This window comes from Heterodontus francisci, chromosome 10, assembly GCF_036365525.1.
Source record: "Heterodontus francisci isolate sHetFra1 chromosome 10, sHetFra1.hap1, whole genome shotgun sequence".
Taxonomy (NCBI): domain Eukaryota; kingdom Metazoa; phylum Chordata; class Chondrichthyes; order Heterodontiformes; family Heterodontidae; genus Heterodontus; species Heterodontus francisci.
The window spans coordinates 106,029,705-106,318,062 of NC_090380.1; the positions used below are offsets into that span (position 1 = coordinate 106,029,705).

The 288,358-nt window shown below is 44.2% G+C and overlaps 1 protein-coding gene across 8 annotated transcripts; it reads left to right on the top strand.

The window, feature by feature from the left end:
* The first annotated feature begins 25,521 nt into the window (after positions 1–25,521).
* LOC137374707 (uncharacterized) lies at positions 25,522–221,229 on the top strand. Of its 8 annotated transcripts, none has more exons than XR_010975888.1 (3): positions 25,522–25,658; positions 80,196–80,398; positions 88,098–89,646. XR_010975888.1 is itself a non-coding variant. In XM_068041245.1 (2 exons), the coding sequence occupies exons 1-2, from the start codon at positions 96,847–96,849 to the stop codon at positions 220,765–220,767; spliced, it is 1,557 nt and encodes a 518-aa protein (XP_067897346.1). In that variant the 5' UTR covers positions 96,662–96,846; the 3' UTR covers positions 220,768–221,229. The 8 variants fall into 8 exon arrangements, 3 of the variants coding, with proteins under 3 accessions (XP_067897346.1, XP_067897345.1, XP_067897344.1); XR_010975889.1 differs by lacking the exon at positions 88,098–89,646 and adding an exon at positions 85,373–86,483 and having other exon boundaries at positions 80,196–80,352; XR_010975892.1 differs by lacking the exons at positions 80,196–80,398; positions 88,098–89,646 and adding an exon at positions 220,718–221,229.
* Positions 221,230–288,358: the final 67,129 nt, after the last annotated feature.

Consider the following 288,358-nt stretch of genomic DNA (forward strand, 5'->3'; position numbering starts at 1 on the left):
GACATGTCCAATATAGCGTGCATAGTGCCTGTAATTAATACAAGTGTGTGTGAAAGAGAGTGCACAGTGCCTATAGCTTTATATATGAAACAGTGTATGTGTGTCTAAAAGAGTGTATGAAAAAGAGAGAGATAAAGAACATATGGAAAGAGTACGAGCACAAGAGACTGTGGGGGAGAGATGTCTGGTGCCAGAAAGTAAGATTGAGAAAGGCTAATTGAGAGATCAGAAGGCAGTATTACAGAAACAGATGAGAAAATTCTTTTAGAAAATTGTCATCTATGCATTTTAAGATTCAAAGTAGGTCTCATTGATATTTTTAAGGGTAGTTTTCCATATGTCATGCAATGGTTTGTTTTGTTTACCTGTACTGCTCTTTTCACCATCAAGGCCTTACATCTGTAGCTTGAGCCTTTGTTTATCTCATAGGAAGGTCACAGAAGGAGTCAGAGACAGGCTTTGGGCCTATGAGGGCTGAGGTTGAACTGATTCCATTGCTTATCGCATGGAGCACATTGTGTTCTCTGGAAGGTGGGTTAGTTAGAGGTAGGGGAAACATTTACCAACACTACAGCCCATTGTGTCCAATCTAGAGAAGCCTTTTATGTTCCCAGTTGTGTCTATGTTACTCTCTACTCTTTTCTATATGTTCCCCTGTTACTCTGTTGCTGCATCTCATTCATTCATTAAATATTACATCAGGGAAATAGGCAATTTGGCCCTGTGTTGGTACTTTCCTTGACATGAACCATCTAGTCTAATCGTAACCTCTTGCTTCCTTACAAACCATTCCCTTCACTATTCTGCTTTCTCAAGCAGCTATTTAATCCCTTTTAATATGTGTTTATATACTTTGCTTCAACAATGATTGGTGACAGAGAGCTCTAAATTTTAATCATTCTCTATGCCAAATAAAATTTCTAACTTCCCCTTTAATTCCTTCTGTTATTACTGTAAACTTATGCCCTTCAGTTAGCCTCTCACTGACCAGTTGAAATAATCTGTCACGATTTAGTGGGTAATTCTTCATAAGTGTTTGACTCTTTCACCTTTACTTTCATGCTTTGGGACAATCTGAGGTCATGAAAGGCGCTGAATAAATGCAAGTTTTTTTTACATTACATATTACATAGAATATGCAGTACAGAAACAGACCACTTGGCCAACCAGTCCATGCCAACTTTAATGCTCTATGAGCCTCCTCCCATTCTACCTCATTTCTCATAACCTTCTATTAGCTTCTCCCTCGTATACTTATCTAGTTTCACCTCAAAGGCATCTATAATATTTGCCTCAACTACTCCCTGTGGTAGTGAATTCCACATTCTCACCACTCTCTGGGTAAAGAAGTTCCTTTTGAAGTTCTTTGAACAGACTGCAAAATAGGGATGAGGGGCCTCGTGTCTTTTCATACCATACTGTTACTTTCTGTCAATGCTTTTCCTAAGCAATAGCTCTATTGTACAAAATCTTTGATGTATGCTATATAGCAACATTGCCTTTTTATATAGCAGCAATCTCCTTCCTCACACTCCCCATCCTGTGATCAAAAGTCTATGTTTGAAAAGCATATATGTTTTAATCCATACACTTTACTTTGCTCAATATTCTCCAACTAGGTTACTTATTTAATTATCTAAAAGTGCCCATCCTCATCTTTGACCATGAAATTCATGTTCTCCCATTTTATTTTTATTTTGCTTTCTATCTTTCTTTCTCTGTTTTACTTATCTTTCGTTCATTTCTTTTGTTTTTCTAGTCCATATCTGTGTCTCTGTTGTGCTTCCTCTTTTACTAAATTTCTTGCTGTGTGCTATGATCAGGTGAGGAGGGGTTGAATGGCTTCCCTCTTGCAACTTAATCAGTTTATGTCGAGAATTCCCTTCTCTCATCCAGGGTCACATTGTTCAAGTGATTAGGTTTGAGTGGTTCGTCTCCACCAATTTAATGTCCCAAGTGATTGCCTTAATGTCTTGCTAATGGGAGCAGGGTAGGTAGTTCACTCAAATTCCCCAGGTTATTGTTCTTGAGGGGATTGGGCAGACAACTCATTTCCACCTTGATGCAATGGAATGTAGGGTATAGTGATGCAAATTGTGGTAGCCATCTTAGCTGCTAGCAAAGTCACCTTTTATCTGTTTCTTTTTCTTTTTGTTTTAAATTTAATTCAGGTTTCCAGCCAGTGGATTAAAAATTAACCATTCGACACAGCACGCTTTCGTGGCACCTCCACATCACACGGAATAAAATGTGACTACAGGAGCATTTCATTATAAGATTGTAAATAATTAAAAAGAAACTGTACACATACATTCATCCTTAAACACTCACATAGCTATAGCTATGCTCTGGTTCAGCTTTCACCCAGGATAATTCGGTGCTGAGTTAAATTCTGGATAAAGCATCAGCAATCACATTGTTTTTCCCTGCAATGTGGGTAATATTTAGGTGGTAGGGTTGCAAAAGCAGGCTCCATTGAAATAGCCTTGCATTCTGGGTTTTGAATTTCTTCACAATCGTCAAAGGATTGTGGTCAGTTTAAACTATGGTCTCCCTATATCCATTTTGGACATATACCTCAAAGTGCTTGAGAGCAACAGTCCCAGAGTTTCCTTCTCCACAGTAGGGTATTTCCTTTGATGTATGTTTAACCTTTTGGAGAAATACCCAACTGGTCTCTCAATGCCTGACTCATCATCATGGAGCAGGACGGCACCTACCCCTAGGTCACCAGCATCAATTGCCACTTTAAATGGTTTGTTAAAGTTTGAAGCTGCCAGCACCGGCTAGTTTGTTAAGGTGACTTTCAGCTTCTTGGCAGCTATTTGACACCTCCATGACCACATCATCATTGCTTTTATTTGTACTTTCACTATCAGGATGATACATGAATAATGGCCATTGGTGGGATACTGAAGGGGATCAGTAGAGGAGTGAATGAGGACAATATGTACGTTGAAAGAAAGGAAAAAATTGCATAATATAAATTACATATGTAAATTAATTCAAACTATCACAATTTTGATGCTTAAATCTTGTAAGTTATTAAATGAATGTTTAATGTATTCACATCAATTAACTCTCCATATTTTAACAAAGACTATTTCATATAACACAGAGAGGAATTTGATATGAATGCATTGACAGTTCATAGTTGCACCTTGTGTTGTTTTGGAATTATATTTGTCATCGAATCAATATCAAACCACATCCATTGCCTATTGTGGTGAAATATCAACCAAAGACAGCTGAGTGCCAGTCGACTGGGTGGCATCATGTGGTAACGTATTATCCATTCACTTAAGGAATCTGCATTCTTATTCATTCCAGAATGATGAGATGGAAGTCTTCAGTCTGACAGTAGTAAAGGTCCTATCAAAATCCAAGTCCTAATGGGGTGATGCCCACAGAACAACAGGACCACCAATGTAGCGCTAATTTGGTAATCTCATTTAGAGACCATATAGCTAGTGGGTGAATTACAAGAGCAGGAGGTGATGATAGAGCACTTAACTGGGTCAGATTAGGGGAAGCGTTTATCTGAATTTAGTGAATGTTATACCTGACCTGGAGTACTCAGTAGCAACACTGAAGACAAAAATATTGGTGTACCACACCTTGACAAGCATGTAAAGATTTCAGCCAAAAAATATAAATGATAAAACCAGATAGTAAACTTTCACAAAACACAGATAACTAAATCTGGTTGGTGAAAAAGTGATTAAAAGCTGCAGATATTTCCAAAGCAGAAAAGAAGGATGAAGATTGAATCTGTTGAGATAACCCTTTGGGACTATGACATTGTTACACACAGTAGAAACTCCATCACATGTCACACTGGAGGTGACACATCTCCTTCAATGGATAATGGAATTTGGAATTACTGTAATCAAAAGTTGCCAAATTTTGGTCTTACACAAACCATAGGATTGAAGACAGGTTTGATACAGATTACGCAAATTGTATCTATTTTATGCTGTCAGATGGTAGAAGGCTGGAGTTAGTGGGGCTGTACAATGAGGCATGATGCCTCTTAAAAGACTTTGCCCCAGTAGGATTCTGTTGGAGACTGAGAATATAGATTTTCTTATGTTGAAAACATGCCTAATTTGGTGAAATTGCTCTGGTCAGCTGCAAGGTGATGTGGAGAGATAACAATGTTATTATAATATATACAAAAAATATTGTCACGCCAACTTGATTTGTTGAATGATAATTTTCTTAATCCACTGACTGGAGATTCGAATTTATATTTTTTGAAGAAACTTGAAAAAGAACAGAAAAAAAGATGACTTTGCGAAAAGCTTAAGGTGGCCACCAAATTTGCAACACTATATCCTACATTTCAAGGCCTGTGAGGAGGGAGAAGGAATGTCTACTTATTTCCCAGCAAGAACCAAGACTCAGCAAGTTTAAGGGAACTACCTGTTCTTTTTATCAAGAGAGAAATATTGCTAACTGCTATTGCCATGAAGACCCCCACCTGCTAAGAATGAGGCATATTAATTTCATCATATGAACATTAATTTTTAAACTGTGGCTGGAGTGAAGAGATGACTTATTTAAAGAGATCACCTGACATTTGGCTGGTTTGAACTACTCCCTGGTCTAATTAACCCAAATGGATTTTGATCACCAGACATTGAAGAAGGCTCACATTCCAGGGTCTGCTAAGATGATAGAATCCACAAATACAGGAGTGGTTAAGCCAGCTGAACATATGACTAATCTGCTGGTCCAGGCTTTTTGAACTACATACAGGACAGTTTGAAGACAGACTGCAGAGTGCAACTGAACCTGGAACTAGACAGCCTCTCTCCAGGCTGGCTCTCTCTCTCTTTCTCACAAGCCTCCGGACCCACTGAAGACATGTAAACCTCAAAAGAGAAAAGACTCTTGCATCGACACAAGTTAAAGCAAGCACTGGGCCGCAACAAACAGCAAGACATACAGGCAACCAAAGACTCAACATCAAACTCAAAGGACTGTAACTACAATCCAGATATTGCCTCAAACTTTTCCCCTTTATTCCTTCTACTGTTTCTGTCTCTATCTGCATGTGTATTTATTGCGTATGCATGCTTGCGTCATCACGTTGCGTATTCATAGTCGTTAACCAAATTAGATTTTAAGATTAATAAACTTCCACCTTGATTGTTTAAATCTAAGAAAACCTGTCTGATTTGAATTCTTTGCCTTGCAGTCTGAAAGCAGTGAACAAGGATTCACTGAGGGGGAACTAAAACACAGTGTTCTTAAAATTAAACCCTGTTACGGTTAAACCAGGCAAAGGCTAAGAGGGAACCCCGAGACCCCTTCTCACCTGGTTGTAACGCTATGTTTGAATCACTGAGTGACTGTCATGTGACAAGCTCCTCCCCATCTGTGGTTTCAAGCTGGTGTTTCTCTGCAGGAGAATCTTCTGGACTCTGAAATATTAAGACCCTATGTAGGGGTCTCTCTCTCTCTCTCTCTCCATTTCAGCTTACAAGCTTTGAACTCTGCCTGTTGACTGACCACTGTTGTGTACTCCAGTTACAATCAGAAACCCTGTTGGAGGAAATCATCTGCATCACTATCTCCAGGAGACCCACCAAACCAGTCATCTACCTCTTCAAACTAAAAGCCTTAGAACCACTGAGTTCAAAGCTAGCCGAATCACCAAACTCCACAGACTGTGCACCCCTTTTTCCATGGACTCTAACTCAACCAATCTACCTTTCCCCGCTCTGTAAACTATTTGTGTGTGAAAGTAGGCGCATAGTTTATTATTTTTTGTTAGTTCGGTTTAGGTACAATAAAGTTAAACACTTTCTTTATTAAACTGAAGAAAACCTGCCTGATTGGTTCTTGTGATGATCATAGCAAGTAAGTACTCAAACATCTACTGAATTGGCCAGTACATCCACGTTAAGAAAGAATAATAAAAGCAAAATACTGCAGATGCTGGGAATAGACTCATAGAGAGATACAGTACTGAAACAGGGCCTTTGGCCTACTGATGTCTGTGCCAACCATCAACTACCCATTTATACTAATCCTACATTAATCCCTTATTCCCTACCACAAAGAACAAAGAACAAAGAACAGTACAGGACAGGAACAGGCCATTCGGCCCTCCAAGCCTGCGCCAATCTTGATGCCTGCCTAAACTAACACCTTCTGCACTTCTGGGACCCATATCCCTCTATTCCCTTCCTATTCATGTATTTGTCAAGATGTCTCTTAAACGTCGCTATCGTATCTGCTTCCACCACCTCCCCTGGCAGCACGTTCCAGGCACTCACCACCCTCTGTGTAAAAAGCTTGCCTCGCACATCCCCTCTAAACTTTGCCCTTCGCATCTTAAACCTATGTCCCCTAGTAACTGACTCTTCCACCCTGGGAAAAAGCTTCTGACTATCCACTCTGTCCATGCCACTCATAACTTTGTAAACCTCTATCATGTCGCCACTCCATCTCCGTCGTTCCAGTGAAAACAATCTGAGTTTTTCCAACCTCTCCTCATAGCTAATGCCCTCCAGACCAGGCAACATCCTGGTAAAGCTCCTCTGTACCCTCTCCAAAGCCTCCACGTCCTTCTGGTAGTGTGACGACCAGAATTGTACGCAATATTCTAAGTGTGACCTAACTAAGGTTCAGTACAGCTGCAACATGACTTGCCAATTTTTATACTCTATGCCCCGACCGATGAAGGCAAGCATGCCGTATGCCTTCTTGACTACCTTATCCACCTGCGTTGCCACTTTCAGTGACTGTGGACCTGTACGCCCAGATCTCTCTGCCTGTCAATACTCCTAAGGGTTCTGCCATTTACTGTATACCTCCCACCTGCATTAGACCTTCCAAAATGCATTACCTCACATTTGTCCAGATTAAACTCCATCTGCCATTTCTCCGCCCAAGTCTCCAACCGATCTATATCCTGCTGTATCCTCTGACAATCCTCATCATTATCCGCAACTCCACCAACCTTTGTGTCGTCCGCAAACTTACTAATCAGACCAGCTACATTTTCCTCCAAACCATTTATATATACGACAAACAGCAAAGGTCCTAGCACTGATCCCTGCGGAACACCACTAGTCACATCCCTCCATTCAGAAAAACACCCATCCACTGATACCCTCTGTCTTCTATGACCGAGCCAGTCCTGTATCCATCCTGCCAGCTCACCTCTGATCCGGTGTGACTTCACCTTTTGTACCAGTCTGCCATGCGGGACCTTGTCAAAGGCTTTACTAAAGTCCATATAGATAACATCCACTGCCCTTCCTTCATCAATCATCTTCGTCACTTCCTCAAAAAACTCAATCACATCCCCACAATTCTCCTACCACCTACCTACACTAGGGGCAATTTACAATGGCCAATTTACCTATCAACCTGCAAGTCTTTGGCTGTGGGAGGAAACCAGAGCACCCGGCGAAAACCCACACAGTCACAGGGAGAACTTGCAAACTCCGCCAAGGCAGTACCCAGAATTGAACCCAGGTCACTAGAGCTGTGAGGCTACGGTGCTAACCACTGCGCCACCCCAATCTGAAATAAAAATAAGAAATTCTAGAAGAACTCAGCAGGTCTGGCACCATCTGTGGAGAGCGAAGCAAAGTTAACGTTTCAGGTCAGTGACCTTTCATCAGAAAGAATAAACCTGTTGTGGTCAAACAAGGAGCGGGAAAAGTGGGAAGCCCTTTGAGCTCTGCTCACTTGTCTCTAACAATATATATATTTTCTTTCTTCTATATATGTTGTTGGTATAACATGCTGTGTAACCAAGACGTACAGGACACAACTGCACACCCACTGGCCTCAAAACAGTCTTCCTCATCCTCTCTATGCTTTAGGTAGGACCAGACAGAAAGAAAATCAGCTGCCCAAGGGTAAAGAAGAAAACTGGAAGTTGAGGAGCAGCAACAGCGGGGGCCTGGGAGTAGGTCATCAACGAACCCTGACAATGGAGAAATGGTTCACAACAATAGAGTGATCCAAAGTGGAAAATACAGGGGCAGGAAAGTCGAGTGGAATTCAGAGAGTGAAAGTAAGGGGAAGAACCTGCATTTATATAGTGTCGTTTATGACCTCAGGATGTCTCAAAGCACTTCACAGCCAATGAAATACTGTTTGAAGTGTAGTCGCTGTGGTAATGTAGGAAACATGGCAGCCAATTTGCGCACAGCAAGCTCCCACAAATGGCAATATGATAATGACCCGCTAATCTGTTTTAATGATGGTTGAGGGACAAATAGGACACGTGGGATGTTAAACATCTGTGACTGCAGTGACTGTAGGGAGTACAAATAATATTCTGGCAGAACCTTTTTCCAAAGTGCCATTTCCTTAAAATGTTGCCTTTGTTTCCGGTTGCAACTAAGCTGTTTGTAGTTGGCAGTTTAAACGGAGATGCTGCATCTGGTGTCATGACGGGGATCAACAGGTCACTGAAGGCTGCCCTTCTCAAGATGTAGATTGTTTCATTGACTATTCTAAGTCTGTACATCATCAAGATTGTGTCAGAGTTAACAAAATGGATCCAGCAAAATTGTTTTTGTGGTTAATAGGCATCTAGTCAAAATAGAACAAATTTGTCAAGTTAACACACAGTAGCGACGTTAAATTGTCAGGTTACTATGAATGCAGTAACCATGAATGAGGTAAAGGAAGCCATAGCGAATCCATTTTTTTTTAAAAAGAGAGATGTTTATAATTGTGAAGGAAATTTCTCCAGTTGATTCAAGATAATTGCTCACAATGGCAAAGGTTTCAAGTACTCAGCAATACAAGTTAAAAATCAGGCAATTAGACATAAGGAGATAAATTAGGCATTTTTCTTTTCTTTTCTTTCTTTTGGGCCTCCTTATCTCGAGAGACAATGGATACACGCCTGGAGGTGGTCAGTGGAGTGACCTCTCCATGGCGCATGCCTGGGCAAATTTATGGAGGTTGAGAGTTGCCCAGTCGTCAAAACCCCCCTCTCGGCCTTTCTGGTGGGGTCCAAAGGAGTGCAGGACACGACGTTTGGCACCAGTATGGCTGCAGGAACTGCCGGAAACATGCCAAAGGTGACACATGACCGCCTACTTTTACATACACAATAATAAGTTACGAGGAAATGCTAATGAAGTTGACAGAATCAATTAGTTCTTTCTGGAGGCAGAATTAGGGATACGACGAGAAGGTAGGTCAGTATGTCAGTAGCATTGTTCCAACAAGAAGAGATGGACTTGTTCATCTTAAAATTTCTACCTTTTTTCTGTAATTTGTAATTGTGTGCAGGTACCAATAATTGAAGTTGTAATTCACTCTGCACAAGGCTGCTCAAGCTGCTGAGTTGGACCAAAATTGATTGTCTACAATAAAAAGATGACAAAATAGAGATGAGCCACAAGTGAAGGATTCCTTCACTAAAGCCTTTTTGAATGAAAGCCTGACTAACTAACATTTATATAGTACCTTCCACAACCTCAGGATGTCCTAAAGTGCTTTACAGCTAATTAAACATTTTTGAAGTGTAGTCTCTGCTATAATGCAGGAAACGCGGAAGCCAAATTGCACACAGCAAGATCTCACAAATCAGCAAAGAGATAATAGCTGTTTTATTGATGAAGGTTAACGGGATAAATATTGGTCAGTGCACCATGAAGAACTCCCTGTTCTTCTTTAAAATTGTGCCATGGGAACTTTGGTGTCCACCTGAGAGGGCAAGTCGGGGCCTTGGTTTAACATCTCATCCAAAAGCAGGCGCCTCTGACATTGCTGCACTCCCTTAGAACTGCACTGAATTGTCAGCCTAGATTTTGTGCTTGTCTCGAAAGTGGGGCTCCTTTCTCCAGAAAAGAGAAGACTGGGAGGTCACCTGACAGCGGCCTGCTGTGTGGGCCACACATCAAAGAGCTGCTGCAATCTCAAACGCTGCGGCTCATTTAAATAGACAGGGCGGCTTGCACCCTCCCAATCTGGTGGAGGGGGCAGGCTGTCTGTCCCCAGCAATGGCGCAGGCACTGACGTCATTTTTAAAGCCCTGTCGGCATATTTACATTCTTAAAGAAATATCACCACAAAATGAAATAAATATTTTCTTATGTCCCTTTCTCCTCTCCCCCCAATAACAATTACAATAACTATTTTCCCTTTCCCCCTACCAAACTGCACAAAGTTTAATGTTTAACCCTTCCCACCATCCCCTACACCCATGTATTTGAACCTGTCCCCCCCCTCTTTGATATGGTTTATACAGTTTATGTAGTTATAATGGAAAACATTGAGTTGCAGCCCTAGAGAAAAATTTGCATTTATATGTAACCTTAACACGTCTTGAAGAATCGACTCTCAGTAATTGACAAATCATGAATAACTTTAAAATGTAGTGACTGTTGTATTGTAGGCAAAAGCAGTACATATTTGCACACAGCAAGATGTCACAAACATCAATAAAACAAATCTGTGATTGGCATTATTGCTTGATGAAGTCATTAGATTAGAGATACAGCACTGAAACAGTCCCTTCGGCCCACCGAGTCTGTGCCGAACATCAACCACCCATTTATACTAATCCTACACTAATCCCATATTCCTACCAAACATCGCCACCTGTCCCTATATTTCCCTACCACCTACCTATCCTAGTGACAATTTATAATGGCCAATTTACCTATCAACCTGCAAGTCTTTTGGCTTGTGGGAGGAAACCGGAGCACCCGGAGAAAACCCACGCAGACACAGGGAGAACTTGCAAACTCCACACAGGCAGTACCCGGAATCGAACCCGGGTCCCTGGAGCTGTGAGGCTGCGGTGCTAACCACTGCGCCACTGTGCCGCCCACCATTGCAGCCAAATAGTGCCTTGGGATCTCCAGTGTTACCTGGAAGCACAGGAAGATGGGATTTCAATTTGAAGTCACATCTGACAATGCAGCAATGCCTCAGCGTTGTTTTCTTTATTCATTCATGGGATATGGACATTGCTGGCAAGGCCATCATTTATGCCCATCTCTAATTGCCCTTGAGAGGAGGATGGTAAGCTAACCGTTTCTTGAACAACTGCAGCCCATGTGGTGGATTACAGTGTTAGGCCAGATTAAGTTCTAGAGGAGTACTTGAACTCACAGCCTCCTGGGTCAAATATCAGAATGCTGCCAGCTGAGCCAAGTTGACGCTTCTGTCATCATGTGACTTTACTTTATGCAAAGGAAGTGACCATCCTTACTGAAGGACAAGATGCTATGTTGGAAGGAAGGATATCCAGGTTGGACAGCAGGTGATCACAGTCAGTGAAGGGGAGAGGGAAGCCTGGGGAATAGGATGATCTGAGTTTCCTTGTGGGGTCTGGAAAAGCAGTCCTGCTCCTGCTGGCCCATAAGGAAACCTTTAAGAGATGCAAAGCGCTTCCTTCTTGAACCCTCTTCTGTGGCTGCTGCGCCTTCCCGTCCGTGTTCCCAAGCGAGGTCCCTCATGATGTAATCTTGTAATAGCATTGGAGATCTGATTTGTGTCAAAAGACCCCCGACAATCTCAACGGTGCCTGGGGCAAAGACCTAACACTCTGCTCTAATTGCGCTTTTTAAAATGGCGCAAGGTCAGCGAGGAGACATTAAGTGACATGCTGTCCTACTCAAGATGTCCCATTCTTATTTAGCTCGGTGGGTGTGGGAGCATGTTAAATACGTGGCTTACATTTGCAACATCATCTAAGCAGTATATATAACTCATACTTCCAACTTTCATTCTGCCAACACAGGAAACCCATTTTGTGAATCAAGCAGTAAACAAGAATACGGAAACTCTCTGCATTGACAGTATTTGTCCATTTTCCTTCCTTTATGCAAATGAACTGTTATATATAGAATGAAATAGAAATTACAGCACAGAAACAGGCCATTCAGCCCAACTGACCTGTGATGATATTTATGATTTTCCCACCCTATTTCATCCTATCAGCATAACCTCTATCTCTTTCTTCTCCTTGTACTTATCTAAATGCATTTGTGCTATATACTTGAAATATTCCAAGTTTGAACCACCCTCTGTGTAAAGAAGTTTCTCCTGAATTCATTGTTGGATTTATTATTGACTATGTTATATTTATGATACTTATTTTGGACTCACCCATAAGTGGAAACAGCTTCTCTACATCTACCCCACCAAACCCTTTCATAAACTTAAAGGCCTCTATCTGGTCACCCCTCAGCCTTCTCTTTTCTGGAGAAAATAGCCCAGCCTGTTCAATCTTCCCTGTTAGCTATAAAAGTTTTTTTCTCTAAAATACTGAAATCTGTGCAGATATTTCCCAGTGCAGTCACGTTACTGCACTGGGGGACATAAACAGCAGAGATAACATAGAATTACAGGCCCTTTGATCACATATCCTATTTAAATAACTATCTTGGCATTTGGCATTCATGCTTTAACACCATTCAACTCCAACCCCTCTTGTGCTGGGATCCTGTCAACATTATACTCTTAATTACAGCAATTAGGAAACAGGCACATTTTAATGTGGCTTTTAATTGGATTCATCTTTAACATTTGTTTCGAAAAAAACATAAAAGGAAATATATACAAAGCTATGAAATAATTAAAGCCTCTGTACAAAGTAACCTTTAATGAGACTAACTGTACCAACTGGGACCTCCCACTGATTTCAATCTACATCAATGACTTGGGTTCAGAATTTCAATGCAATTTGAGGCTGATTGGAACTTAGGAACAAGAGTAGAACATTCAACCCCTCGAGCCTATTCTGCCAGATGAGTTCATTGTTGATCTTAACTCCATTTATCCACCTTGGTTAACTGACTTTTAATACCCTTTGTCGAACAAAATTCTATCAATCTCAGTTTTGAAACGTTCAATTGACCTCCAGCCTCAACAGCTTTTTTACTGTGGGTGAAGAAGTGCTTCTTGACATCACCCTTGAGCAGTCTTGCTCTAATTTCAAGGTTATGTGCTTTGATTCTGTACTCCCCCAGTATTTACCCGAAAAAATGTCTATTGACCCTAACAAATAATCATCTTAAGCACTTCATTTAGATCACCCCTTAATCTTCTATACTCAAGGGCATACAAACCTATTCTATGCAAACTGTCCTCACAACTTAATCTTTTTAGTGCCGGTATCATTCTGGTGAATCTATGCTGCATCTCCTCCAAGGCAGTATTTGACCAAGTGTGGCATCAAGAAGCCCCAGCCAAATTAGAAACATAGAAAATAGGAGCAGGAGTAGGCCATTCGGCCCTTTGAGCCTGCTCCGCCATTCATTATGATCATGGCCGATCATCCAACTCAGTAACCTATTCCCGCTTTCCCCCCATATCCTTTGGTCCCTTTTGCCCCAAGAGCTAGATCTAACTCCTTCTTGAAAACGCACAATGTTTTGGCCTCAACTGCTTTCTGTGGTAGTGAATTCCACAGGCTCACCACTCTCTGGGTGAAGAAATTTCTCCTCATCTCAGACCCAAATGGTTTACCCCATATCCTTAGACTCTGATATAATAAAAGCAAAATACTGCGGACACTGGAAATCTGAAATAAAAACAAGAAATGCTGGAACCACTCAGCAGGTCTGGCAGCATCTGTGGAAAGAGAAGCAGAGTTAACGTTTCGGGTCAGTGACCCTTCTTCGGAACTAGCAAATATAAGAAATGTCAAAGGTTATAAGCAAGTGAGCCGGGGGTGGGGCAAGAGATAACAAAGGAGAAGGTGTAGATTGGACAAGGCCACATAGCTGACCAAGAGGTCATGGAGCAAAGGCAAACAATATGTTAATGGTGTGTTGAAAGACAAAGCATTAGTACAGATAGGGTGTTAATGAACTGAAGATTGAGCAGCAGCAAGTACAAACATGAAAAAAAATCAGTGGGTAAGGAAAATGAACAAACTACAATGAAATGAGCAAAGGAAAAAAAATTGTAAAAAATGTAAAAAAGAAAAAATAACTAAAAATAAAAGTAAAATGTGAGCATGAGAGCAGGGGGTAGTGTTGAAATGGCAAGCAACCGGAAGCTCAGGGTCCTGCTTGCGAACTGAGCGGAGGTTTTCCGCAAAGCGGTCACCCAGTCTGCGTTTGGCATCTGCTCTCATGCTACATCTCTATCCTGGGCTTGCTGTAGTGTTCCACTGAACATCAACGCAAGCTCGAGGAACAGCATCTCATTTTCCGATTAGGCACACTGCCGGACTGAACATTGAGTTCAATAATTTCAGAGCATGACGGGCCACCAATTTTACTTTTATTTTTAGTTATTTTTTCTTTTTACATTTTTTACAATTTTTTTTCTTTTGTTCATTTATTTCATTGTAGTTTGTTCAGTTTGCTTACCTGCTGATTTTTTTTCATATTTGTATTTGCTGCTGCTCAATCTTCAGTTCATTAACACCCTATCTGTACTAATGCTTTGTCTTTCAACACACCATTAACATATTGTTTGCCTTTGCTCCATGACCTCTTGGTCAGCTATGTGGCCTTGTCCAATCTAAACCTTCTCCTTTGTTATCTCTTGCCCCACCCCCGGCTCACTTGCTTATAACCTTTGACATTTCTTATATTTGCTAGTTCCGAAGAAGGGTCATTGACCCGAAACGTTAACTCTGCTTCTCTTTCCACAGATGCTGCCAGACCTGCTGAGTGGTTCCAGCATTTCTTATCCTTAGACTCTGATCCCTGGTTCTGGACTCCCCCACCATCGGGAACATCCTTCCTGCATCCACCCTGTCAAGTCTTGTTAGAATTTTATAGGTTTCTATGAGATCCCCCCTCACTCTTCTGAACTCCAGAGAATATAATCCTAATTGACTCAATCTCTCCTCATACATCAGTCCCGCCATCCCAGGAATCAGTCTGGTAAACCTTCACTGCACTCCCTCTGTAGCAAGAACATCCTTCCTCAGATAAGGAGACCAAAACTGCGTACAATATTCCAGGTCTGGCCTCACCAAGACCCTGTATAGTTGCAGCACCTTCTTGAGGGCAATGAGGGATGGGCAAAAATTGCTGGCCATGCCAGTGACGCCCACATCCCATGAAACAAATAAATAAAATCCTTCCTGAGATGCAGGGCTCAGAACTCAGCACAATACTCCAGGTGGGGTCTTACCAGAACTTTATACAACTGTACCATACCTTCCACTTCTTTAATTAACTATTGGAGGGCACAACTAGACAGCGACAGTTGAATAAGGAAGCAACAAAAGTCAACTGAAGTTGTAGGTCTGAATTTTCCCAGCCCATTGGCGATGTGCTGGTAGGCAGGAGGGGTGGTAAAATGGCGACGAAAGGCATTGGAACGGAAGCCCGATGTCTTTACATTGCTACCAGATATTACCAAAGGCGGCCTGGCTAGAGGGTGCAAGTCATGCTGGAACACGGCAGGAAGGTAATTAAGCCTGTTAAACATGAAATTAACAGTGATTTTACCAGGTCTTTCTCATTTTTCAATGGGTACATGGGAACAAAGGTGCTTCAGAGCCTCGGCAGTTATAACGAGGTGCAGGTTTAGTGAGATTTTAGTGTTGGCTGCAGTCAGCAGCCATTGTGAACAGTAGTGTGGCTTGGCAGGGAGGGTGGAGCTGGGTGGACAGCAAATGAGAGTGGAGACAAACTTGTCTAGACCAGCAGGTGCACTCTGCTTGAGTGACCTCTTGGACTTAGCACCAGTATCTATGGAGCCAGGTGGGTGGGAGGCCCAGAGAAATGAATGCGATTATTTGCCTTGGGCCTTATTCAGTCAGGCTTTGAGGCCTTCAGTGAGGAGGAGCATTAGAGTGGGAGAGAGCTGCAGCCACGGGCAGTGGGGCAGAAACGACCAGAGGGCACCAGGATCATGAACCTGGAAGAGGGCAGGGAGGACGAGGGTGCAGAGGAGCATGCAACCAGCCTCTTGTGAAAAGAAGACAATAGCTACCAGAGTGGGTGCACCATTGGAGGCTTAACTTCCTGCAAATGTGGAGCAACAGTGTCGCCTGTCCATTCGGTGGGGTGGGGGGGGGGGGGATGTGGGGGCGGTACTGAGCTGTGTGCCATGATAGGAGAATGATTTGATGGTGCAGCTTTTGAGGTCTCCTCCCCCTCAGAGGTGGGAGGCTGTCACTCGAGCTCAATGGCAGGCTGCTTTTGTTTATGACCTGCAAGAGGGATAAGATGGATGAGGGGGTTATGCGCTATACAACACCTTCTTCCAACTAATCATCTGGAGCTCTTCTTGAGCAGTGGTGCAGACTTGGGCACAATGCTTTCTGCTCTCCAGAGGATTTCTTGTGCCCATCCATTAGGCCTCTCACTCTTCTGGGCTCCATACCCGTCTCACCATCTGTGATTGCCTTGCCTGCCTCCATTCCACCCAGCTCCAGCAGCTCTTCCTCCACGGGAGTGAGGATGGCTATGCAGGGCACGTTCTTGACATTTCCCATACATTATGAGCTCTTTTCTCCTTCAAGCGTATACATTCCCATTGCTAGTCACCCATCAAAGAGAGATACAACTCCTATGTTTTTGGAAGCCTGACTGTACTAAGTGGTACCACCTGCATGCTGCCATTCAGTATTGGCTGTGCAAGACTCACCTCTGCCTGACCGGAGTGCTGCACAGAGAGACTGACATACATCTGACAGCCATTGCTGATGTTTGGGCATCTCTACTGACAGAGTGGGCACCCCCTTCTCCAATCTCTTCTTCACCTTCAGTCACAGCTGCAAGCTTAATGTTATGTGCTGCACTCACCTTGCCAGAACACATCAGGTCATTGATCCTTTATTGGCACTGCAGCCAGATATGAGGGACAACGCCAAGGCTGCTGACCTCCTCAGCAACCTCCATCCACGCTTGCGTGGTTTTCTGCGCTGGTCTCCTGCCATTCCAAGGGATCAGGACTTCCCTCTGTTCCCTTACAGTTCCGAGGAGTACCTCCAGGGAGGCATCATTGAATCTTGGGGGACCCTTGATCTACCTTCGACCATGTCTTCACTTTGTATTGCTGTCAGGGCCCTCTCACTGCTCCCTCTGGGCCTGCTGCATTATCATGTGCTGTTGCCTGACTTTTAAAGATGGTGCCAGTATTTCAGGATCTGGAACTCCTCCCTGTCCACACCATCTCTCTGCACACCTTCCCCTCCTGCCATCCCCGTTAAATGGCCGGCCCTGATAATATCGCGTGCACAGCTCCGCCCTCCAACAGCACGCACTTTCGGTCCCAGCGGGGGGACTTTCTTCCTTCAGGTATAATTCTGACCATAAAGTGGCGTTCAAAATTTCAACACAGACAAGTATAAATAGTGCACATTGGGAGGAAAGATGGGACTTACACGATGGATGGTGTTGAAACAGCTGAAGGTGAAGCAGAAAGAGATCCACACGGACAACATCCAACCCTGCCTAGTCTTTGTGGAGCAGTAATAGATAGATAAATAAAGCAGAATACAATGCTGAACTATATCGCTAAATCTGTTAATGTCAGGCAGAGAGTGACATACTAAAAATGTATGGTATTCTGGTGAGATGGCCACCTGAGTACAGATTCCAGTTTTGGTCACCAGGACACAAGTAAAACTTTAATTTCCCCCCGGTTGCTATAAAGAGAGGAACCATTGTGGCTGATTCCTAGTATTGAGTTCTAAAGAACCTTAGGCAAGGGTATTCAAAGTTGTAGGACCAAGACGTGTAGATGGAGTTAAGATACAGATCAGCCATGATCTAATGAATGGTAGAACAGCTTGAGGGGCTGAATGGCCCTACCTTGAAGTGGTACTGACCATTTATCTTTAACTCTTTTTCTATACTGTTTACTCTATTGTGTATCATTATAAAGCTCCCTCTGATTCACCTTCTTTTGGGACCAAAGAGATTCAGTTTCATGCGACTCAATAATTGGTGCCAAAAATGCAGGTCGGCAGTGGTCACAATGACTCCCCTGCACACCCCAACCCAGACTCATCCCTGTAACAGGTACAGGAGAGGGCGAAGTTCCCCTTAAAGTCTCACAGCACCACCTCCAAAGTGGCTATGTTCCTTACCTCAGGAGGCAAAGCTCTGCTGGTGGCAAAGGTAACCAGCCATTGCCATTGTTTGCTCACAGAGCCATTTTGTTTTGAATTGAGTTCTTGGCACTACAACATGGTAATCAACATCTTTTTACTTTGTTGGTCTCAATCGAACAGCAGGGAAGGGAAGCAACCTGAAACATAAAATGGCAAGTGCAATTTTTGAGTGAAAACTAAAAGGAAAAAAAGAACTCGCATTGATACAGTACCTTTCAGTGCCTGAGGATGTCCCAAATTGACTACAGCCAATGAAGTAATAAGTTTGAAGTGTAGTTACTGTAGGAAATGCAGCAGACAATATGTGTACAGTAACTTCCCACTAACAGCAATCAAATAAATGACCAGATAATCTGATATATAATGAAGTTGATTAAGCCATAAATATCAGTCAGGAGCCAGGGATAAGTTACCTACTCTTATTTTAAATAGTGCCAAAGGATCTTTTACATCTACCTGAGAGGGCAGATGGAGCCTTGTTTTAACGTCTCATAGGAAGACCAGAACCTCTGACAGTGCAGCACTTCCTCAGTATTGCAATGAAGTGCCAGACTGGATTTGTACTGACATCTCTGAGTGGGACTTTATCATGAATGTGCTATGCTGAATGATGATTTTTAATTCATCAGTTGGAAACCTAAATTAAACTTCTAAAAAGAAATCTGGAAATCTAAATTCAACTTTTAAAAAGAAAGCAGCTAAGATGGCCAACTCAATTTGCTTTGAAAAATCTCACATTCCAAGGTATCGAGGTGGAGACGCAGGTCTGAATAGCCATCATTCAGAACAATGACTTGAGCAGTTTGAATGAGCTACCTGGTGTTGCTTTCATTAGCAAGACATTTTTAGCCATTTTGAAACATTAACACTCGTGGAGATGAAGCTCAAATAGTAAACACTGAAACAATGAGACCTGAGAGAGATTGGAGTTCTTAGTTTAGGATCTCATTAAAGTGCAAAAGAGAATACACTGGGACAATCATGTAATAGTCTCTCCATCTGTGTGAAAACTTGGAGTTTCTTTTGGATACATCAGACAAGCATCTGAGTTTTAACCAATGCAGGACCCAAGTGGGTCTCTCTCTCTCTCTCACACACACTCTCTGTCTCCAGGTAACACTATAAATTTCAAATCTTCAAACCCCGTCTGCGAGCTGCAAAATATCCAAGCCTATCATTGCTGTAGACAGAGACTACGGGGAGAAAATCATCTGCATCACTGTTTCCAAGAAAACCCTGAACAAGGTGGCCGCCTCTACCAACCAGAAACTTCAGGACCACGAGTTCATCTGGAAGACTACTGCATTACCAGACACCACAGATTGTATATATATTTTTTTTTTTCTGGACTCTAATCCAACCAAACTATTCTTCTTCACTCTGTAACCTATTTATGTGCGTGTGAGAGATTCTCGTGTGCGTGTGTGCGTGAAAGTTGGAGCATAGTTTTTACTTAGATTGGGTTTTGATTTTTAAATACAATAAACTAACCTCTTGTTTAAACTCAAGAAAACCTCTCCGATTGGTTCTTTTATGATCATAGCACATAAAGGGTTAAACATTAACTGAATTGATAAGCATATCCACTTATCAAAGAAAAGAAATAAACACTGTTGCAGTCAAACAAGGAGAGAGATGGCGGGAGGAGGGGGGTGCTTTTTGACCCCTCCTAACCTGATCATACAGACTTTAACCCACAAACTCTGATCCAAAGGTAAGAGTGCTGCCAACTAAACCATGGCTGTGAGTGTGCAGTTATTATAATATGGCTGCTGGTGCAAAAAGTTACCTCCTTTACACCCCAGTAGCCGAAGGTCTGGCACTGAGAAATGGCCATGTATGATCTAGGCATTGCCATTCCACAGGGTCTTGGGTCTTCCCACTGATCAGCAGGCTGACAGGACCAAGAACATAGAGTCATATACAGCAGAGAAGGAGGCCATTCGGCCCATCAAGTCCATGCTGGCTCTCTGTGGGAGTCCCAATCTCCCACTCTATCCACATAGCCATCAGATCTCCAAAAGTTGAGGAACATCAGCCTGTATCGTGCTGTTGTGGTCTCAATGATGATTACTCTCCCCCACTATTGCTGCCAGATTTGCTTCTATGGAGGGGAGGCAGTTACATCTTTCTAGCTGCCCTTTAGGCCGGAGTGAGCTGCAGATTCCATTGAAGCCCAATTGATAACTATAACAAAGATCAAACCACCCAATATTGCCACTATTGCGTCGAGTGTTGTATAGAATTATAGATATGTACTGTACAGAAGGAGGTCATTTGGCACATCATGCCTACCCCGGTTCTTTGTAAGAGCAATCCTATTAGTCCCACTCCACTGTCCCTTCCCTGTAGCCCTGAGCTATTTACTTTTCAAAGTATTTATCCAATTCCCTTTTGATAGTTCCTATTGAATCTGTTTCAACAACGCTTTCAGGCAGTGCATTCCAAATCAGAGTAACTCATTGTGGAAAACAATTTCTCCTCATCTCCTCCCAACCTGGTAGTAGTGATCTGCCTCAGGGCAGGTTCTCTGCTTGTTTCTCCAAGCTTCACGGTCCTGTGCTTTCCTCTTCAGTTGCTCATAAGAGCTTCCCATTTTTTAACTTTCATCAAAAATGAGCAACATGACTAGGGAAAAAGTACATGAGGTGGGCTCCTGTTGCGTTTCTCATGTGTGCTTTAAAGGAAACACATGCCCTCTTCCTGAAGGATCCCCCGCCTTAAACAGCCATTGTCCCTTGAGGTTCTAGCTCTTCCGCCATCACCACCGTAAATTTGCTGGTTCCACCGTCGGCCATGGCTCAAAACCCTGAGCATGAGACCTGGCCCTGGGGCGCTTTGCAAAAGGGCAGGGCCGACCAACCCTGAGGTCTCAAATGACCCTGCTACCCATACACCCTCTGCCATATATACTTGTGCCCTGGTAAATCTCCCTTTACTCTCCTGGCCCCCATAGATTATGGGATTGTCATTTTCCATTGGATTATAATATGTCTAATAATTTTCTAGAATAGCTACAGATGAGCAGATCTGGAATTGGACACTGTTCCCTGAGCTTTAACTTCAGTGAAATGTAACTGGGAGTAAGCAGTGGAAGAAGAATTGTGTAAAATTTCACAGTAATCCACTGATACTCTTCTGACATTTATGCTTCCTGTGAATGGGATGAATCTATAAAGCACCTTTCCAGCATTGGCAAGGTGTTTGCTGATGTGCATCACACATAATAAAATGCAGCCTTCAATTCAAACAGCACAATGTGTTGTTATAGGTAGAATGATAAAGACTGCGAGTCGTAAAGGAAGGATTTAGAGCCACCAAACCCAAAACCCCCATTTCCCATGCCACGACAATGTTACATTGTTTATTTAAACTCTACAGAATAATCAGTTTAGCAGTTATCCTGTGGGGAGAAGAGGAAATGCTTTTTAGATCGGCTGCTGTGTAACTTCTTTACCGAACATCTGAGATGGCCATTTGCTGTATTTAAGGTGCCAATAAAGCAGCCATATTTTCAATGGTTGTTATTGATAGCCTTATCCCTAACTCTGCAAAACTCATTTACTCAGCTCAGGTTTCTAGGAATTAATTTTGTTATGACTTCCAATATATTAGGATATTTTTTTTTTCTGTGAGCTATATAGAATCATAACATTATAGAATCTTACAGAACAGAAGGGGGTCATTCGACTCATTGTTCTTTGAAAGAACTATCTAATTCGTCTCACTCCCCTGTTCTTTCCACATAGCCCTACAAACTTTTCTCTTTCAAGTATATATGCAATTCCTTTTTGGAAGTTATTATTGAATAACTTTCAGGTAGTGCATTCAGATCATAACAACTTACTGCATAAAAATAAATCTCCTCAATCTTTTGCAAAGAACTCTTACATATAAGTTTATAATATAATAAGTCCCAATATAATTTATGAAGGCCTCAGTTCTGTGACAGAGATTGGGAGTGGGAGGTGGGTGTGAGGGGTTGCAGGGGAAGGTTGTCCAGTTATTTTGTTTCTTGGCATTTTCTTCTTTGTGGTATGTCCAAGTTAGGATGGTCATGACTTGGAGCTGGAAGTGGAGACAATTCAAAGTCCCATCTCAACAACAATTGAGTTTTTTTCTCCCTCTCTCTTTTCTTGCCTTCTCTCCTGTGTGGTTGCATCGTCACCAGCCACTCTTCAGTCCTGTGCCCAAGTGACTGACAACAGAATCCTCAGTCATGGGGGAATTACAGTCCAAACTCAATCCTGCCATCCCTGATGTCCACTTTCACACATTTCTAACATCACTCTCTTTCACTCAAGGCTAATTATAGCATCCACTACCACCATCAGAGGAGTATAGAAAGTGTAGGGGAGTACTTAAAAAAGTAATTAGGAGAGCCAAGAGGGGGCATGAAAAATCACTGGCAGACAAGATAACGGAAAATCCCAAGGCATTTTGTAAGTACGTCAAGGGCAGGAGGAAAACCAGGGATCAAAGAGGCAATCTATGTGTGGAGCCAGAGGACATAGGTGACGTTTTGAATGATTACTCTGCATCTGCATTCACTATGGAGAGGGACGATGTAGGTGTAGTGATCAGGGAGGGGGATTGTGATCTACTTGATCAAATTAGCATCGAAAAGGAGGAAGTATTAGCTGTATTAGCGGGCTCAAAAGTGGATAAATCTCCAGGCCCAGATGAGATGTATCTGAGGTTGCTCTGTGAGTCAAGGGAGGAGATAGCAGGGGCTCTGACACAAATTTTCAAATCCTCTATGGCCACAGGAGAGGTACCAGAGAACTGGAGGATAGCGAATGTGGTACCATTATTCAAGAAGGGTAGCAGGGATAAACCAGATAATAATAGGCCTGTGAGTCTAACGTCAGTGGTAGGGAAATTATTGGAAATAATTCTGAGAGACAGCATTAATCTCCACTTGGAGAGGCAGGGATTAATCAGGAATGGTCAGCATGGCTTTGTCAGGGGGAGATCGTGTCTAACAAATTTGATTGAATTTTTCAAGAAGGTGATTAGATGTGTGTATGAGGGTAAAGCAGTTGATGTAATCTACACGGACTTCAGTAAGGCTTTTGATAAGGTCCTGCATGGGAGATTGGTTAAGAAGGTAGGAGCCCATGGGATCCAGAGTAATTTAGCAAACTGGATCCAAAATTGGCTTAGTGGAAGAAGGCAGAGGGTGATGGTCAAGGATTGTTTGTGTGAATGGAGGCCTGTGACCAGTGGTGTACCACAGGGATCGGTGCTGGGACCCTTACTGTTTGTAGTGTACATTAATGATTTAGATGTGAATATAGTAGGTATGATCAGTAAGTTCACAGATGACACGAAAATTGGTGGTGTCATAAATAGTGAGGAGGAAAGCCTTAGATTACAGGATGATATAGATGGGCTGGTAAGATGGGCGGAGCAGTGGCAGATGGAGTTTAATCCTGAGAAGTGTGAGGTAATGCACTTCGGGAGGACTAACAAGGCAAGAGAATATACAATGGATGGACCCGAGGGAGTACAGAAGGTCAGAGGGACCTTGGGCTGCTTGTTCATAGATTACTGAAGGCAGCAGCACAGGTAGATAAGGTGGTTAGGAAGGCATATGGGATAATTGCCTTTATTAGATGAGGCATAGAATATAAGAGCAGGGAGGTTATGTTAGAGCTGTATAAAACACTGGTTAGGCCACAGCTGGAGTACTGTGTACAGTTCTGATCACCACACTATAGGAAGGATGTGATTGCACTGGAGAGGGTGCAGAGAAGATTCACCAGGATGTTGCCTGGGCTGGAACATTTCAGTTATGAAAAGAGACTGGATAGGCTGGGGTTGCTTTCCTTAGAGTGGAGAAGGCTGAGGGGGGACCTGATTGAGGTATACAAAATTATGAGGGGCATTGTTAGGGTAGATAGGAAGAAACTTTTTCCCTTAGAGGAGGGGTCGATAACCAGGGGCCATAGATTTAAGGTAAGGGGCAGGAGGTTTAGAGGGGATTTGAGGAAAAACCTTCTCACCCAGAGGGTGGTTGGAATCTGGAACACACTGCCTGAAAGGGTGGTAGAGGCAGGAACCCTCACAACATTTAAGAAATATTTAGATGAGCACTTGAAATGCCACAGCATACAAGGCTACAGGCCAAGTGCGGGAAAAAGGGATTAGATTGGACGGGTGCTTGATGGTCGGCACAGGCGCGTTGGGCCAAAGGGCCTGTTTCTGTGCTGTAAAACTCTATGGCTCTATGACTTTCTATGACTCTAACCAACTCAGCACCAAGTTGGATTAAACTTGGGATCTTCTTGGTATGTTTATCATATCTGCTAAACTTGCTGATATCAGGGAAGCTTGTGATAAAATTGAGCCATTGCAGGAAATACAACAACCACCCCAAAGTTTGAATCCTTGGTGGTTGGAGTGTAAGCATACAGTCTGTTATTGACTGAGCAACTAAATCATATCGAAAGACAGAGATACTTTGTTTAAATGGGCAATAAAAGAAAAAGCTGAGCTAGTATAAATTTGAAATACTGCTGATGCCAGGATTCTGTAAGTTTGGCAGTGAAACACTAACTCAATTTGGACCTTTGAACTGTTAACCTGGCAGTTCTGCAACCTGAGAGGTCATATGAGCAAACTTTTAAATAGTCCCTTTGCCTGCAATTTGCACCTGAGTATTAAGAACAGAGAATCCAATGGGCAAATACTTAATGCACTAGTCCTTGAGTCTGCCATTTTGACGTAATGTTATCTCAAGGTCAGCCCAACGTGAACGTCCAACTCCAGAGAATTTAGAACATAATCTAGCTGACAGTTCAGACCAGTACTGGAGGGAGTGCTTTACTGTTGGAGATGTTACAACGTTCCCGACGTCAGACTTTGTGGTGGGGAGGGGAGGCTGGAAGATCGTTCTGGCAGAGGCCCACTACAGAGCCCGACACCAGGTGGGCCGCAGTGGCAAGGCTCTCTGGAGACCCCGCCCCCCCCACCCCCCTACTGCTGGGCAACAGGACTTGCATCTAAATATGTAAATGATTAAAATGACTACATTAACATGCACTTACCTGGGATCTTACGGGCTCGCTGTGATGTTCAGAGCAGCAGCCGGCACTCCTGCACCTTCACTTCCCCATCTGGAGAAAGCAGGCGTGATACTGGTGAGGTGGGGGGGTGGTGTTAAGATTTTTAGTGTGGGGGGGAGGGAACAGGGTCAAATAATCGTCATGATTAGGGGATGGTTGGAAATGGTGAACTTTAAACTTTGTACAGTGTAGGGGGGGATGGTCATATTTCAAAGGTAAGTGTTTTGGGGGAGAGAAGGGCAAATACTTAATGTATCGGGGGATGGGAAAGGGGCGATAGAATTTTTATTGCAACAGGTGGTGGGGTATGACTTTAAAAATTTTAATTCACTGGCAAAGCTGGCTGCCATTTAGAAAGGGCGCCAGCGGCTGCGCCCAGGCAGCTGACGCCATTGCTGGCATCGGACAGCCCGCCCCCTTCACGCGATTGTTGGGGGGGGGAGGCCACGGGCCGACCCGAGTATTTGAATGAGCAGCTGTGCGGTAGATTGCAGCGGCTCTTAAAATCCAGCCTGTTGTCTTAGAATGGTCCCCGACACCATGCTCACTGCTCACCCGAGGTAAAAGTCAGTTTATGGTATTTCTGTTGGACTTGTATTGCATTCCTGTGCCAGTAGTATTCATGATATTATCGTGTAAAAGACAAATTTAGAAACTCAGTATGATCAATCAACAACACTAAAATGGATTATCTGTTCATTATCACTTTGCTGTTTATGTGAGCTTATGGTGTGTAAAATGGATGCTGCATTTCCTATATTACAAGGGTGATTACACTTCAAAGTACATCATTGGCTATAAAGCGCTTTGGGACATTCTGAGGTTGTGAAAGGTGCTGTATAAATCAATCTTTCTTTTTTTGCAGACTTGGGATGGGTAATGGGATTTCCACTCTAGATATGAACTTGGTAAACTATGGCCCTTCTCTCTCGCATGCATGCAGAGGATCCCATGCCATTTATTGAAGAAGAGCTGCATTCTCCTGGTCTTCTTTCTTTTTCATTCACCAAATTGGGCAGGGTGCAGAATAGGTGACCAATCCGCTACCAGCATTTTTCCAAACCTTCTCCCACCCTGAACTGAAGATGAATATTACTCTTATCATATCAACATTCCCAGCCATTTTTGCTATGTCAACTCTCACAATGTAGTTACAGTTTCTGGCCACTAGATGGTTTTGTGGAATTTGTTTCTGAAGTCTTTCATCCAATTGCTTTGAAGTGCAGGGACTCCACCTGATTCTGCCACCTCAAGCAGGCCACAGGAAACTCCCACACAGCTCCTAAGTTTGCTGCTTTTCTGGAGTTAAGCCAGGTGTCAACAAGAATGACTAAGCAATTCCAGCCCTTTTATCCACATTATATATAAACACACTGTTATGACCCGGTGAGGAAGGGGTCTAGGGCTCCCCTCTCGGCCTTTTCCTGGTTTGGCTGTAACAGAGATTAACTTTTAAAAACAGTGTTTTTAGCTTCCCCTCAGTGAGTCATTGCTCACTGCTCTGTAATTGTAGTAGTAAAGGAAACAGCCAGACAGGTTTTCTCAGGTTTAAACAAGTAAGGTGTAAGTTTATTAACCCTAAAACTCTAACTCAGTTAAAACTACTAAAAATATGTGACATGACCACACTAGCATGCATACGCGATAAACACATATACAAATAGATACAGAGGAGAAGAAAGAATTAAAGGGGAAGATTTGAAGTAGTAGATGGAACTCAGTTACTGCTTTTGGGTTGGATGTAAAGTCATTGATTGAAGATAAGTCATGCAGTTCTCGTTGGGGCCCAGTGCATACTTTGTGCATACTGTTTCGCTGGTACCAAAAGATTGTAGGGTCTTCTGTCTTGAGGTTTAAGTTACTTCTGTGGATCCCTGGAACTTTACGTGAAAGAGTGACAGAGACAGAGAGACAGAGAGATAGAGACCTTGCTTCTCTTTGGTCTTCAAAATGCAGTCTGCCTCAAAACATTACTATGAGCACAATTCAATCAATTCCCAGGTTGGCCAGCAGGTTAGTCATGTGACTAACACTTTGTTGGAGAAAGCATCACCTGCGAGGGTTGTTGATTCTTCAAAACTTACCAGACATACTTAGTGGGAGAGGGGTTCAGGGGGGTAGAATGCTGGCTCTTACACAGATAATGACTCTCAATGTCTTTTCATCATCACTATTGACCAAAACCCATCTGGCTAATTGAATCAGGGAGTACTTTGTCTCTCTGTGCAACTGTCTCTCAGAATGCAAATGTGCAGCCATGTTTTCAGAGATTGCTCTGTGGTGTTTTTAGACAAGTTATTTTCAATGTTCAATAAGCATTCAAACAGTGTTCCATATGACAAAATTAATATGTTTCCATTTGGCAGCTGTGGCTTCCATCACAACAAACTCATGACATTAATGATTTTATACATTATAAATCCAATAAACCATTCATGAGGAACTTCTTTACCGAGAGAGTGGTTAAAATGTTGAAATCACGACCACATGGACTGGTTAAAGTGAATAGCATAGATACATTTAGTGGGAAACTAGATAAGTACATGAAGGAGAAAGGAATAGAAGGCATTGCTGATGGGATAAGGTGAGACGAAGCTCGTGTGGAGCAAAAACACCAACAGAAACCATTTGGGCTGAATGGCCTGTCTCTGTGCTATAAATTCTGTTATTCTTCCCTTCGTCTGTGATGCCAACAAATGTTGCAGCTCGCAAAGAATACTGAAACACATAAATCTGGAATGGTATGAAAAAGAATTGTGGAGCAGTATGCAGGAACAGTGAAAGTGCTCTCTCATTGGGAATTTAAGGAATTCTGTACCTATGGGCTGGATTTTGTTCTCAACCCGACGTAGGGTTTCATTAGTGGGGGTGGGGGGATGGAGAATCGGAGCGGGAGCAGCCGCCACAGAACCCGACGCCGGGATTGCCAGGCCCGATCTTCCCGGAGGTGGGGAAGCTCCGTGACGGCCCCTCCGCCGCTCTGCGACGGGGCCCTAGTTAGAATATTTAAAATACCTCTCTGCATACTTTATCATGCTATCCGTCGCAATCTTCCAATCCATTCCCAATCTTCAGAGTGACATGTGGCACTCATACGCCTTCGCTCTCCCATCCAGGAGAAGCTGGCACCACGGAGGAGGGGAAGGGGGTCACCGCTGCATATTGAGTATCGATGGGTGGGGGCAGGGGGCAAAGCTGGTCAACTTTGCATTCAGTGTATACATGGTGTGGCGGTGGGTGGGGGGGGGGACGGCGGCAACTCTGCATTTTGTTTGCAGGGCTGGCAGCCTTCGTAAAATGGCGCCAGCACCTGCTCACGAATCAGGTGACGCTGTTCACAACATCGCCGAGGCCGCCCCCGCCAAGTGATTTGGGTGGCAGGGGAGGGCGGCCACCATCAATATGTAAAGTGACCGCTCGCCACGTTATCGCGGCGGTGCGGCGACATGGGACCAGTGGGGCAAAGCCACCATATTCCACACTCACCGCCATTCCTGGCAGCGGGATTACAAAATCCTGCCCTATAAATGAACACATACAGTTGAAACTCCATTAATGATCCCAACCCTGCAGTGTAGAATGTCAAGAATCTCCTTACCTTTATATATACAAAATGGTCATAAGTACACAAAACGGGGCACAGGAATGAAGAAAAGCACAATAAAAATACCATAAATTGAATTTAAGACACCATTTTCACACGGGGTGAGCACTGAGCACTGCCATTTTAACTCTCCTGGTCTCATTCAAATAGATCAGTTGCTGGGCAAGCATGTCAACAGGCCACATCCTGGGCCCCATGGGAACGGTCCCTAGCAACACACGGTGGAAGTCGGATGCAATGGCATGAATCCTGGTGCAGAGAAGGCTCAATGATTCCTTGTGGATCCTGGAAGAGCACTCATGCACCTGCTGGTCCCCAAGGAAAAATAAAAAAAAATAAAAGTAACATCCGGCACTGCTGATCTGGAGGGCCAGGTTTCCCTGGCAAGGCCGGACACCAGTCATCAACCTGATTGCTGCCGGTTAAAATGGGGTCAGGGAAATCATCAGCAATCAAAATGAGGCCCTTGTCCGAGGCAGGCTGCCTGAATAGTGCCTGTTAAAATGGGATGCTTGTGTGCAGCATGGCTCCAGTGAGTGCTGTACTGCTGATGTTTTAAAAAGTTGGAGATGAGTTTAAATTTAGGGCATTCATTTCTTTTTAGTTGCAAAGATGACTTTTTTTGTTTGCAAAGTTGATTTATGTCAGATAGGAGGAGATTGGTGTTAACAGGCTTAAAGAGCTTTTGTTTTGTGAAAAACTTTAGTCAATAATTAGGGAGACAACCAAGTGGAGTGTAGATAATACTCTGTACGTGCATTGGTTGATATTCAGTGTTACTGTATTTGAAAAAATTGTGCCATTAGTACAATAAATACAAAGAATGTTAAATAATGCTGTTATCTCCAAGCGGCAGCTTGACCTCTATAACGTTTGATCTCAGATATGTCCTTTGCTGATTTCTGGCTGAATGTCTTGAAGACGCATCAGTTAAGTTGAAAGCGCTTGTCTTCACAAAGTTTGCACTGACTGAGTGCTAACACATACAGCAGCACGTTCTCCCTGTTATTTAACATGTTCCCCAGACTACTCCTTCCAGGAGACAGTGAGGATCTTTCAGCTGCAGCAACAGCTTGACTTCCCTCGTCTCTGCACGCAGAGCCTGTTGCTCCTGGGAATGAGGATCTGTGTTTACTGTGTCGCAGGGGCGATCTCCAAAAGATGGGAAAGAATAAATATTAACTTTAACTGATTTTATTCAAAGCTTGGTATGTTTTTTTTTATTTGTTCATGGGATGCGAGCATCGCTGGCTAGGCCAGCATTTATTGCCCATCCCTAGTTGCCTTTGAGAAGGTGGTGTTGAGTTGCCTCCTTAAACTGTTACAGTCCATGTGGGGTACATACACCCACAGTGCTGTTAGGAAGGGAGTTCCAGGACTTTGACCCAGCGACAGATATAGTTCCAAGTCAGGATGGTGTATGGCTTGGAGGGGAACTTGCAGGTGGTGGTGTTCCATTGCATCTGCTGCCCTTGTCCTTCTTGGTGGTAGAGGTCATGGGTTTGGAAGGAGCCTTGGTGTGCTGCTGCAGTGCATCTTGTAGATGCTACACACTGCTGCCACCAGTGGTAGAGGGAGTGAATGTTTGTGAATGGGGTGCCAATCAAGCAGGCTGCTTTGTCCTGAATAGTGTCGAGCTTCTTGAGCGTTGTTGGAGCTGCACCCATCCAGGCAAGTGGAAAGTATTCCATCACAGTCCTGACTTGTGCCTTGTAGATGGTGGACAGGCTTTGGGGAGTCAGGAGGTGAGTTACCTGTCACAAGATTCCTAGCCTCTGACCTGCTCTTGTAGCCACGGTATTTATATGGCTACTCCAGTTCAGTTTCTGGCCAATGGTAATCCCCCGGATATTGATAGTGGGGGATCCAGTGATCGTAATGCCATTGAATGTCAAGGGGAGACGGTTAGATTCTCTCTTGTTGGAGATGGTCATTGTCTGGCACTTGTGTGGTGCGAATGTTACTTGCCACTTATCAGCCCAAGCCTGGATATTGTCCAGGTCTTGCTGCATTTTTACATGGACTGCTTCAGTATCTAAGGAGTAGTAAATGGTGCTGAACATTGTGCAATCATCAGCGAACATCTCCATTTCTACCTTATGATTGAAGGAAAGTCATTGATGAAGCAGCTGAAGATGGCTGGTCCTAGGACTCTACCCTGAGGAACTTCTGCAGTGATGTCCTGGAGCTCAGATGATTGATTGACCTCCAACAACTACAACCATCTTCCTTTGTGCTAGGTATGACTTCAACCAGTGGAGGGTTTTCCCCTGATTCCCATTGACTCCAATTGTGCTTGGGCTCCTTGATGCCATACTCAGTCAGATGCTGCCTTGATGTCAAGGGCAGTCACACTTACCTCACCTCTTGAGTTCAGCTTGTTTGCCCAAGTTTGAACCAAGGTTGTAATGAGGTTTGGAGCTGAGTGACCCTGGTGGAACCCAAAATGAGTATCATTGAGCAGGTTATTGTGAAGCAAGTGCCACTTGAAAGCACTGTTGATGATACCTTCCATCACACTACTGATGATTGAGAGTAGACTGATGGGGCGATAATTGGCCGGGTTCGACATGTCCTGCTTTTTGTGTACAGGACATACCTGGGAAATCTTCAACATTGCCGGGTAGATGCCAGTGTTGTAGCTGTACTGGAACAGCTTGGCTAGGGGCGCGGCAAGTTCTGGAGCACAACACTTGAGTACTATTGCCAGAATGTTGTCACGGCCCATAGCCTTTGCAGTACCTAGCGTCTTCAATCGTTTCCTGATATTACATGGAGTGAATTGAATTGACTGAAGACTGGCATCTGTGATGCTGGGGACTTCGGGAGGAGGCCGAGATGGATCATCAACTCGGTGCTTCTGGCTGAAGTTTGTTGCAAATGCTTCAGCCTTATCTTTTGCACTCATGTGCTGGGCTCCCCTATCATTGAGGATGGGGATATTTGTGGAGCCACCTCCTCCAGTTAGTTGTTTAATTGTCCAGTACCATTCACGGCTGGATGTAACAGGTTCGGGTCGGGTTGGGTTGCACTTCCGGGTCCGGCCTTCAGGCTCAGGTCGGGCCGGGTCAGACACACTCTGTCACAGGTAAGTGGCTCCACTGTTCATTTAATTTTTGGACTGGAAAGGTGGTTGTTTTGCAGTTAACTGACGATCAGGTCAGGCTCAGGTCAGATGTGGTTCTATCGGGTTCAAGTTGGGGTTTTTTTTGCAGACCCGAGCAGACCTTTAGTGGCAGGACTGCAGAGCTTTGATCTGATCCGTTGGTTATGGGATCACTTAGCTCTGTCTATTGCATGCTGCTTACGCAGTTTGGCACACAAGTAGTTCTGTGTTGTAACTCCACCAGATTGACACCTCATTTTGAGGTATGCCTGGTGCTGCTCCGGGCATGCCCTCCTGTACTCTTCATTGAACCAGGGTTGGTCTCCCGGCTTGATGGTAATGGTAGAGTGGGGAATATGCCAGGCCGTGAGGTTATGGATTGTGGTTGAGTACAATTCTGCTGCTGCTGATGGCTCACAGCGCCTCATGGATGCCCAGTTTTGCATTGGCTAGATCTGTTTGAAATCTATCCCATTTAGCATGGTGGTAGTGCCACACAACACGATGGAGGGTATCCTCAATGTGAAGATGGGACTTTGTCTCCAAAAGGACTGTGTGGTGGTAACTCCTACCTATACTGTCATGGACAGATGCATCTGTGGCAGGCAGATTGGTGAGGACATATGTTTTTCCCTCTTGTTGGCTCCCTCACCAGCTGCCGCAGACCCGGTCTAGCAATTATTTCCTTTAGGACTCGGCCAGTAGTGGTACTCCCGAGCTGCTCTTGGTGATGGACATTGAAGTCCCCCACCCAGAGTATATTCTGCGCCCTTGCCACCCTCAGTGCTTCCTCCAAGTGCTGTTCAACATGGAGGAGTACTGATTCATCAGTTGAGGGAGGGCAGTGGGTGGTAATCAGCTATAGGTTTCCTTGCCCATGTTTGACCTGATGCCATGAGACCTCATGGGGTCTGGAATCGATATTGAGGACTCCTAGGGCAACTCCCTCCCGACTGTATATCACTGTGCCACCACCTCTGCTGGGTCAGTCCTGCCAGTGGGACAGGACATAGTGATGGCAGTGTCTGGGACGTTGTCTGTAAGGTATGATTCCGTGAGTATGACTATGTCAGGCTGTTGCTTGACTAGTCTGTGGGACAGCTCTCCCAAATTTGGCACAAGCCCCCAGATGTTAGAAAGGAGGACTTTGCAGGGTCGACAGGGCTGGGTTTGCCGTTGTCGTTTCCGGTGTCTAGGTTGAATGTCGGGTGTTCCGTCCAGTTTCATTCCTTATTGACTTTGTAATGGTTTGATACAACTGAGTGGCTTGCTAGGCCATTTCAGAGGGCATTTAAGAGTAACCACATTGCTAGTGGGTCTGGATTCACATGTAGGCCAGACCAGGTAAGGAGGGAAGATTTCCTTCCCTAAAGGACATTAAGGAACCAAATGCATTTTTACAACAATCGATCATGGTTTCATGGCCATCATTAGACTAGCTTTCTAATTCCAGATTTTTTTTATCAATTGAATTCAAATTCCACCTTCTGCCATGGTGGGACTCGAACCCATGTCCCCAGAGCAATACCCTTGGTCTCTGGGTTACTAGTCCAGTGACAATACCACTACCAGTATGCCACCGCCTCCCCACTTAACAATGAGGAGGTTGCACATTACTTAGAAAATAAGGATCTAAATGGTGTAGAGCAGCAAGATGATCTGGGAATACAAATACACAAGTCACTAAAATTAGTGATATGGTTCAATAAGGTCATAACAAAAAGCAAACCGTACACTAGTGTCTACTTCTAGAGGGATAGAATTGAAAAGTAAAGAAGTTATGATAAACATGGGGGCAATGGGGGAGGTATACCTATCAGGAGAGGGTGAACAGGCTGGTTCCCTTTTATCTTGAAAAGTGAAGACTTAGGGGTGACCTAATAAAGGTCTTTAAAATTATGAAATAAAAACAGAAAGTACTGGAAATACTCAGCATGTCTGGCAGCATCTGTGGAGAGAGAAACAAAGTTAATATTTCAGGTCAACAGTCATCGACCTGAAATGTTAACTCTGCTTCTCCTGCCACAGATATTGCCTGACCTGCTGAGTATTTCCAGAACTTTCTGTTTTTATTTCAGATTTCCAGCATCCTCTGTATTTTGCTTTTGTATTAGTCTTCAAGAGTATGAAAGGTTTTGATGGATTAGACACAGGGAGAATGAGTGGTGTTTTCAACTGATGGTCCCTACTGAATCAACAGGACCTGTAGTGGGTTGGGAACCCATTGACAGCTTCAGCCGCCTGTGCCGTGGCTCTTTGACTGAGCTACAGCATTAGCATCTGGCTTCCAGGTTTCCCGGCCAATCAGAAAGGGCAGGCGGGATGATATGCCGAATCTGTCAAAGGAACGATTTCTAATTAAAGGGACACCGGTACGGGTCAGAATGGCTGAACTGGATGTGGATTCCTGAACTTTTTCTTGAAAATTGTTTGTGGGATGTGGGCATCACTGGCTAGGCCAGCATTTATTGCCCATCCCTAATCACCCTTGAACTGAGTGGCTTACCAGGCCATTTCAGAGGGCATTTAAGAGTCAACCACATTGCTGTGGGTTTGCAGTCACATGTAGGCCAGACCAGGTAAGGATGGCAGATTTCCTTCCCTAGAGGACATTAGTGAACCAGGTGGATTTTTACAACAATGGATAATGGTTACTAGTCACCATTGGACTAGCTTTTTTTTTTCCATTGCAGACTTTCTTTTTATTAATTGAATGCAAATTTCACCATCTGTCATGGTGGAAATCAAACCCATGTCCCCAGAGCATTAGCCTGGGCTCTGGATTACTAGTCCAGTGACATTACCACTGCGCTACTGCCTCCCAACCTGGTACCGCTGCCTCCACCCCACCCCGGGTCCCTCACTTGTATCTAGTGGACCTGTTGCAGGATCTGAGGGTCTGCAGGTGAGGTGAGCTCTCCCAATGTCAGGAGGATGAGAACAGCCTCTCCAACAAAGCAGACGTGGATGGAAGAGGCCGAGGAAGTGAGCAGCAGGAGTGTGCTCCCTCCAACCTGGAGACAGTGCACCAAGACAATGCAGGACTTCAGGAGGGTGGGGAAGGTGTGAGTGGCATAACACTATCAGTGCCAAGCCCCACACTCTTGCCCAGCATTTCCCTGCACAGCACTCAGAACAACACACCTTGCAGCTCGACTCATTCCTCTCTCTGCAGGCATCTCAGATCCTCATCTGAACAGCCAACACTCACACTCGCCCTCATCCTATTGCCCTCTCACACCCATGCCTCACAGTCAGCCTCCACAAAGGTTGTTATTCCCTCCCATTCACATTAAACATTTCTAACACCTCTCCTTGCAGGAGAAGAGAGTGCACAGCCTCGCGTAGAGGCTGAGACCCCGGGTGGGGGGGGAAGGGGGGTGGTTAGTAGTGGCCCTCCAATAACCCTTATCAGCCACTGACAATGTGTGCCCACCTGGTCCTCTGGGAAGGAGGTCTTGTTCCGGGAGGTTGCAGATGTAATTAATGACCAGCCATGAGAGCCTGAACCTTCTGAGGCACTGGTGTTCAGACATGTCGAAAGAGATGATATTCTGCCTCTAGACCCTGTGCGGGGGTGGCGGAGGGTGGGGGGGGGGGTTCTTGCCTCCTTCCAGTTGGATCTCTGAGCTCCATCTGCCCTGTGGAGTAGCATGTGGCTGAGGAGAAGGCAACTAGTGCTGCTGCTAGTGTTGCTCCTGCTGCTGAGGTGCTGTTGGTATTAGTGTTGCTGTTACTCTTTTTCCTCATCAGAGGTGCAAGGTGGAGCTGCATAAGCTGCTCCCTGGCGTGTTGAAGGCTGGCAGCAGAGAAGTGTAGTGAAGTGCAGGACAGGTGAAGTAGCTTCCAAGAAGTTGACAATCATCTGCCGAGCAGTGATAGCTCACCCTGAGATGACGTGCTGTGAACCACAGCCTCTCTCTCACCTGGCCATGACTGGAGCTCTTCATTTTCACTGATCAAAGCTTTCCCAGCCTGTCAGTTTCACTGAAGAAGCTCTTCCTACTGTGCAATCTCCTCAGTGACCCTGGCAAGTAGGTGACAGGCCAGGAAATAGGTGTGCTGGCTGTTAAAGCCAGAATTCTTGATTTAAAAAGATCATAGTGACTTATTTGAATATTCAAATGACTTTCCTGAAAACTGCATGGGCGTTCCCTGCTCACCTGCAAACCCGCCTGGGTGGAACCCAGAAGTGGGCGGGTTGATGTCGTGGTCCCAACCTGATGTTACTTTTAGGGGATTTAACTCCCTGCATCAGGGTTCTGATGAAAGGTCACAGACCCGAAACGTTAACTCTGTTTCTCTCTCTACAGATGCTGCCAGACCTGCTGTGTATTTTCACCACTTTCTGCTCTTACCGCAGATTTCCAGCATCTGCAGAAAGAATCATTGCGACATAAAAAATATTGTGGGATTTATTTCAATTTCTTTGAACACTCTCACTTTTTGACTGAAATTGAGAATTGTGCTATCAGGTAGTGAAGAATCTGTTTGCTTCTCATCTGTCTTGGGCAGGCGGTGAGTCACCAGGATGGATGTGTTGGGAAACCAATGGTTGAGGTGGGCCAGTTCGAGATGGGATGTCATTGATGTAACCTCCTGGAATATCCGAGGTCGCATTCAAGTGCAAGGAAGAGAACTCCAGCTATTATTTTCCCCTTTTTCCAGCACAGGACAAGGTGGGCAAAATGGTGAACACACCGCGGTAAGACGGCAGGGGCAGAGAGAGACCTCAGCACCTGCTGCTTCACAACTTGCTCAAGAATTTACCAGTTCAGTGTTGAGTGGCTGAGCTTAGGGGTCGATTTTACAAAAAGGGAACATCATTGCTTACTCAGAAATCCTAGACACAAATTCCAGTCTGTATTCCGTATTCGGAGAAATCTCCTGTTGACCGATTTTTATTAACTGCGTTTTTTTTGCAATATTGGATTTCCTCCTTGGAGAAAGTACTCCTTGTCCAGAGATTCAGACCCAGAAGAGCAATAACTTAGAACCAAGAATCCGTGTTTGTGTTTCTGCTCTGTCTTCCTTTTTTTTGAAAGAATTTTATTTTTGTCTGCTCCATGCCTTTTTCCCATCCTCTGATGTAAAATACCGATGCAGACCTGTTTGTGTCGAAGTGATTTACTGTAAGAGACCCTTCTCAGGCACTGGTTACAACTCCAACCAGAATTGGCGAGGATTTGTTGTCAAACTGCCTCCATGGAGACGGGTTTAAGTAGACAGCCTGACACTGGACTGGTGCTGTCCCACCTCCAGAACAGCATTTGGTACAGGGACAATTCTGGAGAGACTGGAGCTGATATTTATACTCTGCTTGTCGCACAAGATAATGGCCCTGTGCATTTTCCAAAAGGAAGAGGTAAACACTGAAAGGAGCCCAAAGGCGTTCAGAGGCAGAGGCTGGAGGGAGGGAGGGTGGGGGGTGGACAGATTGGGAATGCAGGCAGCAATCAAAGGAACATTGATGGAAACAGGATTTTTAATAGGTCTGTGAACACACATTGGGTAGAGATCGGTTCTGCAAAACGGACAATATTGCAACTGTTGCCCATTATACACCACAGCCGTGACACTGCCTGACTATTGCACTCTGCTCCCATTACACTCTTCTCCCATTAACCTCTCCATGCATTATACACTCTCTCCATTACACACTCATACATTGCACTCCCCGTTCATTATAATCCCTACTCATTACAATCCCCACCTATTACACTTCCTGCTCGTTACACTCCTTGCCGATTACACTCCCTGTTCATTACACACTACACCCATTAACTCCCCACCCGCTACACTCCACACAGTTACATTACCCACTCATTACACTCGACACCATTACATTTCCCGCTGATTACACTCTACACCCGTTACACTCCCACCGGTTAAACTCCTCGCCTGTTACACTCCCGCCGTTACACTGTCACCCATTTTACACTCCCTGCCCATTACATTCCCACCCTTTACATTCCCTACCCATTACATTCCCTGCCTGTTACAATCCCCGCCCATTACACCCCCTGTCCATTACTCTCCCTGTCCGTTACGTTCATGCCCGTTACACTCCCCGCCTGTTACACTCCCTACCCATTACATTCATGCCCGTTACACTTCCTGCCGATTACATTCCCACTCAAAACACTCCCATCCATTACACTCCTTGCCTGTTACATTCCCTGTCCATTACATTCATGCCCATTACACTCCTTGCCCATTACATTCCCCACCCACTACATTCCCACCTCTTACATTCCTGCCCATTAAAATCCCCGCCCATTACAATCCCCGCTCATTACACTCCCTACCCATTTCATTCATGCCTGTTACATTCCCTGCCTGTTACACTCTCTGCCCATTACTTTCCTGCCCATAACACTCCCATCTGTTACACTCCCTGCCCATTACACTACCCACTCGTTATACTCCCTGCTCAGTATGCTCTACACACATTACATTTCCCGCTCATTACACTCCCCACCCGTTACACCCACCCATTACACTCCTTGCTCATTACACTGTAAACTGATTACATTTCCCACTTGTTACAGTCCCTGCCCATTATACCCCTGCCCATTACACTCCCTGCCCATTACACTCCCCGCCCATTATACACCTTGCCCATCACACTCCCCACCCATTACACTCCCCACCCATTACACTCCTTGCCATTATACTTGCCTTCCATTCACCTTCTGCCCATTACACTACCCACCTGTTATACTCCCTGCCCATTACCCTCCCCATGCATTATACATCCCACCTGTTACTTTCCCTGCCATTGACAATCCCCATCCATTACATTCCCTGCCCATTACATTCCCCTCCCATTTACTCCCTGACCATTACACACCTCTATGACACTCTCTGCCCATTACATTTTCTGCCTTTCACACTCCCCACCAGTTATACACCCCACCCATTCCCCTTTCCACCCATTATCGTCTCTGCCCATTACAATCTCTGCCTGTTACACTTCCTGCCCATTATATGCTTCATTCGTTACACTCTCCGCCTATTACACTCACTGCCTTTGACACTCCTTGTCCATTACCTTTTTCCCCATTATACAGACCACTCATTATCTTCCCTGTCTGTTACACTCCCAACCCATTACACTCCCCTCCTGTTTCACTTTCTGCCATTATACACCTCAGCCATTACCTCCCCTGACTGTTACACTCTCCGCCCATTATACACCCCAACCGTTCCACTCCACGCCTGTTATATTCTCCACTCATTACTCTCTCCACCCATTATACTTCCCACCCATTATACTCCCCGCCCATTATAGTCCACTTCTGTTACACTTTCCACCCATTACACTCCCCGCCCGTTGTACTACCTGTCCATTATACTCCCCGTCCGTTATGTTCCACTTCTGTTATACTCTCCACCCATTACAGGCTCCACCCATTATATTCCCTCTACGTTACTCTCCCCACCCGTTATACTCTCCGCCCATTATACTGGGGAGAGGGTGGTGTAGTGGTAATGTCACTGAGCTGGTAATCCAGAGCCCAGGCTAATACCTGAGGACACAGGTTCAAATCCCACCATGGCAGCTGGTGGAATTTAAATTCAATTATTAATAAAAATCTGGAATTGAAAGTTAGTTTCAGTAATGGTGAAACTATCACCAATTGTCGTAAAAACACATCTGGTTCACGAATATCCTTTAGGGAAGAAAATCTGCTGTCTTTACCTGGTCTGGTCTACATGCACCTCCAGACCCACAACAATGTGATTGGCTCTTAACTGACCTCTGAAATAGCCTAACAAGCCACTCAGTTGTCAGGGGCAATTAGGGATGGGCAATAAATGCTGGCCGTGCCAGTGACACCCAAATCCATTTACCACCACCCTTTACACGTCCATTAACCTCAATAAAACTAAATATCAAGTGGAGCATATAACAGATGCAATAACATCCATTTTGTGCTGTGGTTCAAGATGATTTTTTACCCCTGTGTGTGCAACTTTACAGTTTAAGCCAAAATGCTAATGCATTCCCTGTCAGCTCTTTGTCGTAAACTGTGACTACATAATTATATGTATTAATAAAATTTTAAAAAATCAGAAGTGTTAGTATTTTGCTACTTGCATTACAAAATCAAATAAGGCTATCTTACGTCAGTTTGTTGGCTGGAGATTTACAAGTGATCCCTTCAGAAGTAATAAATGCTGTTGAGCTAAACTTTTAAATGGGACTAGGGTTTAAAACAGTAACGGCTGTAATAGAATGGACTCAAGCTCTTCTCAGCTTAACCATTAAGCTGAGACCTCAGCCGCACGCAAAACATTGCATGGCACAATTTCAGGAATAGTACAGAGTGTTTCCAGTGTGCTGGCCAACATCTCCAGAATGATACCCAGACTTAAAGGATTAAATTATGAGTACAGGTTGCAGAAGCTTGGTATACATTCTGCTTAGTTTAGAATGTCGATAGCGTCTAATCAAGGCCTTTAAAATGATGAAGGGTCTTAATAGGGTAGATACAGTGAAACTATTCCCTCTTGTGTGGGAATCCATTGCAAGGGGGCATCATCTGAAAATTACAGCTACACCAGTTAGGGGTTTAAATCGGGAGGCCTTTTTTTTTACACAAATCTTGATCTCTCCTGCCAAATAATTGTGGATGCTGCATCAATTGAATTTTTCAAGACGTCAATAGATTTTTGTAGGGGAAGGGCATCAAGGGATATGGAGAAAATACAGGTGCGAGTAGTTGAGGTACAGATAAGCCCTGATCCAACTGAAAGATGGAACATGCAGAACATGCTCAAGGGGCTGAATGGCCTCCTCTTGTTCCTATGTTCCTATTTGTCCCTCAAGCTATACCACCAAAAATGGAATACTTGGCTATTTGTTTATTTGCTGTTTATGGAACTTTCTGCAAACTATTCTGCTGCACTTGTCTAAATAACATCAGTGTCTGAATTTAAGAACTAAATCATTGCGAAGAAGTACTTTGGGATGTGCTGAGGTTGTGATAAGGTACTATGGCCTAGGTAACTCGAATTAACTCTGAAGATTGCCAGTGACTTTCTACAAAGACAGTACTCCATGGTAGTCTGCTTATAACCTTGGTGTCACATTTGACCCCGAGATGAGCTTCTGAGCTCATATTCGTGCCACCTCTGTAATATCGTCTAACTTTGTCCCATCTCAGCTCATCTGCTGCTGAAACCTTCATTCATGCCCTTGTCACCTCTAGACTTGAATATTCAACGTGTGTTCTCCCACATTCTACTCTATGTAAACTTGAGATCATCCAAAATTCTGCTGCCCATGTCTTAACTTGCACCAAGTCTCGTTCCCCTATCGCCCCTGGGCTCACTGGCCTACACTGGCTTCCGATCAAGCAGCATCTTGACTTTAAAATTCTCATCCTTGTTTTCAAATCCCTCCATGGCCTTGCCCCTCCCTATCTCTGTAATCTCCTCCAGTTCCACAGCCCTCCTAGATATCTGCACTCATCCAATTCTGGCCTCTTGTGCATCCCTGATTTTAATTGCTCCACCATTGGTGGCCATGCCTTCAGTTGCCTAGGCCCCAAGCTCTGGAGTACCCTCCCTACACCTCTCTAATTCTCCACCTCACTTTCCTCCTTTAAGACGCTCCTTAAAACCTACCTCTTTGACCAAGCTTTTGGTCATCTGACCTAATAGCTCCTTTAATAATAAGGAGAGGGAAAAGAGGGAAGCTGTTCAACTGCTCCTGACTTGATCGTAACAATAGTTATAAAATCATCAAGATAAATGGCTTTTTAACAGTTTTACTCCTTGCACAATGAAAGCCATGTTGCAATAATATTTGGTCTTTTAGAACAAGTAGAACCAAGCTTCTGACTAATAAAGGTCAAGGGTGATATCCTACAGTTCAGTATGGGTTATTTTAGTTTATTATGTATGAAAACCTGAAACTTTTTTTTTATTGCTGCAATCACAATAATGTTACCACCCTTAGACTTTCATAGAATTTACAGTATAGACATAGGCAACCTGGCCCAACAGGTCTGTGCCAGTCTTTATGTTCCCCATGAGCCTCCTCCTACCTTACTTCATCGCACCTTATCAGCACATCCTTCTATTCCTTGTTCCCTTATGACTTTGCTAGTGGTTATTTTACTGGACTAATAATCCAGAGTCTGCAGCATTAATCCAGTAGAATATTAGTTGAGTAAAAGCAAAATACTGCGGATGCTGGAAATCTGAAATAAAAACAAGGAATGCTGGAACCACTCAGCAGGTCTGGCAGCATCTGTGAAAAGAGAAGCAGAGTTAACGTTTCGGGTGACTTTTCTAATATTTGTCAGTTCCGAAGAAGGGTCACTGACCCGAAACGTTAACTCTGCTTCTCTTTTCACAGATGCTGCCAGACCTGCTGAGTGGTTCCAGCATTCCTTGTTTTTATTTTATATTAGTTGAGTAATTTCAGTCCCAAGTTTTAATTTGTAACCTATCATAAATTGAAGATAGTCACTAATAAATCCAATAAGGAATTCAGGAGAAACTTCCTACAGAGAAAGTAGTTAGAATATAGAACTGGCTACCACACGGAGTAGTTGAGGCAAATAGCATAAATGTATTTAAGCAGAAGTTAGAGAAGTCACAATGATGTAATTTGTAGCAGATGGAGTTGAGTTCCCATCACTAGTCAGAACATTTCACGGCAGCTATAGTTCACTGGCCAACATCTGTTATTATTTATAGCATTTAGTTTTTAGTCATTTAGGCTATGGAGTCACTTATAATTCAGACCAGGTAAGGACAACAGGTTTCCTTCGCTAAATTACATTAGTGAACCAATTGGGTTTTTATGACAATCCAACTATTTCATTTTCAATTTTGCAGATTTTTACCAGATCTTTTTAAACCAAATTCCAAATCTCAAACTGCCATGGTAGGATTTGAACTCATGTTCTACTGGATTATTAGTCCAGACCTCTGGAGTATTAGTTCAATTTTGGACTCCCGCGTAAGTGAAAACTAATTCTCTATGTCCACCCTATAGACTTCTTTTCCAAATGTTAAAGACCTCGCTCCGATTTCAGTGTTTCCTTTTCAGGAGAAAAAAGGCCCAGTTTGTTCAGTCTTTCTAATGGTTATAAGTAGCTTCTCTGGAGAAAACAGCTGTGCTTGCACTGCCCAACTCGGTGACCCCCAGCCCTTTGATATGACCAGCGGGTATATTAAACCATGGTGCATCGATTAATTCCAGATTGTTTCTAACTGAAAACTTCCATTCCTTCACTCTGTTTGAAGAAGTGTAACAAAACCTCCTGTGCTCGCTAGCCCTTTGAGGGATCGCCGCATAGAAGGAGGTAGGAAATCTCTGTTACCAAATAATCCACTACTGTGCTGCATGAGAAAGAATGAAAGGTTTGGATTTATCTGGTGCCTTTTACAACTTTAACTTCATGACAGTAGGTCATCCCAAAGTGATTTACAGCTGATGAATTACTTTTGAAGTGTAGTCACTGCTGCACTATGCCAATTTGTGTACAGCATGATCCCACAAACAATAATGACCAGATAATATGTTACAGTGATGTTGGTTGAGGGATAAATGTTGGTCAGCACACCAAAAACTTCCTGCTCTTCTTTGAAATAAGAGCCCTGAGATTTTTTACAACCACTTGGAAGGGTATACGGGGCCTCAATTTAACACCTCATCCAAAACCTCTGATAGTGAAACACCCCCTCAACACTGCACTGGAGTGTCAGCCTGGATTTTTTGCTTCAGTCTCTCATGTGGGACTTGTAACAATAGTCTTCTAACTCAGAGCACTGAGGATAATAAGGCCATAATGAAAACACAATGACATAATCCGTGTGTGAGAGTAAAGGAAGACTCTATTTAAATTGCTCCATATTTGATGTAAAGATGAGCCACTCATTCACTGATTAACAAAATGGGAAAAAATGGCCCCAAAAAAGCCATGGTTCCCACCAGGACCTCTTCTGTTCCCCCACCCGCTCACTCCCTCCATCCCGGTAGGCACCAACTCATGCTGAAGCTCTGTGCTTTGAGGAACAGCAGACCTCTGCACTTTGAGAAACAGCAGACCTCTGCTACCTCTGCCAAAGGGCTTCTCCTCACGCGACAGCCTATTCTACCATGAAAATCATTTCTTCTGAGTTGGGCTCCACTCTTGTCCTAATTCCACACTTCTATGCTTTCCAGCAGGGGGGTCAGTAGATGATGATCTGGAGAGGAGACCCAGGCTAATATTTCCCCAGCCAAGCTCAGGCACATTGACATAAATCGTCGCTCCTCAATCAGCAAATTCAGTGCAGAGAGGGAATCAAATCTCTGACTTTCTGCCCTACAGCCCATTATGATTGGACCAGACCTTTACCCATCTGATTATGAGAGATGGCCATGTCTGCTCCTTTTATTGGGCATGTGCAGTGTGCTCCAGCAAGAACATTCCCCAATTTATTCAGTCTCTTCAGAAAGGAAAGTAATCAAAGCTAATATTTCTGAGAAGGCACTCTGCATTTTATTTCCAAAAGTAAAGGCTTTAGGACATCATTCTAACACATAGACACTGACTTAAGGGAGTCAGGAGAGCAACTGCCCTCCCAGGGTTCATTTTGAGGGTCCAACACTTCCCCAATCTTCTGAAATTATTTTAGTGATTAGCCTTGGTCTTGTTTTAGGTTGGCTGATGGCAGCCCTGTGTGCTGTAGTGACATGCTCATGATCAGTGAGAATGCAAGATTCTGTGGGCAATGCTCGGTCTGAGAGGGTCAGGGTTTATGGGGGAGCTCAGTTGAAATGCTTGATCAGGAAGGGTCAGGAGTGTTACTTGTATGTCATTTGGGTGTTTAATTGTATTCAGGTGTTGGTTATTAATTGGGGACTCGCTTCTGCTCATTTATGTAAGAGCAAGCTGAAAGAGGGGTTGTTGGATTGAAGGTGCAATGTGTGTGTAAATAAAAGTTTGTCTAAAGACTAGGCTCCTGAGTTCTATCCTTCCCCACCTGGCTATCTGCGTTCTAATAAAGATTTCCAGTGGGTAGCTCAGAGGGCAATGCTCACTGTGGGAGGGTCAGGGGTTCCCCAGAGGCTCAGTGGGCAGCACTCAGTCTGGGAGGCCCGGGAAGCTCAGCAAACAGGCTTATGGTTATAAAGATCAGGGTTTCCATGTAATATCGTAAGTGACTGTCACAAAGGTTATCTATTCCTCCTCAGCCTTCTCAACCTGTCTGCAGAATTGGACTTGTGTTGACCATGTCGGCCTCCTTCAACGCCTCTCCACTGTTGGCCATGTGGGCGGGACTGCACTTACCTGGATCCATTCTTGTCTATCCAGTCATAGTCAGAGAATCACTTGCAATGGCTTCTGTTCCTGCTCCTGCACCTACACCTCTCGCGTCCCCTAAGGATCTGTCCTTATCCCCCTCCTATTTCTCATTTTGTTATTCTTTCATGGGATGTGAGCATCACTGGCAAAGCCTATCCCTAATTTCCCTTGAGAAGGTGGTGGTGAACTGATGCAGTCCATGTGGGGTAGGTACACCCACAGTGCTGGAAAGGAGTTCCAGGTTTTTGACCCAGCGTCAGTGAAGGAACGACGATATAGTTCTAAGTCAGGATGATGTGTGACTTGGAGGGGAACTTGCAGATGGTGGTGTTCCCATGCGTCTGCTTCCCTTGTCCTTTTAGGTGGTAGAGTTTGTGGGTTTGGAAGGTGCTGTCGAAGCAATCTTGGTGAGTTGTTGCAGTGTATCTTGTAGATGGTACACACTGTTGCCACTGTGCATCAGTGGTGGAGGGACAGAATGTTGAAGGTAGTGGATGGGTGCCAATCAAACGGGTTGTTTTGTCCTAAATGGTGTTGAGCTTCTTAAGTATTTTTTGAGCTGCACTCATCAGGTAAGTGGAGAGTACTCCATCACACTCCTGACTTGTGCACAGGCTTTGGGGAGTCAGGAGGTGAGATTCTCACCACAGAATTCCCAGCCTCTGACCTACTGCCCCTCAGTGACTTCATCTGGAAATACAGCATCAGTTTCCACATGTACACTGATGGCACCCAGCGCACCTCATCACCACTTTGGTCGCTGCCACAAACTCCATACCTTAGCTACGGACTCCACCCCTCTCTTTTGCAGCTGTCTGAGGCTAAACCATGCTATTCTCAGCCTTGGTGTCCTACTTGACCCTGAGATCAGCTTCCTACAACATACCAGTGCCACCACTAAGTACACTTATTGTCACCTCCATAACATTACCCAACTCTGCCTCTGACTCAGTTCAACTGCTGCTGAGACCCTCACCCATGCCTTGACTCTTGCCCTGCATCTAGACCTGACTAATCCACTGGTTGACCCCACACTTCCTACCCTCCGTAAACTTGAGGCTATCCAAATTTCTGCTTCCCGTACCCTAACTCACACCAAGTCCCATTCACCCATCACCCCTGTGCTCACAGACCTACATTGGCTCCTGGTTAAGCAATGCCTCAATTTTAAAATTCTCACCCTTGTTTTCAAATCCTTTTATGGCCTCACGTCTCCTTATCTGTATAATCTCCTCCAGCGTTTACAATCTATATTAATGATTTAGATGAAGAGACAGAGAGTAATGTATCTACGTTAGCTAATGATACAAAGGTAGGTAGAACTGCAGGCTGTGAGAGGGACACAAAGATGCTGCAAAGAGATATAGACGGGTTAAGTGAGTGGGCAACAAGATGGAGTATAATGTGGGGAAATGTGAGGTTATTCACTTTGGTTGTAAGAATAGAAGAATATTTTTGAAAGGCCTAAAACCTGTAAATGTTGATGTTCAGGGAGACTTGGGGATACGCATACAAGGAACACAGAAAATTAGCATGCAGATACAGCAAGCAATTAGGATGGCAAATGGCATGTTGGCTTTTATTGCAAGGGGACTGGAGTACAAGAACAAAGAAGCCTTGTTACAATTATGCAGGGCTTTGGTGAGACCAGACCAGGAATAATGTGTGCAGTTTTGGTCTCCATATTTAAGAAAGGATATACATGGATTGAAGACAGCATAGAAAAGGTTCACTAGATTGGTCCCTGCGATGCAAGGGTTAACCTATCATGAAAGGCTAAGTAACTTGGGCCTGAATTCTTTGAAGTTTTTAACGAATGAGAGGTGATCTCATTGAAACTTACAAGATTCTACTAGATAGGAGAGGCAGGGATGTAGTGGTAATGTCACTAGATTAGTAATCCAGAGCCCAGACTAATGCTCTGGGGGCATGGGTTTGAATCCCACCATGGCAGATGGTGTAATTTGAATTCAATTAATAAATCTGGAATTAAAGTCTAATGATGACCATGAAACAATTGTTGATTGTTGTAAAAACCTATGCAGTTACCTTGAGGGAAGAAAACCTCCTGTCCTTACCTGGTCTGGCCTACATGTGACTCTAGACCCACAGCAATGTGGTTGACTCTTAACTGCCCTCTGAAATAGCCTAGCAAGCCACTCAGTTCAAGAGCAATTAGAGATGGACAATAAATGCTGGCCTAGTCAGCGACGCCCACATCCCACAAATTCCCTGGCGAGGGAATTTAAAGCATGGGGCACAGTCTTAGGATAAGGGGCTGATCATTTAGGACTGAACTGAGGAGAAATTACTTCACTCAAAGGGTTGCGAATCTTGGGAATTCTCTGCCCCAGAGGGTTGTGGATGCTCCATTGTTGAATATATTTAAGACTGGGATAGACAGATTTTGTTCTCTCAGGGAATAAAGGGATATGGGGAGTGGGTGGGAAAATGGAATTGAAACCATGGGCACATTCAACAGGCAGTGTTGTCTACTCCTGCTTCTATTTCTATATTGACTTTGTAGCGACTAGATACAACTGAGTGGCTTGCTCATTTCAGAGTCAACCACATTGCTGTGGGTCTGGAGTTACATGCAGACCAGACCAGGTAACGACAGCAGATTTCCTTCCCTAAAGTATATTAGTGAACCAGGTGGGTTTTTAACAATGATCAATAATGGTTTCATAGCCATCATTAGACTAGCTTTTAATTCCAGATTTATTAATTGAACTCAAATTCCACCTTCTGCTGTGGTGGGATTTAAACTCATGCCCCCAGAGCAATACCCTGGGTTTCTGGTCATTAGTCCACTGACAACACCACGACACCATCACCACCCTTACTGAGTCACCCACTGTCAACATTCTGGGGTTACCATTGACCAGAAACTGAACTGGAGTAGCCATATAAATACTGTGGCTACAAGAGCAGGTCAGAGGCTAGGAATCCTGTGGTTTGTAACTCACTTTCTGACTCCCCAAAGTATCCACCATCTACAAAGCACAAGTCAGGAGTGTGATGGAATACTCTCCACTTGTCTGGATGGGTGCAACTCCAACAACACTCAAGAAGCTGGACACAATCCAGGACAAAGCAGCCCGCTTGATTGGCACCCCATGCACAAACATTCACTCCCTCCACCACCGACGCACAGTGGCAGCAGTGTGTACCATCTACAAGATGCACTGCAGCAGTGCACCAAGGCTCCTTCGACAGCACCTTCCAAACTCGTGACCTCTACCACTTAGAAGGACAAGGGCAGCAAATGCATGGGAACACCACCACCTGCAAGTTCCTCTCCAAGCCACACACCATCCTGACTTGGAACTATGTTGCCATTCCTGCACTGTTGCTGGGTCAAAGTCCTGGAACCCCCTTCTTAACAGCACTGTGGGTGTACCTACCTCACATGGACTTCATAGGTTCGAGAAGGCAGCTCACCACTACCTTCTCATAGGCAATTAGGCATGGGTAATAATTGCTGGCTTAGGCAGCGACGGCCACATCCCATGAATGAATAAAAAGTAAAAATTCTTATGTTCTTATGTTAGCCTTACAAACCTTCAAGTATCTGGATACATAGCTCTGGAATTCCCTTTCTACGAAAGAAAAAGACGTGCATTTATATAGCACTTTTCATGACCTCAGGATGTTCGAAAGCATTTTATAGCCAATGAAGTACTTTTGAAGTGTAGTTACTGTTGTAATATGGGAAACACGACTGCCAACTTGCACACAGCAAGCTCCCACTAACAGCAAAGTGATAATGACCAGGCAATCTGCTTTTGAGATGTTGATTGAGGAATAAATATAGGCCAGGGTACTGGGGATAACTTCCCTGTTCTTCAAAATAGTGCCCTGAGCTATTTGATGTTTACCTGAGAGAGCAGGCAGTATTTCAGTATAACATCTCATCCAAAGGAAGGCACCTCTGACAGTACAACACTGGAGCATCAATACAGATTTTTGTGCTCAAGCCTCCAGAGGAGAATTTGAACACATGACTTGCTAATTTAGAGGTAAGAGTGTTACCAACTGAGCCACTCAAGAAAAGATCGAGATTATAAAGATAGCATGTGTTAGGTCTGATATTTGTAAAGAGTTTACTGTTAAACTTGCTTTCCCCCTGCCCCCCACCCAACGGGGTAAAGACTTGATATGGCACAGGCCTGTAATCTTTTTTCTTGTTCACTGAAGAAAGACTTGGGAGGTTCAGAAAGCCAGATGCACTGTTGCAGACTGCTCTTGTTATATTCCAGCCAAAGGTCAATGATTTCTCAGGGATGTGTCCAGAAAGGTTGTTTGTATTTTAAGTACTTCTCTAAGACTTGTCCAGACATAAAAAGTGGCTCAAGATTCTTATAGTCAGCTGACCTCTTAATTCCATTTTGTTTTACAAGGAAAGTGTCTGTTTCTGGTTTCACTTCATAAGTTCACTTTATAGTTCAGGTAGGGAATTCAAGACCAACTCCAGCCGCCTACATGTAGTTCAAAACTGGTAATCTTAGGCAGGGTCCTTTCTCTTCAATGGCAAAGATAGATCTCCTTTGTCTGCCCAGAATATAACCTTTATTAAAGCTACTTATCAGAAAACTAATTTCTGTCATGTGACCATAGTTTCTCTTTCCATGGCCCTCATAAATGGTTTTTGATGATGAGGCCATTGTTAGACAATGGAGTCTGGGTGTCATTCATCCTCATCTCACCTTGATGAAGTAGAGCTTTTCACGCCCATTCTTTTGAATTTGAGTTCGGAATCAAAAAAATCTGCGACAGTATTGTTAACCCAATCAGTTGGACAGAAGCAGCCATTATCACAGAAAGGGTAATTTGTATTTTAATGATTCCTCAGGAATGTGTCCAGAAAGGTTGTTTGTATTTTAATTACTTCTCCAAGACTTGTTCAGACATGAAAATTGGCACAGGATTCTTGTAGTCACCTGACTTCTTAATTCCATTTTGTTTTACAAAAAAAGTGTCTGTTTCTGGTTTCACTTCATAAGTTCATTTTATAGTTCATAAGTTCGGATTGTGTGGGCGCGACACATGAAATATAAGGGTTGTTTCACTGGTCCTGCATTTTCAGGAAATATGCATTGAAATAGAGCACAGGTTAAAGAAAAGGTTATGACACTGTACCTCTGATGCTCAGATCTGTGCTGCATTAGTGTGAAATGGGGGATCAGTGAATTCCTCCTCATGTACTTTTGCTTCTCCTGATCTCCCACTGTGACTTTGTCAGAAGATCAGCAGAAGACCCCCAGTGATATAGAACATTGCAATAAGCAAATTGGTTGCTTGTGTTTGCCCTGTAACAACAATGACTGAAGTGGTAAAAACAACCAATTTCTTTGATTTCTGCCGATCCTTATCTGTGGGAAGATCAGGAGAAATCTTTGGAAAATCAACCTCCCCACCCATGATGCAAACTTGAAAATGTGTTGTTTTCCTGATTATTTTATAGAACTGCTCATGTAGAAGAATATCTCAGGGTGTTGCGCTTGAGGAGGGTACCAAGCAGGAGACATGAAGCATCAAGAGTGGTTGGATGGACCAAAATATAAGGTTCTGAAGAGGCTTTTAAAGGGAAGGAGAGAAAGGAGTAACCAGTAATGATGGAGCAGTGGATGTGAGGAATAAGCAGTAGTAAGTTTCCTATCAGGGGAGTTCTCCCTGATTTACTGGCCAATACCTATCCCTCAACCAGCACCTAAAACAGAGTAACTGATCATTACCACATTGCTGCTGGTGGGATTTTGCTCTGCACAAATTGGTTGCCAGTTTTGTGTACATTACAACAGTGACTAGGCTTCAAAAGTACCTCATCGACTGTAAAACGCTTTGGGATGTCCTGAGAGGCACTATATAAATGCAAGTCCTTCTTTTATTCTTTCTACCAAGAGAATCGGGGAACAACTCCACATCCTGTGTGGTTTGCCCGTCTTGGCAATAACTTGCTAACTTGTATATCACCAGGTCTGTATACAGGGTTTCCTTGACCAAAGTTACTGACTCTGGAGATGGGAGTAGTTGTTGGAGTTTCTTCCACAAGTTATTTAATTTCTGATGTAAGATCCCTGACCTGAAACATTGGGCTGGATTTTATCTTGGTCACTGCTGTCACTGCATGAGACCCGGGACCGGGAGCAGCCGTGCAGCCTGGCCTGGAGGTAAATGGGGCATACTTGCTGGGGGCCAGTCAGGCAGAAGCCAGTGAAGGGTTGTGGCGGGGTGGTTGTTGAGGGCAGGGGGGGGTGGATTTTGGCACAGAAGTGGCTTTTGCTGCACCACAGGAGGGCCACCCCCCCGCCCCCCCACCCCCAGACCAAAGGGAGTCCGCCTGATTTGACTGTGCCTGCCCTTCCCAGGAGGGCTGATAAAATTTAAAATTCATCCTGTTAAGTCTGATTCTCTTCGCAGATGCTGCCTGAATTGCTAAGTTTTTACAGAGCTTTCTGTTTTTAATTCAGATTTCCAACATCTGTAGTATATTGCTTTTAATCAATTTATTACTTTGCTTTCCTGTGTACTCGCCCTGTGCCATTTAACAGTTTCTGATCCAGTGACTCACATTGGTGGTCAAAGAGTCAGGAAGTGAAAACACTGGGATGGGAAGTGGATCGTTGGGATAGAAGAGGAACAACCGCAGATCATGGATTAGCTGAGGTGGTCTTCCTCGGACATCAGGGAAAGTAATTGTGAGGAAATCATTCCAACAGAACTGGCAAAGCAAACTAGGACTAGCTCCTGTGAGAATTGATCTGTGGGTTTTTCTGTGGGTCAGGTTCAACCTCCTGTCTCTGATATACTTCTGTTTTTAAATTGAAAGTGGAGGAGTGTGTCCTGCTGTGCAATAAGTTTGTATAATTTCATCTCAGCGCTGCCTGGTGCTACCTAGCAACGACAACAGTTCAGATCTTCCATTTCCTCAGTGGCTCCAGATCCTTCTGGATATCAAAACTGTTTCAGAGAATTAAGGATTATTTTCCTTTTTTAACAAATTATTTCTGCTTTAATTGTATTTCTAATTCCATGCTGGAACACCCTCAGACATTCAGCATGACCTTTGAATAATAAGCATTCACTGAACTATCACTGGAACTCAACGCACATAAAAAACAGACCAAAAAAAAAATGAGAGACTATTTAATATAAAGATGTTTCTGGTTGGAAATTGCATTGCTATATATTCATAGCAGACCTGTTAATGTATTTGTATGGCATTTCATGGCCCATTATTTTAATAAAGACAGGATTCACCAATATTAAATGGGTTAGAACTTCATGTAACAGGTTCGTACAGTAAAAGCGCACAGCACAAATTCAAATCCATTAGTCTTTTCCTTGGTAACTGCTTTCAGTAGTATTTGAATACTGTTGTGAGTCTAATCTTATTACCAAATTGATGCTTTGAGGATAAGTATGAACAAGTTTGAAGGGGAAGAATTCGAACTGGCATAAAATACAATGTTTTCTTGGGCAAGATGAGCCTTTGTTGGTTTATGACTTATGAAGTAGGTTTCTTGGTTGAGTCTAAATGTTAATGGAATTGACCTTTGGAAGAAATGTAATTTTCTGTACAGACACTTTGGGCAGACAAATGTTTATAATGCTTGTGCTAAAGTTCTTCGCAGCTTTTACAAACAAATATTAACACAATTATGTTAGACTTCCCCAGCTGCTGTTTCAAGCTAAGTCTGGAGACCTGATTTTAACTTGGGGTGGATTCAGCATTTGCTCAGGAAGGCTAGATTGCTGAGCTTTAGACTCAGGCCATTTTAACTCTCGGGCCTCATTTGCATTTCTCTAGACAGAAGCCGACAGGAATGACATAAGAGCCAGCTGGTGGGAGTGGGGAATCGGGCTGGAGGCCGAGAGCACTGGGGACTCAAGCTGGTCCCCAGCAAAGTAATTGAGAAGGCAAGGGATCCGAGAGATCGATGCAATGACGGGGGTCAATGGAGTAGTTGTAATATCACTGAGCTAGTAATCCAGAGGCCAAAACTAATGCTCTCAGGGCATGGGTTCAAATCCCACCACGGCAGCTGGTGGAATTTAAATTCCATTAATTAATAACCACAATTGATTAATAAAAATCTGGAATTGAAAGCTAGGCTCAGTAGTGGTGCCATAAAACTTCTATTAATTGCCACAAAAACCCATCTGGTTCACTAATGCCCTTCAGGGAAGGAAATCTGATGTGCTTACCTGGTCTGGCCTACATGTGACTCCAGACCCACAGCAATGTGATTGACTCTAAAATGGCCTCGCAAGTCAGTTCAAGGGCAATTAGGGGTAGACAAAAAATGCTGGTCTGCCAGTGATGCCCACTTCCCATGAAAAAATAAAAACAATGTGTATGCATAATCAGTCATTCTGATGAAGGTGGCCATGTCCATTATTAAAAATTTGTTTGCAGTGTGGGTCAGGGCACAATGACTGGCCATCCGTAATTGTTCTAAGAGTCAGGGTGGCACAGTGGCGCAGTGGTTAGCACTGCAGCCTCACAGCTCCAGCGACCCGGGTTCAATTCTGGGTACTGCCTGTGTGGAGTTTGCAAGTTCTCCCTGTGTCTGCGTGGGTTTCCTCCGGGTGCTCCGGTTTCCTCCCACATGCCAAGGACTTGCTGGTTGATAGGTTAATTGGCCATTATAAATTGCCCCTAGTATAGGTAGGTGGTAGGGAAATATAGGGACAGGTGGGGATGTGGTAGGAATATGGAATTAGTGTAGGTTTAGTGTAAATGGGTGGTTGATGGTCGGCACAGACTCGGTGGGCCGAAGGGCCTGTTTCAGTGCTGTATCGCTAAACTAAACTAAAAGGTTGTGGTGGCCCTTCTTCTTGGATTGCTGCGGTCCGTGTGGTGATGGTCCTTCCACGATAGTTAGGTCGACATTCTCAGCATTTTGACCCAACAAATCCAAATCAAAATGGTGTATGCCTTGGAGGAGATCATGGAGCTGATGGTGCTCCCATAACATTGTCCTTCTTAGTAGAGATCACTGGGGAAGGAGATGCTGCCAAAGCCACCTTGCTGGTGGTGGAGGGAGTAGATACTGGGTTCAGTAGCAGGGGAACCAATCAAGCAAACTGCTGTGTCCTGGACGGTGCTAAGCTTCTTGTGTGTTGTTGCAGTTGTACCCATCCTGGAGATGGTGAGTGTTCCATTACACTCCTGATGGGTTCATCGTCTTCCAAAATGCTGACAATTAATACAGCAGAAATCATCTGGCGGGGAGGGGGGGGGGGGGGGGTTGCCAGTTCACTCCCTAAGGATTGTTAGCCTATGTATTGTCTGAAAGGCTGTTGATCTAATGTAATTATCTGAGCTGCAATTTGTTAATGCCTTTTGTTCCAGCATCTTCATTGAATCTTGGAAAGGTCATTCAAATCAGCTAGCACAGGTCAATGGATCAAACCACTGAGGTTGGGGCATGGGAGGTTGATTTTAACCCTACTCAAATGGTGGAAACCCAGTAAGTGGACAGTTAATAATGAGCAGGCTCCCTACCTGCTCGAAATCCAACTCTTTCGTGCCATTTCCCATTTTAACCTGCAAGATTCTACAGGCGAATGTGGAGGTTGCCTAAAGCAGGTAAGTTGGGGTCCTGTTGCACCTAGAGGATCCCGATTGATGTTTTAACCTGGGCCTAAACAAACTTTTCAAATCTTTCTGATCGATGATAAATCCTGACCAAAACATGAGCAGATCGGAAAATACAGATTTTGATTCATTTAGATGGCATTTAAAGGTCTTTTTTGAACAAGAAGAGTCCTTCTATTTGTTTCTCTGCCAAATAAATTCTCTCTGGAGGAAATACGCCCCACCATTTCCATTTCTAATGGCATTTCCAAACTTTACACTTTGGTTGAGTGTGTGCTGACCATGATTTTTAAAAAATGTCTTTTATCTTCATTACAAGGTAGAATTAATTCAGCAGGGCTCCCACACAGGGGGAAATCCTGAGTAATCCTTCTCCTCCTCCAGACAGAGGAAACTTTTGTCCTTGCTCAGATACAAAGAGGAAGTGGAAAGTTCCTCTTGCAATGCCACTGGATGGGCAGGATGCTCCATGCTGTAATGTGACCTCTGCTGACTTCACAGGACACAGATTTAATTGGGTCCACAATTTTATTGCACAGCATCACAAAGGTTATTTGATTAAACTTGGCGTTTATGACTCAGCATTTCAGTTTAAAACATCGACGTCTTCAAGAAATGCCCTTCCACAGTATGTTGGTCTTTGTAGGGAATAAATATGTGCGAAATCCATTGCTGCTGTCCATTTGTATCATTGACCCATGTTGACCACAAGGTTAAATTCCCGTTCTGTGTTGAGTTAATAATCTGATCTCAGCTGGGTGGGGTGTTGAGATGTGTTTCAGCTGCCCTCAGCCTTCCTCTGGTTGCTCTCTGTTTGCAGCATTGTAAGCCTAATGGAAATATGTTCTCGGTTCATTATTTCTAAAATCATGGAATCTTAAAATCATATGGCACAGAAAGAGGCCCTTCAGCCCAATGTGCCTGTGCTGGCTCACGTTCCCCATATCCCTGCAATTTTCTCCCTTTCGAGTGGATATCCAATTCCCTTTTGCAAGTTACTATTGCATCTGCTTCCATCACACTTTCAGGCAGTGCACTTTTGACCATAAAAACTTGTTGTATAAAAAAAGTCTCCTCATCTTTCCCCCTTGGATTTTTTGCCAATTACCTTAAATCTGAGTCCTCTGGTTACTGAGCCACTTGGAAGATGTTACCAAGGTACAACATTTTGATGAGAAATAGGAGGGCCCAAGGATAGATCCTTGGCGCCACCAAAGGTAACGGTGTGGGAATTGGAAGAGAAGCCATTGCAGGTGAATCTCTGGTTATGACTGGGTATAGAACAAGGTGAGTGCAATCCCCCCAGCTGAACAATGCAGGAGGATGGTGTAGTCAACCATGTCAAAGGTTGCAGATAGGTTGAGAGGGATGAGGAAGGATAGTTTACCATGGCAAGAGTCACATAGGATGTTGTTTGTGACTTTGATTAGGGCCATTTTAGGGCTGTGGCGAGGAGGAAATCAGATTGGAGGGGGTTCAAATATGGAGTAGAGGGAAAGATGGGCACAGATTTTGGAGGCGACAACGTTTAAGGTCTTTGGAGAGGAAACGGAGGTTGGAGATGGGACAGTAGTTTGCAATGACAGAGGGGTAAGGCTGGGTTCTTTTGAAGAGGTAATTATGGCAGATTTGAAGGAGAGGGAGCCATAATCTGAGGCGAGGGAACTGTCCAGAATATTAGCTAATATGGGCACTGGTAGGGAAAGTGGTTGGTCAGCAATTTAATGGGAATAAGGTTGAGGGAGCAGGAGGTGGGTCTCATGGACAAGATGAGCTCGGAGAAGGAATGAGGGGAGATAGGAGAGAAGGTAGAAAAGGATACGTGTTCAGGGCTAGGACAGGGGATTTTTTAGGGGATATTTGACCTGGTGAGCTAGGGAAAGGGTGGGAAGCAGCATAGCAACACTAGCATATACCAGTCGGCCCGAATGGCCTGTTTCTGAATTGTAAAATGTGACATAATCCTATAATCATGGAGGTGGAGCCTGGGATCGACTAAGCAAAATGTTGGATGGTGCTCCACCTTCCTGTCATTACATTTGGAAGGGCACACTGAGGGGGGCACAGGTCCGCCCCCTGCCAACAGGGGCAGCATTAGGACCCATTTAATTGCACTGGCTCCTGATATAGGACCTCGTGATAGCAATAGCTCGTCCCTGATCACTTTTCCAACTATTTTTATCTCACCTATTGCCAACCTGCCTTTCTTATATTGCCTGCCAATCTTATATTGACACCATATTAAGTAAATAATATTTAATATCATTGTCTAATAAAATGTAGGAGGTCCCAAATGAATCTATGCAGGGGGCTCCCACCACAAGGCCAATGCTGGTCTTGTCTGTTAAGGTGAGGGGTAGGGGGAGGTGGGGGAGTGGGCGCAGGGTGAAGAAACATCTATGTGACCATGTATAGAAGCAGTGATTAAGCCTGAAGCCTCCCCATCACATTTTCTTTTGTTTTCTACTTCAGCACAGCCTGAAAGTAGGCAGCATCCCAGAGGAAAATACAGGCCTCCCATTAAGAACACATCACAGCCTGGCTCATCCCTCCTGACTCCATGGTGTCCAGATAATTCAAGAGACTTACTGCCTGCTACTTGATGGGTTTGCTTTATTTTGACTAGGGGGCCTGAAAGCCTGCGTCAAAGACTTGGCGAAATATTCTGAAAATGCATCAAGCACATGGTCCCATCAATCACCACGTTGTAACACTAACAGTTTTACTACCTTGCAACAGCACATTCTGGAATGGTGTGGGGGGGTTGGGGGGAGCGGTGCAGGGGGAGGGGAAGGGGAGCAGAGAGAGTTCTGCTGCAGTAACTGTTTTTGTTTTCATAAAATTCATTAAACCTCTGCAAACCACAGATCAGAAAAATCACACTGATTGAACCCTGGGAGATTTCTAAGCATAAAGGGGATTTAACAAAAGGAAATTACCTACAGAAAACAATTGTAATGGGATTTGTCTTGACATGGTATCTACTATGTATTGATATCAACCTGCACTTTCATCTTCAAAGCTCCGAAGATTGGACAGGGGATAGTCAAATCACAGAGAAAGATTTAGGAGTTGTTAAAGTTAAGGGAGATGAGCATTGAAGAGGGATCTGCTCCAAGAAATCTATTTTATAGGAACATAAGAACAGGAGGGACCATTCGAACCTGTTCTCCCATTCAACTGTATCATGGTTGATCTGCACTTCAATTCCATTTACCTGCCTTTGTTCCTTTGATGTTTTTACTTAACCCTTGTTCTGGACTCGCCACCAGAGGAAATAGTTTCTCACTATCTATCTGATCACATTCCTTAATCCTTTTAAATGCCTCAATCAGATCGCCTTTCAACCTGCTAAACTCAAAGGAACATAAACCAAGTTTATGCAATCTGTCCCCAAAATGTAACCCTTTAAATCATCCAGACACCAGAACTGAGAGATTATACCGATCAGGAAAGATTGAACAGGCTGGGGTTCTTTTCTCTAGAAAGAGAAGACTGAAGGGTGACCTCTATCAGGTTTTCAAGATTATGAAAGGGCTTGATAGCGTAAACATGGAGAAGATGTTTCCACTTGTGGGTGAGACCAGAACTAGGGACATAACCATAAGACAATCACTAATAAATCCAATAGGAAATTCAGGAGAAACTTCTTTACCCAAAGAGTGGTTAGAATGTGGAACTTGCTCCCACATGGAGGCATTCAGGTGAATAGCATTTAAAGGAAAGCTGGATAAGTGCATGACAGCGAAGGGAATAGAAGGGTATGTTGATAGGGTTAGCCGAAAAGGGGAGGAGACTTATGTGGAGCATAAATAACAGCATGGACCTATGGGCCGCATGGCCTGTTTCTGTGCTGTAAATACTTTATAATATTTATTTGTTCCCGGTGTCATTCTGGTGAATCGGCACTGCCCTCCTTCCAAGACCAATACATCTTTCCTGAGGTTTGACATTCCAAACTGAATTCAGGAAGCAAAGCCATTGTTGCAGATGCTTTGGTGAGGATCAAATGGTTAAGGTGAAACTAAGGGAAGGTAGTCCCACCAATAGATAGAAAGATGGTGTGGTTGACCATGCAGAGAGGTTGAGGAGAATGATAATGTATCAAGGTCGCAGTCACAAAGAGAGCTGTGGGGGTCTTTAGTTTAGCCCATTTCCGTGTTTTGACAGGATCTGACATCTGATTAAAGAGATTCAGACTGACACATTACATCGACTAGTATAACTAAACATACTCATATAGTAATGCACCAATATAATTAGGTACTCTAACAAGTACACTAGTATTCCACACACGTATTTATATACCATTATAACTAATCACAGTCATATTTATACATCAGTTTAATTATACATGCTGGTTATAACATAATGGTTACACACTAATAAAGCTCTTTGTCATACTGTAATTCTTGTGAATGTGATAAGATGGAGAAGGGGTTAACTGAAGGAAAACCAATAGAGTTCCCAATGATGTGTGAGGTACATAGAATTCACATGTGATTGTGACACGAGGTGGCAGTATTGCTCCATCACAGATCTCTATAAACAGCACACTGCCACAGTATTAGCTGAGAGTGGAACGAGAGCTGTGAGTAAACTAGATTTTGCAACCTAGCTTAAAGTGAAAGGGAGCCTCGGAAACCCATTACAAGACAGCCGGTTGACACAATGGGCAGAGTTTCAGAGCACCAGTGTGTCAAGCCGAGGAGTACTGTTCAAACCCACAATTCCCTTTCTCATGATTTCCTCCAATATAAGGTACAACAAGTCTGTTGGAAAGGAGCAAGTGAAAGTCAGGCACTTTGAGCATGGGAGGAGAAATTGGAAGGAGTATAACCTCAGGTACCTGTCAACCTGTCTTATCAACCATGGATGTAAATGATGCAGAAAGGGGAATAGGATGCAAGTAGTATTCACATATGAATCAGTCTTAGGTTGAGCATTTCCAATGGCTCAATGGATAATCAAATTGAATACTGTGGTATTGAGCTATACAGACCAGGAAGGTCTCGAGTTCAATTTGTTACCTGTGCTAAGTTAGCTGATATGTTAAAGGCAGGATTGGGAATAATATAACTGGCCTCAAAATTTCCAGTTAGAACGGGAAAAGAAAGAAATTGCATTTATAGAGCACCTTTCACAACCTCAGGATGATTGATGGGGTTGATTTTAACTCTGTGTTGGCCAACCGGTAGAGTATGCCAGGAGTCGCCTGTTTCAGGGACAAAGTTCCCGGAGCCATTTTGAGGCCCTGGCCTCATTCAAATGGTACCGGCGAGCTGCGGGTGCACCAACACAGCTTTTCGGATTTAGACCAGATCGATAGCCCACAGCCTGGTGATTGCCATGCCAGCAGCAAGATAGGTTCGGGGAGTGGGAGGTCACAATCGCCGAGGGGGAGGGTAGCCCAGCGCAGCAGTTGGCCCAGTTATTTCTGTATCACCCAGGACAACACAGCTGCTTTTCCTGGTAATTTAAAATTTACCTTCTCAGGACCTCGTTGGCTCCATCACCAGTGAAACTGGATGGTGTGTGCACGGCGCAAGTTCCGAACAGTTCTACCCTAAAATGGCATCCGGGGTCCTTTGTATGTCAGAGGACAAACGATTTGCATATAAAGGGGACCTTCAGCCACCTAGCTATAGGCCCCTCTGAAAGTGTCAGTGAGCCAATTGTCGGAGGTGGGGTGGTGGGGGGGTGGGGGGAGGGGAGGAGGAGAGGGAGGTAGAGGGGAGAAGAAAGAGGGGAGAAGAAAGAAGGGGGAATGTGGTGAGGTACAGGAGGTAGACGGGCCGAGATATAGAAGGAAGGGGGGGGCGTAGGGGGAGAAGGGGTGGAGGAAGAGAGGAGGAGAAAGAGGGGAGAAGGAAGAAGGGGGAATGTGGTGAGGTACAGGAGGTGGAGGGGCCGAGGTATAGAAGGAAGGGGGGGCGTAGGGGGAGAAGGGGTGGAGGAAGAGGGGAGGAGAAAAATGTTGGACAGGAATCTCTCCACATCTTCACATAGAGTCTTCATATAGTGTGTTGGTATCTATAAAATTCATCTGAATTACCAGCAGTTCTACTCAGTTTAATGCCTCATTTGAAGGATAAGCCTTATTGTTCCTTGCAGAAATTGTTGCTAATACTCATTACACTTTGGGTGAAGCATCAGTGAATTTCAGTTATCTGCATAACCTCTTTTCGAGTCACTAAGCAGGAGACAAAACTGGAAAGATTGTGCCCCACTCCTTGTGTTATCCTTGTAAGTAAAGAAACCAGCTACGTAGGCGGATGTTGGATGAAGATTGGGCTGAGCTGTAACATAAACAAAAAGTGCTGGAAACACTCAGCAGTTAGTCAGCACCTTAGCTTTTATCCCTTTATCTCAGCTGATTTGGGAGAATCAACATGGATTTGTAAAAGGTAGAATGTTACCAGGGCTCCAAGGGTCAGGTTGTGAGGAAAGATTACATAAATTATGCTTGATTTCCCTGGAATACAGAAGGTTATGAGATGACTTGATTGAGGTTTATAGCATTTTGAGAGGAATTCATAAGGTAGATAGAGAAAGAAATTGTCTGCTGATGTGGGAGTCTAGGACTGTTGTGCGATTACCTTTAAGAGTGCTGTCCCTTTAAGGTCTTAGTATGCTAATGAGCTGAGTACCAGGATGCAGTCATGTGACTACATGACCATCTCACTCTGTAACTGTAACACCTAGAGGCAAATCCTGTAAATAGATAGCTCTGCACTGTATATACTTGTTAGCTGTTAATAAACATGTTTGAGATCTTCAATCAACTGAACTCCACGCATCTCATTTATGTTGCATCAGAGAACATAAAAAAAGCTTCTCATTACAAGGACAAGGGGATATTACCTTAAAATCAGTGCCGGGCAATTCAGGAGAGCAGTTATGAAACATTCTTCATGCAAAAAGCAATAGCTGCTAGCTCAATTAATAATTTTAAGTCTTACACCGATAGCTTTTTTGCTCAACAAGGATGTAAAAGGATATGGATCCAAGGCAGGTGGATGGAGTTAAGATACCAATCAGCCATGCTCTCACTGACTGGCAGAACAGGCCTGAGGGGCTGTCCCCCCTTGTCCCATGTTCCCTTCTCTCAAGTTGAATAACCTGATAGCATTTATTATTTTGACTCACGGATGCAGATTGACTATCTGGGTGAGGTGCTAAAGGGTGACTGATGCCCTGCATGATGCCCAGTTGAGTGCAGTGTGCACTGATAGCAGCACATGCATTACATGTTTAACATTGCACTGTAACTCTCTGCCTTTCTCCCTGGAGAAACATGGGCCCTGAAAATCCATGACCATCCTCATGCCAAAGTGACAGCAATGTGCCAGAGCAGCCTGAATGCAGAGCTGGGGGAAACTCCTCACAAATTCCTCAAAAATCCAGACTAGTCACAAACCCAAGCTCTTCACATATTGGAATTCATCACAAACGCAAACTCCTCACAAGCCCAAGTTCTTCACACACTGAAACTCTTCAGAAACGTCTCACAATGTAAACTCTTCACATACCCCAAATCCTCACTAACTCCTTGCACATCGAAACATATCACATACAGAGACTTTGCATGCATGGGAGTTCCTCACACACGGAAAATTCTTTCTTATTGAAGTTTTTCACATATTGAAATGCCTCCCACATGTAGCAATCATGCTCCAGGTTCAAACTGAAGCCCTGTCAGTGGAATCTTCAAATTTAAGGAGTTCCTTCTTCTGGTCTTCCCTTGGCCCTGCCATCAATTGCCTTGCAGGAGTAGGTGAACACTCTGCCCTCCAAGGCCACCAGAATTATTAGCAGAAGGCTTGATCAACGCCAAGTTTATGGTTATGATAGGAATCTGCCAGAACGTCTGAACATTTTCAGGGGTCAGTGTTGCTGATCACGCAGTCATATAAATATGAATGCCAATACGTAAAAGCACTCATTGTACAGATTACAAAAAGACAGTAGAAGGGGAAAAATATTCTGCAGATACTGGGACATTAAAATATAGCATAAAGTGGGCATTTGCTCCCATTTTAACTCCACTGGCACTCACCCCTAAATTTACTGGAAGTAATACAGTTTATTGGCTGCCACTGCATTAATAACACATGAACTATTGAGTAGAGCTGGAGATTGGAGCCAAATATCTGCACCACTGCCAACAAGTCTAGGTACTGGACCAAGTGGTATCAGGACAGACAGCAATTCCTCACCTACATGAATTCCATGTGCTTGTACATTGACTTTTCTTCCATTGGCCATTTCTCCCCTCTTGCAATGGCAGCATTTTTTTAGTGGCTGTTCTCCTTGTTGCTTTCAGTCAACAGTCTGATGTATGTGTGATGCTGCTTGAATAAACAGGTGAGTGCCTCTGTCAAAATAGCAAGGTAATTTCAAATCAACTTTATAAATCCCCGATATTAACCCTGTTATTAACCACCACCAACCCCCCCAACCCCCGCCAACCCAAAACAATGTAAGCGGATAGTGAAAATGGCAGCTGGGCATTACCGCTGATGCATTAGCGGCCACATCCATTTTAACTCATGGGTCAAGACTTCCTGTTGCAAGCAGGGTGGGGTCCTCAGTACGCCAGGGTAGGATGGCATCATTTGGACCTTGATGCAATTTTAACCTGGGAACTCAGCTGTGGTGCTCAGTGTCAGCTCAGGCTCCGGTAAGTTTAATTATTTCACTTTTTTAAAGGTCCTCTTGGGAGAAGAGGAAGTGTGATAACATCTCCAATGTTCAGTGGCTTAACCCTGTTGGCCGAATGGCTTCATTCTGTGCTGTAATGCTCCATGGGTTAATTTTGACTTTGGGTGAAATCTGACTTCAAATGGAAATGAAAATAAGAAGAGATGTACAATAGGCAATTGATCTGGTATTGCCTGTTTTACTCTGTAGCCAAAGTCAAAATTACCCACTCTGATTCTATAACAAATGCAATTTAAAAAAAGGATCACAATAAACTTCTATTGCACAATCATATTGTTGCAGGAATGAATAGAAAGACCTAGAGCATTAGCTTGCTAATTTGCAGTAATTGTGACATATTGGAGGTGGATATCTGCGCAACAAGTGGCACAACAGAGAGAGCACCCAGCAGGGCAAGTGGAATCCTAGAACAGCATCCTACTACTCATCGACCTGGTTGACCATAGATTTGGACTTTTGTTTCCAAAATGGCAGGCTCCAGAAATAAAGGAAAATCAATTCCACATTTGAATTTGTTATTATTCTTCACCTCTGGGGCCCTAATGTTAGTCTCCAGACAGAGTTCAGTCACAGATTTGGCTGTAATGGTCCCAAGTGGAATGAGTTTGATATTTTCAGTCCAGCCCCAAGTGGGCACCTCAATGTAGGATCAACCCCAAATAGTGCTGGAAGTAGAAAAGGTTTCTTCGGTTGGGATTAAGGCTTGTTGTCACATTGATAGATAATAATGCACGTGTAGTTCCCCACTTAGTCAATAGGTAAGAGTATCACTTAGTATGCAACTAGGCCATATGGACCAGGAATGCCTTGTGTTTGATCCCTGGTCTGTGTTTATTTAGCTAATGTTAGTCGGAAGGGCAGTAGAGGTGGCATAACTAGCCTCAACATCCCATACATGAAACCAAGAGTTAATAGAATCATGAATGGTTTTGCTCAAGTAAGTAAGGAGAAACTATTTCCAGTGGCAGGAGGGTTGACAACTGGAGGACACAGATTTAAGGTGATTAGCAAATGAATCAGAGGTGACATCAGGAAAAAGAAATGTTTACACAGTGTGATGGAAACCACACCTGCCAAATAGAAACATATTAATTTTGGCATATGGAACACTATTTGAATGTTTACTGGACATTGAACATGACTTATTTAAAAGGACCACAGAGCAGTGGCTGAAAACATGGCTGCACATTTGCATTCTAAAAGACAATTGCCTAGAGAGACAATGGGAGTGCTCCATGATTTAATTATCCAGATGGGTTTTATCAATAGTGATGATCAAAAGACATTGAGATACATTGTCTATGTAAGAAACACCACTCCCCAACCCCCATGAGTGTGTCTAGCAAGCTGTGTAGAATCAACAACCCTCGCAGGTGATGCTGTCTCAAACAAAGAGCTAGTCACATGACTAACCTGGGAATTGATTGAATTGTGCATCACAGAAAAGTTTTGAGACAGACTGCAATTTTGAAGACCAAAGTGAAGCAAGGTCTCTCTCTCTCTCTCTAATGCAAAGTTCCAGGGACACACAGAAGTAGCTTAAGCCTCAAAACAGAAGACCCCTGCAGCCTTCTGGTACCAGCGAAACAAGTTTGAAAGTGTGCACTGGGCCCTAACAAGCACTGCAAGACTTAACTACAATCAAAGACTTCATAGCAAAACCAAAAACAGTAACTGAATTCCATCTACCACTTCAAACCTTCCGCCTTTAATTCTTTCTCCTCCTCTTTATCTATTTGTGTGTGTGTTTATCGTGTATGCATGCTAGCGTGGTTGCATCATGTATTTTCAGTAGTTTCAACTGAGTTAAGGTGTTAGGGTTAATAAACTTACACCTTTATTGTTAAAACCTGAGAAAGCCAGTTACAATTACAATTAGAAAGCAGTGAGCAAGGACTCACTGAGGTGATGTGTTTTTAAAAAGTTAAACTCTGTTATGGCCAAACCAGGAAAGGGATCAGAGGTGCGCCGAGACCCCTTCCTCACTTGGTCGTGACAACAGTGAGTTGTTATGATCTGGAATGCACTGCCTGAAAGGGCAATGGAGGCAGATTCAATAGTAACTTTCAAAAGAGGGATTGATAAATACTTGAAGGGCAAATATTTGCAGAGTTATGGGAAAAGAGCAGGAGAGTGCGACAAATTGGATAGCAATTTCAAAGAGCTGGCACAGGCAAGATGGGCCAAATGGCCTCCTTCTGAGCTGTATCTTATTATGATTCTATCTGGGGAGTTTTAACCTCAAAAAGTGAGTGGGTTTGGGAAAGGGTAGGTTTTTAAAAGAGCTGTAATTGACAGCGTGTCCAACTCGCCAACTATTGCATTTGACTGCAGCGTGTTCAGCTGTATGGGAGAAACCCCCTCGGGACTTGACAATTTAAATACACAAAGAGGTAATTGACAGTTATTTTAACAGGGGTTTTCAACTTTAACTGTGGGTACATGGGTTTCCTGGAACTCACCAGTGGAAGCAAGCCGAGAGCGGTAATTGAGAGAGCTGAATAAATGACTGGCAAAAGAATTCCTTATGTACTGAGACCTCACACCTGCTTCCTTGCTGAAGTGAAAGACTTTTGCACACAGTACTTGTGCTGAGAATGTGCTTTCACTACTTTAGAGGCCACTTTCATTACTTTGGAAGTTGTGCATCTGATCTTCACTTTCCGGCTGCCACATGTCAGATCAGCACGGGGCTCCTTGTGCTGCTTTACCTTGAGCCTCAGAAGAGGACCAAGATGAGTAGCAGCAGCAACAACGCCAGCAGCAAGAGCACTCCCAGCAGGAGCAACCTTCCAACAGAGCCACTGCTCCACAGGGGAGAGGAGACGAGCGCAGAGGTGCAGTTCACAGGAGGCAATACCTGCAAAGCAGGGTATATGGGTAGAGGATCATCTTCCTGGACATGTTGAAATGTCAATGGCTCAGGAGGGATCTGTAGCAGATAGTTGCAAGATTTTCCAGTTGGCTGCCCACAAATGCATCACACAGGTGACCAATGCCATGTTTGCCAGGGCAGGCAATTATGTACGCTTTACCACTGGTGATGCCAGTCAAAATGAGTAGACACTTGGCTCTGGTTGGCTTCCCACAGGTGCAGGGAGTCATTGACTGCACACATGTGTCAATCAAGGCATCCCAGATCACCCAGGAGTGTTCATGAGCTGTAAGGACTTCCATTCCATTAACGTGCAACATGTCTGCAACCACAAAAAGATCACTATGTAGGTATGTGCAAGATTCCCAGGGAGCTGTCATGATACATTCATCCTGCGTCAGTCGACCCTCTCTTACCAGCTTACCCACTGGCTGCTCGGAGATGAGGGCTATTGACTTAAAGTGAAGCTGATGACACCTGTGAGAAGCCCAAGCAACGAGGCCCAAGAGCACTACAATCAAAGTCATGTGATGATGATAAGTGTCATTGAGCAAACAACTGGGATGTGGAAGATGCACTACAGGTCCTGGGACAGGTCCTTCAATACATACCAACCAGGGTCTTGATAATGATCATGGTGTGCTGCACTCTGTAAAACACAGTGCAGCAGTGAGGGAGCTGCAGCAAGGTGCAGAGCTCAGTGCCTCTTCAGAGGAAAAGGATGAATTGGAGAATGAGTAACAGGAGGAGGAGGAATGGCATTAACAGAAGCACTCATTACTGCCCAGAATGGCCACATAATGGCACGATTCAGTTAGGCTGCACCAGTGTACTCATCTGGCAGCCACATGCTGAGCCCACTTGGCACCCCCCAGTTTCCCCAACATAAAACAGTCCTGCAAGCAACAAAACATGCCTTTCACAGACACACATTGCTTGACTTCAAGCCCTGTCTTGCCATTCATCACAAGTGAGAGGACCACTTACCAGGCAGCAGGCAAAAATATGCAAGACGGGAACGTAATGCAAACAAATACGTTTTATCTGACTCAAAAATTAAACAGAAACATAATTACCTAACACAGTACAACACACCCATGTGCATATCCTGGCCCAACAGCAAATCTTTGCTTATTCTTTTTTGACTACTCTTATGTGCTGCTGCCCTGTGGCTTTAGCAGAGCTAGAGGCAGGCTGCTCATATCCCTGCTCTGACTGCTCAGATGTTCTTGGCCGATGTCCTCTGGGTTTTGGAGCCCGTGAGGGCCCCATTAAACATCGCCCCACCTGTACCTGTGCAGAGGCACACTCAGCCATCAGACACAAGACAACTTGTGGGGTATTGACTGAGGGGAGAGCAATGGGTGAGAAGTGGAAGCACTTTGTCTCGACTTCCATGTTCCCGTTCTACATCTTCCATCTCATGGCCTACCCACAATTCCCTGTTAGCCAAGAGCTGGAGAGCACTTTGCTGCACATCAGTGGACACTGAAGGGACAAGGCTAGGGTTTCACCAATCCTATTTAAGGTGACATTCAGAGTGTGCAAGCCATTTCTGAGGACCAGCATGCACTCATTGGACTGCTGCATTTGATGCTCCCTGCAGATGGGCACTCTTTCCATGGATGAAGACGTCATCATAGAATGGTTACAGCACAGAAGAAGGCCATTCGGCCTATTATGTCCTGCTGGCTCTCTGCAAGAGCAACTCAGCTAGGCCCACTCCCCCGCCCTTTCCCTGTAGCCCTGCAAATATTTTCTCTTCAGGGCCCCCACCAGTACTATTTAAAAAGATCATGAGGTACTCACAGGCGAGATGCTGGATTACTTTTTCTGGTTGCTGGTGCAATTGTACATATATATGGAGCTTTCCTATTCTTGGCTAAACTTTGAATACTCTTCAGGGAGTAGTCTGGTTGGTCTTGCAGTACTTTTTTTGTCATGTAAAATATTGTGCTGAAAGTAGTTTCCAGACATGGGTGAACTGGTAATTGAACATGACTTGGAGAATGAAGAGTGGCCATGCAGAGCAGAGCAAGCTGAGGATCTTTCGGAAGCAATCCCTTTGCCTCATCTTCAGTGTGGGCCAATGCATAAGATGTTTTTGCTTTACAAAAGAGGTTGTGAGTAAAATCTTTCAACTACAGCCACAACTGCAGCCTCAAAGTAGGGAAAGGACAGCATTGCTTATGGCTGTCAAGGTGACCATGGTTCTTATTTTTATGCATCTAGCTCCTTTCCAGCTGCTGCTGGAGATATAAACAACATCTCACGCTTTGCAGTGCACTGTTGCAAAAGGGAGGTCACTGAGGTTCTCTATACAAAGAGAAACACATTCATCTCATTCCCCTTTGCCAGAGACAAGCAGGAAGAACGAGCACGAGGTTCTTCACAGATTGCAGAATTCCCTGTGGTGCAGGGTCCCATTGACTGCATATACATTGGCTTGTGTGCTCTTCATGTGGACTCAGTCATTCTCATTAACCGAAAGATACTTCTTTAATGTGCCGCTGGTGGGTGACCACAGCCAGTACATCCTGCAGGTGAATGCCTGTTATCCTGGCAGCAGTCACGATTCTCTCATTTTGCGGCAGTCTGTGGTTCCACATGTATTTGAACAACCACGGCAAGTCAAGGGCTCATGACTCCCCTCACATATGACAGCAGGCCTAGCATAAAGGCCATAATGCCACAAGGAACATTTTAGAGCACACCATTGACATCTTTAAGCAACATTTCCCCAGCCCAAGCACTCTGGAGGAGCCCCGGAGTACTCAGCTGAATGGGTCTCAAGACTTGTGGTGTTATACTGCATGCTGCACAACCCGGCCATGACGAAGGAACAGCCTTCTCCACCACCTATCGGGTGAGAAGCTGAGAAGCAGGAGTACAAGGAAGAGGAGAAAATGCAACTGGAAGTGGAGGAACAGCCCCTTTTTGCCAGAGAATTACGTGATCAGATTGTTCATGAGCAATATCAGTAACCTAACTACACCTCCCCATTCGTGAGCAGTCCCACACATTCCACTCTTCCTCTATCACTCGCCATCACAAAAGAACAAAGAACAAAGAAAATTACAGCACAGGAACAGGCCCTTTGGCCCTCCAAGCCTGCGCCAATCCAGATCCTCTATCTAAACATGTCGCCTATTTTCTAAGGGTCTGTATCTCTTTGCTTCCTGCCCATTCATGTATCTGTCTAGATACATCTTAAAAGACGCTATCGTGCCCGCGTCTACCACCTCCGCTGGCAACGCGTTCCAGGCACCCACCACCCTCTGCGTAAAGAACTTTCCACGCATATCCCCCCTGAACTTTTCCCCTCTCACTTTGAACTCGTGACCCCTAGTAATTGAATCCCCCACTCTGGGAAAAAGCTTCTTGCTATCCACCCTGTCTATACCTCTCATGATTTTGTACACCTCAATCAGGTCCCCCCTCAACCTCCGTCTTTCTAATGAAAATAATCCTAATCTATTCAACCTCTCTTCATAGCTAGCGCCCTCCATACCAGGCAACATCCTGGTGAACCTCCTCTGCGCCCTCTCCAAAGCATCTACATCCTTTTGGTAATGTGGCGACCAGAACTGCACGCAGTATTCCAAATGTGGCCGAACCAAAGTCTTATACAACTGTAACATGACCTGCCAACCCTTGTACTCAATACCCTGTCCGATGAAGGAAAGCATGCCGTATGCCTTCTTGACCACTCTATTGACCTGCGTTGCCACCTTCAGGGAACAATGGACCTGAACACACAAATCTCTCTGTACATCAATTTTCCCCAGGACTTTTCCATTTACTGTATAGTTCACTCTTGAATTGGATCTTCCAAAATGCATCACCTCGCATTTGCCCTGATTGAACTCCATCTGCCATTTCTCTGCCCAACTCTCCAATGTATCTATATTCTGCTGTATTCTCTGACAGTCCCCTTCACTATCTGCTACTCCACCAATCTTAGTGTCGTCTGCAAACTTGCTAATCAGACCACCTATACTTTCCTCCAAATCATTTATGTATATCACAAACAACAGTGGTCCCAGCACAGATCCCTGTGGAACACCACTGGTCACACATCTCCATTTTAAGAAACTCCCTTCCACTGCTACTCTCTGTCTCCTGTTGCCCAGCCAGTTCTTTATCCATCTAGCTAGTACACCCTGGACCCCATGCGACTTCACTTTCTCCATCATCCTACCATGGGGAACCTTATCAAACGCCTTACTGAAGTCCATGTATATGACATCTACAGCCCTTCCCTCATCAATCAACTTTGTCACTTCCTCAAAGAATTCTATTAAGTTGGTAAGACATGACCTTCCCTGCACAAAACCATGTTGCCTATCACTGATAAGCCCATTTTCTTCCAAATGGGAATAGATCCTATCCCTCAGTATCACATTGACATCTTCTTGATAACACAAAAATAAAAGCCAGAAAATCCACATTCAAATCTAATTTCATAAATTCACTTATTAAATAATGCATACAAAATTAAATTAATCACCCTTGCGCATTCCCTTAGTGTCTTCTGTGTACCTCTGCCTCCCAGTATTCCTAAAAGGTGCTTCCCCAGTGGCTGCAGGTTGGTGGTGGAAGGTTGCAAACTTTCAATTAAGGAGACTGCAGGTGGCCTTGGAAGAGGACTTTGAGCAGCTCTGGGCCTAAGGCCTCAGACTGCATCATGTTGGCCTAGGCTGCACCAGTTTGGGCTGGTTGGCTGGCTGACAGGCAACACCAAGGGCAGCAGCAGAATAGCAGGAGTCAGTGCAGAAAAGCTGTCATCCTGAGAAAGGACAGCAGATTCCTGTTCCACGGAGCTACCGCCACTCTCCTGGGGTGGCACCTCAGCAATCCTAAAGGCCTGTGACTCATACTTGAAACAGACTCCTCCAAAATCTCTGCAAGTGTGCACAGTGCAGCTGGAACACCCACTAGTATATTGCACAGAATTTGCTCCTGCTCCAGAAGCATCCTGTTCATCAACAGCCCCGAGGTTCAACATCATCCAGTTGGGCAGAGCTTGGAGCATCCAGTGTCCTTTCCACTGCTGTACCTGTCTCCATAATCTCACTTGTGGTGTGAGAGACACCGAGTGAAAATCCAACTCTCTGCCTAATCGGTCCCACCGAAGTGTGAAAATCCTAGCTGGTGCATGAGTCGGGTAACAGTGCATCCTCAAAGTGAGTGACCTCAAGACTTGGCGTAACTCCAGTGCCTCCTCCTCTGCAGCTGACAGGATGGAGATGGTTGGAGGGCCACATCCAGTTCTCTGCCTCTCCCTGGTGTTGTGTGCTCTCTTCCCATGCAAGAAGGGAAAGAAGAGACCTATGACTGAGAATAATGGATGGACGAGCAATATTTGTTGAGGGTGACTTTGGGAGAAGTGTAACATTACATAGAGATGGTGAGTGTCAGTGGTCGATGGCCAGGTGGGGGTGTGAAGAAGTATCTAGACAGAGAGGGATGGGTGGGCTGCATGTTAAGTTGGTGCGAGGAGTGATGTGCAAGAGAAGGCTTGGGAAGGCAATGTTAAGGGGGGGTTGGGGTGATACGAATGCGAGGATTAGTTGAATGCTCCATTGTACTCACCTTTTCTGGCCTGATTAGGTCATTAATCCACTTCCGGTATTGTATGCAGGAGTGTGACACCACACTCCTGCTGTTAACCTCCTCAGTGATCTCCAGCAAAACCTTCCTGCTCTCTGAGGCAGGTTTCTTCCTCCCACAAGAGGGAAGAGTATCTCCCTGAGGAACCTTACAGCATGCAGCATCAGGTCTAGGGTAGGATCTGTGAACTGAAGCATAGTCTTGCTACGTTGGGAATCCATTAGTACAGTTGCTTCCTCTGTTTCCCCCGCCTCCACAATCTTTCATTGGTCATCGTCGCAGGTTCTCTTTAAATAATTAGGCTGAAATAGTGGGTTGTCATCACGCCCACTCATGCTAATTGGTTGGAAAACCCGGAAGTCAGGTGGCTGGGTTAAAAATCCATTGACAGATGTGCTGCAGATAATTCCAGGTTCCCCACACACTACCAGGCAAAGCCTGCACCTGGCGGGTTATAAAGTTAAAATGCAACTTCAATGATTCTATGATTGTGATTCCATTTCATGGTCACTGATTCTTGCTTGTGTGTACAGGGCAGGATTTGCATTTGTTATGATGCCGTGCCCAGTTGATGAGCAACACTCACTGCTTAGGCTCATACACGAACACACAGTGGCCTATTCAGATGAGGAAAGGTTCATTTAAGGTAGAGTTTGTGACCCTATGACTTAGGACACCACTGTCACAATTCTAGCTGGGCTGGGAGAGGTATTCCATTGTCTTGAAACTTGACCTAATGGGTGCGTGGGAGTCCAATACTTATTTCTGAACACTAGGTTTTCTGGTGTGTTGCAAATTCAATGTCCTATGTCCAGGCTGCCTGTTGCATTGGGAGTACTGTACTTTATTCCTGAATTGGGTTGCTTATTGGGATTGGATTCCAATACCCTATTCCTAAAGGCTGGGTTTCCTGTTGGGTTAAGAGTCCATGCCCCATTCCTAAAGTCTGAATTTGCAGTTAGATGAGGATTTACCAACCTTCCAGGACTGGCACGGAGTCTCCAGGAATTAAATATTCATCTCCAGGACACTAAAATAAAAGCAAAATACTGCGGATGCTGGAAATCTGAAACAAAAACAAGAAATGCTGGATTCACTCAGGACACTGCTGTGGGCAACCCAGAAGAAAAGTCACAGTAGAATTTTAAAAAAGGATTGTATGTTGTTTTAATTTTCTTTGAGCACTTTCCACTATTGGCTGTAAAAATGTTGGCGATGGGAAATTTGGCTAGTCGACCAACGATTAAAAATCATCCAATCGAGTAATAAAGAGTCTGCTCACTTTACACTTGGATTGGAAAGGCAGTGCAACGCAAGCATGGACATATTGGCCAAGGCGTTTTGGGACTAGCGATCATGTGATTAAACCTCCAAGAATACGTCCAACCAGAGTTGGCAACTCTAAGTTAGGTTAGGAGCCCATAACGCTAAATATTGGCCTGCTGCTCTTAAAGGTTGGGTTTCTGGATAGGTTATAACATTTAAAAAGTAGAACACCGATGCAGCTTGTGCTGAAAGCACTTGCACTTTATAAAGCCTTATCATGTTGAAGCTTCTCAAAGCAGATTCACGCAATTAATTGCGTTTGATGTGCAGTGACTGTAATATCAGTCACTGAATTGTGAATGCAGTTATATTGCAAGATTTAATCCAAAACTTCAGCCCGTATCAATTAGTTAATCACTTCTAGTGATATAATCAAAATCTTATTTACCTTTGCCGGATGAGTTTTCTCTTGAAGTCTCACTCAAGTATCGTTAGTTGTAAGTGAGATCATGGAAGATAAAGTGATAATACTGTCTCAGATCTTTGTAATCGAGGCCTTTTATCCCTTAACTGGTTGGGCCGTTGTTGCCTGGGCTGATGCCAATCTTTTGTGCTCTGGCATCACAACTGCTTGCTGTTTATCTTTGAGATAATGAAGAGCCACATTGTTTGGAAGCCTGAAGGCGCACAGACTGCTTTGGGGACTAAGATTATGTGAAGAGCTTTTTGTAATATTTACCAAACTCTAAATGTGAGAAAGAAATTGGCAGTAAAACGAAAAATATGCAAGTGGTGGACATCTCAAATATAACTTGTTGAAAATACACAGCGGGTCTGTCACCATCTATAAACAGGAACGACGGTTAGCATTTCAGACGAAAGCCCTTAGTGCGAATCAAATTGGGAAAGGATCTTTTTTTCTTTTTTTTATTCTTTCATGGGATGTGGGCATCGCTGGCTAGGCCAGCATTTATTGCCCATCCCTAATTGCCCTCGAGAAGGTGGTGGTGAACTGCCTTCTTGAATCGCTGTAGTCCGTGTGGTATAGGTACCAGTTAGGAAGGGAGTTCCGGATTTTGACCCAGCAACAGTAAAGGAAAGGTGATATAGTTCCAAGTCAGGATGGTGTGTGGCTCAGAGGGGAACTTGGAGGTGGTGGTGTTCCCATACATCTGATGCCCTTGTCCAAGGTAGTAGAGGTCGCGGGTTTGGAAGGTGCTGTCGAAGTAGCCTTGGTGAGTTGCTGCAGTGCATCTTGTAGGTAGTACACACTGCTGCCACTATGCATTGGTGGTGGAGGGAGTGAATATTGAAGGTTGTGGATGGGGTGCCAATCAAGTGGGCTGCTTTGTCCTGGATGGTGTTGAGCTTCCTGAGGGTTGTTGGATCTGCACTCATTCAAGCAAGTGGAGAGTATTCCATCACACTCCTGAATTGTGCTTTGTAGATGGTGGACAGGCTTTGTGGAGTCAAGAGGTGAGTTACTCGCTGCAGAATTCCCAGCCTGTGACCTGTTCATATAGCCACAGTATTTATGTGAAGTGAGATGACTGTATCTCAACATGTCGAACATCAATGATCAATTGATGAAACCATGTGATGAAGTAGAGAAGTAAGGTTCCAGAGCTGCCGCTTGATCTTGAACTGATAAAGTCCTGTTGAGATAAACTAAAACGTGTTTTAGTCTATTTTCAGTCACATTCCAGCCAACGTCCTCACACCAGGAATAAAATGAATAGAACTGAACATCAGGGAATTCTGATGTGTCCGAGACAGAAGTGTTGTGCAGAAATCGATTATCTTTATAACAGGTGTACACTCCAAAGAACAAAGAACAAAGAAAATTACAGCACAGGAACAGGCCCTTCAGCCCTCCAAGCCTGCGCCGATCCAGATCCTCTATCTAAACATGTCGCCTATTTTCTAAGGGTCTGTATCTCTTTACTTCCTGCCCATTCATGTATCTGTCTAGATACATCTTAAAAGACGCTATCGTGCCCGCGTCTACCACCTCCGCTGGCAATGCGTTCCAGGCACCCACCACCCTCTGCGTAAAGAACTTTCCACGCATATCCCCCCTGAACTTTTCCCCTCTCACTTTGAACTCGTGACCCCTAGTAATTGAATCCCCCACTCTGGGAAAAAGCTTCTTGCTATCCACCCACCTCTCATGATTTTGTACACCTCAATCAGGTCCCCCCTCAACCTCCGTCTTTCTAATGAAAATAATCCTAATCTACTCAACCTCTCTTCATAGCTAGCGCCCTCCATACCAGGCAACATCCTGGTGAACCTCCTCTGCACCCTCTCCAAAGCATCTACATCCTTTTGGTAATGTGGCGACCAGAACTGCACGCTGTATTCCAAATGTGGCCGAACCAAAGTCCCATACAACTATAACATGACCTGCCAACTCTTGTACTCAATACCCCATCCGATGAAGGAAAGCATGCCGTATGCCTTCTTGACCACTCTATTGACCTGCGTTGCCACCTTCAGGGAGCAATGGACCTGAACACACAAATCTCTCTGTACATCAATTTTCCCCAGGACTTTTCCATTTACTGTATAGTTCACTCTTGAATTGGATCTTCCAAAATGCATCACCTCGCATTTGCCCTGATTGAACTCCATCTGCCATTTCTCTGCCCAACTCTCCAATGTATCTATATTCTGCTGTATTCTCTGACAGTCCCCTTCACTATCTGCTACTCCACCAATCTTAGTGTCGTCTGCAAACTTGCTAATCAGACCACCTATACTTTCCTCCAAATCATTTATGTATATCACAAACAACAGTGGTCCCAGCACGGATCCCTGTGGAACACCACTGGTCACACATCTCCATTTTGAGAAACTCCCTTCCACTGCTACTCTCTGTCTCCTGTTGCCCAGCCAGTTCTTTATCCATCTAGCTAGCACACCCTGGACCCCATGCAACTTCATTTTCTCCATCAGCCTACCATGGAGAACCTTATCAAACGCCTTACTGAAGTCCATGTATATGACATCTACAGCCCTTCCCTCATCAATCAACTTTGTCACTTCCTCAAAGAATTCTATTAAGTTGGTAAGACATGACCTTCCCTGCACAAAACCATGTTGCCTATCACTGATAAGCCCATTTTCTTCCAAATGGGAATAGATCCTATCCCTCAGTATCTTCTCCAGTAACTTCCCTACCACTGACGTCAGGCTCACCGGTCTATAATTACCTGGATTATCCCTGCTACCCTTCTTAAACAAGGGGACAACATTAGCAATTCTCCAGTCCTCCGGGACCTCACCCGTGTTTAAGGATGCTGCAAAGATATCTGTTAAGGCCCCAGCTATTTCCTCTCTCGCTTCCCTCAGAAACCTGGGATAGATCCCATCCGGACCTGGGGACTTGTCCACCTTAATACCTTTTAGAATACCCAACACTTCCTCCCTCCTTATGCCGACTTGACCTAGAGTAATCAAACATCTGTCCCTAACCTCAACATCCGTCATGTCCCTCTCCTCGGTGAATACCGATGCAAAGTACTCATTTAGAATCTCACCCATTTTCTCTGACTCCATGCATAATTTTCCTCCTTTGTCCTTGAGTGGGCCAATCCTTTCTCTAGTTACCCTCTTGCTCCTTATATATGAATAAAAGGCTTTGGGATTTTCCTTAACCCTGTTTGCTAAAGATATTTCATGACCCCTTTTAGCCCTCTTAATTCCTCGTTTCAGATTGGTCCTACATTCCCGATATTCTTTCAAAGCTTTGTCTTTCTTCAGCCACCTAGACCTTATGTATGCTTCCTTTTTCCTCTCAGCTAGTCTCACAATTTCACCTGTCATCCATGGTTCCCTAATCTTGCCATTTCTATCCCTCATTTTCACAGGAACATGTCTCTCCTGCACGCTAATCAACCTGTCTTTAAAAGCCTCCCACATATCAAATGTGGATTTACCTTCAAAAAGCTGCTCCCAATCTACATTCCCCAGCTCCTGCCGAATTTTGGTATAGTTGGCCTTCCCCCAATTTAGCACTCTTCCTTTAGGACCACTCTCGTCTTTGTCCATGAGTATTCTAAAACTTACGGAATTGTGATCACTATTCCCAAAGTAGTCCCCTACTGAAACTTCAACCACCTGGCCGGGCTCATTCCCCAACACCAGATCCAGTATGGCCCCTTCCCGAGTTGGACTACTTACATACTGCTCTAGAAAACCCAATCAGAAGCTGACGTGGCAATACAAAGAAGAGCTTTCCACCATGTTTTCCTTAGTACCATCACACACTTCCAATGTTATAATGAATGTGAACATCACATGCATTACCTCCCCTCCAAATGTCACTCAGGGCAAATGCAGTAAAATGTTTTTTTCTGCTTCTCTGCAAGAAATCACAGTGTGAGGTATTCAAGCAGTAAGACAGCTCTGGCATGTCACATGCATCTGGAAGACTTTTAACAAAGAATCTACCAGTACCTTTATACTTGCTGTGCACAAGAGCAAGTCCCATCACTGAGAGTCTTCAGTGCTTCGATCCTTTCCCACAGTGTTTCCTTCTTCTGTTGCTGTGACTTGACTCGCTCATTGTGCTGAGTGTGGTTCCTTGTGAAACCAACCTTTGAGACGCTGCATTATCCTGCATGGGGGGAGGAGCAGTTATTGACACAGTTGGTTGTGGTTCGATTAGCACTGTTTCCGATGCTATCCTCCAGGCTGTACCCCTGAAAGATAGTGTACGACTGCACCTTGTACTGTTCTTCCACTCCTGTATCCTTCAGGACATCTCTTCAGTTGTCTACAGAGACAATTTTAAGAGATTGCTTGCCATTTGGCTGGTTAGCAAATATTTTGCTAGTCCTTTCATTAATAACAGAATGTATTTGAATGGGTTTCTTCCACTTAGTTCGCAAACCAGATTTCTGGTCAAACTTTCTCTCCTGAACCCACTCCTCAGTTACACGTTGCCAAGATTTGTTAGTTACCTGTTTTTGTCTATTCTTCGCTCCGATCCACTGATCAATTTCATGAATTTGATTTGTTATTTCTTGTTTCAATTCTAATTGTTGCTGTTGGGTCAAAGAGGCAATAAAAGAACTGCAAGTAAGTGGTGTATGCATTTCAACACCATACATTAAGTAATACAGTGTTCTAGGGAACACTGTCCCTGATGCACAGATGGGCACATTATTTAGTGATAGCTGTACCTTCGGAATGATGGCAGCCCACTTATTCCCTCTGATTCTCAACAGTTTGGTCAATAGCTTTTTTACTTTTTGACTGACTGCGGATGACGTGGTGTGCTGTGCTCTAACCTAATCCCCCTTTGCACACAATAGTCTTTGAAAATCTTGGAAACAAAGGCCTTGATCAGAGTGTTGGATTTTGGGTGCACCAGCTACAGTAATAATGTCAGTAATAGCATTAACAAGTACAGTTTCCGAAAGAGTTTTTGTGGGGACCAGCCAGCAAAAAGAAGTGCAGCCATCAACACAAGCGAGAACATTTTTCTACCCCATTAATGGGGGTTGTGGTCCTATGAAATCAACAAAAAATTTCTCCATTGATTTATTTGGCTTCACTGGAGCCAATGGTGGCGGTTTAATAAGTGATGATTTGTTGATCAAATTACATGACTCCCAATTTGCCACCTATGTTTTACAGGCTTTAAACATGCCTGGCCAATATAAAGGAGTCAATTTGCAGAATGTTGTTCGGGCTCCACTATGTGCTTGACCTATACCCTCGCGAGCTTCTTTTACAAGCTGTTCTCGTGACCTGGACACTCTTGGGCAACTTAACCTGTAAAATACTAGTTGGGGGTCTCTGAATAGAAGTACTTTGATGGATATTCTTTTGGATTCTCTTTAGTTGGGTCTAATAGCTGAATCAGTTCCTCATCCTGATTAGCTGCCTGTTCTGCCCTAGTGATTACATTAACTATGGCAAGCCCCTCTCGAGGGGGTGTCATGCCGATGGAATGTTTTGCCTGTCCATCTGCAAGACTGTTTGACAAGATGACACATTTTTGGGCGCCAACTGAAGTGATTTATAACTTTGACCCCTTGTAGGGACTAAACCAAATCAGGCGTACATCCCTATGAATCTCCTTTAATTAAGTTCCAACTCAACAAATTCCTATATACACTTATTTGTGTCCAATGAATTGAACTAGTTTTCCCTTAAAGAAAGAAAACTAACAGAGAATATTACCATCTTTCGGATAGCCTATTTTTAAAATAATTATGGCTAAGTCATAAATATCCCAGATATTATAAGGGTCTGGGAACCTCTCTTCAATATGTATTTTTCCACTTAAAGAAACACAGAGGAGAGTTCTTGTAGTTGTATACAGAATGCTACATGAAATGATTTATTAACTTTTATATATTTATTAAATAAGTTAACATGCAATACACTTTTAAGTGGATAAGTATATCACAATATCAAATATTACTAAGAGATGTAACACATAATCTTATTTCTAACATATAATCCAAATGTTTAACCCTGCTAATGTTATAGCAAAATATCTTAGAATAGCCATCAAAATTTAAAGCAAACTTTTACCTTAAATTCCCCGAATAAACCATAGGGTGAGAAGTATTGTTGAGGAATTCAACACTTTTAACTTTTGCTTCAGAAACTCTTATGTTTATACTGCTTCTAAGGTATCATCTGAACTTTTAGCATATAGGTGTTACCTTTCTGTGTGTGTTTTTCCTGCTTTTAAAATTCATATTTAGTAGTATCATTAAATAACATTGCCACTTAATGTTTTGCTGGAATTCCCCTGCTCTTGAAGTTGTGAGCATTTGTCTGGTCAAAATGTTTATAATTGTGTTTACTTGACCTCTTGTTCCTGTAAGTACTATTCCATTTATTGTTTTATTATCTATAATTGTGTTTTTATGGTAGTTTGTAACAACCTTTTGAGCTGATCTATCTTCATCACCAACCAACACTATCAATTAATTTTATTGCTACCTTTTACTGTCACACAGGATATTTCAATGTGCGTTTATTCTTCAAGTACCTGGCAACAGAGACACTGAAATGGATTTCCCAACTTCAAAGGTGCTTCTGGGTGACATTCGATTGTAACAGAGACCTTGAAAGACCTTGAAATTTTTATCTGTACCTTCTTAAAGGGGAATTTCAGTGAGTCTTGAAAACTGACCATTTATTCAATATTTAATTCTAAAAGGTATAATATATTAACTATATCTAAATTCTACCTAATTAAGCCTATTACACCTATATTCCATCACATATGTGGCTGCTCCAGTTCAGCTTTTGGTCAATGGTAACCCCCAAAGATGTTGATAATGGGGGTTTCAGTGACGGTATGCCACTGATTGTCATGGGGAGATGGTTAGATTCTCTCTTGTTGGAGATGGTCATTGCCTGGCACTTGTGTGACATGAATGTAACTTCCCACTTATCAGTCCAAGCCTGAATGTTTTCCAGGTCTTGCTGCATATGGACATGGACTGCTTCAGTATCTGAGGAGTCGCGAAAGGTGCTGAATATTGTGCAATCATCAGTGAACATCCCCACTTCTGATCTTATGATGGAGGGAAGGTCATTGATGAAGCAACTGAAAATGGTTGGGCCCAGTACACTACTCTGAGGAACTCCTGCAGTGATGTCTGGGGACTGAGTTGATTGACCTCCAACTACAACCATCTTCCTTTGTGCTAGGGATGACTCCAACCAGTGGAAAGTTTTTCCCCTGATTCCCATTGACTCCAGTTTTGCTAGGGTTCCTTGATGCCATATTCAGTCAAATGCTACCTTGATGTCAAGGGCAGTCACTCTCACCTCACCTCTGGAGTTCAGCTCTTTTGTCCTTGTTTAGGCCAAGGCTGTAATGTGGTTAGGAGCTGAGTAGCCCTGGTGGAACTCAAGTTGAGCACCAGTGAGCAGGTTATTGCTGAGTAAGTGCCACTTGATAACAATGTCAATGATACCTTCCATCACTTTGCTGATGATCGAGAGTAAACTGATGGGACATTAATTGGCAAGGTTGAATTTGTCCTGATTTTTGCGTACAGGACATACCTGGACAATTTTCCACATTGTTAGGTAGATGCCAGTGTCGTAGCTGTACTGGAACAGCTTGATTAGGGGCCCGGCCAGTTCTGGAGCACAAGGCTTCAGTACTATTGCCGGAATATTGTCAGGGCCCATAGCCTTTGCAGTATCCACTGCCTTCAGCCTTTTCTTGATATCATATGGAGTGAATCAGATTGGCTGAAGACTGGCATCTGTGATGATGGGGACCTCAGGAGCAGGCTGAGACGGATCATCCACTTGGCACTTATGGCCGAAGATGGTTGCAAAGACTTTAGCCCTGTCTTTTGCACTGATGTGCTAGGCTCCCCCATCACTGAGGATGGGGATATCTGTGGACCCGCCTCCTCTTGTTAGTTGTTTAATTGTCTACCTCCATTCATGATTGGATGTGGCAGGATTACAGAGCTTAGATCTGATCAGTTGATTGTGAGATTGCTTAGTCCTGCCTATCGCATGCTACTTCCGCTGTTTGGCATGCATGTCGTCCTGTGTTGTAGCTTCACCGGGTATGCTTGGTGTTGCTTCTGGCATGCCCTCCTGCACTCTTCATTGAACAGGGATAATCCCTGGCTTGATAGTAATGGTAGAGTGGGGGAATGTGTAGGGCCATGAGGTTACAGGTTGTGGTTACAGATCTGCTATCTAAAAACCTGAACTTGATGTAAAAGACTTAAATTACAGAACGAGAACATAAAGTCTATTAAACATTTTAGGTGCATATGAAATTCCTTTGTTAACTTTTGGGTGTATATGTGCATAAGGTGGCAGGACAGGTTGAGAGTGCGGTTAATAAAGCATACAGTATCCTGGGCTTTATTAATAGGGGCATAGATGTATAAGAGTAAGAAAGTTATGTTAAGACACTAGTTTGGCCTCAGCTGGAGTATTGCATCCAGTTCTGGGCATCGCACAATAGGAAAGGCATGAGGGCATTGGAGAGAGTGCAGAAAAGATTCACGAGAATGGTTCCAGGGATGAGGAACTTCAGTTATGAAGATAGACTGGAGATGTTAGGACTGTTTTCCTTGGAGAAGAGAAGGTTGAGAGGTGATTTGATAGAGGTATTCAAAATCATGAGGGGTCTGGAGAGATTATATAGAGAGAAACTGTTCCCACTTGTGAAAGCATCGAGAATGAGAGGGCACAGCTTTAAAGTATTTGGTAAGAGAAGCAAAAGTGACATGAGGAAAAACTTTTTCACGCAGAGAGTGGTTAAGATCGGGAATGCACTGCCTGAGAGTGTGGTGGAGGCAGGTTCAATTGAAGCATTCAAAAGGGAATTTGACTGTTATATGAAAAGGAAGAATGTGCAGGGTTATGGGGAGAAGGTGGGGGAATAAAACTGAGTGAATTGCTCTTTCGGTGAGCTGGTGCTGACACTATGGGCCAAATGGCCTCCTTCCGCACTGTAACAATTCTGCGATTCTGTGAACTACTTTAATGAAGATGATAACCTATCTATTTTAAGTGGATTAAAATAGTGGAGGAAAAACTGTTACTCACTTGCACGTATATACTCACAAAGTATAATTTTTAGGCTTGATTATTGCAATATCTGTTGACCAGGGACACTGAAAGCTATAGCGATATTAAGATTGAGTCCATGTCGTGGGGATCTGTGCTCGACCGTTGTAATTTTGGAACCCTGTTTTCCTACATTACAACAATTCTAAGATACTTCATTGGATGTAAAACATTTTGGGGCAACCTGACATTGTGTAAGGCGCTATATAGATGTAAGTTTTCCTTCCTTCCTTTCTTTCTTTTGCTCATTCATTCATTCTTTCATTCTTCCATGCTCCCTTAGAGCTCAATTCCCCTCTGAGAGGTTGGAATCAGGGAATTGCCCCTATTAAAAAAAAACTGCTTGTTTTTTGTCTGGCAGAGGAGCTAGGAGAAGGATCTTAAAGGGCATTTCCCACCTGTGATTTCTTTGTCATTCATTTGAATGCATGTGCTGGGAGCAGTCAAGCAGGAAATACAAAGGGGATCAATGGATGGTGTTTGGTAAAAGGGTGGGAGAGCCCATCATAGACTGATCAGACAAGCTGGATGTAATGGGCTCGATTATGCACACTGCCTTTCTCACAAGATATTTTCTCACATTCGTATCTATTGGATAAACAAAGGAAAGAGTTTAAAGATGGCCGAGGACATTGGAGTTCATCTCCCAATAGTATGTTCCTAGTAGGAAGTTGTGTTAGAAGGGAATGTGGAAATTAGCACTATACTGTTCTCCACCTAGTCATCTCTGTGAGGACTGAACCCTGTTTAATTTTAATTTATTTTTTCATGAAATGCAGGCATCGCTGGCAAGGCCAGCATTTGTTGCTCATCCCTAATTGCCCTTGACAACTGAGTGGCTTGCTAGGCCATTTCAGAGGGCAGTTGAGAGTCAACCACATTGCTGTGGGTCTGGAGTCACATGTCAGCCAGACTGGGTAAGGATGGCAGATTTGCTTCCCTGAAGGACATTAGTGAAGGGTTTTTACAACAATCGATGATTGCCCCATCACTGAGACTGATTTTCAATTCCAAATTTTAATGAATTAATTAATTGAATTTAAATTCCACCAGCTGCCATGGTGGGATTTGAACCCATGTCCTCACGGCATTAGCCTGGGCTCTGGATTACTAGCCCAGTGACATTACCACTATGCCACCGTCTCACCTGTTTCGGAATGCTGGGGTGCAGAATTAGTCCTATTTAAATAGCCTACAAAAGAAACTAAAACCAGGTCGGACAGGACTATAGCATCTTCCAGCACATACCATATTGACTGAGCTGACATCTTGTGCAGTACTGTACTCACACAGTAGCACGTGCTCTCATTTACTGCATTACCTAAGCTGCAGTGCTTTGCCATCCATGTAGTACTGTCTAAGCGTTGATGCCTAACACATAAATACTGTTCAGATAACTGAAAGACGCTCCAGTATTTCTTTCACTGCTTTCAACTTTTCTTTCACTTCCATCCTCCTTTCCTGATGCCGTTCCAGGGACCCAAGCTGCCTTCTGGTACCTCACCCAAGTATCTAATCTTATCTCTCAGCTAAGACAATGAGAGGAACTACAGTGAGAGTTGTCAGGCTATGTAACTGTAGAGGACATCATGTTTGAGTCTGATCATGTTCTCAACTAGCATAACACACAGACACACACACATCTGTGCTCATGGAATGGAACTAGGCCACAAGCATGTCAATGTTTTCAGGAGAACCTATTTAGTGTATTAGCTACACTGGCAGCATGTAGAATATCGCCCATAATGTAGTCTATCAGGTTACTTGTGCAGAGGTGGTACGAACCATTGCATTTGTACCCCATCTTCAATCATGGTGGGCATGAATGTGAGAAAAAAGCATCTTCAGTCAAAAGCATCAAGTGGACAATCCTATTCAGTCTCCTCCTGAGGCAGCCACCATCATACATACCTCATGTGTCATGAAGAATTGGCAGAGAGCACTGGGCCCTTACAACATCCTGATTATAGTTCAAAGCTAGCCTTGCCCCTTAGTCAATCTGTTCTGATGCAGCTATGACAATATAATTTTCCCAACAATGTGAAAAATTGTCCAGAAATATACTGTCCATCAAAAAACAGGACAATGTTAACCTGGCCATATGCTGCCCAGTCAACCTCCTCTCAATCATCAAAAAAGTGATGGAAGTAGACATCACCCCCAGTTCTATCAGTGGCACTTATGGATTAATAACCTGTTTGGTGATAGTTAGTTTAGGTTAGGCCAGAATAATTCAGTTCCAGACCTCATCACACTCTTGATCCAGACAGGGACACAAGAGTTGAATGTCAGAGAAAAAATGAGAGCAACTGCCCTCAGCATCAAAACAGCGTTTGACCGAGTATGAGAAGTTGTGAGAAAACTGAGGTCAATGAGGGGTCCAGGAAAAAACTCCCCAGTGGCTGAAGCCATACTTCCTGGACAAACAGGAAGTTAGTTGTGGTCAATGCAGGCCAACCTTTACAGCCCCAGGATCTCAGAGTAGGAATTCTTATGTATATTTGGGACACTCCTGATGTTGATTGCACAGTTAAAATATCAAATGTTTCGAACCTAACTCCCATGTTTCTCATTGTAGCGACAGAGCGGGTCCGAGTACTCCCATGGTTACTGGGATAATTGAAGGCAGACATTGACACCACAGACTTATCTAATCAAGTGGCTTGGCCTGCTGGAAACCCATCGACAATTATTGGGAGTCAAAATGTATTTCTTAGAAATTGTGAGACTGCTCTCCAAGAGAGATTTAAAGGCTTTGTGTGTACTCTGAGCCTTTTAAATGAAACAAGGAGGTTCCAGTGCATTTTTGGGGCAGATGGTTTTTGTTTTTTGTGGCTTTCCTTCAACTGTGTTCGCTCTCTTGATTGTGCTTTTGTGGATGAGGAGCTTGACAGTTTGGATAACCTCAGGGCCTGCTGGCGGTGGCCTGGGGAAAGTCTGAGAGAAATCCACAACTCTTGATCTGCTTTTCCATAAACACAGCTTTATCTCATCTGTGCTGTGAGCCTGATGTCCCTCCCTTTTTCTTTCATCAGAGAATGTCTTTTGGGACCTGATTATCTAAGTCTTATAAAAGGAAGAAATTATCTTAAATGAAGCTTTTCCTGTAACTACTGAAGCACCAGCATTGATATGGAAATCTGAATTTGAATGAGGCTTTTTTATTGTTGGTGGAAAGGTTTTCTTACATAAAAGAAATTGCAGTTTTTCATCATTCTTATAAATGTCTATTGGTCTTACAACTACAAGAGCCAACTACAATTTTTGATTACCTTTTCATTTTCTTCCCTCAATTTCCCACCCTCCACTCCTGAAGGTACTGCCTCTACTGTCAAGCAGGTGGCCCCTCGAGGATCTTGGCAAGCTGTTCGATTGCTGCGACCCTCACAGCTGTCCTCACTGGGCATTCATGAGTGCACTTTACAGTAGTCACTGGACAGCAAACCCGGACCAGAAATAGTCCCCAATAACACTGAGACGACTGAGAAGGTCCCCATGCCCTCAAAGTTCCAAAACTGAGATCAGCTAACCCGCCACAGATTAGGGACGAAACCTGGTTTCAATGACATGATGCTACTGATCACATATATGCCTGATCTATTTGTTTTTGTTACTTAAATCTATGGAAAATGTTTGACTCCACAATTACGATAAACGGGTCTGACCTATTCCAAGGTGACCCATTGCAAACTGGACCAGATTACTGATGTTTTTTTTCAGTCTGCTTGATGTTTTACACATCTGGAGCATGTAGATTAGCAATAGGTACTATTGGATTAAAATAATTTGAATTCCAGCTGCTGTTCGCTCATGATCAGCTGACTTCAGACTAAATTTATCCTACAAACACAAACAAGCAAACACAGCCTGGTTTTACAATACTCAATGCAAAGGTCATTCGCTGCATGTTACCATGGAGATGGGTTGTTTCCCCCTCCCAAGCTAAGACATGTTTCTCAGGGCCTTGGTTAGCTACTCTCCTTCCTTCCTATTTGTGATGCACAAACCCAATCAGCGACTCAACGGTTGATGTGACAGGCTCCTCCTGGACGGTGACTCACTCCTAATGGTGGTAAGCAGAGGATTCTTGTGGTTCTGGCCAATGATTCTCATTCCTGACACAGGGCAGATAATTCCCAAGACCCGAGTCACAGGCTGAGACTGAAGAGGTGCCAGCAAAGGTTTTGCAGCGCAGTCAGAGGCCACTCACCCGTGACACAGGCAAAGAATGGCTTCCCAGACCCCTAGTCAGTGATTCTCATTCCTGACCCACTCAGAGGGAAAGATTTTCCAGACCCCTGGCCAGCAGTTCCTCTGTTTGATGTAGGCATGCAAAAATATCTCAGGATCCTGGCCAGTGGTTCACACTCCTATTGGAGATAGGCTGAGGCTTCTCAGCACTTTGATCAGTGAATCAGATCGACTCAATACAAATCGGCAATTTTGCAATTGCTAAATCCTTTCATGGGAGGATGTTCCATTCTAAATCACTCAAAATAATTTCAGTTCATTGTTTCAAGAAGTGGAGATGATAAAGCAGAGCAAGTAATTCCATATTTTACGGAGTGTAGATTATAAATCTAATATCATCAGAGGTTAATTAGTTAAAGAAAAAGGCTCTAAGGCAAATAAAAGAAAGTCGCTGGGAACTAGAAAGATTATTTGGTCTTTAATGCAGAGTCTGATTTCGGACTATCGGATGGTTTGATAGATATGGTTCAGTTCCTAACTCTCTCACCTATTATTCCTTGTCCTTACTCTCAAATCTCTCTGTGGTCTCCCCACCCCCGGTCTCAGTGATTTCTTCCAGCTGTGTAGCAGCACAGGGACAATTCATTCATTCTTACTCTTTCCCTGTTTCCTCCTTGCCATCATCAGCCATTAAACCCCTTCCCTTTGGAACTCATCAAAGGTCCACATCTACTAGAAATACCTTGCTAATGGCTGAAGAAATCCTTATTTCATCAATTATGTCAGACCTTGTTCATTACCTGGCAGACCAGAAGACAGCATTTACAGTGTGGCTGCAGCTCCTCCTATATTGCTTATGGTGAGTCCACTCGCACTTTGCAATCTGGGACCACAAGAGATAAACACTTGGATCTTACTAATGTTAACAGGCCTAAGGGAGCACATATTGAAGCTCTTATTCAGTCTTCACCTGAACCCCATTTAAATGCACTTTCAACATTACAAAAGTGACTACATTTCAAAAAGTACTTGGTTGGGTTTGAAACACTTTGGGACGTCTTGAGGTTGTGAAAGATGCTATATCAATGCAGGTTCTTTCTTTGTTTATCCAGGACCACCGGACAGCAATCTCGGACTCATGAAACCATCCCTAACAAAAGTACTGTAAGGCAAACTGCAGCATGACAGGAGATTGATTCTGGGATCTTCTGGCATGCATGGCTCAGCATGGCACTGGACGATAATTTTCCCACAGGAATATTGAGAAAGCTACAGTCATTATATTTCTATATAAATTCTTAAAGCTCCTCGCAGAAAGGATGCGATTGAAAAGAGGAGGTCAAGCTGACCTCAATATGATGATCTGTTTAGTTGTCAAATAGCGGGCGAAATGCTGTTTATGTTGCAATAACACTTGACTTTTTGCATATACCAGGGAATAGATTGGCCTCAGATAAACTCTGCTGCTCTCCATAAACTATTTAAACATAACATTTATAATATTGCTTTCAACACGTTGGCCATATTCCAAAAGTAACAAATGCCTTCCCAGCATCCTCTGCTGTAATTTCAGCTGTTTCACTCGGACGTCATGTGTCAAGTTGTTTTGGCTTGAAATTGTCAGATAAGAGTGAAGCTGTTGAGCAGCCTGCCAGATTACTTACTACAGAAATCTAATTTACCCTCACTTCCTGACGTAGTTTGTGACATAGAACCTGTAACGTGAGCGTTCCCTCAGATTGCCATTTGCAGAATCCCGTATAGCCCCTTCACCATGCTGAATGGACCACCCAAATCAGTTTCCCAAATACTGATCCCACTCCTAGTCCTCATACCACATCCTTCTTAACCATTGATGTGCCTTTTGTTAATAGATTAGCTTATTTTACAAACTTTCATTCCTTTTTGTTCCCTATCCACTCAGCCTTTGAAATCTTTCTTTTTGATGTTTCTACAGCCAGTTGCAAGCTCTGGCTTCACAGGGGCATGAGAACAATATGAATACAGGGGCCCAGTCACTTCCAGATTAAGCTAAATTGCCATCTTTGGTTGGCATATTCCTGGAGATTTTGTCACATTCCACCAAGCTCCCACCATTGGTCACCCAGCACATGCATCGGCGTGACACGTTGTTTTCCCATGCCAATTGCATAGAAAAAAAGCCTCTTCATTACACAATTGTATGACTCTTGACTGTAAGTCAAACGGTCTTTTTCCCACCTGTCAATACTTTTATACCTAAAAATACAAAAGTATTCAAAGAAAATAGCAAAAGTTGTTTTTTAAGGCCCTGTAATTTTTCTACCTGGTTGCTTGCTGCAATATCCCAGAGATTAATCTTTAATTCCAAGACACGCTAGAGGTTTGGCAACCCTAGATACAGCAAACATCACTTGGCGATGGGCATAGTATCAAAGGCAAAGGTAAATGGCCACCATCAGAACTGCTGACCTCTAATGGTTATCTTGACATTGGTAGCTTAAATATTCCTTCTTCCAACATCAGGGGAGGATCATAATCATGAATGTTTAACAGGAAAATGACACTTTGCGTTGATTCTGTGTGCACTAGATTGCATATCAGGTGCAGTGGCTCTGGTTCTGCTGTCAGTCCTTTGAATCTGCCCTGCAGCATAAACAGGACAATGGGAGAAATAAAGAAGTGAAGGATTTGTATTTATTGTTGGTTTGTTTTTTTTCACTTTCTTGTTTTTTTCCCTTAGCTTTTGGACAGCATTCATGATGCTGCCATTAACAACTCCTCTAAATTTCATCTTTTGCTTCTTTACTTTGGAGTAAAGCACTTTGGAGATAGTGATCACAATTCTGTAGCATTCACTGTGGTAATGGAGAGGGATAGGTATGTGCAACAGGGCAAGGTTTACAATTGGGGGAAGGGTAGATATGATGCTGTCAGGCAGGAACTGAGGAGCATAAGTTGGGAGCATATGCTGGCAGGGAAGGGCACGGTCGAAATGTGGAACTTTTTCAAGGAGCAGATAGTAGGGGCCATTGATAAGCATGTCCCTGTCAGACAGGGAAGGGATGGTCATGTGAGGGAACCGTGGTTGACAAGAGAGGTTGAGAGTCTTGTTAGGAAGAAGAAGGATGCGTATATAAGGTTGAGGAAAAAGGGCACAGGCATAGCTCTGGAGGGATACAAGATGGCCAGGAAGGATCTGAAGAAAGGGATTAGGAGAGCTAAGAGAGGGCATGAAAAATGCTTGGCGGGTAGGATAAAAGAAAACCCCAAGGCCTTTTACGCGTATGTCAGAAATATGAGGATGACTAGGGGGACCGTAGGTCCGGTCAAGGACAATAGCGGGAGACTGTGTGTTGAGCCGGAAGAGATAAGTGAGGTTTTGAATGAGTACTTCTCTTCGGTATTTACGAATGAGAAGGGGTGTATTACTGAAGAGGACGGTGTGAAACAGACTGGTAAGCTCGAGGAAGTGCTCGTTAGGAGGGAAGATGTGTTGGGGTTTTTGAATAACTTGAAGATAGACAAGTCTCCCGGGCCTGACGGGGTATATCCAAGGATGTTATGGGAAGCAAGGGATGAAATTGCAGAGCCGCTGGCAATGATCTTTTCATCTTCTCTGTTGACGGGGGTGGTACCAGGTGATTGGAGGGTGGCAAATGTTGTGCCCCTGTTCAAGAAAGGGAATAGGAACAACCCTGGGAATTACAGGCCAGTTAATCTTACTTCGGTGGTAGGCAAGTTGATGGAATAGGTGCTGAGGGATAGGATTTCTGAGCATCTGGAAAGACACTGCTTGATTCGGGACAGTCAGCACGGTTTTGTGAGGGGTAGGTCTTGCCTCACAAGCCTGATTGAATTCTTTGAGCAGGTGACCAAGCAAGTGGATGAGGGTAAACCAGTGGATGTGGTGTACATGGATTTTAGTAAGGCATTTGATAAGGTCCCCCATGGTAGACTTATGGAGAAAGTCAGGAGGCATGGGATAGTGGGGAATGTGGCCAGTTGGATTAAGAATTGGCTAACTGATAGAAGGCAGAGAGTGGTCTTAGATGGTAAATACTCAGCCTGGAGCCCAGTTACCAGTGGCATGCCACAGGGATCAGTTCTGGGTCCTCTCCTGTTTGTGATTTTTATTAACGACTTGGATGAGGAAGTCGAAGGGTGGGTCAGTAAATTTGCAGATGATACAAAGGTTGGTGGAGTTGTGGATACCGAGGAGGGCTATTGTCGTCTGCAAAGGGACTTGGATAGGTTGCAGTGCTGGGCTGAAAAGTGGCAGATGGAGTTTAACCCTGAAAAGTGTGAGGTCGTCCATTTTGGAAGGACAAACAAGAATGCAAAATACTGGGTTAACGGTAGGGTTCTTGGGCATGTGGAGGAGCAGAGAGACCTTGGGGTCTATGTGCATAGATCGTTGAAAGTTGCAACTCAAGTGGATAGGGCTGTGAAGAAGGCATATGGGGTGTTAGCGTTCATTAGCAGAGGGATTGAATTTAAGAGCCGTGAGGTGATGATGCAGCTGTACAGGACCTTGGTAAGGCCTCATTTGGAGTACTGTGTGCAGTTCTGGTCGCCTCATTTTAGGAAGGATGTGGAAGCCTTGGAGAGGGTGCAGAGGAGATTTACCAGGATGTTGCCTGGAATGGAGAATAAGTCTTACGAGGAAAGGCTGAACATTCTAGGCCTCTTCTCATTAGAACGGAGAAGGATGAGGGGTGACATGATAGAGGTTTATAAGATGATCAGGGGAATAGATAGGGTAGACAGTCAGAAACTTTTTCCCCGGGTGGAGCAAAGCGTTACAAGGGGTCATAAATTTAAGGTGAAGGGTGGGAGATATAAGGGGGATGTCAGGGGAAGGTTCTTTACCCAGAGAGTGGTCGGGGCATGGAATGCCTTGCCTGGGGAAGTTGTTGAGTCAGAAACTTTAGGGACTTTCAAACGGCTTTTAGATAGGTATATGGATAAAAGAGAATGATGGGGTATAGATTAAATTGTCCTTGACAGAGGACAAAGGATCGGCACAACATCGTGGGCCGAAGGGCCTGTTCTGTGCTGTATTTTTCTATGTTCTATGTTCTATGTTCTACTTGTCCCATTGCCAGGCCTTTTGACATGGCACAATGAACACTGTTGTCATTTAATCTCTCCTGTCTTCCATTCTATCACAGACCTTCCCTTTTGTTCTTTTCCCCACCCTCCTCCCTTTCACTTGCTCAAAACCATTTGTAACTTTTCCCAGTTCTAACGAAAGGACACAGACCTAAACCGTTGGCTGGCATTTTATGTTCACTGGGAGGCTCCACCCACTGGCCAAAAAGTCGGGGGCGAGCCTGCCTTTGCTGGGCCTGGGGAGCCACGTCAGGATTTTATGCTCCCAAGGCCCTTAATTGCCCTTGGGCAGGATTTCAGATGGAGGAACAACAGGGGAGTGTTGTGTTCTGGGGACAATTGGGCCATAGGTGGGTGCCCTCCGTAGGGCACAGGGTGCCCAATCAGGAGGGACCCACCCCAGCCTGCAAGGAGGCTGCCATGTTTTACTGGGCAGCCTCCTGGGGGACCACAGCCGCTGCCCGCCACTGGTAAAATACCAGCAGCGGCAGGAGGAGGCTCTTAAGTGGCAGTTAATTGGTCACTTAAGGGCCTTAATTGGCCTGAGGCGGGTGGGCGTTTCTCGTCACCACTGCCCCTCGTAAATTTGCAGCGGGGGTGGGGCGGGAAGGTGTCAGGAATGGCCTCCCCCCACCCCTCCACCTCCCACTGAATTTTACATCCCCCCCCCCCCATCACCAGCTCGCTGCAACGGGGGACAGGGGGGGAGTAAAATTCCAGGCGTTAACTCTGCTTCTCTCTCCACAGAAGCTGCTCAGTATGTCCAGAATTTTCTGTTTCTCTTGCATTTATGTAGTATCTTTCATGACCTCGGGACATCCTAAAGCACCTCAAAGCTAATGAAACACTTGTGAAGCATAGTCAATGCTGCAATGAAGCAAAAACAGCAGCCAAATTGGACACAGCAAAGTCCCACAAAACAGCAATGAGGTAATGTCCAGATAATCTGTTATATTGATGTTGGTTGAGGGCTAGATATTAGCCAGGACACCAGGGAGAACTCCCCTGTTCTTCTTTGAAAGAGTACAATGGCTTCTTTTACTTATACCTGAGAGAGTAGATAAGACTTTGGTTTAACATCTCATTTGAAAGACAACATCTCCATCTGTACTGTACTGTGCTCAAGTCTCCAGAGCAGGGATTGAATTTACAACTTCCTGACTCAGGCGTGAACATGCTACTAACTGAGCCAAGGCTGAATTACGCCACTGAACTCCTTCAACAGGAGATGAAACGACGAAGGGACAAAGCAGGGCTGGGTTGCTTCAACTGGATTTAGTACTAACAACCAGAAAACCTGCTTACTGCCAAAAACATATCAACAGGATATTGGCTCGTCATATCTGCTTCTGTCAGAGTTCAAGCATGTTATTTCACCGCACCATCAAGGGTGAAAATGCTAATGTCTTGGCTTATAGAAGCGTTTGTGTCATCTTACTTATACCATCTCAATTGATTCCACTCGCAATGAGTCTGAATATATACATGCATTGGTCTATATTTAATGTGCTTGCAGATGGATTTCAAAGGGGAGAAAGTTATGTTTCAGTCGTACAGACACTATCTGGAGTACTATGTTCAGTTTGGAAACTGCACCTCAATAGTGATATATTGGTCTTGGAGGGGATGCAGAATAGATTCACCAGAATGATATCTGGGGTGAAGCGGGTTAAATTATGAGTGCAAGTTGCATAAACTTTGCTTCTATTCCACTGACTATATATAGGAGACTGAAGATCAGATCAAGGTGTTTAAAAAGTTAAAAGAATTCGATAGGGTAGATATAGAGAAACTATTTACTCTGGTGAAAGAATCAAGATCGAGAAAGTGCAAACTTAGAGCTAAGCAAAGAGGGAAATCAGAAAGCACTTTTTCACACAGAGGATAGAAGAAATCTTGAATTGTCTCTGTATCTTCTGGTAGCAGGTGTATATTTTATATGTGATCTCAGGGTTTGGCAACACTAGCAGGGCCACAGGTAACTCATAGCAGCCAAGTGCTCGGTACATCACTCCAGGGACATTAAGAGTTGCCATCATGGTGTTCAGTCGATTCACAGCGTAGGCCAAAGCAGGTATGGTTGACAGGTTCTCTTTGCATTCATTTGTTTTTTTTTGGCAACAAATCAACAGTTTTCACTGCCATTGTTACGGCAAAACCCACAAATTACTCGATTTATAAAGTTCATGATATTTGGGGATGTTCCATAACCTGCCATTTTGGCATTTGAACACACAACCTTTGTGACAGTAATCCAGTTCCATAACTGATACACTTTACACTCATTCCCAAGTATTGGGCTGGGCTAAATTTCCCTATCCTATATATATTCGATTCTGGGTCCTGCCTTTGTGGAGTTTGCAAGTTCTCCCTGTGACCGCGTGGGTTTTCGCCGGGTGCTCCGGTTTCCTCCCACAGCCAAAGACTTGCAGGTTGATAAGTAAATTGGCCATTGTAAATTTCCCCTAGTGTAGGTAGGTGGTAGGGAATATGGGATTACTGTAGGGTTAGTATAAGTGGGTGGTTGTTGGTCGGCACAGACTCAGTGGGCCGAAAGGCCTGTTTCAGTGCTGTATCTCTAAATAAATAAAATAAATATCTGACAATTTTTTTTTAAGGTTGAAGGACTCTAGCCTGTTAAGTTGTTCTACATAACTCTCCCTCTGATGGGCGTTGTTGCTCTCCTCTGCAATACCTCCAGGCAATGAGGGAAAACATAAACTAAATATTTTAAAAAAAGATTCCAGTCAGCAGCTAAACCTAAACAAAATTGGTAAATTAACTTGGTGTGATGGAAGTCACGTAAACAATGCGAAATATAAAATCAAAAAGTAAAAGAGACACAGATTTGGAAATGGGAGGGGACATAATTCATCTGTACAATCCATGAAGACTCTGAAATGCTTCCTAAAGAAAGAAAGACTTGCATTTATATAATGCCTTTCACAACCTCAGAATCTTCCAAAGCACTTTGCAGCCAATAAAGTACCTTCTTTTGAAGTGTAGTCACTGTTGTAATAAAAAATTGTTTACTCTCTGTTTGAATTAAAGATCCATTCATTTTTCAAATGCCTCAGCTGAGCTAGAATTCCCTGCTATTTATTCTATGACTCAATCGGATAATCCGGATCCTACTTTTATCAAGTCAGCAGGAAGAACAGTATGATATGGGACAGTCCATTGACTTGTAGTGCATGACCAATCCTGCCAAAACCTCTGGGTTCTCCATTTAATCAAACATCTGTGCCAAATGCCTGATCACATAACAGTTGCCCATGGGAGTGTGTATGCATGGAACAGGAATTTGAAAACACTGCTGCATCTGTTTAAAGGGCTGCATGAGTAAATCAAATACTTGTTAGTGTCAATAACAGGTTGGCAGGTTCTTGAACCACTGCAGTGCATCTGGCGTCTGCTCCCTATGTTATTAGAGATCAATTCCTGAGGCTTATAATGTTCCTGAGGCGTTAAGCGGACCATCATTCAAGCTGTGATTGTGCAAATAAGCTCATTGGACCTCACCACCACCCCCCACCCCCGCTGTCCATGTCAAGTAGGTGGCTACACCATGAAACAAATGGAGTACCTGAGAAATGCTCCAGGCAAACAGAAGAGATGCTAAGGGGAAAGCCTTGGTTTTAAAGAAATAAAGATTCTCTGTCACAATTGGCCTTCAGCATCCTTGGACACTGGAATGCTATCCCATTTTCCTATGCCCTCTTCCTAGTAGCGTAAACATTCTATTGGGTTTCTCCTGATCTTCTGATGAAGTTGTGTCACGTGATCTGGAGAATCCACACTGAAATTCTACCCCAGTGTCTCCCCTCCCCTGTTTCCCAGTACACAATGAGCAGAAGGAAATTGAATTGAAAGCTGTCAATGGTCAAGTTAAATGCTTCTCTTAATCCAGTGAAAGTGCCAACAACTTAGTTCAACAAGTACTATATAACACAGGTAATCACGTCTATATTTAAATGAAGCATGGTAATTCCTTACTATTTGGCTTTTCTTCATTTCTGCACTGTGCAAAACACACACGACCTCAGATGTAAGGGCTGATTTTGCACAGTCCAGTGTAAGAACTGCCAGGATCACTGTAGTACAAGAATATGAAAGGGTTAATCTTGAGAGGCTAAAGATTACCGTCCACTCTGTTGATGTAAGAGTTCATGTGGGAGAGACCCGAGAGCAGTTACAGCTTGGCTTTTGAAGGAGACACACAGGCTAGTGTTGGAGTGAATATAGTTGTTATTAAATAAATATTAATGTTTAAATATTACAGCCCAAGAACCTCTCTGGTAGACTCAATAAGGTAGCAAGCATACAGAACCCAAACACAGAACAATCAGTCAGAGCTGGGGGGCACAATTGCACCAGAAACAGGTGGGCTGACCTGATGTGAACATGCAGATGTCATGAGTACAGCGAATGTATTGATTGGCTGCTGACGATGCAAAAAAAAAATGCAAATAGTGAGAGTTTGTACCCCAGCAATGTCATGTGGATTGTCTAATAACCTTGCGTAAAATAAATAAGGTCACACTGTGGATATGTTGGAAGTTAATCAGTATGAAAGGGACAAACAGAAATCAGAACTAAAATCAGAAAGCATGCCAAGGTTGTGGAGTGGGTGCAGAGGAGCTTTACTAGAATGGTGTCAGGGATGAGTGACTTCTTTTACATGGAGAGACTAGGGAAGTTGGGATTGTTCTGATTGAGAAGAGACCATGATCATTGCCTTTTGATCTTGGGGAAGCTTTGAGTAAAATGGCTATAACCAATTTTCGAGCTTCGGGCCAGGGAGTGCGCAACACCGTTCGGGTGGTCGTGAAGGACAAGGAAGGAGATGCACCGGTCGATCGCACCTTCTTCATCAAGAAAATTCTCTTCGATTGCTGCGGATTTCAAGCGACGGATGTCTTCTGCCTGCAGGATTTCCCCAGCAGTGGATACTTCGACGTGACGTTCCGGAACGTGGCGGGATGCATCAAGTTCCTGAAGGCGTTCAAGGAGAAAGGAGACCGGGCGCCACTGTCGATCCTCACAGCGGAGCCGCTCTTCACGCTTCCGTCACAACGGGACCGGGTGGTGACGATTCACCTCTACAACCCCCATGTTCCGGTGGTGGATGTACTCACCTTTCTCGCCAGGTACGTCGAGGTGGCTGGCAGCAGCACTGATGTCAAGGACCCCTTTGGGATCTGGACCAGCAAGCGGCAGGTCAAGGTGACCTTGAAGGTAGATCCCAGTGGAGCCATCATCCACCCTCCCTCCAGCTTCGCTATCGGGGGAAGTCGAGGCTTCTTGGTCTACGCTGGGCAGCCCAGAGTTTGCCGCACCTGTGGCAAATCTGGTCACATGGCAGCCAACTGCAGCACGGTTGTTTGCAAGAACTGCAAGGAGGAAGGCCATCAGACCAAGGACTGTAAGCAGACTAAGTGTTGCAACTTGTGCGGTGCAGCAGGCCATCTCTACAAGACCTGTCCCAAACGTTGCCTCAGCTACGCTCAGGCGGCAAGGTCCAAGGAAAGGCCGGGAGAAGGTTCGGCGAAGGCGTCCGCTGTTCGAAAGGAGACCAACAACCTTCTCCGCAGTGAGGAACTTCAACCTGAGAAGGAAGGGGAGGCAGCTGAAACCAACGACCCAGCACCTACCCAGCGCCCGGAAACCCCTCCTCCACAGACAGAATCAATGGAGGAGGAGGCAGCAGATGGACAAACAGGTCAGTGGCAAGTGGTCCAGAGTAAAACCACAAAGAAAAAACATCCCAAAGCCACCACCCAAACCAGTGGCAAGAGGAGGCTCTCTTCTGAATCAGACTGCAACAACTCCTCTTCACTGGACGGGGAAATGCTGGAACGACAGCCCCTTCAAAAGAGGCGGCAGAACTCCGAGATGGATGATAAAGCATCCCAGCCCCCGGGCACTGGAAGCTGTGATGGGCCCGGCGTGCCCCAACCCCAATGCCCCACACGTAACGACGTGGCCAACGCATCTCAGCTCCGGGACACCGGGAGCAAAGACACGTCTGGCGCACCTGAGCTCCGGGAGACCGGGAGCTGTGATGTTTTCGAGGAGGAACAGATGGAAGCAGCTGAGGACAACCCAATCCTCTCTGCCTACAAGACCCCCCCGATGTCACCCGAGCGGCACAAACCCTGCATGAAAAATCAGGAGGGGTTTCTGAGCCCAACCAACGTGAAACTGCTTGCGCATACGATGGGTATGCAGGAACATCCCGAAGGGGAAGGACTGGGACTAGCGAGGACAAATGGTATGGGAAGCAACAACTAATTTTTAGTAAAAAATGGGTGTAAGAATTGCTTCCATTAATGTGCGTAGCATTAAATCTACTACGCGATGTGTTTCAACCTTGGATTACCTTGCCAAGGTCAAAGCTGACCTACTGTTTCTGCAGGAGTGTGGAATACCACACCTCAGCACCTACAGGCAGTGGTCGCGATGGTGGTCCCACGGGCCATCGATCTGGTCGGGGGGTAATGACTGCCGTTCCTCCGGCCTGGGTATTCTGCTGCGGGGAGGTAACTTCACCATCTCCGAAGTTAAGGAGGTGGTCGGCGGCCGCCTCCTCGTAGCAGACATGATGTACAACAACGCTCCGCTCCGGTTGATCAACGTGTACGCCCCGGTACAACGCAGCGAGCAGCTGACCGTCTTCCAGCAGCTCCCACTGCTGCTGGCGACGTCCAGGCCGGTCATCCTAGGCGGTGACTTCAACTGCATCATCGATGCGGCTGGACGATCCGGCAGTGACGACAGCAAACTGGACGCTACGTCCAGATTCCTAATAGAAACAGTTAAAGATGCCAAACTGAACGACGTCTTCAGCAAACCTGCAGACAGAGCGCAGCGCAGATACACATGGTCAAGACCGGACGGGTCTGCCCTTTCCAGGATTGACTTCCTGTTTGTGTCCCGTGCTGTCACGGTTGGATCCACCGACGTCAAGCCGGTGTTCTTCTCCGACCACTGCCTCTTACTGGCCGACTGTCACTTACAGGACGACCAGCGGGTTGGCAGAGGGACGTGGAAGCTCAATGCGACACTGCTGACCCCAGAGAACGTTGAGGAACTCAAAAGGGATTACAAAGGTTGGAGGACCGTGAAACCCCTCTTTGAGTCTCCAGTTCACTGGTGGGAAGCGATTAAGGAGAACATCAAGAGGTTCTTCATCCACAAAGGTGTTCAGAAGGCGAGAGAGAGACAGAGGGAACTGTCCCGACTCCAGAAAATTATGCAAAATCTACTCCGATTGCAGTCAATGGGGGTCGAGGTCAAGGAGGACCTCCAAGAGGTGAAGAGCCAGCAGGCCTCGCTCTTTGCCAAGGAGGCCTCCAAGATCATCTTCCGGTCCAGAGTCCGCTCCATCGAGCAGGATGAGACGTGCTCGCGTTACTTCTTCCAAAAGGTACACAGAGAGAGCTCTGTTATCAGCAGCCTGAAGGAAGAAGATGGCTCGGTAACGTCTTCGCAGTCCGACATACTAAGGATCAGCAAATCCTTTTATGCTGGGCTGTATGACGCGAAGCCCACAGACAGCAGAGCCTCCCAGTCCTTCCTGTCATCTATCACAGAGGTCTTAGATGACAGCAGGAGGGAGAGACTGGACAAGCCGCTAACTCTGGACGAGCTGACAAAGGCCGTCGAGTCTTTCGAGACGAGTAAAACTCCAGGGAGCAACGGCTTACCGGTCGAGTTGTACTCGGCCCTGTGGGTCTGGGTCGGCCCGGACCTGCTGGAAGTATACGAGAGTATGCTCCTGGCCGGCAGCATGTCAGAATCTATGAGAAAAGGCATCATCACCCTCATTTACAAGCAGAAGGGGGAGAGGGCAGAAATCAGAAATTGGCGGCCCATCTCACTGCTCAATGTTGATTACAAGATTCTGTCCAAAGTCATAGCCAGTCGAGTCAAGTCTGCTCTGGAGCTGGTGATTCACCCCGATCAGACCTGTACTGTACCCGGCAGGAAGATCTCTAATAGTCTCGCGCTACTCAGGGATACGATCGCCTACGTACGGGACAGGAGGGTGGACACCTGCCTCATCAGCCTGGACCAGGAGAAGGCTTTTGACAGGATATCGCACACCTACATGACGGACGTGCTTTCCAAAATGGGGTTTGGGGAGGGAATCTGCAATTGGATCCAACTGCTCTACACAAACATCAGTAGCGCAGTCTCAATCAACGGGTGGGAATCTGAAAGTTTCCCGATCAAATCTGGAGTCAGACAGGGCTGTCCTCTCTCCCCGGTCTTGTTTGTTTGCTGTATTGAACCATTTGCTGAGTCTATTAGGAAGGATGCGAGCATAAGAGGGGTGACAATCCCAGGCAGCGGAGGCACTCAGGTCAAAACCTCCCTGTCCATGGATGACGTCGCCGTTTTCTGCTCGGATCCGCTGTCCGTGCGCAGACTGATGAGCAACTGCGACCAGTTCGAACTGGCCTCGGGAGCCAAAGTTAACCAAGGCAAGAGCGAGGCCATGTTCTTTGGCAACTGGGCGGACCGATCCTTTGTCCCCTTCACCGTCAGGTCAGACTACCTGAAGGTGCTGGGGATATGGTTTGGAAGGGCCGGGGCGTGCACCAAAACATGGGAAGAGCGAGTAGCCAAGGTACGACAAAAGTTGGGCATGTGGGGGCAGCGATCTCTCTCCATTGTGGGTGAGAACCTGGTCATCAGGTGCGAGGCGCTCACGTTGTTGCTCTAAGTGGTGCAGGTCTGGCCCATACCCCACTCCTGCGCCGTGGCAGTCACCCGAGCCATTTTCCGCTTCGTCTGGGGATGTAAAACGGACCGGGTCCGGAGGGACACGATGTTCAAATCTCTGGACAAGGGCGGGAAAAATGTACCCAACGCGGCCCTCATCCTGATGACCACCTTCGTGTGCGGCTGCATCAAGCTGTGTGTAGATCCCCAGTACGCAAACTCCAAGTGTCACTACGTGCTGAGGTTCTATCTGTCCCCGGTGTTGCGAAGGATGGGCCTGGTCACATTGCCGCGGAACGCTCCATGCAGTTGGGTGGTGCCGTACCACCTATCCTTCGTGGAGCAGTTTCTGCGGGAAAACACTTTTGACCACCGGTCCATCAGGCAGTGGTCTGCACGGAATGTCCTCAAGGCCCTACGGGAAAAGGAAACGGTGGATCATGTCGGATGGTTCCCCGAGCAGACCGTCAAAGTCATTTGGCAGAATGCCTCATCACCAGAACTTTCAAATAAGCACCAAGACGTAGCTTGGCTGGTGGTGAGAAGGGCCCTCCCCGTCAGATCCTTCATGCACACCCGAAGTCTTGCCCCCTCCGCACAATGCCCCCGCGTTGGCTGTGGTGGGGAAGAGACGGTCGCCCACCTCCTCCTGGAATGTGCCTTTGCAAAGCAGGTGTGGAAAGAGATGCAGTGGTTTTTGTCAAGGTTCATCCCAAGCAGCTCTGTAACACAGGAGTCTGTGCTCCCCGGGCTGTTCCCAGGGACGCACACCGAGACAAACATCAACTGCTGCTGGAGGACTATCAATTCGGTGAAAGACGCTCTTTGGTCTGCCCGAAACTTGCTGGTCTTCCAGCGCAAAGAGTTGTCCACCACCGAATGTTGCAGACTGGCACATTCCAAGGTCCAGGACTACGTGCTGAGGGACGCATTAAAGCTTGGGGCAGCCGCAGCAAAGGCTCAATGGGGAAAGACCACAGTGTAAGGTTCCCCCACCAAGCTGGACTGAGGGGCTGGATCCATGGGAAACCCCTCGAACTGTATTGTTAATATTCTCAATTGCTGTAAATGTAAAATTGTAATTGACATGACAATTGTGAAACGGAAGGGTTGGGAAGAAACTCATGACAGTATTGAAGGAAACTGATCTCCCTTGCAATGTTTGTATTTTTTGGTGCTGTTTGGAAACTGTTTGGCAATGTAATTTTTACAGATTTTTATGAATAAAGTTTATTTTGGAAATAAAAAAAAAATGAGAGCAGAGAAGATTAAGGGAAAATTTAATAGAAGTGTTTAAAATCAGGGATTTTGAAACAGTCGCTAGGTATATATATATAAAAAAAATATATATACATATAACTGCCAACAAAATCGGAACTCAGTGATGCCATTGATTCTCTAGCCAGTGGAAAAGCCCCTGGGAAGGACAGCATTACCCCTGAAATAATCAAGAATGCCAAGCCTGCTATACTCTCAACACTCAATGAACTGCTCTGCCTGTGCTGGGATGAGGGAGCAGTACCACAGGACATGCGCGATGCCAATATCATCACCCTCTATAAGAACAAGGGTGACCGTGGTGACTGCAACAACTACCGTGGAATCTCCCTGCTCAGCATAGTGGGAAAAGTCTTCGCTTGAGTCATTTTAAACAGGCTCCAGAAGCTGGCTGAGCATGTCTACCCTGAGGCACAGTGTGGCTTTAGAGCAGAGAGATCCACCATTGACATGCTGTTCTCCCTTCGCCAGCTACAGGAGAAATGCCGTGAACAACAGATGCCCCTCTAAGTTGCTTTCATTGATCTCACCAAAGCCTTTGACCTCGTCAGCAGACGTGATCTCTTCGGACTACTAGAAAAGATCGGATGTCCACCAAAGCTACTAAGTATCATCACCTCATTCCATGACAATATGAAAGGCACAATTCAGCATAGCGGTGCCTCATCAGAACCCTTTCCTATCCTGAGTGGTGTGAAACAGGGCTGTGTTCTCGCACCTACACTGTTTGGGATCTTCTTCTCCCTGATACTCTCACATGCGTTCAAGTCTTCAGAAGAAGGAATTTTCCTCCACACAAGATCAGGTGGCAGGTTGTTCAACCTTGCCCGTTTAAGAGCGAAGACCAAAGTACGGGATGTCCTCATCAGGGAACTCCTCTTTGCTGACAATGCTGAATTAACATCTCACACTGAAGAGTGTCTGCAGAGACTCAACGACTGGATTGCAGCTGCCTGCAACGAATTTGGCCTAACCATCGGCCTCAAGAAAACGAACATCATGGGACAGGACATCAGAAATGGTCCATCCATCAATATCGGCGACCACGCTCTGGAAGTGGTTCAAGAGTTCACCTACTTAGGCTCAACTATCACCAGTAACCTGTCTTTCGATGCAGAAATCAACAAGTGGATGGGAAAGGCTTCCAGTGCTATGTCCAGACTGGCCAAGAGAGTGTGGGAAAATGGCACACTGACACGGAACACAAAAGTCCGAGTGTATCAAGCCTGTGTCCTCAGTACCTTGCTCTATGGCAGCTAGGCCTGGACAACGTACGTCAGCCAAGAGCGACGTCTCAATTCATTCCATCTTCGCTGCCTCCGGAGAATACTTGGCATCAGGTGGCAGGACTGCATCTCCAACACAGAAGTCCTTGAGGCAGCCAACATCCCTAGCATATACACCCTACTGAGCCAGCGGCGCTTGAGATGGCTTGGCCATGTGAGCCGCATGGAAGATGGCAGGATCCCCAAGGACACATTGTACAGTGAGCTCGTCACTGGTATCAGACCCAGCAGCCGTCCATGTCTCCGCTTTAAAGACGTCTGCAAACGCGACATGAAGTCGTGTGACATTGATCACAAGTCGTGAGAGTCAGTTGCCAGTGTTTACCAGAGACTTAGCAGTTGGCAGGGAAAAAGACAGAAGCGCAAGGGGAGAGCCAACTGTGTAACAGCCCCGACAACCAATTTTATCTGCAGCACCTGTGGAAAAGTCTGTCACTCTAGTATTGGCCTTTATAGCCACTCCAGGCGCTGCTTCACAAACCACTGACCATCTCCAGGCGCTTACCCATTGTCTCTTGAGACAAGGAGGTCAAAGAAGAAGAATATATATACATATAACTGGCAGGTAGGGCAGTAACCAGAGGACATAGATTTGAGATAATTACTAAAAGAATCAAAAGAGAGACGAGGAGAATCAGCATAGTGTGATGTTGTGGAATGGTCTGCCTGGAAGAGTGGTGGAAGCAGATCCAAAGTAACTTCAAAAGGAAATTGGATATATACTTGAAAAAGAAAAAAAGTGCTGGGCTATGGGAGAAGAGCACATCAAAATGCAGATTATATCCCATCGATTACAGAATTACATGAAAAGGAAAATTAAAGAAGAAAAGGAAAACTCAATGATTCACAGATCTTGAAGCCAGTAATTTTCAAGTGAAACTAAGATTATTGAATTGTGCTGTTAAGTAGCTGGAATTGTAAAGTTCCTGAATGAGCAACAGTGTAATGATAATGGAAATACTCAGCAGGTCAGTCAGCATCTGTGGAGAGAGAAGCGGAGTTAACGTTTCAGGTCTGTTTCGTTTCATCAGAACTTCCAGCACTTTCTGTTTTTATTTCAGATTTCCAGCATCTTCAGTACTTTGCTTTTATTTTAGGTGTAATGATAATACAGGTTAATAAAATCCTTATGATGGTGCCTCATTAATTCTTATTATAGTTAGCCGAGAATTGCTGAATACATAAATAAGATTTAGAAGGTCTACATGACAGGACCAAGTGTATAAAATTGATTGTATTATAAGATGAAGAAGTAGGTAACAGCAAGACTCGGTCATTCAGCTCCTCAAGCTTGTTTCACTGTTCAAATTAGATCATGACTGATCTGTACCTCGACTCCGTTTATTTAACTGGATGGGAAAGGCCAATGTATATTCTGTTGTCAGACAACTAACCATCCCTTGTGACTCATATTGTATTCCTTTTGTGACTTTTCTTGTGCTGTGGTGAAAGTTCTTGTTTGCTCCCAGTTCAGTCGTAACAGTTTTGTGGGTTGGCAGAAACCAATGCACTGAATGCCATATTTTGTAAGCCTGATGCTTTTCAATTTCTCTTGCAATGGTTTCATTTTTCAGCCAAATAGTATGGGCAGCTTTAACATTTGTACAAAGAAGACCATCTTCGTCCCACAAGTATCTGCTTGTCTGTGAATAATATTCCATCTGTATATAATCTGACACCACAACTCTCACTACTCAAAGGTTCACTGAGCACTATTTCTTCCTTGCCCACTTTGGTAATGTAAATCCTTCTTTAACCACATCAGAGAAAAGATGGAGCTGGTGTTTTGAAACACTTTAAAGCGAAATGTTTCACTCTCTTAGAAATCGGCAGAATAATTTTCAGTACTTATTTACGGAGGGTAAGGAACTTGAAAGGAGGCGCCTAAGAAGAAATCTCGTAAAGGTTCATATGAAAGTAAACAGTGTATAAAGGCAAATGAGGAACAGATCTTCAAATGAAGCCACGATGGCAGGAGAAAGGATCTCAAAGTCTTTTCAGCGAGATACAGGTTTAGGACCAATGTTAAGAAATTCTTCATATAAAGGATGGTTAACATGTTGAAGGAATGGACTCCTGGTTAGGGTATTGGAGGGAAAAATCTTGTAATGATTCAACAAGTTGGCAAAGGAAAAATATACTGCAACCTTTTAGCATTTGGGTGTTGTGATGGGGAGATTTAACCAAAGTTTTGGTCACCGCTTTCTTGATATCTCCATCATTAGCTTAGCTTTCAGTATTGCCTGATTACATTTCTGTAAAGACTCTGAATGTTTTTTTCATGGGAAAGGCGCATTTAAATGCATGTTGTTGCTTTTGTTCCTCCTCCTCCTTCTGAATGGGTGAGGTTGGGATGGGTTGAATGGCCTTCATCATCAAGATCTGTCTTATGTGTCTTTGTGAGCTGTCACATCCCAGTGTAATGATAAAGGAAGATATTGCTGGCTCTGGACCTGGGCATGATGGATCACCTGCGCTGAACAAACGTCAGAAATATGGGCAGATTGAATCTCAATTGTGAATCTGTGTTGTGAAGGATCCCGATTTTTCCTCCATTTGCACATTGCTGTCTGCTTTCTTATGAAGAATGGAATTTATTTGTCCCTCACAGTATTTCCAGGGATACTTCAAAGAGGCCAAGAAGTGATTTGTTTCATCCATCAGCGCGGCAGAGGTCTGATGACCATGAAATATCTGTTGCCAATTTTCACGTCCTTGTGATGAAGGTAATTTGATGTTGCCGAAAGCTGCACCTTGGCTGAAAAATTTTAGTTTCATTCCAGCAAAATGTCCAAGGCCCTTGAAGATCCTTAGGCCATGAAATTCTGAGTGCTCATTATCCATGGATTTCTGCCTACCCAGCGGCCTCAATGCTAACCCCACCATAAACTGCAGGCTGGACTGTACTTGAAACAGAGTCAGTGGATAGGAAGGTGAAGACACAGCTCCTTCCGGAACACATAAGCGGAGAGCAGAGAGTGACATAAATATTATATTGTGGGAGTGGGTGGAAAAGAAACTGCCACAGAGCAACCAGGGCGAGATGGCAGAGACAGTGAGTGATAGCATCATTCATCTTCTCACTTGTACTCACGTGCGCAAGGGGGAGATTGGGGTGCACAGATACTTCAGATCAGGAGTGAGTATTGGGTGTGGCATAAAAATATAATGTAAGAGGCTAAGAGGTAGGAGCAGGCGTAGCCCATGTGGCCCTGCGAGCCTGTTTTGCCATTCAATAAGATCACGGCTGAACTTCTGCATCAACTCCACTTTCCTGCCCTATCCATGTCCCCTGATCCCCTTCGTGCCCAAAAGTCTATTTAACATACTCATAAACTGAGCATCCACAGCCCTGTGGGGTGGGGAATTTCAAAGACGCACAACCCTCTTAGTGAACAAATTTCTCCTGCTCTCACTCCCAAATGACTGACCACTTATCCTGAGACTAGGGCTTAGTTCTAGACTCTCCAGCCAGGGCGAGCAACCTCTCAACATTTACCTGGCCAAGGCCTTGAAGAATTTTATTCAAGGAAGCCAAAGGATGAGGTAATAGAAGTGGAGGAAGAAGTTCTTGTGTCGGAATGACCATCACTGCTGTATCCAAGAGAATATCTAAGGTGAACCCTAAACACATAACTTGCACAGCAGACCAATACAATTCACAAAATAATATTAGGACCATACTGGAAAGAGCACTCAAACCATTTAGATACCTGAATCAACCATTTGGCACACTGATATCCTGTTCCATTTGAAATAAAGTACAGCTGATAACTTCATCATAACATTCCTCTCCTTCATTTGTGGTCTTTCACAAAAGTGGTAGAAGCTGTCGTAGTATTGAATCCCCCTTACCTCCAAGAGGCTAGTCAGTGCCTAGCCCTTGATTCTGTAAAGTGCCCTTGAGAGCAGGAACACTAGACTGCCAAAGGTTAAATCAATCTTGACACCTCCCAAATGAACATGCAGAAACCTGTGCCTCTACTCACACACAGTTGAACATTAAGGGAGTAAAACCCTTTTTGGTTTACATGGTGTTGTGCGTAAGCAGTAGGGGCTCATAATGCCAGGTGAATGCAACCTATAGCTCCAAACACTGGTGGAAATCCTGAGAACCAATAAAAATGAATGACTTGTTCACCTTTTGCTCATGCATCAAATGTAATGAACTGGGCTGTCCTGACCAACAGGGTGTTAATCATTTGCCTTGTGCAAGCATGGACCACAAATCAATTGGCAGAAATCATTTGTTGCCCTTTGGAATGATCCAGTGGCTAGGAAGTGAAGTGCTGTCGTGATGTTTTGAACCACACGAAATAAGTTTCTTGATGAAGTTCTCAAATCTTCCTGTAGGATTGGGCAAATCTCTTCCAGAGGCTCTGAACTTCAGCTAACATATGTATATGACATATTCAACTGAGGTCTATATACCCTAGTGATTGGGTATCTCCATGATGGTCTGGATCTCCTGCAGTAATTCTATATGAGCTTAGCCTCCCAGCTTCTCTGCTTTTCCCCATCTTCCTATGACATCCTTATCATAAAGAGGGGAATCCCCATTGGGAAACCCATACTGCAGTTCTGCAATATATTATAAGAACATTTTCCAAGCAGAACACAGTCTTAAGCAAGACTTCCAAACAAAGCTGAGACCTTTGAAAATAAAGAGCAAAGAAAGACATTTGACAAACAAGGAATGCAAAGTAACTATTAACCTCTATCTGAAGGCACAATGGAACACAGCAATTGACCTTTAGGATCCTAGCACCAGCCTTCCTCAGCTGCTGTTCCAACGTACCTTGGTTTTACAGTGGAATCACTTAGCTGACCTCCTTGCGGCAAATATCATGGAATTTATGACATATGGGTCACCCTGACGTAAACCCACTATTCGTGTAGCTGCTTCTTAGCTGAGGTGAGTGCATCTTACAACCTCCATTAATTCCAGTAGAACTTAGGGCAGCACTTGAAAGACATACAAAACTGGCAGTTCTCTTGCTCTCAAACTGCACCTGCTAATAGATCTCTCGTGTTTATGACCTCCCAAACCATTAGAATTTCAGGACCTTGGTGTTTTGTGTTTCATAAATATTCCAAAAAATATTAGACGGGGAAAATAAGGAAGTGCCCTCAGGAAGTGACCAACGCGTGAAGTCCATACAACTGCTGAGAGAATAGTGCCATGTTTCGTAAACTTCAGCCGTGAGTTTAAGTTTAGCTGCCTGGTGAGAATAGGGTGGGTATGGGTCAGACGATCAAGTTACTCCTCACATGAATAAAGTGCAAAATTGGGCAAGGTGTAAATCAGGTTGTGACCTGAAGCTGCCCTGTTTTCGACGAGCAGGCTAGGGGAACATCTGGGTTACTATGTGAGCATTTCATCTGATGCAGAACCAAGAATCAGCTTTGACTTTTTAAGAGCTGCAATTTGCTTGAAATTCTGTAACTTATTTTTCCATAAGGACCTCGAAGCACTTTGCTTGGCACTTGCATGAATGCAGAATTCGAAGGTTTGGCAGAAGTATACAGTTTTGGAGAGATTATGGGCAATCTGTTGAAACAATTTTCATTTTCTGGCAGGAAAGGAAAGGTCACCTTGGAGGATAGTAACGTTATCCTTAGAAAATCAATATTGAAAAACAAAGATGCTAATAATGAGTTACCAGGAACTAATCTATTGTTGAATTCCTGCAGCTAACAAGGATGAGGACTGATGCTGCAAAAATACAGACTTGTACAAAACCTTAAACATAGCAAAACATCTTAACAGGCTTCACCGGAGGAGAGGAAAGTCAAGCAGGAATTGCGAGAAAGGTTAGGTAACTTTAGTTACAGTTTAGCATTTAGCACGATTTAAGCGGTGGGATTCAACATCCTTTTGAAGGTGTGTAGTGATGCAGCAAGAAAAAGGAGGTTTAGCAAATGGATTGCAAAGGGCAGGTGCACATTGGCTGATGGCCCAACCATTCTTGATGGAGTAGAGAGCAGAAGACAAGGGAAGAATCAAAAGACCAGAGGTTCAAACAGGAGATGAAGCCTGTAGAGATTGGTTGCAGCAAAACCATGTACAGATTTGTACACGAGGAGGAAGCTTTTAAAACTGATGTGTAACAGGATGAGGTGCCAGTGGACATCAGTGAGAACAGTAGCAATAGGTGGTCTGCACTTTATAGTGGATATGGCATGGATGGCAGAGTTCTGGATGAGCCCATGCATTAGGAATGGTAGCATAGTGATAATGTTACTGGACTAGTAATCCAGAGGCAAAATACTGCAGCTGCTGGAAATCTGAAATAAAAACAGAAAACGCTGGAAATACTCAGCAGATCAAGCAGCAGCTGTGGAGAGAAAAACAGAGTTAATGGCCAGAATTTTACGTTGGACGGCAGGCTCCGCTCACCGGCCAAAAAGTCGGGGCGAGTCTGCCTCCGCTGGGCCTGGGGAGACACACCAGGACTATCTGCTCCCCAGGCCCTTAATTGGACTTGGGCGGGACTTCTTCCTCTCAGAGGCAGGAATTTCCACCTCCAAGAGCTGCTGGCTACTCAGCGGGCCGGCAGCTCTCAGTCCCAGCAGTGCCGCCAGGAGCAGTGACCACTGCTGGGACTGCACCCAGCCAACAGTAGGATCGTGGACGTCGGACCCGGAAGAGAGATAAGTTTTGGGGCCTCACTGGGGACAATTGGCCAGGCCCTGGTGAGGCAGGATGAGTCGATTGTGGTGGGGGGGGGGGGGGGGGTGAGGGGGGAGGCTTTATTTCAGTGGGGGTAGTTGGGGCTTTGGTGGGAGCCCTCTGTGGAGGGCAGGGTGCCTGATCAGGAGAGCCCCTCCCAGCCCGCAAACCTGGCGGCCTTCTATGGAGCCGAAGACACCTGCCAGCTGTAGGTGAAATACCAGCAGTGGTGGGAGCAGGCCCTTAAGTGGCAGTTAATTAGCCACTTAAGGGCCTTGATTGGTCTGGGACGGGTGGGCCGTTTCTCGTCACCGCCACCCCTGGCAAAATTGCAGCCAGAGCGGGAAGGCATCAGAAACGGCACCCTCTGCCTCCCACTCAATTTTATGAACCCCGCCCCCTGCCACCAGCCTGCTCCTGTGGGCAGGGAGAGGGGGGTTGTTGGTGGGGTGGTGGTGCGTACAATTCTGGTCAATATTTTAGGTCTGTGACCTTTCATCATAAGATCATAAGAACTAGGAGCAGGAGTTCCTCGAGCCTGCTCCGCCATTCAATAAGATCATGGCTGATCTTTTCGTGGACTCAGATCCACTTACCCGCGCTCTCACCGTATCCCTTAATTCCTTTATTGTTCAGAAAGATATCTACCTTAGCTTTAAAAACGTTTACTGAAGAAGCGTCAACTACTTCACTGGACAAGGAATTCCATAGATTAACAACCCTCTGGGTGAAGAAGTTCCTTCTTAATTCAGTCCTAAATCTGCTCCCTGTAATCTTGAGGCTATGCCCTCTTGTCCTAGCTTCACCCGCCAGTGGAAACATCCTCTCTACTTGTATCTTATCTATTCCCTTCATGATTTTATATGTTTCTATAAGATCCCCCCTCATTCTTCTGAACTCCAATGAATATAATCCCAATCTACTCAGTCTCTCCTCATAAACCAACCCCCTCAACTCCGGAATCAACCTAGTGAACCTCCTCTGCACCCTCTCCAGTGCCAGTATATCCTTTCTCAAGTAAGGAGACCAAAACTGCACACAGTACTCCAGGTGCGGCCTCACCAGTACCTTATACAGCTGCAACATAACCTCTCTGCTTTTAAACTCAATCCCTTTAGCAATGAAGGACAAAATTCCATTTGCCTTCCTAATTACTTGCTGTACCTGCAGACCAACCTTCTGCGATTCATGCACAAGGACACCCAGGTCCCTCTGCATAGCAGCATGCTGCAACTTTTTACCATTCAAGTAATAATCCTTTTTACTATTACTCCTACCGAAATGAATGACTTCACATTTATTAACATTGTATTCCATCTGCCAGACCTTTGCCCGCTCACTCAATGTATCTATGTTCCTCTGCAAAGTTTCACAGTCATCTGCACACTTTGCTCTGCCACACATCTTAGTGTCATCTGCAAACTTTGACACCCTACACGTGGTCCCCAACTCCAAATCATCTATATAAATTGTAAATAATGGCGGTCCCAACACCGATCCCTGAGGCACACCACTATTGACCGATTGCCAACCAGAATAGCACTCATTTATCCCCACTCTCTGCTTCAGAACATGGAAAAGTTAGAAATGTAATAGGTTTGAAGCAAGTGAAAGGTGGGGGAAGGGGGAAGAAGAACAAAAGGGAAGGTCTGTGATAAGCTGGAAAACAGGAGAGATTAAATGACAAAAAAGAAAAGCTGGCCTTGCACCACCAACTCTGGTGGAATTTAAATGCAAATAATTAATACAATCTGGAACAAAAAGCCAGTCTCAATAATGATAATCATGAAACTACTGGATTGTCGTAAAAAGCCATCTGCTTCGTTAACCTCTTTCAGGGAAGGAAATCAACCATCCATATCTGGTCTGGCCTATATGTGACACCAGACTCACAGCAATGTGTGTGACTCTTAACTGCCCTCTGAAATTGCTTAGCGAGTTTCTCAGTGGTATCAAAACTGCTAGAGAAAAGTGGAATAAGCATAAAACTGGATAGACCACCCAGCATCAACCGAGGCAAGGCTGAAGCATTTGTAACTGTCATGCTAGGCCCCCACCTGCCAAGAATGAGGCACATTCATTTTGTCATAAACATTGATTTTTATCTGTTGTTGGAGCAAGAAAATGTCTTGTTAAACAGATCAGCCGTGGCTGGAAAAAAACATTTACATAATAACAAACATTGAAGGTGAGGAAGCACATTTCAGGACCTGCTAAGGAGGATATAATCCACAAGGGCCAGGTCTGGTTAGACCAGCTGGTCACATGACTAACTGGCTGTTCCAGGGTTTTCTTTTGAACTGGCCACCAAGAGTTTGAACACAGAAGGACTGTTTGCTCCTGGACTGAGACGATTTCTCCTATCTGCTCTCATCTCTTTCTCACAAGCCTCTGAATTTACTGAAGACACATGAACCCCAAGGGAGAAAAGTTTCCTACAGCGAACAAGGTTTAAGAAGAATACTGGGCCCCATGAAAAGCAAGCTCTACCTACAATCAAGGACTCTACAGTGAGCTCGAAGAACCGTAACAAAAACTCTTCAGATATTGCCTGAAACGTTTCCACTTTATTTTTCTTCTGCTCTTTTCTGTCTCTATTTGCATGTGTGTGTCGCGTATGCATGCTAGCATGGGCACGTCGTGTATCCTAGGCATAAGCCCAATTAGAGTTTAAGTTTAATAAATTTCAACCTTCCTTTCTTTAACCCTAAGAAAACCTGTTTGTGCTGGTTTCTTTGCCTTATAATTGGAAAGCAGTGAACAAGGGGGAGCTAAAAACAGCATATTTTAAAATTAAACCCTGTAACGGCAAGACCAGGTGAAGGATGAAAGGGAACCCTAGACCTCTTTGTCACGGGGTCGTAACAGTAACTATCTTCAGCCAGAAGTGCCTAGTGGATGATCCAAGTCGACCTCCTCCTGAGGGCCCCAGCATCACAGATGCCAGTCTTCAGACAATACAATTCACTCCACATGATATCAAGAAATGGCTGAACGCACTGGATACAGGAAAGGCTTTGGGTCCTGACAACGTCCCAGCTGTAGTACTGAAAACTTGTGCTCCAGAATTGGCCATGCTCTTAGCCAAGCTGTTCCAATATAGCTACAATATTGGCATCTACCCAACAGTGTGGAAAATTGCTCATGTATGTCTTGTCCACAAAAAACAGGACAAATCCAATCTGGTCAACTACCGCCCTATCAGTCTACTGTCAGTCATCTGTGAAGCGATAGAAGGTGTCATTGACACTGATTTCAAGTGGCACGTACTTAACAATAATTTGCTCTCCAATGCTCTAGACCTCATTACAGCCTTGGTCCAAACATGAACAAAAGAGCTGGATTCCAGAGGTGAGGTGAGAGTGATTGCTCTTAACATCAAGGTAACATTTGAATGAGTCCTAGCAAAATTGAAATCAATAGGAATCAGGGAGAAAACCCTCCACTGGTTGTCATACCTCACAAAAAGGAAGATGGTTGTGTTTGTTAGAGGTCAATCATCTCAGTCCCAGGACATCACTGCAGGTGTTCCTCAGGTTAGTGTCCTTGGCTCAACCATCTTCAGCTTCTTCATCAATGACCTTCCCTCCATCATAAGGTCAGAAGTGGCGATGTTGACTGATGATTACATAATGTTCAGTACCATTTGCAACTCCTCAGACACTGTAGCAGTCCATGCCCACAAGCAGCAAGACCTGGGTAATATTTGCGCCACACAAGTGCCAGGCAATGACCACCTCCCTCAAAAGAGAATCCAACCATCTTCCCTTGTCTTACGTCAATGACGGTAATGCTGGCATCATCTTCGGTGAATCCCCTATCATCAACATCCTGTGGTTACCATTGACAGGTGACTTAATTGGACCAACCATATAAATACTGTGGCTACATGAACAAGTCAGAGACTGGGAATTCTATGGTGAGTAACTCACTTTCTGTCTCCTCAAAGCCAGTCCACCATCTGCAGAGAACAATTCAGGAGTGTGATGGCATACTCTCCACTTGCCTGGATGAGTGCAGCTCCAACAACACTCAAGAAGCTAGACACCATCCAGGGAAAAGCAGCGCACTTGGTCAGCACCCCATCCACCACCTTAAACGTTCACTCCCTCCACCACTGGTGCACAGTGGCAGCAATGTGTACCACTTACAAGATGCACTGCAGCAACTCACCACGCCTCCTTCGACAGCACATTCCAAACCCACAACCTCTACCACCTAGAAGAATAAGGGCAGCAGATACATGGGAATACCAACATTGGCAAGTTCCCTCCCAAATCATATATCCATCCTGACTTGGAAATATATCGCCGTTCCTTCACTGTCACTGGGTCAAAAACTGGAACTCCCTTCCGAACAGCACAGTGGGTGTACCTACACCACATGGACAGCAGCAGTTCAAGAAGATAGCTCACTATGACCTTCTCAAAACTCAGCTGAAAGACCCATCCATGGCTCACTCAGGAAGTTAAGGATAATATTAGACTAAAAGAAGAGGCTTGCAATGTTGCAAAAAAGAGTAGCAAGTCTGATGATTGGGAGTGTTCTAGAAACCAGCAAAGGGCTACCAAAAAGTTGATAAAAAAGGAAAAAAAAATAGAATGAGAGTATACTAGCCAGTAATATAAAAACAGATTGTAAGAGTTTTTATAGATATATCAAAAGGAAGAGAGTAGCTAAAGTAAACGTTGGTCCCTTAGAAGCAGACAGGTGAAATTATCATGGGGAATGAGGAAATGGCAGAGGCATTGAACACATATTTTGTGTCTGCCTTTACAGTACAAGACACAAGTTCTATACCAGAAATAGGCAGTAACCTACGGGCTAAAAAAGAGTGAGGAAATTAAGGAAATTCATATCAGCAAAGAAAAAGTATTGGAGAAATTTAAGGGACTAACATCTGACAAATCTCCATGACCTTATGGCCTACACCCTAGGGTTCTAAAAGAGATAGCTGCAGAGATAGTGGATGCACTAGCTATGATTTTCCAAAATTCCTTAGATTTGGGAATGGTCCCACCATGTTGGAAGTTGGCAAATGCTACACCGCTTTTCAAGGAAGGAGGGAGAGAGAAAACAGGGAACTACAGGCTAGCTAGCCTAACATCAGTTGTTGAGAAAATGTTGGAATCTATTGTGAAGGAAGTCTTAATAATGCACTTAGAAAAACTTAGTATAATTAGAATAAATCAACATGGTTTTACTGAAGGGAAATCTTGTTTGACCAATTTATTAGAGATTTTTGAGGATGCAACTAGTAGGGTAGATAAAGGGGAACCAATAGATGTAGTATACCTGGATTTCCAAAAGACATTTGATAAGGTGCCACACAAAAGGTTAATAGGCAAGATAAGGGCTCATGGAATTGGGGGTAATATATTAGCATGGCTAGATGATTGGTTAATGGACAGGAAGCTTAAACAGGACATTTTCAAGTTGGCAGGCAGTAAATAGTGGAGTGTCGCAAGGATCAGTGCTGGGGCCTCAGCTATTTACAATCCATATTAATAACTTAGATGAAAAGACAGAGAGTAATGTATCTAAGTTTGCTGATGATATAAAGGCAGGTGGAAAGATAAGCTGTGGGGAAGACACAGAGAGGCTGCAAAGAGATATAGACAGTTTAAGTGAGTGGGCAACTAGATGGCAGATGGAGTATAATGTAGGGAAGTGTGAAGTTATTCATTTGGTCGTAAGAATAGAAAAGAAGAATATGTTTTAAAAGGTGTGAAACTTGTAAGTGGCGATGTTCAAAGAGACTTGGGTGTGCTTGTAAAAGGAACTCAGAAAGTTAACATGCAGGTACAGCAAGCAATTAGTAAGACAAATAGCATGTTGGCTTCTATTGCAAGGGGATTGGAGTACAGGAATAATGAAGTATTGCTACAATTGTACAGGGTTTTGGTGAGACCGCATCTGGAATACTGTGTGCAGTTTTGGTCTCCACATTTAAGAAAGGATATACTTCCGTTGGAGGCAGTGCAGGAAAGGTTCACTGGATTAGTCTCTGGGATGAGGGGGTTGTCCTATGATGAGAGGCTGAGTAAATTGAGCCTGTATTCTCTGGAGTTTAGAAGAATGAGAAGTGGTCTTATTGAAACATATAAGATTTTGAAGGGGCTGGATAGGGTAGACACTGAGATTATTTCCACTGGTTACGGAATCAAAAACACAAGGGCACAGTCTCAGGATAATGACTGAGATGAGGAGAAATTACTTCACTCAAAGGGTTGTGAATCTTTGGAATTGTCTCCCCGAGATGGTTATGGATGCTCCATCATTGAATACATTTAAGGCTGGAATCAAGGGATATGGCAAGTGGGCAGGAAAATGGAATTGAATCCTAAGATCAACCATGATTGTATTGAATGGTGGGGTAGGCTCGATGGGTCATATGGTCTACTCCTGCTCCTATTTCTTGTGCTCTTGTGCTCAAGGGCATTTAGGGATGGACAGCTAAATGTTGGCCTTGCCAGCGACACTCATATCCCATGCAAGAGTAAAGATACTGAAGAGATCAATGTGGTTGGTGTTCAGAGGTGGTATGAGGTTTAGTTTAGAGATACAGCACTGAAACAGGCCCTTCGGCCCACCGAGTCTGTGCCGACCATCAACCACCCCTTTTTACTAATCCTACACAAATCCCATATTCCCAACAAACATCCCCACCTGTCCCTATATTTCCCTACCACCTACCTATACTAGTGACAATTTATAATGGCCAATTAACCTATCAACCTGCAAGTCTTTTGGCTTGTGGGAGGAAACCGGAGCACCCGGAGAAAACCCACGCAGACACAGGGAGAACTTGCAAACTCCACACAGACAGTACCCGGAATCGAAACCGGGTCCCTGGAGCTGTGAGGCTGCGGTGCTAACCACTGCGCCACTGTGCCGCCATGCACGCCATGTACATGCTACTTTCTTATAGTAAAGAGCCTTTATATAGGGCCTTTCATGATGTCGGGACACCCCAAAGCATTACAGACAATGAAGTATTTATGAAGTGAAATCATAGGATATGTGGCAGCCAATTAGTGCACAGCGAGCTCCCACAAACAGCAATGTGAGAATGACATGATCTGTTTTAGTGATGTCGATTGAACGATAATTATTGGCCAGGACAGTGGGAAGAACTCTGCTCTTCTTTGAAATAGTGGCCATAGGATCTTTTACATCCACCTGAGAGGGCAGACATGACCTCAAGTTAACACCTCACCCGACAGTGCAGCAATTCTTCAGTACTTTACTGGAGTGCCAGCCGAGGTTGTGTGCTCAAAGCCGATGACCTTCTGACTGAGATCCAAGCCTGCTAGCAACTGAACTAGGCTAAATTACTCCTCAGAATGCATTCACCTCTGACAGTGCAGCATTCCCTCAGTACTGCAGTGGAGTGTCAGCCCAGACTTTGTGCTCAGCACTCTGGAGTGGGACTTGAACCCAGAATCATATAACCATCTACATACAAATGCAGAGGTATAACTATTGATTTGAGGATTTGTTACTAACTGGGGAAGGGGGAAGCAAAATTTCTCAGGCACCCTCCACTACAGAAAGGCAGTGGGGTGGAACTTTGGACAAGCACACTGTCTTATTTATTATTTTACTTTATTTATTATTTAGAGATACAGCACTGAAACAGGCCCTTCGGCCCACCGACTCTGTGCCGACCATCAACCACCCATTTATACTAATCCTACATTAATCCCATATTCCTACCACATCCCCACAATTCCCCTACCATGTACCTATACCAGGGGCAATTTATAATGGCCAATTTACCTATCAACCTGCAAGTCTTTGGCTGTGGGAGGAAACTGGAGCACCCGGCAAAAACCCACGCGGTCACAGGGAGAACTTGCAAACTCCACACAGGCAGTACCCAGAATTGAACCCAGGTCACTGGAGCTGTGAGGCTGCAGTGCTAACCACTGCGCCACTGTGCCGCCATCTTGGAATTGATCTCGTCCTTAATTGTGTGTAAGTGGTCATTTTCATAATGATGGAAAGTGACTGCACTATTTGTGGAGTGTTCTTCTTTGTAGCTGCTTTCCTAGCAGAAACTAACATTAGATCCCCACTTCCAACTTTGTCTCGCACCCTCCCTGTGACTGCACTGTGTACTATTTGCAGAACTCTTTTTATTCATTCATGGGATGTGGGTATCGCTGGCAAAGCCAACATTTATTGCCCATCCCAATACTCTTGCAGCAATTTGCCAAGGCTTCATTGACTGCACCTCCCAAATCGCAAAGTCCACAATCAGGAAGAACAAGGGCAACAGATGTATGGGAACACTATCACCTCCAAATTTCCCTCCAAGTCACACAACATCGTGACATGGACATATATCACCATTCCTTCATTGTTGCTGGGCCAAAATCCTAGAACTCCTAATCTAGAAGCACCTTCACGACACAGAATGCAGGGGTTCAAGAAGGCAGCTCACCACCACCTTCTACATGGTGGAGTCTGTGGGTTTGGCAGGCCTTGTCAAAGAAATCTGATATTAGCAGCCATTATACTGAGCAGGCTGCTGACTGGCAGACCAGGTTGCTGAAAGGATCAAATTGTGTTTGAAAACACAGTGGTGGTGGGAGGAGGGTGGGTGAGGCAAGGGTGGATGGAAGCAATTTATATCCATTTTGCCACCTAAGAAAATGGCCTGGCTTTACATTGAAAAACTGCCAGAAATGGCATCGGATTTTGGGGTCCATTTTACAATCTGGTGATGAATACCAAACCTATTCAAGATCTTGTTACGGACAATGAATGCAGGAATTAGGCCTTCAGATTGATTATAAACAAGACTGGTGTTGCTTCATCCATCTATCTGACATATTACCCAGTGTTTATTACTGCAGAGCCTCTGTTCATGCAACATAGGCATAGTTGTGGTATGTGTGGTTGTCAATGACCTTTTAAAAGTGACTCTAATTGATCCTGCTGGAGACTAATCTTTCCGGTTTGGACAAATTTTAAAACAAATGCATGAACCAAACTTTGTGTTATGCGTAATTGAAGGCATAACATGAATTTGGCATATACTGGGCAAAGGTTCACTTTGGAAGGGGCCCAATCAACCAATGCTGCATTATGTATGTGTTTCTAGGATTATAAATAGATGGGGAGATGGGGCAGAAGGAATTCAGTTCCTCTGCCTCCCATGGCCATTTTAGAAATTTATTGCTAGAATTCTTGGCACAAAAGCCACAGGTGACTTTGGCATCTGCGTAGGGAGCATGCAAGGTGGCCCACAGAGCCCATCCAATTGAAATGAATGAAAGAACAGGTAGGCAGGCAACAGCCACCTTTCTGCACTCTGCCCAGGTCATGCTTAGTGCCCAATTGACCATGATGAAGACCTGCTGCATGATGCTTACTACCTCTGATATACATCAGAAGATGGCACTGGTGTCACTTTGAATTTGCTGCCAAACACTGTCGCTGTGCACAACAGAACAGAACAGGCTGTGTTAGCGACAGCCCAGAAATACCCAGAGTCTGAATAGACATCAGAATGTTGGCGTATCAAATGCATTTGTCTAGGCAGCCTGCATCGTGCATTTGCAGAAATTACTCACGCCAAATACATGCCTTCCAGATTCAGCGGGGGAGAGCTGTAATATTTCTCACACAGTTTCCGAGCCCAGAAGTACATACAATGCCATATTAATCCTGGTGCTTGATAGGCGTTCGCAGTGTCTGCCTGCAACAAACGCAGGCATTATTTAAATATGATGATACGGGTTCTGCGGCTGAATCAGGCTTTTCTTCGTAATCATGGAACATCACTTCCTTACCCGGCCAGCGTATCATGGTGGGAACAATCGGCAAGCAGCTTTCATAAATGGCATTTAAAGGGATCCTCACCTTCATTATAGGGAAGGTCGTTTTAAGCTTGTAGGGCGCTTTTAGGCCAAGTTTCTAGCTGTTTTGGCAAGTGTTGGTTTGTGAGAAACATTTTCAGCATGGATATGCGGAAGGCAAGAAATGCCTCTGAGAATCTGTTTGCTTGGAATTCCTGAATGTGGGAATGCTGCTGGCCTGAGGTTCCCAAATCAGAAGGAGGAGCAGCAGCAAGGAAGGCAGCAAGGAGCTGCCCAGGCTGCAGGAAGAAGGTGCAGGTGGCATTACAGTATGTGAGTCTTCACGAACCCATCATCATACCTGGACCCAACAGAGGAGCAGAGTGTGAGGTAACTGCGTTTGGCAGGGAGATGGTACTGTACCTGTGCCCCCTGTCACAGTAAGAACTGGAGCCCAGAACCAGGGCATACACTGTACTGCCTGTGGAACTGAAGGTCACCATGGCTCCAATTTTCTATGCCTCTGGCTCATTTCAAACTTCCTCTGGGTACATCAGCAACATCAATTTGTTGGCTGTGCAGGGCCATCTGGTAGATCACTGAGGCACTGAGATGTCAACAATTCATCATCTTCCCCATGGAAGCTGACAAACAGCAAGAAAGAACACTGGGATTTGACCTCATTGCTCGATTCCCACAGGTGCAAGATTTGTATCTGTCTTCATAAAGGAAGTGGATGGTGTGCAAGTTCCACTAAAAGTGGAGGGAGGGAGTAAGTTATAGACAGGATAGTAATAGAGAAGAAATACTAAAAGGGTTAGCATTACTGAAAACTGGTAAGTCAACTGATCTGGATGGAATGAATCCTAGATTGCTGAAAGAAGCAAAGATGGAAATAGCAGAGTCTCTGGTCACAATCGTTCAATCCTCATTAGTTACAGGAGTAATGCTAAAGGACTAGAGGTTATACTATTATTCAAGAAATGGGAGAGGGATAAACCAGGAAAACATAGGCCAGTCAGCCTAACATCGATGGTGCAGAAGTTATTGCAAAGCATTATCAGGGCAAAATAAACTTTCATTTGGAAAGCCATGGGTTAATCAAGGAGAGCCAGCATGGATTTGCTACAGGCAAATCATGTCTGACTAACTTGATTGAATTCTTTGATGACGTAATAGAAAATGCTGATCAAGGTCGTGCAGTAGATATTGTATATATGAAGTTTCAGAAGGCATTCAACAAAGTGGTTGTAGGGCTGGAGGAGATTACAGAGATAGGGAGGGCAGGCCATGGAGGGAATTCGAAAACAAGGATGAGAATTTTAAAATCAAAGCATTGCTTGACTGAAAGCACAGGTCAGCAAGCACAGCAGTGATGAGTGAATAGGATTTGCTGCAAGTTAAGACACAGGCAGCAGAGTTTTGGATGACCTCAAATTTATGATGGGTAGAATGTGGCAGACAAGCCAAGAGCACATTGGAATCGTCAAGTCTAGAAGTAACAATGGCACGAATGAAGATCTCAGTAGTAGATGTGCTGAGGCAGGGCTGGAGATGGGTGACATTATGGAGGTGGAAATAGGTAGTCTCAGCAATGGAACAGATATGTAGTCAGAAGCTCATCTTGGGCTCAAGTATGACATCAAGGTTGGGAGCAGTCTAGTACAACCACAGGTAGTTGCCAGGGAGAGGCAACAACGACCTCAATTAAACAATCCTTCAACCAACACCGCTAGTTGGATTATCTGGTCACATTGCAGTTTGTGGCACATTGCCATGTGCAAATGGGCTCCCACACTTCTTACATTACAATAGTAACAACATTTCAAAAGTACTTCATTGGTTGTGAAGTACATTGGCACATCCTGATAATGACTTATACAAGTGTAAGTCTTTCTTTATGTAACCATTAGGAGGATGATGGATGCACTGCCTGAGTACTTCTGCCTATTGATTTTGCAAAATTTATTTTAAAAATCTTCCATTTCATTTTGTGAAATATTGTTGGATTGCAGCATGTACTTGTACTAACTGACCTTCAGTGACTTGCAGCCCTGAAGATAAAGCGCCTACATTAAGTTCACTTAGTCATTATAACAAATTCGCTTTCACCTCGTATCAACGCTGAGTTGTTTCTACGTAAATATTCAGTGGCCAGACAGTGGCTAACAGTGGTGAACACGATGTACAGCTGTTTGAAGTCATGCCTGTAGGGGTTTCAGTTCCCTTCCTCCTTACAATGATTCTTGGACCCTGGAATTACAAGAACAAATACATGTGACAAACAGGTTTTGGCTCAACCTGAATCTGTTCATTTATTAGATCAATAAAACCACAGTACAAACCCCTCTATGATTTAACTGAAACTTACAATCACCCACACGGCTGGTCATTACTGATGTTGATGGTAGGCCTGCATCTGGAGATGACTGGTCCTTCTCCGCCTGACTGCAGTGCCCACGTTCCGATGTTTTCTCAAAAATATACTTTATTCATAAAATTCTGTAAAAAAAATTACATTACAAAACAGTTCAAAACAGCACAAAGTTGACATTCCAGAAAGTGCAAAGGAAATCAGTTTTCTTCAATACAGGAGTGAGTTGCCTCACAACACTTCCATTCCATTTTACATACCATGTATATTTTACAGCAAACCCATATTTGGTGTATACAGCCTGAGGGATTTCCCATGGGTCCAGCCCCTCAGTTCACTATGGTGGGAGGACCTTACACAGTGGTCTTTCCCCATTGAGCCTTTGCAGCAGCTGCCCCAAGCTTTAGTGCGTCCCTCAGCACATAGTCCTGGATCTTGGAATGTGCCAGTCTGCAACACTCGGTCGTGGTTTGCGCTGGAAGACCAGCAGGTTTCGGGCAGACCAAAGAGCGTCTTTCATCGAATTGATGGTCCTCCAGCAGCAGTTGATGTTTATCTCGGTGTGTGTTCCTGGGAACAGCCCATAAATCACAGAGTCTTAGTTTAGAGATACAGCACTGAAACAGGCCCTTCGGCCCACCGAGTCTGTGCCGACCATCAACCACCCATTTATACTAATCCTACACTAATCCCATATTCCTACCACATCCCCACCTATCCCTATATTTCCCTACCACCTACCTATACTAGGGACAATTTATAATGGCCAATTTACCTACCAACCTGCAAGTCTTTTTGGCTTGTGGGAGGAAACCGGAGCACCCGGAGAAAACCCACGCAGACACAGGGAGAACTTGCAAACTCCACACAGGCAGTACCCAGAATTGAACCCGGGTCGCTGGAGCTGTGAGGCTGCGGTGCTAACCACTGCGCCACTGTGCCGCCCGTGTTAAGGGCTGCTTGGGATGATCCACTGCATCTCTTTCCACACATGCTTTGCAAAGGCACACTCCAGAAGGAGATGGGCAACTATCTCTTACCCCACCACAGCCACCTCGAGGGCAGCGTGTGGAGACGGTGAGATTCCGGGTGTGCAGGAAGGATTTGACGGGGAGGGCCCTTCTCACCACCAGTCAAGCTATGTCTTGGTCCCTGTTTGAAAGTTATGTTGATGAGGCATTCTGCCGATGTTGTCCTTTCTTATAGTGTTCCAGTCATGCTATCCCTTGCTTGGGCCTCAGGCCTTAGTATCAGTTATCAGCCTGCTGAGCCACCTGGTCTTTCACACCTCTTTATCTTGGTCTCTCAATCTTCTAAACTGTGCAGAACTGCAAGGTCAGCAGCTACTCCTTATCTCCTCCCCTGCTGTCTTCACAGCATAAAGATAATGTGATTTCACTCACAGTGATGGGAGCTTAGCTCATGGTATTGTTCTCGTGTTAATGCATCTTCCATTCTTGCCAGGAACTGATAATTTCAGTTAACTTGTGGCATTGTCCAGCTGTTAATGTCCTCCAAGCTGATCATGAGTCAGAGTTTCAGTTAACTTATTCATCCTGTGCATCGAGGTTAACTGTTACATGCCCTTGATGGCAAGAGAACAGTGAATATGGTGGGAGGCTGCATGAGGTCAAAGAGTAGGAATCACAACACTCCCTCGCCTGTCCAAACTCAAAAGTATTTTGATGCTGCAATGCCTGTGAAAAATTTGCTATACAGCATGGGAGTGGTTAACAGTACAAGGCACACAATATGGGGCTCATCAGACAGACTGAGGCGTTTGGCAGAAGCTACTGATCCGAAAAAAATAAAGCATGGAATGAGAAAAGGGCCATTTGTTCCATTTTACCCACTTAACAATGTCAGTGTTAATCTTACAGGAAGTGTTTTGGGAAATTCCCGATAGACATGATAGCCTCCTTGTAGACCATCTGCAACCTGGTTTATCCCACACTCCACCCCATCCGTTTACTGTTCTGAGGAAAGAGTTCTCAAATACAGTCCAAGGCAAATCAAACAAAGCTCTCGAATGATTAATGCTGCGTCCTGAATGATAAATTCTTGTCTAATCACAGCGCCACGACCTGTCTTACGTTTTTGGTCAAAGAATCCATTTTTGAACAGCCTGTTCAGTACTTTTCTTCAGGTTTTCAGGTAATTTATTTGTCATCCACTGCTGTGTTCGCAGTGAATTGAACAGTTCTGGTGCCTGCAAATCCACCAGAGCCTTGAAAGATGATCAGCATCGCCAGCAAGGAGAGGGGCAGTCAGGTCCCTAGAGTTTATTATAGGACACACACACACACACTCTGCCAGATGGAGGGAGAATCTATTTAACTCAGCATCAGAGCTATAGCTGGGTAAGAAATAAAGACAGTGTTGAAATAAATCTAAAATATAACTGACTGCATTAAATGAATCACAAATACGAAATGTAACGTATTACAAATACTCTCGCAAAATATATAGAACGATTATAAATGCATGCCTGACAACATAACTGGGATCAAGGAAATGGCTCCAATTATGTAGATCAAAAACAATTCATACAGAATATTATATAAATACTGAACAATAATAAAGAGTCAAAAACTATATTTGAATCTGTAGCATCTAAATGAATACCTGGCAAACCAGCAGGATGGGAAAATATTTCAACAGAGCGACTGAGAGAGAGTGGACCCAGAAAGTGGGTGCCATTTTCAGCACACCTTTCATGAAAATCAGGCAGGTTCTGTAACAGGTGCAAGTCCGACTCGCCACACTAGTTTTACATCCAGCTGGAAGTTAAAAATTCCATCCATACAGGGTTGAAAATTACATCCAGAGAGGGAGACTGAAAGAGAAATAGAAGGAGACAGACAACCAGACAGAGACTGACATAATATGGTGGTGCAGCCAGTTGCGCTTTGCTAGCTGACAATAATCTTTTTTTATTTGTTTGGGATATGTGAGCATCGCTGGCTAGGCCAACATTTATTGCCCATCCCTAACTGTCCTTGAGAAGGTGGTGGTGAGCTGCGTTCTTGAACCGCTGCAGTCCTTGAGGTGTAGGTACACCCACAGTGCTGTTAGGTAGGGAATTCCAAGATCTTGACCCAGTGACAGTGAAGCAACAGTGATATAGATCCAAGTCAGGATGGTGTGTGACTTGGAGGGGAACTTGCAGGTGGTGGTGTTCCCATTTATCTGCTGCCATTGTCCTTCTAGGTGGCAGAGGTCGCTGGTTTGGAAGGTGCTGCCTAAGGATTATTTTGAGAGTTGCTGCAGTGCATCTTGTAGATGGTACACACTGCTTCCACTGTGTGTCTGTGGTGGAGGGAGTGAATGTTGAAGGTGGTGGATGGGGTGCCAGTCAAGTGGGTTATTTTGTCCTGGATGATATTGAGCTTCTTGAGTGTTGTTGGAGCTGCACCCATCCAGGCAAGTGGAGAGTATTCCATCACACTCCTGACTTGTGCCTTGTCGATGATGGACAGGCATTGGGGAGACAGGAGGAGAATTATTCACTGTAGAATTCCCAGCCTCTGACCTGCTTTTGTAGCCACAGCATTTATGTGGCTGGTCCAGTTCAGTTTCTGGTTAATGGTAACCCCCAGGATGTTGATAGTGGGGGATTCAATGTTAGTAATGCCATTGAATGTCAAGGGGAGATGGTTAGATTCTCTCTTGTTTGAGATGGTCATTGCCTGGCACTTGTGTGGCATGAATGTTACTTGCCACTTATCAGCCCAAGCCTGAATGATGTCCAGGTCTTGCTGTATATGAACATGGGTTGCTTCAATATCTGAGGAGTTGCAAATGGTGCTGAACATTGTGCAATCATCAACGAACATCCCCACTTCTAACCTTATGATGGACAGAAGGTCATTGATGAAGCAGTTGAAGATGGTTGGGCCAGGACACTACCCTGAGGAACTCCTGCAGTGATGTTCTGGGACAGAGATGATTGACCTCCAACAACCACAACCATCTTCCTTTGTGTGAGGTATGACTCCAGCCAGTGGAGCGTTTTCCCCCTGATTCCCATTGATTCTAGTTTTGCTAGGGCCCCTTGATGCCTTAGTCGGTCAAATGCTGCCTTGATGTCAAGGGCAGTCACTCTCATCCCACCTCTTGAATTCAGCTCTTTTATCCATGTTTGAACCAAGGCTGTAATGAGGTCAGGAGCTGAGTGGCCCTGTTGGAACCCAAACTGAGGTCAGTGAGCAGATTATTGCTGAGCAAGTACCACTTGATAGCACTGTTCACAACTCCTTCCATCACTTTGCTGATGATCGAGAATAGACTGATGGGGCGGTAATTGGCCGGGTTGGATTTGTCCTGCTTTTTGTGCATAGGATATACCTGGGCAATTTTTCACATTGCCAGGGAGATGCCAGTGTTGTAGTGTACTGGAACAGCTTTGCTAGGGACGTGACTAGTTCAGGAGCACAAGTCTTCAGTACTATTGCTGGAATGTTGTCAGGGCCCTTAGCCTTTGCAGTATCCAGTGCCTCCAGCCATATGTTGATATCATGTGGAGTGAATTGGATTGGCTGAAGACTGGTTTCTGTGATGCTGGGGACCTCAGGAGGAGGCCAAGCTGGATCATACACTCAGCAATTCTAGTTGAAGATGGATGCAAATGCTTTAGCCTTGTCTTTTGCACTGATGTGCTGGGCTCCCCATTGTAGAGGATGGGGATGTTTGTGGAGCCTCCTCCTCTTCCTGTCAGTTGTTTAATTGTCCACCACCATTCACAACTGGATGTGGCAGGACTGCAGAGTTTAGATCTGATCTGTTGGTTGTGGGATCACTTAGCCCTGTTTATTGGGACAATTAAAAACAGCCATCTAATACAATGGTTAGTCAGATAGTTACATCAAGAATAAGGAATGGGGCCCTCCAGAGCAAGGGATAATCTACCAATGCACAGAACAGCTTTGGTGCAGCATGGCCTATCTTGTCCTACCCTTCTGTCTCCAAAAGGTTGAAATAGGGAATTTCCATTGGGAAACCCATTGATGGCACTAATAAAGAAGGAAGAAAGATAAACTGCACTTGTCACCAACATTCTTTTAAATTTACTTCCACCTACAGTTCAGAACCTAGAAACCATAAATGCCCATTTATGAGTGCCATGAGAATCTGAAACTTTACTGTCGGAAGGGCTGAAAATTATGCCAGTTGCATTATGTCGTCACTCATTCTTGCTTTAAACATGATTATGAACCTCCTTCCTCTTTCAGGTTGAAGTTTCCACAAGCTCCATAAAGGCCAACAGAAATCTGAGCGGCAACAAATCAGCAGGCTAGATTTCCATCCAGAATTACGATCCTCTAAGTCACATCGGCATTGGTTTCTGATGCTTGGTGGGATATTTAAATCAGCCCTTAGGAGTAAAACTGGTCTTTGCCCGATCGTGGAAAGCAGGTGATAGTGAGTTGTCAGCTTGTTTTGTATCTCACCCCATTCTTATTTCCATGTAAGTCACTGGGGAGAGATGTGAAAGGGGCTGCTAACTCACTTGCCACTAAGTCAAGATTTACCCCCTTATTGTATAATTAGGGGCTATTTTGTGCTGAAGGCCCGTATCCGCTAGATATTGGATTAAGGTAGGGACTGCAGAGAATTATCAGGAACAGTGTGATCTCCTGGACTAGTTTTGATCACCTGGGATGGGAGAGGAGTCAGAGAGAAATTTCCCAGATTATTTTCCCAAATTGGAAGATTTTTTTTCTGTTTTTCCACCTTTTGTATGGTTTTGGGTAGGGTGGAGAGTGTATACATGATGCACATGATAATAAATTGGGTGGGACAGGCTGGATAAATCGAAGGGTCTTTTCCTGTTCCTATGTTTAATATTGCATTGCAAAAACCCATTTTTCATTGGACCTTTCCAAAATAACCCAGAGAAGACATTCTTTAGCTTGATCAGCAGTGGTGAAACATCAGTGTGAAGCTCACTGCAATGCCTGATCCTAGGCTGTCATTCATTACTTTCTATATTGAAACCTAATTAGCCGATGTGGGAAGCCAAACAATTCTGGTAAAACCTATAAACTTTAAACTGGTCCCTAAAGACAGTTACTACATTCTCCCATTACCAGACAAGCATCTAGTATTGCTGCGAAACAGGTATTAAGCAACATGTAGCCTAAAAGGGATTTCTCAACTTTTATAAATGTTTTCATAAAACTTGTTATTGCTACCGTGCATCGGCCACAGTTAATTATTGATTAAGATTTTATTTTTCTAAAAGAGGCGGTCAGAGTGTTGAGATTAAGAAATACATCCTGGCTTGTGTTATGGAGCATTGTATTTATTGCTCTGAGTCAGATTGAACAGAAGGGCACTATGGAAACCCCACAACATTATACTGGGAGAAACGTCAAAGTGGTTGTACGGGTCTTGAGAAGTACATCTCATTCAGTTAATGAGGCGTGCAAAGTTTGTTTTTCAAATTAGAGCTTGTGCTTCAGGCAACACAAGGTAGTGGCCTTCTGGTTAATGCTTCACTACACGATATTTTGTTAAGGTGTTTACTTAAGATTACACATTTCGCTGTGGTAACACACACGCTGTTGGCACACCTACCAAGGGCTTTAGGGCTTTTGAGTAGCACAAGTAATCAGATGGTCACATCAACCTTAACAGTCAGGCTGATCTCATTTGGGATGTGACACATATATCCACCTTACCTTGAGATTTAATGAAGACAGTACACACATATATAAAGCGGGGAAATTCTCTGTACCTGATGACCTCCACCCTACACCCTAGAGTTTTAAAAGATGTGGTTCCAGAGATAGTGGATGCATTGGTTTTGATCTTTCAGAATTCCCTAGATTCTACAACGGTCCCCATTTTTGGAAAGTAGCAAGTGCACAACCACACTGTTGAAGAAAGGAACGAGAGAGAAAACAGGGAATCATAAGGCCTGACATCAGAGGTAGGGAAAATGCTATTATTAGGGATGTGATAACAGGGCACTTAGAAAATCATAATGTCATTGGGCAGATCAGCACAGATTTACAAAAGGGAAATTGTGTTTGACAGATCAGTTAAGAGTTTTTTGGGGTCTCCTTACCTAAGGAAACGTGTACTTGCCTTAGAGGGAGGGTAATGAAGGTTCACTAGATTGATTCCTGAGGTGAGGGGATTGTCCTATGAGGAGAGATTGAGTAGACTAGGCCTATAGTTTCGTAGAATGAGAGGTGATCTAACTGAAAAATAAAAAATACTTAAGTGGCTTGACAGAGTAAATGCTGGGAGGAGGTTTCCGCTGGCTGGTGATTCCAGAGCTAGGCACCACAGTCTCAGACTAAGGGCCCGACCATTTAGGACTGAGATGAGGAGAAACCTCTTCACCCAAAGGGTTGTGACCCTTTGGAATTCTCTACCTCAGAGAGCTATGGATGCTCAGTCATTGAGTATATTCAAAATGGATATCATTAGATTTTTGGATACTAAAGGAATTAAGCGATATGGGAGTAGTGCAGGAAAGTAGAGTTGAGGTAGAAGATCAGCCATGATCTTATTAAATGGAGCAGCAGATTTGAAGGGCCAAATGGCCTACTCCAGCTCCTATTTCTTATGGCGTTATGTTGTTATAATTCAGAAAACTGTGATTTTAACCTAAGGCCTGAACGGAGGAGCAGGAATGGCTTCCCTGCCAGACCAACCCTGCCAGGATCTGGATCGAGGCCCAGCAAGGTAAATTTAACTTTTTTTTAAGTTTGCATGTGGGCCATGAGGGACAGTAATGCTCCTCCGGGCCCCACAAGGAAACATGGGGCATCCCTTACCGTGACACTCCCCCCTCCTGCTCCCTTTGCGATTAGCTCTGGACCCCCAAAACCCCTCCGCACTTACCTGAATACCAGTGATTATTCTCGTATGTTCCCGAGGGCACCCTCCATCCGCCAGAATTCCCACTCCTGCTCGCTGACCAAGCAGTGATTCCTCACATTCCCGGCTCAAGGTCCGAGTCCGAGGAATTGAATGTCAAAAACTCCCTCTGGTCTGCGGCATGTGAGTTTGTCGCTTGTCCTTGCTGACCACCCCTACAGCCCCTCACCCACCACATGCCCACCCCGCCCCCTCTTAAAATTGAGGCCAGTGTTTCACACATGCTGAAGCCAGTAATTGTCAGATGTAACAAAAGCCGAATTGTTTCCTAAGCCAGCAACAGTGTACTGGAATGCAAACTGATAACATTTCTAAGATGTTGCTTCAGTAATTTTAATTACAATCAGCCAAGAATTGCTGAATCCAATATATCCAAAATATAAGTAAGATTTATTAGGCGTACATGACAGAACCAAGCTTATAGAATGGATTGTGCTATAAGATGAGAGGCACATACGCCTCAGTGATTCTAATTGTAATTAGTCAAGAGGTACTGAATTTAAATTTGCAATTTATAAGTGGAACTTAGGCGGTACATATGACAGGACCAGACATGTAGGTCTGAACATTAAGTTTCTGACCTGCTCAAAGCAAGGGAGGCTTTGTATCATGATCCAGGAAGTGTGTGCAGTGTGTTTGTCAGTGGCTTTTAATCCAGCCGCTGCATTTGCATCTGACTCCAAGGTTTCCCAACCAATTAGAGTAGGTGGGCCTTATGATGGCCTGCATCAGTCTCTTTCAGCTGAACTATTTAAAAGAACCCTCTGAACCAGACTTGAAGGATTTTACAGGTTTTCTAGACAGAGTAAAAACCTGCAGAGATGGAGGCTTAACATGGCAACGCTTTTCCGATGCGTCTCTGGCTGTAAGATCCCAGAATGAGATTCTGCTCCCTGTGGACGGGAGGAAGCAGGCTGTCACTGAAAACAAGTAGGCATGGTTAGATGTGGCTGAGGAGGTCAGCAGCTGGAGTGTGGTGCCTCGCTCCTGGATATTGTGGCAGAAGAAGTTCAATGACCTAATCAAGGCAGCAGAGGTGAGTGGCATGGCACATTCAGGTATAACCCCCTCACTCCACCTTCCCAAGCCTTCTCCTGCACATCGCTCCTCATACCGACTCGTCTTGCAGGTGTACTCACCCCTTTCTGTTGAGGCACCATCCTACATCCCCATCTGACCAGCCGCCACTGACATTTAGCCTCATCTTATAGCAATGTCGCACCCATCCCTTACTGTGACCTGCCACAAATGTTGTCCTTCCATTCTCTCAAATCACTCCACTTCTTTTCTTTCTCTCCTTGCAGGAGAAGAGACCACAGAGCACCAAGGAGAATCAGTGATCAGAAGGTGGCCCTCCAGTCATTTACACCTCAACAATTGTGGGGGAGGAGGCACTGGAGATAAGCTGGGTCTTGGCATGCCTGGTCATTGGCAATGGAGAGATGGGGTCTCCCAATTACCTGGTGACAGAATTAAATATCACACAGTCTCATGGCATACAACACTCACTCATGTTTACATAGATAGATTGGAGAAGTTGGAACTGTTTTCCTTAGAGAAAAGAAGGTTGAGAGGAGATCTGACGGAGGTATTCAAAATCATGAGGGGTCTGGACAGAGTAGAGAGGGAGAAATTGTTCCCATTGGTGGAAGGATTGAGAACCAGAGGGCACAGATTTAAGGTAATTGGCAAAAAGAAGCAATGGCGGCATAAGGAAAAACCTTTTCACGCAATGAGTGGTTAGGATCTGGAATGAACTTCCTGAGAGAGTGGTGGAGGCAGATTCAATTGAGGCATTCAAGAGGGAATTGAATTATTTTCTGAAAAGGAAGAATGGGCAGGGCTATGGGGAGAAGGCAGGAGAGTGGTACAAGGTAAATTGCTCCTTTGAAGAGCCAGCACAGACGTGATGGACCAAATGGCCTCCTTCTGTGTTGTAATCATTTCTATGGGCTGGATTTTAACAGCTCACCACCAATGTCGGCGGTGAGCTCAAAAAACAATGCGGGTCCTTGGTAGCATTACAGCCACATCTGACCCCAAAGATCCACAATTTCATATTTTATAGGAGACATCACTGAGCAATGATTAGAAACGGTTGATCTTTCACCACATCCCCACCTCCATCCCCACCCCCACTCCCAATTTGCAATGGCTTTATCACTGGCCCAGTGAAGTCAGGTAACTCAGCATCTTCTTATTAGGCAGTTCCTCAGGAACGAGGATGACTTTCTTCCACTCCGGGGTTGTGGGTCCTTAGGTGACTGAATAGTCCAATTTTGGAGCCGCACACTCTGGTGGGGCAGGTTGTGTTTGGTGAGGCGAGTGAATGGGATGCTCGAAATTCCGAATGCTCCTTCCACTGTTTGCACTTGGTCGCTGCCTGGGCATGTTGATGTTGTTCGAACTGGCTGGCACCGTCGCGGATGCTTCTTTTCCATTTTGGACGGTCTTGGGCAAGAGATTCCCATGAATCAGTGGAGATGTCACATTTTCTCAGGGAGGATTTAAGGACATCATTGTAGCATTTCCTCTGCCCTCCTGGTAGCCTCTTGCCATGATGAAGCTTAGAGTAGAAAGCTTGACTTGGGAGTCATGTGCATGGGTCAGAAATGACTCAGCATAGGCTGTTGATTGAACATAGGATCTTTCTGCTCTGTATGGCTCAGTCCCACATCAGTCTAACGAATTAGCCATCGGAGAGCTATGAGAAAAAGAGAAAATGCTGGAAATACAGAGCACATTTGAGTGAGAAAGGCCAATTGATAGTTCAGTGTAACCTTGCAGCAGAACTGGGGAATTATGCTGTTTTACATTAAATCTTGGCTACAATGGGACAAATGAGGTTGCACTGAAAGAAATTCTAACCTACATTGTGAAAAATCAGTCTTGTCAAGTTTATCTTATTTTCTTTCCACCAAAAATATAGGGTTCCCTTGGTCTGTGAGTTTATCTGGTTAGCAACTGAGTGATATAGGTCAGAAAAGTCCCAGTTGTAATCCCTGATATAAGTTGTTAACTATGGTATTCTCAGCTAGGATGATGGTAGGGGCACTCTAATTGGTTTCAATGCCCCTGATTTAAGGAGGGCTAAAATCACCCAGGATCAATGCTCTTAATTGCTATTTAACAAACTGCACTGAAAGTACAGACATGTGGAGATCAGATGAAGAGAGCTTGGGTCAGTTGTTATTTCCCCAAATGGATGAATAACTTACTGAGCAAAGCTCACAGATGAATAATGACAACTTAGCCACAGTACTGGAGGGTGCTTGATGACCACAGAATTTTGCATCATTATTTTATTCCCAAAATAAGAGTCTGGCAATGTAAACCTCCAATCACTTATCACCTGACCTACAAGGGTCACTGGATCACCATCTGCCACTTTTCTTACTTGGTCTTCAGTTATACAGGGCATTTGTGAGACTGCATCTCGAATACTGTGTGCAGTTTTGGTCTCCTTATTTAAGGAAGAATGTAAATGCGTTGGAGGCGGTTCAGAGGAGGTTTACTAGATTGATACCTGGAATGAGCGGGTTGTCTTATGAGGAAAAATTGGACAGACTGGGCTTGTTTTCACTGGAGTTTAGAAGATTGAGGAGACTTGATTGAAGTATATAAGATCCTGAATGGTCTTGACAAGGTGGACGTGGAAAGGATGTTTCCTCTTGTGGGTGAGTCCAGAGCTAGGGGGCACTGTTTTAAAATTAGAGATCACCCTTTTAAGACAGAGATGAGCAGAAATGTTTTCTCTCAGAGGGTTGTGCGACTTTGGTGGTGGAGGCAGGGTCATTGAATATTTTTAAGGCAGAGGTAGATAGATTCTTGTTGGGCAAGGGAATCAAAGGTTATCGGGAGTATCTGGGAATGTGGAATTCGAAAGACAAACAGATCAGCCATGGTCTCATTGAATAGCAGAATGACCTACTTCTGTTCCTAATTCGTATGTTAGTATGTCTGTAGAAGCACATTCACCATACTCCATCTGGGTTTCACAACATACTATAATGAGATGTGAAGGAGAACTTATCCAACTCAATGACGCAAAACGGTGAAACAGAAATCTACTTCACCTTTCTATGTTCCTGACAAACCACCATGATTTAATTTATGAAACATTGATACTTGCTTCAGTTGACGTCAGCTGCACTCTGTTACCATCCTAGTTTATAGTAAAAACAAACCGCTATGATAGTATTGTAATTGCACACTCCTTCACCTTCTCAAATAGTTACAACTGAATCTCTGTCAGGATCTGACAAGAAATAAGTTTTCAATCATTCTTGCACAATTTAAAATTCCGCTGTTATTGCCAACTCACTCTAACTGCTGGAATGAATGTAACTAGACATGACATGGATATTAAGTTGGTTACGATTTACAGTAAGGGTATTAAATTACTTAGTGTATATTACAGTGTAGTAATTTGGTGCATTAGCATTGAGGCACAGTGATTTTGCCCATGCTTCAAAAATTTCCTTTGGGATGGAACAAATTAATGCACGTTAATGCACAGACCTAGTGATTTGTATATTCTTTTGGCTTGTGAAAGACCTACTAAGCATCAATTAACAGCCACTATGCAAATTTACTCTCGCTTGCTTGCTGGCTCACATTGCACTAATGAAGCTCTCAATGAAGGTGTTAATAAACCAATGGGATATTGGCAGATGTCCAGGATGGGGCAGATGTAGGAAATGCTCCAGAATGGGGCAGTTTTAGTCCAGACAATAACATTAGTAGATCTTCACTTTGTTGGATGAGGGCAAGGAGGAGGAAGGTAGCAAAAGGGTGATGGAAGTCCAAGACCATTGTAGATGGATGATCTGGATCTACTAGCCCAGCACAAAGCCTACTGCCAGCAACAGAACTACATCAACATCTCAAGGAACTTTGCGCTGCCAGTACCAGTATAAATAACAACATCACCCAACTTTAAAACGTATAAAATTCTAACAGGACTTGACAGGGTAGTTGCAGGAAGGATGTTCCTGATGGTGGAGGAGTCCAGAACCAGGGCTCATAGTCTAAGGATACAGGGTAAACCTTTCAGGACTGAGATGAGCAGACATTTCTTCACCCAGAGAGTGGTGAGCCAGTGGAATCCGCTACCACAGAACCTTCTTGAACCACTGCAGTTCATGTGGTGTAGGTACACCCACAGTGCTGTCAGTGGGGGAGTTCCAGGATTTTGACTCAACGACAGTGAAGGAACAGCAAAATATTTCCAAGGGGCGGCACAGTGGCGCAGTGGTTAGCACTGCAGCCTCACAGCTCCAGGGACCCAGGTTCGATTCTGGGTACTGCATGTGCGGAGTTTGCAAGTTCTCCCTGTGTCTGCGTGGGTTTTCGCCGGGTGCTCCGGTTTCCTCCCACATCCAAAGACTTGCAGGTGATAGGTAAATTGGCTGTTGTAAATTGCCCCTAGTGTAGGGAGGTGATAGGGAATATGGGATTACTGTAGGGTTAGTATAAATGGGTGGTTGTTGGTCGGCACAGACTCGGTGGGCCGAAGGGCCTGTTTCAGTGCTGTATCTCTAAATAAAATAAATAAAGCAGTTGAGGCCAAAACATTGAATCTTTTCAAAAAGGAGTTAGATATAGCTCTTGGGTCTAAAGGGATCAAAGGGTATGGGGCGAACGCCGGAACAGGCTACTGAGTTGGATAATCAGCCATGATCATAATGAATGGCGGAGCAGGCTCGAAGAGCCAAATGGCCTTCTCCTGCTCCTATTTTCTATGTTTCTATGTTTTCCGCATTCCCACTGTTACTTTCCAAGTAACAGCTGAAGAGCTGGCAAAGATGATCTGCTCACAGTGCCACCTATTCCTCACCAATTTCTTATTTATTAATGACTTAAATGATGGAATAAAAAGCCACATATCCAAACTTGCTGACGACACAAAGATAGGCAGCATTGTAAGCAGTGTAAATGGACGTCTAAATTACAAAGGGATATTGATAGATTAAGTGAATGGGCAAAACTGTGGCAAATTGATTTCAATGTAGGTAAATGTGATGCTGTCCATTTTGGACCTAGAAAGGATAGACCAGGGTACTTTCTAAATGGGGTAAAGATAGAAACAGTAGAGGTCCAAAGGGACTTTGGGATCCACGTACATAAATCATTAAAATGTCATGAACAGGCACATAAAATAATCAAAAAGGCTAATGCAATGCTGGCCTTTACAGCTAGAGAACTAGAATATAAGGGGGTAGAAGCTATTTGAAGCCCTGGGGGGACCACACCTGAAGTACTGTGAGAAGTTCTGGTACCACACCTTTGGCAGGATATATTGGTCTTGGAGGTAGTGCAGTGTTGGTTTACCAGCATGATACCAGGGGCCAAGTTTTCATTTGGCTCTGCAAGTGGTACCAGAGGAGGGCGAGACCAAAATTTCTTGCTGCCAGGCCAGGAAGGGGACAGAATAGCTACCTGCCCACAAGTGGCAGGTAGCCAATTAAGGCAATTAGGAGGCCTAATAAGATCCTTCTCCCTCACTGACTGAAATTAGGAAGCACTTCTACACACAAAGGGCAGTAGAAGTTTAGAACTCTGTTCCATCAATGGCAATTGATGCTAGATCAATTGTTAATTTAAAATCTGAGATTGATAGATTTTTGTTAACCAAAGGCATTAAGGGATATGGGGCAAAAGGATATGGAGCTAGAACACAGATCAACCATGACCTGTTGAATGGTGGAACAGGGTCTCGGGGATTAATAGCCTACTCCTGATCCTATGCATCGTTATCCTAGATATAGACGCCTGCTTTTGGCATGTTGGCAAACATATGGAAATCAGTACTCGGAAAAAGCAGCAGCAGTAAGAATGGCTGACAGGCTGTTTCAAAAGATGTATCATTGCTCATGTACAGGGTACCATTTATTGCTTGTTTGTACTTATTTAAACAGCTGGGCAATATTCCATGAAGTTTGTCCAACTTGTTCTGTGCCAGCTCATTGTGCTTAATCATGAGCCCCAGTGCAGTATTTAACCAGGTAGGATGTAAAACAGGAACCAGACCCAACCTCTCCCTATTCCTATTGGCAGGTTGGGTTAAAATTGGGGCTTAAATGATTTGAAGCTATTATAGTATATGATAGAGATATGGCACTGTGCTTGCTGCCTATGTGCTTAGGGTCTCCACAGCTGGTGCCATTGATGCTCAGTGCTGTTCAATGGCATTTGTAGATCAGTCAACTTTTCCTTCACAATAGTGTACAACTGATTAGTAAAATCCACAAAGAGGAAGAAACAAAGTTCTCAACATGTATTGCATGTGACCGGTACACTGTTTTTGGTGCTTATCAAGTACTCCCTGTCTCACAGCTAGCCCTCACAAAGCAACTGTAGATGGCTCATATATATCTAATATTTTTCAACACAGCCAGCTATCCTTCAAGCATAACATTGCCCCTTCCCATCCACGAGCAGAGACTCACCTTGTACTTCCTCTATTGAGTTATTGAATGTGCTGCTGACAGCAGTATGTGCCTCTGGGCTTAGCGTGCATCAACTATTACCAATACTAAGTGCTACGATGAGTTTTATTAATGATATTCAAAAAACGTTCCTGAGTACACACATAGATGACATTGTTTCCTCACAGACTGTACATGCATATTTAACAGAGCAACACAGTCACCACTTTACACCTGTTGAAGGATATTTGCCAAAGGAAGGTCGGCAATTATGGAAAGAAAAAGAAAAACGTGTTTTTATACAGCACCTTTCACCACCTCAGCATGTCCTAAAGCACTTTACAGCCACTTTTTATGTGTAGTCACTGTTATGATTGTAGGAATTTTGGCAGCCAATTTGTGCACAGCAAGCTCCGACAAACAACAATGAGCTAAAGACCAGATAATCTGTTTTAGCGGTGTTGATTAGGGATAAATATTGGCCAGGACACTGAGGAGACGTCCCCTGCTCTTCTTTGAAACAGTGCCATTAGATTTGTTTTATCCACCTGACCAAAAGATGGCACTCTCAATTGTGCAGTGGAGTTACAACCTAGAATTTGAGCTCAAGTTTCTAAAAAATGGGCATGAACCCACAACTTTCTGACTCAGAGGTGAATGTGCTACCCACCTGACACTGAAAAATTGGGCAAATTAGTCTGAGTGCACAGGCGCTTATTAGGCGTAAGTTAAATTTTTTTATCATTATGACGGAAACCACACCTGCCAAATGGAAATATATTTATTTTGTCGTATGGAATACTATTTGATATGTTACTGGACTTTGAACATAACTTGTTTTAAAAGACCACAGGACTGAGTGGCTGAAAACATGGTTGCACATTTGCATTCCGAGAGACAGTTGCCCAGAAAGGCAATGGAAGTACTCCTGGATTCAATTAGCAAGATGGGTTTTGTCAACAGTGATGATCAAAAGACATTGAGAGTCATTGAATGTGTAAGAGACAGCAGTCCAACCCACCCCCCCCCCCTCCAAGCCCCCTCCCTCCCCTCCACCACTGAGTGTGTCTGGTAAGCTTGGAGGAATCCACAAACCTCGCAGGCGAGGCTGTTTCAAACAAGGAGTTAGTCACATGACTAACCTGCTGGCCAACCTGGGGTTTTTTGAATTGTGCCTGACACAAAAAAGGACAGACTGCAAGTTGTGAACCAAGGAGCAAGGTCTCCCTCTCTCTGCCTCTCTCTCTCTCTCACGCAAAGTTCCAGAGACACACTGAAGTAACTTAAGCCTCCAGACAGAAGACCCTTTGCAATCTTCTGGTACCAGCGAAATAAGATTGAAAGTGTGCACTGGGCCCCAATGAGAACTGCAAGACTTAACTTCAATCAAAAACTTTACAACCAACCCAAAACTAGTAAATGAATTCCATCTACTACTTCAAATCTTTCCCCCTTTAATTTGTTCTCCTCCTCTGTATCTATTTGCATGTGTGTTGCATGCTAGCATGGTTGCATCGCGTATTCTTAGTAGTTTTAACTGAGTTAGAGTTTTAAGGTTAATAAACTTACACCTTTCTTGTTTAAATCTGAGAAAACCTGTCTGGTTGATTTCTATACAATTGCTATTCGAGAGCAGTGAGCAACGACTCACTGAGGGGAAGTTAAAAATACTGTCTTTTAAAAGTTAATCTCTATTACGGCCAAACCAGAAAAAGGCCAAAAGGAGACCCCTAGATCCCTTCCTCACCTGGTCGTAACACTACTTACTTCATGAACTTGTAGGAATGTACAGTCAATGCCATTTCTGGAAGATTGGTTCACTAAATAGCAACTAGATGGAAAGCACCTGTAAAATTGCTGCTGGAATTAAAAAGCAGTAGTTGGACTGGCACCAAGATATCTCGACGAGACAATTCAGCTGCGGGCACATTTCTGTGAGTAGTGGAGAAGTGCAAATGACACAAGATGAGATCCATGTATGAAGATTTGATGGTAGTAAACAAAATTGCCATGTATGGAACAAAGGTGGAAACCAATTAGCAGAAAGAGAAGGCTTACATGATGGGGAGAGGGATGGGGAAAAATGTGGGAAGGGTGCAACACATAATAAATATATAAATAATAAATAAATATTTCAAGTCTGTGAAAGGGCACAGACGAAAGGATTGGCAGAAAATGCTCTGATTGGATTCTGGTCCATCTTGTCTCTAGGCAAAGCAGACTGAAGACAAGTATCTTCACTGCCCCTGGCAGTGTTGAAGTGGCTGTGAGAAAATACAGTGTACAAACCCTTTGCTACGTGACCTGTCACTCGTAGCACACAGCAGCAATGGAAAATGACTGACAGGTTCATCCAAACACTTCCCAATTAAAGGTGCAGAGAATGCAATCTTACTGGCACAGGAAGTTTGTAAAGGAACAGGCTGCAGTTAAGTGTAAAGGACTGTTTAGAAGAGCAATATCCCCAGGAACAATCCTTATGTTTGTTCAACATCAATCTCTGGTCCTACAGAATACAATTACAAAGGTCACATGTTTCATGGGACAAAGGGCTAAAGCTTAATGGATGTATTTACTGTGAAAGGTCAATGCCTGAAGGCAATTAGTAAACTTGGAGGCTATTTGCTATTCGCTGAGAGAAGTGTTTGCTCCATTAGTTCAGGGCAACAGATACCATATTCACTGGTATATAAATGCCTTAAAAAGCACTGTACAAATGCAGCTTGTTTCCATCATTGCTATCTGAATCAGCATTATTCCTTAGGTCATGTTGATACTATAGCCACAAGTACAATTATTTCCTCCTCTTCTCAAGGTGTTGGTCTTTGCTGGGGTATTGTTGCATGCTGACCCAAGAGGCAGCAAGTCCATGCAGTAGTGATTTGCACAAACCATGGTAAATCTGTGCAAGTCTGAGAAATCTCCCAGTGTTTTGAAGAAATGAGCTATAAATGTAACTCCTGAACAAAAAACAGAAAACCTATTAACATATTTAGATTCAGATCTCTCAATCATCCCAGAAACTTTCGCTTCATCTTCTTCCAAGTTCAAATAGCCTTATTTGGAAATACCAGAGAAGATGCAGAGTGCAGCGTGCAGACTGTAGGGTAGGCTCCCTGTCTAAGATGGAACACTTCACCTGACTGGGGTTTTTGTTGTTGGTTCCTTAATTTTACATTTGCATTAGTTCAACCTCATTGATAAATGGCACTACTTTAGTTTCTGAAATGGCCAATGCTGGGTAATATTTAACCTGGTATGTTAACATCTGGGGAACTGTTCACACTTATTCTGCCAAGAGGTAAAGTACATTTTTAAAGGTCAATTACAGCAACGGCCCACAATGTAGTGTTAGTCCTTCCCCGGTACACATAGGTTGAGTTGTAAATAGCCAGTATTTGTGTTCAGACTGGTGGGTCTAAGGCAGAGAATTACAGCTGCTCTCATGCAATAGAATGACAAAAGGTCATTGTGTACACCAGAAGAAATGAAGAAATGGCACAGTTTGACATTAAACAGAGTCCTTCAGCTGTCACGCCTGGTAATAAGAATCCAGGGGATTTTTTTTCAGAAAGTAAGTTTTATTAAGTAATCAGGAATGCACTACCTAAAAGAGTATGGATGCAGATTTAATAGTAACTATCAAAAGGGAATTGGATAAATACTTGAAGGGGAATAATTTCAGGGGGAAAGAATAGGAAAGTGGGTTTAAATGAATGGCTTTATCAAGGAGCCGGCACAGACATGATGGACTGAATGGCCTCCTTCTTTGCTGTAAAATTCTATGCTACAAAAACCAATTTTTCCCTGAATATGACGAAATACTAATGATATTTTGGAGTCTAACACAAAAGCTGATACTCCTTTTAAAGATGTCTGTCTTTTCGCTCCTTTGTAAGCTGTATGCATTCAGCCTTATTTCTGGGGAAGTAGCGATAAGTATTATCTCTGACTGGGGCATGCTACATGGCTTGGATGGTGCCCAATCTTTGGTCATTTCCGCTTACACAACTTTTACCTAGGGTTCCAAGTAGCCACTTGTGCCTGGTAGTGGCCGCACCCTGAGGAACTGTGTAGACTCATTGGCTAAACGAGGTGAGGGAAACCAGTGGACAATGGAGTGACATCCATCTCTTCAGAGGACGAGGACAACTGTGGCAAATCAGTGGGAGATTTTTCCACGGGTGGACACAGAAGGGGTTGGGAGGAGGATGGGGCATTTGGATGGAGAGTGATACAAGGAAGTGATCGGAGATGGCCTTATCTGTGATTGACATGATGGAAGTAGTGAAGCTGCGTGAGATGGCAAGGTCAAGGGGATGGCTGTGAATATGGGTTGTGGTGTTTATATGGAGTGGGAGATTAAGGAAGGATAGGAAGGCAATGGAATCAGAGGAGAGAGAGCATGATGAATTGAGATGGAGGTTGAAATTGTTGAGAAGTCATTTGGTCCAGAAGGTGAGGGAAGAAAGCAGAGAAGATATCTCGGTGAGAAAACTTTTATGGTTCTTGGGTGAGTGGGAGAGGATCGTCTGACTTGCTTGTGGGTGTGAACCTGCAACATAAAACTGAAAACAATTCTGTACTAATTGATACTGTTTTAAAGTCCTTATGTATATACCTCGGGATTGTTAATGGCACATTTTGACATCATGGATTCACACAAACCTCTGTTCACCAACCAGGTGGAAATGAGTGCAAAGGTATAAAACAGGTTAAGCTGCATTGCTCTTCAGCAGCATTCTGAGATATTCAAACTATGTCATATCCTACACAGGTCAGAGGAGATCTGAGAAAAGGTAGAGTGGCTTTTGTAAACCCAATAGGCAGCAAATAATCTGTTGTCAATGCAGCGTGCCAACAACTTTCGAGGATCAGTAACTTGAAAAGGCCAGATATTTTACTAAGTGCAGGGTCGTGAGTAAGTAAGGGTTCTGGAACATTTTTCCAGTGGCTGTCAAATTTTCAAGACCTCCAGTACTAACCATCATTTCCCATTTGAGTTGGCATCTAGTTTTGACAGGAGGTGAGAGGTCACAATCCATTCTTCATCTCAGGACCGTCACTGATAAATAACTCTATGTAATCTTTGGCTCGCAGAATTACACGTACAGGCAGCTGTTGCATGTACATACTTGAAATTACTTTAAGGGATGCTGGAGAGACTCAAACTATCAAAATTGATAACAGAGTCCAGTGGGGTAGTTTAGTTGAACTTGCCAGGCGGGAAACTCATGGGATTGAGTGGAATGACGTTTTTACACCTCATCCGGTATTGCCCTTCCTTGACTTCAATGGGGAGAAAAATCAGGCTGTGTGTAAAAGAAAGAAAGACTTGCATTTATATAGCACCTTTCATGGCCTCAGGATGCCCCAAAGCACTTTACAACCAATGAAGTACTTTTGAATGTAGTCGCTGTTGTAATGTAGAAAACACAGAGGTCAACTTGCAAACTCCTGCAATCAATAATGAGATAAGAGACCAGATAATCCATTTTTAATGATGTTGGTTGGGGGATAGATATTCGTTAGGACACTGGGGCGACCTCCCCCTGCTCTTCTTCAAAATAGCGCTAGGAATCTTTTACTTCCACCTGAGAGGGCAGAATGAACCTCGTTTTTAGCGTCTTATCCGACAGACGGCACGTCTGGCAGTGCAGTACTCACTCAATGCTGGCACTGTCTGAGTGTCTGTCTTGATATTTGAAGTCTATACATCAGGGTCCCAGCTGGATATCGGATCTTGCTTGCAATTTTCAGGTATAAATGAGTAGACTGTACTACATTTTGGGCTCAGGAAACAAATGGCACGTTGCTGTCCCGTACAATATCCAACGCTTCCCCCAACCCATGGAATTAGCTCTCTCCCTCCTGTAGGCCTGACCTGTTGGTCGGTCTTAGTGTGGGCAGAGTGCTGATGTCCTACCCTCACCATAACAGATGAGCAGCAGGAAGTTGCTCACAGATTGTCAGCAACGAACAACATTCAGCCTTGGGCTGATAAGTGGCAAGTAACGTTTGTGGGGAGATGTGGCATTGTGGTAATGCCACTGCACTGATAATCCAGAAGTCTGAGCTAATGCCTGGGGACATAGTTTCCAATCCCACCATAATAGCTGGTGGAATTTAAATTCAATAAATCAATAAAAATCTGGAATTGAAAGCTAGCCTCAGTAATGGTGCCATGAAACCATCATTGATCACCATAAAAACCCATCTGGTCACTACTGTCCTTTAGAGAAGGAAATCTGCAGTCCTTACCTGGTCTGGCCTACGTGTGATTCCAGAGTGACTCTTAACTGCTCTCTGAGATGGCTTAACAAGCCATTCAGTTGCCAAGGGCCAGTAAGGATGAATAACAAATGCTGGCCTTGCCAATGATGCCTGCATCTCAGGGAAAGAATTAAAAAGAAAATAAGGACCAGGCAATGACCAATGCAAAGTGAGAATCTAACCATCTCCCCTTGACATTAAATGGCATTAGCATCGTTGAAACACCCACCATCAGCAGCATCATGGGGGTCACTATTGACAAGAAACGTACTGGGCCAACCACATAAATACTGTGGCTACAAGAGCAGGTCAGAGATTGGGTTATCTGTGTTGAGTGATTCACATCCTGACTCCCCAAAGCCACCATGCACAAGTCAGGATTGTAATGGAATACTCTCCATTTGGCTGGATGAGTGCAACTTGACACAATCCAGGACAAAACAATTTGCTTGATTGGCATCCCATTCATCATTTAAGCATTCACTCCCTCCACCACCGACACACAATGGCAGTAGTATGTACCATCTACAAGATGCACTGCAGCAACTCACCAAGGCTCCTTTGACAGCACCTTCCAAACCTGAGACCTCTACCACCTAGAAGGACAAGGGCAGCAGATGCATGGGAACACCACCACCTGTAAGTTTCCCTCCAAATCCCACACCATTCTGACTTGGAACTATATCGCCATTTCTTCACAATCACTGTGTCAAAATCCTGGAACTCCCTTCCTAACTGCACTGTGAGTGTACCTACACCTCAAGGCCTGCAGCAGTTCAAGAAAGCAGCTCACCACCACCTTCTCTAGGGCAATCTTGGTTGGGCAATAAATACTGGCCTCACCCACATTCCCATGAATGCATGACAAGCCCATTTAATTCATCCATGTCACTTCAGCTGACAGGGCTAAACTACAGAGACAATCCCACATGAGCTTGATGTTGTTTTCAAATGCTGGAGATCATTGGAACAAAAAAAACACTGCATGCCTTCTGCCAGGAAACACATCCCACTGAATCCAGCAATGAATTAGTCGTAGCTCTCTGGCGCCCAACTTCTCAATGCAGCAGGAATGATTTGTGTAATTCAGCTTTGCCTCAATATAAATCATGGTGCAAGTGTTCAGACTGGCTTTTTGGACAACCCCACGTGGTGCTGTGGAATCTCTTGCTGTTTTATTCATTACCGATCTTCTCTGATAGCTGCAATCTCATTCTTGATTCGTTGCTGGCTAGCACTTTCTTTTTAGAGATACAGCACTGAAACAGGCCCTTCGGCCCACCGAGTCTGTGCCGACCATCAACCACCCATTTATACTAATCCTACACTAATTCCATATTCCTATCACATCCCCACCTCTCCCTATATTTCCCTACCACCTACCTATACTAGGGGCAATTGCTAATGGCCAATTTACCTATCAACCTGCAAGTCTTTGGCATGTGGGAGGAAACTGGTAGATTCCACTTAGATTCCAGTAAAGAACAATGCAGGGCATGAGAAATCTTCATGCAATCATGCTGTGGGTATCATTAAAAAGGGGAAGAACTTGCATTTCTATAGTGCCTCAGGATGGCCTAAAGCACTTTGTGACCAATGGATGACTTTTGAAATGTAATATGGGAAATTCAATGGCTAATTTACACAGAGCAAGATCCCACAAGCAGCAATATGATAATGATAACACAATTTGTTTTTACGTGTGGCTTGAGAGATAAATATTGTCCAGGACACTGGGGAGATCTTCTCTGCTGTTCCTCAAGATAGTGTCATGGGATCTTCTATGTCCACGTGAGAGGGCAGACATGGCCTCAGTTTAATGTCCATTCAAATGATAGTACAGCACTGAAGTGATAACCTAGATTTTGTGCTCTCGTTTCTGGAGTGCGGACAATGACCTACTGACTCACAGCCATGCAGCCCTCCACTTGAACTCTGAAATGTACCTAGCAGTAGAATTTCATGTTTTGTTCTTCCAATTGGTGGAGCGAGATTGCAGGCTTGTGCAATTTTATGGGATAGTCCACATATATGAGTAGCTGGTAAACCATCAGCATGAAACATGATTCCTGCACGATTTGGAGGCAGCATATAGGGCAGTGCTATAGCTTCTCAAAGGCCTGCAACAGCAGCCTAAAGGGAAGTTGCTTTTCTCGTATATGTCACATAGTTGAGCAGTTAATTTTAATTCTGAATGGTCTTTTATTTGTTTTCCACAGAACCATAGGATCATAAAATTATACAGCACAGAAGTAGGCCATTCAGCTTATCGTGTCTGTGCCAGCTTTTTGAAAGAGCAATCCAATTAGTTCCATTCCTGCTCTTTCCCATAGCCCTGAATTTTTTTCCTTATCAAGTGTCGTATCCAATGCCCTTTTGAAAGTTACTGCTCCACCATCTTTTGAGGCAGTGTATTCCAGACTATAACAACTCGCTGTGTAAAATAAATTCTCCTCATCTTTCCCTGGCTTTTTATTTGCCAATTATCTGAAATCTTCAAAAAGCTTACTCACTGCTTCTTCATTTATCGAATGGAGGCTCAACAACAATAAAGGAATAATATGAAGGAACTTTGAGAAGGATTCCATCCAGAGATTTATAGCTTTGATAGCAACTGAAGTGATCTTAGCACTATATTGGCTTACATACTTCTCTCTTTTCATTGCTTTTCATAACAGAGCAACACAATTTTCCTTTGTTCAGAAAATTACATTCAGAATTGTTCCTGTATCAGCTGCCATAGAGGTTCAATAATGCTTACCTACTTAGTACAAAAGCTGGAAAATTTCATCAACTGTGCTTCCAATTTCCATTATTCCCTCACCTTCACATGGTCCATCTCCGTCACTTCCCTTCCCTTCATCAAATTCTTTAACTCTATTTCTGGGTATAGGCTGTCGATCATTATCTACAATAAGCTATGACTCCCACAGCTACCTTGAATACGGTTCCTACCACCCCGCTTCCTTTAAGGACTATATTCCATTCTCCCAGTTTCTCCATCTCTATTACATGTGTGCTGATGATACCACCTTCCATATCAGTGCTTCCGATATGTCTTCTTTTTTCCTCAACTGGGGATCCCACATAAGATAGGTTTACTGGGCCCTCAACTGTGTCCACCCCATTTCCCGCACTTTTACTCTCATCCCTTCCTCTCCTCCCAGAACCAGGATCGGGATCCCTTTGTTCTCACTTTCTACCCCACCAGCCTCCACATTCAATAGACTGTCCCCTGCTATTTCTGTCACCTCCAGTGTGATGCCACCACCAAACATAGTGACCCCACCCCTCCCCCCACCTTTCCATTTCAGCCTTATGAGGGACCATTCCTCCCTAACAGCCTGGTCCAATCACCCACAACATCCCTTCCCTATCCCACAGCAACTTCCCATGAAAACGACAGAGATGCAACCCATGCCTTTATACCTCCTCTTTTCCCACTGTCCAGGGCCTTAAATACTGAAACTGTGATTTATTAGCACTTCTTTCAATTTAGCATACTCTATTCACTGCTCACAATGTGGTCTCCCCTGCACTGGGGAGACCAAATTTAGTTTGGGTCAACACTTTGCAAAACACCTCTGTTAAGTGTGCAAGCATAACACTGATCTTCCATCTTCCATTTTAATTCTCTGCCCCACTCTCACTGATTTCTCTGTCCTCGGTCTCCTGCGCTCTTCTAATGAAGCTCAAAGGAAGCTTAAGGAGCAGCACCTCATCTTTCGATTAGGCATTTTACAGCCTTCTGGACTCTATTGAGTTCAACAATTTCAGATCATAATTACTGGTCTCAAACTTTCAGGCAGCAGATCTTGATAATGATTCTGCTATTACAATCCTCTTGATCTATTTCTGTTTCTTTTCTTATCCCATTCCCATCTCTTTTTTGCCTTGAACCATCATTCCTTTTGTCATTTAATCACTCCTGCCTTCCATCCTATTATAGACCTTCCCCCTTTTGTTCTTTCCTCCCCTCCCCCCTTTCCCTGCCTCTGTACTTGCTGTTTAACTTTTGCTAGCTTTCTCTAACTTTTTCTAGTTCCAAAGAAAGGTCATTAACTCTATTTCTGTCTCCACAGATGCTGTCTGACTTGTTGAGTATTTCCAGCATTTTCTGTTCTTATTCCATGTTGTGAACTTTTAAAGATATTTCTTAGTAATTGAACTGAATGCATAAATATAGCATGAATGTAGTACAGGCAAAATGAGGACTGAGAATTTAAAGAAGACTGAATGATGATAATAGTAACTCGTAATTTTCTCCCCATTGCAGTCAACCAGCATAACATCCTGGGCAGTATGCCCACAACCTTCCAGTATGTATAGTCAGTAGATGAAATTCTCCACTGCCAGGGCTAATCTAGAAAATTATCCTCAATGTATACATACAATACACAGAACAGAGAAAATGAACTGCACTGGTAGCGTATTGTAGTTTCAGACCTTGACTATGCTTAAGTGAGGATACAACTTATATTGACCAAAGAAACATTATATATCCTGACCATTTTCTACCGGCAGGTTCTCTTTTGAGGCAAAATCTCCCTGTGTATAACTTGAGTGGCTCATAAAGCTTTTCAAATTAACTGTATCGAATTGCAAACTTGGTGGCAGGATAGGAGAGCGGTCAAGTCTGAGCCAATTAATTTTTAGTGCTTTAAACTTCATAATGCACCAAAGTCACCTTCAGGTTCTTTCTGAGCAGTGTTTCCTACAGTACTGGAGGGTATCTTCTGCCTTTCAAGGTTTGGGAAATCCTATCTTTGTTTGGAAGGTAACATTCTTCCTGTGATATTCCATTCCAATCAACCTCTTCTTTGGTGGCTAATGTGTGTTGACTGGTATTTTAGATTTTTTTGACATCAGAAGCATATCTTTCAAGGCATCTTTATTTCGCTCAAGATGAAAACAGCAATACTGGAAGCATAGTGTGCCAGTCCCGGCACTGTCATTTTGAATGTGCATTTTATTTTTCACAGCTCTGAGGAACAGTTACACTTTCACCTCAAAATGTCAATGACCTTTCTCTTCTCTATACAGATACTGACTGGCTGACTGTGTATTTCCAATAATTTATGATTTATTTATTTTACAGTTGAAGTTTCCCCTTTCTGTTTTACTGTTTATTTCCAAAGAACTGTTTGGTTTTCCCAAGTTCCTTGACCCTGACTTGCAGAGATCATTGCAGTAAGGTTTGCCTCTTAATAAAAGATGGTTACATAAAATTGCATAGAATTTACAGTGAAGAAATAAGCCATTTGGCCCAACAGGTGTTTTTACTCCACATGAGCCTCCTCTTGCCCCTCTTGATCTAACCTTATCAACATATTCTTCTATTACTTTCATGTTCATGTACTTATCTAACTTCCCCTTAAATGTATTAATGCTGTTTGCAAGTTTTAGCATTTCTCACAAGTGGAAGCATCTTCTCTATGTTTAACCCATCAAACATTTTCATAATCTTAAAGACCTCTATGGCACCCCTCAGCCTTCTGTTTTCTGGAAAAAGATGCCCTAGCCTGCTCAATCTTCGCTGATAGGAATAACCTTTCAATTCTGCTATCTTCCTTGTAAATCTTGTTTTGCGCCTTATCCAGTGCCTCAATATCCTTTTATGATATGGAGACCAGAACTGTACACAATACTCCAAGTGTGGTCTAAGCAAAGTTCAATATGTTTAACAAAATTTCACTGCTTTTCAATTCTATCCCTCTAGAAATGAACCTGAACGGTTTGTTTTTGTTTTTTATGGCCTAATCATTGTGAATCCCTCAGTCACACAGTCACAATATGGCTGATGCTCAGCAATAGGTCTTTTTGATTCATTGCCAAATGTAGTAGTCCATGAACTTTATATTCATACAGAAAATCATAAATTCTTGCTAATATATACAATGACCCTTCATCACTTCAGCCCATTTGAAACATTAATTCCTTCCATTGCCTGTAATTCAATAGACCAATTTCAGTAACTTTTAAATGCTAACTTTCCAATTACACTGTACATTTTAAGAAATATCCAACAGTTATACAAACAACAGCAGGAATGGTCCTTGCGTGTGTCTATTCAGAAACATGAGGTAGCAATAAACTAGTCTATCATCTGTTAACATACTTGTTGGTGATCTTATCTCTCTTCAAAACATTACTTCATCAGCAGTAAACATGCCTGAAATTTGCTCCAAAAACCCTTCTTGACACAGAAATACATACTTCAGTTCTTTTGATTTAGTATCCATTCAGAACTGCAGGAAGAATACAACTAACCATTTGTTAATCTCCACTGAATGTCGACCTCCTGATGCAAAGCCAACTGAATGTTCCTCTTCATCATGACTAATAGGTAATTTTAGTTCTTGCTGACCTCCAGCTCCACAGGAACTTTTCATCCCATCTCTTGGCTGAAATCTGTTCCTCTCGATGGGGTGCGGAATGTGTTTCAGTCCAAGTGAATAATAAAAGATCTTTGTAAGACATCACTGCCCATGGGGTGTGCTAGGAAGCATCACAGGTTTGTCAATTGAACTTAGCCCTTCGAATTATCACAAATGCTCCTGAAGTCTTGGCTGGAAATGTCCTGCTTTTGGTTCTGCCATACTGATGGCACCAGACATGTTGTTGTATGCCAACCTAATCAGAAGTAGTCGTCCATCCCTTACTTGGATCATATGTCCACACGAAAATTTGGGTTAATCCTTCATTAATCAATTCAATACCGACTAGCTCCAGATGGGGCTTCTCTTAAAGACTGTCTGCTTTTAGTAGGCAAAGGCTTGATTTTGCCTAGTTCTGCAGCTTTTTCACTTTGTCCAAGATAGTTGTTCAGAGTTGCAAATATACCCTTCAGTAAAACTTTGTGGTGTCAGCAGATGATAACTCCTCCTCTAGGTATCTGAGGAAGAATGCTATTGGTGAATAACGAGCAACCAACAAATAGCAAAGGATAGATGTTCAAGATTCATAATTGCTGGATTTATGAACTTCTGGCAATCAGACTGGTGTCACTATTAGGTTAAGGCAGTATTAAACAGTCATAAAGTTTACATGACAGCTAGTTGCACATTGAATAACTTATGTAATTGTCGTTCACAATTATATTATTGCTGGATTTTTCTACTGATGCTTTCCTTTTATTTTGGGGAACTCATGTATTCAAGATTACCACATGGTCAATTCCTTAAGTAAATTATTATGGCTGCGTATGTAGACTCTTTGGAGTTTGTATTTCCTGATTGAAATTCCCCCCGATCAGGCAGTCATCGAGCATTAGTCACCTTCCCAATGGTTACTCTGCTAACCCCACCTTATTTTGCAGGTTGAATGCTGCTCAAACCCTCATTCATGACTTTGTTACCTCTAGACTTGACTATTCCAACAAACCTCTGACCGGCCTCCCACATTCAACCATCCGTAAACTTGAGGTCATCCAAAGCTCAGCTGCCCATGTCTTAATTCGTGCCAAGTCCTGTTCACTTATCAACCCTGTGCTCGCAGACCTATGTTAGTCAAGCAACGTGTTGATTTTAAAATTCTCATCCTTCTTTTCAAATTCCTCCATGACCTTGTAACCCTATCTCCGTGATCTCCTCCAGCCCCATAAACCTCCGAGATATCTAATTCTGGCCTCTTGAGCATCTCCAATTTTAATTGCTCCATCATTGGTGGCCATGCCTTCAGTTTCCTAGGCCCTAAGCTCTGTAATTCCCTCCCTACACCTCTTCGCCTCTCCTTTAAGACACTCTTTAAAACCTACCTCTTTGACTAAGCTTTTGGTCATCTGATCTAATATCTCCTTATGTGGCTCAGTGTCATATTTTGTTTTATAATGCTCCCATGAAGCGCCTTTCAGACATTTTATCACCTTAAAGGCTGTCTACAAGGGATGAAGGGTAAATGTAAAGGGCTGCAGTAATCCAATAAAATTGTCAGTAGCTTTTGCAAAAACTGTTAGTATTTCGAATGTTTGCAAAAGTTCTTTAGTTAACAAAAATGTCTGGTAAAACCTAATGGATATGGAGGCAGAAAAGTAAGTCTGGCACAACATTCTAATCCCCAGTTTGATGGCTGATGAAGTGGAGGTGTAGAATGAGATAGTAGCCACTCCAGAGCCACTTTCCCCCATACAACAGCATTGCAGCATGCCTGTAAAGAGGAAAAAAGGACTTAAGACTGAAGCTAATCATTACTGCCACTAGCAATGTCAGACTTAATGTAACCATTACTGCCACTAGCAATGCCAAATTTAAGCTGACCATTACTGCAACTGGCAATGCCAGACTTAAGGTAACTATTATTATCAATGGCAATGCCAGATCTAAGATGCCTATTGCTATCACTGGCATGGCCAGATCATGGTAGCTGGCAGCTTCCTTACAACAGATGGTGCAGATCTGCTGTCAGTTCCACCAGTCTTCCATTTATAGATATAAGTGGGAGAGGGCAATCAAACATAGTTTGTGCCTGGTGCAGTCTGACCTGCCTTATGTCCCTCCATTGATTCTTTTCCTTTCTCCCAAAAAAATAGCATAAATAAAAGAGAATTCCCATTGGGAAATCATTGTCCCAATATTGTGGCAGAAAGACAAAAGGCAGCAATGGCACATAGCGCAAAGCCCTCTGATCCACCAAATGGAAACAAAAAGGAAACATGGCTAGGAAATAACTTTGAAATATTGTTACTGACCTTATTGTAGACCTTTTAAGTCCACTTCTGTACTCAGCACTGCCTCTAACAGCACTTATCACCCATTTTAAGCACTGGTGAATAGATAGCTGAATGTTATATTGACATAAATGCTGGGAGATTACTTGGGCATTCAAATTACATTATCAAGGCTTAATTTTCATATCATCAATTGGAATCGGGCAGATGTCAGTAGATAACCCAAGTGGCAAATTGAGCCATCTGGTGCAACAGATCTATGCCCATTTTTTTACTTGATTACACCCACTTAATGCCCATTTTACAGGTGTAACTAATGGGAAAACCCATCACTTTTCCACACTGGCTGTAGAAATCTTTTTCAAAAGTAACTAGGCTGAAGAAAATATCTTCAGAAAATGTTAAAGAATTATTGTTCAGATTGGTCAGGGATGGTAGGGAGGAGTGTTGGGGCATGGGGTGGGGTGGATTGGTTTTGGCTGCAACTTGGTGCTGAAGAGGAGATTTTCCATGGCATTTCTCCACAGAGGCAGAATCAGCAGGAATATCCTACATCTGCTGCCACTCTGGAGAATAACATTTTGGGCTGAACTTTACCGGCCCCTCGATACTGCGGGTATCAGTAAGATTCTGCGGGGAGAGGCTCGCTTTGACCCGTGACGTCAAGAAGGGCCCACCGCATATTACCGGTGGCGAGGGGACCTCGGTGCAGCCCCTCCACCGCTTGGCGGTGGACCCTTAATCAGCATATGCAAATTAACATTAATAATATGTAAATAAACTTACCTGCAGGTGGCGGCCGTCTCACATGATATTACGGCCGCCGTTCGTGCTTCACATGCCTTCAGAACTCCGTTTGGCGTTCCGAGGCAGGAACCTAGTAGGGAGGGGAGAGGAATGAAATTTTCAGGGCGAGAGGGGTGGGAGAGGGGGGAAAACAATTTTTATTGGATGTGGGGATGTTGGGAAGGGGCTGACGGACAAAAGTTTGAAGGTTGGGGGGTAAAGTTCGGGCAGGGAAAGCGGCATGTTTCTGTTATCTCGGGCAATTAAATGACCATTGGGCAGCTTGGGGAAGGGCCTCCATCACACAGCCGTGAGCTGTGGCGCACTTAGAAAATTTAGCCCATTATGTCACTTTTAGAACTATGTTCAGATTGGTGCTAACCCACACAAATATTTACAAAGAATAAAAGAACTTGCATTTATATAGCACCTTTCACAACCTCAGGATGTCCTAAATCGCTTCACAGTCTATGAAGAACTTTTGAAGTGTAGACATTTCTGTAATGTAGGAAACACAATTTGTTCACAGTAAGCTCCCACAAACAGCAGTGTGATAATAACCAGATACTCTGATTTTTAATGATGTTAATAATAAATATTGAACAGGACACCCACGATAATTCCCCTGCTCTTCTTCAAAAGAGGGGCATGAGATCTTTTCTGCCCACTTGAGGGGGCAGATGGGGCCGCAGTTTAACATCTATAGGATGTATCCTTCTACCTTTGATAGGTTAGGCTACAGGTCGGACACGAGAATTACAAGAAACAATGAAAGCACATTCAAATGTCTGAATCAAATATTAAGCTTAGTTAGATCAGACATACAATACAAAATTCTATTCTACTATGAACTATTTGGCACCTACAATAAATATTCTAAGCAGATTCCAAGAAAAACCACAGAGTTATACATTTCAAACAGAGAATAAGCCCTTGTTAGTCCACCTGGTAATACAATGTCCTTCTTAGTCTACTCTTAACAATAAAGATGCTCTAGCAATACAAGCCCAAGTACGTTCTGAGCAACTGGTCATACAATCATCCTGGAGCAGCAATGGGTCAGGCTCCCTTAAATATTCTTCCGACAGTGAGTTGCACTCCTTTAAATATTCATCTGGGCTCCCTTTAAATATCTAGCTCAGAGCACAGAACAGATATTCTTCTGAAGATGAGTTGAGTTTCCTCTTTGACTGCCATTCTCCTTCTGACGATCAGTGATCCATGATCGGTCGGGTTCCTTCCTTGTCTGCAGTCACAAGGTTGCCTTAACAGCTTCTTTTATATCTTTTCCTTTCATTGGTGGATGGAATGTTACAGCACCAAGGCCTCATTGATATAGCAATAGATTATGATAACAAATAACATATCGCATTTTTGTTTAAAACATAAGGTTAAAGCCCACATGAAACTCTTCACCTTACTTAAACTTCCTTTCAGTAAATTCCATCATGTGAAGACCACCATAACATTTGATTGGCTTGGATAGCTCACACAAATCCCAACCATCTAGCTGACAATCTTTCTGATAAGAATTGTTTATTGAAGAGGGCCAAAGAGTTCTGCATAATTTTGTCAAGGCCTCGTTCGCACAGATGTCTCCTTTAGTTACACAATATGTTTAGCAATACAGCACTGAAACAGGACCTTCGGCCCACCGAGTCTGTGCTGACCATCAACCACCCATTTATACTAATCCCATATTACTACCACATCCCCACCTGTCCCTATATTTCCCTACCACCTACCTATACTAGGGGCAATTTATAATGGCCAATTTACCTACCAACCTGCAAGTCTTTTGGCTTGTGGGAGGAAACCGGAGCACCCGGAGAAAACCCACGCAGACACAGGGAGAACTTGCAAACTCCACACAGGAAGTACCCAGAATTGAACCCGGGTCGCTAGAGCTGTGAGGCTGCGGTGCTAACCACTGCGTCACTGTGCCGCCCCATCTTTGTTCCTTCTTGATAGCACTGTCTGGTTTTAATTTTAAAATAGATTTGTCATCATTCAGCACTGCTCCCAGCTTCCCAAAGCATGCTGGTTGAATGTCCAGCTTGAAACGTGAGTCAAAAGTGGGTGTTCTTCCTGACACTTCTCATCTGAAAGACAGTATCCCTGAGAGTGCTGTACTCCCTCAGTACTGCACTGTTACACCAGCCTAGATTTTGTGCTTAAGCCTCTGGAGTGAGGCTTGGCCCACAACCTTCATGACTCAAAACCAAGAGTGCTACCAACTGAGCCAAAGCTGACACATCAAAGTTTAATATGCCACTACAAAATCCCTCTGTGATTTTTAAATACCTTCTGGACCTGTTGCAGTGCATCTGGTGCAGGTACAGCCACAGTGCTGTTAGGGAGAGAGTTTCAGGATTTTGATCCAGCGATGATAAAGGAACGACGACATAGTTCCAAGCCAGGATGGTGTGTGACTTGGAGGGGAATTTGGTGTGGTGGTGTTCCCACGCATCTGTTGCCCTTGTCTTTCCAGGTGGAAGAGGTTGCAGGTTTGGAAAGTGCTGTCGAAGGAGGTGTGGTGAGTTGCTGCAGTGCATCTTGTATATGGTACACACTGCTGCCAGTGTGTGTCAATGGTTGTTTGGGATAGAAATGCAATACTGCACTAATATGCCTCCTGGCTTGCCATTGTCATGTGACCTCTACCATGAGGCATTCATTGAAGGCATCCATCAATAGGCAGTTCAATAAAGACACAATATAAGCAAGACTGTTGTCCTGTGAGCTCGTAACATGGTGTCAGAGTGGAGCTGAGATTGAGTGTTGAAGAGCTGTATAGATGCACAGCTACTAAAAGAAGAACACAGGAATGTTCCGAACTGCTGAAACCTGCTAAAAGCCACTGGAAGCCAAAGAAAATGAACAAAGAAGCACTGAAAGCACTATAAGACACAATGGCTGCAAATCTTCCTCCATCTGCGTCGGTCGAAATGAAAGGTGATATGAAGTAGAACTGGCAGTTTTTCTACTCGCAATGGCAAAATTAGGAAGTTGCAACAGATTTAATTAAACCATAGAACTACAAGTAGCTACACCTTCATCGCTGTTGGGGGGAGACTGTTACAAAATGTATTCCACCCTAAATCTCTGTGAAGAACAAAAAAAAATGGACAGCAGAAATTTTGAAAGCCTTGAAGGCACGCTTCGAACTCCAAGTGAATGTAACTTATGAACGGTATGTGTTTAATATTAGGGCCCAAGGTGAAAAAGAGTCCATTGATCAATATGTGACTGCATTAACACAACTCGTAGAATCCTGTGAATTTGCGCAACTAAAAGATGATCTAATTAAAGATAGGATTGTATTAGGCATAAGAGATCCTGCCATGAGCGCAGGTCTACTGAGGGAGGAGAAACTGACTCGCAGGAAAAAAATCGACATGTGCAGAAGCGCTGAGGTTGGAAATCAGCAGCTACAGCATAGTGATGGCAGAACAGACCAGGCCTTGCATTATACTGATAGACATTCCAGGCCAAAAAGCTAGAAAGATTACGGATAAAGGGCAGGATGCAAATACTGCGGAGGATATCACACAAAGGAAAAGAAGGCATGTCCAGCATGGGGAAAGCAGTGTTCTCACTGCAAGAAGCCGAATCATGTTTCACACAAATGTTTGGCGAGAAGGAAGCCCAATAGGTAGGTACAGATGCCCACTGGAGAGATATCAGTCGAAGATTCAGATAGATACCAATGTGTCATGCAACATCATGACCTTCACAGACCTGTGAGAAGTGGCTCAACATGGCGGTCCAGAAATGAAACCCTCGAAAGTAAGGTTGAGGCTATATGATGGCAAGAGTGCCAAGAGGACAAATTACTTTGAGAGCCCAATGCAATGGCAAGAACAAAGATCTGGAGTTCCAGATCATAGACAGCAAACAAAAGCCAGTCATCTCAGCCAGAGCAAGTCTAAAGCTTGGTAACCCTCAATGTGCAAAAAGAAATTTGCAATATGTCGCAGCGCACGAAACAATTGACTGCGGAACAGATCCTAGAGGAGTACACTATGTATTTACTATTTAGGATGCCTTCCTGGAAAAGATCATCTTGAAGTAGATGAGTGGGTAAGACCAATTCAGCATCTACCGAGGAAAGTTCCAGCTGCCCTCAAGGCCAGCCTGAAAGACAAGATAGAAGAGTTGGAAAAGGAGGGAGTAATCAAGAAAGTGACAACTCCTACAGAATGGATTAGCAGCATGGGAGCAGTGAAACAACCTGGAAACATGAGAGTATGCATCGACCCAAAGGATCTATATAAAGCTCCAAAGAGATCTCACTACCCCATGCCAACCATGGAAGGAATTTTGCCACAACTTGCAAAGGCAAAAATCTTCACTACCCTAGATGCGAAGGATGATTACTGGCAAAGAACAAAGAACAAAGAAAATTACAGCACAGGAACAGGCCCTTCGGCCCTCCAAGCCTGCGCCGATCCAGATCCTCTATCTAAACATGTCGCCTATTTTCTAAGGGTCTGTATCTCTTTGCTTCCTGCCCATTTATGTATCTGTCTAGATACATCTTAAAAGACACTATCGTGCCCGCGTCTACCACCTCCGCTGGCAACGCACCACCACCCTCTGCGTCAAGAACTTTCCACGCATATCCCCCCGAAACTTTTCCCCTCTCACTTTGAACTCGTGACCCCTAGTAATTGAACCCCCCACTCTGGGAAAAAGCTTCTTGCTATCCACCCTGTCTATACCTCTCATGATTTTGTACACCTCAATCAGGTCCCCCCTCAACCTCCGTCTTTCTAATGAAAATAATCCTAATCTACTCAATCTCTCTTCATAGCTAGCGCCCTCCATACCAGGCAACATCCTGGTGAACCTCCTCTGCACCCTCTCCAAAGCATCCACATCCTTTTGGTAATGTGGCGACCAGAACTGCACGCAGTATTCCAAATGTGGCCGAACCAAAGTCTTATACAACTGTAACATGACCTGCCAACCCTTGTACTCAATACCCCGTCCGATGAAGGAAAGCATGCCGTATGCCTTCTTGACCACTCTATTGACCTGCGTTGCCACCTTCAGGGAACAATGGACCTGAACACCCAAATCTCTCTGTACATCAATTTTCCCCAGGACTTTTCCATTTACTGTATAGTTCACTCAAAGTGAAGCTGGATGAAAGCAGCAGCTTTCTAACTACATTCTGGACGCCGTTCAGAAGATACAGATGGTTGTGCATGCCGTTTGGCATTTCCACGGCTCCAGATGGGGAGGCAGTGGCATAATGACACTGGACTAGTAATCCAGAGCCCAGGTTAATGCTCAGGGGGCATGGGTTTGAATCCCACCATGGCAGATGGTGAAATTTGAATTCAATTAATAAATCTGGAATTAAAAGGCTGGTCTAATGGTGACCATGAAACCATTGTCGATTGTCAACCATCTGGTTCACGAATGTCCTTTAGGGAAGGAAATCTGCCATCCTTACCTGGTCTGGCCTACATGTGACTCCAGACCCACAGCAATGCAGTTGACTCTCAAATACCCTCTGAAATGGCTAGCAAGCCACTCATTTCAAGGGCAATTAGGGATGGGCAATAAATGCTGGCCTAGTCAGCGACGCCCACATCCCACAACAACTAGTAAAAAAGAAAGAGGAGTATCAATGCAGACAGCATGAGATAGTTAGTGATCTTCCTGGAGTGGAAGCTATAGTGGATGATCTGCTCATTTATGGATGTGGAGACACAATGGAAGAAGCCACTGCCGACCACAATCAAAATCTAGTGCAACTGCTAGACAGAGCTCGCCAGATAAACCTGAAGCTGAACAAGAAAAAATTGCAATTAAAGATACCTTAAGTCAAGTGCATAAGTCATGTACTGACAGCAAAAGGTCTTCATCCATATCCCGAAAAGGTGAGAGCAGTAGCAGCAATGTGGTGACCAACAGATGTAAAAGCCATGCAACGATTTGTTGGATTTGCCAACTATTTAGGAAAATTCTTACCCAATTTGTAGTTGGACTGTGAACCATTATGCCAACTCACTGCCAAGGACGTGCAGTGGCATTGGGGCACAGAACAAGAAGCAACATTCACTAAAATCAAGCAACTAGTGACTGCAATGCCAGTGCTGAAATACTATGATATAAATGATGAAGTCACCCTCCAGTGTGATGCCAGCGAGACAGGACTTGGAGCAACTTTAATGCAGCAAGAACAATTGGATGAATTTGCATCCTGGGTATTAATGCAAATGGAAAAACGCTATGCTCAGATTGAGAAAGAGTGCCTGGCCATTGTCTTTGCTTGTGAACATTTTCATCAATACTTACTTGGAAGAGACAAAGTCGCAGTCGAGTCCGACCACAAGCTACTTCAAAGCATTTTCCTCAAGCCGCTACCATCTCCTGCAAAGCGTTTGCAAAGAATGTTACTCCGATTACAGAGTTATCATCTGGATGTGACATACAAGGAAAAGAAACAGATGTACATCGCTGGCATGCTGTCGAAAGCAGCACTCCCTATGAAGAAAACAGAGGATGCTACGACAGAGTGTGAAATCTTCCAGATCCAACGTGAAGCTGCAGCTCAACATGCTCTGGAAGTCATCAACCCAGCAGAGACATTGAATACGACAGACAAGCAGCTTGCTGAAATCAAGCAAACTACTCAACAAGATGCAAATCTCCAAGTGTTGTAAAATCATAATCATGGAAAAGGACAAAGATAAAACAGGAGTAAGAGTTCTAAATTGAGGGAAGGTGAATTTTAAGAAGCTGAGAGGTGACCTGACAAAAGTGGACTGGATACAGCTACTTGAAGGAAAATCAATGGCAAACCAATGGAAGACATTCAAAAGCGAGCTTCTACAGGCAAAGTGTAGGCATGTCTCACAAAGATGGTGGTACTGCCAAATCTAGAGCCCCCTGGTTATCTAGAGGCTTACAGGATAAGTTAAAGCAGAAAAAGAAAGCTTATGACGATCATAAAAATTTTAATACTTTAGAAAGCCTAGTGGAGTATAGAAAGTGCAGGGGTGAAGTAAAAAAGGAAATTAGAAAAGCAAACAGAGGACATGAAAAATTATTGGCAAATAAAATCAAGGAAAACCCAAAGATGTTTTATCAGTACATTAAGACCAAGGAAAGGGTAGGGCCTATCAGAGATGTACAAGGGAACTTATGCATGGATGCAGAAGATGTGGACAGGGTTCTTAATGAGATTTTGTCTCTATCTTCACAAAGGAGAGGGTCGATGTAGGCATTGTAGTTAAAGAGGAGGAGTGTGAAATATTAGATACAATAAGCATAATGAGAGAGGAAGTACTAGAGGGTCTGACATCCTTGAAAGTGGATAAATCTCCAGGGCCAGATGGATTGTATCCCAGGTTGTTAAAGGAAGCCAGGGAGGAAATAATGGATGCATTGAGGATCATCTTCAAATCCTCACTAGATACATGCGAGGTACCAGACGATTGGAGGTCTGTGAACATTGCACCATTGCTTTAAAAGGGTGCGAGGGATAGGCCAAACAATTATAGTCCAGTTAGTCTGACCTCGGTGGTGGATAAATTGTTAGAATCTATTCTGAGGGACAGGATAAACTGCTACTTAGAAAGGCATGAATTAATCAGGGATAGTCAGCATGGATTTGTTAAGGGAAGGTCGTGTCTTACTAACTTAATTGAGTTTTTTGAGGATGTAACAAGGAGGATTGATGAGGGTAGTGCAATGGATGTGGTCTACATGGATTTTAGAAAGGCACTTGACAAGGTCCCACATGGCAGACTGGTCCCACATGGCAGACTGGTCAGTAAAATGAAATCCCATGGGATGCAGGGGAATGTGACAGGTTGGATCTAAAATTGGCTCAGAGGCAGGAAACAAAGGTAGTAGTCGACGGATGTTTTTTTGAATGGAAAGCTGTTTCCAGTGCCGGTCTATAGGGCTCAGTGTTGGGTCCCTTGCTGTTTGTGGTATATATTAGTGGTTTGGACTTAAATGTGGGAGGCATGATTGGGAAATTTTCTGATGACCCAAAAATTGGCCATGTAGTTGATAGTGAAGAGGATAGCCGTAGATTCCAGCAAGATATCAATGGTTTGGTTGAGTGGGCGGGAAAGTGGCAAATGAAATTCAATCCACATAAGTGTGAGGTAATGCATTTGGGAAGGGCAAATAAAGCTAGGGAATACACAATAAACTGGAGGCTATTGAGAGAAGTAGAAGAAGTGAGAAACCTTTGAGTGCATGTCTCCAGGTCCCTGAAGGTGGCAGGACAGGTAGTGGTGAAGAAGGCATACGGAATGCTTTCCTTTATTGGCCAAGGTATAGAATTCAAAAGCAGGGATGTAATGCTGGAACTAGAGAAAAATACTAGTTAGGCCACAGTTGGAGTATTGCGTACAGTTCTGGTTGCCACGTTACAGAAAGGATATAATTGCTCTGGAGAGAGTACAGAGGAGATTTACAAAAATGTTTCCAGGGCTCGAAGGTTGCAGCTCTGAGGAAAGATTGGATAGGCTAGGGTTGTTTTTCTTAGAACAGAGGAGGCTGAGGGGTGACTTAATTGAGGTATACAAAATTACGAGGGGCCTTGATAGAGTAGTCAGGAAGGACCTGTTTCCCCTAGTGGAGAGGTCAATTACCAGGGGGCATTAGTAGAAGGATTAGAGGCGACATGAGGAATAACTTTTTCACCCAGAGGGCCGTGGGTGTCTGGAATTCACTGCTAAGAATGGTGATGGAGGCAGAAACCCTCAATTCTTTTAAAAGGTACCTGCACCTGTACCTGAAGTGCTGTAGCTGGCAAGGCTATGGATCAGGTGCTGGAAAGTGGGATTAGTTTTTTCAGCCAGCGCGGATGCGATGGGCTGAATGGCCTCTTTCTGTGTCGTAATTGTTCTGTGGTTCTATGTTTCTATAGCAGTAGTGATGAAAAGATGGCTTAAAAGCATCAAGACACTCCTGTGGTCAAAAGAGTGTACTTGGCATGCAGAGATGAATTGACAGCCCAAGATGGCATCTTGTACAAAGGAAATAGAATAATTATCCTTCAGGAGTTGACAGGAGAGATGGTAAAGTGCATCCATGCAAGCCACCAAGGAATTGAGTTGAGTCTGAGGAATGCAACAGAAGTGCTTTACTGGCCAAATACGAGCAATGAAATCAAGGACCACATCAGCCAGTGCAGCGTGTATAACGAGTACCAAGCTAAGCAAGCTAAAGAGCCGCTGATGACACATGACATTCCAAACGGACCATGGATGAAACTGGGAGTAGACCTCTTCACTCTCACAGGAACTGATTATCTTGTCACCATAGACAACTATTCTGACTACTGGGAGGTGAACAAGCTGACTTCAACGACTACCAGTGAGATTGTAGAATGCCTGAAAGCACACTTTGGTCATTACGGCATTCCAGACATTGTGATGGCCGACAAGGACCCTCAGTTCATAAGTGAAGAATTCAGCTGCTTCATAAAGCATTGGGAAATTCAACACCATACATCATCTCCACACTATCCCCAGTCAAATGGAAAGGCTGAGACGGCAGTGAAAATCGCCAAAGGAATCATAAAGAAATCGAGCAAATCCTGCACAGATGTATACAAGGCAATCCTTGAGTGGAGAAACACACCTACTGAAAGCATGGCAAGTAGTCTGGTACAAAGACTAATGTCACGCCACAGCCAAACTACTCTTCCAATAGCAAAAAAACTACTGAAACAGGCGTGAGTGACAAAATCAAGATGAAATGGCAGAAAGTCAAATTTCACTTTGACAAGACTGCCAATCCATCGCCAGAATTGAGCATTGGAGAGCCCGTCAGGGTACAAACATTCAATGTTCGCAACAAGAGTCAGCCCAAGTGGCAACATGGGACCTGCGTAGAGCGTTGTCACCTTGATTGTATGTGGTGGAAGCGAACGACCAGATATACTGTCGCAAACGCAGGCACATACACACAACTGGAGATCCTGTTCCTTCACTGCAGGCAAAATGTGAATCTGCACAGACCACAGATCAACCATCAGTCCCAGAGGTCCACAGCACCCTAACAATGGAAATGAAAACAACAACAGTTACCATGGCAACAAATGACACAGGAACGACACTCCCTGGAGAAGGAAAATCACCCAGATGAACAGTCAGTGACAATGTGCATGTGCACCAGTAAGAGACTGGCGTGATTTAAAGACTATGTGTGCAATGCATGTGCAGAAACTGACGAGAATAACGAACTGCTAATGCATAAGAACAGTTGTATGCATAGTGGGTAACTTGGGCAACTTACAGTATAAATGATAATGCAGGCAATTTTTTGGGGGGGGGGTTTGTATGAAAAGGGAATGTTTGGGATAGAAATGCAATACGATACTAATGTGCCTTCTGGCTTGCTGTAGTCATGTGACCTCTACCATGAGGCACTCGCTGCAAGCATCCATCGGAAGGCTGTTCAATAAAGACACAGTACAAGCAAGACTGTGAGCTCGTACGAGTGGTGGAGGGAGTGAATGTTTAAAGTGGTGGATGGAATGTCAATCAAGCGGGCTGCTTTGTCCTGGATGGTGTCGAGCTTCCTGAGTGTTGTTGGAGCTGCACCCATCCAGGCAAGTGGAGAGCATTCCATCACACTCCTGACTTGTGTCTTGTAGATGGTGGACAGGCTTTGGGCAGTCAGGAGTTGAGTTACTCGCCACCGAATTCCCAGCCTCTGACCTGTTCTTGTAGTTTCGATTATTAGCCAGAGGACAGACCCGACCTCCAATTAAGGACTGTGGGCGGGCTGTCAAAACTGGAGGGCCAATGGAGGTCCTCCAGCTTGGAAGAAGCAGCAGGCTGTCTTTGTAGGTAAGTTAAAGAGAAGGTGCCCCAAGATGGAGGCCCTCCTTTTCCAACATTAAAATTTAAAATAAAAAATGGCCTTTGCAACCAGACCACCATTTTGAGGGGGGCGGTTGGGGAAAGGGAGTCCTTCCACAGGATGGCCTGCAGCTGCAACTGAACCCAGGCAGTCAGGGAGGGCCTCTAAGCCTGTCTGGAAAGCTGTGCTCCTGGTCTGCTGCCAGGAGGCTGCCTCTAGGCAGCTGCACTGTCCCCTGCTGCCTGCAGAGACATGGAGGCCAACTGGAAAATCTCAGTTGGCCTCCGACAACAGGCCTTAGTAGGCTTTTAACTGCTTCGATTAGCCACCCGCCGCTTGCGGGAGGGTAGCTATGCCTCCCCCCCTACCTCCCGCACTCCTGCTGGGCAAATGGCCTGTGGAGCAGGATGGAGCCAGGGAATCAGCACACCGGACTGCTGGCGTGAAATTTCACGCCCACCTGACTCCATGCCCGCTCCCATCAGGGGCTAAAAGTTCAGCACTGGGCGTGCAATTTCAAAACATTTTACACATAAACCAGGCTTTGGATTATGTCACTCCGCGCATTATCAGACTGGTCTCATCAAGGAAAGTCAATCCAAGCCTGAAGCTGATAACTATTACAGTGCAACGTTTTTAAAATTGAGAAAGCTGGCTGAGGGGACCAAGCCCTTTGTAAAGGACACCAGCGAAGGTGAAAAGAGTAGAGAGAGAAAAGAAACAATCCCAGAGAAGCATTTAGGTGATGTCACACATCATTTTTATTGAGGTAATTGCACAACAACATACATTTACATACTACTTTTGACACAACACAACAGCCTTTGCAGGCAGGAAGTGGAAGAGAGATTAAGGGAGATGGCTAACTCATAGTCAATGGCATAGTTTTTGAGGAGATGTTTTAAGGAAGACTGAATGGTCCCAGAATCCAGGGACAATATGGCTGATGGCAGAGTCACCAATGTCGGAATGTAGGTGGAAGATAATTGTTTAATCAGAATTGAGGGTACGATGGTTGCACCCTGGGATGTAGGGCTGGAGAAATCTGTGTTGTTACTGTACCTGTATCATTCAGTTCTATCCTCCACATATATGGGGAACTGACACCTCAGCCACTGGCTAATGTCTTGGCGGATAACGTCCCAACAACAACAAAAATCATGTTTAAAACAAAATAAGCAAAAACATATTCTGGTTGCTAAAAGTGCAACAGTATCTCTTTCATTCACTTACTAATATCCATTAATTTGTGGACCGCACGCAAAATAAACACAAAAAATATCAATCAGAGTTCCAGCTTCCCTCCCAGGACCACATGTCGGGCATTGAGATGGTAAACAAAATAATAATATCATTGGAAATTAGCATGACATAATGTTCCACATGAAAAAATGCATCAAATTAAAAGTCTCATTGGATTCTGGATCCAGGATTCATGTCTGGTTTACTTCAAGCAGATCATAGGGACATAGTTATGACAGTTAATGGCTCAGAAGAGGAGATTTTCCACTTTGGGAGCAGACATTAGGAAACTGCAGACCGACAGACACTGATTTTACATCCACAGGCAGAAACTTCCACTTTTCCGAAGCTTTGATATGAATATTAGGGGTTGATTTAATTTGGGGCATGATCATGGGTCAGGACGGGTGCTGAAGATGAAAAATGTACCCGGACGTCCGAAAGCTCGTGATGTCTGGCTGATGTAACAACCAGGACTCAACTGACCTGAAATCCTTCTCCCGCCCCGAGCCAGCAGGAAGGACATCAAGGCTGGTGGGCAGGAGTGGAAATTGGGATCAGGAGGGGGACACCGACAGGGTCTTAAGGAAACAGTCCCTTCCGTAAGGCAAGTGCTTGGAGGTTGAGGAGGGAAGAGTGTAGTGGGGGGTGGGGAGAGGCTGGGGATGGTTGGATCCAAAAGGATAGTGATGGATGGGGAAAGGGAGGCTCAAGTATTCCTCAGAGGCCCAGAGGAGCACTGTCTCTCCACCTGGCCTTCAAAAAATCATCCTTAAGCCTAAAAAGATGATACCTATCTTTGCCATCTCTGCCACTGGCAAGCTTTCCTTAAAACCACACTGCTTTGGGAGTTATGGAGGTCTATAATGCGTAGGGTTTATCATAAGCAGAGTCTACAATAGGCATGATTTTATAATGGGTGGTGTCTTTAAGGAGTAGGGTCTATAATGGATGGGGTCTATAATAGCCAGGGAGGTTGGCTGATCCACTGCCACTGTTTCCTGTCCTCTGCCGCTGAAGGTAATTTTCTCCCCCTGGTTTTATTCACCAATTTCAAAGTGCTGCAATGATCAGTTGGCTTAAAAACATGAAAGATTTATTTGACCCAGAAGGAGTCCCAAGACTTTTTATTGGTGTTCTACAGCGTTAGTCGTCTGAGATTAATTAACCGTCCCTGAACAAGTAGAAAGGTATCAGAATCAAAAAGTAAGCAGTAAATTGGAGCACATCATCATCAATTTTCAATGGCAATTAGAGTGAAACGGGTATTAACCCTTTTCTGATTGGGAGCATCTGATGATATTTGGGTTCTTTTCTGTTGAAGGACACGATCCAGCTAAAGGCCAGTTCAGGTCTGCAAATGAAACCCGACCCGAGCCCAACAGAACCACATCCGACCCAAGCCTGACCCAGCCCGAGTCCTTTCATTTTTTCTCGTGCTCGACCCGTCCCAACCCGAGCATCAGTTAACCTACCTTCCATTTTTCACTTTGTTACTTATTGGCACAAGCTTAAAAAGACTATAACTAAACAACCTTTCTAGTCCAAAAACTGCATTAACATTGGAGCCACTTACCGGAGGTGGTGATAGAGTGTGTCCGACCAACCCGAGCCCGAATGACGGACCCGGAAGAGCGACCTGATCCGACCCAAACCCAGCACATGTCATCTGGTCCCGTCAGGTTTGGGTCAGGTAGCCATGCTCTAGATCCAGCTACACAGGGCTGAATTTTATTACAAGGCCGCAAGTCCTGTGGCAGCACTGGAAGCGGCTGCTGTTTCCACTTGGGTGCCCAACGGCCGGCTGAACGAGATCACGCAATTGGGCTGCCCAATTAAATAGTGGAGGTGGGAAACAAGGTGCCAATGGCAGGTGCTGGTGCCATATTTAAAGGACTGCCTGCCCTGCATTCACTGCTGCCTGGTTTGAAAGAGTGCCTTCCTGACAGGCCTGAAGACTCCTCTTGCTGCCTGACTTCCTGAAGACCCCTTTGGCCTCCTGACCCTTAAGACCCCTCTGGCTGCCTGACTACAGGAGCTGAAAGGGAGCCTGCAGCGACCATAGCAAAAGGAAGACCCCAGGTGGCCTCACAGTTTAGCAATGTCTCCCTGCAGGTTCTCCTGCAGGCTGCAAGGGCAAGACAGGAAGTCATCTTCCCAAGGTTCGGGATGAAGAGACCGGTCCGACTACCCAAGCAAGCCTGGATAGAGATTGCAGAGGAGGTCAGCAACCATGGGGTCACCCCTGAGCCTTGCCACAAACATGCCAATAACCTCCTTTGTTCCACCAAGCTGAGTTCTCCATACCACTTTCCTCTTTGGGACTTACATGTGAGAGGGTGTGCTTGGTGGGATTGATTGACCACCCAGCCAGTGACAAGAGGGTCAGGAAGCAGCATATCCTGTCAGATGCATGGCTGCATCTGGGTGAGAGTCACTCGTCTGTCATTGGCAACCCCCAGAAGGTCCCTCAAGAGCAGCTGCATGGAGGAGGCATGCATGTGTCCCCATGATGGACCAATGGGCTGCCACCAGCTTAGGTGTTGTGCGAGTCTTCGTGGGGAAACTAACAGCATTCACACTAACAGGAACACAACTGCAGGGAAAGGGCCAAGACTAGTGGAGGGTTTCCAGACCTGCAGATCCTGACCCTGATAGAGAAGGAGACCTTGGAACTGGCTGGGTCTTAGGGTGACCATGCAATTGCTGATGGCAAAACAGGAGTGTCCTCACAGGAGAGTGAGTGAACGAGTGCAGGGACACAAGGGTGTTCCAAGCATAAGGCATAGTGCTCATGTGTCCACCACATCAGAAAAAGGAGCTCCAAATCAGGAATAATTGGGATGAGGAAATGGGAAGCCCTTATCCCCTCAATGTTTTTGTTTTCTCATACTGGTCAAGGTCATCCCAAAGGACATGGAGCTCAAGAGACAGCGTGCCAGCCAGCCACTTGTAAGGGAAGAGAGGCTTCTAATGTGATGGGAGAGAGGATGTTGTCAACTGTGAAATAGCATGCAAAATACTGTTGAAAATGAAAACATTAAAAAGCTAGAAATGCAGGTTATTCACCCCTCATAATTTTCCCATTATATTCTTTGGTTCCTGTTGTCATCTCTTTTCCCCGTTATAAAAAGAAAGAAAGACTTACATTTATATAGCACCTTTCATGACCTCAGGACATCTCAAAGTGCTTTACAGCCAATTAAGTACTTTTTGAAGTGTAGTCACACTTGTAATGTAAGAAACAGGGTAACCAATTTGCACATAGCAAACTTCCGCAAATAACAATGCGATAATGACTAGATAAAAATCTGTTTTAGTAATGTTGATTGAGCGATAACCAACGGCTAGGACACAGGGAAGAAGTCCCCTAGGCTTCTTCGAAAAAGCGTCATGGGATCTTTTGCATCCACCTGAGAGAGCAGACGAGGCCTTGGTTTCATCTCAATGTCTCATTCGTAGACTACGCTTCTGGCAGTGCAGCACTCCCTCAGCACTGAAGTGTCAGCCTAGAGATTTGTGCTTAAGTCTGTGGAGTAGTTCCTGTTGTCACCTCTCTATTTCACATTATAATCCTTGTTTCAGATTGTCACCTCTCATTCACATCATATTTCTTGATTTCTACTGTCACCTCTGTGTTTGAAGTTCTTTTGTCAGCCAGTTTAAGAAAGGTGTTTTTACCCTTTAGTAAAGGCAGGTTAAGATACTTGTTAAAGTAGCAGTAGTAGAGTCGTTAACCATCACACAACATAATTTTACCCTATGAGAGTGTACGTCAGAGTCATTAGCACTTGTAGTAAGGCATGACATAGGTAGAGAAAAATCAGGCGTTAAGAGTCCCAAATCTATAATGCAGCCCACCCAATATTCAGTGTATTGGATGGAAAATTCAGCAAGGCTGCATTACCACCACACAATCCTAATGCCCACTTGTTCGACATGCATACCAACTATGCAACATTTTACGTCAAGCGTTAAAGAGAAAAATCTCCTGAAAGAACCTTTCAGCGGTCACTTTCACCAATTCGCGGGATTAAAATTTATGGCCCAGAAAAGATAGAGTGAGAGGCAATAGTCCCAAAATTCCAGGGCTGGAAGGATCCGTAAATAATGGCTATGCTCAGAGGCTAGGATTTACCACATACCACAGGCTCAAGATAAAGGGTGGGCCATTTAGGAGAGATGAGGAGAAATTTCTTCACTCAGAGGGATGTAAATCTTTGGAATGCTGTGGATGCTCAGTTATTGAATACAGTGAACTGAGATGGCTTGATTTTTAGACAGTAAGGGAATTAAAGGATTTGGGGACATGGCAGGAAAGTGATGTAGAAGATCAACCATAATCCTATGGCTAGCTCCTGTTCCTATTTCTTATGTTATTATGCTCAATTAGGTCTTTAAATTTTGATCGGACAAGCCAAGAGCAGATTTTACATCCACTCAATGATGAGAAGAGAGAAAATTCCTGAAAGTTCCTCCTGTATTCCTTTGAAAGGCCTCAATGGAATGCATGCCAATGGAGACCTGGCATAACTCCCTTTGAGGCCTTAAAAAGGCTTCAAGCCTTTACTATATTAAGCCAATCAACAACCGAGGGGATCGCTTACCTTTGCTTGTCGGAACAGCTCCAGAGGCAGCTAAAGAATTAAAAACATTTTCGACTACCCATTTGGGCCTCCAACATATGTGGCTCCATCTTGGAAAAGGGAGCCCAGCTTGTTTGTTGATGTCCGGCTGCTGATGTGCCAGTGGCCCCCAACTGTTCTATGCCTATGTCCCCGTTTCCAGAATTTGAGATTTGGGACATAAATTGTGAAGCAGGTTCAGGTGCAGGCAGTGATTTAAAGCCAAAGTGGCGTCAGGTTGGGAACCAGATATGATCCTGTCCACTTCCGGGTTTAACCCGGGTGGGTTTGCAGGTGAGCTGGGAACCCCGCCATGGAACATTAATTCATTAAGATACTCAAAGAGGCAATTAACTCAGGATTTAAACCAGTATTCTGGCTTCAACAGCTAGCGCATGGGTTTCCCGAGCTGTGTGAAACTCGCTGGGGCCAATGAGGCGAGTGTACTGTGGAGTCTGCTAGTTCAGCGAAACTGACAGGTTGGGAATCCTTCAAACAGTGAAACTGAATAGCTGCAACCATGCCCAGGTGAGGCTGCTGCTCACTGCACCTCTTCTCAGGGTGTACTTTCACTGCTTGATTTTTTAAAAATTCATTCATGGGATGTGGGCGTCACTGGCCAGGCCAGCATTTATTGCCCATTCCTAATTGCCCTTGAGAATGTGGTGGTGACCTGCCTTCTTGAACCGCTGCAGTCCATGTGGGGTAGGTACACCCACAGTGCTGTTAGGAAGGGAGTTCCAGAATTTTGACTCAGCGACAGTGAAGGAACGGCGATATAGTTCCAAGTCAGGATGGTGTGATTAGTCATTGCCAAGTCGGTTCACCTGTCTTTCACTTCACTCACCTTGATCTGCACTTCCGTGCTTCACTACAGTATGGAAGCAGCTAATGCAGCTCCACCTTGGACCTCTGATAAGGAACACGAGGAGCACCAACAGCAACAGCACCAGGAGCAGCAGGAGCAACACCAGCAGCACCTGCCTTCTCCTCAGCCACAGGGACAAAAGAGATGGACACAATGACCCATCTTGAAGGAGGCAAGACCCTTGACACAGGGTATAGGCAGCTTTGCTTCCAATGTACTTTTTTTGTTCTCACTCTCCCACACTAAGTCCGTGTCCCTAGAATTATGGTGAATATGCATTCGAGCAAAACAAGGAACGACTCAACACACTGACTTTGGTTAACTCACAGGAGTATTTATTAAACATTAATTCAAAACTTACAGTTACCCATAAATTCCCCTCATGACTCCCTGTTTCTAGATAGTTTTCCTTTCTTTACTAGAGTGTATACTTACAACCACTCCCGAGTAGTCACTTTGTTGGCAATGCAAGTCTGAACTGGCCGACTAGGCTCCTTTCACTTCCTGTGTCCATCTGCAGATCTCCAGCCCCAAACCTAAAGCCAAGCTGATATTTATACCATCCTTGTCACTTACACACTACACATCTCCATCCATTCCGATGGCCCCGTCTTGATCTCGTTTGTGACTTAATGAGTTTAGCACTCTGCCAGGGAGATCTGATCAACACAGATCAATACAATTTGCAGACATGCAGACGTCAGCTCAGCCAGCAGTAGTTAACCCGTTGCCTTCCTTCAAGGGTCAACAGTCAGATGATCACCCCTCCCCCACCTCCCATTCTCTGCCTCTCCCTGATGTTGTGCGTTATCTTCTCCTGCAAGGCGGGAAAGCAGAGTTGTGAGTGTGAGAAATAGATTGTTTGGAGTGGAGGGAAGGACAACATTTGTGGAGGGTGACTGTGAGGCATGGGTGTGAGATGGCACCAAGGTGAAAGTGAGTGTGACTGTTGGCTGTTCAGATGGGGATGCAAGGTACCCACAGGAAGAGGAATGAGTGGAGCTGCAAGGTGTGTTTTCCTGAGGCGTGCTGTGCAGGAGAATGCTGGGAAAGTCAAGTATGGGGCTTGGCATCTGATAGTGTTATGCCACTCACACCTTTCCCACACTTTTGAGGTCCTGAATCCTCTTGGTGCACTGTCTCCAGGTTGGAGGGAGCACACTCCTGCTGCTCACTTCCTTGGCCTCTTCCATCCATGCCTGCTTGGTTGCAGAGGTTGTCCTTGTCCTCCCATCCTTGGGGGAGCTCACCTCACTGCAGACCCTCAAGACCTCCAGGTAAGAATGAGAGTCCTGGGGAGCAGCCTTCCCAGGTCTCCTCTCTAGTCCTGTGGTTGCTGCAGCCTCAGGAATCCATGTGCAATTGAGCTTTTCAGATCCCTACCGGGGTCCCTTTAATTCAAAATCTGTCCTTTGACAGATTTGCCATGTCATTCCTCCCACCCTCTCTGATTAGCTGAGAAACCCGGAAGTGGGATGCTCATGCCTCAGTTACATGCCGCGGCAGCAGCATTCAGGTTCCTGACCTGCGAAAGGTCCAGACGTTCCACCAGGGTCTAAGATTTGAAAACCCCTCCCATGGTCTGTGACATCGAACAGGTATGGTGTTCCGCTCCAAGGCACGTAATGCTGGTGGAACAGGATTCTGGAAATTCCCAGACCCAGTATTCCAAAAAAGAAACATCGTCTATAGGATACTACTCCTCGCAAAGGATATATTAGCCTTGGTGCAGCACAGATTCACCAGAGTGCTACCTGGATTAGAAAGGAAGGTTGCACAGACTAGGCTTGTATTCCGATAAGTATCGAAGACTTAAGGATGATCTGATTGAGGTGTTTAATTTGTCTACTGAGTCATTATGGGTGGAAGTCAGAAACAGGAAAGGAGCAGTCACTTTGTTGGGAGTTTTCTATAGACCCCCCAATAGCAACAGAGACACGGAGGAACAGATCGGGAGGCAGATTTTGGAAAGGTGCAGAAGTAACAGGGTTGTTGGCATGGGTGACTTCAACTTCCCTAATATTGATTGGAACCTCCTTAGTGCAAATAGTTTGGATGGAGCAGTTTTTGTCAGGTGTGTCCAGGAAGGTTTCCTGACTCAATATGTAGATAGGCCGAATAGAGGGGAGGCTATGTTGGACTTGGTGCTTGGCAACGAACCAGGCCAGCTGGCAGATCTCTCGGTGGGACAGCATTTCGGTGATAGTGATCACAACTCCCTGACCTTTACTATAGTCATGGAGAGGGACAGGAGAAGACGGGATGGGAAAATATTTAATTGGGGGAGGGGGAATTACAATGCTATTAGGCAGGAACTGGGGAGCATAAACTGGGAACAGATGTTCTCAGGGAAATGCACGACAGAAATGTGGAGGTTGTTTAGGGAGCACTTGCTGCGACTGCTGGATAGGTTTGTCCCAATGAGGCAAGGAAGGGATGGTAGGGTGAAGGAACCTTGGACGACAAGAGATGTGGAACAGCTAGTCAAGAGGAAGAAGGAAGCTTACTTAAGGTTGAGGAAGCAAGGATCAGACAGGGCTCTAGAGGGTTACAAGGTAGCCAGGAAGGAACTGAAGAATGGACTTAGGAGAGCTAGAAGGGGACATGAAAAAGTCTTGGTGGGGAGGATTAAGGAAAATCCCAAGGCTTTCTACACTTATGTGAGGAACAAGAGGATGGCCAGAGTGAGGGTAGGGCCGATCAGGGATAGTGGAGGGAACTTGTGCCTGGAGTCGGAAGAGGTAGGGGAGGTCCTAAATGAATACTTTGCTTCAGTATTCACTAGTGAGGGACCTGGTCGTTTGTGAGGACAGCGTGGAACAGGCTGATATGCTTGAACAGGTTGAGGTTAAGAGGGAGGATGTGCTGGAAATTTTGAATGATATGAGGACAGATAAGTGCCCGGGGCCAGACGGGATATACCCAAGGATATTACGGGAAGCGAGGGAAGAGATTGCTGCGCCTTTGCCGATGATCTTTGCGTCCTCACTGTCCACTGGAGTAGTACCGGATGATTGGAGGGTGGCAAATGTTGTTCCCTTGTTCAAGAAAGGGAATAGGGATAACCCTGGGAATTATAGACCAGTCAGTCTTACGTCGGTAGTGGGCAAATTATTGGAGAGGATTCTGAGAGACAGGATTTATGATTATTTGAAAAAGCATGGTTTGATTAGAGACAGTCAGCATGGCTTTGTGAGGGGCAGGTCATGCCTCACAAGCCTTATTGAATTCTTTGAAGATGTGACAAAACACATTGATGAAGGAAGAGCAGTGGATGTGGTGTATATGGATTTTAGCAAGGCGTTTGATAAGGTTCCCCATGGTAGGCTCATTCAGAAAGTAAGGAGGCATGGGATACAGGGGAAGTTGGCTGTCTGGATACAAAACTGGCTGGCCCATAGAAGACAGAGGGTGGTAGTAGATGGAAAGTATTCAGCATGGAGCTCGGTGACCAGTGGTGTTCCGCAGGGATCTGTTCTGGGACCTCTGCTCTTTGTGATTTTTATAAATGACTTGGATGAGGAAGTGGAAGGCTGGGTTAGCAAATTTGCCGATGACACGAAGGTTGCTGGAGTTGTGGATAGTGTGGAAGGCTGTTGTAGGTTGCAACGGGACATTGACAGGATGCAGAGCTGGGCTGAGAAGTGGCAGATGGAGTTCAACCTTGAAAAGTGTGAAGTGATTCATTTTGGAAGGTCGAATTTGAATGCAGAATACAGGCTTAAAGACAGGATTCTTGGTAGTTTGGAGGAACAGAGGGACCTTGGGGTCCATGTCCATAGATCGCTCAAAGTTTCCACCCAAGTTGATAGAGTTGTTAAGAAGGCGTATGGTGTGTTGGCTCTCATTAACAGGGGGATTGAGTTTAAGAGCCGCGAGGTTATGCTGCAGCTCTATAAGGCCCTGGTTCGACCACACTTGGAATATTGTGTTCAGTTCTGGTCGCCTCATTATAGGAAGGATGTGGGAAGCTTTAGAGAGGGTGCAGAGGAGACTTACCAGGATGCTGCCTGGACTGGAGGGCATGTCTTACGAAGAAAGGTTGAGGGAGCTAGGGCTTTTCTCATTGGAGCGAAGAAGGATGAGAGGTGACTTGATCGAGGGGTACAAGATGATGAGAGGCATAGATAGAGTGGATAGTCAGAGACTTTTTCCCAGGTTGGAAAGGGCTATCGCCAGGGGGCATAATTTTAAGATGATTGGAGGAAGGTTTTGGGGAGATGTCAGAGGTAGGTTCTTTACACAGAGAGTGGTGGGTGCGTGGAATGCACTGCCAGCGGTGGTAGTAGAAGCAGTTATATTAGGGACATTTAAGCGACTCTTGGATAGGTACACGGATGATAGTAGAATGAAGGGTAGGTAGTTAGTTTGATCTTAGAGTAGGTTAAAGGTTCGGCACAACATCGTGGGCCGAAGGGCCTGTACTGTGCTGTACTGTTCTATGTTCTAAAGATTCAATGGGACCGATAGAGAGAAGTTATTTCCTCTGGTGAAGGAGTCCAGAACAAGGGGCCATAACCTTACATTTAGAGCTAGGCCGTTGAGCAGGGATGTCAGGAAGCACTTCTTCACACAAAGGGTAGTGAAAATCTGGAAATCTCTCCCACAAAAAGCTGTTGAGGCTGTGGTTGTAAATATCAAAACTGAGATTGCTAGAATTTTGTTAGGCAGGGGCATTAAAGTTGCAGTATCAAGGCAAGTAAATGGATTAAAATAAATGAATGGTGGAACAACATTGAGGGGCTGATCGATCTACTCCTGTTCCAATGATACAAAAACCCAGATAATAAAGTGAAAAGGGCAGACTGTGCAGTGGGAGGGTGGGTGCATTGCCTTTCCTGGGGATACTCAGAGAAGCATAGAGAGCAAGAGCACAGATGGAGACCATTCAGCCTGTTGGGCCAGCACCAATGCTAGCTTTTCAACTGGAGCTGTCTTCTTAGGGAATGGGTTAAAACTATGACACAACCAAAGGACTCAGTTGGCCTAAGGAGCTGGACAGTTGCTTTGTGTAAAAGTTTCTTTTTGATGATTCAGTCACAAGAGGCTTTGAAGTGCAAGGAGTATTGGGTGAAGGCGTGGGTGCCAGTTTGCTAATTTTCCGTCTCTGTTTGGGTGGAAAGAAGCAGTCATAAAGTTTGCCTTGGCACAGCTGAAAGTAGGTCACATTCTGCATATCTGGCCTTGTGCATGACTATACACTCACTGCTATTTCAATCAACTGTCCCGGACACACAGATATCAAACATTCAAGAGACTGATTTCAGATTTATTAATGGCACAGTATTAGAATATAATTAAGAAAGTATTTCATAAATTGAATAAGCATTCCTGCACAGTTTTTTCATTCATGATCTGCATTTGTATATTGGGCTGCAATTCACGTCTCCTAAATGCTCATTTCTGCTCAAAAATATTGGCGGCGAGTGACAGAAACTGAAATGACCCTGAATTTCCACAGGGTTCTCCCAATGAATTGCTATAAATTCAGCGGAGGCTTGGTGGAAATATGAGGAGATATGGCATTAATAGCCATTTTTAACTATTTGTGCTATAAAGTCCGGGGGAGGGAGAGGGGCATCCACTGATCTCCCATTGATTTTGGAAGTCCCCTGATTTTTCAGTTTGTGTGCTGGGGGAATACTTCTGGGCAGCCAGAGCTCCTGACTGAAACAGGGAAATTCATGAATATATTCAAAATAGAGTCAATTGAGGTCATTACAACACCAATGCTAAATTCTAACCTTACTGCCTGACTAACTCCACTTCCTGCTTCCAGTCACTGACCATGGGGTTGGGGCTGGGGAGGGGGGTGGTGCAGTGGTTTACAAGTTCTAAGGTGTTTATTTTAAATGCTACTTAGAGTCCTCAGCTGTCCTTATAGAGCTTCTGTATACCTTTCTTTCAGAAGTTTATGGGCTTTTGACTTTTTGAAAGGATTTGACAGTGCTAGTAGCACACTGTCATAGACAGTGCTTATAGTATGTCAGCCATGGTTCAGTTGATAGCACTCTTGCCTGTAAGTCAGAAGGTTGTGGGTTTAAGACTTGAGCACAAAAATCAAGGCTGACATTCCAGTGCAGTACTGAGGGAATGCTGCACTGTTGGAGGCCTTGTCTTTGGATGAGATGTTTAAACCAAGACCTTGTCTTCCCTCTCAAGTGGATGTAAAAGATCCCATGGTGCTATTTTTGAAGAAGAGCATGGGAGTTATCCCGGAGTCCTGGCCAATATTTATCCCTCAATCAACATCAAAAAAACAGATTATTTGGTCATTATCACATTGCCGTTTGTGGGAGCTTGCTGTGCACAAATTGGCTGCTGTGTTTCTTACATTACAACAGTGACTACACTTCAAAAATACTTCATTGGCTGCAAAATGCTTTGAGACATCTGGTGGTCATGAGAGGTGCTATATAAATGCAGGTCTTACTTTTTGTAGTTTCTGTGGTTGGTTGTGAAATGTTAAGGGGCTTCAGGCTTTGAAGTTGCTTGCTTTGACTCAGCGACAGCATTCTTGAGCCAGAAAGCTATGGGTTCAAAATTCACTTCAGGGATTCTGGATTAACGCTTCAATGTAAAATTGAGGGTTTACTGCACTGCCAGACAACCTCAAGTCCCTCAGCCTTTCCTCGTAAGACCTTCCCTCCATACCAGGCAACATCCTAGTAAATCTCCTCTGCACCCTTTCCAAAGCTTCCACATCCTTCCGAAAAATGCGGTGACCAGAACTGCACGCAATACTCCAGGTGCGGTCTCACCAGAGTTTTGTACAGCTGCAGCATGACCTCGTTGCTCCGAAACTCGATCCCCCTACTAATAAAAGCTAACACACCATATGCCTTCTTAACAGCCCTATTAACCTGGGTAGCAACCTTCAGGGATTTATGTACCTGGACACCAAGATCTCTCTGTTCATCTACACTACCAAGAATCTTCCCATTAGCCCAGTACTCTGCATTCCTGTTACTCCTTCCAAAGTGAATCACCTCACACTTTTCCGCATTAAACTCCATTTGCCATCTCTCAGCCCAGCTCTGCAGCCTATCTATGTCCCTCTGTACCCTACAACATCCTTCGGCACTATCCACAACTCCACCGACCTTAGTGTCATCCGCAAATTTACTAACCCACCCTTCTACACCCTCTTCCAGGTCATTTATAAAAATGACAAACAGCAGTGGCCCCAAAACAGATCCTTGCAGTACACCACTAGAAACTAAACTCCAGGATGAACATTTGCCAAAGCTCTAAATCACCTTCAATCCCATACTTCTGTATTTTCTGCAATAGCCTACCGTGGGGAACCTTATCAATCGCCTTACTGAAATCCATATAGACCACATCCACGGCTTTACCCTCATCCACCTGTTTTGTCACCTTGTCAAAAAACTCAATAAGGTTTGTGAGGCACGACCTACCCTTCACAAAACCGTGCTGACTATCTCTAATGAACTTATTCTTTTCAAGATGATTATAAATCCTATCTCTTACAACCTTTTCCAACATTTTACCCACAACCGAAGTAAGGCTCACAGGTCTATAATTACCAGGGCTGTCTCTACTCCCCTTCTTGAACAAGCGGACAACATTTGCTATCCTCCAGTCTTCCGGCACTATTCCTGTCGACAATGACGACATAAAGATCAGGGACAAAGGCTTTGCAATCTCCTCCCTGGCTTCCCAGAGAATCCTAGGATAAATCCCATCTGGCCCAGGGGACTTATCTATTTTCACACTTTCCAAAATTGATAACACCTCCTCCTTGTGAACCTCAATCCCATCTAGCCTAGTAGCCTGAATCTCAGTATTCTCCTCGACAACATTTTCTTTCTCTACTGTAAATACTGATGCAAAATATTCATTTAACGCTTCCCCTATCTCCTCTGATTCCACACACAACTTCCCACTACTATCCTTGATTGGCCCTAATCTAACTCTAGTCATTCTTTTATTCCTGATATACCTATAGAAAGCCTTAGGGTTTTCCCTGATCCTATCCGCCAATGACTTCTCGTGTCCTTTCCTTGCTCTTCTTAGCTCTCCCTTTAGATCCTTCCTGGCTAGCTTGTAACTCTCAAGCGCCCTAACTGAGCCTTCACGTCTCATCCTAACATAAGCCTTCTTCTTCCTCTTGACAAGCGCTTCAACTTCTTTAGTAAACCACAGCTCCCTCGCTCGACAACTTCCTCCCTGCCTGACAGGTACATACTTATCAAGGACACGTAGTAGCTGCTCCTTGAATAAGCTCCACATTTTGATTGTGCCCATCCCCTGCAGTTTCCCTCCCCATCCTACGCATCCTAAATCTTGCCTAATCGCATCATAATTTCCTTTCCCCCAGCTATAATTCTTGCCCTGCGGTATATACCTGTCCCTGCCCATCGCTAAGGTAAACCTAACCGAATTGTGATCACTATCACCAAAGTGCTCACCTACATCTAAATCTAACACCTGGCAGGGTTCATTACCCAGTACCAAATCCAATGTGGCATCGCCCCTGGTTGGCCTGTCTACATACTGTGTCAGAAAACCCTCCTGCACACACTGGACAAAAACTGACCCATCTAAAGTACTCGAACTATAGTATTTCCAGTCAATATTTGGAAAGTTAAAGTCCCCCATAACAACTACCCTGTTACTCTCGCCCCTGTCGAGAATCATCTTCGCTATCCTTTCCTCTACATCTCTGGAACTATTCGGAGGTCTATAAAAGACTCCCAACAGGGTGACCTCACCTCTCCTGTTTCTAACCTCGGCCCATACTACCTCAGTAGACGAGTCCTCAAATGTCCTTTCTGTCGCTGTAATACTCTCCTTGATTAACAATGTCACACCCCCCCCTCTTTTACCATCTTCTCTGTTCTTACTGAAACATCTAAATCCCGGAACCTGCAACATCCATTCCTGCCCCTGCTCTACCCATGTCTCCGAAATGGCCACTACATCGAGATCCCAGGTACCAACCCATGCTTCAAGCTCACCCACCTTATTCCGGATGTTCCTGGCGTTGAAGTAGACACACTTTAAACCAGGTTCTTGCTTGCCAGTGCCCTCTTGCATCCTTGTAACCTTATCCCTGACCTCACTACTCTCAACATCCTGTACACTGGCACTACAATTTAGGTTCCCATTCCCCAGCTGAATTAGTTTAAACCCCCCCGAAGAGCACTAGCAAATCTCCCCCCCAGGATATTGGTACCCCTCTGGTTCAGGTGAAGACCATCCTGTTTGTAGAGGTCCCACCTACCCCAGAAAGAGCCCCAATTATCCAGGAAACCAAAACCCTCCCTCCTGCACCATCCCTGCAGCCACGTGTTCAACTCCTCTCTCTCCCTATTCCTCGCTTCGCTATCACGTGGCACGGGCAACAACCCAGAGATAACAACTCTGTTTGTTCTCGCTCTAAGCTTCCACCCTAGCTCCCTGAATTTCTGTCTTAAATCCCCATCTCTCTTCCTACCTATGTCGTTGGTGCCTATGTGGACCACGACTTGGGGCTGCTCCCCCTCCCCCCTAAGGATCCCAAAAACACGATCCGAGACATCACGAACCCTGGCACCTGGGAGGCAACACACCAACCGTGAGTCTCTCTCGTTCCCACAGAACCTCCTATCTGTTCCCCTAACTATGGACTTCATCAATGGTTCGGGATGTCATGAAAAGTGTTCTACAAAAGCAAAGGATTTCTTGTAGGAATGCCACTCCAGGAGGAGGAGGAAGAGAAAGAAAAAGAGCAGTAGGAAGGAATAACAGAGATGCAGCTGGATAGAGAGCAAACATACAAGATGCACTGCATCAAGTCACCATGCCTCCTTCGACAGCGCCTTCCAAACCCACGACCTCTTCCACCTTGAAGGACAAGGGCAGCAGATGCATGGGAATACCACCATCTGCAAGTTCCCCTCCAAGTCACACACCATCCTGACTTGGAACTATATCACTATTCCTTCACTGTTGCTGGATCAAAATCCTGGAACTCCTTCCCTAACAGCACTATGGGTGTACCCACACCAGATGGACTGCAGCAGTTCCAGAAGGCAGCTCACCACCACCTTCTCAAGGGCATTTAGAGATGGGCAACAAATGCTGGACTAGCCAGTGACACTCACATCCCAGGAAACAAATGAAAAAGAAGTAGAGGAGGACATTTTCGGAAGAATCTTTAACCTCCTAACAGGGTTATAGCCCAGAAGAACATACCTGCTGCTCTCAGGAGAACATTTTTTTAAGGAGGCTTTGAATCTTCTGCAAGAAAATGACAGTATAGTTTGACACTCTACAAGATGATTTACAGCCAGCTGTTCCAGCTATTATACCATTGCTTGTTGCTGTCAAGGTCAGTATGAATAACTTTGCCTCTGGCTCACTTTCGGCTGCTATAGGAGATATCAGCAATATTGTTCAGTCTGCAGCTCATACCTTTTTTTAAACAGGTGGCTGATGCCTTGTTTGCTGGAGCAACCACAGGTATCACTTTCCCTATGAACATCTGGAGGCAGCAGGATAGGGCTCTGGGTTCATAAAGATTGCCAGATTCTCCCTAGTTCAAGGCACTACTGGCAGCATATGCACAGCATGCTGTGGACTCCTTCTTGCAATACAATTACCATCATGATACTTTGCAAATGACACAAAATTGGGTAGGAGGGTGAGTTGTGAGGAGGATGCAGAGAGCTTCAGGGTAATTTGGACAAGTTAAGTGAGTGGGCAAATGCATGGCAGATGCAGTATAATGTGGATAAATGTGAGGTTATCCACTTTGGTAGCAAAAACAGGAAGGCAGATTATTATCTGAATGGCTATAAACTGAGAGAGGGGAATATGCAATGAGACCTGTTGCTGAAGGTAAGAATGCAGGTGCAACAGGCGGTAAAAAAGGCAAATGGTAAGTTGGCCTTCATAGCGAGAGGATTCGAGTACAGGAGCAGGGATGTCTTGCTGCAATTATGCATTGCCTTGGTGAGGCCATACCTAGAATATTGTATGCAGTTTTGGTCTTCTGATCTGAGAAAATATGTTCTTGCTATAGAGGGAGTGCAGCGAAGGTTTACCAGACTGATTCCTGGGATGGCAGGACTGACTTATGAGGAGAGATTGAGTCGATTAGGTTTATATTCGCTGGAGTTCGGAAGAGTGAGGGGAGATCTCACAGAAACCTATAAAATTCTAACAGGACTTGACAGAGTAGATGCAGGAAGGATGTTCCCGATGGTGGGGGAGTCCAGAACCAGGGGTCATAGTCTAAGATATGGGGTAAACCTTTCAGGACTGAGATGAGGAGAAATTTCTTCACCCAGAGAGTGGTGAACCTGTGGAATTCGCTACCACAGAAAGCAGTTGAGGCCAAAACATTGTATGTTTTCAAGAAGGAGTTAGATATAGCTCTTGGGTTTAAAGGGATCAAAGGATATGGGGCGAAAACGGGAACAGATTACTGAGTTGGATAATCAGCCATGATCATAATGAATGGCAGAGCAGACTCGAAGGGCCAAATGGCCTACTCCTGCTCCTATTTTCTATGTTTCTATGATTTGGAAGGGCTTCCGACCATTTTATTAATGATAACCTGCTGTGCATTGTGCGGGTCTCTGCTTGCTTTCCCGATAATTGTCATAATGCTTATATAGTGTATAAACCATCCATCACAACCCCAGTTTGCTCCTGCACAGCAAATTAGAGACTGGCTGTTTGGAGAGAAGGGATATCCCCTTCATAACAACAACAACAACTTGCATTTATATAGCACCTTTAATGTAGTAAAACATCTCAAGGCTCTTCACAGGAGCTTTATCAAACAAACTCTCACGTGGAGCTACATAAGGATGGGTGACCCAAAACTTGGTCAAAGAGTTTTAAGGAGCATCTTAAAGTAGAAGAGAGTGGTAGAGGTGCAGAGAGGCTCAGGGAAGGAATTACAGAGCTTAGGACCCTTGGCAACTGAAGGCACAGCCACTAATGGTGGAGCAAATGAATTCAGGGATGCTCAACAGGAGAGAATTAGATGAATGCAGATATCTCGGACGGTTGTAAGGCTGGAAGAGATTACAGAGATAGGGAGGAGTGAGACCACGGAGGGATTTGAAAACAAGGATGAGATATTTAAAACCAAGGTGTTGATGGACCGAGAACCAATGTAGGACAGCAAGGACTGAGTGATGGGTGAATGGGACTTCATGCAGGTCAGGAAACAAGAAGCAGAGATGATTATGGAAGGTGAGTTTCTAACTTATGACGTCTCTTAGAAATTTGGGCTTGGCTGTGGAACACTGCTGCCATTAAATCCATGGTCAACAAGGACCCTCATCGAGCTGACAATTGGGGCCATCAAAAATGGTTCAGACAGGTCTGGTGCTTCCGGCAATACAGATCAGAAAGAGTGTCCAATGAGATCATGGTTCACTGTATGCTGTACTTTTTGACCTGTAATGGGGATAATACAGCAACAATTATGCATGAATAATCATGGTCAATATCTGTCACAGCCCTTTAACAATATAATCAATCGCATCCCTCCAAGTATTCATGCCGCCTACATTACCTTCATTATGCTGTCTCTAGGTGTTTAAGAAGGGTAGCAAGGATAATCCAGGAAATTATAGGCCGGTGAGCCTTACGTCAGTGGTAGGGAAATTATTAGAGAGGATTCTTCGGGACAGGATTTACCCCCATTTGGAAACAAACAAACTTATTAGCGAGAGGCAGCATGGTTTTGTGAAGGGGAGGTCGTGTCTCACTAATTTGATTGAGTTTTTTGAGGAAGTGACGAAGATGATTGATGAAGGAAGGGCAGTGGATGTTATCTATATGGACTTCAGTAAAGCCTTTGACAAGGACCCTCATGGCAGACTGGTACAAAAGGTGAAGTCACATGGGATCAGAGGTGAGCTGGCAAGATGGATACAGAACTGGCTCGGTCATAGAAGACAGAGGGTGCTTTTCTGAATGGAGGGCTGTGACTAGTGGTGTTCTGCAGGGATCAGTGCTGAGACCTTTGCTGTTTGTAGTATATATAGATGATTTGGAGGAAAATGTAGCTGGCCTGATTAGTAAGTTTGCGGACAACACGAAGGTTGGTGGAGTTGCGGATAGTGATGAGGATTGTCAGAGGATACAGCAGGATATAGATCAGTTGGAGACTTGGGCGGAGAAATGGCAGATGGAGATTAATTTGGACAAATGTGAGGTAATGCATTTTGGAAGATCTAATACAGGTGGGAGGTATACAGTAAATGGCAGAACTCTTAGGAGTATTGACAGGCAGAGAGATCTGGGCGTACAGGTCCACAGGTCACTGAAAGTGGCAAAGCATGTGGATAAGGTAGTCAAGAAGGCATACGGCATGCTTGCCTTCATTGGTCGGGGCATACAGTATAAAAATTGGCAAGTCATGCTGCAGCTGTACAGAACTTTAGTTAGGGCACACTTAGAATATTGCGTACAATTCTGGTCGCCACACTACCAGAAGGACGTGGAGGCTTTGGAGAGGGTACAGAAGAGGTTTACCAGGATGTTGCCTGGTCTGGAGGGCATTAGCAATGAGGAGAGGTTGGATAAACTCGGATTGTTTTCACTGGAACGACGGAGATGGAGGGGCGACATGATAGAGGTTTACAAAGTTATGAGTGGCATGGACAGAGTGGATAGTCAGAAGCTTTTTCCCAGGGTGGAAGAGTCAGTTATACTCGGGGATATAGGTTTAAGGTGAGAGGGGCAAAGTTTAAAGGGGATATGCGAGGCAAGTTCTTTACCCAGAAGGTGGTGAGTGCCTGGAACTTGTTGCCGGGGGAGGTGGTGGAAGCAGGTACGATAGCAACGTTTAAGAGGCATCTTGACAAATACATGAATAAGATGGGAATAGAGGGATACGGTCCCTGGAAGTGCAGAAGGTTTTAGTTTAGACAGGCATCAAGATCAGCACAGGCTTGGAGGGCCGAATGGCCTGTTCCTGTGCTGTACTGTTCTTTGTTCTTTGAGATACTGGCTAGATAATCTGTTCTAGTGAGGTTGATTGAAGGATAAAAAATATTGGCCAGGACATTGGGAAGAAATCCCTTGCTCTTCTGTGAAATCTAATCACATCTTTAGAACATCCCAAAGAACATTGGAACCAATGAATCACTTTTGAAGCATTGTTATGTAAAAAACAAAGCAGACAATTTGTGCACAAGGTAAACAAGAGCTACTGAACTTGTGTTTGTTTGAGGGAAAGAATCTTGGCCAAGACACCAGTCTATTCCTCTCCAAATTGCGCACTGTGAGTTTTTATCAACTTGAGTATTTTATTTAGTATCGCATCCAAAAAAGGCAACACTTCTGATATGTAATACTCCCTCAGTACTACATTGAAGTATCAGCAGTACTCTGCACTCCAGTCCAAGGAACCCTCAGCCTTTGTGACCCTTGAATTGAGAGCCTTATGACAAACCATGCTAAGCTCTTGGCTGGGCTAACCCTGCCCAAAAAACTCGAGCCCCAGTCTCTGCTGAGTTAATTGATCCTAGCCTGGGCTGGCAGTTGGGGCCCTAGAAGTACTGCAAGACGTCTTGCCTAGGGAAGGGAGTAGAAACCATGGTTCCTACACTAGATAATAATATAATGATCGCCATAGGCAGTGTGAATGCCAGGATGAAGACAGATTCATCCTCAGTCATGAGGGTCCCTGATAATCAGATAGGCTAACTGTCAATGTTCACAGGTAGGAGAGATGGTTCATGAGGGTATTACGGTTGATATGGTGGATATGGACTTCCAAAAGGCATTTGATAAAGTGTCACATAATCGGCTTGTCAGCAAAGTTGAAATCCATGGAATCAGAGGGACAGTGTAGCATGGATCCAATGTTGGCTGAGTGACAGGAAACTGAGAGTAGTGGTGAACCGTTGTTTTGCAGACTGGAGGAAGGTGTATTGTAAGGTTCCCAAGAGGTCAGTTCTAGATCCACTGCTTTTCTGAATTTATATTAATGACTGAGACTAGACTGTGCAGGGCACAATTTCAAAATTTGTAGATGACCCAACCTTGGAAATATTGTGGACTGTGAGGAGGATACTGATAGATTTGAAGAGGACATAGACAGGTTGGTGGAATGGGTGGACAAGTAACAGATTAAGTTTAATGCAGAGAAGTGTGAAGTGGCACATTTTGGTAGGAAGAATGAGGAGAAGCAATATAAAATAAAGAGCACAATTTTTAAAGGGGTGCAGGAGCAAAGAGACTTGGAGGTATATATGCACAAATTGTTTCAGCGGCAGGGCAGGTTGAAAAAGTGATGATAAAGGTATACAGAATCCTAGGTTTTATAAATAGAGGCATAGAGTACAAAAGCAAGGAAAATATGATGAACCTTTATAAAATACTGGTTTGGCATCTACGGAGTATTGTGTCCAATTCTGGGCACTGCACTTCAAAAAGGATGTGAAGGCTTTAGAGAGAGTGTAGGAAAGATTTACAAGAATGGTTCTGTGGATGAGGAATTTCATTTATGTGGATTCCCATTGGTGGAAATTGGAGGACACAGATTTAAAGTGAATGGCAAAAATAAACAATGGCAACATGAAGAAAAACCTTTTTAGACAGCGAGTGGTTAAGATCTGGAATGCACTGCCTGAGAGTTTGGTGGAGGCGGATACATTGGTGCTTTCAAAAGGGAACTGGATGAGCACCTGAAGAGAAAACATTTACAGGGCCATGGGGAAAGGGCAGGAGAGTGGGACTAGGTGAGTTGCTCTTGGAGTGAGCCGGCACAGACACAATGGACTGAATGGCCTCCTTCTGTGCAGTAACCATTCTATGATTCTATGATTAATTGACAAGTGAGTAATGTTCAATGTGGTGAAGTGTGGCATTTGTGGAACCCTATCCCAGCATTAGTCAGTGATCTAAAGAGAGAAAAGAGAATATAATTGAATATAAATGCTGTACTGTCAGTGTTTGTGCCATAGAAGGCAACTTTATTTTGGCAATGTCTTATTTTGAACATGATTTAGGGGTCTTTGCAATCCAATATTGAATGAAAAAGAAATTAACTTTTATTAAGGTTCAAAGCACAATATTCACCCGTGATTTCTACCACCTAGAAGGACAAGGGCAGCAGTTCATGCTGGCAACCTCCTCCAACCTACTCCTCACTGCACATACCAGCTCCTACCTGATGCTGCACCTGCTTTACTCAGGGGATTGTACTCTGCTGCATACTGTGAGAAGGACTTTTTCATTCACACCAGTACACGGTCCAAAATTCAAACCAAGATTGTGCAACAGAGTTCAATCTCTGGATCAAAGCCACAGCACCGCTGGCAGGATTTGGGACTGACAGTCATTGTTCATGATAATAAGAGTGGGGGGAATGCGGGTGAGTCAGGGGAATTGCATTGATTAATCACTGAGATGTGTCTCATTATTTTATTTAACAGGACTCCCATCTCCAAACTCAAACCGTTCGATTATGGCATCTTTCCACATTTAATTAAAAACATTCATGTTCAGAACAATGTGAACTCCAGGCTCAATCCTCAGGAGATCCATTGAGTAGAGTTGGCACAATAGTTCAACGTTTTGTTGCCGTGTGTGTCTGTATCGCACAATGTTCTCACAGCTCTCCAAAATATATTGCATTATTAAGAATGAGTAATGCAGAGATAGAGGGGTGACAGTGTTTATCCTACAAATCAAGGCATAAGTCAAAATCATATCCTATTGTATTATCATACACACTCCAGGGTTGTGGAGTGCACTACCAGAGTTTGTGATTGAAAAGGAGACTATACCCAACATTTAAGTATAGGTTAGACAGGTGATTGAAGAGAAGGGGAATAAAGGGATATAGGAACTGAGCAGGCACATGAGACTTAGAGTACTGCTCATGTGGAGGATAAGAACTAACATGGACTGGTTGGATTGAACAGCCTGTTATCATGCTGCAATTTCCTAGTATTTTACGGTGTCCTCTCTAAAATAATTTGTAGATTATCACTTAATGATCTTGTCAGTTAGGCAGCCTCAAGTGTTTATACAGTGCCTTTCACAACCTCAGGACCTCCCAAAGCATTTTACAACTAATGAAGCTCTTTTGAAATACAGTCACTGTTGTAATGTAGGAAACACAGCTGCTAATTTGTGCACAGCAAGTTCCACAAACAGCAATGTGATAATGACCATGTAATGTGTCTTTTTTTTAGTAATGTTGATTGAAAATTAACTATTGGCCAGGGCACTGTGGAGAACTCCCCTGATCTTCTTTGAAGCAATGACATGGGATGTTTTATATCCACCTGAGAGAGCAGACTTGGGCTCAGTTTAATGTCTCATCCCAAAGACAGCACCTTAGACAGTGCGGTGCTCCCTCAGCACTGCCCTGGAGTGTCAGCCAGGATTCTGTGCTGAAGTCTCTGGATTGGAGTTTTGACTCCACAACCTGAGACCTGAGCTGCTAACTGAACCACGGCTGACAAGGCTTCTCTTGTTTTCAGTTACCTTTATAATCCAGTGTTTTGGAGCTCATAGTCCAAAACTCCCTCCAATTTAGTGCTGATCAGAATGACATTACCACTCAGGGAAACCACAGGCTGTCCATTGTGCAAAGTGGAACAATTGTCACACTTCTCCAATAGATGGAGTTCTTTGAGGTTGTGGCTGAGAAACACTGGGACCAACAATCACTGGCCTTTCCGGAAGCAGACTTCAACGAGGAATTCTATGGGCCTCAGAAGAGGTGGATTCTTCTGCCCCTCTTTACAAAGCCAGCGTGGTCAGAGGGAAATGAACCAGCAGCACAGACTCCTAATGTGACCCAGTCCTCACCATCCCTCGTGTAGGATTGGTGTTTCAGACCAGATGTACCATGTTGCCAAAGTGTGGGAGTGGGTCACACCATGATCTCCAAGCCAGGATTGTGACCTCAGAAGAACAAGACTGCTCATATAAATACATTTCAAGAGGCCCCCACCAATCAACCACTGTTTCTCCACCACCTGTAGCCTCTTCAGCAGGCAAGCAACTTGATGCACCCCAAGTGAGGCAGGCACTCACCATTGAAATGAAACTCAAGGGAACTTCTCCTGATGCCAAAATCCTTGCAGAGTCAGTGCCAGAGATCCTGAGTGAGACAATATAAAATATAGGGTACAATTCTAAAGGAAGTGCAGGAACAGGGGGACCTGCGTGTATATGTGCATAAATCATTGAAGGTGGCAGGACAAGTTGAGAGCGCGTTTAAAGCATCCTAGGCTTTATTACTAGGGGCATAGAGTACAAAAGCAAGGAAGTTATGTTAAATTTCTGTAAAACACTGGCTCAGCCTCAGCTGGAGTATTGCATCCAGTTCTGGGCGCCACACTTTAGGAAAGATGTGAGGGTTTTAGAAACAGTGCAGAAAAAAATCACGAGAATGGTTCCAGGGATGAGGAACTGCAGTATGTGGATAGATTGGAGAAGTTGTGACTGTTTTGCTTGGTGAAGAGATGGTTGAGAGGAGATTTGATGGAGGTATTCAAAATCATGAGGGGTCTGGACAGAGCAGATAGGGAAAAACTGTTCCCATATGGAAGGATTGAGAACAAGAGTGCACAGATTTAAGGTAATTGGCAAAAGATGCAATGGCGACATGAGGAAAAACTTTTTCACAAGTGAGTGGTTAGGATCTGGAATGGTGGAGGCAGGTTCAATGGAGGCATTCAAGAGGGAATTGGATTATTATCTGAAAAGTAAGAATGTGCAAGGCTACAGGGAGTAGGTGGGGGAGTGGCACTAAGTAAATTCCTCTATCGGAGAGCCAGCAAACACGAGGGATGAATGGCCTCCTTCTGTACTGTAACAATTTTGTGGTTTTAATTCTGTGATTCTGAATGGGTCTGCCTCAGCACTTATGGCAGGATGTGCAACTCTGCGGATCTTCTGGCTCACCGTTCTGCTACAATATATGTAGCTTTACTCTGCAACCACCTGTGCTTTAACTATCCTGGGAGTTTTTATTGCAGACTCTGGGTACCTGAAATGATACATTTTTAAAAAATTGAGTCTCATGATATGGGCATTGTTAGCAAAGCCCGCATTTATTTCCCATCCCTAGTGCCCTTGTGAAGGTGGTTGTGGGCCTTCTTCTTGAACTGCTGAAGTTCCTGTGGTGATGGTACACCCACTGTGTCGTTAGACAGGGAGTTCCAGAAACTTGACCCAGCGATGGTGAAGGAATGGTGATATGTTTCCAAGTCAGGATGGCAGAAGGGGAATTTGGAAGTGATGGTGTTCCCAAGAACCTGCTGCTCTTGTCCTTCTAGATGGAGGTTGAAGGTTTAGGAGGTTCATTTCCCATCAATTACATCCCTCACACATAATTGTAAATGCTGGAACCCTCTACATGTGTAAAGAGAACCAACTAGGTTAACTGTTTGAGTGGAGGACCTTTGTTGGAACTGCATAACGAATGCACCAAACTGTGGCTAATTAAAACAAGAAGCTGATGAGAGAACAGCGGCAAAACATTGTTGGTAAATACGCTAAACAGCCACAACTCTTGGGTTTTTTCCCCCAGAGGAGGTAAAGGAAGAAACTCAGTGCCACTCACAGAAGGGGGTTGTCAGGTGTTTGGTATTCTAGGTTAGGTAAGGATATCAAGGGATATAGAACTAAGACGGTAAATGGAATTGAGGTAAGGTCAAGCATGATCTAATTGGATGGCAGAGCAGGCATGAGGCCTATTCCTGTCCTTGTCTCCATTGACTGAATACTTCAAAATGGAAGAGAGCAAAGTGTAATATGGATGAGAGAAGCTAGAAGGACATCAATGGGAGATAGCTGTGGCCTTTGATCAATGTTCAAGCCAAATCACCTTGGGTTACACAAAACAGAACAGCTTTTAAAATTGAAACCACAGTGATGACAGAAAATCATTAATCTTACAGTGGGAATATTGTCCAGACAGTATGGATGTGATTTCCTTGGGACTGGACTGAGGTTTAGCCGGGTTTGGTATAAGATGTGTGAGACAAAGACTGAGAGCAAAGCAGCAAGCTGTAGAATATAATGGAGTCTTCTTGTTTATTATGTTTTACTTTCATTTTCCCTTTCCTGGCTCTTGTGACTTGTACAGTGGCCTCAAGTTAACAAAATGTACAATGCAACTGCAATTTCAAAACACTATAACACTACATCCCTCCCCTTCTTAGTAAATGAGAGGTATAGCATGGTTCAGTGGTCTGTTTCCAAAATGTAAACAATAAATATAAACGTAAATAGTTCATCTCGTGACATTGTCACTTGGGTATGGTGGGCATTTTCCCTCATGAGTCAGATATCGTCTGACATCAGGTGTAATCTCATTTGACTCATGAGCCAGAATTATATGCCCCCCACAAAGTGCAGCATGGTGGCAGTGGGTAGGGGTGGGGAGCTCGGGGTGCCCTTCCCAACCCGCTCCCACCTTTGCTGCCATTTTAGGCAGTTAACGGCCACTTAAGTGCCTCTGGCCGCCACCATGGGGATTTTACCAGTGGCAAGCGGGCGGCCCAGGCCTTAGAAAAGCTGCTTGTTAAAAGTAGGCAGATTTCTGATGGACGGGGGGGCCCTCATGATCAGGCACTCTGTGCCGAATGGAGGGCTTCCCCCGATGCCCCAAACACCCCTAATGCCCAACACACAACCCCCCTTGCCCCCAATCAGTCACCCTTGCTTTGCCAGGGCCCGACCGATCACCCCCAGCAAGGCCCTTAAAACTTACCGTCCTTCCTCTTCAGTGTTCAACTGGGTTGCAGTCCCAGCAGTGGCCACTGCTCCCAGTGGAGCTGCTGGGACTAAGAGCCGCCGACCCGCTAATTGGCCGGCAGCTCCATTATGCGGGACTTCCTGCCTCAATGAGGGCCCGCCTCAGACCCATTAAGGTCATGTGGACCATGAAATCCAGACTGGACCCCCAGGCCAGGCGGAGGTGGGATCACCACTGACATTTCGGTCCCATCCACGAGGGTAAAATTCCAACCATGTTCTTCATCTGAGGTGTTGATGTGGCAATCAAATTCAATGGTTATGAGTGGTGTTTTCAGTGTTTTGAAGAATGATGCATTTCTACGATGATTTGTGAACTGTGCTTAGCAGTGATCATTGATCCTTTTGTGTTGGTCGCAACAAATGGTTGGATGTCATAAGGGGTTGTTTGTTTTCCAACATGACCATCACGTTTCACAAGTACTTTATCTCCTAGCTTAAGCAGCATAGCTCTAAATTTCAAGTTTCACTCTGCATTTTCTTTCATTTGATCCTTCTCTCTCGATCATGCTTGCATACATGTTGATCATTAGCTCTGCAGGGTAGAGTCATAGAGTTATACAGCACAGAAACAGGCCCTTTGGCCCATCGTGTCTGTGCCAGCCATCAAGCACCTAACTATTCTAATCCCATTTTCCAACACTTGGCCCGTAGCCTTGTATGCTATGGCATTTCAAGTGCTCATCTAAATACTTAAATGTTGTGAGGGTTCCTTCCTCTACCACCCCTTCAGGGAGTGCATTCCAGATTCCAACCACCCTCTGAGTGAAAATCTTTTTCCTCAAATCCCCTCTAAACCTCCCAACCCTTACCTTAAATCTATGCCCCCTGGTTATTGACCCCTCCGCCAAGGGAAAACGTTCCTTCCTATCTAACCTATCAATGCCCCTCATGATTTTGTATACCTCGATTATGTCCCCCCTCAGCCTTCTCTGTTCTAAGGAAAACAACTCTAACCTTTTCAGTCTCTCTTCATAGCTGAAATGCTCCAGCCCAGGCAACATCCTGGTGAATCTCTCTGCACCATCTCCAGTGCAATCACATCCTTCTTATAGTGTGGTGCCCAGAACTGTACTCCAGCTGTGGCCTAATTAGTGTTTTATACAGCTCCATCATAACCTCCCTGCTCTTATATTCTATGCCTCGGCCGATAAAAGCAAGTATCCCATATGCCTTCCTAACCACCTTATCTACCTGTGCTGCTGCCTTCAGTGGTCTATGGACAAGTACACCAAGATCCCTCTGACCTTCTGTACTTCCTAGGGTCCTACCATCCATTGTATATTCCCTTGCCTTGTTAGTCCTCCAAAAATGCATCACCTCACACTCGTCAGGATTAAACTCCATTTGCCACTGCTAGGATAGGTAGACATAGATAGGTAGGTCAGGTAGACATGTGTGTGTAGGATGTGCAAAGATGAGTGTAGCTGGGGGTTTTCCAGTAGTCGAGTGAGGAGTTGTTCTGTAATTACAAAGTGATATCACTCTTGACTTGCTCTCAGCTGTAGCTAAGGTTCACATAAATCTTTTAACTTCTCCATTAGCTCTTGGCCAATGGTGTGTGAGTTTCCTATGAGTGAACATTAGGTAGTTCATGAATTTGCTGAATTCATCACATTGAATGGGGGTCTATTCCAAACAAAGTGAAGATCTGGCCAAGCTTTGGAATAACTGCTATCGTCGAAGTTGACATAACTAATTCCACGATTGGAAATCTGCTGGGGTGTCAGCGACAACAAGCAGGTGCTCATCTGTCGGCAAATCTGCAAAGTCAACGCTGACTTCAATCCATGGAGGCAGTTCAGACATCTTGAGAAGATCACAAGAATTTGACATTGTAGTTGTTTGACATGGCAAACACTGATTGATTTTGTGCTCTACCAAATGGTGAATTCTTGGGAACCATACCTTTTCCCTAAGGAGTTGTTTCATCTTGACTATTCCCTGGTATCCTTCATGTGCTATTTCGATAACAAATTCCCTCAATGAGTGTGGAATGACAATACAGTGTTACATAATACAAGATCAGATGTGGTTGTAATGGTGAGCTCATTTTGCACATTGTGAAGACCTTGTAATGTCTGAGTGATTTCATTTGGTTTCTATAGCCTTCACGCATAATTGCAAAGCCTCATCTTGTTTTGTTGCTTCTTTGATGTCGGTTAGTTTTAGCGACGTTTGCACCACATTTATGCTTACGTAGTTAAGATGTTGTTCAGCAGCCTTTTCCTGACGGCTAGTAGGACTGACTGTCTGCACTGGATGTCATGAAAGGTCGTCCACTGGGTTGAGCTTTCCTGGCTGATACTCAACCTGGAACTCGTATTCTTGTAGTCTGAGTATCCAACGTTCTATTCGAGTGAATGGTTTGCTATGTGGATTGTTGAACAAGCTCACTAGTGGTCTATGATCGGTTATTATTTTAAACTCGCTTCCATAAAGATAGAGATGAAAGTGTAAGATAAGCCATGTGATTGAGAGTTTGTGAATAACATTGCTCTGCAGGCATTAACCATCTGCTTGCCATCACAACGATTGATGGGTTACCTGTCTTGTCTTTCTGTAGGGGAACTGCACCTAAACCAACTGGGCTTCCACCCAGGACTAGCTGGGTGGTTTTCTCAGGGTCGAAATAGGCATTTGTGCTAATTGGTGACAAATATCGTTTGATCTGGTGTATCGCCTATTCATGTGATTTTGTCCACTCCCACTTGGTGGTTTCTTTTGTCAGATCACATAGGGGGGCAGATAGCATAGCGAGGTCAGGAATGAAGCAAGAGTAGTATGTGATGAGTCCTAACAGACTCTGGACTTCTTGCACGTTTGCAATGGCTTTAACGTTCTGTGGATCTGGTGATACTCCTTCACCATGGAAACATGACCGAAGAACTCAATTCTGTTTTTATTAAACAAGTGCTTGTCTTTGTTCAAGGTGAGGTTACATTCTCTGAGACGTTGTAGGCATGAATGTAGGCGTGTCTCAAGTTCCTTTTTGCTGCGGTCATAGATGAGAATGTCATCACTGATGTTCAGCGTGCCTTCATGTCCCTGAAGTGTAGATTGAAACAAGTGCTGAAATACCTCAGCTGCTGAACTGTCTCTAAAGTTGAGCCTCTTGTATCAGAAAAGTCTGATGTCAGTTGAGAATACAGCAAGATATCTTGATTCTTCCGCAAGCTGCATTTGATGGTAGCCTGCATTGAGGTCAGATTTAATGAATAAAAGCAAAATATCACAGATGCTGGAAATCTGAAACAAAAACAGAAAGTGCTGGAAATACTCAGCAGGCTGCACAGTGGCGCAAGGGCGGCACAGTGGAGCAGTGGTTAGCACCGCAGCCTCACAGCTCCAGCGACCCGGGTAAATTCTGGGTACTGCCTGTGTGGAGTTTGCAAGTTCTCCCTGTGTCTGCGTGGGTTTTCTCCGGGTGCTCCGGTTTCCTCCCACAAGCCAAAAGACTTGCAGGTTGGTAGGTAAATTGGCCATTATAAATTGCCCCTAGTGTAGGTAGATGGTAGGGAAATATAGGGATAGGTGGGGATGTGGTAGGAATATGGGATTAGTGTAGGATTAGTATAAATGGGTGGTTGATGGTCGGCACAGACTCGGTGGGCCGAAGGGCCTGTTTCAGTGCTGTATCTTGAAACTAAAAACTAAAGGCCTGGCAGCATCTGTGAAGAGAGAAGCAAAGTTAACATTTCAGATCTGTGACCTTTCATCAGATCTATCAGATTCATCAGAATTAGTGAATGTTTAGCACCATTCACTTTCTCTATGATATCATCGATCGTCAGTATCAAGTGTCTTTCTCATTGTATGGCTTGGTTTGGTGATGGCATATCAATGCAGATTCTAATCTGGTTCTCGTTCTTGGGTTTCTTGATGACTTGTATGGGTGAGACCCAAGAGGTAAGTTCATCCCCAACTTTCGCAATAATGTCAAGGTCAAATAGGTGTTTAAATTCCTTCTCTGTCTGTTTCCTGACATGAAATGGTATTCATCACTGTTGATGCACAAGTGGGGGAACACTAGGGTCTGGATGCAGCTTGCATGTAGGCTTTCCGATACCAGTAAAGTGATCAGCATACATTTCGTGAATGTTTTCGTTATGCTAAGAAATGCTGTCTGGAAACTGATAAGCATGCCACATTCTCCAGTTACGTTATAGAATAGAGCATTTGTTCTGGTGTCTTTGAATGAGACTATCGTTTTTCAAAAGTCCTGAGGATTTTCAGCAGTTTATTATTGTTGTAAGGGAAAATGTTTGTATTCCCTGGTTTGCAGAGAATAGAGCAATCCTGACATTTGTTGAATGTTTTGTCTCCCATGACATTGACAGATGCTCCTGTATCTATGAGAGCATCTACGTCCGAGCAGCCAATGGTCACTGTCACTGTAGCTGTTTACTGTGTCTGAGAGAGAGTGCAAAAGTATGTTCAGGGTCATTTGCCTCTACGTTGGCTACATTCCCTTGCTTTTTTGATGTGGTACACATACATGATACCCTTCTTTTGGTATTGGTTTTAGTAGTCGATTTTGCCGATGAGGAACAAACATGAGCAAAGTGGTTGGCTTTTCCACAGGCTATGCACTGTTTACCATAGCAGGACACTCTGTCTGGTGTGGGTAAGCATTGCCATAGTGGAAACATTCTTTGGACAAGTCGCAAAGCTGTTTGTGAGACAGCTGTTGTTGCTTTTCAGATGGTTTCCTGGCACATAAGTGATGAACAGTGTTCATGGGAGTTGAACTTGGAATGCGGTAGCTCCTGTTACAACTTCAGTAGCTCCGGACTTTGAGAGTGAAAGTGGTCTTGCTAATTCCAACAGCTCTGACAGCTTTCTGTCTTTCTGGTGTGCTTCTCGGCATAGTTAACTGGAGAGACAGCCTTTGATTATTTGTGTTCTGATTTCCCGTTCAACATGTTCAGCATCACCAAAGTCACATTTCGGTTGCTAGTTCCCTCAATATTGGTCAATTGTCTCATTTGCTTCTTGCGCAGTGTGTCGGAAGACGATGGTTTCATATATGGTCTTAGGTGAGTTGTGCTGAGTTGTAGTCATTTTGCTCAAGCATAAATGTCTCAAAGATGTCTTCTAATTCTTCACCTCCATAGTGGAAAAGTAAGTTCTTTTTCCTTGTGTTGTCTATGATTGTGAAACCTGCCATTCCATCTTCAAAATGTTGCAGCTACTTTTGTCAACGTGGGGGTTTGGATAATGCCTCCAAATGCAAAGGGTTTCCATTTAGATAGGACATAGACAATGCCATATTGATCAGCAACACAGTGATAAAGGATCCGGGATCGTGTCCCTTTTCAGAGGAAACTTCTCTGCAATGATCTGATATTATATATATTTTTGATTGGATGGTTATTTTGCTGAGATCAGTGTGTGAGAATCCACTGTACAAGCTTCTTGTGTGTCACTCTAACACAGTCTCCAACTTAAAATACTGTCTGCAAGAGTAGACAAAACCCTTCCAAAAATTTCATACCTGAAAGCAATGTTTCCGGTTTTTCACTGTCCTTTTGCTGTTTACCACATCGCCATTGTGATGTCATTGGGACTGGAATGGAGTTTAGCCGGGTTTGGTATAAGATGTGTGAGACAGAGACTGAGACAGAAGCAGCAAGCTGTCGACCATAATGGAGTCTTCTTTATTCAGTTTTAATTTCACTTTCCCTTTCCTGGCTCATGTGTTTTGTACAGTGGCCTCAGGTTAACAAAATGTACAATGCAATTGCAATTTCAAAACACTACAATGGACCTTGCTGACATTCACCGCCAGCAAAGGACTGAAAATGGAAAAGATTGTCTCCTTCACTTCCTGCTGTAATAGTCCTCTTAAACACAACTTTAGTGTCCTCCATATTTACCTTGTCCTCTTGAAAGGAATGAGCATTGTTGCCCTATGTTTCTCAGACTTATACTCCATCAGAGCACGGCTGCCTGCTGGCAGTATGGTGATTGGTGAATTTACCCTCTTCTCCGTTTGACCTTTGGCATTTCCCTGCATTATAGGTCATGGCCTTTCATGATATATAAAATAAAATGCAAAAAAATACAGTGTTTCTGCCTTGCCATCCAAGTTACCATTATGATCTGTGAGATCAGTATTATCTCAATCCTTTGCTGTCTCCCAGCAAGCTATTATTCTCAATATTTACACAGACGCCCTCAAGATAGATAAATAATGAAATGTTCCTCTTGTCACCACAGTGCAGACAGTTCCAACTAAAAATGGACATTTTTACAATCTCCATACCCCTGATGGCCTGGCACTTAGGACATTCACAAAATGTTCTTTCAGTCTCCAATATTCCAAAAATGTGTCCTCTTCAAACTGCAGATAACGCACAGAGGCCAAGGCTGAGTCAAGACAATAAAAGTGTCACTCATCTCTTTACTCTTGCTGTTACTAAGCTGCATCTGATGGAGTGAGACGCGCGACTACATTGGCTGAAATTCAAACACAGATATACAATACATGAATTAATCTTTGAAACTGCTGCTTACAGCATATGTAAGCACTCTTTAGGATGTATGATTTTTCTGTCATTTGGTTTGTAGCGAAGATTTATTTTTCTAGATGCCCGTTGATGATCACAAGAGCACATCTTGACAGTTTTGACAAATTGAGCTTCATGTGCATTGGCTTGCTGACGTCACCTGTGCCTTTCTTCAATCTCAGGCTCATGGAGAGTTCGCTGTGTTGAGTGGAAACAGCTGCTGCTCTGTCGATAAAAATCAGCCTCCCTGGTCGAAATCAGCTTCAGATGTGAGAGGTTTTTCTGTGTTTTGTTTCTTTTTTCCTTCTGTCTTTGTTGCAGTCTTTGCATCAGCCTCACATCCAGAGAGATATTCCTCTGCGGCACAAAAGTCTTTGCGGGAGAATCCTAACCAACCATTTTCTGAGTGGACGCTGATCGGTCTTGACCGTCGGTAGCCTGTATCGGAAAAGTATGAGCAACATTACCTAACTGCAAGTGGGATGAACTAGCCCACAAACTACTGCAATCTTAAGTCACAGTACACATGAAAGATGACACATAGGGCTTGCCATAATCTTCCAATCTTCCTAGATATAGGGAGGTGCCAGAGGATTGGAGAGTGGCAAATGTTTTAAAAAAGGATGTAAGGACAGTACTAGCAACTACAGGCACTTGGAGAGGTTTGAGTTAATTAAGGATAGCTAGCATGGATTTGAAAAAGGGAGATCATGCTTAACTAATCCAAATTAATTTTTTTGATGAAGTAACAGAAAGCATTGATGAAAGAAATGTGGTGGACGTTGTCTATATGGATTTTAAGAAAGCATTTGATAAAGTACCACATAAAAGGCTGGTTAACAAAATTAAGGCTCATGGAATAGGAAGGTCAGTGTCCAATTAGATTAAACAAATTGGCTTAAGGACAGAAAACAAAGAGTCGTGGTAAATGGCTGTTTTTCAGACTGGAGGATGGTAAACAGTGGTGTTCCCCAGTGCTGGGACCACTGCTTTTTTGGCTATATATAAATGACTTGGATCTTGGAATACAGAGTAGAATTTCAAAATTTACCGATGATACCTAGCTTGGAGGAGTGGCAAACAGTGAGGATTATATGAACTGCCTGCAACAGGACATAGATAGACGAACAGAATGTGCAGATAAGTGGCAGATGGAATTTAATCTTGACAACTGTGAGGTGATGCATTTTGGCAGAAGGGGTTGGGTGAGGCTTAATAGCACAGTTCTAAAGAACGTGGAGGAACTGAGTGACCTTGGGAGGCATGTGCATCGATCTTTGAAATTGGCAGTACCTATTGAGAGAGTGGTAAACAAAGCATATGGCATCTTGGCCTTCAGAAATAGAGGCATAGAGTACAAAAGCAGGGAAGTTATGCTGAATCTTTATAAAGCTCTGGTTAGGCCCAGTTAGAGTATTGAGTCCAGTTCTGGCCACCACACTTTAGGAAGGATGTAAGGGTCCTTGAGAGGGTGCAGAGAAGATTTACCAAAATTAGTTACAAGGTTAGGCTGGAAAAGCTGGGGTTGTTCTTCCTGGAGCAAAGGAGGTTGAGGGGAGATTTGATAGAGGTGTCCAAGTTATGACAGGCTTAGTTAAGTTAGACAAGAAAAAAACTGTTCCCATTAACTGATGGTACAAGGACTAGGGGACAAAGTTTGAAGGTTTTGGATGCAGGGAGATTGTGAGGAAGGACTTTTAGATGCAGCGGGTGGTAAACTCACTGCCAAAAAGGGTGGTGGAAGTGGAGAGAATTAAAGACCTCAAAAGGAAATTGGATGGCCACTTGAAGGAAATAAATTTGCAAGGCTACGGGGATCAAGCGGCAAAGTGGGACAGACTGGATTGCTCCTCGGAAAGCCAGCATGGGCTCGATGGACTGAAAGGCCTCCTTCTATGCTGTAAATTACTCCATGACGCTATGAATCTTTGACTCTACCTTTGGCAGCAGTGGTGACCACTCACTCACTGGATCATTCACCCTCTCCCTTTCTCTCAGCTACCCAAAACATAACCACTTACGAGAAAAAAACTTGCATTTATATAGCTCCTTTCATGACATTCTCAGAGCACTTTACAGCCAATGAAGTACTTTTGAAGTGTAGCCACTTTGTAATGTAGGAAATGCAGCAGCCATTTTTTGTACAGTGATGTGGGAACTTTCACATCCACCGAGAGGGCAGTCAGGACCTTGGTTTAACTGAAAGACGGCATCTCTGACAGTGCAGCACTCTCTCAGTATTGGACTAGACTGTCAGCCTCGATTATGGGCTTAAGTCCCTGGAGTGGGACATGAACATACAATCTTTTGACTCAGAGGTGAAAGTGCTGCCATTGAGCAGTGACTGACACAACAAGAAGGTGCAGAGATTGTAGATGAAGAACAGGCACATGGATGGCCATGCTGAACAGTAGGAAGAGGCAGGAGGTACAGGGGCTTTCGGGATGTGCACTTTTCTCAAACCAATACTCAGTTTTGGAGACAGTTGGGAGTGACGACGCCTTGAAGGAGTGCAGTCCAGACCATAGCACCAATGGGCAAGGGATTGCACAGGAGGAAACAGCAAAGAGCAGAAACACAGTTGTTATAGGAGATTCTACAGTTAGGAGGACAGACAGGCATTTCTGTAAGCGTCATCCTTAGTCCCACATGGTGTATTGTCCCCCTTGTGTCAAAGTAAAGGACATCATGGAGGATGTGCAGAATACTCTCCAGGAAAAGGGACTGAGCCAGAAGTTATTGTACATGTTGATACCAACGACTTCGACAGAGCATGTATTGAAGTCCCGCAGTCAGATTTTCAGGAGGTGGGGAGGAAGTTAAAACGTATGAACTGGAATGTAGTAATGTCTGGATTACTGCCAGTGCCAAGTGCTAGCAAGAGTAGAAATAGGAAGATAGGAAGGCAGTGGCGGTGGCATAGTGGTATTATCACTGGACTAGTAACCCAGAGACCCAGGGTATTGATCTAACAATTGATTTAATAAATCTGGAATTTAAAGCTAGTCTAATGATGGCCATGAAACCATTGTCGATTGTTGTAAAAACCCATCTGGTTCACTAATGTCCTTTAAGGAAGGAAATCTGCTGTCCTTACCTGGTCTGGCCTACATGTGACTCCAGACCCACAGCAATGCGGTTAACTCTTGCATGCCCTCTGAAATGGCCTAGCAAGCCACTCAGTTGTACCTAACCGCTACGAAGTCAGTAAAAAAAAGGAATGAAACCAGACGGACCACCCGGCATCGACCTAGGCACCGGAAATGACAACGGCAAACCCAGACCTGTCGACTCTGCAAAGTCCTCCTGACTATCATCTGGGGGCTTGTGCCAAAGTTGGGAGAGCTGTCCCACAGACTAGTCAAGCAACAGCCTGACATAGTCATATTCACGGAATCATACCTTACAGACAATGTCCCAGACACTGCAATCAGTAGCCCTGGGTATGTCCTGTCCTACCGGCAGGACAGACCCAGCAGAGGTGGTGGGACAGTGGTCTACAGTAGGGAGGGAGTTGCTCTGGGAGTCCTCAACATCGATTCCGGGACCCCATGAAGTCGCATGGCATCAGGTCAAACATGGGCAAGGTAACCTCCTACTGATTACCACCTACCCCCTCCCTCAGCTGATGACTCAGTACTCCTCCATGTTGAACACCACTTGGAGGAAGCACTGAGGGTGACAAGGTCACAAAATGTACTCTGGGTGGGGGACTTCAATGCCCATCACCAAGAGTGGCTCGGTAGCACCACTACTGACCGAGCTGGCCGAGTACTAATATAGCTGCTGGACTGGGTCTCCCTCACTGTGGTGAGGGAGCCAACACAAGGGAAAAACATACTTGACCTTGTCCTCACCAATCTGCCTGCCACAGATGTTTCTGTCCATGACTGTATTGGTAGGAGTGACCACCGCACAATTCTTGTGGAGACGAAGTTCCACCTTCACATTGAGGATACCGTCCATCGTGTTGTGTGGCACTATCACCATGCTAAATGGGATAGATTTTGAACAGATCGAGCAATGCAAAACTGGGCATCCATGAGGCGCTGTGGGCCATCAGCAGCAGCAGAATTGTACTCAACCACAATCTGTAACCTCACGGCCCGGCATATCCCCCATTCTACCATTACCATCAAGCCAGATGACCAACCCTGGTTCAATGAAGAATACAGGAGGGCATGCCAGGAGCAGCACCAGGCATACCTCAAAATGAGGTGTCAACCTGGTGAAGCTACAACACAGAACTATCTGCGTGCCAAACTGCGTAAGCAACATGCGATAGAGCTAAGCGATACCATAACCAACGGATCAGATCTAAGCTCTGCAGTCCTGCCACATCCAGCAATGAATGGTGGTGGACAATTAAACAACTAACTGGAGGAGGTGGCTCCACAAATATCCCCATCCTCAATGATGGGGGAGCCCAGCACATCAGTACGAAAGATAAGGCAGAAGCATTTGCAATAATCTTCAGCCAGAAGTGCCAAGTTGATGATCCATCTCGGCCCCCTCCTGAAGTCCCCAGCATCACAGATACCAGTCTTCAGCCAATTCGATTCACTTCGCGTGATATCTAGAAACGACTGAAGGCACTGGATACTGCAAAGGCTATTGTTCCTGACAATATTCCAGCAATAGTACTGAAGACCTGTGCTCCAGAACTTGCCGCACCCCTAGCCAAGCAGTTCCAGTATAGCTGCAACACTGGCATCTACCTGGCAATGTGGAAAATTGCCCAGGTATGTCCTGTACACAAAAAGTAGGACAAGTCGAACCCGACCAATTACCGCCCCGTCAGTCTACTCTCAATCATCAGCAAAGTGATGGAAGGTGTCATCAACAGTGCAATCAAGCAGCACTTGCTTAGCAGTAACCTACTCAGTGATACACAGTTTGGGTTCTGCCAGGGCCACTCAGCACCTGACCTCATTAGAGCCTTGGTTCAAGAATGGACAGAAGAGCTGAACTCAAGAGGTGAGGTGAGAGTGACTGCCCTTGACATCAAGGCAGCATTTGACCGAGTATGGCATCAAGGAGCCCAAGCAAAACTGAGGTCAATGGGAATCAGGGGGGAAACTCTCTGCTGGTTGGAGTCATACCTAGCACAAAGGAAGATGGTTATGGTTGTTGGAGGTCAATCATCTGAGCTCCAGGACTTCACTGCAGGAGTTCCTCAGGGTAGTGTACTAGGTCCAACCATCTTCAGCTGCTTCATCAATGACCATCCTTCAATCATAAGGTCAGAAGTGGGGATGTTCTCTGATGATTGCACAATGTTCAGCACCATTCGCGACTCATCAAATACTGAAGCAATCCGTGTAGAAATGCAGCAAGACCTGGATAATATCCAGGCTTGGGCTGATAAGTGGCAAGTAACATTTATGCCACACAAGTGCCAGGCAATGACTATCTCCAACAAGAGAGAATCGAACCATCTCCCCTTGACATTCAATGGCATTACCATCGCTGAATCCCCCACTATCAACATCCTAGGGGCTACCATTGACCAAAAACTGAACTGAAGTAGCCATATAAATACTGTGGCTACAAGAGCAGGTCAGAGGCTAGGAATCCTGCAGCGAGTAACTCACCTCCTGACTCCCCAAAGCCTATCCACCATCTACAAGGCACAAGTCAGGAGTGTGATGGAATACTCTCCACTTGCTTGGATGGGTGCAGCTCCAACAACACTCAAGAAGCTTGACACCATCCAGGACAAAGCAGCCCGCTTGATTGGCACACCATCCACAAATATTCACTCCCTCCACCACTGACGCATTGTAGCAGAGGTGTGTACCATCTACAAGATGCACTGCAGCAACGCACCAAGGCTCCTTAGACAGCACTTTCCAAACCCGCGACCTCTACCACCTCGAAGGACAAGACAGCAGATGCATGGGAACGTCATTTGGGCAGCACAGTGGCGCAGTGGTTAGCACTGCAGCCTCACAGCTCCAGCGACCTGGGTACTGCCTGTGCAGAGTTTGCAAGTTCTCCCTGTGACCGCGTGGGTTTCTGCCGGGTGCTCCGGTTTCCTCCCACAGCCAAAGACTTGCAGGTCGCTAGGTAAATTGGCCATTGTAAATTGCCCCTAGTGTAGGTAGGTGGTAGGAAAATGGTGGGGATGTGGTAGGGAATATGGGGTTAATGTCGGATTAGTATAAATGGGTGGTTGTTGGTTGGCACAGACTCAGTGGGCCGAAGGGCCTGTTTCAGTGCTGTATCTCTAAATAAATAAAATAAATCACCACCTGCAAGTTCCCGTCCAAATCACACAACATCCTCACTTGGAACTATATCGCCGTTCCTTCCCTGTCGCTGGGTCAAAATCCTGGAACTCCCTTCCTAACAGCACTTTGGGTGGAGCTACCTCACATGGACTGCAGCGGTTCAAGAAGGCAGCTCACCAACACCTTCTCAAGGGCAATTATGGATGGGTAATAAATGCTGGCATAGCCAGTGATGCCCACATCCCATGAATGAATAAAAAAAAATCAATGTGTGGCTTGAAGCATGGTGCAGGAGGGAGGGCTTCAGATTCTTGCGACATTAGGACCAGTTGTGGGGCAGGAGGCAGCTATTCAAAAGGGATGATTGCACCTCAACAGGACTGGGAGCAATGTCCTCACAGGAAGGTTCACTAGGGTTGTTGGGAGGGTTTAAACTAAATTGGCAGGGAGATTGGCACCAGTAAATAGAAGTAGAAAGAGAAAAAACGTGCATAAAGGTATGAGAGTGATAGTACGACAGAAGGAAATTGTACCATATTAGATAGGAGCAGACTAAAAAGAATACAAGGAATACAAAGACAGGTTTACAATGCATGTATGTAAGTACACAAAGGGTGCTGAATAATGTTGGTGACCCACAAGCATAAATAGCATTATGGGAATATATTGCAGTGGCAATATCCAAAATATGGCTTTAAAATAGTGAGAGTATTTAATGTTCAAGGATAGAAAGTGTTCAGAAAAGATAGGGAAGGAAAAAAGAGAGGTGCCGTGGCAGTACTGATTAGAGAAAACATTGTAGAGTTGGAAAGGGAGGATGTTCTTGAGGGGACAAGGACAGAATCCATCTGGTTAGAGTTGAGAATCTAAAAGGGTATGATCATTCTACTGGGGGCATTTAATAGGCCTCCAATTGTGAGAGAGAGACATATAGAAGCAAATCTGCAGAGAAATCACAGAGATGTGCAAGAGCTATAGGGTGGTTATATTGGGGGACTTTAAATACTCAAATATCGAGTGTGGTAATGTTAGACTAAAGGGAAAGGAGAGGGAGGAATTTCTGAAATGTGTTCAGGAGAACTTCCTTGACCACTATGTTGTCGGTCCAACTAAGACGGAAGCATTGATGCTAGGGACAAGTGGACTGTCTGTGCGGACAGGAACACTTTTGGTAAGAGTGATTATTGTATCATAAGGTTTAGATAAATAATGGGGAAGAGCAAGGAACAATTTAAAGTAGAACTTCTAATTTGGAACATGGCTAACTTCAATGGGATGAGTGGGGATCTAGCCAGGGTAAAATGGAACCAAAGATTGCCAGAATCATGCAGAAGAAAGCTCACATAGTCACAAGAGATGTGCAGAGAGACAATGAACAAATTTTGTTTTTGTATATAGCTGTAATAAATCACTGGAATATTTAATGTTAATGTTTGATTCTCTTGTGTGACAATGGAAAAGCTAATCTGATGTTGAAGCTCAGGTATAGGATATGATGGCTGGTTGGAAGGATCCAGGGCTTTACTTAGAAAGGCAGATGAAAGGAGGCAGATTCATCTGTGAAGGTCTGCTAAATAAATCTATCTCTCAGATGTCTATTGGTTGCTGTCAATGCATCTGCTTCCTGTTCTTCATCAGCCTGATCTTCAGTGGAGTCATCATCAGGCTCTCTGGCAACATCAGGGACATCCACCATCCATCCTTTCCTGATTGAAAAGTTCGGGGGTACCTACGGCAAGGCACCATTAGACGTATCTAGCCACCAGAATCTTCTTTAAACATCTCAGAAGCTTGCATCATTCTTATTTTCTTGTGTGTTTCCATGCAGCTGTTCTCTGCCACAATGGTGGTCCGACAAGAGATATCACGAGCCATGTGAGTCGTGGGTACCTCTCATCTCCCAGCAGCCAGCTTGACCCTTGCCCCTGCTGTTGCAATCGAGATAAGACACTGGACTGATGAGGTATAAAAGCATCAGGGCAGCTGCCAACATGCCATCAATTCACATGGAAGAAAATGAGGTTTACACTGAAAATTACCTGGACATTGGAAGCCCTTGGTCAGGAAGTCGGCAAGTGGCATCCTAATGAGACCTGGCCAATAAAACACACCAGGAAATGCTCAGAAGTGAGCCAGCTGCATGAAATGATAAACTAGCAATTAACCTAAAGTTCTGTGCCATCCCTTGAAATAGCGTCCTTCCTGTTGCTGGGTGCGTTTAGCATGTGGTGAGCCAGCTACTGGGTTATGCCAAAATCATCAAATATCCTGCAAGAAGCGCAGAGCTCTAATTTAGCATATTCACTCTTAAATCTTGCCCTTCATGCCACCTGCTAATTTGGCACGCCACTCATATTTGGGTGAAAATCAGCACATGCTTCCTACCTGCCATTTTGGGCATTTATGGTGCGTTTAGCATCTGTGCCTTTGAAACAATGGCGCACACTCTCAAGGGAGATTCACAGAATTTAGGACATTTTACGTCATTCCATCCTAACTCCATCATTTGCATACAGGCTGCTGATACTGCAGCCTGCCACTCAAACAGAATTGAAGACAGCCAACTGTCCAGTGGAACCCCAGCATACATTGGCTCCATCGTTAATACTTCAGCTCCACAAAGACAGACTTGCCGTCTTATGTCCTTCCCCCAAACCAAGAATTTTACGGTCAATGCATCTCAACAGTGGTGGAAGGGATTGAGCTGACTACGTTCGTCTGTATCAATTTCCCACGTCTCTCCTGCTTCTCTTTCCAGATGGATCAACTGGCCGCTGTAACGCACATTTTCATTTATCGGCCTGGTCATGAGTTGATGGAACGCGACCAAGTGAGGTAAGCAAGTTGATGAGATGCTTAATATTCCCTCTTCCTCCAAGAATCAAATTGTTACCTGGATTCATCACGTTGATCAAATAAAGCGAGTGAACCATTTAAACACAAGGGCTTCATTTACCGAAACAGATGTCTGGATCTCTGTTTTCATGTTACATTTTCTGGACAGCACCTCTGTTTCTGACAGCTTTCAAAAAGGATTCTTTTCAGAAGGAATTGTTTGTAATGGCTGAACATGTGCTTCATTTACTGCAAAAGGAATGTTTGTCTTAAGGTTATTGTAAATATCTAAACACTATCGTCATTTGAGAACATATATCTTATTGCCTGCCATTTTGAGTTTTCAGTTAAAGCTGAGGAAAGCAGCCTCTGTCTTGGCTACAATCTCATTTCAATTTAATGAAAGCAAGGCCCACATTTGCACAACGCCTTATCATGCCTCTCTAAAAAGAATGTCTCAAACTGTTTCAGATGCAGTGAATTGCTTTGAAAGGACAATGGCTGTTGCTGTGTCGGCAGACGTTGCAATTATTTCCAAGCAGCAAGACACATAAACAGCAGAGATGAACAATCAGTCAATGTAATTCTGATGGCACTAACTGAGGAAGGAATGTTGGCCAGAAAATATCCTGCTCTTCTTCAAATTGTACCATGAGATTCCATCTGTCCAAGCAGACAAGACCTTGGTTCAACGTCTTTTCAGTAGAATGTTATCTGAAACAATGCAGCATTTCCATTAGCCTGGATTATGTGCTCAATCCTAGAGACAAGAGTGCTATCAGCTGATCTAAAGGAACACTGCAGTCTAATATAATGACTTGCAAAAAATTGGATGATTGACAGACTAAATCTACCATTCTACATTTTAGATCAATTGCCCTTCTATGAAACATTCCTTCATGTACTTAAAACTGAACTGAGTAAATTTAGAAACATATAAACAATTTCGAGGCTAAGATAATCAGGTAGAAGAATTAGAGATATATTCACCAAGTTAATTGGCATAGTTTCATTAATAGGCCTTTTCCTTCCCACTTCAATATTTTCCTCTCCTTGTGTGAAATGGCTAATTATAGGGTACAGTAGCATAGTGGTTATCACAGAAACTTTACAGTGTAGAAGGAGGCCATTTGGCCCATCGTGTACGCACTGGACTAATGAACCGGAGACATGAGTTCAAATCCACCATGGTAACGGGAGAATTTGAATTCAGTCAATTAAATAAGTCGGGAATAAAGAAGCTGCTATCAGTAATGGTTACCACAGAAGTATTGGATTGTTGTAAAACCCATCTGGTTCACTAATGTCCTTTAGGGAAGGAAATCTGTTGTCCTTATCTGGTCTGGCCGACATGTGTCTCCAGACCCGCAACAATGTGGTTGGCTCTTAACTGCCCTTTGAAATGGCCTAGCGAGCCACTCAGTTGTCAAGAAGGCAGCTCACCACATCCTAAGAATAAATTAAAAAATATTGACTGGGTGCAAGTGTAAAACCGGATTTATTGGATTTGCTGTCCATTGTATATCTCCCTGAATTTCCATTTCAATTAAAATGAGCAAATCTCTTTGCACATGTACTCCCCTCACTGATTACATCTGAACTATGCAGTGTGACTCATTAGTGTGACTAAATGTTAAATTAAATTGCAGGTAGTTTTATCAAGCATCCATAAAGTCCAAGGGCTCTATTTACATACAGTATGACAGTGCAGTGAATTTATACTCAATGCCATCTCCAACAGACACCATGGGCCAGATTTTTAAAACCCACTGGAGGGGGTAGCGGGCACGAGTGCAATTAAAAGATTGCATTCTTGGAGGATGACACTGGGTCCACTGCCATGGAATGCAAAGCCATTTTTAAAGGGACCCGGGGGTAGGGAATGGCAACACCACATGCCTCCAATGAAGTGCCTGTTGAACTTATTGAGGAGCTCATTAACAGGCTTGTCAGCATCAGCATGTCTGGAAGATGGCAGGGTGTTTCTTTTTATTCGTTCGGGGAGTATGGTCGTCGCTGGCTAGGTCAGAATTTATTGCCCATCCCTAATTGCCCTTGAGAAGGTGGTGGTGAGTTGTCTTCTTGAACCGCTGCAGACCATGTGAGGTAGGTACATCCTCAGTGCTGTTAGGAAGGGAGTTCCAGAATTTTGACCCAGTGACAGTGAAGGAACAGCGATATAGTTCCAAGTCAGGATGATGTGCGATTTGGAGGGGAACTTAGTGTTCCCATGCATCTGCTGCCCTTGTCCTTCTAGGTGGTAGAGGTCCCGGGTTTGGAAGGTGCTGTCTAAGGAGCCTTGGTGACCTGCTGCAGTGCATCTTGTAGATGGAACACACTGCTGCCACTGTGCGTTAGTGGTGGAAGGAAAGAATGTTTGTGGATGGAGTGCCAATCAAGTGGGCAGCTTTGTCCAGGATGGTGTCGAGCTTCTTGAGTGTTGTTCGAGCTGCACCCATCCAGGCAAGTGGAGAGTATTCCATCACATTCCTGACTTGTGCCTTGTAGATGGTGGACATCAGGAGGTGAGTTACCCGCCACAGGAATCCTAGCCTCTGACCTGTTCTTGTAGCCACGGTATTTATATGGTTACTCCAGTTCAGTTTCTGGTTAATGGTAACCCTAGGATGTTGATAGTGGGGGATTCAGCGATGGTAATGCCATTGAATGTCAAGGGGAGATGGTTAGATTCTCTCTTGCTGGAGGAGGTCATTGCCTGGCACTTGTGTGGCACAAACGTTGCAGAGATGAGGAGAAATTTTTTCTCTCAGAGGGTCATGAGCCTTTGGAATTCTCTTCCTCAAAAGGCAGTGGAAGCAGAGTCTTTAAATATTTTTAAGGCAGAAGTAGATAGATTCTTGATAAGCAAGAAGGTGAAAGGTTATCGGGGGTAGGTGGAAATGTGGAGTAATCAGTTCAGACATGAACTTATTGAATGGCGGAGCAGGCTCAAGGGGTCGAGTGGCCTATTCCTACTCCTAATTCGTATGTTTGTATGTACTTGCCACTTATCAGCCCAAGCCTGGATATTGTCCAAGTCTAACTGCATTTCTACATGGACTGCTTGACTGTTATGAAAACAGCATGGGGCTATGGGAAGGGATGATTAAAATACTGCAGAGGCACAAGATAAAGCTCAGCTGCTCCAAAAGTGCCACAGCCATTGCTGGAGCTGTAAGACTTGCTTTTCTCAGTGGTGAGTGGCAAGAATCCAGAGATAGGTATAGGCTACTCTGACATTGGACAGAGCAGCCAGGTTGAGCTGCAGCAGATGCAACCTTCTGTATAGCAGGAGGTCAGAGGAGCACATCGAGGGGAGCTGCAAGGGAAAGAAGTTGCTACCCAAGATATCAGGTCTACTGCCCAAGAATCAGCTACCTGCAAATGACAGTACTACTGCCCTAGGAGGCTGTGTTTATCCAGGCAGATGGTCTCAACCTTTGTGCTCTGATCCACAATTACTCAAGGCCTCGTGACCTCTATAGCAGTCCCTTACCTGCAGCCGCGTCAAGGTCAACGCTGCCTGAATTTCTATGCAACTTGGTCATTCCAGGGATCAGCTGCAGACCTAGGTGGCATCTCATCACACCATCAGGCAGGTCAGCAATGTCATATTCAGGAGGGTGGGGGACTACATCCATTTTGACACAGATGGGCCACAGGGAATATTGGGCTCAGCCTCCATTGCTGGATTTCCCCAGGCGCAAGGCATCATTGCTTGCGCCTATGTAGCCATCAAGGCACCCAGCGAACAGCTAATGAGATCTATCAACAAGAAAAGCTTTCACTCCCTCAATGTCTAACTGGTCCATGACCACAACAAGAGATTCCTCCATATGTGCGCTCATTTTCCTGGTTGCTGTCAAGACTCCTTCTGTTATAGAATCATAGAGAGATACAGCATCGAAACAGGCCCTTTGGCCCATTGAGTCCGTGCCGACCATCAACCACCCATTTATACTAATCCTACATTAATCCCATTTTCCCTCTCACATCCCCACCTTCCCTCAATTCTCCTACCACCTACCTACACAAGGGGCATTTTTTTTTAACAATGGCCAATTTACCTGTCAACCCGCAAGTCTTTGGCATGTTGGAGGAAACTGGAGCACCCGGAGAGAACCCACGCGGTCACAGGGAGAACTTGCAAACTCTACACAGGCAGTATCCAGAGCCAAACCCGGGTTGCTGGAGCTGTGAGGCTGCGGTGCTAACCACTGTGCCGCTGTGCCCCCGTGTATGTGTGTGCACCTTTAAGAGGTGTGGCAAAAAATCAGCTAAGTGATCTAAGAGTTACGATGTAACACACTGCGTGATTCTTAGTGTTTGACAATTTTGAAGAAACACCTGTACGGTGAACATCTCAATGTGCTACCTGCTCTATCAACACTTCAAAAAAGAATCCATAATATTACAATACTGATCCCAGCTGGAGTGGTCAGTCTTTGTGTGCAGTCCATAGTGGCATAGAGGTTCGAGGAACACACAACACCTTCATCCTCCACCATTCCAGGCTGCCTTCGATCTTGACTTCATCCCCCAAAGTGTGTGGATGGATTCTAGCAGACAAGGGAATTCCTATGAAGAGATGGACACTCACTGCTCTATGAGAGCCCCAGACATAAGCACAGAGGTGATACAACCAATGCCACCTACTCATTAGACCAACCATTGAACAGAGCATTGAGCTTCCAAAGATGCAGTTCCAGTGGCTGGACCGAATGGGTGGTGCCTTCAATATCCTCCTGCAAGGGTCTCTCATTGTGGTGGGCTGCTGTGCTCTCCATAGCATGACCCTCCAGACAGGTGTGGACCTTCAGGACAATGAGGCCCTGGAAGGAGACAGCTTATCGGGGGAGGAGCAGGAGGTAAGAGAGGAGGAGGAAGAGTAGGCAGAAGGGGATAACACTGAACAGAGAGGTGCCCCTGCTGCACAACGAGGTGGCCTTGTTCTGCCACCCTCTGAGAAGAGAACCTCCCCCCTGTCCCTCATGGCCTGCAGCATTAGATCCAGGTGGGCATCGATGAAGCGAGGGTCTGCCCTGTCCCTAGTGCCAGGCTTCCAGCTGCCCGTCACATCTTGCTTCCCGTTGGTGCTGTGGAAGGCAGATCTCTCCCTCAGGACAACCAGCAGCCTCAGTGATGGCTGCCGTGGGGGGTCCATGTGAGCCCCGGGCTAGATCTGACTCATCTCCATTCCCGGCCTCACTGGCTCTACGTCAACAGGAAACCTGTCTCTGTACCAATTAAGGGCTGACCCATTTGAAAATCTGAACCTGAATCAGTTTCCCAACAGAGGCATGTTTCCAACCCAAAACCAGGCTCAGTTCCTGTTTCCCGCCTCCGTAATGAAAATCCAGTCCTATACCTGCAGAAAGCCACACTCGACCTCATTCGGGAGTGAGGCCGAGCTCTGTCTCTGGATTACGCCATAACCCGAGCAAAACAGTAACTGCTTTTCAGCAAGTCTAATATCAGTACAGATTCTTAGAGCTGATAAATATTGTTACTCTCAATAGATACATAGAATTACATAGGATACACAGCACATAAACAGGCTATTCAGCACAACCAATCCATGTTCCATTCGAACCACCTCCCATCCTTCCTCATCTAACTCAATCAGTATAACTTGCTATTCCCTTCTCCTTCATACGCTTATCTAGCCTCCCCTTCAGCACATCTATACTATTCGCCTCAACTATTTCATGTGGTAGCGAGTTACACATTGTCACCACTCTCTGGGTAAAGGGTTTCTTCTGAATTCCCTATTTGATTTCTTTGTGACTATCTTGGGGCGGCACAGTGGCGCAGTGGTTAGCACCGCAGCCTGACAGCTCCAGGGACCCGGGTTCGATTCCGGGTACTGCCTGTGTGGAGTTTGCAAGTTCTCCCTGTGTCTGCGTGGGTTTTCTCCGGGTGCTCCGGTTTCCTCCCACAAGCCAAAAGACTTGCAGGTTGATAGGTAAATTGGCCATTATAAATTGTCACTAGTATAGGTAGGTGGTAGGGAAATATAGGGACAGGTGGGGATGTTTGTTGGGAATATGGGATTAGTGTAGGATTAGTATAAAATGGGTGGTTGATGTTCGGCACAGACTCGGTGGGCCGAAGGGCCTGTTTCAGTGCTGTATCTCTAATCTAATCTCATCTAATCTAATCTTACATTGATGGTCTCTAGTTTTCCTTCTCCCCACAAGTGGAAACATTTTCTCTGTACCCACTTTATCAAAACCCTTCATAATTTTAAAGACCTCTATTCGGTCACCCCTCAGCCTTCTCTTTTCAAGAGAAAAGGGATGCAGACTGTTCATTCTTTCCTGATAGTTATAATCTCCCAGTTCCAGTATCATCCGCGTAAATATTTTTTCACCCTCTCCAGTGCCTTTTATAGTATAGTGATCAAAACTCCAAAGGTGGTGTAACCAAGGTTTGATACAAGTTTAGCATAATCCTCTACTTTTCAATTCTATCCCCCTCAATTTGGTGCCATCAGAAAATTAAAAAATTTAGTTTTTGATTCCAAAATCTAAATCATTAACATAAATTGTGGATGACAGTGGTCCCAGCACTGAGCCTTGTGGGACCCCACTTCCCACTTTCTGCCACTCTGAATAGTTACCCTTTCTTACTCTCTGTTTTTTGTCTATCAGCCAGATATCTATCCAACCTTCTCAATAATTATCAAAACAACATTACAATGCAAAAGTAAAATACTGGAAATTCTGGAAATTTGGAATGAAAACAGAAAATGCTGGAGTTAGAGTTTCAGGTCTGTGACCTTTCATCATAACTTTCCAATGGTTCATTGAGTACAGACTTCAGCACATAATCTAGGCTGGGGCTTCTGCACAGTACTGAAGGAATGCTGCACAGTCGGAGGTGCTGTCTTTTGGATGACACGTTAAACAGGAGCCCTTCCTGCCCACTCAGGTGGCTGTAAAAGTTTCCATGGCACTAGTTCAAAGAGCAGGGGAATTCTTCTGCAGTCTTGCCCAACATGTATCTTTCATCAGTGCCTAAAATAGATGATGTAGTCATTTCTTTCCCTGCTTGTGGGAGCTTGTTTTGCACAGTTAGTCTGCCACGTTTCTTACATTCCAACTGTGACTCCACTTCAAAAAATGTTCATTGTCTGTGAAGTGCTTTGGAAAATTCTGAGGCCGGGAAAGAAGCTGGAGAAATGCAAGCTCATTCATTCTTGTTAAAATTAAGCCAGGTATGCAAAGTCCCAGACTCGGTCCTTGGTCTGAACTGAGTTCATGAATATTTCACTATCCATGGCCGAGAAAAGGGGTGGGGGTGGGGGAGTGGAATTGGCAAGGATTCCTGCTTTTGTTGCTATTCAGTGCCGTGCCCCTTATTGGAGGTGTTTGTATTTGGACATTGGCTTTGGCTATGATGCTCCCACCCATTGTAAGATAGAAAGGACTTATTGCCTGGGTTTACACAGGAAGATTAATTACTTAGGTCATGTCGTGCAGGGTTGACAGCCCTTCATCTCCATATTAAAACAGGGTGATATTCTTGCATTAATGTGCCACAATGCTCTTTAGGCCCAGAATAAGCTTGTGAGCTGCTTGTGCTTCACTCATAAAAGTGCATCGCATTTTTCTGGAACAGCTTTCAATCAGAATTTCGAAGTTCCTGTCGGTGTGAGGTGGTCTTAATCTTTGTTGTGCCATCCATGACGAACAAAGCACGTGTCATTTATCCCTGCTGAGTGGTATCTTAGCTGCTTGAAGAGATATCTACCATTCATTCTTTCCTTCTTGTGATAATTAATAGATCTGATGGTTAACATGTATTCAATGGAGTAATGCATTTACTAAATTTGACTGTGAGATGGCATACTTTGATCTGGTTAACAAACATACAAACTAGGAGCAGAAGTAGGCCATTTGGCCCCTCCAGCCTGCTCTGCCGTTGAATAAGATCATGGCTAATCCGTTTGTGTCTCGAATTCCACATTCCCATCTACCCCTGATAACCTTTGATTCCTTTGCCTAACAAGGATCTATCTACCCCCACCTTAAAATTATTCAATGACCCCGCCTCCACCACCTTCTGAGGCCAAGAGTTACAAAGTTCCACAACCCTCTAAGAGAAATAATTTCTCCTCATCTCTGTCTTAAAAGAGCAACCCCTAATTTTAAAACAATGTCCCCTAGTTCCAGACTCACCCACAAGAGGAAACATTCTCTCCACATTCACCTTGTCAAGACCATTCAGGATCTTATATCCTTCAATCAAATCTCCCCTCACTCTTCTAAACTCCAGTGAAAACAATCCCAGTCTGTCCAACCTTTCCTCATTAGACAACCTGCTCATTTCAGGTATCAATCTAGTAAACATCCTCTGAACTGCCTATAACGCATTCACATCTTTCCTTAAATAAGGAGACCAAAACTGCACACAGTATTCGAGATGTGGTCTCACCAATGCCCTGTATAACTGAAGCATAGCATACTTACTGTTATTTTCAATTCCTCTCGTAATAATGGATAGCATTCCATTAGCCTTCTTTATTACTTGCTGTACCTGCATACTAACTTTTTGCGACTCATGCACTAGAACACCTAGATCCCTCTGCACCCTGGAATTCTGCAGTCGTTTTCCATTTAAGTAATACTCTGCTTTTTTATTCTTCCTGCCAAAGTGAACAACTTTACATTTTCCCACATGATACTCCATCTGCCAGATTTTTGCCCACTCCCTCAACCTATCTATATCAGTCTGCAAGCTCCTTATGTCCTCTGCACAACATACTTTTTTACCTATCTTTGTGTCATCTGCAAATTTAGTAACCATGCCATCGCTCCCCTCATCTAAGTCATTGATATAAATTGTAAAAAGTTGAGGCCCCAGCACAGACCCCTGCGGGGCTCCACACGTCACATCCTGCCAATCAGAAAAGGACCCATTTATGCATACTCTCTGTTTTCTGCCAGCCAACTAATCTTCTATTCATGCTAATATGTTACCCCCTACACCATGAGCTCCTACTTTGCGCATTAACCTTTTATGTGGCACCTTGTCAAATGCCTTCCGGAAATCCAAGTACAATATGTCAACGGGCTCCCCTTTATCCATGGCACATGTTACTCCTTCAAAGAACTCCAATAAATTGGTTAAACATGATCGCCCTTTCAGAGAGTTATTCTGATTATTCCCGATTACCTTGAGTTTTTCTAAGTGCCCAACTATAGCCTCCTTAATGATCAATTCTAGTTTCGAGTTACCTGTTTTCTGCCTCCTCCCCTTTCTTGAATCGAGGGGTTATATTTACTATTTTCCAGACTGATGGAACCTTTCCAGAAACTAGCAAATTTTGAAAAAAATAACACCACCTCATTAGCCACCTCTTTGAAGACCCTAGGATGAAGCCCATCAGGACCCGGGGACTTGTCAGCCCGCAGCTCCATCAGTTTGCTCAGTACCACTTCCCTGATGATTGTAATTTCACTAAGTTCTTCTCTTCCTTCCACATCCTGATTTATAGCTATTAGTGGAATGTTTTTTGTATCCTCTATAGTGAAGACAGAAGCAAAACATTTGTTCAATTCATCCGCCATTTCCTTATTATCTCCTATTGATTCCCCATTCTCACTCTCTAGGGGACCAACACTCACTTTACTTACTCTTTTCCTTTTCAACTACCTGTAGAAACCCTTGCTACATTTCCAGCTAGCTTCCTGTCACTAATTTCTTTCTCCTGATTAACCTTTTAGTCATTACCTGCCGTTCTTTATATTCTGACCAATCATCTGACCTGCCACTCGCCTTTGCACAATTATATGTCTTTTCCTTAAGTTTTATTCTTTCCTTAACTTCTTTAGTTAACCACGGATAGTGGGTCCTCCCCTTAGAATTTTTCTTTATAGTAGAATATACATGTCCTGAGTATTCTGAAATAGCCCTTGAATGTCTGCCACTGCCTTTCTATTGATCTATCTCTTAGTCTAGTAACCCAGTTCACTTCAGCTAGCTCAGCTTTTATGCCCACATAGTTGCCCTTATTTAAGTTTAAAATACAAGTCTTAGACTCACTTCTCTTTTTCAAACTGGATGTAAAATTCAATCATATTGTGGTCGCTGCTACCTAGAGGTGCCTTTACTCTGAGGTCATTAATTAATCCTGTCACATTACACAATACCAAGTCTAATATAACCTTCCCTCTGTTTGGTTCCAGAACGTGTTGCTCTAAGAAACTATCTCAAAAGCATTCTACGAACTCCTCATCCAGGCTACTATTGCCAATATGATTTTTCCAGCTTATATGTAGTCCACAAGGGCCAGGACTGGTTAGACCAGCTGGTCACATGACAAACTGGCTGGTCCAGGGTTTTATGAACTAGTCACAGAGAGTTTGAGGAGAAAGACTGTTTGCTCCTGGACTAAGAAGATCTCTCCTGTCTGTTCCCAAGGCTTTCTCACAAGCCTCTGAATCCACTGGAGACACGTGAACCCCAAGAAAGAAAAGTGTCCTACAGCAAACAAGGTTTAAGAAGAATACTGGGTCCCAACGAAAAGCAAGATCTACCTACAATCAAGGACTCTATAGTGAGCTCGAAGAACCATAACAAAACTCTTCAGATATTGCCTCAAACTTTTCCACTTTAATTTTTTCTTCTGCTCTTTTCTGTCTCTATTTATATGTGTGTATTGTGTATGCATGCTAGCGTGGGCATGGCGTATCCGTAGGCGTCAACCGAATTAGAGTTTAAGTTTAATAAATTTCAACCTTTAAACCTATGAAAACCTGTTTGTGCTGGTTTCTTTGCCTTATAATTGGAAAGCGGTGAACAAGGATTCACTGAGGGGGAGCTAAAACACGGTGTTTTAAAAATTAAACCCAGTTACGGTAAGACCAGGTGTAGGCTGAGAGGGACCCCTAGACACCTTTCTCACTGGGTCATAACTATTCTGCTCTCCAGCCTTGGCTCTTCCCTTGGTTTGCTACATCTACCCAGACTTGATCCCTCAACCCCCATCCCTTGTATAGTTTACAGCCATCTCTACTTACCTAGTTATACTTTTTGCTAGAACATTGGTCCCAGCATGGTTCAAGTGCAAACAATCCAAACGGTACAGCCTCCACTTTCCCCAGTACTGGTGCCAGTTCCCCACGAAGTGAAACCCACTTCTCCCATACCAGTCTTTGAGCCACATATTCATTTCATGTATTCATTTCACTAATCCTATGTGCCCTCTGCCAATTGGAATGTGGCTGAGGTAATAATCCAGAGATTATTACTCTTGAGGTTCTGTTCTTCAGTTTGGCCTAGCTCCTCATACGGTCTAAGCAAAACCTCTTTCCTAGTCCTACCTATGTCATTGGCACCTACATGGACAACTAGATCCTCCCCTTCCCACTCCAAGTTCCTGTCCAGCCCTGAGCAGATGTCCCGAACCCTGGCACCGGGTAGGCAACATAGCCTTCCAGATTCAAGCTCTAGGCTGCACAGAACAGTGTCAACACTATACTATCCCCTACTACCACTACATTCCTTTTTGCTCCCCCAACTTGAATAGTTTCCTATACCACAGTGCCATGGCCAGTCCGCTCATCCACCTTGCAGACCTCACTTTCATCCACTCAGGTTGAGAGCACCTCAAACCTGCTTGACAATTGTAAAGTCTGAGGCTCCTCCACGACTGTCTGCTCATTCCCTTTACCTGCCTCATTCATGGTCACATCCTGCTGTCCCTCACTGCAGACCAAAACAGATGATTCTGTTCTAAGAAGTGTGACCGGCTTCTGGAACAAAATGTCCAGATATTTCTCCCCCTCCCTTATGTTGCGTAGTGTTTGCAGTTCAGCTTCCAGATCCAGAATTCTTCTAGCTGCTTACACTTTCTGCAGATGTGTTTTCCCTGGATCGCTTAGGCATCCAAAAGCTCCCACATACCACAGCTGCAACATACAACCTGTTGCCATTGTTACTTATGCCATTAGTTAATTCACTTTAATTACTTAATCGTTTTCTTAACTAACTCTCTCACTCTTTCCCAATCTACTAAACTTAAATAGGATTACCAAATGAAAACCTTACAATTTCTAAAATTACCTGAATTTTGAAAGATAAATGATAAAATATTCACCAACCAATCAACTACCTTGGAGTGAAAGGAAGAAGACTTACCAGTTGCTGGAGGCTAAAAATAATAGGAAAAGGAGACCCTCTTTCCCACACTGCAGCGAATTCCTGTGTGCACCAAATTCCAGCTTCACTCTGGCAATGTCTCTCTCAGGCAAATGTACCTTCTCACTGCATCCCCTCATTTCTTGCCTGCAGAAACAGGAGTTGTGGAGGCAATTTTCAACTATGGAAGATGCATCTTAAGCAATCCCAGGTAAAGGTGATTTATGTCTGGATGATTTCTCAGTCTTATTTTCCTCATTATATTAAACATCATTCACAGAGCATTGAGTTGAGCTACAGTTAAGAGAAGACGTGAAACTGTGTTATTCAGCAGGCAAATGATTTTGTTTGGTGTTTGAGTTTTTTAATGTCAACAGCATATCCTAAAAGTAGGAGCTATCAGATGGTGATAGTGAAACATTTGTCAATCATGGTTTTTACTAGCTGCCATCATCCCCTTTCCAGTATCCCTATTTTGTTTCCTACTGTTACTAAAACATGACATTGTAGTCCTCAGTATCTGTGTGAAATCTTATTTTGTAATAGTTTGCATACAGCCACAACATTTTAAAAACATACAATTAGCTCCAACTGTGACAGATACAAATCTGGGGCCGGATTTTCAAATGGCAGCGGGGTCAGGATCGGTTGTGGACACAATTTAAAAATCACGTTCCCGGAGGCCGTCTCTGGATCCTGACGCCTCCAGGACAGACTGCAGTTTTTAAAGTGAGGGCGGTGGGGAGTGAACAGAGAACCTGCTCGCCTGCAATTAACAGCCCATTAAAGCTCCAAGAGGAGCTTGTTAAGGGGCCTGAGAGGTTGGAACTGCCATTTTCAATTCCGGTGAACCTGGACAGTCTGGGGCACGTTGACTGTGGGGCGAAGGGAAACATTTTGTCAGGTAAAAAAAAAATTATGGGGCCCTCGGGGATCTTGCGCCAGATAATGGGAGTTACCTCATATCTGGATTTTTCAACAATGTCTTCTTTTTTTTAATGCTGTTGGCCCTCCAAGGAGCTGCCTGCCTCCTTCAGCAAGGCCGCGGCAAGCCCCATCATGGCTGCTGTCTGCTTTTTGCTGCGCATGCTCTGCAGGCAGCTGCCACCTCCTGGAGACACCCGGCATCACACTCTCGGGTGCTGAGCTTGCTTCCTGCCCAGTTAGGGCATTGACATATCAAAGTAGCAGCATGTGAGTGACACAGTTGAGGCGCGGGGTCGGGACCTGGAAATTATCCAGGCGTCGCGTTCCCGACCCCGTTTTGAAAATCCGGCCCCCGATACCTACAAACGAACAAGACATATGACTATGAACTAGAATGCCTTCTTGTGAACTCGTAACCTCTTAACCATTTTCTCTCTCCTGTAGAACCGGGACTGCCCAGAACACACAGCGCTACCCCACACCAGCGTCCATAACCAATACAGATGGAGACCCACCATCACTACCACAAGTAACTGAGTGACCTGCAGCAGAGAGATACAAATCGTGAGGCCAATGAGAGAGGAGAGGCATTTGAAATATTTCTTTGCTGTTGATGAAGCAAAAGGGAGGAGAGCTGATAAGAAAACCCTACTGAGAACAGAAATTACATACAATCGGAAAATATTCATGCGCTTTTAGTAGCTGGAGCAACACAAGGAAAACACATGGAAACAATAGTAAACGAGCACACTCTTCTAACAGCAAAAAATACAGCACGCACCAAGATCCTGGACACATTAATTTAAAGAAAAGAATGTTTCAGACATTTTTATTCCAGATGCATTCTACACTGTTTGCTTCATAGGATTAAATAGAAAAAAGAAAGTTTTCTTCAATTGCAGCATGTTCTTGTTAAGTGGCTGCTGTGTTTTATTAAACTGACGATGGCATTTTGATGGATGTATTTCTTCCTCTAGGTTTTCTCCATTACCTCCTCCTGCACATGGCTCCTTCACATGCAAAATACATGCTGGGCATTTTCATATTGAATAGCAGCATTTGACAAAATCTAGAGAGAAGAATACCCCTGCTGTTAGTGGCATTAGTCCCAAGCATTAAAGTTCAACAGCATTGTTATTTTCATCTAATATCTAGCACATTGTGATACAGGACCTCCATAACATTTCGTGAATGCTCTGTCATATTTAACAAATAATAAGTTATGAGTGAGCTGTATCTATTCATTGTAATATTTATTATTTACATGTTTAATCTTAAAACACTTTGTTGAAGCAGTGAAATTCGAAAAGGAAGGTCATAATCCTCTGGGAAAACAGGTGAAGAAGTGACCAAATGAAGTCTTTAGACAGCAATGTAAGCTAGAGCTTGCGCATGCTCTAACCTTCATCCACAGCCACCATACAAGCTGCAAATGAGTATTGATAAGACACATCACATCTGCTTCTCAGTCACAGGTCCAGGCATTTTATACATGAGGTTGATCCCTTTACCTCATTGAGGTAGATTCAGGTTTATTGCGTCAAACTTTGCTCTTTTAAATGTCTGGCTAAATTACATCAAACTTAGCTTGATCCATCTCTGATAAAGAAAGACTAGAAATTATGAACTTGAATTCATTGAGTCGTCATCAGGGCATCCTAAAATGCTTCACAGCCAATGAATTATTTTTCAAGTGTAGTCACTATCGTCTTGTAGGAAAACATGACAGCAGATCTGCTGATGTCAAGGTACCAGAAACAGCAGTGAAATAAATCATCAGTTGATAATGGTGTTGGTTGACAGTTGAGTTGCCAACTCTCCAAGATTGGCCTGAAGTCTCCAGAAATTGAAGATTAATCTTTAGGGAATTGCTGCAAACAACCTAGGGGAAAAAAATCATAGGGATAATAATGAAATTGTGTGTTTTAAAAAAATGTTCTTTGAACACTTGATTATTAGTTCCAAAAATATTGAACATGGGAAAGAGGCTGATTGACTGACAGTCAAGAACCATCCAGTTGAATAATAAAGAGTCTGATTGCTTTCCAGTTGGTGTAGACAGGCAGTAAACCAAATCTATACATGTGTTGGGTGACCAATAGTGTGAGTGTGGGGGCAGGACAGTTGAAGGTTGAAGCTCAAGTGATGACACCTCAAGGAATATGTCCAATCGGAGTTGGAAATCCTAGTTGAGGGATTGCTGTTGGACTTTGTGGGATCTCCATGATGTTCTTCAAAAAAGGATTTATGGTGGTATAGTGGTAATGTCACAGAACTAGTAATCCAGAGGCCCGGGCTAATGCCTTGGGGACATGGGTTCAAATCCTACCCTAGCAGCTGGTGGAATTTAAATTCAATTAGTCAAACAAAATCTGGAATTGAAAGCCAGTCTCAGTCATGGTGCCATGAATATCATTGATTGTCACAAAAACCCATCTGGTTCAATTATGAACTTTAGGGAAGGAAATCTGCTGTCCTCACCTGGTCTGGTCTACATGTGACTCCAGACCTACAGCAATGTGGTTGACTCTTATCTGCCCTCTGAAATGGCCTAGCAAGGCATTCAGTTATCGTCAAGAGCAATTCGGGATGGGTAACAAATGCTGGCCTTGCCAGTGTTGCCAACATCCCATGAAAGAACACAAAAAAGGGAGACAGAGACTTGATTTAAGGAAATTCTGCACCTCCAATAATGTAGCACTCCCTCAGTACTCCACTGAAATGAAACAAACAAAGAACAAAGAACAGTACAGCACAGGAACAGACCATTCAGCCCTCCAAGCCTGCGTCGATCTTGATGCCTGTCTAAACAAAAACCTTCTGCACTCAAGATTTTAAATGAGGCTTGAGCTAAGAAGATTCTGATTCAGAAGAGTTAAGCGTAGCAACTTATTCATTGTGGGCTATCAAAGCCCCTGATGCTGAAGGCTATCACAGTAACTACAGTAATGAATTGTTTTCAGCATTGTGCCTTCATTGGTGTCAGCTGTGGCTCAGATCACAAGGTTCTGGACTCAAGTTCCACTTCGGGGCTTGAATACAGAAATCAAGGCTCACACTCCAGTGCAGTACTGAGGGAGTGCTTCACTGTCAGAGGTGTCATCTTTCAGATGAAACATTACACCAAGGCTCCATCTGCCTGCTTGGGTAGATATCAAATATCACATGAACAGTAGGGGAGGTCGCCCTGGTGTACTGGCCAAAATATATCTCTCAATTAACGTCACAAAAAACAGCTTATCTGGTCATTGTCGCATTGCTGTTTATGGGACCTTGTTGTGTGCTAATTTGGCTGCCGCATTTCATAAATTACAACATTGACTGCACTTCAAAAGTGCTTCATTGGCTGTAAAATGCTTTAAGGTGTCCGGTGGCCATGAAAAGTGCTATGTAAATACAAGTCTTTATTTCTATTATTCGATGCAATACATCCTATGATGTCTGAAGCATGAACATTTTCTGAATTCCCATTGGTGAAACCAAAAGTTTCCTCAGAGGTTTCCTAATTGGCTGATGTAACTTTGATGAAAGATCAGTGGAAGCTCATTTACACTGTGTAAATGGGGTTTCTGATGACCTTTCAAAGTTATGGCAGTCGATAAGAAGAATGCCCGAGGAAATTCCCAGCAATTAATGTTTACCACTTTTCCCAAATTGTTCTGCCTGCAAACATATCTAGAGCAAGACCCCAGATTCAACTAGATTTTCTTTGCTTGTGTTGTTCTTGTTGAAAAGCAATTAGTCAGAACAGTGCAAAATTTACTCAGCATTTCCTTCCTACCCATATTATATTTAATGTTGCATCTTCTTCTTCTTTGGCGTCCTTGTCTCGAGAGACAATGGGTAAGTGCCTGGAGGTGGTCAGTGGTTTGTGGAGCAGTGCCTGGACTGGCTATAAAGGCCAATTCTAGAGTGACAGACTCTTCCACAGGCGCTGCAGATAAAATTGGTTGTTGGGGCTGTTACACAGTTGGCTCTCCCTTTGCGCTTCTGTCTTTTTTCCTGCCAACTGCTAAGTCTCTTCGACTCGCCACACTTTAGCCCCGCCTTAATGGCTGCCCGCCAGCTCTGGCGATCGCTGGCAACTGACTCCCACGACTTGTGATCAATGTCACAGGACTTCATGTTGTGTTTGCAGATGTCTTTAAAGCGGAGACATGGACGGCCGGTGGGTCTGATACCAGTAGCAAGCTCATTGTACAATGTGTCCTTGGGGATCCTGCCATCTTCCATGCGGCTCATATGGCCAAGCCATCTCAAGCACCGCTGACTCAGTGGTGTGTATAGGCTGGGGATGTTGGCCGCCTTGAGGACTTCTGTGTTAGAAATGCGGTCCTGCCACCTGATGCCAAGGATTCTCCGGAGGCAGCGAAGATGGAACGAATTGAGACGACATAAAACTAGAACTGTACATGCCAAAATAACTGCAGTATTTCTATACAATTTAAAGGCACACAGAAGGCTGGGAAACAGAATCCAGGGCAGTTAAGTGACTACAATCAATTTTCTCCATTTCTCAAATAGTCCACCAAGGCTTACTTGGCTGTAGAAACTCCCTCCTGATGACAGGTATCTCACTACATCAAGACGTTTCTTTTCAGCCCAAACTTCTTCTGAGTCCATTATTGTACATGTTACACAGTAAATTTATAAGTTTACAGATTGATACACAATTGACAATGATGTCAGATGATTGGCTAAATTATAACCCATCAATGAGGCAACACTTTAGACTTTTTAAATTCAGCAGGAGACAATTTCCTGGCCGTTCTCTGAACATCAGCAGTGTGGGAAACTTTTATTAGTGAAGAAGTTTGTGTGGAAGTCTTCTGAACTTTCCTGACCAATTTTTTGATCCATCCTGTGACCCACCACAGGTTACCTTGGCAGCTGTCAGACTGACTGTAAATTTCCGGGGATGCAACACCTGCCCTTTCAACTCCAACCTTTCCACCATTCAGGGCCCCAAATACTCCTTCTGATTTATTGCCCTACTTCCAACTTTGTATACGGTATTCGCTGCTCACAATGTAGTCTCTTCTATATTGAGGAGACCAAATTCAGATTAGGTAATTGCTTCGCTCAACTCTTCCGTTCAATCTGCAAGCTTCTTGTTGCTTGACACTTTAATTCACCATCTCACTCCCACTCTTACCTCTCTGTCCTTGGCCTCTTGCCCTGTTCCAATGAAGCTGAATGTAAGCTCGAACAACATCACCTCATCTTTCCATTACACACTTTACAGCCTTCCAGCCTTAATCTTTCTGATATATATTACTAAACTCAGCTGGGGTATACGGGAACTGATTCCAAACTTTGTAGATGATATGAAACTCAGAAATGCAAGAAACTTTGAGGAGGACATAAACAGATTGGTGAAATGGGTAGACACATGGTAGGTAAAACTTAACCCACAGAAGTGTATGAAGTGATGTTCGTTTGGTAGGGAGAATTTGGAGTGGAAATATAAACTAAATTGTACAATTTTAAATAGGTTGCAGAAACAGAGGGATCTGTGGGTGTATGTGCACAGATATTTGAAGATGGTGGGACAATTTGAGAACACTGTTGAAAACGCATATGGGATCCTTAGCTTTATTGATAGAGGAACAGGGTACAAAAGCAAGGAAGTTAGGCTGAACTTTTATAGAACACTGGTCAGGCCTCAGCTGGAGTGTTGTGACTAAATCTGGGCATCATATTTTAGGAAGGATGTTCAGGCCAGAGGGTATAGAAGTGATTGACTAGAATGGTACCGAGGTTGAGGAACTTCAGCTCTGTGGACAGGCTGGGATTGTTCTCCTTAGACTAGAGATGGATAAGAAGGATTAGTAAAAACAAACAATCCTGGAAATGCCTGGCAGCATCTGTGGAATATCAGAGTTAATGGGCAGGATTTTCCTGTGGGCTTCGGGACCCAGACATCAGGGCCAAATGGGGACCCTTAGCCCACACTCGCTGGGAGCCAGACTAGGGGTGGCTATTTTCCTGGAGGCAGCCTCCTAATTGGCTGCCACTACGTTCACTGTCCTATTAAGAATGAAGGGCGGGCTTCTGACGTAGCCGGCCCAATCACAGGGCCCGCAGCTCTACAACCTCAGCAGTTCCACCAGGAGAGGCGGGCGCTGCTGAGGCAGGTCTGAGAACGCGAGGGTGCCTCAAAATGGAGGCACTCTCAGAGGTATAAAATATTTTCAAGTGGGGGGGCAAGATGGCAAGCCCCTCGGAGCAGAGGGGAAACTCCTCCAGTTGGACCGTTGGGGCCATAAGGGATGCGTTTCCTGCAGCCCCCACTTTGGGGGACGGAGTCTCTCACGTTGATGGCCCCTGGGCAGCTATGGGGAGGCCACTTCCATGGAGCTCCCAATGCAGCAGCGGCCGGGGTGGGGGTTGCTGGTGGTGCCACAAAATCGCCCCTTAATGGGGTCTTAACTATTTAAACTGCCTGCCCACCCCCACACAGTGGGGGCAGGCGATCCGCTTCCCGGGCCGCAGCTGGAAAACTTCTCCGGTGGTGGGATAGTATTGGGGAGCCATCCTGATGCAGCTGCCCCCTATTTACCCGGCTCCCCCACCTCCACTCCGGTCACCGTAATTCAGGTCGATGACCTATTGTTGGAATGGAGGGTTATAGGGAATGAGCCAGGCAGTGGGAATAGTTGGATAGCTCTAACAAAGAGACAGCACAGTCACAATGGGCTGAATAGTTTTCTTCAGTGCTATAATTCTATAATTGTAACATTGAGTTTAACAACTTTAGGTCTTAATGGAGGACGGTCGCACCAGACCCAATGGGAGTGGAGGAGGTGTGGGCTGGTGCTTGGAGTGTGGATCCCCTATCGATACACAGTCAATGGGGTGGTCTGCATCTCTGGGGTCTACCCATCTTTCTCTGCACATTTCCAAGTCCTTCTCCTCTTTGTCAGATTTTCCATGCTTAATTCCCCTCTGCTGTTCTGCTGTAACCATTTAGACTTCCTCTGAACACATCTTTTGTTTCTTTACTTGTCCCATTGTCACACCTTTTTGCCTTGTACCATCATTCCTTTTGCTTTTTAATCAATCTTACCCTTCACTTTACCAAAGACTTTCCTCTTCATTTTTCATCCTTTCCTTCCAAACCATGCCCCCACCCCACCGCCCCCCCCCCCCCCACCCACCTCCCCCCACCCCCCGCACCTCCCCACAGATCTTTTTCTTTGGCTCTGTACTTGCTTAAAAACTGTTCATCAGTTCTGGTGAAAGAATGTTGACCTGAAATGTAAAGTGTTCTTCTCTCCACAGATGCCACCTAACTTGTTGAGCATTTTCCAGTATTTTCTGCTTTTATCCCTGCTCTGCAGTGGCAGTCGAGTCAGAGGAGGTGCTGGGCTGTCCTGAGCTGAGAGTTGGAATGACTCCACTGCGAATGTGGGAGCGTGATTTGGGCCACGCTATATAATAGTGGCAACAGCAACAACTGTAGCCAGACTGTTTTTGTTTTTAGCAAAACGTGAAGATTAATAAAACCACGCCAGGCAGGCAACTATGCTTGACAACAAAGCTAACTCAGTTATTGATGGGTTTCCATGACATTGCAGCCTATTTTTTACTTGGGAATGTGGGTTTAAAGATCATGATTACAGAATGTATGCTATCTGAGAGGAGAACTGGAATAAGACATTTTGTTAGAGTGTTGATGCTTCTGCTGCACAGGATGTTCAGTATGATTCTCCTTTGCTTTAAAATCAAATGCTGGTGATACATAAAATCAATCACAGAGAGAGTGTTATTGAGGTGATATCCATCCTTAGTAATGATGGTAGTGAACATCTGGATAATCCAGTAAATTGAAGACACAATAGTTAAGAGCTTAAGAAGGTCTGGACTAAGGAAAGGCCATTCTGCCGATCAAACCTGCTGTACCCAATGTATGATTGTTCCATCATCGACCCATAACCTAGTGATCCCCTATTTTAAGGCACAATAAAGAGCTGATTCTATAATCAGATTTTTCCAGTGTGGAAATCATGGGTCTGTGATTAGTCTACACCGTCTGGGACCCCTTTTCCAGAAGGGAACATCCAGTCATGAAAGCTGCTTTAAAGCTCCTTCCCATAGTCTCCAGCACCGCCCCCCACTCACCACCCCCCACCCCCAACACAAAAAGAGTTAAGCATTGGTAGTAATACTCTTTGAGGCTGCTCCACATATCCACTATCCTACTGGAGAAATGCAATAAAGTCTCTTGCTTGAGGCTTGGGAAATTTGTACTTTTGTCGTCTACTCCTATACCCACGATCCATTATTTTGTAAAAGCAAAATACTGCAGATACTTGAAATCTGAAACAAAAACAAAAAGTGCTGGAAATACTCAGCAGGACTGGTTGCATCTGTGGAGAGAGAAGCAGAGTTACTGTTTCAGGTCTGTGATCTTTCATCAGAACAGATTCATTATTTTGTAATTTGGTTGTTTTAACTAGATAAGTGTAATTTTTCAGGATGCGTGTTGCCAGTGCAGAGCTTCACCCTCCCGCAGCTTTTATCAGGGGGGCATGCCTCTCATTTCCAAATATGTACAACTGGTGGATGAGGATCTGCTTTAGGAGCATACACTTGAAATGCCTACCTTTCATTATTTTAAAGATCTATAAATAAAATTTACAAAACTCCCCTCACACAAAAGATATGGATCCAAGTATGATATCACATATCCAAGTACATTCCAATGGGACGAGGAGAAACCAAGCAGGAGAAATGAAAAGTTCAGTGGGTTTATGGGAAGGCAGTGGTGTCAGGGTGGGGGTGGGGTAAATGGGTGGTCACAGACATACGTTTTTAGGAGCTGTTTAAAGAAGGGGAGGGACAGATGGTGAGGTAAAGTGGTTTTGGGAAAGTGTTGCACAGAGCAGGGGATGTATTTTCCCAGCCCATTGGAGACATGCTGGGAGGCAATATGGAAAAGCAAAGCACCAGGAGGGCAGCCTGACGACTTCCCACTGCTATGCCATGTTGTCAGTGGCGGGAACCTTAGTGTGGTGCCACCCACTGGGCAAGAATTGAACCAATTAAGGGCCACTTACCACCTCCCCTGGACATTTTGCCCACATTGGGAGGGCCTGCCGCTGCATTGGGGCCCCCAGTGGCAATGGTCATCCCTGCAACGACTGCACTGCTGGTGCACCATGACCCTCCACGGCAACGAACCCCCTGCACCTCACTACACCGATTTGCGGGGCCTTCCTGCCTGGCCCTGACTTCCTTCATAAAACCTACCTGCTCTTCCAGGGTGCCTCATCATTGAGACACCCTCATCCTGAAGCTTCAGCATCTGCCATGGCCACCACTGGTGATGGTGCTGCCGAGGCTGCTGAGCTGCCGGTCCTCCGATTGGGGGCAAGGCACCATCATCAATCGGACGAAGGCCTGGCAGCAGTCTGTTAACATGCTGGCCCAGGGTTGCACCGCCCACTGGAGTGGAGTCAGCTCCCACTTTTGGCCCTGGCAGTAGGACTTCACCATGCACAGAAAAAGTCAGTCCCAGATAGGTACTGGTTCACAGTTTGGCTTCTGATGGTTGAGCGGCCAATGATCAGTCATCCAGAATCAAAGCAGCAGATCCAGTGTTGGAGGAAAACACTCAGATAGGTGAAGCAGGACCATGGTGGGATAATTGAGGAGAGGAATTGTTTCCAAAAAAAATGCAGTACAACATACAAGGGTTACCCTTGCCTAAGCCATATTTATACAACTGTCAGATATTGTGAGATTTCACTTCTGGCGCAAAGCCTTACTTGTCATGAGAAAAATTTCAAGATAGGGTGATAACATCGTAGCCCCAATTCTGTATGCCCCACACTCATATCTAGCAGAGGAATCTCACAACTTCTGGCTTACCATGCTTGAGTTGAAATACTTTATATAACAGATTTGAAGTACTAGCCCTTCCCAAGCATGTGACATGCGCAGTGTTCATTTTACTGGATGCTTGTTGCAGGCTGAATCTGATGGTGAACTTTTTCAGTATCCTACACAATCCTGAGCTGAGGTTCAAAACCAATATCCAGCCCATCACTAAGACCGCATACTTCCACCTCTGAATGATTTCCTGTCACCATCCATATTGTGCCACCATCGCCTCTAATTCCTGGTTCATGTTTTGATACAGTCCAAATCGACCTCTGAATCAGAAGGTCTTGTGTTTCAAGCAACATTGCACATCTTGAGCACATAAGCTCGGCTGACACGCCAGTGCAGTGCTGAGAGACTGCTGCACTATCAGAGGTGCCGTCCTTGGGATGAGGCGTTAAACCAAAGCCCCCTCAAGTGCATATAAAAGATCCCATGACACTATTTCAAAGAAGAACAGGGGAGTACTCCCCAGTGTCCACACCAATATTTATCTCTTGACCAACATTGTTAAAACAGTTTATTTGGTCATTTGTTTAACTGCTGTTTGCAGGACTTTGCTGTGTGTAAATTGTGTGCCATGTTTATCTACATTAAACAGACTACGATTCAAAAATGCTTCACTGCCTGTGAAGCACTTCTGGACATTCTGAAGTCATGAAAGTTATTAATTAAATGTAAACTATTTCTTTAAATACCAGAATGGACTCCCTCCATGTGCTATTTCAACAAAGGTGTTAGCCCATTTATTTTAACTAGGGTGGAGTAGGGAATCATATACAAAGAAAAAGACTCAAATCACAATCTGACAACTGTTGTGATCAATCTGAATGTGTAGCCAAAAGGTAACAAAATCAATAGGCTAGAGTGATCAATTGGCTATCAGAATCAGCTGAGGAGATGGATAATACCACTAATGATCTAAATTATTAGCATGATCAACTCACCTAATCAATTGCTTTTTGAGATTAATTCAGTAATGTGACCAATGGCCCAATAGGATCAAATGGTTAATATAATCAATTGCTCATTCGTAGAATCACAATGTTACAGCATAGGAGACCATTCAGTCCATCATGCCTGTACTAACTCTTTCAATTGGTCCTATTCTCCTGCAAATGTTGCTTTTCCAAGGATCTATCCAATTCCTATATGCAAGATACTATTGGCTCAGCTTCCACCACCCTTTCAAGCAGTGCATTCCGGATCATAACAATTTACTACAGAAATAAATTCTCCTTATCTCCACATTTGGTTCTTTTGTCAAATATTTAAAATGGTTATCAATCCTCCTGCCAGTGGAAACAGTTTCTCCTTAGCTATTCCATCAAAACCCTTCATAATTTTAGACACCCCTATCAAATCTCCTCTTAACCTTCTCTGCTCTAAGGAGAACAATCTCAGCTTCTCCAGTCTCTCCACAAAACTCAATCTGTTCATCCCTGGTACCATTCCAGTAAATATACTCTACACCCTCTCTGAGGCCTTAACATCCTTCATGTAGTGCAGTACCCAGATGAGGCCTAACAAGTGATTTATAAGGGTTTAACTTAACTTCTTTGTTGTTGTCAATTCAAAAATGTAATTAATTGGATAGCTGAATCAGTTGGTTGGTTAAATAATTAGGCAAAAAGAAGCAAGGCAGCTTCTGCTCCACTCTGCAAATTTAGCCTGTTGCCTTTGGACAAATTCCCTTTCCCTCAGATGGGCAGTTCCAGCTGAGTTGACAGTGCCAGTCATGAATAACTTACGATCCACCTCAGGAGTGGAAACATAAATCAAGTCACACAGACCTCCATGAAGGAGCCTTTATAACACTTATGTTACTTGTTTCATTGAAAAGAAGTGACTGTTTTATTATATTAAGGTAGCCATGGCACACAGCCGTCCAGCAATTAAGATTTTCTTCTGCACCCAGTAAGAGCTAAAGTTACCTAATGCTAAAAAACTTGTGTCCCAGAGACCGTTTTAAGGTAAGGTTATTTACAACCTTTTTTAAAGCAGCCCATCAGAAAGTGGTATTAAGAAAGGGCCATTTAGTAAATGCAGCTGCCCTCATTATTGAGGTATCATCCTGGTCTTGCTTAGCTCATTTCCATCTGCCTCCAGTTTTGGCAATTGGCTTAAGTCATCCTAAATCACAATGAATCATAAATCTGCTCACTTATTTGCATCAATGCTTTGACTGTGTCTTGAGTTCACTATACTAGGTGGCAATGCATTTCATAAATTAACAGTTCCAAGAACCAAGTAATTGCGACTTAAGCTGCATTAGTGCACAGTTTACTCTTGTGTCTTATTTCACTGACTAGCCTGTTTTTAACTCCTCGATTTGACTTCAATCTGCAACCTTACTTGGCACAGCACAGTTATGTTGACCCAGAAAACCCAGTTGAAGAACAAAATCTTAAGTATTGCCTCTCAGGCAGGGGATGATACAGACAATAAATAGATATCAAAGCTTTATGAAGTGTGAGGTCAAGGAATAATGCATAACTCATGGACTGTTGTTACCTCATTGCAAGCTCACAAGTGTGGGAGCGTGACGTTTATTTCTAGTTCTGGTCTGAAGCAAACCTAATTGCTCCAACTCCATTCAAAACTTGACACATCAGCTTTGGCTAAGTTGGTAGCATTCTCACCTCTGAGTCAGAAAGTTATTCTTTCAAGGCTCCTCCACCGAGACTTGAACATATAATTGAGGCTGATATGTCAGTACAGTATGAAGGGAGTGTGACATTTTCGGAAGTGTTGTCTTTCAAATGACCTGAAAAGATTCCATGGAACTATTTGAAGAAGAACGGGGGAGTACCCTGGTGTCCTGGCCAACTTTCATCCCTCAACCAAAATACCACCAAAACAGATTATCTAGTCATTACCTCAAATTGCTTCCCTCAAATTAGCTGATGTATTTGCCTGCATTACAACAGTGTCCACACTTCTCTGGCTGTGCAAGTGTTTCTGTGATGTCGTGGGAACATGAAAGATTTAATATAAATACAAGTTAGCTCTTTCTTCTTGATCACAACAATTTACACAATATGAATACAAACACAGACATAAAGCATAGCTCTTTTTTTCTCTCCAATTCTCTTCTCTCATTACATAAAGCATCGCGCCTGGGGGGCTAATTCATAGAAGCTACTGCATAAAGTTTAATTCAAAAGCAAAATACTGCAGACACTGGAAATATAAACAGAAGATGCTGGAAACACTTAGCAGATCAGGCAGTGTCGGTGGTAAGAGAAACAAGTTAAAATTTCAGATTGTGACCTTGGTCTGAACAGATGAAGTCATTGATGTGTAGCATTCTGTTTCTCTCACCACTGACTCTGCTTGACTTGTTTAGTCAATACATCAAACTAAAGGACCACATAGATCACCTAAACCAGCACATGCCCGCGCCCTTATGATCTTCAGATCCCTGTCTGCAATCTCTCCACCTGTGATCTTTCCCTCTGCAATCTCCTGTATAAATCTCAACTTTATGATGCTGAGATTTTGGTGTTCCCTTTTAGTTTTCAGCCACTAGTGAGGCAACCTTATAAAAAAAACCCAGCTCTTTCAGAAATTTCAGGCCCCAGGAATTCAAACAGAATAAACTAGAGAATGAGAAATACAAGCACAAATATCACCCAGGCTTCATGGATTAGACTGCCACAGCCCGTAAACCTCACAAGCTGTAGTTTGGCCATCCTGCCACATAGCATTATCCTAGGACTCTATATCAAATGGATACATTCAGACATACTGAATCACTGTATGATTAATTATCACAGACATTGCTCCCTTTGTGCCACCTAATTTTCAGATGAACCTTCCACAGTTTCATGATATTTTCTGATTTTACCACTATGTGATCCTTTAGTTTGCCGTATTAAGTGCCACTTGCCAATCATTCACCCATATACTAAGCCCTGGAGAACTCTGAGCAATATCTTCAAAATACTATACTTTCCCAGATTAAGATGGATTTGCTTTATACACTCAGACCACTGACCTCTGTTCTATAGCCCCTGGTTTCCATCAATTGTCGGGACAGAACTCAAGGGAAAGGACACGCATCTGTGTATATTGATACTAACATGGATTTGTCTGTCTAAAACTCTGACAGAAGATAGTGTCAGCATTGGGCACAGAATCCAATTGATGTCGCCATTTAGCAAGGATCTTAATTTTATGCCCTTATGCGACACCAGTGACAAAATATTTTCAAACGTAAGTACATTTAGCTCCGGATTCATGTTCAACTGAATTCTGAGGATGGTTGGAACACCATGAGCTACAATGCATGTAATTGGGTTTTATTCCTGTGGTGCTGCTCACAGTGGCTTCCCAATCCCAATTAGGAGATGCCGCTGAATATAGGATGCTTTGATCCTAACTTGTACCAAGCTCCTTTCACCTATCACCCTTGTGCTCACAGATTTACATTGGCCCCCAGTCCGGCAGCATCTCGATTTTAAAATTCTTAACCTTGATTTCAAGTCCCTTCATGGCCTTGCTCCACCAAACCTCTGTAACCTCCTCCACCCCTACAACCCTCTCTCTCTGCACTCCTCCAATTCTGGGAGCATTTTCATTGCTCCACCATTGTCAGCCGTGCTTTCAGCTACCCAGCATCTAAGCTCCCTAAATCTCTTCACCCCTCTATTTCTTGAAGATGCTACTTAAAACTTTGCTTCCATTTTCATGGTACAGGATACTAGCACCATCCCAATAGTACCAGGTAATGCAGAGGTTATAAAAAGGGAGGAACTTAAAACAATCATCATCACTAGGGAAAAAGTACTGAGCAAACTATTGGGGTTGAAGGCAGACAAGTCCCCAGGGCCTGATGGCCTATAACCTAGGGTCTTAAAGGAAGTGGCAGTGGAGATAGTGGATCCATTGGTTATAATATTCCAAAATTCTCTGGATACGGGAAAGGTTCCAGTGGATTGGAAAAAAGCTAATGTAACTCCCTTATTCAAAAAGGGAGGGAGGCAGAAAGTAAGAAACTATAGACCAGTTAGTTGAACATCTGTCGTTGGGAAATTGTTAGAATCCATTATTAAGGAAGTAATAACAGGACATTTAGAAAGTCAAAACGCAATCCATCAGAGTCAGCATGGTTTTATGAAGGGTAAATCGTGTTTGATTAATTTGCTAGAGTTCTTCGAAGCTGTAACAAGAAAAGTGGATAATGGGGATCCTGTAGATGTAGTTTATCTGGACTTCCAGAAGGCGTTTGATAAGGTGCCGCACAAAAGGTTAATATACAAGGTAAGATCACATGGGGTTAGGGGCAATTTATTAGCTTGGATAGAGGATTGGCTAACCAACAGAAAACAGTTAGGATAAATGGGTCTTTTTCTGGTTGGCAGATGTAACTAGTGGGGTGCCGCAGGGTTCAGTCTTCGAGCGGCAACTATTTACGATCTATATAAGTGACTTGGATGCAGGGATAGAAGGTACTATAGGCAAATTTGCAGATGACACTAAAATAGGTGGGACAGTAAGTTGCAAGAAAGAAATGAGAAATCTACAAATGGATATGGATAGATTAGATAAATGGGCCAAAATTTAGCAGATGGATTTTAACGTGGATATGTGTGAAGTTATCCATTTTGGTCGGAAGAATAGAAAGGCAAATTATTATCTAAATGGAGAGAAACTTCAGAGTGCTTCGGTGCAGAGAGATCTGGGTGTTCTCGCGCAGGAATCGCAGAAAACTAGTATGCAGGTACAGCAGGTGATAAGGAAGGCAAATGGAATTTTGGCATTTATTGCGAAAGGAATAGCGTATAAAAGCAGGGAAGTGTTGCTGCAACTGTACAAGGCATTGGTGAGACCGCACCTGGAGTATTGCATACAGTTTTGGTCCTCTTACTTGAAAAAGGATGTAGTTGCATTGGAGGCAGTTCAGAGGAGGTTCACAAGATTGATTCCAGAGATGGGGGGCTTGTCTTAAGCGAGATTGAGCAGTTTAGGCCTTTACTCTCTAGAGTTTAGAAGAATGAGAGGAGATCTAATTGAGGTATATAAGATGATTAAGGAGATTGACAAAGAACAAAGAGAACAAAGAACAAAGAAAGTTACAGCACAGGAACAGGCCCTTCGGCCCTCCAAGCCTGCGCCGATCCAGATCCTCTATCTAAACATGTCGCCTATTTTCTAAGGGTCTGTATCTCTTTTCTTCTTGCCCATTCATGTACCTGTCTAGATACATCTTAAAAGACGCCATCATGCCCGCATCTACCACCTCCGCTGGCAACGTGTTCCAGGCACCCACCACCCTCTGCGTAAAGAACTTTCCACGCATATCCCCCCTAAACTTTTCCCCTTTCACTTTGAACTCGTGTCCTCTAGTAATTGAATCCCCCACTCTGGGAAAAAGCCTCTTGCTATCCACCCTGTCTATACCTCTCATGATTTTGTACACCTCAATCAGGTCCCCCCTCAACCTCCGTCTTTCTAATGAAAATAATCCTAATCTACTCAACCTCTCTTCATAGCTAGCGCCCTCCATACCAGGCCATACTATGTCTACCAAAGTAGACATAGAGAGGATGTTTCCTCTTGTGGGGCAATCTAGAATTAGAGGTCATAGATTTAGGATAAGGGGTAGCAGATTTAAAACAGAGATGAGGGGAAATTACATCTCTCAAAGGGTCGTGAGTCTGTGGAATTCACTAACCCAGAGTGCAGTGGATGCCGGGACATTGGGTAAATTTAAGGAGGAGATAGATAGATTTTTAATTAGAAATGGGTTGAAGGGTTATGGAGAACGAGCAGGAAAGTGGAGTTGAGGCCAAGATGAGATCAGCCATGATCATATTGAATGGTGGAGCAAGCTCGAGGGGCTGAATTGCCTACTCCTGCTCCTAGTTCTTATGTTCTTAAAACCTATCTCTTTGACCAAGCTTTTGGGCACCAGTCCTAATATCTCCTTATGTGTCTCAGTGTCAAATTTTGTTTGCCATCGCTCCTATGAAAGGCCTTGAGATGGTTTACGAACATACATATGAACATATGAATTAGGAGCAGGAGTAGGCCACTCGGCCCTTTGAGCCAGCTCTGCCATTCAGTAGGTTCATGGCTGATCTGATTACTCCACATTTCCACCTACCCGTGATAACCTTCCACCCCCTTGCTTATCACGAATCTATCTACCTCTGCCTTAAAAATATTCAAAGACTCTGCTTCCACTGCCTTTTGAGATGAGAATTCCAAAGACTCACGGCCTTCTGAGAGAACAAATTTCTCCTCATCTCTGTCTTAAATGGGCGACCCCTTATTTTTAAACAGTGACCCCTGGTTCTAGATTCTCCCACAAGGGGAAACATACTTTCCACATCCACCCTGTCAAGACCCCTCAGGATCGTATATGTTTCAATCCAGTTGCCTCTCACTTTTCTAAATTCCAGCGGAAACAAGACTAGCCTGTTCAATCTTTCCTTGTAAGACAGCCCACCCATTCCAGGTGTTGGTATAGTAATTCTCCTCTGTGCTGCCTCCAATGCATTTACATCCTGTACACAGTACTCCATATGTGGTCTCACCAATGCCCTGTATAATTGAAGCAAATCTCATTAAATTTGCATTCAATTCCCCTCGTGATAAACGATACCATTCTATTAGCTTTCCTAATTACGTTCTGTACCTGCATACTAACCTTTTGTGATTCATGGACTAGGACACCTAGATCCCTCTGCATCTCAGAGCTCTGCAATCTCTCACCATTTAGATAATATGCTTCTTTTTTATTCTTCCTGCCAAAGTGCACAATTTCCCACTTTCTCACATTATACTCCATTTGCCAGGTCTTTGCCCACTCACTTAACCTATCTATCTCCCTTTGTTGCCCCCTTATGTCCTCTTCTGAAGTTATTTTCCTACCTATCTTTGTGTTATCAGCAAACTTAGCAACCATACCTTCGGTCCCTTCATCTAAGTCATTTACATAAATTGTAAAAGGTTGAGGCCCCAGCACAGATCCCTGTGGCACACCACTCATTACATCTTGCCAACCTGAAAATAACCCATTTATACCTACTCTATGTTTCCTGTTAGCTAGCCAATCTTCTATCCATGCCAATATGTTACCCCCTACACCATGAGCTTTTATTTTCTGCAATAACCTTTGATGTGGCACCTTACCAAATGCCTTCTGGAAATCTAAGTACAATAGATCCACCTGTTCCCTTTTATCCACAGCACATGTAACTCACTCAAAGAACACCAATAAATTGGTTAAACATGATTTCCCTTTCACAAAACCATGTGGACTCTGTCTGATTACCTTGAAATTTTCTAAATGCCCTGCTATAATGTCTTTAATAATAGCTTCTCACATTTTCCCGAAGACAGATGTTAAGCTAACTGGCCTGTAGTTTCTTGCTTTCTGTCTCCCTCCCTTTTCGAATAAAGGAGTTACATCTGCTATTATCCAATCGAATGGAACCTTCCCCGAATCTAGGGAATTTTGGAAAATTAAAACTAATGCATCAACTATCTCACTAACTACTTCTTTTAATACCCTAGGATGAAGTCCATTGGGACCCGGGAACATGCCAGCCCACAGCTCCAACAATTTGTTCAGTACCACTTCTTGAGTTCTTCCCTCCCTTCCATTTCCTGACTTACAGCTTATATTGGGATGTTACTTGTATCCTCAACAGTGAAGACCGATGTAAAATACCTGTTCAATTCATCTGCCCTCTCCTTATTACCCATTATTAATTCCCCAGACTCACTTTCTATAGGACCAACGCTAACTTTGTTAACTTTTCTTTTTTTAAATATCTATAGAAACTCTTATTGTCTGTCTTTATATTTCTAGTTAGCTTTCTATCATACTCTAATTTTACCTTCTTGGCTGTTTTTTATATTCTGTCCAATCTTCTGACCTGTCTCCCATCTTTGCTCAATTATAGACTTTTTCTTTAAGTTTGATACTTAACAGTTTTAGTTAACCACGGGTGGCAGGTCCCACCCTTGGAATTTTTCTTTCTCATTGAAATGTATCTATTCTGTGTATTCTGAAATATCCCCTTAAATGTCTGCTACTGCATCTCTGTTGACCTATCCCTTAACCTAATTTGCCAGTTCACTTTGGCTAGCTCTGCTTTCATGCCCTCATAATTGCCCTTATTTGAGTTTAAAATACTAGTCTTGGACCCACTCTTCTCTCTCTCAAAATGAATGTAAAACTCAATCATATTATGTTCGCTGCTACCTGGGGGGTGCCTTAACTACGAGGTCATTAATTAATCTGATCTCATTGCACAATACCAGGTCTAGTATAGCCTGCTCTCTGGTTGGCTGCAGAACGTATTGTTCCAAGAAATTATCCCGAAAACTTTCTATGTACTCCTCATCTAGGCTACCTCTGCCCATCTGATTTTTCCAGTCTATATGTAGGTTAAAATCCCCCATAATTATCGCTGTACCTTTCCGACAAGCTGCCATTATTTCTTCCTTTATACCCCGTGCTAGTGTGGTTAATGTTAGGTGGCCTGTACATTGCTCCCACAAGTGACTTCTTGCCTTTATGATTTCTCATCTCTACCCAAACTGCTTCTATCTTCTGGTCTCCTGAACTTAGGTCATCCCTCTCTATTGTGCTAATACCATCATTAATTAACAGAGTTATCCCTCCACCTTTTCCTAGCTTCCTGTCCTTCCTAAATGCCATGTACTCTTCAATATTCAGGTCCCAATCTATGTCGTCCTGCAACCATGTCTCTGTAATGGCTATCAGATTGTACTTACTTATTTTTGTTTGCGCTCTCAGTTCATCTGTTTTGTTTCAAATGCTAATGCATTCAGATACAGAGCCTTTAGTTTTGTCCTTTTATTATTTTTGTAACCTCTAGCCTTATCTGTTGATTTACTCTTAGATTTGTATGCTCTGTCCCTTCATGTCACAGTCTGTTTATCATTTCCCATATTAATACCTTTCTCTCTTGACTTGTCTTTACTTCTTGATTTACAATATCTTCCCAAATTTGATCCCTTGCCCCCATTATTCAGTTTAAAACCCTCTCTACTTCCCTAGTTATGCAGCTCGCTAGAACACCAGCATGGTTCAGTTATAGACCGTCCCAACAGTACAGCCACCACTTTCCCCAGTACTGGTACCCCATGAACCAGAACCTACTTCTACCACACCAGTCTTTGAGCCACGCATTAATTTCTCTAATCTTATTTGTCCTATGCCAACTTGCATGTGGTTCAGTTAATAATCCAGAGATTATTACCTTTGAAGTTTTGCTTCTTAATTTGGCGCCTAGTTCCTCATACTGATTATGCAGAACCACTTTCCTTGTTCTGCCTATGTTCTTGGTACCTATATGGACCATGACGACTGGATCCTCCCCCTCCCATTGTAAGTTCCTCTCCAGCTCTGAGCAGATGTCCTGAACCCTGGCACTGGGCAGGCAACACAGTGGGTGTCCACAAGAGCAATCTAGCTGCTCCCACTCCCCTGCCCTTACCTCGTAGCCATGCAACTTTTTTTCCCCTTCAGGTGCTTATCCAATTCCCTTTTGAAAGCCATGATTGAATCTGCCTTCACCACCATCTCAGGCAGTACATTCCAGATCTTTCATTCCAGAACATTGTGCACAGTTTAGTATGTTAAAGGTGTGATATAAATGCAAGTTGTTGTTGTTGATAGAAATTGTTGGGAAAATGAGGAGCCATGTTCTTATTACTTCACAGTTGTGAAAGGGCCGGTTTACCCAGACATCCTCTCAGTCAGGGAACACGACATTGCAGATGGAAAGCTTAGATGGTCAGAGAAGAGATTCAGGATAAAAAGGGACAAATCTATAAAAAGAGACTCAAAAGGACAAGGTCATTCATTGGGACTTAAGAAGTCTAATGCCAGGAAATGGGTAATAAACAGTTTACTGATGTCATCGTTCCAAGGCAAGCTTCAGGACTGTGGGAAGATGACATTTGTTTTCCAGTCTTAACCCACGCATGTCTTCTATTGTTGATGCAGGTGCTTGCAGTTAAGACAAGCTGGTGACTCTTCTTAGCCAATGTTGGAAATCTTATTACATGGTCCAAGATTCGCAATTTACTGCAATTCCAGAAACACCCTAAACAGTCTGCATCAGATTTACTTCTTCCTATTTTCTCTCTAATCGGCACTCTGCAACATTGATGACATCCACTTTATTCTGTTATATTTTTATCATCAGCTATCTTTCATGTCTTACTGAAACCCAAGTGATACTTCCCTCTGACCCTTCTACCTAATTTCCCTTGTGCATGATCTATTCCAATTTTCAATGGAAGTTCAAAATCATGAAAGGTCTAGACAGAGTAGATTGAGAGAAACTGTTTCCATTGTCGTAAGGACCAGAGGACATGGATTTAACGTGTTTGGCAAAAGAACCAAAGGCAACATGAAGAAAAACCTTTTTTACACAACGAGTGGTTTGGATCTGGAATGCACTTCCTGAGAGTGTGGTGGAGGCAGATTCAATTGTAGTTTTTAAAAGGGAATTGGATAAGCACCTGAAGGGAAAAAATAAAATTACCTGACTACGAGGAAAGGGCCAGGGAGTGGGACCAGCTAGATTGCTCTTGCTGGCCAAAAGTCTGTGCTGTAGCCATTCTATGATTCTGTGATTCTATAACTGAGTTGCTTGTGTTTAGTTGCATATGAAGTTGTTACTTGCCTGATCTCCTTGAAATCACCATGCTGCTGTATGTGCAAAATCATCTCTCTCTCATTTTGCGAAATCAATGTTACTGTCTTTATCACTTGCCTAATCTTGATAACAATTCAGCTTTCAATTTTTTAATCAAACAAAATGAAATCTATCAACGCTAATTTTCCAACTGCTGAAATCACCAATCCTTGTCAAATAAAATTTGACACCAAGCCATATAAGGAGATATTCGGACAGGTAACCAAAATCACTGATCATCATTCAACTTTACTGCTCAGACCAGCCCTGATCTTTGCTATCCTGCCTGACCTCAATCAGTCTACCCCTTTCCCTGATCGTCATGGTAATACACCTCCAAAGCAACTTTTTTTTCCCCACTCATTGCCTGATTCTTTTAACTACTGTCTTTTACAAAATAACTTTCAACAAGTCATAATCTGTACTCATGTCCTAATTTGTTTGGCATTGTATGGGAAATTATATGAGTCTGAGCTGCCAGAGGGAAGACTTGCCTGGTGGTAGCAAACATCAGGAATTTGGATGCACGCTGCTGATGATTTTCTGTCCATTACCTCAGATGATCGGACCTCTGTTTTAAAAAAATTCTTTCATGGGATTTGGGCATCACCGGCAAGTCCAGAATTTGTTACCCATCCCTCATTTCTCTTGAACTGAGTGGATTGCTAGGCCATTTCAGAGGGCAATTAAGAGTCAACCACATTGCTGTGGGTCTGGAGTCACATGTCGGGCAGACCAGGTAAGGACAGCAGATTTCCTTCCCTAAAGGACATTAGTGAACCAGATAGGTTTTTACAACAATCGACGATAGTTTCATGGCACCATGACTGAGACTAGTGTTCAACTGCAGATTTTTTAAATTCATTAATTGAATTTGCATTAGCCTGGGCCTCTGGATTACCAGTCCAGTGACCTTACCACTATGCCACCGGCTCCCCTCTCTGGCCTCCAATACAATTTCTGCTCTTGGATGAATTGCTGCCATTAACCTGAAGATGTATGCCTCTTAGTTCTCTCCTGTCTCATTCCATCTCTTCAGTTTGTCGCCTGTCCTTCTCCTTTTCAATTTGCTATCATTGCCCAATCTCAAAACAAAATGTTCCCCCTTACCCTATTGGTTTCTTTGGCTAGTTTCAATTGCTAAGCGGGTGGAAGAAGAATTTCCAGATTCTTTACCTCTAATTGACCTGGGTTTTTGCCTGGTTTTCCACTTCTCTCCAGAGATTCCAGGCGGGGCGGGAGTGTATGTAATGCACTGCACAAGACATAAGAATTGTATGGATAGACCAGGAGGTCTTTTCCTGTCCATAATTTATTGTATATTCATTTTGCCCTTATATTGGTGCTTTACAAAGTCGTGAGAGATACTGTTAACTTCATCAGTTTTCCTTTAGCACAGTAATTTCACTGGTATTTAAGCACCTCTGGAAATCTGTTCTCAACCACTTTGGTGTATCATCTGCAGTCATCTTGGACTTCTCCAAATTTAAAAGTGGTTACCATCATATGGCTTCCCAGAAAAACTATCAATGTATTTGCTCAATATCTCCTTTCACATCAAATAGAGATCCTGATGATCCCTCAACCAAGGCTTTTGCCAACCTGTACTTAAGTTCTCTGTGTGTAGATATGTGGAACAATAACCCTGCAGGGAAAGGATACAAATTAAACACCAGGCAAACTAAAATTCTACTTATGTGAATTTCTCACTTGCTTGGGTTGGAACCTCTGAAGCATTATGATGAGTTTCTGCATGTGTCACATCTGTTCTTTATCTTGGTTTAAAAAAAATATAATCATTTGGGAGACAGGATAAATGGCTCATTATGTGATATTTGCATAAGCAGTGTTTAAATTTAAGGGCTGTATTATAGACTGTCCATAGTGACACCGCAGTAACTCCCAGTTGTATTTAATCCTTGATTCACAAGAAAAAGGAGAAAAGGACTTGTATTTATTTGAGATATTTCACTACTTTAGGACATCCCAAAGCACTTTAGGTCTAACGAGGTATTTTTTTGATATGCAGTCATTGTGCGATATAGGAAATGTGGCAGCCGATCCATGCAGAGAAAGATCCCACAAACAGCACTGTGGTAATGACCAGACAATTAGTTTTTAGTGGCGGGATACATATTGGCCTGAATCCCAGGGATAACTCTCCTGCTCGTCTTTGGAATAATGCTGTGGGATCTCCTGAGAAGTCCTCAGTTTAACATCTCATCTGAAAGATAGTGCAGCACAGTAAAGGCCTGCTACCCGACCTGAACCCGACAGGACCCGACAACATGTGTCGGGGTCGGGTTGGGTCGGGCCGCTCTTCTGGGCTCGGGTCGGGACGGGCCAGATCTGGGTCGGGACGGGTTCTGGTCGTACACACACAGCAAGAATTGGAGTTAAGTGTTAAAAGTTAAAAACCTACCTGAGCTGGGAGTCCGGGACATCAAAGAAGGAAACTCTGAGTCTGCACAGTGAGCAAGTGAGCGTTTCTATGACGTCATCACGCTCATGCTGCAGCTTCTTGAATGTTTTGGAAATTGCAAGGTAGGTAAAGGGAACATTCCGGTGGTCGGGTCGGGCTTGGGGCGGGTCAAGATTGGGGTTTGGCTTGGGAAAAATTGGAGGGATTTGAGCCGGGTCGGGCTTGGGTCTGATGTGGTTCTGTCAGGTTCGGGTCGGGGTTTTTTTTCATGACCTGAGCAGGCCTTTACAGTACAGTGTTGCACTGGAATATCAGATTGGATTGTGTGCTCAAGCCTCTGAAGTGGTTTGTGAATCCACAAACTTCTCATTCAGAAGCAAGAGTGCAACCACTGAGCCACAGCTGAGTGTAGAGATCAGAGTTGTGTTTAACTATGAGATTTATTTAATTTGTATGCAGAAACCTTCATTCATGCCTTTGCTACCTCTAGACTTGAGTATTCTACGCACGCCTGGCTTGTCTCCCTCCATAAACTTGAAGTCTGTTGCCTGTGTCTGAACTTGCACCAAATCCCATTCACCCATCATCCCTGTGCTCGTTGACCTACATTGGCTCCTGGTCAAGAAACATCTTGATTTTAAAATTCTCATCTCTGTTTTCAAACTCCTGCATGGCTTCACCTCTCCCTATCCAGCCCCACGACTGTGAAAGGCATCTGCATTCATCTAATTCTGGCCTCTCGTGCATCCCTGATTTTAATCACTCCCCCATAATTGGCTGTGCCTTCAGCTGCCTAGGCCCCAATCTCTGGAATATCCTTCCTACACTCCCCCTCTCAACCTCACTTTCCTCCTTTAAGACACTCCTTAAAACCTACCTCTTTGAACAAGCTTTAAATCATTTACCCTAATATATCCTTATATGGCTCGGTGTCATATTTTGTTTTATAATGCCTTAATGACTTACTTTATATACATTGTTACAGTCAAGTGAGGAAAGGTTGAAGGGCCTCCGTCTTTTCTCTCTCCTTGTTAGAAAACAACAGGTTTATTTCTTTCTCAAAGTGGTGTCCGGGCCAATTCAGTAGGTGTTTGATTACTTACTTGCTATGATCATAACAAGAACCAATCGGACAGGTTTTCTTGAGTTAACAAAGAAAGAGGTTAACTTTATTGTATTTAAACTGAACTAATAAAAATAATAAACAATGCACCAACTTCCACTTTCACACACTCACTAGAGGTTTACAACACGTAAATAGGTTACAGAGTGGGGAAAGCTAGATTGGTTGAGTTAGAGCCCATAAAAATGAGAAAGAGTCTGTGAAGTTTGATGATTTGGCTGGCTTCTAGCTGAATGCAGTGGTCCTGAGGCTTTTAGTTTGAAGAGATAGATGACTGGTTCAGTGAGTCTCCTGGAGATAGCGATGCGGATGATTTTCTCCAAAGGGGTTTCTGATTGTAGCCGGAGTATACAAAGGTGGTCAGTCAACAAGCAGGATTTGAAAACTTTCAAGCTGGAATGGAGAGAGAGAGAGAGAGAGAGAAAGCCCCACTTAGGGTCTGCACATGTCAGAATCAAGTTGCTTCTCCCTGCTGGAGAGAAACACCAGCTTACAACCACAGATGGGGAGGGGTTGTCACGTGACAGTCACTCAGTCATTCAAACATAGCAGTTAGCAGTATTTCTCTGTTTGCTGAGAGAACAGGTAGTTCCTTCAAACTTTCTGATTCTTGGTTCTTGCTGGGGACTGAGCAGACATTCTGTCTCTCTCCTCACAGTCCTTTGCAATGTATGATAAAGTGTTGCAAACTAGGGGATCATCTTGAGTTGAAATGATGACTTTGCTGGCAGCTTGTCTTTTAGATCACCAGTCAATGGCCTAAAGAAAATTATCATTCAACAAAACAGATTGGCATAACACCTCCCCACCACACGAAATGAAATGTGACAACAGGAACATTTCATTATGAAGCCATAAATTAAAAATAAACTGTACACACACATTCATCAGTCTCACTGTCATAGCTGTACTCTGGTTTATTTTTCTATGTGGGATTGTGCCCGAGCGCAACTGGAGAACTCCAACTGCTCTGACTGGGCTCAATCAATGTGCTCCAGCATATGCTGAATTTCCTTGTGTATTTCTACAATATCTTCCTTTTCCAATTTCTCTATATCAGTGAACTCAACCCTGGATTCAAAGTTGTTCATAACTTTGTGAAAATCATCCAGTGCCTTTTGTACATGTTTTTTTCCTGTGCTCCACCAGATCAACAGCTTGCTTTGCACAGCACTTTGCAAACCAACTGTCACCTAGTTAAAACGGTGACTTCATTTGTGTGGATTAGCTGTCCTAGCATAAAGGCAAGTGGACCAAATGGCATCATAACATCATAAGACAGTTTGTCAGGCAAAGTTTTACACCTGCCTTGAAGTGCTTCATAGTCATTTTGTACTTTAACCCAGTGATGTATTTTTTTTTACCTTGCAGCTCGAGCCCACCTATCAATTTCATCCTGAATCTCTTCCTGTTGTTCCAGCTCATCCAGACTGGTCCACAATTCCTTCTCAGTTAGGACACTTGACATGCAGTCATCACCACCCTCCAAATCTGCGACAAAAACCTTTTTGGGCTCAGGGTTTTCCTTTGGCTTATGAGCTTTTCTGTGTCTCCCTTCAGAATTTAGATCTTTAATTTCTAGGTCTTCAGTCTGAATTTCCTCCTGAACGGGGGTCAGTTTCCTCGGACCCAAGTGATAGGGATTTTGTTTTATGGGAGTGGTCTCTCCTATCCACATGGTGTAGGGTTAGTGTTGTGCACCCTGGTTTGTCCGTGCAAATCTCTTTAAATGCTGTGAGCAGCCTTGTTAAGTCTCCTCTCTGTTCTGTGTTTAAATAGGAGAGTACGGTGTCTAATTTCCCTAACATTTCAGTGTTAGCTCACCGGATGGTAGAGGCTTTGGTTTGAGAATCCTCAGGCCTCCCTCTAACTTGTCCTCACTGTTCCTTTCGCCCTCCTCTTTCCTGGCTGTCTGACAGACCTGTGCTTGTTTGTCCCTTTCCCGGCTGTGATACCATTTTAACATACTGATGTGGCACAGCCTTTGCTTTTTTTGCTGTAAATTATGTAATTCACCTGGCTAATTCTCTTTATTACTCTGTATGGGCCACTGAACCGGGATTTCTATGGTTCTCCCTGTGTTGATAATAGTACTAACACATGGTCTTCAGGCTGAAATGTTCTGGCCTTGGTATGTTTATCCACCTGCCTTTTCACAGCTGTCTGGGAGATTTTAAGGTGTTCCTGACCACTGCACAGGCTCTCGTGAGCCGTTCTCAGAACAAGGCAATGTAATCTAACAGAGAAGATTCATCCCTGGGTAATTAGTTTTTGAGGACCTCTCACCTCGTCTTCATAAACTAATTCAAAGGGACTAAAGCCAGTGAACTCATTGGGTGAGTCCCTGGTAGCAAACAGAAGAAATCCCAGCCCTTTGTCCCAGTCATGGGGGTACTCATAGCAGAATTCCCTGATCATTGTCTTTAGGGTCTGGTGGCATCGCTCTAAAGCCCCTTGTGACTGTGGGTGATAGGCTGAGGACTTTAGCTGGATTATGCCCAGATTACCCAACACCTTTTGAAAAATGCTGGACATAAAACTTGTCCCCTGATCCGACTGGATCGCAGCAGGCAGCCCATATCGGGTGTAGAACTGGGTTAGCCCAGTTATAGATCCCAGGATATCGATGCTTCAGGCGGGATAGAGAGGGAGGTAAAAGGGGTGGAGGAGTTGCATTACTGGTCAAAGAGGATATCACAGCTGTGCTGAAGGAGGGCACTATGGAGGACTCGAGCTGTGAGGCAATATGGGCAGAACTCAGAAATAGGAAGGGTGCGGTAACAATGTTGGGGCTGTACTACAGGCCTCCCAACAGCGAGCGTGAGATAGAGGTACAAATATGTAAACAGATTATGGAAAGATGTAGGAGCAACAGGGTGGTGGTGATAGGAGATTTTAATTTTCCCAACATTGACTGGGATTCACTTAGTGTTAGAGGTCTAGATGGAGCAGAATTTGTAAGGAGCATCCAGGAGGGTTTTCTAGAGCAGTATGTAAATAGTCCAACTCGGGCAGGGGCCATACTGGACCTGGTGTTGGGGAATGAGCCCGGCCAGGTGGTTGAAGTTTCAGTAGGGGACTACTTTGGGAATAGTGATCACAATTCCGTAAGTTTTAGAATACTCATGGACAAAGACGAGAGTGGTCCTAAAGGAAGAGTGCTAAATTGGGGGAAGGCCAACTATACCAAAATTCGGCAGGAGCTGGGGAATGTAGATTGGGAGCAGCTGTTTGAAGGTAAATCCACATTTGATATGTGGGAGGCTTTTAAAGAGAGGTTGATTAGCGTGCAGGAGAGACATGTTCCTGTGAAAATGAGGGATAGAAATGGCAAGATTAGGGAACCATGGATGACAGGTAAAAATTGTGAGACTAGCTAAGAGGAAAAAGGAAGCATACATAAGGTCTAGGCGGCTGAAGAAAGACGAAGCTTTGAAAGAATATCGGGAATGTAGGATCAATCTGAAACGAGGAATTAAGAGGGCTAAAAGGGGTCATGAAATATCTTTAGCAAACAGGGTTAAGGAAAATCCCAAAGCCTTTTATTCATATATAAGGAGCAAGAGGGTAATGAGAGAAAGGATTGGCCCACTCAAGGACAAAGGAGGAAAGTTATGCGTGGAGTCAGAGAAAATGGGTGAGATTCTAAACGAGTACTTTGCATCGGTATTCACCGAGGAGAGGGACATGACGGATGTTGAGGTTAGGGACAGATGTTTGATTACTCTAGGTCAAGTCGGCATAAGGAGGGAGGAAGTGTTGGGTATTTTAAAAGGCATTAAGGTGGACAAGTCCCCAGGTCCGGATGGGATCTATCCCAGGTTACTGAGGGAAGCGAGAGAGGAAATAGCTGGGGCCTTAACAGATATCTTTGCAGCATCCTTAAACACGGGTGAGGTCCCGGAGGATTGGAGAATTGCTAATGTTGTCCCCTTGTTTAAGAAGGGTAGCAGGGATAATCCAGGTAATTATAGACCGGTGAGTCTGACGTCAGTGGTAGGGAAGCTGCTGGAGAAGATACTGAGGGATAGGATCAATTCCCATTTGGAAGAAAATGGGCTTATCAGTGATAGGCAACATGGTTTTGTGCAGGGAAGGTCATGTCTTACCAACTTAATAGAATTCTTTGAGGAAGTGACAAAGTTGATTGATGAGGGAAGGGCTGTAGATGTCATATACATGGACTTCAGTAAGGCGTTTGATAAGGTTCCCCATGGTAGGCTGATGGAGAAAGTGAAGTCGCATGGGGTCCAAGGTGTACTAGGTAGATGGATAAAGAACTGGCTGGGCAACAGGAGACAGAGAGTAGCAGTGGAAGGGAGTTTCTCAAAATGGAGACGTGTGACCAGTGGTGTTCCACAGGGATCCGTGCTGGGACCACTGTTGTTTGTGATATACATAAATGATTTGGAGGAAAGTATAGGTGGTCTGATTAGCAAGTTTGCAGACGACACTAAGATTGGTGGAGTAGCAGATAGTGAAGGGGACTGTCAGAGAATACAGCAGAATATAGATAGACTGGACAGTTGGGCAGAGAAATGGCAGATGGAGTTCAATCAGGGCAAATGCGAGGTGATGCATTTTGGAAGATCCAATTCAAGAGTGAACTATACAGTAAATGGAAAAGTCCTGGGAAAATTGATGTACAGAGAGATTTGGGTGTTCAGGTCCATTGTTCCCTGAAGGTGGCAATGCAGGTCAATAGAGTGGTCAAGAAGGCATACGGCATGCTTTCCTTCATCGGACGGGGTATTGAGTACAAGAGTTGGCAGGTCATGTTACAGTTGTATAAGACTTTGGTTCGGCCACATTTGGAATACTACGTGCAGTTCTGGTCGCCACATTACCAAAAGGATGTAGATGCTTTGGAGAGGGTGCAGAGGAGGTTCACCAGGATGTTGCCTGGTGTGGAGGGCGCTAGCTATGAAGAGAGGTTGAGTAGATTAGGATTATTTTCATTAGAAAGACGGAGGTTGAGGGGGGACCTGATTGAGGTGTACAAAATCATGAGAGGTATAGAGGTAGAGGGTGGATAGCAAGAAGCTTTTTCCCAGAGTGGGGGATTCAATTACTAGGGGTCACGAGTTCAAAGTGAGAGGGGAAAAGTTTAGGGGAGATATGCATGGAAAGTTCTTTACGCAGAGGGTGGTGGGTGCCTGGAACACGTTGCCAGCGGAGGTGGTAGACGCGGGCACGATCGCGTCTTTTAAGATGTATCTAGACAGATACATGAATGGGCAGGATGCAAAGAGATACAGACCCTTAGAAAATAGGCGACATGTTTAGATAGAGGATCTGGATCGGCGCAGGCTTGAAGGGCCGAAGGGCCTGTTCCTGTGCTGTAATTTTCTTTGTTCTTTGTTCTTTGTTCTAGCCCCTCCACCACTACCTTGGCAGAGATAGTTCTTAGAGAGGTAGCTTCTGAAAATCGAGTAGCCACATCCATAATGGTGAGAAAATACTAATAGCCCCCTTTTGTTTTCGGCAGGGGCCCCACGCTATCCACCAGCATTCTGCTGAACGGTTCCCCAAAAGACAGTATGGGAATCAGAGGCGCAGGCTTCATTGCAGTTTGAGGCTTTCCCATAACCTGGCACGTGTGGTAAGTCCTACAGAACTCCACCACATCCTTGTGGAGTTGTGGCCAATCAAAATGCTGTTGGATGCGAGCTTGCGTTTTTCTGATACCGACATCTCCAGCCATTGGGCTATTCTCAATATTTCCCTATGGTGCCTCGGCGGCACCAATACCTGGTGAACTACTGTCCACTCTTTGTCTGCAGGTCTATGAGGGGGTCTCCACTTCCTCATCAGCATCTCATCTTTTAAAAAGTAGCACTCTGGAACTCCCTCTGCTTCAGCTTCAGATTGGGCAGTCTGTGTTAACTACTTTAACCCTGGGTCAGCTTGCTGAGCCTCGACCAAGGAAGGTCCTGTAACTTCCCAAAGAAGGTTTCAGATAACCAGACAGTAAGGTCATCAGTCTGCAGTGCCAGTTCAGCTTCCTCTGGAGCTTGTTTGGCCATGGACCGGGTGACCACACAGTCATGGAAAATGTGAGGGAACTCCTCTGTCTCCCTGACCTCTTTCGGTCTCTCTAAAACCACTGGAGAAGCTACCACCTTCACCCTCGCCAGATCATTACCAAGGAGCATGTCGACCCAGTTCACAGGTAAACTAGTGACAGTCCCCATGGTTACCGGTCCTGAAATAAGGTCACACTCCAGGTGCACCTGATATAAAGGTATGAGCATATACTTTCCTCCGATACCATTTACTATTACTCTAACATTCAATGCATGCTCTGGGGAAAAGGTCATGCCTTTTCCCAGCAGAAGGGTTTGGGTGGCCCCTGTATCCCTAAGTATGACTGTGGGTTTACTCGCCTCATTCGAGGGGTATGAGGTCACTTTTCCTGTGAACACTGTCAGGGATTTTGTTAAATTTTCCCACACTCTCAGCGGTTGGTTTAGTGGGTTTTACTGCCGCAGTCAAAGCCACAGCCTGGTCCTCTGTGCTTTCCATCAGAGTCCCTGGTCTGGTGTACCCTGACTAAACCTATGTGTTTTCCCTGTAACTTACAGCAGTCAGCTCAAAGACGACCTGCCTTGTTACAATGGAAACATACAGGCTTTTGGTCATCACTCCTGTTCTCAGCACCTTCCTTTTTGGCCTGAGGAGGATCCCCTATGTTTCCATCTCTCCCTTCCTGCTCATGGCTGTTCAGACTCCTATCACTCTCCCACCTTCTCAAGTTTTTGGAGGTAACTAGGGAAGGGTTTCCCTTGGGCCAAGGACATGTGGATAAGTGTGTAATCATCAGCCAGTATTGTAGCCTACATGGCTCTTGGAACCTTTTGTTCTTCAACGTGGTTTCTTATGGAAAGGGGAAGTGAGTTTTTGAACTCCACAAGGAGGATCACCTCTCTAAGGTTTTCATATCTTAAGTGCCCGTATCCATTGGTCAAAAGTGAGTTGCTTAACCCTTTCAAACTTGATGTAGGTTTGTTCCAGCTGCTTTCAGAGAGTTTGGAACTTTTGGCAGTACATCTCTGGTACCTGCTCATGTGCACTCAGGATAGCATTTTTAGTCATCTCATAATCTGATGAACTCTTATCAGGCAGCAGTGAATAAACCTCACTGGCTTTTCTTGTTAGTTTGCACGTGGTCCTGAGCTAGGGGTAACTCCCTCACTAGCGGTGCCTTCACTGGGTACATTGGATCGTCCCCATTCAGTTCGAGCTGCCTTAACTCCCTTTGGAAAGCTCTTTTTTTTCCTTTCCTACCTTTCTTTTTCTCTTTCCTCCCTTTCTTTTTCTGTTTCCTCGCTTTATTTTTCCCTTTCCTGCAATTCTCTCTCCTCTTTCTATCTCTGGAAAGCTCTTTCTTTCCCCCTTTTCTGAAACCCCCTCTGCTCTTTCTCTTTTTGGAATTCTAATTCTAGTCTCCTCTGTACTAGTTGTACCTTAGCTAATGTTACTTTGTCTGTTTCAGATTCTATGTCTGTCTCCCGTTCTTCAGTGTCAATTTTAAAATGGTTGGCCACAAGTTTTAGGATTTTAGACTTCCTAGCTTTTGGATGGATAATTTCTAATTGCCCAGCTACATTCCTCAACTCTTCAACAGATCGGGCATTCAACTTGGCACAATTCACTTCACTCTGTTCTGGAAGGATACTGGCCTTGAATGTGGACATTTTAGTACCCTAGCACTGAAAACCACAAGAAAACTTGTATTGAAGTTTTTAAATTATTGCGAGGGATCAATTTGGTTTGCAGCTTCCAATTTCCAATTTGTCTTTGAGTTTGATCCAAGACGTGAGCCCCCAAATTTCTGTTACTGTCAAGTGAGGGTTGGGGGGGGGGGGGCGGTTGGAGGACTTCCCTCATTTTCCTGTCCTTGTTAGACCACAACAGGTTTAATTATTTTTTAAAGTGCAAGTACCAGCCAATTTAGTGGGTGTTTGATTACTTACTTGCTATGATTATAACAAGAATCAATTGGACAGGTTATCCTGAATTAGCAAAGCAAGAGGTTAATTTTATTGTACCTATACTGAGCTAATAAAAAAAATCAACAACACACCAACTTTCACTCTCACAGACTCACTAGAGGTTTAAACACAAACGCAAAAAGGATACAGAGTGGGGAAAGGTAGATTGGTTGAGATAGAATCCATAAAAAAAGATATAGAATCTGTGGAGTTTGGTGATTCGGTTGGCTTCGAGCTGAATTCAGTGGTCCTGAGGCTTTTAGTTTGAAGAAGTAGATGACTGGTTTAGTGAGTCTCTTAGAGATAGCGATGCGGATGATTTTCTCCAACGGGGTTTCTGATTGCAGCTGGAGTATGCAAAGGTCAACTAGCAGGATTTGAATAAAAGCAAAATACTGCGGATGCTGGAAATCTGAAATAAAAACAAGAAATGCTGGAACCACTCAGCAGGTCTGGCGGTATCTGTGGAAAGAGAAGCAGAGTTAACGTTTCGGGTCAGTGACCCTTCTTCGGAACTAGCAAATATAAGAAATGTCAAAGGTTATAAGCAAGTGAGCCGGAGGTGGGGCAAGAGATAACAAAGGAGAAGGTGCAGATTGGACAAGGCCACATAGCTGACCAAGAGGTCATGGAGCAAAGGCAAACAATATGCTAATGGTGTGTTGAAAGACAAAGCATTAGTACAGATAGGGTGTTAACGAACTGAAGATTGAACAGCAGCAAGTACAAACATGAAACAAGAAACAGTGGGTAAGCAAACTGAACAAACTACAATGAAATGAAATGAGCAAAAGAAAAAGAATTGTAAAAAATGTAAAAAAGAAAAAAGAAAAAATAACTAAAAATAAAAGTAAAATGGGGGGCCCGTCATGCTCTGAAATTATTGAACTCAATATTCAGTCCAGCAGGCTGTAGTGTGCCTAATCGGTAGATGAGATGCTGTTCCTCGAGCTTGCGTTGATGTTTAGTGGAACACTGCAGCAATCCCAGGATAGAGATGTGAGCATGGGAGCAGGGGGGAGTGTTGAAATGGCAAGCAACCGGAAGCTCATGGTCCTGCTTGCGGACTGAGCGGAGGTGTTCTGCAAAGTGGTCACCCAGTCTGCGTTTGGTCTCCCCAATGTAGAGGAATACAGTATACTACGTTGAAAGAAGTACAAATAAATCGCTGCTTCACCTGAAAGGAGTGTTTGGGGCCTGGGATAGTGAGGAGAGAGGAGGTAAATGGTCAGGTATTACAGCTCCTGCGATTGCAGGGGAAGGTGCCATGGGACGGGGACAAGGTGGTGGGGGTAATGGAGGAGTGGACCAGGGTGTCGCGGAGGGAACGATCCCTTCGGAATGCTGACAGGGGAAGGGAGGGGAAGATGCATTTGGTAGTGGCATCACGCTGGAGGTGGTGGAAATGGCGGAGGATGATCCTTTGGATATGGAAGCTGATGGGGTGGAAAGTGAGGACAAGGGGAACCCTGTCATGGTTCTGGGAGGGAGGGGAAGGGGTGAGGGTAGAGATGCGGGAAATGGGCTGGACACGGTTGAGGGCCCTGTCAACAACAGTGGGGGAGAATCCTCAGTTGAGGAAAAAGGAGGTTATATCAGAAGCACCGTCATGGAATTGGCATCATCAGAGCAGATGCGTCAGAGACGGAGAAACTGGGAGAATGGTTTTTATAGCAGGATTTGAAACCTTTCAAGCTGGAATGGAGAGAAAAAGAGAGAGGGAGCCTCACTTAGGGTCTGTTCATGTCAGAGTCAAGTTTCTTCTCCTCTACTGCAGAGAAAATACCAGCTTAAAACCACAGATGGGGAGGGCTTGTCACATGACAGTCACTCAATAATTCACACATAGCAGTTAGCAGTATTTCTCTGTTTGCTGAGTGAACAGGTAGTTCCTTTAAACTTTATGGGTCTTGGTTCTTGCTGGGGACTAAGTCTCTCTCCTCACAGTCCTTTGTAATGTATGATAAAGTGTTGCAAACTAGGTGATCATCTTAAGAATGACTTTGCTGGCAACTTGTCTTTTAGAAATATCTTAAAAATATATAAATTCAGATCTCCAGTCAGTGGACCAAAGAAAATTATTCAACAAAACACATTGGTGTAACATCATTAATCTTTCCTGTGGAATATTTGAAAAAATCATGCAAATAACCAAGTTACCAATAAGAAATAATCCACTTTACCTTTCTAGTAATTAGATATACAGGGACCACTTTGAGACACAACCAATGTATTTCAGAATGTGACCTTGGCAGTGTAAAGGTCATAAAAATGAAATGACAGCAACAAGGAGCCATATACCTAGATCTATGGGCCTACATTAAAAGTACCCCCTCCCATCTTCAGCGCCCCAAAACCTGGTCCGCTTCCCGCCAGATGGAACCCACACATATTTGGAGAACTACTGAGAGTATATAAAAAGGTCTGAAGTGGATGGCTAGGAAGAAGATAGGCAATGAAAGTGCATTTCCTCGGAGCCGCTGTAATTCTGGCTGAAAGCCCACTTACACATATTGGAACTTGCACTGAGGCTATGATGATGAAGCAGGAGAAGAAATCCATCCCCATAATTGCAGATTGAAAAGCAAGAGGGAAAGGAAAGCTACAAAGCAGGACAAAGATGAGGTGGTTGAAGAGGGGGAAGAGGATGGGATGGGCACCATTAGCACAATTCAATGCCATCCAACATCCAGTACTGCATAATGTCAAGTGAGGACAAAGCCTAATGCAGAGACAGAGAACATAATTGCCCTAACTTAGAATCAATTCGCATAAATGTTGGCAACTTCACTGAAAAGTCACAAGAGTACAAAAGCTGGGAAGTTATGCTAAACCTGTATAAAACACGAGTTTGGTCCCCGACTACTGGGCTAGATTTTAAGACCCTGCTGTCGATCGTGGCGACGAGGTCAAAAAATGGCGGCCCACCCGCGCGGGCTGCATGCCAAAGAGCCGCTGCAATCTTAAGTTCATTTAAATAGCCACGGGAGCCCGCACCCCCTCCCCCCGCCCCCCCAATCACGTAGAAGGAGCTGGCCGCCTGTCACTGGCAATGGTGTCAGCTGCCTGTGCACAGGCGCTGGCGACATTTTAAAGGGCAGCCACGCTGTGTCAAACAACATGTCCCTTCCGCTGTTCACTACGGGCAAGGTACAGGCTGTACCCAACCAGCCTGTGCTTGCAAAACTGAAAACACAGTATCCAACATTAGATGTGATTCCGCGATTGGACAACATTTGCTAAATAATCCTCAGTGTGCTAAGAATTACACTGACAACCAATTTAAGATTGTCAGTAGGGCTCGCTGTGTGGCACATTTGTGCGTACTGGAAGCTACATATATTGTATTGATACACCGAGCCCTGTTGTTTGCAAATAGAAATAACATGTAAAAACATTGTGCCTGTCCCAGCTAAAAAAAAAATAAGTGACAGCCATTCACTGATTGGTCAAGGCATTGCCCTGAGGAATCAATCAGCCTGGTTTAAATTTCAAACAAAGCTTGGCAGTTAACTAACATAAAAGCAAAATACTGCAGATGCTGGAAATCTGCAACACAAACAAGATCTGCTGGAAATACTCAGCAAGTCTGGCAGCAACTGTGGAGAGAGAAGCAGAGTTAATGTTTCAGGTCAGTGACCTTTAATTAGAATTGGCCTGAAACGTTAACCCTGCTTCTCTCTCCATGGATGCTGCCAGACCTGTTGAGTATTTCCAGCATTTCTTGTTTGTTCTTGACAGTTAACTGTCAGTCACTGTAAACTGTTGCATTCTCCATGGCAAGCCTCTACCAATCAGGGTTCACTTGCCAAACAATCAGCACTTTCTTCTCACACAGTATAAAGTCATTGTTTTCCCTTACATTTGGTGTTCTTGTGAATTGTCCTGATAAGTGAAAGACAAAAGCCTCAACAACACATTTCAATTTTCAACAATACTCAGGTTTTGTACTACCAAACGACTAAATCCTATTTATCTCAAATTAATTCATTATGCACAATATAGCCACAGTAGCCAAGCCAGACTTAAGAACCAAAAGAACAGTTTTTACATTGCAAGATAATGAAGCAAAGCAAATTAATCTCAGCCACTGCACTTTAAAAACACATGAGATAGGTAGTTCTTTTAAAATGGTTTATTCTTGGGATATGGGTGTCACTGGCAAAGCCACATTTTTAGTCCATCCCTAATTGCCCTTGAGAAGGTGATGGTAAACCTTCTTGAACCACTGCAGTCTATGTGGTGAAGTTATTCCCTCTTTGTGATATTTGCATAGACAGTCTAAATTTAAGGACCATCCACAGTGACACCCCTGGTAATTCCTAATTATATTCAATCCATGGCTCACCAGAAAAAGGAAGGCTAGGTAGGTTGCTCCAGGACTTTGACTCAGCAACAATGAAGGAACAGTCATACATGTCCAAGTAGGAATGATGTGTGACCTGGAGGGGAACTTGGAGTTGGTGTTGTTCCCATGTATCTGCTGAACATATCCTTCTAGGTGATGGAGGTCATAGGTTTGGGAGGTATAATATTGGGTGAAATGCTTTTATTGGGATTTCATTTGCACTTTGAAGTTCATCACTGATACAAAAAAAAATCCAGAATTTTGGAACTCTAAAATAAAACCAGTAAATGCTATAAGTGTAGAGCAGTTCCTACTAGCTTCAGGATAAATATATTACCTCAGTACATGTGCACAGATCCCATGTGCTGATGTGAAGAACCTGACATTGTGTACAGTTTAATGCAGCCATGTCACCTCGACCGCATTACATTACTGCATTAGGAGAGACGGTGGTGTAGTGGTAATGTCACTGAGCTAGTAATCCAGAGGACCCGGCTAATTCCCTGCAGACATGGGGTCAAATCCCACCACGGCAGCTGGTGGAGTTTAATAATGCAATTAATTAATAAAAATCTGGACTTGAAAGCTGGTCTCCGTAATGGTGCCAGGAAACTGTCATCAATTGTCATAAAAACCCATCTGGTTCACTAATGTCCCTTTATGTTGAAGATGGTGGCATAGTGGTAATGTCACTGACCGAGTAATCTAGATACTCAGGATAATGCTTTGGGGACATAGGTTCAGATCCCACCATGGCAGCTGATGGAATTTAAATTCAATTAATTAATAAAAATCTGGAATCGGAAGTCAGTCTCAGTAACCATGAGCTACCAGATTGTTGTCAAAACCCATCTGGTTCACTAATGTCCTTCAGGGAAAGATATCTGCCGTCCTTACCCGGTCTGGCCTACATGTGACTCTAGACCCACAGCAATGTGGTTGACTCTTAACTGCCCTCTGAAACTGTCTAGCAATCTATCCAGTTGTCAAGGGCAATTAGGGATGGGCAACAACTGCCAATGATCCCACATCCCATGTAAGAATAAAAAAATACATTTATTAAAAAAAGCCTGAGATTATTTGGAATGGAGACCCTTTGTCAGAACTGCAAAAGAATCTATTCTAGGATTACAGGATCTTCCTTTTTCAGTTTTGATGAAGAACCTATACCTGAAATCTTAACCTCAACTTTCTCTTTCTAGATGCTGACTGACCAGCTGTGTATGTCTGGCAATTTCTGGTTATGTGCTCATGCACTTGATTGCAAAATTTAAAGTATAAGATTGAATATGTTTCATAGAGCAGTGGACATAAAGTAGAAGATGAAAAAAAGGTATAAATGTGTACAAAAAGTCAAACTAGGTCACTTCACATTTGTACCTGTACAAAATCCTTATTTGTTAACATTACTCTTTCAGAAAGTTTTAGTATTGGATTGGGGTATAAACTCCAAATTCATTGTCACCTCTACAGTTGTGATTGAGTGCTAAGTAAGCTCGGTATAAAAAAAAAAGCAACGATTGGTTAACTCAAGAACTCAGATGACCTCATTGATCCCAGTTGACGAAAGACCAGTTCGAGCCAGAGCCCACTAAAACCTCCCGCCAAAACGCTGTCACATTTGATAACTCACACTGTTATGAACTTGGCTAAGGTGCATCTATGGCAGCTCGAAAACTGAGCCCAACGCAACATTTTTCTTCCGTTCCAGCCAGAAAATGTCAAATTGTTGCCAACTTGCTTGCTTGCGAGCTTTCCTCCTCCACCACGCCCCGCCCCCACCCCCCCCCCCCCCCCCCACCCCACTCAACTCACTTCAGCTCTTGTTTTGAGAGGCCCCAACGTTTCTTGGAAATGGGACAATGGGCTGAGCATCTGGAAGGATTTTTGTGTGTTTAGCTGCAGGCAGATCTGTTCGCCTATTTTGTGCAGCCTTGGCCATCTGTTTCGCTTGAACTAATATGTATCTGTTTTTTGCTGGAAATGTAAGGTGGAGGCAGAGGCAATGCTCCGAAAGCAAATTGCTCTGAGTTTGTTAAAAGTCAAGGACTTGGCTTTTTTCATAATGTTACCATTTGCTGGTCAAAGTGACACTGAAGCATTCTGAGCCTGAGTGCCTGCTGAAGGGTAGAATTATCAAGATATTGAACAGTAAAATTAATGTCCAATTTCACTGCAGCGTGCTTGTCCCGGTGATACCCCGAAGGATTATTTCTTATTGCGTCTGTTTTCATGTTTGACAGGAAGAGGTACTTTACTGCTGTTACTCAGGAAGAAACGACACCTGTTTTCACATCCTGTTTGATTCTTGCTCTCACTGTTTTTTTTTCAGTTTACCACAGGCTTGTCCTGTCTTCTGGCCCTTCTTTATTTCATCCCTAGTGCTGGTCTCCCTCAAGCCTCACAAAACACCAAAAGGCCATGTCAGCTGCCCACACACAAGTGTCTTTCCTCTCACATAACATCTGCAGACAGATTGTCTGGTACATTCCTCCAAAGAATAGAATGTTACAAAGGACAAGGAGGCACGACTGCACATTTCCCAACTCTTTGCAACCTTGGAATGACTTTTTAAAACAAAAGCACAATTTTCAGAAAATCATACAGCACAGAAGGAGGCCATTCAGCCCATCGTACCTGTGCCCTCTCTTTGAAAAACTTATCCAATTAGCCCACACCTTTGCTCTTGCCCCATGGCCTGTATCCAATTTCCTTTTGAAAGTTACTGTTGAACTGGCTTCAACTGCCCTTTCAGGCAATGTATTTCAGATCACAACTCGTAATGCATGTGAAAATTTTCTCCCTGGTGCTTTTGTTAAGTTTTAGCTAAATAAAAAATTTTGGCATTGGCTTGACGACGGGTTTTTGTATCACCCTGTGATTATAGGACAACAGCAGAACACTACACACCCCCAGAAAATACACAGCAACTCCCTCAGCACCCGAAATTAAAACAAAAACACAATTCAGGGACCCAAACTTCATAAGAGCTGGAAAAGAAAGGAATGTCTCCTATAAATGGAGCCTCTCCTATTTCCATCTCCAGGTCTGGACTTCACTCAAAGCATTACCTGTGTCTCCTTTCAGGCCTGCTGTGTATTTCCAGCATATTCAGATTTTATTTCAGATTTACGGGATCTGTCTGCACAATATGTGCTGCCTTTAGAACTGTGACTCACTCCCGCTCTCTCATGCACATGGAATGCAATTTTTATTCCATCTACATCAGCAAAAAGGGTAAGGCCAAAGACATGATTGAAAGAAAGGAAAGAAGTTGCATTTATATAGCACCTTGCACAACCTCAGGATGTCCCATATTGCTTTACAGCCAATGAAACATTTTTGAAGTTGACTGGAAAACAGCTACCTATGTGGCTAGAAGTCTCATGCAATGCACAAATTTGCCAAGTTGCCATTCTTTTGCAGCTCATGTCCAGAAAATGAGATCAAAATCTTTAATCACGAGGAAGACCAGGACAGAAACATCAGCAGCTATAAGGCAATGTCCAGGCAGCAAACTCTCACAAACAGCAATATGATAATGATCAGATAATCTGTTTTTAGTGATGTAAGCTGAGGGATAAATATTAGCCAGTACACTGGGGAGAACGCCTCTGCTTACTTCAAAGTAGCGTCATAGGATCTTTTGCATCCATTTGAGAGGGCTAACAGAGAAAAGAAAGAAAGAATTGCATTTACATAGCACCTTTTATAAAGCACCACAGAAGGGTGGCGCAGTGGTTAGCACCGTAGCCTCACAGCTCCAGCGACCCGGGTTCAATTCTGGGTACTGCCTGTGCGGAGTTTGCAAGTTCTCCCTTTGACCACGTGGGTTTTCGCCGGGTGCTCTGGTTTCCTCCCACAGCCAAAGACTTGCAGGTTGATAGGTAAATTGGCCTTTATAAATTGCCCCTAGTATGGGAAGGTGGGGATGTGGTAGGAATATGGGATTAGTGTAGGGTTAGTATAAATGGGTGGTTGATGGTTGGCACAGTTTGGTGGGCCGAAGGGCCTGTTTCAGTGCTGTATCTCTAAATAAAATAAAATAAAAAAGGTCCCAAACCACTTTACAGCCTATGAAGTTGTCAGGCAAACCCCACCTGCCAAAACTGAGGTACACCTTATTTCGCCACATGAATATTAAAACTTAAAATTACAAGCCCTGCCATTTCCATGGTAACAGGCAATGTTGAAACAATGGGGATCCAGCAGTCCTTGTCCCTCCAATACACAGAAGTGGTCAAACCAGTTCTAGTCACATGTCTAGCTGGCTGGAGCTTTTGGATTTGAACCTCCAACAAAGGATGTTGAAGAGACTGTTCCATATAAGGAGCTAGTCACATGACTAACCTGCTGAGCACCCTGGGAGATTTTTGAATTTGAACTCCCAAACAAAGGGATTTGAGCGGAGATAAAGACGTGTGCTTATGGAGTAACATCTCTCCTGGAACTGAAGCAAGATTTACAGCCTCTCCTGTCTGCCTGCCTATCCCTCAGGGAACTGAAACCATTGAAGACATGTGAAACTCAAAGAGAAAAAAGCTTTGCCACATGAACAAAGTTTTAAGACGATTACTGGGCCTCATGCATGTTTATATCATGTGTGCATGCTGGCGTGAGTGTGTCGTATATCTGCAGGCGGGAACCATATTAGAATTAAGTTAAGGTTTTAATAAATTTTATCTTTCTGCTTTAAACCAAAGAAAGCCTGTTTGTGCTCAGTTATTTGTCTGATAATTGGAACCTGTGAACAACGATTCACAAAGGGGGAGCTCAAAACACAGTGTGTTTAAAGTTAAACCCTGTTACAATAAGACCAGGTGAAGATAGCAAGAGACCCCTCGACACCTTGCTCACCTGGTTGTAACAAAATGCTTTTGAAATGTAGTCATTGTGGTAATGTAGAAGCCTCAGTTTAACATCTCATTCGAAAGATGGCACCTCTGACAGTGCAGCAATCCTTCAGTACTGCACTGGATTGTCAGCCGAGATTATGTGATCAAGTCTCTGGAGTAGGACTTGAGCCCGCAACCCACTGATTGAGAGGCAAGGTTGTTACCCACCGAGTCATGGCTGCCATCATTGAAGATTATGGCCTGACTGGGAGGCAGGAAATCTGGCAAAAAGGCACGGGAAGGCATCAGGGGGTGGGGTGGTGGGGGTGGGGTGTGCCCAATGTCTTCCAGCCACCATGGCATTTTGCCAGCAGTAGGAAAGTTGGCAGCTTGGACACCTGCTGGGAGGCCAATTGAGCCACTTAAGTGGTCAATTGAGGGCCAATTCCCCCACTTTGCGGCATTTTGCCCACACCAGGAGACTGCCCAGTGAAACCTGGCAGCCGCCCAGTGCGTTACACAGTGGGTGGGTTGTGCCCTCCTTTAGAGCACTCTATGGCCCACAGATGGGCCCCCTCCACCCAGTTAGCAGCAATGGCCACTCTCACAGCGTTTTTCCCTAGGGCTTGGGAATCTAGAACACGGGGGCACAGTCTCAGGATAAGAGGCCGATCATTTAGGACTGAGAGGAGAAGAAATTTCTTCACTAAATGGGTTGTGAATCTGTATCCCAGAGGGTCGTGGATACTCCATCGTTAAATATTGTTACGCCACGTCGGGTGTGGGTGGTTCTCACTGTTTAACTCCCACCTGACTGCAGCAAGTGTTTTCTATTATTAGGGTTTAACCTTTTTGTGTTTTATTTGTCAAATAAACAGACTGCGACAGGTTTTCCTGTAGGTTTAAAACAGAAGATTAATTATTTATTGAGCAATATGCCTTATCCAGAAATTGTTGCATCCACTCACGCATTTACTCGCACACAAACAAGAAGAGACAGATAGAGAGGAATAGGGGTAAGGGTTTTTAAGTGAGGTAGGATTTGGGGGTTCATGGTAAACCTGTTGAATTTACTCACAGGTCAAATTCTCTTTGTTTGTGGGCCTGAGGTGTTTGTAGATTTCTCTGATGGTTGAAAGTTCAGTGTGACGACAGATGATCACTTCCAATTCATTGCTGTACAAGTTGAAAATATAGAATTTACAGCAGGTCGCCTTCCTCTTGGCTTGTTGGAGTTTTCTCCCAGCTCTGAGCTGAACAAGCTTTTGATGATGTTTCTTCCTGGGTCTCTCTTCTCTCTATCCAGAGAGCTCCTTTTAAGATCAAAAATGGTTTCACATCTTTCCCTCTGTTGAGAGACATAGGCCGGAATTTAATGTTGGGCAGGAGGCCCCGCCCAGCAGCTGACAAGTCAGTGGCGAGCCTGCCTCCGCTGGGCCTGGGGAGCCAGGCCGGGAGTTTTCGCCCCCCCCAGGCCCTTAATTGACCTTGGGTGGGACTTTCACCTTCTTGAGGCAGGAAGTCCCACCTAATGGAACTGCTGGCCAAACAGCAGACTGGCAGCTCTTAGTCCCTGCAGCACCACCAGGAGTGGTGACTACTGCTGGGACTGCATCCAGCCAATCGTAAGCAAGAGGAAGGACAGCCCAGAACCATGGTAAGACTCCGGGGCCTTGCTGGGGACAATCGATCAGGCCCTGGAGAGGCAAGGGGGTTCAGTTTGGGAGGGGCGAGTGTTGAACGTTGGCAGCGGCTGGGGCTTCGGGGACAGCCCTCTGTGGGGCACAGGGTGCCCAATCAGGAGGGCTTCCCCCAAGCCCGCCAGAAGGGCAGTATTCTTGGGACCTTTGTTGCCCACCAGCCAAGGGTAAAATACCAGCAGCAGCAGGGGGAGGCCCTTAAGTGGCAGTTAATTGACCACTTAAGAGCCTTGATTGGCTTGGATGGGCGGGATGTCTCCTGCCGTCGCCCCGTGTAAAATTGCAACAGAGACGGGAAGTCATCGGGAACAGCTCCCCCCACCTCCCTCTCAATTTTTTGGCCCTCTCCGCCTCTTTGGAGGGACCGTAAATATTCGGCCATAGATCTTTCGTGGGATGACTGATAATGGCCCAGGATGTGGCTACTTCACACTTTCGTTGTTTCAGAAGAACCTATTCAAATCAAAAATGTCTCTTGATGGGTTCAGGATAGTTGTAATTGATAGCTCTTCATTTTGAATATATTCTTTTGTCTTTGCCAGACAGTTTGAAAACATAAAGTCAGGTCTTTTAACCTTCGGTGGCCATTTTCTTATCACACTGTCTACTTTTTAAAAGAAAAGTCAATTTTTATAACTCTTCAGCATGAGTTTCAATTGCTGCACTTTATGTGAGCATCACAATGTATTTACGGCTGAGATGTTCTCTCAGGGAATCAAGTGATATGGGGCGGGGAAGTGGAGTTGAAGCCAAAGATCAGCCATGATCATATTGAATGGCGGAGCAGTTTTGACGGGCTGTATGGTCTACTCCTGCTCCTATTTCATATGTTCTTATGTAACACTGCCACAGGTGCTTCACGACCACACCCCCCCACCCCGCCCTTAATTGGCATAGCCTGGCTGCCAGGCCCTGGTTACCCCAACACAACTTACTTGCTCCGAGGGCACCTGGCCATTGAGACAAAGGCCACCGCTAGCGTTGGCAGAGGCATCACTCCTGCTGTTAGTCTTTCTGCAGCTGCGGGGATTGACGTTGATGACCTGAGATGTCTCTGCATCGTCCGACTGAGCTTTGTAAAAGGTTGGGGAACCAGACGACCCACGGCAGAGCATCAAGCACACACCCTGCTGGATCGAGGTCCACCTGCACCTGGCACTGCAGCTCCTGTATGAGGTTCTGCATAACATGCCCTTCTCTGACCCATTAATTGACATCGGTTGCCTTCCGATCTTTCTTCTCTTCTTCCATCTAACCATGTCAGATTTGTAAACTGATCATTTGAATCTGGGGACTTCTGCAGTCTCATCAGACTGATGCAGCATAACTTTATTTTTATATAAGTTTTATCTTATTGCTTATTTATCATGTGTATTAAAACATGGTCATGAAAAATTCACACGACAACGACATTGGAGATGCTTTCGGAACTAGCTCCCCTTATCTCTGCAAAATGTATTTATTTAGTCTAATTAGGATTTACAGCAGTAGCTGATAACATGACATCTGGTTCTAGTTAATTCCCAGTGTGGAATTTGAACAGGATTTACTTGCTATGACTTTGTTGCCTCGGGTCCCACTGCCCTCCGAAGGGGGTTTGCCTCCTGCTTTCAGCCCCAGCGACAGGACTTCTGCCATCTCCAGAAAATTCAGTCCTTTGTTTTCATGAGATTTTTGAAAACAAGGAGAGGCATAGCAAGGCCAATAGTTTCATCAGTTTCAGTGGGTACGGGCATAGTGATCAACCTCCAATAGTAGGAATTAGAGGAGTGGAAGGTGCAATGTACAATGTTTCACTGGAGAAGATCACACACAGGGTGAGGTAAAGCCTTACAAGGTTTTTAAAATGTAGATAAAGATCAAATATCAGAAATTCAATGACGTTGAGCCCGTTTTATCAAGCCCATTTTAAATAAAGAGCAGGTACTTGTGCTGCTGTCTGTCTATAAAGCTCAACTCTCAGTGATACAAGGTCACAGTGCACTAGGAAACAGATAGGTTTCCATGTTTACAAACATCAGACTTTTTTAGCTACAATCCCAGTGCCGCTGGGGGGAGGACAAAATCCCAGCACATGCATCAAGTTTCTTGTGCAATGTGCACAATCAGGCACTGGGAGTTAACTACCAAAGCAGAGGTGTCGGTCATTGAATCAAAACAGCTACATCACCTTCAGTAAGTGAGGTGTCTTTTGGGTCAGTTTGCATCCAGGATGAGATGCTTGTCAGGGAAGACTAGAACTGCGTTGATCTTCTGCAGCAGACTTGTCAATTTGATAACTCTGCTAAACATTTGCCAGCCTGTACCTAAAGGCTCAGGTAGTCCAGGGCATCCCTTCGGCGATGGCCTGTGCATTCCCATCTATCACACAGTAACTCTACTTATGTGAGCATTTACATGGCGTCCTATCTTCGCTGTAACATGCTTGGGGTTGTCACATTTTGCAAACACATGTGCATTACTTGCTCCATTGTCCTAAATCTCCCCAAGCATATTTTACATATGTGTTTTTTTTTCTATGCCGTTCAGTGATGTTATCTAGCATTGCCACAGTTCCTGTTCTGCAATAATAGAGCAAAGCAATGCATATCTGGCAGGTTTTGCTGTGCAATATCATTATATACTTCAGCCTCCAAAACTGTAAACTCTGCTATGGTCGCCCATTACCTCAAATTTAAAATTCTCATTCTTGTATTTAAATCCATTGATGGCCTCAGACCTCCATATCTCTGTATCGTCCTCCAGTCCTACTACCTCCTGACCCCCCTCATTCCTCAGACTCTGGCCTCTTGAGCATCTCTCCTTCCTTTGGATCATCTTTGTGGTCATGACTTCAACTGACTACATCTGAAATTCTAAAATAGTCGCTGCCTCTCTATCTCCCTCTCCTGCTTCAAAACCCTCTTTGTAATCCACCTCTTTGACCAAGCTGTTCTCCACCATTTCTAATCACTCTTTCTTTGGGTCAGCATCTGGACCTTTTAGAAACCCCTTGAGATGTTCATATGTCATAGAGCCAAGTTGCTGCTGTTAATCGCTCCATCATTGGCGACCATGCCTTCAGCTGCCAAGCCCCTAAGCTCTGGAATTCCCTCCCTAAACCTCTCCACCTCTTGAGCTCACTCGCCTCCCTTAAGACGCTTCTCAAAATCTATCCCTTTGACCAAGCTTCTGGTCATCTGTCCTGGTGTCTCTTTATGTAGCTCGGTGTCAAATTTAGCCTCATTATGCCTCTGTGAATGGATTAGCAATGAGTACGACAACAACTTGCATTTATAGAGCACCTTGGGACGTTTTAACCACATTTAAGGCACTATATAAATGCAGGTTTTGTTGTACTCATTGCTAATGCATTCATATCAAATCCCTCTGCTCACTATTTTGACAGGGCAGTTAACCCTTTTTAAATGGAGGAATGCAATACATATGCTCCAAACATTCAAATGAAAATATAGTGCAGTTTAATTTTAGGCTATTGTCTTACTTATAACTGCTTGTATTAGACTAAATGAACATGGCATTATGGACATAACATGAGAAAACTTCTTGCTCCTCTTTTCCTTGCAGCAGTTCTGTTGTTTCATTTGGTCTAAAGTCTGTGTGTGGGGAAATGTAACAAGAACGAATGTTTAGGTTGAGTCTAAAGTAAACAGGATTGACCATCCCTCAATCAACAAAATTGTCCAAGTGGATGGGTTTTTGATTGCTCGCCATGTGGCGCGCAACTGAGATTACCAGAAATTCAGCCAGAGCCTCAAATGTTTGCCTGAAACAAACTGGTGCTTGTCAGAAGCCATACAAAGAGTTTACTGACACATTAATGGTGCCCTGTCTTCAGTGTTGACCTAAGGACTCATAATATTGCTGGAGTGCTGGCATAAACTCGCAGCATCTGTAGTATAATGGACCTCAAAAGGGACACTATCAACTTGGTGAAATGACTTATAAAGTGCCTGACCATCTGAAAGGTAACGGATAATATAGGATCAGAAACTCAGCATAGAATAAGGTTACTCGGCCCATTGTGTCTGTGCTTGTGATAGGTTGCCCATGGGAGTTGTTTATTCAAATCCTGTCTCCTTCAACTTTCAAAAATCCTTTCATTTTTTCCTTTTTCAAATATTTATCTCCTTTTAATTGTTGTGATTGACTGGGATGCCTCAATCATAAGTGGTAATGCATTCGATATCATAATAAGCCTTTACATGAAAATTTGCTTTCGACCTGTACATCTAGTACTAACCCTGGCCTGGAGTCTCCTCCATGTAGCTACAACAAACCCAAGTCCCTTGAATCTTTTACAGGCATCCATCAAACCCTCCACCCGCACAAAATTCCACCCATGAAAATTGCACCCGCCCCCCATCACCTGCAAACATACGAACATACGAATTAGGAGCAGGAGTAGGCCACTCGGCCCCTTGAGCCTGCTCCGCCATTCAATAAGTTCATGGCTGAACTGATTACTCCACATTTCCAACTACGCCCGATAACCTTTCACCCCCTTGCTTATCAAGAATCTATCTACCTCTGCCATAAAAATATTCAAAGACTCTGCTTTCACTGCCTTTTGAGGAAGAGAATTCCAAAGACTCACGACCCTCTGAGAGAAAAAAATTCTCCTCTTCTCTGTCTTAAATGGGTGACCCCTGATTTTTAAACAGTGAACCCTAGTTCCAGATTCTCCCACAAAGGGAAACATCCTTTCCACGTCCACCCTGTCAAGACCCATCAGGATTTTATATGTTTCAATCAAGTCACCTCTTACTCTTCTAAATTCCAGCAGATACAAGCCTAGCCTGTCCAATCTTTCCTCATAAGGCAGCTTGCCCATTCCCGGTATTAGTCTCGTAAACCTCCTCTCCACTGCCTCCTATGCATTTACATCCTTCCTTAAATAAAGAGACCAGTACTGTATGTAGCACTCCAGATGTGGTCTCACCAATGCCCTGTAGAGCTGAAGCATAACCTCCCTACTTTTGAATTCAATTCCCCTCGCGATAACCGATAACATTCTATTAGCTTTCCTAATTATGTGCTATACCTGCATACTAACCTTTTGTGATTCATGCACGAAGACACCCAGATCCCTTTGCATCTCAGAGCTCTGCAATCTCTCACCATTTAGATAATATGCTTCTTTTTTATTCTCCTGCCAAAGTGGAGAATTTCCCACTTTCCCACATTATACTCCATCTTCCAGGTCTTTTCCCACTCACTTAACCTATCTATATCCCTTTGTCGCCCCCCCTTATGTCCTCTTCTGAAGTTATTTTCCTACCTATCTTTGTATGATTTAGCAACCATACCTTCGGTCCCTTCATCGAAGTCATTTATATAAATAGTAAAACATTGAGACCCCAGCACAGATCCCTGCAGCACACCACTCATTACTTCTTGCCAACCAGAAAATTACCTATTCATGCCTACTCCCTGTTTCCTGTTAGCTAGCCAATCTTCGAGCCATGCCAATATGTTACTCCCGACACCATGAGCTGTTATTTTCTGCAATAACCTTTGATGTGGCACTTTATCAAATGCCTTCTGGAAAGCTTAGTACAATACATCCCCCTTTATCCACAGCACACGTAACTCCCTCAAAGAACTCCAATAAATTGGTTAAACATGATTTCCCTTTCACAAAACCATGTTGACTCTGCCTGATTACCTTGAATTTTTCTAAATGGCCTGCTATAACATCAATAATAATAGCTTCTGACATTTTCCCTAAGACAGATGTTAAGCTAACTGGCCTGTAGTTTCCTGCTTTCTGTCTCCCTCCCTTCTTGAATAAAGAAGTTACATTCACTATTTTCCAATCTAACGGAACCTTTCCCAAATCTAGGGAATTTTGGAAAATTGAAACCAATGCATCAAGTATCTCACTAGCCACTTCTTTTAACTCCCTAGGATGAAGTCCATCAGGATCTGAGGACTTGTCAGCCCACAGCTCCAAAAATTTGTTCAGTACCACTTCTCTGGTAATTGTAATTTTCTTGAGTTCCTCCCCCCCACTTCCATTTCCTGACTTACAGCTAATACTGGGATGTCACTTATATCCTCAATAGTGAAGACTGATGCAAAATAGCTGTTCAATTCATCTACCATCTCCTTATTATCCATTATTAATTAATAATTAATTAGTGCGGCCTGGACACTGACCACTCCCTGGTGTGCAGCAAAGTTCAACTCAAACCAAAGAAGCTACATCACTCTAAGCAGAAGGGCCACACGTGCATCAGCATTAACAGAATTTCTTATCCACAGCTGTAATATAAGTTTCTAAATTCACTTGAAAAAGCCCTTCAAAACACTCCTGCAGGGGAAGCAGAGACCAAGTGGGCCCACATCAGAGATGCCATCTATGACTCAGCAATGACCACTTTTGGCAAACGTGAGAAGCAGAATACAGACTGGTTTCAATCTCACTTTGAAGAGCTGGAACCTGTCATAGTCATTAAGCGCACTGTACTGTTGAACTACAAGAAAGCCCCCAGCGGGTTAACATCCTGAGCATTTAAAGCAGCCAGAAGCGCTGCACAAAGAACAGCCAGGCACTGTGCAAATGACGACTGGCAACACCTATGCCGTCGTATTCAGCTGGCCTCCGACACCAGAAACATCAGAGGAATGTATGATGGCACGAAGAGAGCTTTTGGGCAAACCATCAAGAAGATTGTCCCCCTCAAGTCTAAATCAGGGGACACGGTCACTGACCAATGCAAGTAAATGGACCGCTGGATGGAGCACTACCTAGAACTGTACTCCAGGGAAAATGTTGTCACAGATACCGCCCTCAATGCAGCCCAGTCTCTGCCAGTCATGGATGAGCTGAACCAACAGCCAACAAAATCGGAACTCAATGATGCCATTGATGCTCTAGTCAGTGGACAAGCCCCTGGAAAGGACAGCATTACCCCTGAAATAATCAAGAGTGCCGAGCCTGTCATACTCTCAGCACTACATGAACTGCTTTGCCTGTGCTGGGATGAGGGAGCAGTACCACAGGACATGCGCGATGCCAATATCATCACGCTCTATAAGAACAAGGGTGACCGCGGTGACAGCAACAACTACCGTGGAATCTCCCTGCTCAGCATAGTGGGGAAAGTCTTCGTTCCAGTCGTTTTAAACAGACTCCAGAAGCTGTCTGAGCGTGTCTTTCCGGAGGCGCAGTGTGGCTGTCGAGCAGAGAGATCCACCATTGACATAAAAGCAAAATACTGCGGATGCTGGAAATCTGAAACAAAAACAAGAAATGCTGGATTCACTCAGCAGGTCTGGCAGCATCTGTGGAAAGAGAAGCAGAGTTAACGTTTCGGGTCAGTGACCCTTCTTCGGAACCGAAGAAGGGTCACTGACCCGAAACGTTAACTCTGCTTCTCTTTCCACAGATGCTGCCAGACCTGCTGAGTGAATCCAGCATTTCTTGTTTTTGTTCCACCATTGACATGCTGTTCTCCCTTCGCCAGATACAGGAGAAATGCCATGAACAACAGATGCCCCTCTACGTTGCTTTCATAGATCTCACCAAAGCCTTTGACCTCATCAGCAGACGTGGTCTCTTCAGACTACTAGCAAAGATCGGATGTCCACCAAAGCTACTAAGTATCATCACCTCATTCCATGACAATATGAAAGGCACAATTCAGCATAGCGGTGCCTCATCAGATCCCTTTCCCACCCTGAGTGGCGTGAAACAGGGCTGTGTTCTCGCACCTACACTGTTTGGGATCTTCTTCTCCCTGCTGCTCACACATGCATTCAAGTCTTCAGAAGAAGGAATTTTCCTTCACACAAGATCAGATGGCAGGTTGTTCAACCTTACCCATCTTAGAGCGAAGACCAAAGTACGGAAAGTCCTCATCAGGGAACTCCTCTTTGCTGACGATGCTGCATTAACATCCCACACAAAAGAGTGTCTGCAGAGACTCATCGACAGGATTATGGATGCCTGCAAAGAATTTGACCTAACCATCAGCCTCAAGAAAACAAACATCATGGGACAGGACGTCAGAAATTCTCCATCTATCAATATCGGCGACCATGCTCTGAAAGTTGTTCAAGAGTTCGCCTACCTCGGCTCAACTATCACCAGTAACCTGTCTCTCGATGCAGAAATCAACAAGCGCATGGGAAAGCTGTCCGCTGCTATGTCCAGACTGGCTAAGAGGGTGTGGGAAAATGGCACACCTGACATGGAACACAAAAGTCCAAGTGTTTCAAGCCTGTGTCCTCAGTACCTTGCTCTACGGCAACGAGGCCTGGACAACGTATGTCAGCCAAGAGCGACGTCTCAACGCATCCATCTTCACTGTCTCTGGAGAATCCTTGGCATCAGGTATCAGGACCGTATCTCCAACGCAGAAGTCCTCGAGGCAGCCAACATCCCCAGCATATACACCCTACTGAGCCAGCAGTGATTGAGATGGCTTGGCCATGTGAGTTGCATGGAAGATGGCAGGATGCCCAAGGACACATTGTACAGCAAGATTGTCACTGGTATCAGACCCACCGGCCGTCCATGTCTCCGCTTTAAAGACGTCTGCAAATGCAAGATGAAGTCCTGTGACATTGATCACAAGTTGTGGGAGTCAGTTGCCAGTGATCGCCAGAGCTGGCGGATGGCCATAAAGGTGGGGCTAAAGAGTGGCGAGTCGAAGAGACTTAGGAAAAAAGACAGAAGTACAAGGAGAGAGTCAACTGTGTAACAGCCCCGACAACCAATTTTATCTGCAGCGCCTGTGGAAGAGTCTGTCACTCTAGAATTGGCCTTTATAGCCACTCCAGGCACTGCTCCACAAACCGCTGACCACCTCTAGGTGCTTACCCATTGTCTCTCGAGACAAGGAGGCCAAAGACGAAGAAGTGAAGACTGATGCAAAATACCTTTTCAGTTCATCTGCCATCTCCTTATTATCCATTATTAATTGCCCAGACTCATTTTCGATAGGACAAATGCTCAATTTGTTAACTCTTTTCTTTTTAAAATATCTACAGAAACTCTTACTATCTGTCTTTATATTTCTAGATAGTTTTCTATCGTACTCTAATTTTACCTTCCTTATCAATTGTTTAGTCATTTTTTGCTGTTTTTTATATACTGCCCAAATGCGATTATCCTTCAATTGTGCTTGTTTGAAGAATCTCTTCACATATTGATCAGGCACAGTGGGAAAGAAAGTAATTCTTCTGGTGTTCTATTATGATCTTTTGAACATTTTAATCAGAAAATTATCCTGACTGAGACCGGTTCTGTATTTTCTGTTTCATTGAATTCATTCTTATGGATTAAGTATAAGTCAAGGTAAAAACTGAAATTCCCCAAGTGCCGATTCTTACGCATGCTGTACCTGAGGGACATGAAGGATGGTTTTAACTCAAAGAAGAAAAATGCAGGTATGGCGTTTCCTTGGGGCCTGGTCTTTTAGGCTGTTTTATACCAATTTTAATTTGGGTATATTTTAATAAGATTGTGAAGGTACTTGGATGTAATTTGACATGGGCAAAATGTTCATGAAATTTTAGGGCACCTCTGACAGTGCAGCACTTCCTCAACACTTCACTATGTATCAGCCTAGCCTTTGTGTTCAAATGTCTGGCATGGAGCTGGAACTCACAACCTTCTAACTCAGGCGAGACTGCTACCCACTGAGCCACGGCTAACATCGTAAAGCAATACCTGTAGCATGGCTCCTGATACTCTGCACAGATATTTTGTGGTGACACTGAACATTGAGGTGCAGCTGCAGCAGGCTTTGTTAGGGACCTGGCATACACATGGAGCTTTGGCTTAAGCACTAAAAGTTCCTCTGGCACTGCGTTAGCTCAGCCAAGTTCCTCTGGTGCTGGAGAGGATGGTTCCTGATATGGATTATGCCACGTTCAGCAATTCTACTGGCACTAAATTCAATCAAGGAGCATGAGATAGCTGCAGGCTATTAAACAGGCCACCAGAATTCAATCACTTGCAGGCTTTCTAGCAAGCTCATCAGTATCACATGCTTTGATATGTAAGTCACAGATAGACTGCAATTGGCTGGGAGTATTCACATTTGTATACAATTGATTTGCCCACAATCTCGTCAAGATATCATCCCATTTAAACTCCTCTATAATTTCTGTCATGGACCGAATGCTACACTTAACAATGCTCTTGTACTTATCCTATGGCATTGTTTATTCTTCTTAAAAAAAAAGCCCCAAGAGGAGCAGTCCTGTCCCACAGGATTGCTATGACCATCTCAGCACTTTGCAAAAGCCACATTACTTAAAGGACACAGCAGCCCAGATCCAGAATGTGCGGGCCAAACTGGAGATACTGCCTGGTGATTCATTACAAGACAGATCTTTCACAAACTTGACCTTTTAGGCAAGTCACTTGTTTCATTGTGCAAGGTGATTAAAAGTAGTCTGGGTACACTCTGCAGGCAACATTAGGGAGATTTCAGTCACTTCAGTGTCAAGCAGTGTTGGAGCAACTCTCAGGAATGGGCACAGTGTTAATATTGAGGTCCTTAAGTTCATGGTCTGGACATGGCAGAAAAAGGTTTTGAAGCACCTGGAAATACAGATAGGACAGCTATCGGGGGAGATTCAGACATCTCATAGCATCAACCTTGCAATGCTTCCAACTCATGGAGATCCAGAGTTACTATAAGGACTCTACCACTGTCTGTGGAATGGAAGAAGAATCACAGGATCAGGCAGGTGTCTTTCAAGTTGGTGCCAATCCCTTGCCAACCCTGCCTCTGTGTAGTGATAGGAAAAAGACCCTCAAAACATGCAAGAGCCCCTCAGTCAGATTTGGACAGGGCTATTCATACAAAGGACAAAACTACCTAAGCCTGCAAAACATAGAAGATTGGAGTAATAAACAAGTTCACAGGAGAACGAATAGGACCTCTCCATGGCTATTCCTTCTAAAAGGGCATGACTAAGGAATATTATACGGGAAGGAACAATGAATATTTGTTTTCATTGCACAAAGGGACAGCACAGTGTTAATGATGTTACACATATGTGGTATATTAATAAAAACAAACTCAACACAAAAATGATTGCTGTCTTATTTTTTCATTTCAAATTCCAAGAAAATTTGTTTTTTCACATAACAATCCAAAAATCAAAATTCAATTCGGAGAACATGTAGAACAGCTGTTAAGCTCTAGTTAAAGTGTACAGTTGAATCATGGAATCATAGAAATTTACAGCACAGCAGGAGGCCATTCAGCCCTTCATGTCTGTGCTGGCTGAAAAAGAGCTATCCAGCCTAATCCCACTTTCCAGCTCTTGGTCTGTAGCCCTGTAGGTTATTGCAGTTCAAGTGCATATCCAAGTATTTTTTAAATATGCAATGAGAGTTTATGCTCCTACCTCCCTTTCAGGCTGTAAGTTTCAGACCCCATCACCCTCTTCAACTCCCCTCTAATCTTTCTATTAGTTATTTTAAATCCATGCCCCCTGGTTATAGACCTGTCTGCTAAAGGAAATAGGTCTTTCCTATCATTTATCTAGGCCCCTCATAATTTTGTACACCTCAATTAAATCTCCCCTCAGTCTCCTCTGTTCCAAATAAAATAACCCCAGCCCGTCCAATCTTTCCTCATAGCTAAAATTCTCCATTCCTGGCAACATCCTTGTAAATCTCCTTTGCACCCTCTCTAATGTGACCACATCCTTCCTGTAATGTGGTGACTAAAACAGTATGTTTTATACAATTGCAGCATAACTGCCCCGTTCTTATGTTTTATGCCTCGGCTAATAAAGGAAAGTATCCCGTATGCCTTCTCAACCACCTTATCTACCTGTCCTGCTATTTTCAAGGATCTATGGATTTGGACTCTGTTGCTCTACACTTTCCAATATCCTACCATTTATTGTGTATTTCCTTGTTTTGTTTGTCCTCCCAAATGCAATACGTTACACTTCTGTGGATTACTTCTATTTGCCACTTCTCTGCCCACCTGACCATCGATATCTTCCTGCAATCTGCAGCTTTCTTCCTCACTATCAAACACACAGCCAGTTTTTGTATCAGCTGCAAAGTTCTTAATCATGCCCCTTAGTTTATTTCTAAATCATTGATATATACCACGAAAACCAAGCCACCCAATATCGAGCCCTGCAGAACCCCACTAGAAACAGCCTTCCAGACACTAAAAAAAAGTCGACCATTACCCTTTGCTTTATGCCACTGAGTCAATTTTGAATCCAACTTTCCCATGGATCCTATGGGTTTTTACTTTTCTGACTAGTCTTCCATGTGGGACCTTGTCAAAAGCCTTGCTAACTCCATGTAGACTGCATCAAATGTGCTACCTTCATCAACATTCCTTGTTATTTCCTTAAAAAATGTAATTGTTAGTCAGACATGATCTTCCCTTAATAAATCCATAGTGACTGTGCGTTTCTAAATTACAATTTATATTGTCCCTCAGAATCTTTTTCAATAATTTGCCGGCCATCAAGGTCAGGCTGACTGGCCTGTAATTACTCAGTCTATTGCTTTCTCCCTTTTTAAATAATGGTACAATGTTAGGGGTCCTCCATTCCTCTGGCATCACATCTGTAGCTACAGTGGATTGAAAAATGATGGCCAAAGCCTCCACTATATCTTGCCCTGCTTCTCTTAACAACCTGGGATACATTTCATCCATCCTATTAATCCTAACACTTTCAAAGATGCTAAATCCCTTAATATTTCCTCTCTCACTATGTTTATGCTCCCATGTTAGCTAACATTGTTAACAGTTCCCCGAAGATGTTTCATCAGAGCAAGAAGAAAACTAAAGAAAGCGTAAGGCCTAACAGAGATGTACAGGGGAACTAATGTGTGGATGCAGAATATATGGGCAGAGATTTTAATGAGTTTTTTGTCTCTGTCTTCACAAAGGAGAGGGTTGATGCAGACATTGTAGTTAAAGAGGAGGAGTGTGAAATATTAGAACAATAAGCATAATGAGAGAGGAAGTACTTGAGGGTCTGACATCCCTGAAAGTGGATAAATCTCCAGGACCAGATGGATTGCATCCCAGGTTGTTAAGGGAAGTCAGGGAGGAAATTGTAGATGCGCTGAGGATCATCTTCAAATTCTCAGTAGATACAGGCGAGGTGCCAGATGATAGGAGGTCTGCGAACGTCGACTGCGCAAGTGTGCAAGGCTTAAGACAAGTTATTATAGGCCTGTCAGTCTGGCCTCGGTGGTGGGTAAATTGTTAGAATCTATTCTGAGGGGCAGCATAAACTGTCACTTAGAAAGGAATGGATTAATCAGGGATAGTCAGCATGGATTTGTTAGGGAAAGGTCATATTTACTAACTTGATTGAGTTTTTTGAGGAAGTAACAAGGAGGATAGATGAGGGTAGTGCAGTGGATGTGGTCTACATGAATCTTAGTAAGGCGTTTGACAAGGTCCCACATGGCAGGTTGGTCAGTAAAATGAAAGCTCTTGGGATACAGGAGAAGGTGGCAGGTTGAATCGAGAATTGGCTCAGTGACAGTAAACAAAGGGTAGTAGTCGACGAATGTTTTTGTGAATGGAAAGCTGTTTCCAGTGGTGTTCCACAGTGCTCAGTGTTGGGTCCCTTGCTGTTTGTGGTATATATTAATGATTTAGACTTAAATATGAATGGCATGTTTGGTAAATTTGCTGATGACACAAAAATTAGCCGTGTAGTTAATAGGAGGAAAGCCGTGGATTCCAGAATGTTCTCTGTTTTGGTTGAGTGGGCGGAAAAGTGGCCAATGGAATTCAATCCAGAGAAGTGTGAGGTATTGCATTTGGGGTCGGCAAATATAGCAAGGGAATATACAATAAACGGGAGGATATTAAGAGGGGTAGAAGAAGTGAGAGACCTTGGAGTGCATGTCCAAAGGTCCCTAAGGTGGCAAGACAGGTGGATAGAGTGGTGAAGAAGGCATACAGATTGCTTTCCTTTATTGGCCAAGGTATTGAGTACAAAAGCAGGGATGTGATGCTGGAACTGTATAGCGTGTTGGTTAGGCCACAGCTAGAATATTGTGTGCAGTTCTGGACACCACATTACAGAAAGGACATAATTGCTCTGGAGAAAGTACAGAGGAAATTTACAAGAATGTTGCCAGGGCTTGAAGGTTGCAGCTATGACGAAAGATTGGATAAGCTAAAGTTGTTTTCTCTGGAACTGAGGAGGCTGAGGGGTGACTTGATTGAGGTGTACAAAATTATGAGGGGCCTAGATAGAGTGGGCAGGAAGGACCTGTTTCCCCTGTTGGGGAGGTCAGTTACCAGAGGGAAAAAATAAAGGTGATTGGTAGAAGGATTAGAGTGGACATGAGGGGAAGCTTTTTCACCCAGAGGATGGTGGGTGTCTTGAAATTGCTGCCAGGAATGGTGGTGGAGGCAGAGACCCTCAATTATTTTAAAAGGTACCTGGACATGTACCTGAGGTGCTGTAACCTGCAGGGCTATGGACCAGGTGCTGGAAGATGGGGTTAGTTTGCATGGATAGTTTATTCGGCTGGTGCAGACATGATGGGCTGAATGGTCTCCTTCTGTGCTGTACTTTTTCCATGTCCTCTGTCCCTCTCTTCTTCAATACTGTCATCATCACCCCTCTCCTCAAAAAAAACAACCCTTGACCCATCCATCCCTCCAAACTACCGCCCCATCTCCAATCTCCCTTTCCTCTCCAAAGTCCTTGAATGGGTTGTCACCTCCCAAGTTCCCGCACATCTTTCCTGGAAAGATATTTGCATCCCTCCAATTAGATTTCCATCCCTGCCAGAGTACAAAAACAGCTCTTATCAAAGTCACAAATGACATCCTATGTGGCTGTGACAAAGGTAAACAATCCCTCCGCATCCTTCTCAACCTGTCTGCAGCCTTTGATACCTTGACCACACCATCCTCCTCCAATGCATCTCCACAGTTGTCCAGCTGTCTGGGATTGCATCGCCTGGTTCCAATCTTATCTACCTAATCGTAGCCAGAGAATCAGCATCAATGGCTTCTCTGCCTGCTCCCACAACATTACCTCTGGTGTCCCCAAGGATCTATCCTTGGACCCCTTCGATTTCTCATCTACATTCTGCACCTCAGCAACATCATTTGAAAGCATGTTAGTTTCCACACGTACGCTAATGATACCCAGCTGTAACTCATCACTATCTCTCTTGACACCTCCACTATCTCTAAATTGTCCAACATTCAGTACTTGCTGAGAAGAAATTTTCTCCATTTAAATTTTGGGAAGCCTGTCTTCAGTCCTCACCACAAACTCCATTCCCTCGCCACTGACTCCATCCCTCTCCCTGATGATTGACTGAGGCTGAACCAGACTGTTCGCAACCGTGGTGTCATATTTGACGCCGAGATGAGCTTTCAACCACATATCTGCACCATCACTAAGATCACCTATTTCCACCTCCCTAACATCTCCTGACTCCGCCCTGCCACAGCTCATCTGCTACTGAAACATTTATCCATGTCTTCGTTACCTCAAGACTTGACTATTCCAGCACACTTCTGGCTGGCCTCCCACATTCCACCCTCTGTAAACTTGAGGCCATCGAAACTCTGCTGCCCATGTCCTTACTTTTACCATCAGCCCGTGCTCGCTGACCTACACTGGCTCCCAGGTAAGCAATGCCTTGAGTTTAAAATTTGCATCCTTGTTTTCAAATCCCTCCATGGCCTCGCCCTTCCCCATCTCTGTAATCTGCTCCAGCTTTATAACCCTCCAAGATATCTGTGCTCCTCTAATCCTGGCCTCTTGTGCATCCCCAATTTTAATCATGCCACCTTTGGTGGCCATGCCTTCAACTGCATAGACCCGAAGCTCTGAAATTCTCTCCCTATATCTCTCCACTCTCTACCTTGCTTTCCTCCTTTAAAGCACTCCTTAAAATCTATCTCTTTGCCCAAACCTTTGATCATCTGCACTAATCTCCTTATGTGGCCTGGTGTTATATTTTGTTTTATAATGTCTCTGTGAAGCACCCTGGGACGTTTTATTACATTAAAGGCACTATACCATCTAATATTTTGCACTCCTACTCCTTAACTACAATGTCTTCATCGTCCCCCTCTTTTCTGAAGCCAGATGCAAAGTATTCATTTCGAACCATGCCCATGCCTTTTGCTTCCACACACAGGTTACCTTTTTGGCCTCTAATCAGCCCTACTCTTTCCTTATCCTCTTGATCTTTATGCATTTATAAAACATCTTTGGGTTTTTCTTAATTTTACTTGGCAATATATTTTCATGCACTCCCTTTGCTTTCTTAATTTCCTTTTTAGTTTTACCCCCTAAGTTTTTATACTCCTTTCTGCAATATTGAATTCTCAGTATCTGATATAAGCTTCCCTTTTTTACCTTATACCACATTGTATACCCCTTGGCTTCCAAGGAACTCTATATTTTCTTTGTGATAATATATTTGTTTAGGGTCGCCACGGCTGGAGGACAAGAATACCAGACACTAGACCCAGCAGCACTGCGGCTCAGGGGTAAAAAAATCACCGTGCGTGGAGATAATATCATCACAGGCCTCCCATCCACAAGCCTGAAACTAAACAATGCACCAGAAATACCTTTATTTGTGACTTTAATGGATTAATTTCAAGTGAAAAACATTGGCGAGAACAGTAAACTGAATGGCAGTGTATACCTTGCTAATCATTGTTTTTTAGACTCATTATTTAGTGAGATTGCTTTAGGTGCATGCCTCTTGTCATGAATGTGCTATGTTGAATGATGATTTTTAATTCATCAGTTGGAAACCTAAATTAAACTTTTGAAAAGAAAGCTGGAAACCTAAATTCAACTATCAAAAAGAAAGCAGTTAAGATGACCACAGCAATTTGCATTGAAATACCTCACATTCCAAGGTATTGAGGTGGAGACATATGTCTCTAAATAGCCCTCATCCAGAACAATGGCTTGAGCAGTTTGAATGAGCTACCTGGTATTGCCTTCATTAGCAAAACATTCAAAGCCATCGTGGAACTTTAACACTAGTGGAGACAAACCACAAAGAGTAAACACTGTAACAATGAGACCTGAAAGAAATTAGAATTCTTAGACGTGGATCTCATTCAAGTGCAAAAGAAAACTGGGGAGATCATGTGACAGTCTCTCTATCAGTGTGAAAACTTGATGTTTCTTTTGCATACATCAGACAAGCATCTGAGTTTTAAACAGTGCAGGGCCCAAGTGAGTCTGTCTGTCTCTCGCTCTCCAGGCAACACTGTAAGTTTCGAACTCTGTCTGCGGGCTGCAAAATATACAAGCCTGCAGACAGAGACTCAGGGGAGAAAAACATCTACATCACTGTCTCCAAGAAAAGCCTGAACCAGGTGACCACCTCTACCAACCAGAAACTTCAGGACCACAAGTTCATCTGGAAGACTACTGAATTACCAGACTACACAGACTGTATATTCTTTTATTTGTTCTGGACTCTAATCTAACCAATCAACTCTTCTTCACTCTGTAACCTATTTGTGTGTGTGTGTGTGTCTGAAAGTTGGAGTATAGTTTATTAGTTTTACTTAGATCGGGTTCTGCTTTTAAGTACAATAAACTAACCTCTTTCTTGTTTAAACTCAAGAAAACCTGTCCGACTGTTTTTTTTTATGATCATAGCACCTAAAAGGGTTAAACCCTCACTGAAGTGGTAAGCACATCCACTGTTTAAAAGAAATAAACCCTGTTGCAGTTAAACAAGGTGAGGGACAAGAGGGGGGCCTTTGGACCCCTCTTCACCTGATCGTAACACTCTTTAAATAATTCTTCCATCCTAACCCAGATATACCAGACATAAAGGCGCCCTGTACCCTAGAGTGGACAGACCGTACAATCTAGTTTGAAGCCGGATGAATGACCACCCTATATTTTGTTCTGAACTCACTCTATCTCATCCTTGAATGCCTCCTGCTGCTCTGACACTGATTTACCTTCAAATTTACCAAATCACATTGCAGCTTAGTAAAATTGGCCTTTCCCCAATTGTGAACCTTTACTCTTGCTCTATTTGTCCTTTTCTATAATGACACTAAATCTAACTGAAATATGATCACTACCACCAAAATGCTCTCCCACTGATACCCCATCCACCTGCCCAGCTTCATTCCCTAAAACTAATTCCAGAACTGCCCTATCTCTTGTTGGGCTTGCTACATACTGGCTATAAAAAATTCTCCTCAATGCATTTTAAGAACCTTGCACCCACTATACCTTTTAAACCTGTTCTATCCCAGTTAATATTAGATTAATTGAAATCCCCTACTATTACTGCCCTGTTGGCTGCAATTTTACATCCAAAGGGTGGCCCCACCCACCTGCTAAAAAGTTGGGGTGATTTCACTTCCGCCAGCCCTGGAAGTCATGCAGCAATTTTGTGTGGCCCAAGCCCTTAATCGGCCTCAATTGGGACTTCAGCCTCTCTGAGGCAGGAACTCCCGCCTCTAGGAACTGCCGACCAATCAGAGGTTGGGCAGCTCCTCACTCCCAGCAGCGCCACCGCGACCGGTGGCCACTGCTGAGACTGCACCCACCATGAAGAGGATGATAGATGTTGCCCTTCAGGAAAGTAAGTAGGATTCGGGCCTCGCCGGGGACAATCGGCTGGGCCCTTGCAAGGGGGGGGGGGTGTGGGGTAGACTGTCAGGCAAGGGAGGTTGTTTTGGGAGGGGGAGGCCAGGCTCCTGGTGGGGCCCTCTATGGAGCCGAGGGTGCCTGATGAGGAGGGCCCCCCAAGCCCACAAGGAGGTATTACTGTCAGGTATTATGGGCAGCCTCCTCAGGTGCTGAAATACCTGTCCACCTTTGGTAAAAAAAACAGCGGCGGCAAGAGAAGGCCCTTAAGTGGCAATTAATTGGCCACTTAAGAGCCTTAATTGGCCTGGGGCGGGTGGGCCATTTGCCACCTCGCTGGTAAAATAGCAGCAGGGGCAGATAGGTGACAGGAAAGATGCCCCCGCCTCCCACTCGATATTACGCCTCCCCACCACCGCCACCCCCCCCCCCCCCCCCCCCCCCCCCGGTCTCCCAGCCCGCTCCAGGGGGATGTAAAATTCTGGCCATTGTTTTTGTGCTTCTCAGAAATTTGCTTACATATTTGCTCTTCTATCACCCTCTGACTGGGCGTCCATGATGCACTCCCAGCAGTGTGATTACCTCTTTTTTGATCTTCAGTTCAATCCATTTGACCTAATTTGATGATCCTTCTGGCATATCATTCCTCCTCACAGCTGTGATTGTTTCTTTAACCAATATTGAGTTCCTGCTCCTTTTTTATCCCCCTCTCTCCCCTGTCTGAAATCCCTGTAACAGGAATATTGAGCTGCCATTCCTGCCCTTCTTTGAGCCATATTTCAGTAATAGCTATGTGTATATCTGGTCCCTCAGATCATCTACTTTATTCACTAGAGTCCTTGCATTGAAGCATTAAGCACGGCCAAATTCCTTTGTTGTCTATTTTCTAGCATTTGTTTCTGCTCCATTCCCTATTTGCTTGCAAATTTTCTGCCTTCTATTTCCAGCTTTGCTTGTCCCACTGCTGAATCTACACTGAATGCATTCCCCTTCTATGCTGGTTTAAACCCTCCACTACAGCACGAGCAAACCTCCCTGCCACAATATTGGTCCCAGCCCTGTTGAGGTGGAACCCCTCTGGTTTGTTTAGGTCTCACCAACACCAGAACTGTACCCAATGCATCAGGAATTTAAAGTTCTCCCTCATGCACCATCTCTCCAGCTACACATCTATCTACATTATCATCCTATATCTGTTCTCATTAGTGGGTGGCAGTGGGAATTATCTGGAGATTACTGCCTCGTCGGTCCTGCTTATTAATTTCTTTCCTAACTTCCTGAAATCCGTCTGGAGGATCAAATCCCTTGTTCTACTTAAGTCATCAGTAATGATATGGACCATGACCTCTGACTGATCATCTTCGCCCTCCCCCGTCCCCTTCAGGATTTTCTGAAGGCATTCAGTGATGTCCTTAACTCTGGCACCAGGGAAGCAATGTACCATCCTAAATCACATCTGCACCCCCAGAAACACCCATATGTTCCCCTAACTATTGAATCCCCTATCACTATTGCTTTCCTGATCTTCCTCCTCCCTCTCTGTACAGCTGGGCCACTGATTGTGCTGTGGACTTGGCATTGGCGGTATTCCCCAGAGGAACTATCACCCTTACTGAACTGAATATTGATCAGAGAGCAAGATGCACTCAGGGGACTCCTGCACAACCTGTCCTCCTGAACTTTAATTATCTGCCATAACAGAAGGACCCAGGCCCCTACAGAACACTGTAAATTAGTGGATAATCAAATTGCAGCCCAATGCCAATGAGGGTCTCATCCTGGAAAGATGCCACCCAGCTAGATCTAATCCAAACCCTTGAGCTGACCCAAGTAATTCTGTGCATCATATAATATAGTGGGTGCATTTTGTGGGGCCCAAAAAAACTGATTTGATATTGCATGATTACGCATGGAACTGTCATTCAAGTGGGAAATAAGAGACGAACAGGTGCGACCCAGCATTTGGATGCTGTAGCCCAGTCCGAAGCCTTCACACCTCATAACGTGGTTCCTGTATATTCAAAAACACAAAAATTAGTAGGGTGGATAAACTGTCCCTAGTTACAAATGTTTGCATTTTGTGTCAGCTGTTGCTCAGTGATAGGAGTCGTGCTTCTGGACCAGAGGCTGTGTGTTCAGGCCTGTTAGTGGATTTTCCTATGGTTTTCTTTTCTTTCTTTTGGGCCTCCTTATCTCGAGAGACAATGGATATGCGCCTGGAGGTGGTCAGTGGTTTGTGAAGCAGCGCCTGGAGTGGCTATAAAGGCCAATTCTGGAGTGACAGGCTCTTCCACAGGTGCTGCAGAGAAATTTGTTTGTTGGGGCTGTTGCACAGTTGGCTCTCCCCTTGCGCCTCTGTCTTTTTTCCTGCCAACTACTAAGTCTCTTCGACTCGCCACAATTTAGCCCTGTCTTTATGGCTGCCCGCCAGCTCTGGCGAATGCTGGCAACTGACTCCCACGACTTGTGATCAATGTCACACGATTTCATGTCGCGTTTGCAGACGTCTTTATAACGGAGACATGGACGGCCGGTGGGTCTGATACCAGTGGCGAGCTCGCTGTACAATGTGTCTTTGGGGATCCTGCCATCTTCCATGCGGCTCACATGGCCAAGCCATCTCAAGCGCCGCTGACTCAGTAGTGTGTATAAGCTGGGGATGTTGGCCGCTTCAAGGACTTCTGTGTTGGAGATATAGTCCTGCCACCTGATGCCAAGTATTCTCCGAAGGCAGCGAAGATGGAATGAATTGAGACGTCGCTCTTGGCTGGCATACGTTGTCCAGGCCTCGCTGCCGTAGAGCAAGGTACTGAGGACACAGGCCTGATACACTCGGACTTTTGTGTTCCGTGTCAGTGCGCCATTTTCCCACACTCTCTTGGCCAGTCTGAACATAGCAGTGGAAGCCTTACCCATGCGCTTGTTGATTTCTGCATCTAGAGACAGGTTACTGGTGATAGTTGAGCCTAGGTAGGTGAACTCTTGAACCACTTCCAGAGCGTGGTCGCCAATATTGATGGATGGAGCATTTCTGACATCCTGCCCCATGATGTTCGTTTTCTTGAGGCTGATGGTTAGGCCAAATTCATTGCAGGCAGACGCAAACCTGTCGATGAGACTCTGCAGGCATTCTTCAGTGTGAGATGTTAAAGCAGCATCGTCAGCAAAGAGGAGTTCTCTGATGAGGACTTTCCGTACTTTGGACTTCGCTCTTAGACGGGCAAGGTTGAACAACCTGCCCCCTGATCTTGTGTGGAGGAAAATTCCTTCTTCAGAGGATTTGAACGCATGTGAAAGCAGCAGGGAGAAGAAAATCCCAAAAAGTGTGGGTGCGAGAACACAGCCCTGTTTCACACCACTCAGGATAGGAAAGGGCTCTGATGAGGAGCCACCATGTTGAATTGTGCCTTTCATATTGTCATGGAATGAGGTGATGATACTTAGTAGCTTTGGTGGACATCCGATCTTTTCTAGTAGTCTGAAGAGACCACGTCTGCTGACGAGGTCAAAGGCTTTGGTGAGATCAATGAAAGCAATGTAGAGGGGCATCTGTTGTTCACGGCATTTCTCCTGTATCTGACGAAGGGAGAACAGCATGTCAATAGTCGATCTCTCTGCACGAAAGCCACACTGTGCCTCAGGGTAGACGCGCTCGGCCAGCTTCTGGAGCCTGTTCAGAGCGACTCGAGCAAAGACTTTCCCCACTATGCTGAGCAGGGAGATTCCACGGTAGTTGTTGCAGTCACCGCGGTCACCTTTGTTTTTATAGAGGGTGATGATGTTGGCATCGCGCATGTCCTGGGGTACTGCTCCCTCGTCCCAGCACAGGCATAGCAGTTCATGTAGTGCTGAGAGTATAGCAGGCTTGGCACTCTTGATTATTTCAGGGGTAATGCTGTCCTTCCCAGGGGCTTTTCCGCTGGCTAGGGAATCAATGGCATCACTGAGTTCCGATTTGGCTCCTGGGCTGGAAGCTCCCTAGGAAGCTCCCTTGCTGTTCAACTCTATCCATGGCCATCTGCTCCCATCCCTAACGTTTTCTCCCCCAATCTGCCCTCTTAAACTGTTTAAATTCCCCTGGCTCTTTAAATCAGTTCATTTTAGCCCTATCTAAAAGTTAACAGTTAGTTTAGTGTATGTTACCTGGGCCCACTGCCCTCCCCCAGCCACACCTGCTCTTTGTTTTCTCAATGAAATTGATCCGGATGAAACTGACGAGCACAGCTGCCGATACTTTAATCTCCGATCCTGCTGTCTTCACAGTCCAGAGTGTCTGCAGCCACGGCATGCGGTAAGTCCATTGAGGTGAAGAAGGAGCTGCGGGACCCGAGAGAAGTCCTGTGAAAAGGTGCCCCTATGGTTACTGTTGCAACAAAAGGGTTGTTAGTCCAACAGCAATAATTACCGTCATGATTCCAGCAGCAACAGGTTTTCTTTACAGTGACTACTAGCAGTATTAGGTTTTTTATAACTCTTCTACTGTATTATATTAAATGGCAAGATGACATGCAAATAATTTTTTCATGTTTGGACGTGCTGCTGTTCAACCTTCAGTCCGTTAACACCCTATTTGTACAAATGCTTTGTCTTTCAACACACCATTAACATATTGTTTGCCTTTGCTCCATGATCTCATGGTCAGCTACGTGGCCTTGTCCAATCTACACCTTCTCCTTTGTTATCTCTTGCCCCACCCCCGCCTCACTTGCTTATAACTTTTGACACTTCTAATATTTGCTAGTTCCGAAGAAGGGTCACTGACCCGAAACGTTAACTCTGCTTCTCTTTCCACAGTTGCTGCCAGACCTGCTGAGTGGTTCCAGCATTTCTTGTTTTTATTGCAAATAATGCAACCTGGTTCCTAGGCCCAGAGTGATCGCTTTAGGATCCCTATGCTATCTGCTTGGCTGCAGATTTCCGACTGACCCTGAGTGTGCTCCAATTCCCAAGAGAACAAAACAGCCAGGTTCTCAGGCCTGGATCGGCCAGTTCCAGACTTCCAGATTGCCCTGGGTGGCTACCTGACTCCTGACCATCCTGAGAACTCTCTGCCCTTGGGGCAGGTGCAGGGGGCAGCAAGTTCTATTGTACTATTGTACAACATTGGGCTGTGCCTATGTACAACATAATACATAGATGACCGTTTACTGAGGCCACATATTTAGATGTTTACCCCACTTCTAATATTTTTGGCCTCCAACTCTGCTCTATAAGCTTTGTTTATTATACTTTCAGTGCATAGGCTAATCTTTATCTTTTACTGTGTACTGGGTGCCTTGGTAACTAGTCTTTTCAGGCTATGAGCCTTTTCTTGACCTGGGTGTTAATCACCAACAACAACTTGTATTTATATTGCACCTTTAACATAGTAAAACATCCCAAGGCATTTCATGGGAGCTTGAAAAAACACACATCTTTTCCGCCTTTATTCTACATTGTCTTATGTAAGGACAAATTTCCTGTTTCCGATTCGTCTGCATTTGCTCTAACACTAAAACTGCTA

Excerpts from the sequence above, each read along its gene's own strand:
- LOC137374707 (XM_068041243.1), top strand. The coding sequence starts at position 96,847 with ATGGCTATAACCAATTTTCGAGCTTCGGGCCAGGGAGTGCGCAACACC. Across the intron at positions 98,354-102,211 it reads GGGACTAGCGAGGACAAATG|CCAGTGGAAAAGCCCCTGGG; the intron begins GTATGGGAAGCA and ends TTGATTCTCTAG.